A 288,358-nucleotide genomic window follows, 5' to 3' on the forward strand; every position below is an offset into this window, starting at 1 on the left:
GAAAACTGTGTAGTTGAGAGGCTCACCTGTCTGAAAATACTGCTTCTTGGTTAGGAATTTTAATGGATTTGTCAGATGCATTTAGGGTTGGGAGAGAAAAATCAAGAGCAGTAATTTCTTCTTCCTGCTCTCTCTCTCTCTCTCCTTTTTTAATCATAGCCATGAAATTTGTGAGAACCACCTTCCCCTCAATTGAATAATCCCATCACTGCTGCAGATAAAATACTAATGAGCTTTGTCAAGATTCTAATAGTATTCACACTCATCCCAAGCTGCTGACAGCCTATATTTTGCTGTTGGCCGGGGGGGGGGGGGGGAGAATAAAAAAATTCCTGATGTAGAGTTAATTATGATACATCTAAGCATGCATACTCACACTGCAATATTAGTAAAGCAATGTAGTGCAAGGTCTTCATGAGTGTCTTGAGAGAGTGTGTGCCATATTGTTATTTGGAAAAAAATTCTCTGTATGTTTTGCTTTCTCATTAGGATGTCAGCCTTCTCCACATCCCTTGATAAGAAACCACATCCACCTGAGATTTACCCTGCAATGTGTATGCATATAAGCCTCTGCCGGTCATGATAGTATCCTTAGTGTGCTGAGAAGAATCACTGGAAAGGGGGTCAGTTCAGCATTTCTTTACCACAGGCATTACCTCCACATTATAGGGAAGGGGTGCTTTGTGCTTTCTCAGAAAAAGACTGGAGAATTGCTTGATATTTCTGCCTCTGTGATTTCTACACCAATGATTTAATTGGTGTTCAGCTTTGCAGACCAAAAGCACACTGTGAAATGTTTAGGAAAATTGGGGGGGGGGGAGTTCATTTAAAAATGGTAGGATGAATAACAAATAAAATACTGCAAATGAATTGATTTCATTTGTTTTTACATCAAAAGAGATGAATGATTTTGAACTGTACAAAGACAGACAGGTGATTCTGCCTAGGAAACAGACTTCCTGGTTCCCCAGTCCTAAACATGGATTATCATAATGTCTTGTTGTTAATATTGTATTTTGTGAGAATATAATGCACTGCAGGAGGCTTAAACTGATTCCTGGGATGCACATAATACTTATATTGCTTGAGTATATGTACATTGAATTTCTTGTATTACATTCTCTTCTGAGAATGAAATGACACAAGAAGAGATAAATTACACAAGAAGTATTATTGGGGCCAGGAGCACAATCATGCACACACATCCTTTGACATTCTAATACATTCAGTGCAATGTGGTATGTATGTTGTGAAGAGTTTCCTGTTCATTATCCACCATACCTGAAGGCAGCAGACTAGCATAGTGGGCACAAAACAGGATTTCTGGTACACAAGTCACTTCTCCGACAACTTGCTGTTGCTTGACGTAACCACCTCATTCTGCCTAAGGTAAGGCCATCTCCTGGAGTAACAGGCTTCTGATAACTGCAAACATGTATGGAAGACACATGAAGCTCTAAAATTAACCCTGATTCAAAGAAAAAACTTTTCTATCATGTGGCTAACCCAATACTGCTGAAATAGTGGGGTGGATGAGGGACTGTTTGGCTCTTATGCAAAGGCCAGAGGGCACCCTTAATGTCTAGAGTCCTTTTTAATAGAGACTTTTCTTAATAGCGCTGAAGATAATCCAGATAATTTTAGGTGTGTCACCAATGTCAGACTAAGTTATCAAGTGAAAAGGCTGATCTGTTTATACCCATGTGGCTCTCACACTCTGCTGAAAGTGTCCCTTTTCTTCCCTTCTGTGATAATTGTGCTAGCAGTCTAGATAAGTGACATCAGAAATGGACAGAATTTCCCAGGGTAGAAAATTCAACAGGACATCACAAAATCATTTTGACCTCCTGCGAAGAATGTGTAGCTAATACCTCCTATAAATAAGAACTGTGAATGCATTGAAAACGTAACTATGATTCCTTGATGGCGGTACAAATGAATTAGTGCCAGAGAAAGAGAATTGTCATTGTGTGTTGAGTACCTTGTAATTTTGCTGTCAGTGGAACAGCTAAGATTACTGCCAATAGTTGATTACATATGGAGGAGGGATATAGAAGAATAATAAAGTTGCAAAAGAAAGACAAGCTGTAGGTGCAGTCAAGACTGGCAGCAATGGAATAATAGAGAGCTGAGAACTAGCTTTGATCAACACAACAATCACTTATTTGTTGCTGAGTACTGCAGACTTAGTCCTGACAAAGAACAGTATGATAAGGATAAAATGGTCATTCAGGTGAATGCCTTGCCCCAGTTTATTGAAGTGAAATGCCAGACAAAATTAAGTGCCAAAATAAAGACTAAATTGATAACAGAAAGTGCCTAGCATGGTTTAACATGTTGCTTTAAATAACTGCATAGTTTGCACACTACCACTAACAACCCTGAAGCTGAAGTTATATGAAAATATAATTCATTTTACAGAAGACAATCTGTCTGAAAGCCTGTCCAGTCTGAATCTGAGTTAAAGGAAGGAAAACAATAAAGAAGGAATAACAAGGCCTCAAACCAGAAAACAGACTGGCCTGATACTTTTTCTTTACAAAAAAACTATAATAAAAATCTGACTATTTCATATAAGTTTTCTGTAGTCCTTAACTCTCAGTTATATACCTCTTCATGCATAATTAGTGTGGCAAAATTATATTAGTCCACAGACTCGGGTGTCCATGAGAGGCAGAGAATCTTAGATTTTAAAATGTAGTTTTAATGTTCTTTTGCATTAGCAGAGATGAGAAACTGGCTGAGAACAGTGTGAAAAGTAAAATGAACAGTTTGCTGCTCTGAAACCCTGAATTCTGAAGGGCCACTAGTTGTCCTTTCACCCTGTCATGCCAAAGATATTCCCTATAGACCCTACTGCAACTCTTAGCGGCATGGTTACTACTGTATTTTAAGATGGAAGAAATAATTTAGGAACATGGGGAGCCTCTTTCCAACAAATCTCAGAAAGCTGTGAATGCTGTGATAAGGTTGGTAATGAAAAACAAAACAAAACAAAAAAACCACCCACCCATTGTGGTGCTTTTAAGTATTGTATTTGTTCATCTGTCCCCGCATATTTGTGGGTTTGTAAAGTCTCTTCCCATAAATTTTCATTAACGTTCACACTACCTCTTGTGTTCTGCATCAGTACTGTCACCTTACAAGTTCTGACAGGTGTTTTCTTACTGTTTGGAGAATTTTAAATGTCAGTAGCTAAAATCCAATCGTATGCAGCAATTAGAGTAGGCCTATTGAATCAGTGGAGGTGTGATATTTCAGCTGTTCCATACTTCCATTGGTTCAATGGGCCTATTCTAGTTGTGACTTACTACCAGATGTCAGCCATTGAATGTGATACTACAATTCAAAGCATGCACACACACACAAAATACACAGGTGTAGTCTAGTGGTGTGCAAACCACTACACTGCTTTTCCCATTAATAATTTCTTCAGACATCAATACACTATACAACATCAGGCACTATACAGTACTTACTATGTGCAGACTATGTACAAATGCCTCTACGAAGCAGATGAGAGATGTTGACCCGGCTTATTGTAACACTAAGACTAGGGGTGGAGTGAATACTCAAAAAAGTCTCATTTTTTAAATAGTGCCAAGACTCCTTGGTGAGACTTCTTTTCAGGCCAGAGAGATTTCCCCACAAAAACAAATCCCCCACTTGTCCAGGTTCTCCTAATCTTTCATCTGTTCTGTCATGCAAGGAATTGCCAGATTTCAGATAGTCCAGTCTCCTTTCCAAGGAACCTAGTGTGGGAAAGGTGCTATTTTTGAGCAGGAATTGTAATCATTCCACGTAGATTAGTATTTCTGCTGGGGAAAAAAAGATGAGCATGAAACATCTGAGAAACCCTTCAGGATTTCATTTTGCTAGATTTGTCAGTAGAGATGGGAGTATTCATATTCATATGCGAATACCCCCCCCCAGGTGCAGATACCGAGGGTCTAGCCCCCTGAGGCCAGGCCGACCACTCACGATTCTACCACTGCCGCCGGCTCCACGCTCCCTTCCTATCGCTCCGTTGCTGGCGATGGATTAGCCACTCTGTGACCTGGCAGAGAGGCTCGTCATCCCGCCTTCTGCCAGGACTGGCTAATCTATCGCGAGCAACAGAGCAATAAGAAGGCTCTGTGGAGCTGGCAGCAGTGGCAGAATTGTGCGCGGTCGGTCGGGCCAGACCCTCATTATCTGTATCGGGGGGGGGTATTCGTATAAGAATACCCCCATCTCTATTTGTCAGGGGGAAAAAGAGAAAGATTTGCATATAATCCTCTCTTCAATAAGAAAAGATTAGATTTTATCCCCACCCCTTGGTTTCTCACCAAGAGTGAGTGGCTGTACAATTCACATCCCTTCTCATATGTAACCATTTGTGGTCTTGCTGTGAAATGAATGAACCAATTTTTAAAAAGTGGTATGTGATCGGCTCAGCTTTTTGTTGACATATACATTGCATAGTTAAACATGGCACCTTGTAAAATCAGATCAGGATGAGAATGTTTAGTGAGGGAAATCCAGTAAGATCATGCAAAACTACTAGCGAATGTTTAGTTGACCTAGGAAAGTGTGACTTTAACTACATGATGAAAATGAGGTCCTTTGTTTACCCTAGTGGGCAAAAGGTGTAACTATGATCTGAGGTTATTCACAGGTGCAATCGATTTGAAGATTTATTTAAATCACAGCACTCATATAGTGAATAAGATCCATGCAAACAAAACAAATGTAAAAGAAAACCAATCCGTTTCTAACACAATACAGTACAATGATCACATAAAAATGTAAAGCAGAACAATCTGAATGAAAGTATTCAATGAAATTATAGTTATGCAAAATTAGACACATTTAGCTCTTTGTAAAACATTGTATTTGCCCCAACTTCCATCTGTCCTCTAGTTGAGGTCCCCAACCCCCGGTCCGTGGCCCAGTGCCAGTCAGTGGCCTGAGCCAGACCAGGTCATGGAGACAGACCTCCCCCCCACACACACTTTCCCCGTGCTGCCCTTTTGCGCAAGCGCATGCACCTGTGCCCACACAAGCACTCCCCCACCCCTACACACATGCACATGAGTGCCCTCGAGTGCCACGCCACCCTTCACGCATGGACCTGTGTGCCCACACAAGCACCCTCCCGCTCCTTCATGCATGCGTACGAGCGCCCGCATACCTGCACAAGAGAGAGAGTGTGCCCGAGCATGAGGGAGAGCGCTCCTTTGTGCATGTGCACAAGCAAGGGGGGTGCCCTGCCTTCCCCAACCAGTCCACAGGGTTAAAAATGTTGGGGACCACTGGTCTAGTTGAAGCTCGCTATGTTCAGCTGTCTTTGGCTTAAAGACTGAGGAAAAAAAGACATATAGCTACCTATTGCAAGGAAACACCTCCCTTACAGTCTTCTTATATTTATTCCTTATGCATCCACACATAAGTGATTTCACCACTTTATTTTACATTATTCTTTCCCCTTTCCATTTCCATATCGAGTCATCTAATCCCTTACTCCAGTTCTATACCCATATGCTCAGGTCTAAATCCCATTGAACTCTATGATGGTTACTTCCGAGTATAGTACTGTATTTTACTTATTGGCTTATGGCAAAGCAAAGTAAGAGCAAAGCATGCTGCACCCCATAGCGCTTCAAGCACTCTCTGTGTGGTATACTATTTAATTATGCAGGCTATACATTCGCACCCCAACCCCAGTGAGCTGGGTACTCAATTTACTGACCTCAGAAGGATGGAAGGCTGAGTGAACCTGAAGCCAGCTACTTGGGATTGAATTTGGGTCTTGAGCAGAGTTTTGCTCCAGTACTGCAGTTTAACCACTGTGCCATGGGTGTTTGTGCTTTGCATTGTGGGTGCTCATTTCCTTATGTGACTAACCACAAGAGGTTTGGTGGTTGCACCTATTCTTTTTAAAAAATTAAATAAAGGAAAGAGCTATGGGTGGTTAATTTCTTCAGTTTTCTGTGTTAGCACATCTAGTTAGTTCTGCTGCCTCCAATTTTAAGGTCCTGTTGCCTATCAAAATAGAAAATACTGGAGTCAATGCATCAGTTATTTAAAGCACAAAGGTGGTCTAAGGCAGATTCATATATTGATAAGTCACAATGTGTTGGACAAATTAAAAATCTTGCATGCAACCTACCACTGGGTTTCAGTGGGGAGGGGGCTTCACAACCTAACATAACTATGCCTTGTCACTAACCAATTAGCAAAGTTCTTTTTCCCACCTCTGGCTTGCCACTCCCGTCACACGTAACTCTTGGCTCCTGACTTCCAATCATGTGGTTGCATGGTGGAGTGAGTCTCCTAAATTGTTAAGATTGGTACTTGCTTTCTTTTCCCTTTCTTTTATACTCCTGATTGTAACTAAAGATCAGACCTGTAAGTAAAGATATTTTCCCACTTAAGATGCTTTTAGAGTGATTTTTATTATATAATGTGCTACTGTGAATAGAAGGACAGCTCTGAGAACTTCGATATTTTCTTACGCATTCTCTGTGCATTTGTTGTTTGTATTAACTCTGCTAATATAAACGAGTTGCCAGTTTCCACAACACAATGACCATCTCATTTTGTAGTGTAATTGTTTCTAATACAATTCAATACAAAAAGCATACGATTGTGCCTTAAGTGCACTACTGGTAAGGGTAACTATTTTTAAAAAAATAGTTCTAGATTGGTGCCTTCTCTCATAAAGGTAAGGGGGTAATGAATTCAGAAGTGGGTTAATACAATGATAAACTGATATTTCTGTTGGATAGTTTTTTTTCTTTCAAATGACTAGGAAAATTTGTAAAGAATTTTCTGCCACATATACATTGCTTGAAATATTTAAAAGTGAGACTGAATGCCTTTTTACACAATGTATTCAATTTTTCTCCTCTAAATCGAACACTTTATAAAGGCTGTTGTATACATATTCCAGCCTCATGCACACATACAGGATGTGCTATTTCATAGAAGGTAGTGCATTCACTTGCAGTTACCTTGTGAAGGAATCGTAAGCCACAAGGAAGGATTTTCTTAATGCATTCTCTTAATATGTATTACGTTAAAGGAAGTGCTACCTATCTACTATAGCTTATGCTCATTATTTCTAAAATACTGTATGTTTTTAAAGTGTGGAATATGTACCTCACTTTAATCTGGAAATGCAGTAGTCCTCTTCTAGCATTAGGCCTGTAAATATGGAGGGCTGTAACTGTGGTGGAGGAAAAAAGCCCCACCTTCTCCCCAATCCATCCAGAAATAAGCCAATACATCACAGTGAACATAAAAAGATCTCCTTTACTTCTAGGTGGGATGGGGATTATGTAAACCCCCACAGATCTCCTTTACTTCTAGGTGGGATGGGGATTATGTAAACCCCCACATTACCACCACAAATTTCATTCTGTATGCTTTATATTCTATGTATTCAGAGAATATAAAGAAGCTCGCTCCTGAAGAAGGCTTTGCGGAAACACGTAGAGCCAGAGCTTTTCAATGGCCCATTTAAGGAATAAAGAACTTGATTCTATTCTCTACATCCTGAGACTTTGTCTCTCATTTATAATCTTAATTAGTCCTGGAACAGGGTAATTAGTCCACAAGAGAAATCAGATTTCTGTAATCATGCTGAAAACAGCCCACTAATTCTATATTGTGGTCTTTATCATCATTGTGTTGCTGGGGTTATATCAGTGCCACACTGCTGCCACCAATGCTACAGCTGCCATTGCTATCATCTTCATCACCACTGCCACCACAGCATGAACTAATTGCCAGATGAGTCCTGCCAAGTTCTGTATCTTGTACCTTTTACTGTTTTTAGGTTGCCAGTGCTTTTCTGGATTCAATTGAAAGTGTTGGTTCTTGCCATTAAAACCCTTCATAATTTGGGACCCATATACAGTAGCTACTGGGCCACTTTTACCTGTGCCAGCTGAAGTTATCTAAAACCACAAGGATTCAGGAGGGAATATAAGGCAAGGTTGCTAGAGCAAATGATCAGATGTGTTAAATTGCTATGCCACCCCCACCCCCTAGGGTGATGAAGCATTAGGGTATTGCATGGTGAGGTATATAAGCTGGAGCTGTTTGGTAGGGGTTTGCTTGCTGTCAATCAGTTGTGTTTTTATTATGCATCATTTTGCTTTTCAGTCCTGTTTACATTAGAAATCCATCCAACAACATTACAGTACTATATTCAAACTGAAATGCTTGTATTGCTTATGCAGCCACTCTGGGTTGCGTATTGAGAAGAAAACGTACAGAGAAGGGAGAGAGCTGTCCCTGAAACAAACCTCTGAGAGCCAGACCTTCTGTTTGGCAGAGTAAGCTGGCTGCTGTAGGCAGCAAATGCTGGGGGATAGGGCATAACAATATTGGATGACAATACTGTGCACACCACACAGTCACGCCTCTAAGGTAGCCTGCTGCCCTCAAAGACAATGGAGAACGTTGCCTCACCTCCAGCAGCAAAGTCAACTTCAAGTGATAGTGCAGTTGCCATTTGTAAACAAAATGGATGTGGAGGTGTCCTCTTGTCCTTTGCCCACAAACCCTACAAACTCTTGCTCCAGCCATATATGTTAAAGGGATCTAAATGGGGTTAGGTTGGATGAATCTTATTTCACCTTTATAACCACAAATTTGGGGGTGGCAGCAGTCAGTTTTACAGCTTACATCTGTAAAACAGCTCAGCAGTTTGATCTGAAATTTGGCAATATTGGAAAGATAGCTTTGAGTGTAATCCATGATGTGGTAGAAAAAGTACTGTAGTAAATTTCTTATTTATAACAATTTTTATGAGGGACCCCCAGCAGTTTGATAGATGACTCACACCTACACACACCTATGTTTCGCTCACCTCAACCAGGGCCTAGTTCAGACTTTGTGCACCCTGGTTCAAGTTGTAACTCATCAACATTTATTGTAGGAACTTCAATAAAAACTAATTACACCAAGCTGAATGTTGTCTCCTCTCTAGCCAATGGGGCAAGAAAGGGGTTCTGCCCTTGATCAACAAATGGGTTATCACAACTAACATTCCATTATTCTAGTGGGTTTAGTTGGTCCCAGTCTCCCAAGGCCTACTTTGGTGATATCAGTAACAGGGGCATGGCAGCTTCTCCTGGATATTTGCCCCATCGTGATCCATTACCCAGTTTGAAGAAGTCCCAGGTACCCAAGACTCTCTCCTCTCCATCATTTTTGCACCCTCCATTTAGCTCTTTTGACTTGCTCTACCCAGGCTCTCTCTTCTCTCAATATCTGCCCCCACTCCTGTGCGTTTTTCTTTCTGTAGTATGAGGGTTTCTGGGGGAACAACTGCTCTCCTTCTCCACTCAGCTTCTTCCCTTGGCACCATTAATCTCTCCCATTTTTGTGTCCAGGGATTCTCTAGCTAGATCAATTATCATCACAGGGGTAGAATCTTCTCCGTCTTCTTACTCTCACTGTCTCCTGCCTCTACCAAACTCCTCCTTGTACCTTCCCCCTCTTTTATAGTCTGTCTCCCACCAACTTTCTCCCTTTCCTTCTCTCGAGAGTGATCTACCTCCCCCCCCCCCCCGGTTCCCACCTTTTCTAACTATTATTCCAGCTTCTCCACTTCCCCTGGGTCCTGGACAGCTTCCTCTTTCATCACCCCTCTAGGGGAACCTCTATGGATTGTCTCTTTGGTCATCACCATCTTTGTTCCTGTCCCCTTTCTCTGTAAGAATGAATGGTGCTCGGACAAGAGGTGTCTCCATATCACGTCCTTGCTCACACATGGCCTATCTCTGGTATTGCTTCCTGTTGGCAATGTACAAAAAAGGGAAGCTGCTGCAGTGGTTCTGGAAGTGGTTGTCTCTCTGCCCTTTTGGCTTTATAGAATGTGCCTCCCAATAAACTACCACTTCTAGGAAACTCTTATGATAATATATCATTATATGTCAATGGGGTTGGTCTTTTGTTATTCATGGGGCATTATGTCACATGCATATTTGTATTAAAATGCAATCTGGGTCCATTTTAGACATGTAAAGATTGATTTCCTAAAGTCTCTGGGCATGATCAGTGAGAATATATTTGTCTGTCTGGTGAATCTTCTGAAGTGACTAACTGGCATCAAAAAACATCCAAACAGAATGACAGAGTTGCAAGGGATAATGAGAATTTTTTAAAGAAATTGCTCAGTTCTGAGTTCTCATAAGGAGTACCTATATAATGCTATGTGAGAATTTTCAGAGAGGAAATCTAATATAGAATACTATAAGAGTATAAAATCTAATATAGCCTATAAATCTAATATAGAATACTGTAAGAATATCATGACATCCTAAAGACAAACAGATTAGGAGTAGTTAATTCCTTTTTAAGGCCAGTGAAAATGTCACAAAGTACTGGGCAAGCTTTCAGAGTACTCCCAATGACACTTGAAATGTCACCTCCTCCACAAGAGCCTGCCCAGAATCTGATATCTACAGCAAAGGCCCAAGTATGTGTCCCACCATCCAAAGAAGCTAAGCTGATGGGTACACAAAAAGTAGCAAAAAATTCTTGTTATTCAGTTAATAAGATGGAGGTGTTACATTGATAGACCAGATGTTGTCAGAGTATAACCCACTATCTGAATCCATGAATTCTATTCAGATGGTCTTTAGAAAGAAGACAGCTTCCATACTTCCAAATACAGAAGCAGAATGAATACTGAATGTGGCCTACAGCTAAATCTGACAAACATTCCATGACTTTATGGGGGTTAGCTTACAAAAAGAGTAATATTGTTAGCATTAGAAAGACAAGATCTTAATGCTATTAAAATACTACGTACTTTGATCCTTCTCTCTCTCTTTCTCTCTTATGAAATAAGCACGAAAATCCCTGGTAATTTTCACATGGTCTGAGAGAGAAAGGAGACCTTTGTTTAGATCATGCTTTCTGTGCAATGATATCAGGTTTCAGTATGGAATGCTGGGTCAAAAGAGCTATTGCTGCTTTCCCTTTGAAAATATAAATGATAGCAGCTATCCTGAATTTCTAGCACCAGTCAGAATGCAGAGGCCTCTTGTAAAAGAGACAGCAGGAGTAAAAAACAGTGCAATGGTTTTTACATTAACAGGACAGAAGATTAAATGTAGGTGATGCCCAAGGTAAAGAGTAAATAAAGAGCAAATTGGATAATATTAGGTAATGTTGGTGGTTCCAACACTTTCCCTGGCAACGTCTTATTAAGTGACAGGTGATCTTCCTCTTTTCCTAGGATCCTTTTGGTATTTACTTCTCCTGCAGCCTCTGATTATCAGCATAGGCCAGTTGGTCTCATAATCAATGGCAATGATGGTACAACATGAGGTCCTGCTCCTGGGAGGCACAATTTCTTCTTCAAGTAGTTCTACCTGTAGTCCATTTAGACCACCTAGCTCAGTATTTAGCCTTTCCCAACTTGGGGTTTCTAACTGTAGCTGAATTACAACTTCCCCTGTTCAAAGATAACATGACTGTTGTCATGGATTATGGATGCTGGAATCATAGCAGTTGGAATTTCAGTGCCTGGGGACCTAAGGTTCGTAGCAGTTCTCCTTAACTGAAGATAAAGATTTAACCTGGGACATGGTTATATAGCTATAGCTGTGGACTTCTAAAAAGTCCTTCCTGGAAAGTTAGATTTTGAGCCGCTTGGCATTAAGTAAGCCAGATGTATGCTAGAAAACAAATTAACATATATATAAGCCACGGCTCAAAATCTAACTTTCTAGGAAGGACTTTTATATATATATAAAATGTAAATATTTTGTTCTATCGGGATTTTACATATTTCCTGAAACTGGCTCTTCACATTTAATGGTTGCAAGACAAACATAAATTTAAGAAGTGTAATTTCCCCATCACTACACCTCGATGCAAGGAAGAACGGGTACCTATGGAACTGCTACCAGATAATCAGCTCTTGTGAGACAGAGAACCTTTGCCAAGTGGGGAAAAGTGGCAGTCTATTAATGAGTTAAGAAACTGTTCACTAAATCACTTCCATTCAATCAATGTGACTGATTATACAGTTCTACTAGTTTTATTGCTCACATGTAACTGTGGTATCCTAATAAGTCAATTAAAATAAAATAAAATAAAATACCTAATTAAAATATACAGTAGTTAACAGAAAAAGTTAATACAAAAAAGATAACATGTATTGTATATGTCCACGAGTTCTCATCTCACATCCAGACTGCCATGTGGAAGGCATGGCCTGTACATGACATAGTTGCATGACAAAAAGGAAAACTTGCTTCCAAGAAACTACAAAAAGAAATCTTGGTCGAAAGACAGTAATGGGATTGTTGGGACTGGACAGAATAAGACAGACATCAACAGGAGTAGTAAGGATGCAGCAGTCTGGAGATGATGTTATCTCCAGGGTTTCTACAGATGCTGAAAATGTCTCTGTTCTTTTTCGGAATAACCCCCCCCCCCAAGTTTTCCTTTATAATAGTATTATACCCAAAACATAAGAGGTATTACTCTAATGTTACTTCAACAATTGTTTTGGATCTTCTTAAAGTTGTAGCCCAGTTACTTTCATATGCCCATTTTAAAAAAATACCGCATTTGAAGACTTCTACAGATGCCACATTAGAATAAACAAGATCTGTCCTTTGTCAATTGGCTGTGAATTGTGAAATAAAGTAACCTGGAAGCCTGCAGGCTTTGGAGCAATGCCATGACATCATTATTGCATTGCAGGACTTGGAAGAGGTCTTGACACCCTAAATTAGACCCTATGTACTATACTTTATCTACTACCAACAAAAGAAAGGAAGTGTTCACTTCACAGTGTGAAAGGCAGGGAGGGGATGAAGACCTTTTGGCCCTCCAAATGTTTTGAACCCACTCCTGGAGGCCCAGCCATAATAGTGAATAAGTGATTATGGGAATTGTCATCCAAAACCTTTACCAGGGATTTTGTAGAAGCCTTTTAATACATCTCCTTAGATACACTCACACCTCAACTAAGCAGCTGGGTACTATGTGGAAAACAACCCCCTGATGTCAGTCTGCTGGGGCTGCACCCCAACAATTGTACTTTTTACAGCCTCATGGCCAGCTGCCAGAGAAAATGATATAGTAGGTTCAAATTGTGGTTACAAACCATTTGTTTCACATAAAATCTCTAATTTGAGGCATGCCAGTGTATCTTAGTACTCCAGAGCCATACACGAAGCATAGTTGTTAAGTGTCAGCACATGATGGCATAGTAGAACGCTCCTGGAGTGTCAAAAGTAAAAAAAGTACAGACTTTTACTTATTTTGAATTTTAGGGGAATGCTTTGGTATTTCCAGGTTCCTTCAAAATCAAAGTGGAAGTGCAGAAGGTTTTAACTATCAAGATTAACAAAAAAACAACCACCAGTGTATCAATTTCAGCTCTTTGTTCCAGAATAAAGCACAACAGGAGATCAAAATGATGTTAATAATAATCTTAGAACTGCAGAGCTGGAAGATACCCTAAGGATCTTTGAGTCCAGCCTGACTTCTGGCTCCACAGCCTAAATCACTGAGCCATCCAGCAGTTCTAATACCTTTCTGCACATAACAGCTCAGCCAGTCAACCAGTCAGCAAGTGAACCCAGGCTTTGAGCTAATGGTACTAGCTTCCAGGGAAACCTATGCTATCCATTACTGTTTTCTTGCGTAAGTTGTTCCTCTGAACCTGAAACAAAGAAGTCTCTACCTGTCAAACCTGGAGTTAAACCGGTGGTCGTAAACAGCAGTTTTACTGCATTGCATCAAACAGAATTAAAGTGTTCTGCTTATATACTGCACCGTACTACTTAAAGTACTCTCTGGATGGTTTACAATTTAAGTTTCCAGGCTACACATTGCCCCCACCCAAGTGAATTTACCAGCCTTGGAAAGCTGAAAGGCTGAGTCAACCTTGAGCCTGCTACCTGACCCAGAATTGCACTCAGGTTGTGAGCAGTAAATGGCAATAACTGACATTTAACCACTGCACCACCAGGCTCCTCTATTAGAACAGTTACGGCAGGAGGAGAGGTATGTTTACGTCAGTTTACTCAGAAGAAAGTCTAAATTAACTAGGGTTTACTTTCAAGAAAATACACATAAGAACACGGCCTTTCTGACTAAAACTGCTAATGTTTATTCTGAATCAAAGTTTAATTCAGTGGTGGTCGCGGAGCTAAAGATAAGCACCTATTTTGTTTATTTTCAAGTACGTACATACAGATCAATTGGTTTTCATGTGCCATCAATTCACTTCCAGTTTATGCCAACTCTGTGAATTAGTGACCTCCAAAAGGTCCTATCATTAACAGTCTTGCTCTGGTCTTTCAAACAAAAGGCTAAGGGGTTATTTTACTGAATCAGTCCATCTCATGTTCCATCCTCCTCTTTCCCTGCTGCCTTCCACTTTTCCCAGCATTATTGTCATTTACAGTGCCTTGTCTTCTCATGACATGCTCAAAGCCCAATAGCTTCTGTTTAGTCCTGTTTGCTTCTAGGGAGATTTCAGTCTTGATTTGTTCTAGCCTTCATTTGTTTGTTTGCTACTGGGCAGTGACCGTAAGATTCTCCTCCAGCGCCACATCTTAAATGAATCATTTCCCTTCCCCACCCCTTCACTGTCTAATTTTCACATCCCTACATAATAGTCAGGGATATAATAGTATGGATGGTCTTGGTCTACAGACACACATCTTTGCTCTGGCAGATATTTTTTTGTCTCCTTCACAGCCACCCTTCCAAGTCTCATTCTTCTTCCAATTTCTTGGCCACAGCCTACATTTGGATCGATGACTGATACAAATTGGTACACAGCCTTAAAACAGAGTGGCGACCCACATGTTGCTGGACTGTATTACTGTAGTACTTATAACCCCTTGTTATTAATTATACTGGCCTGGAGCGATGGGTAGGGCAGGCCAACAAATAAAAATAAAAATCTGGAGGGCCACACTTGCCAACGCCTCCCTTATAAGAAACCACTCTTCTTTTCAGAGTCCATGAAGGAAAAGGGGAAAAAAGGGTGGGGCAGAAGGAGGGATCCCTTTTGCCAAGGTCGAGGCCGACTCGGACCACCAGAGGCCGCCCTCGCGTCTCTCCATCGGTCTGCTTGCTGCCAGACTTCGTGATGGGGAGGGAAGGAGAGAAGGAAGGAGGGACCAAAGGGATTGCTACAATTTTGCCCTCCGGCCCCGCTGCCTGGGCATGAGTAGGCGCATGGATTCTGTGCGCCAATGCGCGGCCGGCAGGAAACGCGGCTAAGGAGGAAAAGGCATTCCCCTGACTCTGCCCAGGCAGCTCGCGTCGTCTGAAAAAGCCACACCGTGTTGCATTTCTGCGAGCGAGCGAGCTTCTCGGCGGGGCTCGCTCTGGGCGAGGTGAAGAGAGGCCGGTGCTTGGCTGGAATCCGGGCGTGTGTCTGAAGCGCAGCCCTCTCTGGGGCTGGGCTCTGAGGGAGCCAGGAATGCCGCCGCCAGCGCCACCGCCGCCGCCTCCTCCTCCTCCTCTTCCCACGCCTTCCGCTTGCACCTCAGGCCAGAAGGTAGCTGCGTGAGGCAGAAGGGGAACGCGGGAAGGAGGAAGGACGGACGGACGACGGACGGATAGCCAGCCAGCCAGCCAACCAGCCAGCGGGCAGGAAGGAGGAAAGAGGGAAGCGAACCCAAGGAGCGCAGACGCAGCAGGGGAAGGGGATTAGTGTCGCGGGAAGGCAGCTTGTGCTGCGGTCTTTTTTTTTTTCCCTCCTCCTCCTCCCTCCTCTCTCTCTCCCCGTTTCCCTTAAGAGAGGGCTCGTCCGCCTGTGGAAATAACCCGCTGGCGTCTCCCTGCAGCCGAAGTTGAAGAGGCGTCATGTAGCAATAAGCTCGTCGCCAGCTCCTCTTTGCCTCTTCTCCTTTTTAAAATCTCCCCTCCTTTTCAGGGCAGCGAAGGGTACCGCCGCTATAACCAGGCACTTCCCTTCCGCCTCCTATTTTTGTTTTTTAAAAACTGGATTTTTGGAATTAATATTTCTTTTTCCCCGCAAGCAGAGGGCGAAGGGCGAGGGCGCACTTTTTTTCTCCAGCAGCCAGCACCCCTGTCGCCCCTCCGCGCACCTACCCCTCACGACCCCCTTCGGAAAGAGGGGGGAAAAGACGGGGGCAACGATGACCGAAGAGAGCTCCGACGTTCCCAAAGAGTTGCTAGGTAAGCGTGTGCCTCCCTCCTCTCCCCGCTCCTTGTGGCTTAAGAAGGGACACTTAAGTGCGTGAGGGTCCACGGAGAGCTGGAAGGAGGGGGTCGCTTCCCCTCCGAAAAAAAAAAAGCCAACACCACCAGGTTGAGGGCTGAAGATTGTTGTGCCTCCCCAAGACTGCCCTTGCGGATCGTTTTGGTTGCCCTGACATTTAAAGGTGGCGATTGGGCTGCGGGGTGGGGGGAGAAGGCGAGCGAAGGTGGGGTTGCTTGTGTTGTGTGAGGGTCGTTTGGAAAGGTACGGGGGTGGTGGTGGTGGTGGTGGGGAATTGTTATGGCTGGTGGCCTCTGAGCTAAAGCCGAGCAGCTGTAGCCTTTTACAAAAAAATATCTTTTGGCATCGCTGGAGAGATTTGCTGACTGACGTCGTCCGTGTGTGTTTGGGGGGGGGGAAGAGATTACCAGCCCCACATTTAAAAAAAAGCCTTGGAAATAAGGCGAGTAGTGGGTTCGGGGTCTGTAAATCAACATAAGTGTGAGTAGGACCTTGAGAGGCCAGGCTGATGGATTTCTTAATGCCAGCATTTCCTCTCTGCTCACTTGCCCTCCTGGCACAGAGCCTAGGGGGAAAGGCGACAGACAGCCCCCCCAATACTCTCCCAGGGCCCCAAGGTTTGCCCATCTGGTCCGGACATAGTCTCCATTCCCACTGATTTCACTCCCCCTACGTATTCATGCAGATGAGCTTTCTCTCCCAGGGCTTCTTAACCTTTGCTTCCTCGGTATGAAGTGTGCCAGAGTACAGTATTCTCTTTACGAACCTCCCTCTCCTGCGTCAGCCAAGAGAGCAAAGAGGTTTGAACCACTCAGGTGCCAAAGAGGAGGGTTCTGTTAAAGCTCAGTGGCTATACCTACTATGTGTGTTGGTAAGCGGTGGGTGGGTTTTCTTAAAAAAAAACCACACACACTCTTTGCTTGTGTCTTGATTTGCAAGGGAATAGCTGGTGGGCGGAGATAATTCTGCTGGCTTTTCAGCTTCCTCCCCCCTTCCCCAGTTAAATGGATTCACAGACCTAAAGGGATAAATAGTCTTGTTTGTTTAAGGCATGTACCTGCTGCTCTATAGTCAAGTAAGTTCTCAGGGTGGCTTATAGGACTTACATGTTTAAATTTCAATAAGACGGGGTTTATGGCATTTCCTTTGCCTGACCCAAATACTGTACAAGCCAAGGTTGATAGCTTGGTTCTCTGCATATTTGAAGTAAGGCCCAGGTTCAGTAAACATTACCTCTGAGTTAGTGGTGTCTCAGAGTGCACTCCAAGATATGGACCAGGACCAGGGAGCAGGCAAATTTGTTGTCTCTTCTAGTTCAGCCTGGGGCTTTGTCTGAATGGTCCACCATTCTCTTCCTTCCCAGTCTCCTTTCTGCTACTGAAAATACCTATCCTGGTTGTTTCTTGAGGTGGCTGGGCAGGAATAGAAGACAACTTGCCTAGGTTTACGTGCAGCTGTGAAATGTTTAGTCTCCTGTCTCCTACGGATAAAATCAACTATTTTTTGGAGAGTATACCATGCAAAGTAACATGGTATAATGAAGATGACCTTGCTCTTTATGTCTTGATTCACAACATTAGACACAGTGCATTTATAACATTCTGATGCTTAACTGAAATCATTGTAAAAGGGCATAGAGATCTGATGAGAAATTACATTTTACGAGAATCTTGCTGGGCAGCAGTGTTGGTGAAGGCTTTCACCGCTCCAGTTGTGTACTCAAACGTAATACCCTCACCTTGTCCCACAGAATGCAAGAGTATCTGTTAAGAATCCCCACCTGTATACAGCTCTACTCTCAGTTTTGTTTCTTATCATTTTAGAATGTGACACAGAAGTAGAGCCTGTAAATTGGTTTTTAATTTATATTGTATGCTTCTTGTCTCACCATTTTGTTTGAGTGGTGTCTTAAAGCATTTGGAACACTGGTGTAGTTGAGCTAAAAAGATGTGAACAACTTACCAAGAGCATTGGGGTGTGACAGTCGTAACTATGAATAGGTGATGCTGTAACTGCTTATGTGATAAGTCTCATAATGCACAGATAGATAAACCTGCCTTATATTTAAAAAATCTGAAGCAATGAATGGGGAAAATAGTTCATATGTGTTCATGTCTCCCTTTTCTAAGTGATTGCAGGAACTTTCTTTGAATATTGCAGGATATTTAGAAAACTACCTGGGTTTAATTATGTAATGAAGGGACATTAAAATTAAGCTTTGCTGGAAGAGTATAAAAATGATACATTTTAAAAATCATATTCAAATTTAGCTCTTCTTGGTAGTACATAGTTGGATAAAGTATCTCCAAGACAGGTGGATTGTAGATATGCAATAAAGAATTAGAGCCTACTTTATCTGGAAAAAGAAAATGCCTTTGCACACATAAAATAGAAGTTAAGATGTTTCATATAATACCACTTACCCTAACATGGATCTCAGTTCAGAATTAAAGCTTGCTCATGCACACTTGTTCCTCTGAGTGTTTCTATGCCTTTAGAATGGAGGAAAATTTCATCTAGCTTCACTTTCCACAGACAGCTTGGTACTTTGGGCAGATCAGCTTGCAGGAATGATACCTTACTATTCTGCAGTCTAGGTTAAAGTGTTATAAGAGACCTGATACCAAGATGCATTAGTCAAGTTGCTTTGAGGTGGCCATGAAAATGTGTTGTCCAGGATTGGTAAATAGCGTGTGAAACAATTGTAGCTTTTTGCCATTTGCTAGTTTAATTTTTTTTCTTTTGTATTTAACATGTTAAATACTATCTATTAAGTAATATTTGCTAAATGTACTGTAATCTTTAACTTGTTTGCTGTTATTGATGAAATGATATTGCAGTATGTTTTGGAAAATATTAGCATGAATTAATTGGTATAGAAACAGATTTCTTAAATTAGTTTTTCACTAATCATGGATGCTGCTATGTTTGTTGAAGTGAGCCCAAGATGGCAACCTTCCAGCCTGCACCTTGGAATGTGCACTGAGCATATGCAACTGTGCTGGTGAAGGCAATGAGCATAGTATCTTGCAGGGCCAACCCTAGTTCACAGTGAGGACTGACCCTTTCAACTGCTCGATCTTCAAATATCTCATTTTTAAAATGCATTCATAGCTCATTTGATGCATGGTTTGCTTTTGTCGTATGAGATGATACAGATGTGAAAGGGTGATGCTGTTTTACAGCTTTTCCTTCAATGGGATGAAAAACAGCACTGATATAGTGCTAGCTATGCAGGTCACTGTTAAGAGATTTGCAGGTAGAGCTCAATGGTTTATCATATCTATTTCAAGCTGTTGAAGCTGTGATAACTACCTCACAAACAAGGTGTCCTAGGCTGTCTCCAGTGACTCTTGACATTTAGTTTAGTTTAGTTTTGAGATTCGGGGAGAAACATCTGAATGTTCTTTAGAGGGTGAGGTTTGCTGTGTAATCTGATGAACAAAACAAAGGATGAGCCATCAAAATCCAGGCATCAAAATAGAGCAGCAGTTCTAGTCATAGTTCTGTGGAAGTCATGGCAGCATGGCAACCTTCCATGCATTTAGCTTGGTAGTTTGTTGTTGAGATTTTTTTTCAGGCTGCTTGAGGGATGTTGATATAGGAAAATTCCCATGCTTGTGTTTAGAGTCTGCAGTATGCTTCCACTTTGCACATTGTTTCATGTGTTCTTCAAGGGTAGATGATAGATCCAGTGCATGTGTGACTCCTTTTAAAAAAATATTTGAATTGGCTATAAATTAAAGATTCAGTAGTTTAATTCAGAGTTATTCTACCTTTTGGAGAGTCCATTCCACACTGAGAACATCTGGAACTATTTTAGGGTGTTACCATTTTGGAGAAGACACAACATACTTGTGGAAAGGTCATGATCTCCAGTTGAGTTATGTGCATTCAGAGATAAGAACCTTCTGTGTAATATTTGAATATGTGTGAACTCATACAGTACCTTGTAAGTGACTGGATAGCAGTCTGTTCATAGATGTGTTCCGCTTGAAAGAGGAAGAACCACATAGACATTATTACAGTGGACCCTTGACTTAAAGACGGCTTGACTTACAGACTTTTTGAGTTACAGACTTCTCTGGCCGCAAAATTTAGGTTTGACTTGCAGACTGAGATTTGACTTACAGACCAGAAAAAAACCAAAATGGAACAAAAACGGCCTGTTACAGGATTAATCGGTTTTCAATGCACTGTAGGTCAATGGAGACTTGACTTACAGACTTTTTGACTTGAGAACCGCCTTCCAATATGGATTAAGTTCTCAAGTCAAGACCCCACTGTAATCATGAAATTAGTTGGGCATATGTGGATTTGGTGTATTTAATTAGGACAGTGACAAGATTTATTTTAGGAAAAAGTGTCAGCTAGAATTATCTGGGTGGAAGAGCATTCCCATGGCAGCATAGTAATATAGCTGAATATTTTTGTCACTTTTAGCTATCACAGCAATTTTATATTCTCTACTGTTTCAGAAAGTGTCAAGGATGTGATTGGGAGGAAGATAAAAATTTCTGTGAAAAAGAAAGTTAAACTCGAAATCAAGAATGACAAAGTAGATAACAAAATACTGGTAAGTACCCTCTTTTGCCTAATTAATGTCATTTCCCAGTTCCTCCTTTCCCAGAAGCAGCTACCCTTTTATTTAAGTGGCCAACAGTTTTTAGCTAGCTTTTCATCTTCTGTAAGAACTTAACACTTAGAGAAATTTCTTATGCTTATAGTGCAATCAAAAAGGGTTGTTTGAATGCAATATTTCCCCAAATCAAGAGCTTTGTTGGACACTAAGGTGTAGAATCTAGCATGCTATAATTCTGTCCCCTAAGACTGCAGTCCCCAAACTTTTTGGGACCGCAGACTGTTTGGGGTGTGTGGCTCCGTGCGTGGGGGGACGGGGCGCTCGCAGGTGAGCGTGTCATGCTCCTCTGCAGGCGCGACATGTCTACTGTGCGTTGGGGTGTGTGGAGATCAGTCTCTGCGGCCCAGTTCCAGGAAGCCCACGGACGGGCACCGGGGTGCGGACCAGGAGTTGGGGACCCCTGCCCTAAGAGATCAGACCATACCCATAAGCTTTGGAATTAATATAGCAATGTACTTGCAAATCTAATATATTAAAAGCATTTTTTTGTATTCTTCAAGATTTGTAAGGGTGTATAAATTTTGCCTTTACTTACAGGTAGTTATAATTTGTGATTGTTGCTGACTTCGCCTTTACTATATTTTCTGAGTCTGTACCCTGGAATTTGAGGGTGAGAATCACTGGTTATACTGGGCCTTGGAGGAAATTGAGGCAGCAAATCTGTTGCATTACTAATGCCTGCTTTAAAGCTCTGCATTGCCTTGTGAAAAATGCTTCCTCCTAACCATTTGGGTTAAAAGCATTTTAACGTGGTGGCGCTGTGGGTTAAATCGCAGAAGCTTCTGTGCTGCAAAGTCAGAAGACCAAGCAGTCGTAAGATCAAATCCACGCGATGGAGTGAGCTCCCGTCGCTTGTCCCAGCTCCTGCCGACCTAGCAGTTCAAAAGCATGTAAATGCGAGTAGATAAATAGGTACCACCTCGGTGAGAAGGTAACAGCGTTCCGTGTCTAGTTGTGCTGGCCACGTGACCATGGAAACTGTCTTCGGACAAAACGCTCGTTCTATGGCTTGGAAACGGAGATGAGCACTGCGCCCTAGAGTCGGACATGACTGAACTAAATGTCAAGGGCAACCTTTACCTTTACCTTTAACCATTTGGGAGGGGGAAGACCATGTTAAACAGGAGTTCTTACCAGAAGGTTTGCAGAGGCCAATAATACAGTCTGAAACTTGCATTAGATTTATATTTAATTTTAATGTGTTGCTAACCTCTGTGCACAAACCATGTAATGGTGGAATATGTATAACCTTCCTTGTGAAAGGATTGGTGCAGGGAAGAAACTTGAGTTTGATTTGGATGGCTTAACTGCTTTGACATTTGAGCGAGGGGAAGCAAGCAGAGCAAATACTTTAGGTAGTGTTTTATTGGCCTTCTAAAATAACATAGTTGCTTGTCTAGAACAATGACTCTGAAATTTCTTGCACAGTGTGTTTTTTAAGAGGTGTAGAAAGGCTGTTGGGACAAACATTTGTGTTATGACTGTGGGATACAGAGGATATTTATGATGTACTGTAACACAAATCTTATCATGGATTTGAAGGATTTCTTGGTAATTTTTAAACATTAGAGGAATGGATACATTATTTGTTTTCTGCTTAAAACTTATTCAATCCATCCCCCACAACAACCTGTTTTAGTTTAAGTACTGATTGCCTCTGTCTGATATTAGCTACTTAAAGAATTTCATGTATCTTCCATGTGATGCTTTTTGTTTCCTATTCCATCCTTTTCTTTCTTTTTTTTAATTCATGGATGTTGGTTGCTGAGGTCTATTTATCTTTAAATTATTTGCGTATTTAAGTAACAGAGTAATTCAAGGAATATAAATGAATTTGGTATACACAAATTTTTGAGGTTGTCCACAGCAGATGACCTCTTTGATCAGCAATAATTCTTTTGAGAAATTTTTGAAAATCTTTTTGGTTCACAGTAGTTTAAGATCTCACCATCACTTCTCACTTCACATGTATAAAATACAGATTAGTCAGAATATTGTGTTTATCACTATTTTCTTCTAGAATATTTTCTTCAATTTATTTTATTTTATTCTATTTTCAAAAAATAATATACACTTGCTCCCCCCTCCCGTAATACATGCAGACATCTTTTAACTGCTGGTGTGATCTGTAAAATACAGTGAAATGGGAAATATGAGACTGTAATATTTCTCTGTGTTTTGAAGAGTGAAGTGGTAGTTTTAAAGGTGGTGATAGTCTGAATTGGGTATTTGTGTCTAACCACAAAATGGATGGGGGGGGAGGGGATGTTCTCTATCTTCTTGCTATTCTTTGTTTTTAACCAGAATTATATCAGTGTGCACAGCAATATATATATGCAGAGGTATTTTTACGCTTTGTGTTTTCACAGTTGTAAGAGTCATATGACCAGTACATATTTGTCATATAGATGCACGCTCACCCTTCGGACTTGGAACAAAAAGAGTCCACCAGTTGTTGTTTTCCAGTGCAGAGTCATCCCAAAGGAAAGACAGTGTTGAATAATCAGCTCTTGGACAGGAAGATGTTTGTGGCCTTTCTGCTGATATAATTTGGCTTTGTACAAAAGTATCAAGTCTTGCCACATGCACGGGACGTAATACTCATTAAAATAGGTCCACAGTTGTCATGTCAGGCATGAAATCTTCAACTATTTTTTTACTGACAACAAAACAAAAATGAAGGTATTACGATATCTTAAAGACAAACATGTTTATTTCATGTGAATATTCATGGATAACAATCGTCTTCTTCACACATATGGAGTATGAATTCACAAAACCTCATAAAGGAGCAGTTGCCTTTGGTGTAACTACTTTAGTGGTGAATCCACTGGCAGCAACTTTGATGTTGTGGGATATGGTAGCTCTTGTAATCCTTCATGAAATTGGAACTGCTGTACAAAAGGGGTTGTATCATTGTCCTAGGACAGCGATGGCGAACCTATGGCACACGTGCCACAGCTTCCACACAGAGCCCCCTCTGCAGGCATGCAAGCTATAAGTCGCCAGATTGCTATGCCCGGAAGCCAAATCTGAGGAGGAGGCTGCAGCCCTGGTGTTAACACCAGAACAGGCGGTGGGTGAGGATCCAGAGCAGCTGGTACTGGCGGGGGTTGGGCCCGACTGGAGGCGGATTCAGAGTGGAGTCTGGAGTTACCTCCATGCTCGGGATTCCCCTTTCCACCACCGCTGTGGCCCGCCGTCCACTATGTTTTTGTTTTTCCCAGTTTGGGCACTCGGACTGAAAAAGTTTAGCCATTACTGTCCTAGGGTCTCTCTGGGAAGCATAGTACATCTGGTAGCAGTGCCTGCTCATGAGGAGAACGCTAACAGAGAGGCAGATGAACAAGGAGGTTGCAAAAACCCACTCTGTCAGTTCCTTGCAGTTAATCTTTCTTCTTTTCTTAGGCTGCTGCATTATCTGCTTTCCACAGCCTTCCTCCACATTCACAATGGCAAAGAACTTATGCCTATGTAGTGAAACATTTAATACTCTCCTGACCTGTTTCGATAGGTGTAAGTACACCTACTTTAGGTTGTACTATAATTTTAGCTCCTTAGTTGCCAAGTGCGTAGTTTGACATGGTACTTCAAAATTGGAAGTATTTTGTCTTATTTATTGCTTTGTCAGCATAATTGTTGGTAGTGGGAATTTTTTTTTCTTTTAAAAACAATGTAAATATCTAGCTTTCTCTTCTGGGAATTTATGGTTGGGATTTAGAGCAAATAGAGTAGGCCAGATACCAAGTGTTTTGGAGTTTCATTAATTGGACTGTTTATGTATTCAGATTATACAGTGGTGCCTCGCAAGACGAGGTTAATGCATTCCGCAAAAATCGCTGTCAAGCAATTTCGTTGTTAAGCAAAATGCGGTTTTCCATTGAAATGCATTGAAACCCTGATAATCCATTCCAATGGGAACGGATTGCCATCGTAAAGCGAAAATCGCCATAGGAAACATCGTTAAGCGAAACGCGTTTCCCAAGCGAACACAGCTGTCTAACGAAACAGGGACCATTCAAACGCCCGTTTAGCGAAGTGAACCTGAGCTGTCAAAACCATCGTAAAGCGAAACACAGGGACCCGAAAATTAACCGTCTTGCAAGGCAAGGTCCCCACCATCGTAGAGCGAAAATCGCCCATAGGAAATGTCGTTAAACGGAGTGCAAGATCGCTCCGGAAAACTAATCGTTAAGCGGATTCATCGTTAAACAAAGCAATCTTCTAGCAAGGCACCACTGTAGTTTATAAACTTTATATTTTCCAAAGAGTTGGGACATGTAACTATTATACTTCATAGCCACTTAATAAAATTAAAATCTATTATACTTCATAGCCACTTAATAAAATTAAAATCTATTTCAGTACCCTCATCATGTACCACCCAAATGGACCACATTTTTTTAAAGCTTGATGATGGTACTAGAAGGGTATAATCATAACCTTAGAACTGCAGAGCTGGAAGGGACCCTATGGATTATCAAGTCCAGCCTTTGTCAAGGAGGCTCAGTGTGGAATCAAACTACCAACTCCCGGCTCCATACCCAGATACCTAAATTACTGAGCTATATCAGGTGTTGGCTGTGGGTAATTTGCCGGAGAAGCAATTCCATAGTTAAGGAGCAGCTGCTAAGGGGCAGACAAGACTTTTTACCTATAGAGGCATAACAAGTATAGGATTTCCAGATTTTCTGAACTATAAATCCCATATTGTTTTATTCTGGGAATTTCACCTGACAGACCCACAACTCTAGACATCTAAATGTGGCTCACCTGGAGAAAAGGCCTAACTGAGAAGGCTTCATGGCTTAGCCTAGGCCTTGCTATGCTATACTTTCCACTTCAGAAATGAAGGTGCCCCACTGCTAGCTAAGATCTTCCTTTCTAAACAGGAAGCTAGGACCCGCATATGGTGGCAGGACTTCCGACATCATGGCTGTTCTGTGGGATAAATCATTAGAAAGACAAATTCTTATAAGGAAGCTGCTGTTGAAGTGACGTCAAATTAATGTTGCAGGCAGACTCATGAAAGCAAATGTTGAGGTTTTAAGAGCCAACATGAATTTAAAAACATTTTAGTTTCCTGGAATGTGACAATACTAGTATTCTCTTTCAAAACTAAATTAGAGCCTGAATGGTTTTTGGTTGTTTCTAAAGTGTTGTCAGTAGAGAGGGGGTATTTGTATACGAATCCCCCCGCACTGGTGGAGATAATGGGGCTGGACTGTCCACTCACCCTTCCACTGCTACTGCGGGCTCCCTTCCAATCACTCCGGAGCACCTAGTCTGTGAGCAACTCTTTAACCTGGCAGGGAGGCTTGTCCTGCCTCCTCCCATGAGTGGCTAGTCGACCGCAAGTTCTGGATACGAATATGAATACCCCCATATCTAGTTGTCAGTTGTAACTATCTTCAACCAAAAAAGAGAGCATTCTCATGTTCACAGTGATTTATCCACTTTTCCCTTTGTCTAATTTTTGCATAATTACAAAGTTGAACAAGCTTTAAGTTATTTCTGAACTTAGCATCATCCTTTATTAAGAAATTATTTTGAGGGTTTTCTTCTGCTAAGTATTCACAGGTGCCTCAGATCGTATAGTTGAAAACTTTATGGGATATCATTACAGCTGGTTCTTGTGTAGTCAAAACACATAGACTGAACTGTGGTTTAAAGAAACAAAACAGAGGTGTAGATTCTAAATTCTTTCCTCAGATGTACAGTCATGCCTGGCTGGACGATTACCCCGTTTAAGGATGAATCCGCATTACGTTGACATTTTGCGATCACTTTTGTGATCGCAAAACAATGGTTTAAATGGGGGAATTTCGTTTAGTGATTATCGGTTCCCTGCTTCGGGAACCGATTTTCGCTTTATGACGATCAGCAAACAGCTGATTTTCGGGTTTCAAAATGGCTGCCGGCTGAAGAAATGGCCCCCCGCTGTTTTCTAGGACGGATTCCTCACTTTACAGGCACCCAAAATGGCCGCCGTATGGAGGATCTTCGCTGGACAAGCAGGTATTCAGCCCTTTGGAACATATTGAATGGTTTTCAATGTGTTTCATTGTGTTTTTTTTTTTGTTTCGTTTGACAATGTTTTTGCTCTACAGTGATTTTGCTGGAACGAATTAACATCGTCAAGCGAGGCACCACTGTATCTCTTTTCTTCAGACAGGTTCTGACTCAGGACATAAATGAGGCTGAGGAATCAACATTTGGGTGATGAGAATGGGCTGTGGTAGGAAGGTTTTGTATTTCTTGCACCCTATTTCATCTTTAATTGGGCCCTATAACCTTCTTTATATGTGATTAGGAACAGAGCTGTGTTTAAAGCCATTGCCCCTGCAACTGACACCTGTAGCTTGTCGTCCGATTTCAGTTCCTTCAGGAATTACATTCCCTTCTGCAAGTCATTTTTTCTGCACTTTCTTCCATAGCAATATGACAAATTCTTTAGGAGGTGAGACAGACCTCCTGCCAGCTTTCTCCATATTTTATTTCACACACTTCTTTTGTTCCTGTTGCCACTTCCAGAGTACATGCTGTTCATTTCATGTCTGTTAGTGACTCTTTGTTCATTTGGGCTTATAATTTGGTAACTGAAATAAAAGAAGGGTAAATTTTATCTGTTTGTTTTAATATGTTAACACTTCAGAGATTCATGCAGTTGGTACAGCGGTGCCAAAAGCATTCATCTAATCCATTTTTGTCCTTTTAGATGCGTTTTCTTGGACTAAATCTTATATCATGCATAGCCTATGTGTGTGCTTAACTCTGGTAGTCAGCTCTCTGCAAGACAAACATACATTCTGTAGCTCGAGTCCTCTTTGGTTTGTGCAGCATAATCCCAAAATTGGCTAACTGGTGTGTGTAGTCATTCCAGAGGCCTGTCCTACAGTTGGACACGGCCAGGTTGCACATGACATACAGCAAAACTGCTTGGCCAGTTTCCCTTGCAGACTTTATATTTTGCAATAGAATTCTGGATTGTGTACTTTGTATAATTGTCTTAACATATAAGCCAGTATTTCATTGTCATATAAGATGGCCTGAATCCTATTGTGATTTGCATTTCCATAAGGAATTCACGTAAGCCTTATTGGCAAATTGCTGCTCATTGTTGTAGTAGCTGTTGCATTCCCATATGTGTGCCTGTTTGCTTAATTGGACATATACCTAGGCATGCAACAAACATCTCATTAGTGAGTAGCAATTAACCACTGAGACCTAAGCAATTTTCCTTAAACAGGAATAAATCAGCAATAGGATTATGGTTAATGTTTTATGAACTAGACTAGATTGTTTTCAGATCTATACTGTATATTATCCACCTCCTTGCTTTCAAAAAATAAATAAGGCTTTGAATTTAAGTGGTAGCAGAGAAAATTTGTCATTTAACCTTTTCTTTCATCCATTTTCCTGTTAAAAGTTGCCCTCCAAGCTTATCTGAAACTGGAAAACTACCTTATATGGTCTATAGAAAGAGGCAGGAGGTAATCTCAGGGCCTAATCACACAAGACAAATGTTCCCCACTTCTAATGATACTTTCCATATCTCTGTTGTACTCTGTATATGTACCACATGATTGCAATCATGTATATATACTGTGGCGATTGTTCTACCGTAATGTGTTTTAATGTTACTGATTCAGTTTCTCTTATTTGAATTGTTATGAATAGCTAGCTACACTGTGGTACTGAGTTATTGTTTATTTTCTGGGGAACTGCTGCCCATTACTTCAATTTAAAAGTTTTTTTTACTCATATGTTGATAGGTTGGGAAGGGGTTCCTGTTCAATAAAATTTCCTCTTTTGTGCTGGCACCTCTGAGAACTGCATTGCACAGAATGGATCCGACACCCCCATCCAGGGCTGTGTTGCTTGCTAGACAATAGATGGAGTGATGCAACACGTACCAATGCCCTGGTATACCTGGCCGTTGACATAAGTTTACCTATGTATTGACATACTACCTGTAAAAAATGTTTTAAAAAATGTATAGCCAGGCAGCCATGTCGCAGTAATGGTGGCTGCCTTCCCTGGTGACTTGGCTTCAAAAAAGAATTGATAGGGTCCTCCTGCACACGTCATACAGGTAAGGAACGTATTGAAATACCATCAGAGAAAAATAACATAAGTCTCCCTGTGAATGGGAAGTAATCCGCAGTTACACCGCTGGCTGGGTAAATGATTCGATAATGACGGTGTGTTGGGTGACTGTAAATGAATATACATAGTTTTGTTTGTTAGAGATACAGCTAGGAAAAACCTAAAGCATTTGTGCCAAAAGCATGTCATGTGTACTGTTCAGTCCTGTATCTGTGAAGTGAATTCCATGTCTGTGGGACTTACTGGTATGTAAATACAGAGGTGCCTCGCTTAGCGATTGCTCCATTGAGCAATGAAATCGCTTAGTGATGGGGTTTTGGCCATCGCCAGAGCGATCGCTTAGCGATGGCCCCTATGGGGAAAAATCGCTTTGCGATGATCGCGGAGGAGCGATCATGGCAAAGCGACCCTTTTTGCACAGCTTATCGGCGGTTCCAAAATGGCCACCGGAAAAACAAAATAGCCACCCGCTGTTTTGCCTCGCTTTAGAGGCACCGAAAATGGCTGCCCCATGGAGGATCTTCGCATAAGGTCAGTTTTTAAGCCCATAGGAACACATTAAACACGTTTTAATGCATTTCCATGGGCTTTTTAAAATCGCTTGGCAACATTTTTTCTGGAACAGATTAACGTCGCTAAGCGAGGCACCACTGTATATGTGCATAACAGAGATGGCCTGTAGTCTGAACAGGGAGCACCTGATGCTGACATTTTGGAACAAGGGCCCCTACTAACCCTAAGCTGCACCTGCTGTCGTTCAACAATATTCAGAACACTGCAACTCCTTTTATGCATGATCATTAAACACAGTTCTTAAATACAGTTCTGTAGTCTGGTAGAACTAACCATTGTTTCAGGTTATTGCTACTTGGTTTATTTTTTAATTTCAGATTCTGTTATCTTAAAAGCTAGTAGAAGCCTAGAGTAAACACCAGTGTTTCCAGGTATTTTCCTCTAGGCAAATAAGTTTTGATCTCTGTTTTTCACTGTTATATTCTAATTAACGTAAAGAAATAAACAGTACATAACGCGAAGTGAAGATTTTATTGAAGAACAAACCCAGCATAAAATATATTAAAAGCGAACTTTGCAAAGCTTGCTAGTATTAAATGACTTAAGATCAAGAACCGTTTTCTTCAGATAAGACTTTGATGTAGAAGCCGAGTTTTTGCTGCAGAGGTTTGATTGGTTGGATGCTATATTCCTTTTTATTGATATTCTGAATAGATTCCATTTATCTCTTAATTGTATTTGCTCTCATTTGATTGTATTGCTGTTACCATTATGAGTGCCATTTGTTGGAGGAGAGGGTGCATAAATAAATGTAAGGCCATTGATGGCAGCACAAAGCATGATGAGAGAAACCCTTCTAGTTGATGTTGGCCCACTTATAGTTAGTGTTTCTGTGCCATTCTTGGTTCACATGATAGTCCCGTCCCACATGCAGGGGCTGTCACCAGAGGTGGGAAGCAATACTCCTCTTAATTTGTCCCTGAGGGACTTTTAAATATCAGTTCCGATGAGGCTGAACAAAAGCACACAAAAGTGCTTTTTAAATTAACTTCTTGATCCATGGAGAATATTTCAGCCAGCATTCTGTTACTTTCACCAACATCTGTAAAGGTATATTTGACTGTAAATATGCTCTTAATTGTGGGACTCTAACTGGGTTTACAAAGTAAAGCACAGAAGCTAAGACTAAAGTATTTTCAGAAATACTAGATGAAAGATGTTTAGGTGATTAAAAAATCCACTTGGCATGAGACCTTCCAGGAAGAAATTGTTAACAATATAAAGTTTAAGTGGAAGGAAGTAGAAGCACAGAGGAAATCCATAGAGAAAATGGCTGAAGATCTAAAAACACTTTATTATGTGTTTACTGACAATTATAGCCCATGGTTTACAGCTTCTAAGACCTGTTTCTGGTTTAGGAAAGCAGTTGATACGATGGGGAAATGGTGTATTTGCAGTTCCAACTCTGCGTGGCAAGACGAGCTGTACATAGACCACTCATTGTCTATTTCTCAGACATAGCACAACCACTATTCACATTTTCAATCAAGCTTATTACCTGGGTGCACCATAACAAAGCAAGTATCTTTTGTAACAAAAGATATATCGAAGGGGAACTTCCAGAGAGGGAAATCCAAACTGCTTGGCTAGTGGCTTTAGGTGACATGTTTATGTACATGATTTCTGTGGGTCAGCCTGGTATGTGTATCGAAATGCAATTTATAGCTGCCTAACCTGTCAAATGTATTGCCAGAAAGGATGAAGGTGGAAAGTTGAATATGTTAGAGAATACAGATGTGAAAACGAATTTATTCTGTAAGGGTAATATTCAAGAATGGATAGTAAAACTATGTTCTACTTTAAACTTGTTAGCAAGTTTTTTTTTCTTAGTATGACAGGCAGCCAGTATTGCTGAGCAGTGGTCTTAAGAGTTGTTTAGATAGATCATGATGACTATATGTATCATACTTAGGGAGCATTTTCTCTGTCTTCTCCTCAATATGGGATGTTCTCTTCTGGCTTGTTTAGTTAGGCATTACAAATGTGTTCTCTCTTTTTGGTGTTTCTGGAAGCTATTTTCGATTCTTTGCTGTTTTAGTTTGTGCAATTGTTAAAAAAAGAACTATTTGTCTCAGGTGATGTTTGTTTGTTTATTCATTCATTCATTTACCCTGCCTTTCTCCTTGAGAAGGCTCCAAAGCAGATTACAGTAGTTCTGCAATCTCTGTGGTGAAAGCACCATTACACATTCGCGCACTTAGGTCTGGATTTGCAGCACAGTGGCTGTAGGTGCCAGGCTACAAGCTAAGGGGATCCAGGCTGCCCTTTACAAATATGGCATCTGCAGCTTCCCTACCCTAAATGAAGCCACAACTACAATTTTTGCAGAGGCCAGATGGAAACCTCGAGGGCAGCGCCGGCGATTACAGTAAGGGGGTGTTGGCGGGGGTGTGGGAGTATGGTAGGGAGGAAGGGGGTGGGGGTAGGCTGTGGGGGATGGCTGCCTATTGGCCTGCCGATCAGGCCGGTAGGCAGAATGTTGTTTTTAAAATTAAACAAATAAAAACAGGAAAATATTTATCGATCCGTATTCCTTGGGACTTAAAATCGATGGGTACGGATCAACAAATATTTAATGAATCAGCTATTTTCACTGAAAAAATCGATCTGTTTTTATATTTGTCCCCATCTTTAGCTGAGAGGAAAAGAAAAAGGCTTGACAGTGGGCGAAAAGGAATGTTCCTTTTGTTCTCTCTGTCCATCTCTCTTAGCCTTGCTGGTCTTAGTGGTCTCCTAATAGAGGGGCTCAAATGAGGACTGAGGAATAATGTCTGTTGTGTGGCAGGAACTATTTGTAAGTTGTGTGATTAATTGGAGATGGAGCAGTGGGATGGGGGAGAAGAAGGAAATGAGGCAATGAGAATGAGCTAGAAACTGGAGAACAGTATCAGTTTCCGAATGTCAGAGGATATTTTACCCAGTACACGTGGTGAAAGGTTATTCCTGTGCATAGAGGTCAATGAATCTAAAAGCCACGTTGTAAAGTCAGTAACATGCTTTAGGGGAGAATGATTTTGTTGTAATCATAGTATGTAGGGGGAGTTGGTGTTGCACTGCAATTTCGGATAATGGTATGTATGCTTGGGAGTGTGATTGGGATTTAATTAATAGGTTTAGAAGTAGACAGTGTTGATTTTACAAGATTTTGAAAATGCTGCTACAGCTGCCTTCTATTTGTAATCCCTGGTGAGTGAGTAGGTTTGTAGGATGATGCTGGTTATGCATGGAAATGCTTACCTGCAAGAGTCATAGGTGCTTGACATTGCATCTTATCTGAATGTCCAGCCTCTCTGGTGCTGTATCAAAACTGCAGTATGCTAATTGCCATCAATTTCTAGCAGGCTAATTCCATCTGTGTAAACAAAATGTCCCTATTACGTTTGGCATATACAGAGCTTCGAAAGAGCTTTTAAAGTACAGTGGTGCCTCAATTTACGACCATAATCCGTTCCAGAAGATGGGCGTAACTCAAAATGGTCGTAAGTCGAAGCACCATTTCCCATAGGAATGCATTGGAATGTGATTAATCTGTTCCAGACAAAAATAATAATCACAAAAAACCCACCCCACACTCCAAGCCGCATCGGAACGCAATGGGGCTGAAAAATAATAAAGCCCACCCCCCACCCCCACACAGCCAGCTCCATCGGAACGCGATGGGGCTGGGGAAAAAATCAACCCCCCCCCCCAGCCAGCCTCATTGGAACGCAATGGGGCTGGGGGAAAACACCCCCACAGCCAGCTCAATTGGAATGCGATGGGGCTGGGGGGAAAATGAGCACACAAACAAACAAACAAAAATCACAGCACATAACCCCCCCCAACCCAAACCCACCCTGCAAAACCCTATAAATGACCGGAGCTGGTCGCAACTCAAAATGGTCGTATGTTGGGACATTCATAAGTTGAGGCGCCACTGTAATTGGTACTGTTATTTTCTGCAAGTTTTGGAAGGTATTTTTTGCAATTTAAAAAAGTAACTTCCTTACATTTACTACTTTTTAGTTCCTTTTTTTAAAAAAAGGTCTTACTTACATGCCTGATAGTATGAACAGCTAGGCTGGAGAGCAGAAGGAACAAAGCTTTCTCAGGGGTGCCCCATAGATAATGCACTGTCTTTTGGGATGTACTGATTTAGTACAAGCCTTTAGAAGACTCTTGGAGTTATATTTGGCTTTTTTTTTTTTTGAGATGGGATTTATGGTCCATCAAATGGAAATGGTTTTAGGTGAAATAGTTTAAATGTTTGCTAAATGTTTAAAGTTTTGTATTTTAATGAATTGGATAGTCAATTTTTTTAAACTGCTGGTATTTATAATAGTTACTTTTATTTAGGAGTTTTATTTTATTTTATTTTATTTTATTTTGCTGTGAATTTTACTTATACAGTATTAACCACTGGAGTGTCATGAGATGTTTTTCACCCTTACAATGGTCTATAAATATTTTAAAACACATGATACAGTTGGGATTAAATGGTTCTTAAGATGCTTTCATATTCTTATGTATTCATTGGCAATATTTTGTTTCTTGGTCCTCTCCACAATTTCTAATTTGGAGCCTCATGGCGCGGTAGTTAAACTGCAGTACCGTAGCCAAAACTCTGCTCTCAGCCTGGTTCAATCCTAGGTATCCGGCTTGAGGTTTACTCAGCCATCCTTCTGAGGTCGATAAAGCTGGGGAGAGGGGCAATGTGTAGCCTGCATAATTAAATTGTAAACTGCCCAGAGAGTGCTTGAAGCACTATGGGGCGGTATATAAACAGCACACTTTGCTTTTTTTGCTTTTGCCCCGGGAGTGCTTTAAGTGCTATGGGGTGGTATATAAGCTGCATACTTTCCCTGTTTGCTTTGTGCTTTAATTTAGTGTAACATGAACCTGTTCAGTGCTTCAGGAGAACTGAATGCATGAGAGAGAGCAAGCTAGCCCTGCTACTCTTGGCGAGTCTCTCATCAAACTTGGTGTGTTGTGTGACCAATGTGGTGATGAAGGAATGTCTCAGTCTCTTCTTGTGTGTTTAGCTCTCTTGGATGCTAAATGGCTGAACAGGATAATGGATAACTAAGGATATGTCTTTCCACCAAACACCTCTTTGAAGTGAATGATGTTGATGAATGATTTTACAATATTTACAATATTCGCTTCCCAGTATTTACTGACTTCATAAATACCACTACATGTTCCTTAATCAGTTTTAAGTTATCTGGTTTTCCAATTTATCCTCTAAGATGAATTGCTATCAATAATGTGTGTAACTACCTGCTAACATTTAATATATCTGGTCTTCCTTTTGTCAGTTAGTAATTTCTAGTCTAGTAAATTCTAGTCCTATTGGACAAAACCACATTTTGTTAATTTAATGTGGTAAGGTTGGCGACTGGGTATCTTTTGGTTGAAACATTCGATGGTTTTGAGAGAATAAATGCCGATATTCTGCTAAAGCAATTTCTGATATTTCAGTTTTTGTTCCAACTTTTGCAGCTTGTTTTTTAAGGCCCTCTGTTTTGGGAAAAAGAAGGGTGGATTACGAAATGGATATAGTCTTGCCAGAGGGATCTGTGTGCTGAGACACATTTTCTGTACCTCCCAACATTACTTGAAGGGCTACACTGTTCGAACTGACTTTTCCTACAGCATAAACAGGAAGAGCTGGCTAATGCTTTGTCAGCTGCTTGGCAGGAATGAAATGAATGTCCTCATAGTAGATTTCTCCCTCTGTGTGTATGGTATTTCCTTTTTTTAAAGAATGAAGCAAAAGCAGCAGTCTTTGCAAGCTAGGTACGAAGGTTAGGAGGCCTAAAAGGGAAAAAAAGTTAAATGCATAAAGCAGTTTAGTCTATATTCTAGCATTAGTGGTGTGTGCACTCATTCAGCATAATTAATTTATACTAATAGACTCTGAATGTGTACTGTTTAAAATTGCAGACATGGACATGGTGGTTGCATACTTTATTCCAGGTAGTTATGCCATCCCAGAGAACTCAATCTAGTCTGTAAAGTTACGATTTAAATGAAGTAAGACTAAAGGAGTTAAATGATGAATGAAGTCAGGTATTGATGGTGTCAGCAAGTGCAGGATCACATTTGTCTTTATGACTGTTCGCCATTGGAATATGCTTTTATTTTAATCATGTTATGGCTCTACGGCAGTGATAGCTGGCACGCAGAGCCCTTTCTGTGGCCACGTGAGCCATAAGTCGCCGGATTGCTACTCCCCCTCCACACAGCCACACAGGAGGCAGCTGCAGCCGTGGTGCTGGTGCTTTGAGAGGTGGCGGGCCAGGATCCGGAGCAGCTGGTGCTGGTGGTGGATCTGAAGTGGGGTCTCGAGGCACCTCCGTGCCTGGGATTCCCCCTTCTGCCGTCACTTCTGCTTCCGCCACCTCCGCTGCCCCCTGGTTTTTTTGTTTGATTGTTTGTTTTTGGGTCCAAAAAGGTTCATCATTACTGCTCTAGGGGAAACCCCATTCTTTTGACAGTAGCAGTTGGACATAGAAGCTTCTTATATCAGACCACTGCTCCATCTAGTCAGTATTGTCAACATTGACTCGTGGTAGTGGTTCCTCAGGGTTTTTTAGCCAGATTCTTTCTTAGCTCCACCTCGTGGTTTCTCATTCAACTACTAATCCAGCCTGGCCCAAAATCACACAAGATCAGGTGTGTTCACAATGTATTCGATCATTTTTTCCAACCTTTTCCTGAAGGACCAAAAAAACAGGCAACCGTAATTCTGGGATAAGCTGCATTCTCACTTTTTAGTATCTTGGTGTTGTTCAGTGGTAGATACTTTTTACTACACATCAAATAGTGTGGCTAAATGAGTGGTAAAATGGCTGTCTATAGGTCTGTCCTGCAAACAAGCCCTTAATGCTGCTGTCAACAAAGAGATCAATTGTAAGTATGTGAATTTCCTTCTAACCATTTTATGTGGAAGCCAGCTTTATTTATTTGGAATTGTTGTGAGGAAGGAAACAAAGAAATTTAGGGCATAATTTGTATTGTAGAAAACAATAAATTATTGAGCTATAAAATGTTTGTATTTTACTGCATTTAATTTTTATTGTATAAAACAATATAAAACAATAAATTACTGAATTTCAACAATACTTATCCTTGTACAGAAAGCTACAAAGCTAAGTTCAGTCCCACCAGGACAACACATGGAGGCCTTGGACCAGGCCCTACTCTATCCAATAAGGAAGCAGGAAAAGGATAGGGAGAATTATAAGCCCTGCTCAGTCAATTTTGATTGTCCGTCCCCTTCCCCACTTAGAGAAGAGGACAGTGGCATGAGCCAGCTTTGGAGATAATCTGTGCCTCAGTGGGGGGGGGGGGAGGGAAGGGAATTGGTTCATCTGCTTTTGCTCCAGACCTGTCCACTGTTGGTTTTATCTCTTCTGTGTCTCCTAACAGATTACTACCATGGGAATGAGACCCTCAGAAGAAATAAATTTGCTTACCTCTGTTGTAGACTTAGAAATCAGACAAGCTTTGAAAATTCTGTGAAGCCCAGCATTCATTCTTCATCTTTCTGATTTGTATATGTCACCACCACAAAGCTTATGTCGAAGTAGTGTTGCTGTAGAGATCCTCTTGGGACGTGGTGGCACTGCGGGCTAAACCGCAGAAGTCTGTGCTACAGGGTCAGAAGACCAGCAGTCGTAAGATCGAATCCACGCGACGGAGTGAACGCCCGTCGCTTGTCCCAGCTCCCGTCAACCTAGCGGTTCGAAAGCATGCAAATGCAAGTAGATAAATAGGGGCCACTTCGGTGGGAAGGTAACAGCATTCCGGGTCTAAGTCGCGCTGGCCATGTGACCACGGAAGACTGTCTTCGGACAAACGCTGGCTCCATGGCTTGGTAACGGGGATGAGCACCGCCCCCTAGAGTTGAACACGACTGGACAAAAATTGTCATGGGGAACCTTTACCTTTACCTTAGAGATCCTCTTAGACTTCCCACATTTCTCATTTTCCACACAGAATAAATTTCCCAGCTGGAGCACTTCTGTTGTTTTAGTAGTAAAAAAAATTATGTCTGAATTTAATTCCATTTGGCAGCTTGACTTTACCTGAGTTAAACATTATGTGGTGATATAAAGTGCTTACTTGCAGTGGCATGCTCTAGAGGTGTTGCTGACTCAGTAGAATTGGTGACTATGAGTTTTTGAGTTGTGTTATGTGAGCAGATCTGTGCTTTGGACTAGAGGAGTTCTTGAACTCTGTACAGATTTTGCTGTGTTACTACTTTTTGCAAAGAGAACTTTAGCTTGAAGTGAAGCTGTTGTCATACACCACAGGGTTGAAATCAGTTGAAATCACCACAGGGTTGAAAAGCCTGGTGGAGAGTATTATGTGTGTAAGTAAAATCTGAAGAAACTTGGGACAGAATATTTCCGTGTATTGCATGAAAGACAGTTCTGTGAAACATAAAACCTTTCTAGCCTTACACAGTTACTCCTCTTAGCATACTCAGACAGGACATGTGAATAAAAATATGGAAGCTACTATGTCCAGATAAACTGTCAGAAACTAAATAAAATTATAGCCCTTCCTGTGAGCCCTTTGGATTCTTCCTAAATATGAAGTCATTGAGCCTCTTTGGAATATTTGGAGAAAGGAAAGCTATGTGGAAGGTTATGGTGTGAATCTTTACTTTGGTGGAAGCACAGAAACAGATAGAAGTAATTGTTATGGAGTAATTGTTATGGAGCTAACAAGATTTTGTGGCAGCAATGTGGGAACTGGGTCAAAGTGATTTCAGTGAGAAGTCAGTCTGGGATAGTGAGGAAAACATTAGTACTTGGTAACAAAAACTAAATGCCACCAGAATCAGCTGGTGTTCTTAACAATGGTTTTAGGCTGGAGAAAAACCAAAAGGGGGCACAGTTATCGTAAGCAAAGGGGTAAAAAAAGTAGATATTCTTTTGGTCAAAGCAAGGAGTTGTCTTCCCAAGAGACTATTTCCTTGCCATTACACATGGCAAGGATGGGAGAATCTTTATTAGCCATGGAACAGTTTAGAAGATACGTTAGTTTCAGAGCTGGTGTAATCTTTCCTTATCCTGGTTGCTGGGCTTTTGTTCGTTGTAAAGTTCAGTGTGGCCAATTGTGTTGTGAATTCATTCCTTAGCATGAATTCATGACCAGCTGCTTTGTTGGCCTTAGGAGGTTAACATTCTCTGGTCCAGTTAGTTATCCTGGGTTTCTCTACCCCAGTTTCCTCCACCCTTTTCAGCTAAGGTTGTTAGGTCTCCAGCTGGGCCACTTGAGGCAAAGTATGAATCTGTTTAAGGAAACATTCACATATTGAGGAGGGATCTCGGGCAGTTCAAGTCTCAGTAGTTGGCCCAATAGCTTCCTTGCCTTTTCATTAGCAGTATAGTATTACTTAGGTGAAAAGGGAGTTTAGAAATCAGATGCAGTCTATGAAGCTCTCTCTATGCCTTGTGCACATCACCTGGACACTGTCTTATGTTGAATTCCTCTTGCAGGAAGGGAGGAGAAATGACAAATTAGGATTTTTAATAACTGTATTTGTAGCCATGTAGTATATATTTATACTTACAGTTAACTGGCAATTTGAATTGTAAAACAGGAACTTTTGTTTACATTTTTTAAGGTTACCTGTCTCATCAATAAATTCATCCTTGGGCACAGAAGATCCTAAAAGTATATGTGGTTTTTTTTTTCAATTTATGATTTCCTTTTTGTGGATGAAGCAGTCTTAATTCCGTAGTAAAGTTTAAGGTGGAAAACTGAGATTGCTTTGTTCCTATAGTCCTGTTGCTTTTGCATAGAAATAACCACCTGCCCTCATCCACCTGATATCGCAACCTTGGTTAAGTGTTTCCCTGGGAACAGCATCAATCATATCTAAGATTAACCACTGTTCTGCTTCGAAGTCTGGTTGTAATGAGACTCTGGTTAGCCTTATCTAAAGTGAGTGGTCATGCAGAGGGGTAGAACCCTTAACAGTCTTTTGAGGTATTCTCGAAGGCTTTCATGGCTGGGGTCCAGTGGTTATTGTAGTTCTAACTCCTGTCCTCTGAAGATGCCAGCCAGAGAGACTGGTGAAATGTTAGGAAGAAAAACTTTCAGAACACAGCCAAACAACCAAAAAAATAAAATAAAATAAAATACAGCAACCAGTCTTTGGAGGGTTTTGTGGATGAAGAGATTTTTCTCTTGAACGGTGGACTGTGATTTTGTCATTCTTATCTTGAGTATTACAGAGGGCGTACTGTGTTGTGTCTGCATTTAGGAATTCTGGGAGTATAGTGAAGGACAATTTTGGTGATACAGCACCTTTTTTCATTTTGTAATTAAACACAACAATCTGCCATTTGTATTTACAAAAGTATATTTAAGGATCAACTAGAGACAGTTAAATGTTTTGCTGGAGAATCTTGATCTTGAGGAATCACAATAATTTGGTTTTCTGTGGCAATGTAAGCTTGGCATGTATGGTCAGGAGGAAGTGAAATGTGCAAATACTGTGCCATAAGCAAAGTGCTGAAATATCTAGGAAGTGGATTTGTCTACCAAAGCTCACATTGAAATATAGCAGTTCGTCTTCAAGCTGCCACAACATTTTTATCTTTATTTTTTTTATTTTGTTTTTGCCTAATTGATATCTAAATATTCAGAAGCTACTTTTTCATTTATGTTTGAATATTAATGTTTCACACTGAGATTATTTAAATTATTTTCATTTTTAATGGCAGTTTACCATTTTAAACAGATTTTAATAACCTAATTGCATAACCAAAACTAGATGAAAACAGGGGCTTTGCTAACCTGTCACAAGAATGCTGGCAGTTGGTACAGTTCTTGCTGATATTGAAACATCCTTCTAAAGAGCAAAACTTGGCCTGTTAGCGCATTCCAAGCTATGATTTTTTTTTGTTCTTTCTAGAACGTCTATTTACATTCCTGCTTCTTGTAAGTAGCCTTGAAAAGAAACTAGAGTTGACTGGTTTGGTTTTTTATTAATTGCTTTTTAGCTTTAAACAAAATTTCCCTTTTCAGGATACACATACTTGACCTCTTAATGAAGAGATTTTAATGATTTACAATCTATGCTGCTGCTTTTTAGTGGGATAACAGCTAAAAGTTTTTTCTTATCTGTTGGGGCTTGTGTGTCTTAGCAGCTGAATGACAGGCAGAAATACAGATATAGCCACACAGCTAAGCAGCAGTTTCCAGAATCTCTGATCCTTGGTTATGCTGGCTGGGGCATTGAAGTTCAGGTTCAAGAACATCTGGGATTGAAGGCTGGGAACCTCTGTACTAGAAGAAGATTGGGACAGTACTATATTACCCTATCAGGGTTCATTGTCTTCAAATGTCTACAACAGAATCTGTTTCCCTTAAATACATTGGCCAGTTAAAGATAATATTGCATTTTGATAGTTGCAGACTTGTTCACATGGCTTCTTCTCTTTGGATCATTAATGCTTGTAGGTGACTACTTGGTAGACATCTGTGTTAGGGGATGACATATGTTAGTATCAAAAAGGAACTCATAATGTGGTCAGATGCAAAGAGAGGGATCGGACTCTTGTGAAGAAAATGGTGATGACATAGGTTTTTCTGAGCTTTGCTACTGGAAGTTATAACTGAAGATGCAATAAAGATGAGAATAAAGTAGAATCCCTGCTATAAAAGTTAGGACTCTTCTCATATCCCTTATGCATCCCTTTATGCGTTATGGTGATGCCTCAAATATCAAGGTGCATTTTGGCAGGACCATATTGACCTGGTCAGATCTTGTAATTCCTGGACAATCAGTGGGATTGAGTCAAGACCTTGAATGCTGCTGCTGTACTTCCTGGCTGTCAGAAGAGACACAGTATCTCCCCCTCTGTTGTCCACCCCCAATAGATTTTTTTTAAATGTAGGAAAATGAGGAACTTTGTGCTGGTATAGTGACAAAATGTTTCTCTGCCTGGTATTTTGTAACAGAAGTCTTCCTATATGTGAAACAGGATTTTGCTTGAAAAATGAAAGAAATAATTAGGGAATAATAGTATAATATTCTGGTTCTCAGCTAATTTTCAGTACAGTTATAAATTCCTGCAGGGACTGCTAATGTTATTCTGGTAACTTTTCTGGTCTGCTTCTTGCAGTCTAGCCACCCAGACGCGTTAGTCATCCATTCCTAGTTGTTTAATAATCCTGGCAGTTTTTGAAGGCCGAGGTGTGAATATGCCTTAACACAATAGCTAGGGGCATTCTGATGTGCTTTAACAATATTTGCCCACATTCAATACTGTTGGAAACTTCTGCAGATATAATTACCTATTAAAATAGTTTTATTTTTTTTCCGTGTCCCCAAACCATAAGAACCTGTCTACACGCGGTGACAGTAGTTTGTGGGCCAAGTTGTCTTTGGGTGGGTACAGACAGTTATTTTGAGAGATTAAAGTAGTTTCATAGTTTTAGTTTCCAAGAATATAGAAACCCACAACTCTGTATCCTAGAGGCATTTATGGGATGATTGTTAACTCTACTAGCGGCTGTTTTACTCTTTTGTAAGAGGGTTTGCAGTCTGGCAGGCAGAGAGAGCACCTGTTGTCTCCAGCTTTCCCCCCTTTGCCTCTTTGGGGTATATATTCTGAACGCAGTAGCCAAGGTTTGGCCAATCCTGTCTTGTTTCATTGAGACAAGCACAAGACTTTCCTCTATGCAGTTAGCCCCTCTTGTAATTAGTCCATGTCTGTATAATGAACCACAACTTCCTGTTTCATCCAAACCAGTAAAATCTCATTGCTAGGTTTCAAATAGGTCAAGATCTTAAATCAACTTCAAAACATTATCTGGCCCTGCAATAATCATCATGTGACAGCCACCCGCTGTGTCCTTGGCCCCATGCTATGGCCTTAACTACCCATCTGCTGCTTCAATGCACCTCCCAAGACCTTTCCTACACTGGAATTCTCTCCCTAGGCTGGGAAGAGTTCCTTATTTTATTTTATTTATTTATTTATTTATTTGATTTTTACCCCGCCCCTCTAGACCATGTCTACTCGTTCCTTATAAGCTATGCTCTTGCTGAAGACCAAATATTGTGTTGGCTGGATTCAAGCTTGGAGTTAATATGATTACACCATGCACTTCTACCACTCTATCAGCTAGTGGTTAATAATGACAGAGAAGGTTTCACAGCACATGCTCATAAGAATGTAAGAACATAAGAAGAGCCCTGCTGGATCAGGCCAAGGGCCCATCTAGTCCATCTTCCTGTATCTCACAGTGGCCCCACCAGATGCCTCTGGGAGCACACGAGATACCTGTCTCCTGATACCACTCCCCTGCATCTGGCATTTGGAGGTACCTTCCTTTTAAGCCTGGAGATTATGCATCCCCATCATGGCTTGTAATCTGCGATGGACTTTTCCTCCAGAAATCTGTCCAATCCCCCTTTAAGGGTATCTAGGCCAGATGCCATCACCACATCCTGTGGCAACGAGTTTCACAGACTAAAAACACACTGGGTAAAGAAATATTTTCTTTTTCTGTTCTCACACTCTCAACACTCAATTGGAGTGGATGTCCCCCCAGTTCTGGTATGATAGGGAAAAGAGCTCCCTCTGTCCACTTTATCCGTCCCCTGCATAATTTTATACATCTAAGTCAGGGGTCAGGGAACTTTTTTACCTTTTACTTCCCCAAAAAATTTAAATACGCCGATATTACCCCCTTGATTCGAAAGGAAGGAAATCATACATTATTTGAACTAAAATATTATTGAATCTACACAGGCTGTGTACCGAACTAGCAGGATGCATCAAATTTGATATGTGCACTATTTTTGCTGGAACATATTGCACTCCAGCCATGGTGTGGTATAGGGGGTAGTAAGGTGTCCAACGTGCCTAGCAAGTTGCATTACATTTTTGCTACCTTGCAGAGGATATAATCATCATCAGTGGCTACCAGAGTGGTGCTAGCAATGACTTGCTAGAGATAGCCAATGCAGAATTGGGAGGGGGTTTCCCTACCACTTTAATCATTCTATGTGTGGTGTGCAAAAAGGAACAAACCAGGCTAAAAGCCATGTCACTCACCCTGGTGCCACAGCCCAATATCAAAGGACTAGTGTGCTTTTTTTATCATCATCAATGGAAAATTCAGCAGTGGAGGACTGGAAAAGATCGGTCTACATCCCAATCCCAAAGGACAATGCCAAAGAATGCTCCAACGACCGAACTATTGCACTCATTTCACACGCTAGCAAGGTTATGCTCAAAATCCTACAAGTTGGGCTTCAGCAGTATGTGGACCAAGAACTCCCACAAGTACAAGCTGGATTTTGAAGGGGCAGAGGAACTAGAGACCAAATTGCTAACATGTGCTGGATTATGGAGAAAGCCAGAGAGTTTCATAAAAACATCTACTTCTGCTTCATTGACTTTGCAAAAGCATGGCAGAAAGTGAGGAGGAATTAAAAAACCTCTTGGAAGGAAAGCAATGATAAACCTAGACAGCACCTTAAAAAGCCACCCTTCCCCCCCGCCTTAATTCAAGGTTTCTCTTTTTCTTGCCTGTTCTTTTTCATAGTTTCAGTCTCTCTCCCTCTCTCTCTCCCTCTCCCTCTCTCTCTCTCTCTCACACACACACACACACATACACACACACACGTGCGTGCGCCCATCCATCCATCAACCCACCCTCCCTCCATTTTCTCCCTCTCTCCACTTCCTCCCTCCATTTTCTACATACATTTAAATAAGCTTGATGAAGTCTTCGGTCTCTCGCACCTTTGTTCCCTCCTTCCCTTGCTTGCTCCTTGATCCTTTCCCTCCTCCTGCTTCTTTGCAGTCATTTCCAGAGGAAGCAGTCATTCAGAAGCCCTGGATTGATTGATTGATTGATTGATTGATTGCCGGGGCTAATCCACAGCTGTAACCAATCAAGCAGGCTAATCTCTGATCTCTGAATGAACGGAGGATTTACAAGTGCCCTGCTACAACCAAGGAAGTAACAGGGAGAGATAGCTTACAATTTGAGGTTTGGCTGCAGAGAGTGGAGGAGGGAGGGAGGGGGTAGCACTCTGCTCATTACCCCCAGGATTTTCACTTTTACCCCATTTGGGGTAATTTACCCCTGTTTCCCGATCTGTGATCTAAGTCATGTCTCCCCTCAGGCACCTGTTCTCTAGAACAAAGAGCCTCAAACGCTGTAGCCTTTCCTCATAAGGGAGGACCCCCAGCTCAGCAATCATTTTAATCACTCTTGTGGACCTTTTACAGTTCCACTATTTCATTTTTCTGTGTTGTGCAGATGTATAGCTTTTTCTTGCAGTTGACAGCTATATACCTCTTTCACTAAGAGTAGACAAGAACTGCCATTACCAGCAGGACAGTATAGGCAGTGACACTCATTTTGCCATTGTTTGCACAGAAAGTGGCTCCTTATAAAATTCAGAGTTTACAGAAAATACATATTCTTATTTTGATATTCATTGGAGCTGTAATGATTAGGGAACTGACTGTGCCGAGTTATGATAAAGTGATGCAAATAAAACTGCAACAGAACATAGAGGATTGTCTCTGTTTAAAAAACAGCATACAAAAACTTATTGTGTTTCAGAGCCACTAATTAATAAAAGTGCAAGAGACCAGGCTGGAGAATGTGTGCTAAACTGATGTTCTCTTCAATGTACTGATCAAAGAAAAGATAAGAGGAAGATTTGATGGAATTCATTCAAACCAGCTGAGTGCTCTGTATATGAAATTCAGGAAGTATGTGTTATCTGTTAGAGGTGTAACATTCAGATGAAGTATGTGGATGACAACATTCTCAGGTGGAAATGTAAATTATTTTCTTCCAAAAGCAGAAGTAGTCTTTCTATTCATATTTTTTTAATCATACAAGAATGTATGCAGATAAAGCAATGTGTGCCTGACCGTTTATGGCAACAGTGGGGGATCCTTATCGTCAGGTGTCCTGGTGCTGTGTGTATACAGTATATGTGTCTAGATAGGTGTGGTGCCTGATGCATCTTACAAACTACTTTAAAAAAATCAATAGCACTGTGATCGGGTTCTTCTTCTGTCATGGGCGATCCCCAAGTTTGTGCAGGAAAGAGAGTCAGAAGCTGGTTTAAAACTTTTACAGTGTCTCCTTTGTTCTTTAACACATCTAACTCTACAGCTTCAAAAGGATCTATCAAACTCAACTCAGGTAGAATCTTGTAACTTTGGACCTTCACATCAGGAGTTACTAAGTCACTCCTCACGTCGGGGCTGGTCCAAATTGCTCCCGATCTGTCATGGGCCTCAAAGGCATGCTCCGCACCGCGCAGATCGTGCCACAGCAGGGGTGCCTCGACCAATCCCCCTCGCGCGGCTGCTGGAGTAAAAAGGGACTGGGACGAATTACCTTCCTCCCCCACGCGGGAGACACACTAACTTTGTGACCCTGCCAGAAGTGTGAGGACTACACCACTTGTTGCAGGTTCTCACTACTGAAGTAATTTGTATTGAAGAAGCGTGGGATACCTTATTTGGAGACCGTAAGTGACATTCTCACCGACCCCATTCATTGTCATCTTTAGGTTAAAGTGTTTTCAAACATCAGTTGAAGCCAAATCGAACAAAACTTTCTAAAAATAATGATTTACATTTACACTGCGAGCTCATGCTATTTCAGATGATGGAGAATATGCCAGTAATATACGTAGTAACATACATCCATGACAGTTTTTTTCTTTTTGTGCTATGTTAGACCAGATAATCAGCAATTGTACTAGTGCTTATCAATTCTAACTGTTTTGCTACAGTCATCCAAGGAGTATTTAACACAAACTTTGGCAATGAATATACAGTATACCTGTCTTTGCAAATTATTTGGAACTTCCAGTCCTCTGAAGGGGATAAAGTAAGATTTAATGTTCTGTATACATTATATGGTTTTTTGATGAAGGAGGAGGCCGGGGTGGGTGGGGAAGGCTAGATAAAGGAGAAAATAAAGCAAGTATTTGACTGCGATAGCCAGCCAAATGCATTTGTCCACTAAACTGGGAGAAAGCTGTACGCCCCTCCAAGAGTTCATATTTGTGTCCAAGTAATGGAGGTTAGTCTCTAGATTTCCTAATCCCCTAACTACTGGTCACTGATGTTTGAAAACTGCCTCCTAACTATGGATCCCTGATATATTCTTAGACTACAACTCCCAGAAATCATGGCCAGTATAGTGAGCAGTGGGGACCCATGATTTGGAATCATTACTTCATTACTTTCATTCATTGAAATTATTGTCAGTATCTTGAATGGAAGGAACCTCTTTCCATTAATCCATTAATGTGCTTGAATGGGTTGATCATCTTAGGTCAATCTATCCATACACTAGGTGAATTATGCTCTGGAAGAAAAATCTGTGTTTGCATTTGGGTAGGGTAACATGAAGTTTAGGCTGACAGTTTATATTGTAAATGGACCTTTCACACATTACAGAAAACAATTCACAACCACAGTGTTATATGCTTATCATGAGCCTTTACATTTAATTAGATGTATTAATTTGAAATAATACAGCCAATATGTGCTTATATATCTGTTACGGACAAATGGCACTAAAATCTGTTAATGTCTTTGTCTTTGTTTTTTCCCCTGTGATGATGTTGTAACTCTTCATGGAAATAATTGTGGAGAAGAGCTATAACTTCTCCATATTTAGATTTCATCGAAGCTGTCATTGCAGAATTATAAGACAGGAAATGATGGATACACCCAGTACTTTGAGCAGTGACAACTTGTTAAAAGTATGGGATATATTTAAACTATCAGAATATTTTAAGTCAATGAAGCAATAGGTGGAGCTGCAACTGAACAGTGAGAAGGAGGAAATTTAATAGTTTGAATTAAATATTAATCTGGAGCATAATACTTACCCTTGTCAACATGTTCTTTAAAACATGGATTAAAACTGTAATTAACAATTTTTTTTAAAAAAATGTGGAACAAAAAGTCTCTTATAGTTGAGATAGAATACAAAGAACATAGCTGTGTACTTAAGCCATGTGTTTTAAGTCCATCCAGCTGCAGTTTAAGAGTAGATATGGGGATGCATAAAAAAACAAATCGCAAAATTCGTTAAAAATCACTATTTGTTAAATAATCATTCTTTTGAATTAGTGAGTTCCAGAGATACCAACAAATATGAAAGGATGATTATTGCTCCATTTTTATTTGTCCCCCATAGGAAGAGAGGCAAGACTAGTCTTCCCTCTCTGCCTATGGCTTTCCCATTCTACCTGTGGACCTGCTGCTCAGTGAGCCCATAGGTAGCCAGCCAGCCCCACAGCCTGTCCCCCACAGCAGTGGGCCACAGCAGTGGGTGGTGGCTGCGGCAGCTGCTGTGGCCCAGACCACCACAGATGGCGGTGGTGGTAGTGGTGGCGGCGGCATGGATTGCAGCACCAAGGTAGGGAGGCAACAGGGTAGTTGGAAGGGGGCAGGGTGGGCCAGATTTTTTAAAAAAACAAAACAAAAAACTGATGAACTTATTCGTGGTTCGTTGGTTCATGGGGAGATTTGTGGTTCATGGTTCGTCAACTTTGACGGACCATGAACCAGGACGAACCGCCATTTTTGTGGTTCGTCGCCATCTCTAGTTAAGAGCATCAAATGCACCTCCTTTCCAGGTTGACACCAGCAATAAACCTGGATTTACCCAGAATTCAGTCTCACTACGGTTATTTTCAAGTAAGGATTTTTAGGATGTCTGCCTTTATCTTACACTTCTAAAATTAGTGCTTCCGCAATAGCTGACATTTGGCAATGTGTTTTTAATACTTTTAAGAAGAACACAAAGCATAAAATAAATGTTACAGTCCATATGTCAGTGAAATAGAAACATTGACTGGTTCCCTGGTATTTTAACAAAATATTTATCTGACAGCCATTTTCCAGCTGTCATATAAAACAAGAATGAGATAGGAGGAACTGTGCAGATATTAATAGGCTTTATATTCCATGGCTAAGGTCTATGAGATAGGCAATTTTAAACTAAACCTGATTAGATAGTTTTGATATTCAGAGACATAAACACAACTTTTCATCAGCTTGGAAAGGAAAAGTTCAACACTTGAAACTATACTGTAGGGTGGGGGTAAAACCATATTCTCCCCTACTGACCCTTACTGGCAGAAATCCTGATGTTGTGTGTATATACGTATATATACATGGAGTGAGATAAATGTGATTCTGGACACATCTTAAGAAGCCTATCAAGTTTTTTAAAAGTTTAAGAGCAACAGGATTTTTATTCAGGATTCTGGCAGCAAAGAGATTTCCCTCTTTCAGGCCAATGCACACTGTTTAAAAAAAAAACTGCGTTCATACTGTTAGTTATCTTGTGTTTTTATTTGATTGTTAAAATATGCAATATAAGCCCAACAGACTCCTTTTAGGTCCTAGCAAAGTATAAACATACAGTATAGTCGATTTTAAAGTGATTTCTGGTTTAATATATAAAGTAGATTTCATTGGTGTTGCATTCCAAAAATGAGTATGATCTTTTGAACCTTAAAGTGCTAACTTTAAAAATAAGGCCTAACTATTAGCTAATATTGATTGGACTCTGAAAATGCCCTGGAGGGGGAAATGAAAGAGGAATCAAAACAAAAACCATAAAAGCAGGGGGAGAGTTTATTTCAGTGCTTCTGAAGTAGTGTCATCATTACAGTATTAGCACACTCTAAAGTATAGGTGAGAAAACAGATGTCCACAGGGCTGTACAAGTCCACCTTTGGTTCTTAGAGGGACATAGCCACTCCTTGGTAATGAAACTCGATGAATGACCTTGGGCCAGTCATTCTCTATCTCACTTTGTGAGGTTGTGGCATTAAGGCGGGATGGAGGGGAGCCATATATGCCATCTTTAGAGCACTGGAGGAAAGGTAGTACATAAATGTAACAAATCTCCAAATAATAGACAGAATTGTACTCTGAAGTCATATGATTGTGATAAACTGCCGCATAAAGAGGCATTGTCGAGGCTATATTTATTGTAGGAAACAAGGCATGGTTTTACAGCATAGTGCACAAATTCAATAATCTGCTTCTAGGAGAGTGTGCAAAAATATGCATAACATTTACATAAGGGAAGAAGGTGCAACTTTATGCCATTGGGACAGCTAATTCATCATTATTTATTATGCCCTTTGTTTAGACACAGTTTTTTCCTATGCTGTAGTTATAATTCATCATGAAAAAATGCAGTATAATTTTCAATATCCAGTGTTTGCATATGTATTCCAGGAGATGATATAATCCAACAGTGAAATCTGCAATGGATATTATGCTGTGTCTTTCCAAAACCAGAACAACAAAAATTAGGAAATGCTTATAATTTTAAATAGGTGCGAACTATGTAAGATTTTATCATTAGTTTATATTCTCTAAGTAAGATTTGTTAATCCAGCCTGACATTCAAGTTCAAATGTAAACTAAATCTGAGAAGCATCTACATTGGGATAGTTCTTTCATTCATATTACAAGACTTGGTTATAATTTCCAACATTACTGTAATCTCTCCACTGTATATATAGTTTTTCTCATCAGGTGTGTTTCACTGTTAATTGTTGCAGAGTTTTGAATTTTGGTAAAATTCCTCTAGCTGTGCAACAGAAGTGCAGGGATTCACACAGCATAATTAGTTTTGAAGTCCCCCAGAATGATTCACCCTTCCCCCCCCATCAACTAGCATGTACACTCTCAATACCTCACTCTGAGACATTATTAGGACGAAAGAATAAAAGCCATTTTCTTTTCTTGCAGTTGACTGACTGAGTTTCAACAACAGGCCTCAGCAGACAAACTGACACTTTCCAACAGACAACTGGGGGGGGGGGATTTTTTTTTTTTAAAAAAAAGACAGAACAAAGAGGCAGGGCTCTTTTTAAATTAAAGGCAGAGAAGTAACTGTTGGATAGTGCTGTTAGTGATTGACAGTCACCCCAGACCAGACAGTCCTCCCAGTGATATCTACTAGAGAGGCAGGGTTGCAAACCCCACCATTAATTGCCTAACAGTGTTCTAAGGCAGTGGTCCCCAACCTTTTCCAAACCACGGATTGGTTGGGGGGGCGAGGCCGTGTGTGTGTGTGTGGCAGGATACCCCCATACTCGTGGGTAGGTGGGCTGCACTCCGTGGATGGGTGAGGCGTGCTTGTAGGTGGGGCACGCTTGCACGCATGCATGGATGAGCAGGGAGAGTTCACAGGTGGGCGGAGCATGCTCACCTACACGGGCAGGTGGACGGGGCATCCGTACGTGCAGGTGGGCGGGCTGTGCGTGCGGGTGGGCAATCATCAGATTCCATGATACCGTTTACACAGTCAAGGCATCAAGTGCCAGAAGCAGCAAAGAAACATCTTTGAACCTCCACCATGTTTGACTGTAGGGACTGTGTTCTTTTCTTTGAATGCCTCATTTCTTTTTCTGTAAACAGTGCCATGATGTCCTTTACCAAAAAGCTTTACTTTTGTCTCATCTGTCCACAGTACATTCTCCCAGAAGGATTGTGGTTTTGTCACATAAGTTTTGGCATACTCCAGTCTTGCTTTTTTATGCCTTTGTGTCAGCAGTGATGTCCTCCTGAGTCTGCTTCTGTAAGCATCCCTTTTCATTCAGATGGCGATGGATAGTGCGAGCTGACACTGTTGTACCCTATCTCTGCAGATCAGCTTGAATTTTTTGGGAAGTGAATCTGGGTTCTTTATCCACCATTTGAACAATGCTTCGTTGTAATTTTTCATTAATTTTGCTCTTCCATCCACATCCACTGTAGGTTTACAGTGCCATGGGCTGTAAATCTCTTGATGATATTGTGCATGGTGGACAGGAGCATTAAGATCTCTGGAGAGGGACTTGTAACCTTGAGATTGTTGATGTTTCTCCACAATTTTCTCTCTCAAATCCACAGACAACTCTTTACATGTCATTCTTTTCTCCATGCTCAGTTTCACACACAACACAAAGGTCTAAACACATATTAAAGGAGTATCATATGCTTGAAAAGCAATTATTTCTTACAATTTAGAGAGGGTGCCAATAATTTTGGCCAGTGCATTTTGGGGTTTCTGTGTGGGATTGTATCAGATTTCTTCTCTCTGTTTTTTGTGTTGTTCCAATGCAAACCAAAGAAATGAACATGTGAGTACCAAAACATTTGCAACTGCAACAATTTTCTGACCGAAGGGTTGCATTTTCTGACAGAATTGCAAGGGTGCCAATATTTTTGGCCATGACTGTATATAATTTGTTCTGTGTGATTTTCAGAAGGTACAGTTAATTTGCAGCCTTGTTTATTTGTTTGTTTAACTTATATGCCTCCTACACTATCCAAAGGTCTCTGGGTGGCTTACAACAATTAAAATACAATTAAAATATAGTGTTCTAGTGTTACAAGTGTTCTCCAGATTAGTGTTATAGTGTTCTCCAGATTAGTTTTTTTTACATTTTTTTCTAAAGATGAGATGCATCTAACAACAAATCACAAAAATTAAACACCTCTCTCTCTCTCTCTCTCTCTCTCTCTCTCTCTCTCTGTGTGTGTGTGTGTGTGTGTGTGTGTGTGTGTATAGTAGGACCCCCATATCCGTGGGGGATCTGTTCCAGGATCTACCACAAATGCCTGAAAGTGTGGATAGTACTGTATCCTATGTACAACATAGTATATTGTATATATGGCTGCAATAAACCGCAGATAACTGAAACCACAGATATTGATCCCATGGATATGGCAGTCCTACTGTACACCCCAGAGATATTGAAACATCAGGCATAACCAGCAGTTATCATAATGCTGATATTAAAAAATTGACCAAGGACATTCTCTCAAATGTAGGCATTCTTACTTTTCCCCCTAAAAATGGGAGTTGAGAAGGTTTTAACATGGCACTGACAAGACAGTAATTTTTGGGACCATTCAGATCTCCTGGAGAAAATATTCCATCAGGTAGAATGTGGAGAGCTATAACAGAAAAGTATCTGTCTTGTAAAAAGGAAACTGTGCCAGTAAGCTTCTAAAAATTATAGCCAACTACACAAGACTTGCAAAATGCATTTAAATAGACAAAATAAATTCTTGAGTGAAATGCCCTACCATATGATACGACTTAGTAAATAATGGTTTGAAAGGAAAAGTTTTTATACTTTAGTACTTTAAAAGCGTCCTTGGGTGCCAGCATGCCCCAGCTCAGTGTCTGGAAAACAGAACTAGTCAAGATCATGTCATACATTTTGATTGTCAGACATAACATTTACCATTTTAGTTAGAATTAAACAGAAGGAGGAAGCATATTAAATGTATAAGGAAAAGAAGTAGCAGTACAAATATCTAAACAGTTCTGAATTATGAATATTTTTGTATGCATGCAGAAAACAAACCCTGGCACATTCAGCAGACTGACTGTAAATGGAAGTTATGCCAAAAAAGACAGTTTCTATTCTTTTTTTGTTGTTGTTCAGCATAGTACATATCAGAGTGAAGAGCAAAAGTTGCCACCTTCTTTTCCTGTACCATTCCGAGCTGACAGCAGGTGTTCTCAGGATTTCTAGGGTTATCTCACTGCTCACTCCTCTCCTTTAGAGAAGGGGTCCTTCCTCACAGCAAAATGCTGTGAGTGAAATGCTCCAAGAGAACACTTGTGCTGGTGTTTGATTGCAGGAGTGGTAAATTTGTTTAAAGTTTTAAGTATGTGTAGCATGAATGTGGGCAAAGTGTTTGGGATTAGACACGGCAAGGGTTAAGTTGTGCCCTTTCATACGAAGTCCTCCACGTGACACCAAGGGTGCCGTGTGGTCCTTCCCCTCAACCCCCAGCTGACCTGCCCACTCACAATCCGCGGTCCACCTCCGGGGTCCTCCTTCTTTGGCAGTCCTCTTATCTGGGCAGGAGCTCAAGCTGCCCTTTCCTGCCTCTTCTGGCAGCTGACCACTCAAATGAGGAGGCAGGACAGGAATTCTCCCAGCATGGCCATTGCATGGTTGGCTGCCGGAGGAGGTGGGGAAGAACAGCCTGAGCTCCTGCCTGGACTGGAGAACCACTGGAGGAGGACCCTGGCAGCGCACAATGGATTGTGAGTAGGCCAGCTGGCCAGGAGGTAGGGAGAGGAAAGGTGTGGCACTTGTGGTGCCACATGGAGGACTTCATACGAAGGGGCACACATTAATTCATGCCCATCCCTATTTGTGACCTGTGTGTTCTCTCTGGCTGCCTTATCCACAGTGCTATACCCTGAGGAAGGGCATCTTCTGGACTCCTCCAAGAAAAGTGTGGGCTCATGCTCAGGAGGACCTTGTAGTGGAATCGGTGTTTTCCTGTAGTGAATGCGGTGGCAGCGCTCCATGGTATTCCGATGACAACTGCCTCTGCCACCTTTTAGGTGGAGGCCATGATCTTCTTTTCCTCCTAAGGAAAGCTACATATTTCATCACCCTCATTCTGGGCTTGCACCAGTGATAGTGCCCTGGTGATATGCAAGGACATGTACTTCTAGATTTGCTTTCTATGTTAATGTAGTTAGTAAGCCTTAGCTTAGATCATTTTGGGGTGTTTCTCCTTATTTTATTCAACAGCTCTGATTATAGATGATTGTTGTTGTATGAATACATTTTCAAATTCAGCTATTTGGAGCTTTAATATAGAAAACAGATTTACAGTCAAGTAAGTTCTACCCCACCCCTTCACGGATTGCTGCCTTGTTGTGGTGAAGGGGCTTGAGAAATTCAGAGAAGCTATGGGCTATGCCGTGCAGGGACACCCAAGATGGACAGGTCATAGTGGAAAGTTCTGACTAAATGCAATCCACCTGGAGCAGGAACTGGCAAGCCACTCCAGTATCTTTGCCAAGAAAACTCAATTAACAGAAACAAAAGAGTTGGACACGACTAAACAACAAAAGTTCTACTCATTTCTCATGTGTGTGGGTGCGGTATAAGTAAGCCAGGATTTGTTGAAAACAAATACAGTATTCTATTGCAAACTGTGACATTTTAAGATGCTCCATGAAGATTTTATGTAATCCCAGGAATAGCTAGACAGTGGACCCTCTACTTACGAAATTAATCCGTATTGAAACCGTGGCTGCAGGTTGAAAAGTCTGTAGGTCGAGTCTCCATTGACCTACAATGCATTGAAAACCAATTAATCCTGTAACCGGCCGTTTTTGTTCCATTTTGGGTTTTTTCTGGTCTGTAGGTTGATTCTCCGGCTTCAAGTCGAACCTAAATTTTGCAGCCAGAGAAGTCTGTAACTTGAAAAGTCTGTAAGTCGAGCCATCTGTAAGTCGAGGGTCCACTGTATAGGATTCTGTAAGGGATTTGCCTTTTCCTGCTCTTCAGGTAATTCCTATGCTTGAGAAGAACCAATTATGAAAAAACGGTGAAGATGATATTCCTATATACAGTGGTGCCTCGCTTAACGATTACCTTGTTAAACAACGAAACTGCTTGATGATGAGGTTTTTGCGATCGCAAAACGATGTTCTAATAGGAAAAATTCGCTTCATGATGATCGGTTCCCTGCTTTGGGAACTGATTTTTCGCTAGACAGTGATTTTCAAATAGCTGATTGGTGGCTCTAAAACGGCCGCCTGCTGTGCAAAATGGCTCCCCACTGTGCTTTAGGATGGATTCGTCGCTATACAGGCACCAGAAAATGGCCGCCCTATGGAGAATCTTCACTTTACGATGAGGTATTTAGCCCATTGGAACGCATTGAAGGGTTTTCAATGCGTTTCAATGGGTTTTTTAAATTCACTTGACGACGATTTCGTTTAACAGCGATTTCGCTGGAACGAATTAACATCGTCAAGCGAGGCACCACTGTACTCTCTAAAGGTCCTTGAAAAATGCAGTGCAAGGTGGGAAGATTTGAAGGAAAAGTCATCAGAAGTAAAGGGAGGGGAAGATCTGGCTGTGGGAGTGATGTTGAAGGAGAAGGTGTCTGTGGTCTTCTGGTGGCAGCAGCAGAAACAGCCTTGTGGACAGTGGTTTAATCCTTTTTGAAGTTCAAGTCACTTTGCCCAGAACCATGGTCACTTTTCAGTTAGTGGCATGCTGACACGCTGATTTATATATTTGGCTATCAGCAGTTCAGGAGTACTTGCTCAGGAGCAGAGCCCAGCTTCTAGACATTTTGGAAATAAAAGCCTGTCTTATTTACATATTTTGATTGTCATATATTGTTATGTTTTCTTAATGAATTTCATCAAAGTTAGGGATTAGTTTTAAAAAGTATTATCATTTCATTTTTGTTATTAATATATATACCACATCCCGTTCTTTGCATACCACTATTATGATACATACGTTAAAGACTGGTAAAAGTCTCATTATTTTATCATAGGTTGTTTTAATTTTGCTGTTGGTACACCTGCTAAAAAAAAAGAAGAGTCTTGGCTTAATTTCTAGAAATCCCTTGTGTTTGTAGGGGAAAATTTAGTAACGAGATTAATTTACCCTGCTAATTCTGAAACCATATGGTTTGTGTGTGTGTGTGTGTGTGAGAGAGAGAGAGAGAGAGAGAGAGAAAGAGAGAGAGAATCTAGGTTTTCTGAATACAGTATTTATCTAAATCATTATAAATAGCAAACTACCGCATACTCATTATATGGCTTGTACTTTCCTGCCTCACCCAGTATCTTGCACAAAAGAATAATCTGTCTTGCTGAGGATGATTCCGGAGACATATGTACTGAGGCTGATGAGAAGGAGCAGCTTTCAGCATGAAAAAAGTAAAAGGCAGTGCTGAGCAGTTTCAGAGAAAGTTCTTAATTCCCATGAGTAAAATCTGGAAGTGGGAAAGGAATAAACTATTATAAACGCAGTTCACAACAAAAAAGAGACTCCCTCCAAAATTACTCCCATGTTTTAGCTGTTGTAATGCAAGCTCCCCCTCCCCGAGCATTCTTGCATGCAAAGATGAAAGATCTTCTCATTGATAGCTTGTTGGCAGTGGGGTTATTCAATATGTAATAATAGAAAAATAAAAAATATAATCACTTAAAAAATAAATAGGAGAAATAATATGTATATTAGTGTCAAATGTGATCAGTGATCCGTTTGTCTTTTTGTTACTGTTGAATCATCTTTAAGGCAAAACAGAACACACACCATTGTTTCCCTGCTTGTTCTAAAGTTTGTTCAGTACAATGAGCCTTGATAGTTAAGGCCTAGTTAACCATTTTAACCCTGGCATGATTCCAGTAAGTGTATGGAGGCCATTAGAGTACTAAGCAGTTAATGATTCCCCTTATTTCAGTGCAGTTCCTGTTGTAAATTCTCTTCTCATACTGGAGCCTTCTGTGGTCCTAACTGACTCCTACCAGTGAAAGCAGTGGGACTTCACATTGCACTCCCCTGAAGCTTCATTGAAATACAGTACTGTACCTTTCCATGATTACAACACATCCACATAACTCTGTGTTCTTTTGTACATACACCTCCCTTTCTCTTACGCATCCATTCTCCCTGTTCTCTTTCACTTAAATACATAGATATTGCTTTAAATTGTAGTTCTAGATGTTTTTGCTTACCCAGGGCAGTTTCAACAACCAGGAATAGTAGCTTCTTTTTTCACTGTACAGTGGGGTCTTGACTTAAGAACGGCTTGAGTTAAGAACATTTTGACTTAAGAACCACTCTCATAGGAAAATATTGACTTGACTTACATACTTAGATTTGAGTTAAGAACTGAAAAAAACACATGGGAGGCAGGGAAAGTGCAAAATTTGAACTTTCAGTTAACTGTTGGCCAGTGAAAAGGGTGCCTGTCTGCTTCCTCACTCCTCCCAGCATTTAGAGAGTGGATTGGGAGACAGTCTTCGGACTGCCTGGTACTGTACTGCCTGGACTGTATTTTCCCCGCCTTCCCTGAACCTTTCTTGATCTAAGAAAAAAAGAAACAAAATATCCCCATCTAGTGGTCGAAGGCAGAATAGCAGCTTCCCATTAATTTCTATGGACGGAAGAGAGCAGATACGGATCAAATGGTTTTCAATGCATTCCTATGGGAAATGCAGATTTGACCTGAGAACTTTTTGATTTGAGAACCGCCTTCCAATACGGATTAAGTTCTCAAGTCAAGACCCCACTGTATTCATGCTAATAGCTTTGCTGCAGCAACTGGTTAGAGCAGTCATGCAGGTTCTTTTTTAGATTATAAGGAACCAAGATCCTGTTGTTCCTGGCCTTCCCAGGTCTTGTCACAGTAGTATTGCTAGCAGAAGTAAAGCAGAACCTATTATAAAGAGGTCAACATCCAACTATAGCCAGGTGCAGCCAAGACTGTTGGCATTGGAAACATAGTGATGGTTATCTCCATCCTTTGTTGTTTCCTCTGCATTGCAGGAGGCTGCAAACCCCTTTAGGGCAGGAATAGTTCTCTTAGACTGTATGAAGTGTCATCCACACTGAATAGCAGTACAAAAATAATGGCACAACAAAATAGAACTTTGAAATACTCATTTAGATGGGAGCAAGCAAGCTATGGAAAAGACTAATAACGTGCTCTAAATGTTACAAGAGGTCTTCCGTTGTTGTTTGCCAGGAGGGGATTTGGGTAAAAGTTAGTGTGAAAAGAACTGAAAGCCTTTAATAGCTATTTTGTGACATTTCCTGTTAGTTGCAACGGTTCTGCTGCTCTCAGTGCAAAACAGGCTTCCAGAACCTTTATGTGAGAGGTGTCTAGTCCTTAGCGAAAGCAAACAGTAGTCTAGATCAGTGATTCCCAAACTTTTTTCGCTTGCGTCCCCTTTGGCAGCCTATTTCCATAAATTGTACTCTTCGCGTTAGTAAAATGTTTGTAATTACTATGTTTGCTGGTTTTTCAAATTTCTGTGTTGTAACTATAAATAAATACTCCAGTAATGGGATTAAAAAGTAGTAGAATAATAAGGTGAACAGACACTGCATATATATTAACATTCAGAATTCAAAAGATAGAGTAAATTCAAGTATATACATCATAGAAGACTTGGAAGAACTCACTCATTGAAGGCTGTTCACAGGACTGATTGAAGTGCCAATAATATATACACTGGTACTGGAACAACAGCAAAGTGGAGAAGAGTCAGAGCTGAGCCTCTGAGGGGTGCGCTGCTGAGTATGTGCACTGTAGTGGCATGTTTGCAACACATTGTTTAGGAAAGGACTCCTCACCATTTGCCAAAATAACATAGGGCTTTTTTTCAAATTTAAATAATGATGAAAGCCTGCATCATTCATCACTATATTCAATTAATTTCACAACTTTTTTCTTTTTATCTTGTCTTACATTGTTGAAGTACACTTCTTTTCCTGCCTGTGAAAGAGAGAGAGAGAAAAAAGAGAAAGTAGAGAGTGAGCCGTCCCCTCAACAAAAAACACTTGCGCGAGATGAAGTGGGGAGAGTGGGGGAGACATTAGAAGGCAAAGGGGTGAATATAGGGGAAGAGACAAAGAGGGAACTGAAGGAAAGAGAGGAAATGATTGAGATTTGCTTGGCAGAGGAGAAAGAGAGGGAAGGAGAGGAGGAGGAAGATATAAAAGATCAGAGTGGGAGGAGACAATTTAGAATACTGGGAATGTCAGAGAAGTGAGAGGAAAAAGGAGAAAGGGGGAAAGAGAAAGAGGCTGAATATGATAGAATGAGAGGATTGTTGGAAGATTTTCCCAATCTGAAGACAGGAGGGTTGTTGCCTAATCTGGACATCTCCAAAGGAAAAGAGACACAAGGGAAAAGAGACACAAGTGGACTTCCTAGAATGGACAGTAGTGGTACATCCGCGAGGACAAGGTTGCTGGAAGAAAGTGATCCGGCCGGACTCCTCGTTCAGCAGCCTACCATCGGAGGGCAACTGGGCCAGACACCCCTATTGTGGGACCATCTGCGTGGTGAGGAATACACCCGTGAGGAAGCCCACCGATTGCGAACAGTTTAGACCAGCCCCTTTATAAATCCTTTCAGTTCAAAGATAGAATTGTTGTCCCCTCAGAACAGACAGTTGCCCGATATAATTTTATTTGAACCAGTTGAAGTGATGGTCAATTCTCCAAATGTTAAGATCAATAAATCTGGTAATATTAAAAAGATTATTTCCCACCAAAAGAGAGGAACTGCTCCAGATATATAATGAACCCGACCACACTGCCATTATACAATGTTTTTCATGTACCCTTAAATGTCGTGGTTCCTGCCCCTGCAGGAACACATACAGTGTGAAAGTAGTAGCACTATAGATATGGATGACTCCCATACTCCATTATCATGCCTGCAGGATGACTGACCACTTCCCCTTCACTCAATGCGTTTTATAGGGTGGTTCTGAAGATAAATGAACCATGTACCCTATTTCCCTGAAAACAAGACCTAACCTGAAAATAAGCCCTAATATTATTTTTCAGAATGCTCTTAATATAAGCCCTACCCCCAAAATAAGGCCCAGTTAAGTGAAACCCCACCCTCCACCATTGTGCAGCAACCAGAAGAAGTTATGACTGTATTTGAATAAATACAGATTGTTGTACATGAAAAAAAATCCCCTGACAAAAAGCCCTAATATGTTTTTGGAGCAAAACTTAATATAAGACCCTGTCTTATTTTCAGGGAAACATAGTATTTCATAGCACTCTGTGCACTCAAAAATTATGTTAAAATTAGATTATGAATGTTCTGACATATATCTTTTATGCTTCCTCCAGTTCCTAGCCATCTAAAATTATACTGCCTAAAGCAATTAATATTGGTTCAGTTCATCTATTGGCACTTTGGTAAAAAGCATCACTAAATTGCTTCTTGAATCTGTTACAGTCTTCATTCTTTTCTCTGAAATTGTGTGCCGTGATCAAGTATTTAGGGGTTTTCTAGTGGATATGTAAGAGTGTGTGTAAATGGAGGAAGAATAGGTGTACAGTGGTGCCTCTCACAACGATGTTAATTGGTTCCAAAAAAATCAACGTTGTGTGAAACATCGTTCTGTGAAACACCATTTCCCATAGGAATGCATTGAAAACCGGTTAATCTGTTCCAATTGGAACGGATTGCTGTCTTTAAGTGAAAAAACCCATTGGAAACATCGTTGAGTGAAACAATGTTTCCTCCATTGGAATGTATTGAAGCCGACTCAATACATTTCAATGGCTTTGCGAAGTCCTTTTTCGCTCCTGTAAAAGTGCCTTACAATGTTTGGAACCTGTTTTAAATGCTTGCAATCGTTAGCCCACCTCCTGAACCTTATGCAAACTTAATTTGGTGTTGTTCTGAGTCGTCTTTAATTTTTGGTGATTTTTTGAGTTTTCTCTCATTGGAATGCATTGGAGGGAAAGTTCAATGCATTCCAATGAGAGAGAAAATTCAAAAAATCACCAAAAATTAAGGATGACTCAGAACAACACCAAATTAAGTTTGCATAGGGTTCAGGAGGTGGGCTAACGATTGCAAGCATTTAAAACCTGTTCCAAACATTGTAAGGCACTTTTAAATGAGCGAAAACGGACATCGGAAAGAGCTTCAAAAGCAGGAAAACGGAGATCAAAGAGCCCTTTCCGATGTCAGTTTTTGCTCATTTAAAAGTGCCTTACAATGTTTGGAACAGGTTTTAAATGCTTGCAATCGTTAGCCCACCTCCTGAACCGTACGCAGACTTAATTTGGTGTTGTTCCGAGTCGTCCTTAATTTTTGGTGATTTTTTGAATTTTCTCTCATTGGAATGCATTGAACTTTCCGTCCAATGCATTCCAATGAGAGAAAATTCAGAAAATCACTAAAAATTAAGGACGACTCAGAACAACACCAAATTAAGTTTGCATAGGATTCAGGAGGTGGGCTAACGATTGCAAGCATTTAAAACCTGTTCCAAACATTGTAAGACCCTTAGAAATGAGCGAAAACGGAAGAGCTTCAAAAGCACTGAAGCCGGCTTCAGTGCTTTTGAAGTCCTTTCTGATGTCCCCTTTCACTCATTTTTAAGTGTCTTACCATGTTTGGAACATGATTTAAATGCTTGCAATCGTTAGCCCACCTCCTGAACCCTATGCAAACTTAATTTGGTGTTGTTCTGAGTCTTCGTTAATGTTTGGTGATTTTTTGTTTTCCCTATTTAAATGCATTGAACTGTCCATTCAATTGATTTAAATGGGGAAAATAAAAAAATCACCAAAAATTAATGAAGACTCAGAACAAAACCAAATTAAGTTTGCACATGTTTCACAAGGTGCACTGTGGAATCCAAGCATTTAAAACAGGTTTCAAACATTTTAAGACACTTTTAAATGAGCAAAAAGGGACATCGTTAAGTGAAATTCCCCCATAGAAAACATCGTTAAACGATGGGGGAAATTCCTCAAAAAAACTCATCGCTGTGTGAATTCATCGTTGTATGAAGCAATCGTTGTGCGAGGCACCATTGTACTAATTGGGTGGTGTTGGAGGATGGTTTGGTTCATTTCTCCTGCAGACACGATAACTTACAGTGCTGCTAAAGTGGAAAGCAGGAAGAATCTGCCAGAGTAGTGAAGGAGAATAATGTAAGTTCATTTGCAATTTGAACATATTTTTGCTTTGGAAATGTGGAATGGGGGTTTGTGTTCATTACTAATAAGAAAGCAAAACACTTGTGTATATTGCTGTGTGCCTTTATAGTCTGATTTGTGTACTTGAAGTAGTCCACACAAGCCCTTTTAAACTCTGGCATCTTCAGTTAAAAGGATCAGGTAGCAGGTGGTATGAAAGATATCTCCCTGACAAAGTTTGTTCTCATTTTCCTCAGCATTGGGAGGGGCTGCTCCATGCATGTGGGGTTCCAGCTGTGACTGGAAGCAAATGGGCAGCAACATTGGCTCGACTGCACTGCCCCGAGGCAGCATTGCATGGAAAGATGGCTTAGAGAGAATGTTGCTGCCTAAGAATGGAAGGATTTATTGTCAGTCTGAGTACAACTTTGAATTGGCTGAACAAATAGTGTGAGCAGGTATAATTCATCCTTACAACTTCTTCTTGAATGTGTGCCTTAGTGAGTTGAAGTGTGCCAGGAGTGCGAAAGCAATTCCACCAGAAGGCTGGATTTTGTATACTTCTAGCACAATATTCAAACTTGAGAATCCAGACTAAGATGTGCCCAACCTGTTCAGGAATTAATCGCCATATCAACAGAAGAGAATGGATAAAACTGAAGCTGTTGTACTTTGCACATATCGTGAGAAGACAAGATTAACTGAAAAAGATAATAATGATATTTTGAAGGCAGTAGGAAGAGAGGATGGCTAAAGATCAGATGGATTGATTCAGTACGGGAACCACCGCTTTGAGTTTGCAAGACATGAGGACATTTTGGAGGTAATTACTGTCAAGTGGGCAGCAGTCTGACAGCACATTAGAACGACAGTGCTCTTCTGTAGGTCTAACAGAGCATTTCACTGTAGAGTTTATCTTCATGTAGGAACAAAGCCTAAATCATAAATAGCTCTGAAATTTATGATGCCTTGCTTGTACATTTGGCTGCATGGTCTTTATAGTGATGTACAGGGATCTGTGTGTTCTCTTATTTAGCATTTATATGATATAGCTGTGTTTAAAAATTGAAAGCAGCCAAGCATAATCTTTTCTAACGAGAAACACTCCATGAATGCCATTCTGAGTTGTTTCTTCGGACAGCTCTTCTCACTTCTGTAGTCCTCCAGCAGCCTCCCATTGACTACAGTGGAACCTCGACTTACGAATGTCCATACCTATGAACATTTCGACAAAATTTTGCTTTGACTTTCGAATGGAGCTTCGACTTATGAATGGAGCTTCAACTTATGAACAGAAAAAAAGTGTTCTGTTTAAAAGGTGTTCCCTCCCCCCCTCCTTTCCTGCCCTTTTTTTTTTGACCTCAGTTCATCTTAGGTCAAAAGAAGAAGAAAAAAAAAAGAAATTCTCCCCCTAGTTGTAGAGTATGGACTAACCAGCTTTGCATTAGTGTCCTGTGGGAACTAATGCCTCTACTTGCGAACAGTGCCTTGACATAAGAATGAAAAACAGGCAGAATGGATTAAATGGTTTTCAGTGCATTCCTGTGGGAAATTTTGCCTCGACTTATGAACGTTTCGACGTATGAACGCTGTTCCAATACGGATTAAGTTCGTAAGTCGAGGTTCCACTGTATAGTGAAAAATGAAATAGCAGCAGCATTGTTTCCTCACCTCATTTTTCTGAATTAGATGCAAGTTTGGATTTCTGGTTTCTGTGACTAATCTGGTGCATGCATTAACAATTAAACTCCAAGTGTGCAATATTTATGGTGGTGCTCCATCTCAGAAACCTTGCATTTATGAGAGTTCCAGCGGTGATGGGATATTAGTACACAAAATAGGAAGGGATGAGAAACAAGGTGTTTAAGCAATCACTGTTTTTGGACAAAGAGAAGCAACCAGGGTCACATGTATTTATAGCTTGCTACATTTTGCTAGAGGGACATTATGACTGTTGCCATGAGGAACCAGCTTATTCTTCTTGCTATGGCCTGCACAGCCTAGGAATGGGCCATTATTTGAGTGGAAACTGGGCTGACCAGTCCATCCTCATCAAGAAGTTGATTTAGCATACTGTATTCTATAATGTGAGCAGGGACATGGTGGCACCGCAGGTTAAACTGCAGAAGGCTTTGTGCTGCAAGGTCAGAAGACCTGGAGTCGTAAGATTGAATCCACGCGACGGAGTGAGCCCCCCGTCGCTTCTCCCAGCTCCCAACCTAGCAGTTCGAAAGCATGCAAAATGTGAGTAGATAAATAGGTACCACTGTGGTGGGAAGGTAACGGCGTTCCGTGTCTAGTCGCGCCGGCCACGTGACTATGGAAGATTGTCTTTGGACAAATGCTAACTCTATGGGTTGGAAACGGAGATGAGCACTGCCCCCTAGAGTCGGACATGACTGGACAAATTGTCAAGGGGAACTTTTACCTTTACCTATTCTATAATGTATTTTTCTGCAGTGATAACTCCAGTGTAATTCTCTGGCAGGCTGGCAAAAGCAGTGGATTACTTTCTTTGTGTTTATTATGTTGTCTTCAACCAAATGCACAAAACACCACTGTTCTCTTCCCCCTCGCCCCCATCCTATGGAGCCATTGAAGGCAAAAGAGAGAAGCCTGGTTTGCAAAATGAGGAAGCTTGTATAAGAAATTTTGTAGTATATTTCATTCTGCTAGAACAAATTAAGACAAATGTAAATAAACAATGTATTTGGTAGTATAGCTCTGTCATTTGTCTAGAAGTCGGTGCTTTCTCTTTTCAGATAATCAGTAGTTTTGAGTGCTTGAGAGCTTTTGAGATCAACAGCCTACTAGAGTGTTTTGTGTTATATGTAAAATTCTGGGCAAACGTGTTGGAGACAGGTCATGTCTCAATAGCTGGCTGGAAGTTGGCTGGAAATTATTTCATTGTATCAAATAAATCAGGCAAACACCAAGGGTAATTCTGAACACAAAGCCTAGAATTGTTACCAGGGACTGCATATAGTGTGAGAAGTTATTATTGATTGTGTTAGGAAAGGTTGGGAAAAAACTTTGTTTCGGTAATTTGTAAGGTTTTAGTGAAATTTGCACATTTCTTCATACTCAGGACGAAGAAAAAGTATTGAGTTTTGATTTTTAGAAGACTGTGAGATGGACAGATATGCTAGCATTTCCAGACCTAAGGTTTTGAGTGCCTAACTCTTAAAAGTCTGGGTTTGAATTCTTATGTATCCAACAATGCTCCAGCTGAATTAACATGGCCGTTTTTAAACATCTGAACAGGAGACATTTCATCATGCTGAGAAGTACAATTTTTTTTCTTTGTGATTGAGTGTGAAGAAATCAGAATCTATAAATCTTCATAATCAGGATGGAATTTGTGGAAGAAGGGGGAAGTTTCCTGATCCTTAGAGGTAATGCAAGAGTCCATGTAGAGGTCATGTTTGAAGTTAGTCAGTCAGTGGGAATGCAGCATAAACTCAAGCTTGTAGTTACAAGCTGCATTGTTTGCATAATCGTGGCAATAGATACATCTGTGTTCTGGAAAACTGATAGGAAGAGCAAGTATTTCTTCCCACTTTTTGTGGATTTTTGAGTTCGCTGAGTATATTTTTACTTCTCACTGCTTAGTTGGTTGGGATTATGGGCAGTTTAATCTGTGGAGAGCTGGAATGTTAAAGAGGTTGTCCTTCAGAGAAGTGGTCCTCAGCTGTGGTTCTCTGGTTATTTGGACTTCTGTTGCCATTTTCTGACCTTTGCTAATTGGGATGTCTTGTAGTTATCTGGAGGTCCAGAAGTAGAGGACCACTGCTTCACAGCAATTTTGTTGCCTTGGGAAGCTGGGATATTATGAATGCCTCTCCTAGTATCAGAGTGAAGGTGTAACAGATATAGATTAGAAAACAAACTTATTTTAGCATAGTATGCTGCAGTAAGGTGTTGTTAGAGGGGACCCATATGAATCAATGGAACTTCTGGAGGAGTTGATTCACTAAATCCCAGTTGATTCACTGGACCCACTCTAGGGCAATTTACTATGGTATGCAAAAGGAGTCTAGTGGGCTTTCTGGGGTGGAAGGATCAGTTTATAGGATACTGTGGTTGTCCAGGGGATGCCCATATGTGTGCACGGTCCTCACGTTCTTTGGGGAGATTCCTTCCATGTCCCCCAAGGCTCCATTGAACTCAGAGAGATTTACTTTTGAATAAACATTACTAAGGACTGCATTGTGAAACCTTAAATGTTAAACTAGATATATAATACAGGTTTCTAAATGCCTACTCAGATTTAATCCCCATTCATATGAGTGTGACTTATTTCAGGGTAAATGAGTATATAGTCTTAGTTAGGGTGGGAATCCTATACTCCTCAATTTTTTTTTATTTGATTCCCATTTGCCCCCGACATCAGGGATTATGTGAAAGGTATTCCAGTAATGGGACAACCTCAGTATGCTGCCTTCTGCTTTCATGATAATACATTAGTTGAACCATCATGCATGCTGAACAATTCAGGTGTACAGTGGACCCTTGACTTACAGACGGCTTGACTTACAGACTTTTTGAGTTACACACTTCTCTGGCTGCAAAATTTAGGTTTGACTTGCAGACTGAGATTTGACTTACAGACCAGAAAAAAACCAAAATGGAACAAAAACGGCCTGTTACGGGATTAATCGGTTTTCAATGCACTGTAGGTCAATGGAGACTTGACTTACAGACTTTTTGACTTGAGAACCGCCTTCCAATACGGATTAAGTTCTCAAGTCAAGACCCCACTGAACTTAGGAGAACCTAAAATGTTATCTCTGATTGAAAAGACATTATTTAGTGCTTTTGCACTTCCAGCCTTCGGTCATTATCCAATGGTTAAGTGTTACTTTTGATAATAGTAGTTAACAGAAGACAGAGGATATTCTGAGAGTTGACTATAGTTCATTGCTAGTATACTGTATTGTGGAATCAGCATGTAGTTGGTAAGATGGAAAATAAGCCTTTTGAAAACAATGTGAAGCTAAACATCTTATGGTATTAATGTTTTTTTCTTTAAAACAAGCTGTTTTTAGAAAGTGTCTCAGCAAGCTCTTCTGTGCTGTAATTATACAGAAAGACATGCTTTTATTTTAATCAGTCTGCATAGACACAACTACATCTGGTTTTGTGGTAGGTCTGTAGCAGCTTGTCGGCAACCTTGTTTTTTCACTGGAGTGGTGGCAGGGGAGGAATAGAGAGTGGTTGCCACTTGGCAGATTAATGTTCAAACAGGAATTCTGTCTCTCTGTGGGTATGGTTGTCCCTAGGTATATGAGAGGGACAGGAAATGCAGAGAAATTGAACTAATGAATCAGTTATAGAATTATATGCAGAGATAGCTATAAGGGGAGAAGAAGCTGAATTTAAATTATCAGTAAGAGACTTAGTTTCAGGTTGATGACTCCAAGAAGAAAAAACCTGGGCTGTTATTAAAGAGCATTTGAAAGGGTAAAGAGATCTATGAGGGAAAGGTAAGGGATGAGTCTGTGAGAAGGAAAGAGAAAGAGACAGGAAAATAGGAAGGTGATCGCTCTCAGTGTGGGCATCTACGAAAAAATTAGTTATCTGGGATAAAAAGTCTGGCGACGCAAGAACATAACTGATGACACTCGAACCTCTCACTGAAAAATGAGTAAATTCTCCAGGGATATCACTGCCCAAAGAAACGTTGAGGATCTTCTAAGTTCCAATTCATATGCAGGGCTAAGGCAGAATTGGATGGGTCTATTCTAGAATTCAAATCTCCTAAGATCAGTAAGGAAGACAAGGGTATAATATTGGAATATTTCAACACCAAATTCTCAAGGTCCTCCCACAGAGCCTGGGGCCAAGGAGCCGCGGGTGGTATATAAACATTGAACAGCAAGGTTTTGAGGTCATTAGCTTGAAGCCAAAAAGCGTGGGTATAAAGGGAATGAGAAGAAAGAAAAGAAACAGAGAAAGGGATAGAAGCTTTAGCAAAACAGCAAAGTCCTGTGCATGGGCGACCCGCTTGGTTGAGCTTGAAAGCAGGCAGATAATAAGTATAACCAGGGAGACTCGGAGAGGTTATGGACCAGGTTTCTTGAAGGAGTATTATATCAAAGGCTTTCAGATATTGTATAAGGTCTTTATCAAAGGCTTTCTTTGACCAACCTGAGATGTTCAAAGAGATCATTTTTAAGGGCAGGACAGAAATTGAAGAGGAGGGACAGGGATTAATTAGTCAGTAAGGGGGGTTAGATGTAATAGAACTGCTAGGTAAAGAAGAATAAGCATTGATATGAGAAGACAGAGTAATAGAAGGGGAATTAGAGGCCAGGAGAGTTGCAGAAAATCCACAAGAAGAGGGTTTAGAAAGAGAAGAGGCAGGGGGACAAGGGTCCTGGGAACAAGTCCCGCTATTTGGAGAGACACAGGAACTTGTGAAGTCATAAATAAGTGGACGAGGATACTGGGATTGGGCATCAATTAAAAAGAAAGAGTCAGCTCAAGAGCTTTTTTTAACAATACAGAGGGGGGAGAGGGATTTGAGACACAGAATTAGTGATAGGAGCAGAAAAAGGGACGGCAGGAGCATTATCGGTGTTAGAAGGCACAAGATTATTAAGTAGCTCGTGATTCAATAAAATATTCAATGTTTACGAGGACTTAACACGTGTAGAATCATCTGGGCCATTAGAAGGGTTTGACATCGGAGTTTCCACTGGACCAGTGTCCATCTTGACAGCCTGTAAGGGAGAAGGGAGGGGAAAGGGTTTAGGATTGAACAAAGGACAATCCAAAATGGGGGGTGGGAAAGAACGAGGTTGTTCCAGACAGGGAGGTTGCACAGCGTGGCCAGCTCTTGGATTTCTTCTGTAGATATGTTTTTTCTTCACAGCAAGATGAGATATAGCGCAGCTCCAAAATGTATGTGTGTGTGTGTTCAAGGACTGCTTATGGAATGGGATGATGTGATATTTATGCCTCACACCCAAGTTTCAGAGAGATCAGAGAGTGTTTATTTGTCACATAAATAAAACCTGTAAATGTTTTTGGAATTGTCTTCTGCTTCTGTGCTTGTGGCATATTTTGTTATCTGGATAATGTGGCCCCAGTTGTCCATGAGTATAATCAAACGTTCCTTTATAATAGAGCTAGAGTGGGTAGTAATGCCATTATTTCCTTTAAATACATATTTTCACCTATTAGACTGAAAGCTTCTGGACATAGTTATTACTGAAAAAATAATTTGGCACAACTTGGTACTGAACATTATACAGTACTATAGTTATTTGGTGGGTTATGTAATGTAGTGGTGTCTCGACTTACAAACGCCCCAATTTACGACCATTTAGAGTTACAACCAGCTCTGTCTGCAAAATTTTGCTTCGATTTGCGGCCGGAGCTTCAAGTTACGATCAAAAAAAGGCAGGGGAAAAAGGCGGGAAATTCAAGTTGCTAACCCTTGGTAGGCGAAGAGGCTGTTTCTTTGTATTTCTTTCGCCCCAACAGTTAGAGTGCAGTGTGGTTTTGGGCTGGGGGGTTTATGATTCTGTGCTGGTGATGGGTCTTGGGGGGTTGTTGGTTGGTTGATTCCCCCCCCATTTCCAATGGGTCTTGGGGGGGGTTGTTTGTTTTTTGGTATTTCCCCCTCCATTTCTAATGGGTCCTGGGAGGGTTTTTTATATTGGTTTTCCCCATTTCCAATGGGTCTTGGGGGGTTTGTTTGTTTTTTGGTATTTTTTCCCATTTCTGATGGGCCTTGGGGGTTTGCTTGCTTTTTGCTTTTCTTTTCCCCCATTTCCGATGTGTCTTGCATATTTTGCTTGCTTTTTGCTTTGCTATTTGCTTTGCTTTCCCCCCCATTTCCGATGTGTCTTGCATGCTTCGCTTGCTTTCTGCTTTGCTTTTGCCCTATTTCCGATGTGTCTTGCACGGTTGGCTTGCTTTTCTTTTTTTCTTACCCCCTTCAGCCGGAATGGATTAATCACGTTTCCCATCAGTCTTACAATGTTTTTTTTTTTTTTTGGTGATTTTTTTTCTTCGTCCGGAACAGATTAATTGTCTTTCAATTCATTTCAATGGGAAATGGTGCTTCGACTTACAACCATTTCGAGTTACGGCCATATTCCGGAACGGATTAAGTTTGTAAGTCGAGGCACCACTGTATATTGAACTACCTGGGAGAGAGTGCTTGCTGAGCTGAGTGAACTAGGTTTATTTATGGTTAGTGTTCTTAAAGACTTTTTTTAATTTCGAGGCAGCTTACAGCCATTGGCCTAAATCTAAATGCTGGTACCAGTTAGAGCAGGCCTGTTGAATCAATCACTGAATAGTAAATCAGTTACATGTATCCCAGTAACTCAGTTGTTAGATCCAACTGGAGTAGCTTCTCAGTTCAATTGCTAAATGGTAGTTCAACACTTATACGACTCACCAAGTGTAATCTGGTTAGAACTAGCAATGGAATTCTGCCAATGTAAAGAAGATATATAATAACAAACCAGTAATAAAATAGTTTAAAAGAAGAGTTGAAATCTAGAGGATGCTAGAAATTGCTTATAATAACAAGTGAACATGAATTCAAATAAAAAACTTAGTGAAATAAAAACAACTTCAGAATTCGCAAGAAGGCAATATTCTGTGTATAATACACAAATACAAAGGTCTAAGGGTGACTTGCAACAAGTAATAAAACAAAGATTATTCCATAGAAAGAGAAAAGAATGGCAGGAAAAAGTATTAAGGAGTTGTAGCTAGTTTTTTAAAGAGTTGTCAGACTCATCTATTAACGACCACATCCCCCTCCCTAACTTCCTGTCTGATTCATACAACTATAAGATGATATCAGTCCTCTGTCACAAAACAAAACAAAATGCGACTCAAGAGAACCCCATCTCTCCAAGGCAGAGATGTTAACTCTTGGCCTTTTTTTTATCTACATGAAGAAGCTGTCCAAAAGAACTGTTCACCTTGGTAAATGGTCTGTTGCTGCATTTTTCTCCAGTAATGTGCTCCTAGCTTCTCTGGATAATATGCCCCCAGTTTATAGAATCATAGAAAAGTGAAGTTGGAAGGGGCCTACAAGGCCATCAAGCCCAACCCCCTGCTCATTGCACGAATACAATCAAAGCATATCTGCCAGGTGGTTATCTAAGTTTTTCCTGAATGTCTCCAGTGTTGGAGCAGTCACCAACTCCCGAGGTAACTGATTCCACTGCTCTCTACCAGTTTAAATCAAGTGTTCCTTCTAATGGAGCTATAGTAGTTAGTGACACCATTATAAACTTCCCTTGATGATACTCTTCTTTGGAGGGTAGGCCTTCACAGCAAAACTACAGGTGGTAGGCATGGTTCCAAAATGTGGATAGTATAGACAGGCTATAGATGATCAAACTGCTACAGGCTGTGCTCTGAAGGTGGTTCTTTAGTATTGAATCCTTCACACAATTATGGCTAATTATGAATGAGTTTACTTAAAAGAATACTTTTGGTAGAAACGGGAAGAATTTTGTGAGTCAGCTCCAATGAGAGAATTCTAGGGAATGTCTTAGGAAGGAGCACAATGCTGTATACCGTATGCATTACGTGCTTGGGTATGCTAAGCTTCTGTATGTGTTTGCTACGTGTTCCCTAATTACAGTTCCAGCTGGATTGATCGTGAGAGGGGTTTGGAACTGACACAGTAGAGACTGAGGAAAAGCAGAGTAAATCTGGAAGTCTGGAGACCAAAATGGCATTGAATCAACAGGGAGGACAATTTTCTGTAAATCTCTTCACAGTGGTATACATTGAAACATATAAACACCTGTGTGGGTTCCCCCACTTTCTACTTCCATTTTATCAGATGTATTTGTGATTCAAGAAATTGTTCAGAAGTTTTAACTTTTTGTCCGGACTGCCCCTTCTGATCAGTAATGGCTGACTGAAGGCTGTACACCTCAAATACTAGTACAATTTATTCTGTGCTGGTAAATTCAGGTTATTTTCAACCTTAATCAGAGTGTGTTGTTAATAAAACACCACTCAAGTAAAGAAAAGAAGACAAAACTTCTGTTGCTTACTGATTTGTAGCCATAGAGTTTTAGCCAAGTCTGCTCTCATGGGCTGATGGCACTGGACAGCATGGGGCAAGAAGAAAGGGTCCCATTGTACATGTAGAAGCCAGCTTGCACAACTTATACAAAACCCAAAACTTGCAGACACTGTGAATTTCAGGACAGCAATACAGGTACATATATGTAGAAAAATTAACTCAAATTAAGATCTATATAATCTCTTGTCAATAGCATTGAAATTTTTTTTAATTCCATGTGGAATGAAGGTTAAAAAAACCCACATATGTTTTAATTAATTGGATCATTTAGCTTTTCTGGAGATGTTTTTGTGAAGTGACATTAATCGACATGGAATCTTCTGTAAGGCAAGTGTGACTTCTACTTTTGTTGAATGCCTCATTTTAATTTGGATATGCAAATACATAGGATTTGCCTATGATTCTAGAAATTTGTTTATTTAAAATAAAGGACTTTGATGAAATTCTGGAGAATAATTACATAGTTTTACTGTATGGCGGAGGGAAATAATAACAGTCTCTTTGATGGCTTGAAGTGCATCACAACAATGACATTTTCAAGCAAAAACATAGGAATATAATTACTTTGTATGAACTGTTGATGTTAACTGGTGGGCAGTCTAAGCATCATACTGTTTATCAGAATAATGACACAATGTTATGTCCTGAGGTCCTGAGGCTACTCATAACACTCAATGTTCACTTCTTCGGAACAGACCCACCCGCAATCGTTTTAAGAATGCTTGTTTTATAGAAAAATATATGTCTCTGTACAATATTCAGCTGTTCACTTGTGCACATGCTGACAAACTTTCAAGATGGGTTAACAGAGTATTTAATGGTTTTATTCAAAATTTCATTGTGAAAGGGTATGCATTTTAACAATAGCTTACACTGTAATTTGCAATACTGTATAAAGGCTCATGTGTGCCAGTGTTGTTTCTTCCTGTTATAGGAACATGATATCTAGGTTATCTATTCTTGGGGCTGGCAAGATGCCAGAGGTTCTGAATGCACTTTGAGCTCTGCTTTTTGTTTTCTCTATTTAATCTAACTGCTTCTTTGCTGCCATAGTGAATCTTGGGAGAGATGTCAAAGGTATCCATAATTAATAAAGTTCAGTTTGTTGAAAACTGTTTACAGTATATATATAGGCCTAGAAAATTTGTGGTACTCTCTGATGAGGTGTTAATCTGGAAGGCACCACAACCTGATGGGTGCATGTGAGAGGACTTCCTTGTGGGTTGCTCCTGGTTTGTGAACTTGTGACTAGTTTCTGTTCTGGCTACCTCTGCCAAATGGAAAAATGCAAAAATGGATTTTTCTATTTGCCAGTTTAAAAGGCTTTTTGATTATTATAATGATTTTAGTAGTTCTTCTGCCTTGAGTGTCATTGTTTTATCTGAAGAGTTGGATTAAAAAAAAACATAGATAGCAGAATCGTGTTGGTTATCTGTTGCTTCACCATAGCACAAATGTTCTCATTATGTTATCTTGCTTAGAGTTGGATAAATGAAGGCATGAATCTGGTCGCTAGAACTAGGCTAGGAAAACTCAGGTGATAGAATGGGGCATGCAAGTGGTGGACTGTCTATTTACAAAAAAGAGAATATTAAATATTTGTGGAGTTACTTGTGTCATTTTTGTCTGAGAGTGTTCTTCTGGTGTATTTCTTCTTTTGTCTGGATTAATTTCTTTTTGAATTTTGTTTATTGGAATATACTGGTGATGTGTGTGTGTGTGTGTGAGAGAGAGAGAGAGAGAGAGGGAGGGAGAGTGAGAGGGAAGGGAGGGAGAGGTGGGGGCACACTGATATGGAATATGTGATAAAATTTGTGGCAAACATCAATTAAAAAGAAGGGAGTACAATGTTTTTCATAGCATAGGATTACCAAATCACATCAGCTGGCAAATACTACAGTATTATTGTGCTTCTTCATCCAGTCAGAGAATGAGTACCTAAAAGGAATCTTGCAGTTCTTTGAGAAGCATGCTTACATTTCCTTAAGCTGGAATGCCTGTTTATCTCTCATTCTAACAACTATGGATCTAATGCAGAGATGCTGCCAAAGTTTGAAAAATATTGAGTTTAGAAGATAGATGTACCTTTGCAGTTTGCATTTTTGAGATAAGGTGCTTCAGCAGCTGCTCTTCTAACATATTTGCTGAAATTTATTCTCTTCCTCCCTCTCCCGTGAATGTGTCTTGGTATTTTATGACAGAGTGTCTTGGCTTTTGAATCCTGGCTTCAACAAACGATTTGGCTAGAAAATTTGAGTTAGAAGAATTTTGACATTCCACAGTTTTCCAACAAAAAGCAGGCATTGCAAGTTTGCCTGTTAAGAAAAGCAAGTAAGGAGTCTGGCTGGGCAGCCTGGGTGGGTGTGGAGGAATATCTTGGCAGGAAGCTCTTGTCTTGTGAATAGTCAAGGGGCAAGGCTCTGTCACATGGAGAGTCTACAGAAGCAAAGAAATTTTTTGCATGGCTCCTAAACAGAGCAGAAAATTTGTATTACAGTTCCCAACTGATACATGCAAGAATGTGCATTGGTTATGGAAAGAAACCAAGAAAGTAGTTGTGAACTAAATTATTGAAGTGCAAACATTCCATCTCTTTGTATTTGTTGATCTGTTTTTAAAAGCTGACTTCTAATTATCGCTACCCCCTCCCATGCAGTGCCAGAGTCTCTTCCCCAATATGCTATTGTTGTGGGACCGTGTAGAACTGAGTAAACGAAGAGAAAATATTTTAATGCTACTCAGTGTTTGAAATGGAGGCCAAAATCTAGGTTCTGTTTTTCACTTTGATTCTTAATAGAAAAGAAGGCCACTGTCAGATAAAGACAAGGGCAGATAAGCACTGATAACCATGAGGAAAACAATTATTATACATATACAGATACTTAATCTCTGCAAAAGTATGCTGTACAGTTAGTATTGTAACATTCTCTGTCCAATTTTGGATGACAGAGAGGATAAAATGCACGTTGCAAAAATCATACATCTGGAATTACCCCCATTGAGGATATGTTTCAGTTGAAGATAGTCTCTCCCATGTGAAATGTATGTAATTCTGCTGACATCTGCTACTAACCTTAAGCACATTCACTGTCCTATACCAGTGAATTGAATCTATACTTCAGTAATTCTTTTAAAGATTTTGACTTGACTGGATAATGTGGCTGTTGAGGCTAAGAATTTTTAAATTTTATTTATGTTTCATATCAAAAAAAGGGAAAGAGTCACCCTATTTTTTTGGAGCTGTGTTTGAAGCCTGACATTGCCTCAAGCTGCAGCTGTGCTGTAGAAGAGTTTATGATAAGGAACACTTTCATCTTCTCCTGCTATTTCTTTCTGAATGCAACTGATGTTCAAAGGATCAAGTTAGTTGCTTTTATTAATTCCAATTAAGCATGTCCTGCCACAATTTTTTTAAAAGTAAAGAGATAAATACTGGTGAATTTACCAAGACAGTGAAGCTTCTGCCAATAACAACAGGTTGTGTGGGTCTTTGGTAATGAAACGGGATTAAATTTAGTCTGTATTAATTTACCTTGGGTCCTATTGAAGTCAGAGGGACAAGTTGATCATGGTTTAAACACAGCTGAACAGATAGCTGATTACACGGTAACTTTCTGGGTTCCTGTTTCGTTTTGTTGTCTTCTCAAAGACACCGAATACAAAATCAGTGGTGTCCCAGCAGACACATTGTTCATTTGTATTGCCCACTGCTATATGGGACAGTGGGCCTTAGAACTATCCAATAGTCCTGTAATTCCTATGAAGGACAGTTGCACTGATACAGTATTTCCAGTTTAACCAAAAGAATATGTATTTCTCAAGTGCATTCCAAGCTTCATACATTTTAGTGAAACTATCAACAAAACTGTAACTAAAACCTGTGTACTGTACTGTATATTTTATAGTACACAGATTAGGATTGTGTAAGACTTCCTTTTCTTTCAGTGATATAGGTAGTCACTGGGATGTGTTTTGTATTAACAGATCCTTTTGTTCTGCAAAATTACTGTGAAGAAAGGGAATCACCACAAAGTTGATGTGTTAAAGCAGTGGTTCCTAACTTTGGGTCGGGAACTTCTGTTTATGAAGCAGAAACTCTGTTACAGACTCCATTTTGAGATGTATCTGTTAGAAGTAAGCTAAAAATGTGGTTAGAATAGTGGACTGACACTTGGGAGACAATGAATCTGGGTTCAGGTACCTACAGAATGAAACTCACTGAATCGTCTTGAGCCAACCTCAGTCTCTCAGCCTGAATTTTCTCAGAGTAGTTGTTAGGATTAAGTGGGGGGGGGGGGAGGAAGAGAGTGCTGTACACTGACTGCCTTGAGCTGTTTGAGGGGAAAGATGCAGTATAGATGTAAATAGCAAAACTACAACACCCAGATTCAATTATGGGTAGATATGTAGACGGATATTTAAAATCCTGAGTTTGTTTTGAAAGTTAATCTGTGTGGATTTGAAAAAGTGAAATCATAAATGGCCACCCCGAGTAGACGTTGTCTAGAGGGGCGGAGTAAAAATTGAATAAATAAATAACTAAATAAATGTTCACCTTCTTTTTTGTTGCTATGTGCCATCAAGTTGCCTGTGATTTATGGCAACCTTACGAAGGAGTAACCTCCCAAAGATTCCTCAGGGCAAAAGAGAGAGCCCTAGGAAACTTAGAACCTGAAAGATTTCAGAATAGAAACCTTTCAGTTTAATTTAAATTGGACATTGGGACATAACTTTGTACAAGGGAATTTTGCTTGTCATGTTATAGCAATAGGAGCTGTGTTAGTTTATTTAAGGGTCTTGACAAAATTATAACAAAAGAAAAGGGGAAAAGCCAAAATGTTGCAATGCTTTAAAGATTTATGCATTTATATCAGTGTGGACTTTGATAGATCGAAATCTGCTTCTGAAGAAAATGCTGCAATATTTTGGTTTTTTCTTTCTCCCTCCTCCCCTTTCTTCACCTTTAATTTTGGCATCATAGTACTGTAACAGCTGCATGCAATTTTGCTTCACTTCGTGCATTAAAAGACTACAGCCATTCTTCAGAAAGGGAAGATTATTGGGGACACTGCCAATCCTGTTTCTGTTTGCTCCGTTTTTGTTGGAACGAGACAGTTTATATAACCTGTTCTACCTTTAATTGGCTAGGACTCATACTTAGAATAAAGGTAGTGGTGAGAGCTGGTGGGTTGCACCGGATGTATGGGAGTGAGAGCCAGGTGCCATTGCAGCATGCCCCTTAACTCCTGCTTTGTAGGGGCAAGTGACAGAAACCACATGTTGTATCCCTTTGTAGCAGTATATGGTAATATATTTGATCACCATATTTTTCCGTGTATAAGACCCTCGGCTGTATAAGATGCCCCCCCCTTTTCTAGCCCAAAATTAAAAAAATCTAAGCAGGGCTTAGCAAGTGGAAGGGGAAATGGATCAAAGAAATCCCACAGCTGCACGATCACTTTGATCCCCTTCCCCCTTGTGCAGCTGCGGGATTGCTTTGATCCCTTTCTCCTTCTTTTCGCTAAGCCCCATGGGGCTTAACAAGTGGAGCAGAAAGCAGGGATCAAAGCAGTCCTGCAGCCCTTTGACCCCTGTTTTCACCCTCCTTTTGCTAAGCCTCTGTGGGGGCAGCGATGAAAGGGCTGCAGGATCGCTTTGATCTCTGCTTTCCCCTCCACTTGTTTTTGTTCTCTCCTCAGTTTACTTCCGTGTATAAGACGACCCTCAATTTTTTTTGTCTAAAGATTTTAGACAAAAGTATCATTTTATACATGGAAAAATACGGTAATTACTGCTATTCATTGGTTCTGTGGAGTATTGATTTCATTGATCAGGAGTCTGTATCATGTACTTCAAAGATGCTTTGGCAGTTTCAAGGAAAATTAAACATTATGTGGCCTAGATTCAATGGATCATGGAAGCGCCTGCATGCAAACAGGTTTATGAGGACCACTTTATCAATGCAGGCTTCTCTTCTCTCCTTACCACAGCACAAGAGGGTGTGGTCTGAAAATAACCTTGGGGAACCTTGATGTGCTCATGTAAGTGCTTGTAGGCATCAAGTGAGTTCTTTGATCCCAGCCGCAAACTCCTGTTTGCATTTGGGAGCATTGAGTGAACTATTAAAACGCGATAGCTTGTATTCAGAATTAATTTTCCCTTGTTTACAGCAATCATGTTTTCATGATTGATAAAGCTAGGCATAAAATGTAAATTTGCATAGAAAGGAAATACATATTTGAACACTCCTGGGAAGCTGTCAGTGCCTGAAAGACAAGCCATTTTATTTGAAGACATATTGACTAAAAAGAAAGGAAAAGTAGGTGAATGCTAATGAAAACTGAGTAGTCTATTCTTTATCTCAAAGAAGGGAAAGTGAAGGGATTGCTGCTGTCCTCTATGGTTTGAATAAGAGCTCCCTCTCCTGTTTTTGGTCTCCTTTAATCACTGACAGAGAATATTCATTCTTTATAACAAACTGACATGGTACAACATTTTCCTATATATTTTATTGAAATTTCCAGTTGTTCTTGTTCATTTTTTATTTCTGCAGAGCTTTTTGGATGCCCTTAAAATGAAGACATATTTTGTGACTTTGATAGTTGTTAGACTTGACTTTCTGCTGATGATTACTTGCTTTCATTGGACTCTTGGGTCTGCAGAGACCAAACAAATTGGAATGCTGCATTTTCTGGCCTTCACACGGTCACATGGAAATCTCTCTGAAAGGCCTCTAGAGTGTAAGACTGTGCTCATGGAACTCTGGTGAATTTGTCCTGGCATTAAGAGAAATGACTTGACACTGAGCACTCCAAAACTTTAATATCGCCTACTTCCTTTTCTCTCTGCTTACCCAGTATTGAAATGAAGAGGCATATGAAGTATAACTTTGCCCTGGCCTCTGTGCTGAGAAAGGTTTTAATTGTGATCTTGAGAACCGGCTGTCTCTACCAATTTCCCGTAGAATGAATATATTGTGTGACGTCAAGAGTTGCCTTTCACTAAATAACCTGCAGTTCTGAAAGCAGCCCTCCCTCCCCCCCCCATTTGTTTTACATCTTTGCTTGTTAATGCTTGGTATTATTTCTTCCTCCCATTTAAATCCTTAGATCAAGCAATTATAAAATATTTGCTTCAATAAAATACGTTGCTCGGTTCGTGCAACGACATCATGATGTTTTATTAAAACAGCTTGTTTATAAATTCAGGAATTTAAATAGTAGGTTGTAAACAGCTTATTTTAATGGAATAACATGGGATCAGCAACAAGGAGTCACATTAATTGGGGTGGTGCCTTCACAGTCATAGTTTGTTTCAAAGCAAGATATTTTGACATCTTGAGTATTTATAAGATATATGGTAGTAGTTATAGACCAGTTCCTCAAGCTATGCCAACCTGTTGTCCAGCATGTACATTGATCTCTTGTCAAGTACCAACGATGTTTTAATACCTTATCTGATTCTTAACATCAGACTCCTGGAGAGAACTGCTCTACAGAAACTATTGTAAAATACATTTAAGAGGATAATCCAATTGGATGGATGTTGTGCAGCCTGCTCATGATGAGGCTGTCTTCTGCTTAAAGGATCAGGTTCTCAATATAGGGGGCATCTGAAGTGCCTTTTATCAGCCTTGCTTGAGATACCTACTGCTATCTAAAAAGAGATAACTTGGTCACAGTCAGGGCTTTTCATGACTTTTTTTTTTATTTATTATGCCAAACTGTTCACCAGTGACAGTATGTTATTTATACTTGCCAACTGAAAGTCTTTGGGCATTCTTGAACCTACTGTGGAAAAATCATTATTGTAATCACAAAAGCAATCAGAATGGAAAACTGATAGCAAATTGCAAAAATTGCAGTTGGAAAACAGACCCCCACCACTGCCTTACCCTGCCCCAGTCACAAGAGTTCACTAATCTGCCAATGGGGCTATTGCAACATGTCCTGAGGCTCTCTTGTAACATTGGTTCAGACTCTGCAGTTGGTGGGAAACAGAACCAGATGATTTCCGACTGGGACTACGGTAGTTAGTTTGACTCGATAGTATGTCTATGCTTTGTCAGCTGTCTTGGTTCCTGATCCATTTCTGACTCCCAATTTCAGTAATCGATTTTTTAACCTTTAAAACCCTGAACCAGTTGGGATCAGATTATCTGTAAAATTGCCTTGCCCCATATGTATCTATCCAAACATTAAGATCTTCTTCAGAGATCATACTCCAGAATGAATTTAGATGAGTGACCACGAGAGAGGGAGCCCTTTTTAAAAAAATAGTGGCACCCTAATCATGGAACGGCTTTCTCAGGGATTCACTGAGACCATTCTTGTGAGGTTTTATATACCAGTTGAAGATTTTTCTCTGTGTCTAGAATTTCTTAATAGTTCATAGGGGCTTTGAAAAAGTGCCCTATGATACTCTGATTAGCAAGCTAACTAGATGTGGGCTGGATAGCACAAATGTCTGGTGGATACACAGTTGGTTACAGAATTATACTCAGAGAGTGCTTTTTAATGACTCTTTCTAAAACTGGGAGAACGTAATAAGTGGTGTACCACAAGGCTTAGCCCTGGGCTTATTCAGCATTTTTATTAATGACTTTGATGATGGAATGCAGGGAATATTTCTTAAATTTGTAGATGACACAAAGTTGGGTGGAATAGCTAACACCTTGGAAGACAGAAACCAAATTTTAAAATATAGGCTTGAGAACTGGGCTGAAAACAACAGAATAAAATTTAACAGGGATAAATGCAAGGTTCTATACCTAGGGGCGGGGGAAACAAATACACAATTACAAGATACTTGGCTCATTAATATTACAAGAGAGAAGGATCTTGGAATTACTGAAGATCACAAGTTGAATATGAGCCAACAATGTGATATGGCTATAAAAAGGCCAATGCTACTTTAGCCTGCATTAACAGAAGTAGAGTCTCCAAATCCTGTGAGGTACCAGTTCCCCTCTATTCAGCACTTGTTAGGCTGAGTACTGTGACCAGTTCTGGACAATACACTTTACGAACGATGCCAGCAAACTGGAGCAGGTTCAGAAGAGGGTAACAAGGATGATCAGGGGACTGAAAAACAAACCCTATAACGAAAGAACTGTGCATGTTTAGCCTTGAGAAAAGAAGGCTGGGCACTTTTCAAATATCTGAAAGATTGTCATAGTTGTTCAATTTTCTCTTGAACGCCTCCAGAGTTGGAGTACTTGCCACCTCCAAAGATAATTAGTTCCATTGTCATACTGCACTAACACTTTACAGCAGGGGTGTCCAACCTTTCACCTTCCCTTGGCCACATTAGAAGATGAAAATTTGGTTTGGGCCGCACATAAATTTGGTTTGGGCTGCATGGGGGGCAGCCCTAGCCATCCTCCGCAGCCCCACTCCAAACGCGCTTACCGGCTGCTGCAATCTCAGACAGCAGAAGCTGCCAGCTTCAACTCCGGTGGCTTTATGGGCCCGGGAGGGGGTCCACCTATTGACAGGGATGGCACGATGCAGTCACGCAGCCCCCCTCTCCCCTCCTCTCCCACTCCTTCCTTCCCTCTCCCCCCCCATCCGTTGTGACGTGCCCCGGCCGCATTCCGGCCGCAAGCGCCGGCAGTGTAACTTGAAACTTTGGAATTTCTTTAAAAATAAAAAATTGTACTGGGCCGCATTATGAGCCGACCTGGGCCGCATGCGGCCCTTGGGCCGCAGGTTGGACAAGCCTGCTTTACAGTATAAGTTTTTCCAGATATTTAACTGAAATATGGCTTCCTGTAACTTAGCCCATTATTACACGTCCTGCACTCTGGGATGATTGAGAACAGATCCTGCCTCTCTTTTGTATGACAGTCATCTTTGTCATATCATTCTTAAACTGTGATACCTACATTTGATTATTAAATCCAAAATGTACAGTATTTATGGTACTACTGATTTTATGCTTCACTTGTAATACATCTTTAAGCTCACTTGTTATAATGTATTCTCAAAGACTTTCACGGCCAGGATCTGATGGTTCTTGTGGGTTTTTTGGGTACTTTGGCCGTGTTCTGAAGGTTGTTCTTCCTAACTTTTTGCCAGTCTCTGTAGCTGGCATCTTCAAAGGACAGGAGTCAGAAATTTGTCTGTGCTCTGGTGCAGTTTGTTTGGATAGTTCCTGTATCCAAACAAGCTGTATGCAAAACAAACTGCAGGATAGTTCCTGTATCCAAACAAACTGCAGCAGAGCGCAGAGTTCTGACTCCTGTCCTCTGAAGATGCTGGCCACAGAGACTGGCGAAATGTTAGTAAGAACAACCTTCAGAACACAGCCAAAGAGCCTGAAAAACCCACAACAACCATCACTTGTTGTACATTTAAAAAGTGGGGAGAGATGAGAAATATATGTAAGTGTTAGTACTGTACAATGAAAATAGCTCTGTTCATGTCAGTGGAATTTGTGTTATTTATGATTAACAAGTCCCATTCATTTCAGTGGGTCTATACTTCTAGTAGTTCCAGTTAGCTTAGGGTTTTGTTTTAGTGCTTCATGACAAAGCTGCTGGAAATAGTAACAGCTCAACAATGCTAGAAGGCCTTGATTAAGGTATTTGCATTCTTTACTTGTAGCCAGTGGTCCTTGCTTTACAGAAGAAGACTGAATGTGACATGATTTTCATAGATTCTTGCGTGTTTTCCCCAAGAAGATTTTTCCACCTTTTAAATCTATAAAATAAAATGGTTCCCTAATGTAGGATCTGTTATAATTTCTAAATTATTATATAAAAATGAGAGAAATATATCTTGGGGATTATCTGTGGATATGTTTTAGCAAATCATATTTTAGCAAATCATAGTACCAGATTAACTATTTGTCTATTTTGTAAAAAATTGTTCATTTGAGTAAGTGAATAAATTCTGTGGGACTGTCATGAACAGGTAGATTTTATTGGCTGTTTTTTAGATTATTGGTCACAAAAAACAAATGGAATTACTTAAAAATAATTCTTTTTTCTTTTATTAAGCATTTCCTTAACATTTAAGTTCCCTGCAGTTTAGGAAAAAAAAATCCTCATATGCTGGCTGCATGCTGACTACATAATATTTGAACTCAGCAGGTCTGTCATTCAGAAGGAAATGTATTATATAAAATATCGAAAATAAAATCTCAAATCAGAAAGAAATAAGGAATGAGAAAAAGATACTGAGCAAGTAAAATATATTGCAGTGCTCTTTTTAAAATTGAAAACAAAACTGAATGCAGTGTGGTAGCAGTCATTTGCTCTCATATCTACAGATAGACTGTAGAAAAATTGTCCAGAAATGAAAACCCCATTACAACATGTGTTGGGTCTTGAGTGAAAAAGCTATTATGATTGCATGTTACTGAGCTACAATGTGGTATTAATATAATCATACACTTTCAAAATGCAGATTAAGAACTATGTAAAAATAGTAAGACATATACAATAATAAAGCAACAGTAGTGTTTTTTAAAAAAGGGAAATAATGTGATAAGAGAAATTTAATATAGGTTTACAGCTTGTGTCTGTGGAGAAGCAGCAACTTCCTGTGTCTGTCATCCTTTAAAAAATGAGGATCAGGTGCACCTATAGCAGTGTTTCCCAACCTTGGGCCTCCGGATGTTCTTGGACTACAACTCCCAGAAGCCTTCACCACCACCTCTGCTGGCCAGGATTTCTGGGAGTTGAAGTCCAAGAACATCTGGAAGCCCAAGGCTGGGGACCACTGACCTATAGAAATGGAGAGAGAAAAGCATGGCGGATACCTCAGTCAGTAGTTCTGTGGTTTGTAGAAGAACTAGTTTGTTGATGCAAGATATGATTTACATGTAAATGTTCACACATACAGTCTCTTGGAATAAAATTAAACAGGAAACTTTAGATTTCTCCTGGTCCATTTCTGTGGCTTGGTGATGTTGAGTGATTGGATCCCAAACAAAAGTACAATCCAACCTTATCCTTCCCCTGAATGCTCTTAGATCAGTCACTCTCACTTCTGATGGGAAGGGGCCTTATCTTTGGGTCCTGCTGTCTAGACTGCAAGATAAACTCTGCTTGAAAGCTTAACCTGTAAGATGGAGCACTGATCTGATTTGACAAGAATAAACCTACGCAGAATGCTTTTAGAAGGGGATGTGCCAGTGGTTTAGGTCTCTGGCTGCAGACGCAGAGATTGGGAGTTTGATTCCCCACAGGGCCTCCTTGACAGAGGCTGGACTTGATTATCCATAGGGTCCCTTCCAGCTCTGCAGTTCTAAGGTTAAATGTTCCATGGATTGGAGAAGCTAATTTTAATCTTCATCCCTTCTGAAGGATAAGGCCACCCATCAATCCAGTCCTGTATAGAATAGGCCAGGGAATTACTGTGGAACATAAATTCTAGAATAAATGATACTGAAGCTTAAATGTGGAAGAATGCATTGTTCTCCATTGTAGAAATTTTACCACAGTTTCCAGAGTAGCTTACGCTTAGAGTGCCACAGGAATCAGATGTATAGGCATTTCCTCATTTACCACAAAGTAAATGGGAATTCGATGAAAGTGTGTCTGGAGGTATTGTTACCAATTTTGTTTCAGACTGTTAATGTCTGTGGGAAGCTCTCTGGAGGTCTCTTTAGTTGGCAGAGCAAACAGTGATGGTGTTCCTGTGGGCTTTTAAACAGACCTTATTGTTCTTTTATCGGGATCAGTAAAGCAAGCAGCTTAAGCTTAAACAAAGGTTACTAGGTTCATTTAGAAAAATGTTTGATAGAAAAGCCTGTTCTAACTTGCTAGAAGACCATGTTTCAAGGCCTGGCTACATGGCCCAGCGAGGAGAGGTTTAGCCCATTCTTGAGATGTTAACAACTTGAAGAGACTGAAAGGAGGCAGGAAGTGGTAAATCTTTAACTTTTTTGGAGGGGCAATAGCAGAGTGAGAGATAGTTAAGGGAAATAATAGTTAAAGCCTACTCTTACTTCCAGAATGCTGCTATTGGGCATCCATGAGGAGGGACACCAGAGAGGTGATGTTCTGGAAGATGGCCTTGGAGGTACAGCTTACAGGTTTCCCCGTTTGAGTTAGAAGCACAGCCAGCTGGATACAGAGAATGCTGCACATTTTGATGGAGGTGCTTTTTTAGTTGTGAACAGATCTGGAGAATTTGAAAGATAGGGGGGGGCGCATTGTGCCCTTTCCATTTGCTCTGATAAAGAAATGATATTAATTTCGCTGTAGAGAAATTGCCGAACAGTAGCTGCCTTGGACTGGAGTCTGTTGTGGTAAGGCCAACACGAGTTACATAGTATCTTAAAATTCCTGTTACATATAATTGTAGAGATGCTGTGAAACAGCATGCTTCCATATGAGTCTTATTTCAGGCTTACATCTGCACACTAACTGCAATGGTAAGTAACTCTTGTATTGCTTATGTTATTCAGGCTCTCATCTGGATGATCCCAGATGTTTTCAATGAAGTTCCACTCACTAGCTGAGAATGAAGACATAGGGTTACAGTCATTTGTTAATACTGCACAGGTAGCCTTGCTTAATTAGGGAAAGAGTATTACCAATGGCAGTAATATCGGCATGTTTTCTGTACTGATGAGACAAACTGGTACTGTTGTCCTGGCGGCAGATATGAAGGCAAATCCTTTGTCTAGACAAGGCCTTAGTGCATTCCATCTTGGCTATGTGCCAAGTAGAGATGGGCAGACATCAGCTCCATTATTTGAAATATAGACACAAATCAGAAACGAGACTTACTGTTATCAATGAAGAACAATAAGATAGGAACCAACAGAAAGAAATGTTGTGTGGTAAGGTGTGGGAATATAGTTAGTGTAGAAGTTCTTGCTGTTTTTGTAATTTAGAAAACCTGGGTTCATAACATGGTGTCAAGAGAGACGATAAAACAAGCTGTAAAAACACTTGGTTGAAATCATCAGAGAGGCAAAAATGTTGCTCCAAAATTCAATTCGGCTTTCCACCCTTTTTATTCAAGCTCTCACCAGCCTTGAAAACACAAGATAAATTATATGGAAAAGAGAAAATAAGTGAAATCATTTCATCAGGGATTCCTCATTGCTGATGATAGGAAAGGTTAAAAATGACACAGTTTATTTCTAGATATGTATAATCTAAAACACACATGCTGTTGTAATGAGATGGGCGTGTGTTAATGTAGAATAGGTGTAAGGAAAATAAGGGAAATAAATATAGGTAATGATCCTGTTCAGTTCCAGTGAATCTTATGTTTAGTGACTAGCAGGCCATATCTGCTCAGAGATAAGTCATACTGAGCACCACTGAGTTCAGTCCTAGTACAGTAATTGTGTATTGGATTTCAGTTAATAGCATTTAAAGTAGGTTTTAATAAGTGACTTAGTAAGCAGGAAAGCAGGTGCCCATTCAGAAAAGTTCTGTTTTGTCCATCTTGACTTAAAATGGAACATATTATGCTGGTTCTTCCCCAACCCCATTTTGCCCTGTGGTATTTAGTGGCACATAGCAAATTTCAACTAATCCAAAATGGATGCACTACTTTTGTTTAGAAGAAAAAAAATTAAGGAAAGTGTAGAGTGTGTAGAAATGAAAACAAGGAGTAATGAATTGGGAATTGTGGAGATGAATGTTTAATGTAGTTGTTGTATTGTAGTTAAATCTAATTTCCTGTGCTTTACGGTTTTATCAATACCATCTTCAGAAGGGATAAGTACATCTATTAACTTGGCAAAATGCTTTCCCTTGGCTGATTACTTTAATGCTGTGTTGTACTGAAATAATGTTGGTTTTAATGGCTGCATTTTCAGACTTTCTTTCAGGAGAGGAATGAAGTTGTTAGAAGTGTGCTTTTAATTTTCTCATTAATTGAAAATTTTAATTAGCCAGTCGATTTTGATTAATGTACAGTATATTTTGACGATCTGGCAAAGAATGGAATAGTTTATGGAATGGAGTGTATGCTGAACATAGTGCAAGTGCATTTCAGCACTACCATGGATTTTACCCTGTTTCCCCTAAAATAAGACGTAACCTCAAAATAAGCCCTAATATAATTTTTCAGGATGCTCGTAATATAAGCCGTACCCCCAAAATAAGCCCCAGTTAAGTGAAACCCCACCCTCCACCGTTGTGCAGCAACCAGAAGATGACATTACTGTATCTGAATAAATGTAGATGGTTGTACATGAAAAAAATAAAACATCCCATTAAAATAAGCCCTAATGCGTTTTTTGGAGCAAAAATTAATATAAGACCCTGTCTTCTTTTCAGGGAAACACAGTAATAATTATTATATCTTGTCCAGTCAATTCCAACTTATTGGGGCCTTTCCAGAGTTCTCTAGGTATAGAATACACAGAAATGATTTACCATTTCCTTCTTTGGGGGGGGCAGGACTGTGTTAAATTAAACGGAAATAAGAATACAGTAATGTACAGATAATAAAAACTGGAAATTTTGCTTTTGAAGCATTCAACACACTTCCAAGTCTGAGATAGAGAATTTTAGGTGGTTGTTTTTAAATATATATTTAATTTCCATACTATTTTAAAGCTATTTTTGCCTTATATGTGAAAAGCAGTTTGAAGTTTTATTTTGTGATGTTAAGCAGCTGTCTGACTGCTTTTTGACATTTGGTGTCATTTGTAAGATTGGCATTAATTAAATATGCCACTGTATATGTGTTTACAGTGTGATTTCACAAGTTACCCTCCAAATGCTCCTCTGAGAGCATGTAAGGCTGTTCCTTCATGAATTTCAGTCTCTTTGCTTTTGTTTTTGAACTATACAAAAAAGTCCTTAAAACCTTTAAAACTCAGATCGTTAAATCCTTAAAATTACCAAAAGATCTATCATTTTAAATTCTAGGTAACTATTAACTCTTTGGGATCTTGCTCATTATGCTATTAACCACTATAACTTTCTTTTAATTTGCTTTAATTAAATATTAATTTGCTTTAATTAAAGATTTAATTCCACAACCTCAGATGTTGCATCAAGCAGTAAGATTCACATTGTGTCCTTATTAAGCAGCATCAAATCTTGCAGGATATGAAGCAGCTTTCAGTCATGGAATTCAGAACAAGACATTTTTATAAATGTGATTATACTAGTGGTTCCCAACCGTTTTTCACTTGTGTACCCCTTAGCAGCTCATTTCCATAAATTGTACCATTTGTGTTAGAGGTTGGGGGTAGGGGGGCTCTCCACCCTCTGGTAGGATGCACAAGTGTGGGAGCAAAGGTATAAAATCCAAAGTAACTTCTGTTCTATACAAAATGCTGTTGATACACAAGGAGAAGACAACACAAGAACAGATGTTGCCTTGGAGCAAAAGCCAGTTGGCTGGGTTCTCATGCAGTGGGCACTGGACAGGGAGAGAAAGAAGAAACTTTCTCATTGCTCAGGATATAAATAAGCAACTTACATTATCCTGCCATTATGTTTTTTCACATACCTCTAAATGTTTGGTTTTACCTCTGGTGGTACACATACCGCAGGTTGGGAATCAGGAATCACTGCACTGCACTGTTCATAGTAGTGTACTCTAATGGACAGGTGAACAACAATTGTTGTGTTGGAGTTAGTACGATATAAGGAGGTCCCTGGGATTAGGAGGGGAGCGGTAATGATTTTCTGAGTAAAATAGCTGATGATTTAATTAAAGAGCATGTTGTGATGTTTCTGGAGATAGAAACCGTAGAACCAGTGGAGACAAGGCATTCCTAATATCTGAACAATGGTTAAAAGTTGGGAGTTGGGTCACATCCTGTCTTCCTGTTCTAGCTTAAGTTCTCCTTTCCTCTCCCATCATGATTACATGTTATATTCATACTAACATTAAACCATAGATACTGGCAACTGGGATTTAAAACAAAGTCCTTTAAAGCTGTGCTTAGGAGTGAATACAGATGGCAGCAAAGTGGCAGTTAATGTTGTTTCACATAAAACTGTTGTGTAATACAGGACAGTATAATTATGGATGGGACATTTTTGCTGTTTATCTCTTGAACTTGTAGAAGAGATGTGGTTTTTGTACAGTACTTTTTTGTTTTTGTTTTACTGTTTCATTTTTTTCTCCTTTTCTCTTACCTATGTTGTCTATGGAGATCTGACTTGTATATGAGTGGGCATGCTGGGAGAAATGCCTACAGTAATTAATTACAAAATATTTATCAGATAGGAGGCCTGGATGATACTAGCAGTTAGCTTTAGTAGGGGCTGTCTCATACCTGTCACCCTTAAATGGCTTTCACAATGACCACATACAACAATTGTAGAGCAAAGATGAAAATAGGTTTAGTACTGCAAAGATTTTCTAGTGTTCATATGAACTAATAAAAATGCCATTTCTGGATTCTTGACAGTATAAAAGGCTATTTTCATAGACCTGTCGAACTGAATAGTTTAATGAAAGACTGTGTGTTGATGTTGTTAGAGTCATTTGGGAGCTGTTCCAGCGTCAGCAGTTTATGCAACCCTGTGACAGTTGAATAATCCAGAGGATCATCCAGTGAATAGAAAGTAGGCATGCGGGTTAAATCACTTCATGATATGGTTTCCTCATAGCATTTCTATTCTAGGATAATATTTTTGATTGAATGTTAATTAAAATAGTTTGGATTTGTGATAATAGGACCCTCTCAGTAACTGCTGGAGATCGTGTCTGGTAGATCGTGCATATTGGGGAAGGGTGTGTGTGTGTGTAATGCTGTAGTAGGAAACGGAGACTGTTTGGCCAGTATTTTATAGAAGTTGGAAGCAAAAATAGATTTATGCTGTATCTCAAATATATGTTAAGAGGATTGGGGAAGGTTATTATACTGTATGGGATATCCATCCATTCTTCCTATGAGATCTTCCTATATCTCGTGCATTAATCATATGAACACGTGCACTGACAGTGTCAGGAACATGCAATCATATACAAAGTCCACACATTGTAGACCCATTGGTGCAGGCTTCCCTGCTACAGGTATTTATATCCAATGCATGGATGTTGGGGTGAAGTTAATATCCATGATAATCAGGAGAGGTCAGTAGCATCCCTATAATTCCACAGGGTAAACTTCACATTTTGCTTTTTGCTTTCTTTCTAAATAAAGGGTGCTATGATTGGTTTTGTGTATGTTGTAGTTAAACAATATTTTCAATTCCTGCTCTTTATTTTCTAGGTGCTAACATCATGCCGGGCCTTTCTGTTAACTTCCCGTATTCCTACCAAGGTAAAACTAATCTTCATTCCTGTTCTGTTTTCCCAACATTATTATAGCACTTCAGATTAATTTATTGGTCATGGTAATGAATTATGGAGGTTGAGGAGTATCTGAGAATAGTTTAATGGTATACATTTTATAAACAGTGCTTTACATTTACTTTTTTATCAGAGGGATTTTCCTTCCTGTTTGGGGATCTCTTAAATGCTGCAGTTGGAGCCAGTTTATATAATCCCTATTCCCTGGGATGGGGAGCAATTTGCTTGTTTGCATGGATTTACCTGAGGATACCGTCAAGTGCCCAACAGCCAATTTTAGCATTCCATCAATCTGTTTGGATCATTTGCATTGCAATAGTAAATTCTGAAATGCTAGCACTCATTAGGAGAGTGATGACAGCCATGTCTCCAAGGAGGATGTAAAAAATTCAGGCTGCTATGTTGATCCATATCAACAAGCCAGTACCTCTCAACCAGTTGCAGATTGTAATGGATTTTAAATGTTCATTCTACATGAAGGCATACTAAAATACATTAAATTACAACAGGGATAGCGTATAACAATAGATTGTTTTGAAGAATATTTGGAAGGTGGAAATATCCATCCTTTTGCCCCAGGCTAAAAAAGAGTGCACCCAACTCAGAACAGGGGAGCCTGTGGGGGTGGCAAATGACATCATCATTTCTACTAATCAAATAAGTACTTTGTACTTTGACAGTACAAACACCTGGCCTCACTATAAAACAGGTTACATGGTGAAGGAGTACAGTGGTGCCTCGCATAACGAGTGCACCGTACAACAACGAATTCGCATAGCGATCCCTTTTTTGGGATCGCTAATGCAAAAGCATACCGGCAGCCACAATGGACAAAATTCGCATTGCGAAGATCGGTAAGCGTTTTGCTTACCGATCTTCGCATTGCGATGTCGGGAAATCAGCTGATCGGTGGCTCCAAAATGGCCGCCGCGCGACCCAAAATGGCCGCGCCCTCGCTTACCGAGGGCGCGAAAATGGCTGCCGGATGGGGGAAACTTCGCTAAACGGTGAGTACAGAAGCCATTGGAACACATTAAACTAAGTTTAATGCGTTCCAATGGCATTTTGCGTCCCGTTTAGTGATGTTTCCCCATAGCGACGGTTAATCCGGAACGGATTAACCGTCGCTATGCGGGGCACCACTATATTTGGACATCTACTTGAAACCTATTTTAAACATAGATAAGTGCAAAACACACCCACACACAATGCTTATTTTAACATGAAAATATAGGTGGAGATCCATGTCCACTGATGAGACATGTGTTGGCTTGCCACTTGAACAAGAGGAGTAATTCACCTGTCACCAATTTAAGTAATTTTTTATTCTATGAAAATTTCAGGCAGGTCTAGAACAAAAGGCTTATTTTTTCTTTTGTCATAATGGACAACTTTGAGAGTTTTTGTTGTCGGATGACGAACCTACCCAAAGGATATTATTGAGTAACCATCCTCACTGGATTTTGGGGCTAGATTATTCTACAGAATTTAAGGGAGCCAATTGTGAAATGGGATATTTATTATATTTTATTTATGATATTTATGATTTAGGATATTTATGAGTTCATTCAGTTCATTTTATGTGGGACTACAGAGTGCTCATCTGGAGTCTTGGAGGTCCTGCTGCATGCTTCCAAACTCAATACCACATCAGGGCTTCTACCACTCGTAGCACAATAAGGGAGATTCATGGAAACCCGGCATAGAATTCATTACTGATGTCCTTCTCAATAGCGTGATTGATCTCTCCAAGCGCCAGTTCATTTCTGGGCTCTAGATTTTTTCAGAATTCATTAGGAATCTTAGTTGTATATGAAGCTCAAAAACAACAATGCTTTGTAGTTTACCGTATCCACATTTTAAAATCTCAATACATTAGTATCTTCTGTTGTTGTTGTTTTCCTGGAGGCTGCAAATGCATCTTGTGATTTGTCTAACACCATGTTTCACAGAGTAATTCAATTCTCAGTAGCAACTGGAAATGATTGTCTTGGCAGAAGAAAGTCTGCTTTTGTTATTTGTAGATGACCAATATGTATTTGGAGATAATTGTGCGCCTGACATGGACTCAAGCTAACATAATGAGCAGAGTTCCTCATGTTCACTTCTTTGTGGGGGGAAAGTTTAAGAACATTTACAAAAATAAAAACAGGAGGGAAACAAGGATTTATGATCAGAGTGTTAAAAAATCTATTTGGCACTTGAAAAATTGTATCAACTCTCATTTTATTCCATCTGAAGAAAGGTGAAGAAAAGGAAAGGGGCTGGGGAATAAATGAACCACACAGGAAAACATGTTTATCATGAGCTTGTTCTTAACCTCCCTGTAAGTAATCTATTTCATTATGCAAAATGGGACCTATAGAATAAGTTGTCTTGAAGATACTTCAGAAGCCTGCTTGACGAGCACATAGAATAGGCCAGCTATTTTGCTACTTCAGATATGTGTCAGATCACTTTCCAGAATCTACTTGTTCCATGAAGTCTTTGACATAGGAGTTTACGTCACATAGCCTTTGTAACTAAGGCCAAAAGCAGAGATAGCTCATAATTAGAAATAAAAGCACATTAATCTTTGAGAAACTGAGGTGGTCTTTCCAGGTATGTGAAATTCCAGAGGAATTCCGTGCTTCAGTCCTGAAGACCAGTCACCAAACACAACAAGCTTGTTTGCATAATCCTGAAGGAAAGAAAAGCTTGTGCTGTTAACATTCGAGATGTTTCCATTAGTTAAGAATTTCTCTCTCTTGCAGCCATGGGCTATCTCTACATTCTATTTCTGGCCTAAGCCTCTCTATGTTGAATTGAAATGGACCTTCTTTCCTAGTTACCTCATGCCTCCATCTCTCTCCTCTTCTCATTCCCTCCTGTGAATCTTTGAGAGTTGTAAGGTCGTCAAGGCAGGAGAGTGTACGTACTAATAAATAAATTAATGATAAAGAAATAACTAGTCAATGTTGGTTTTCTGTTTAATGGCTTAATGTTTGCTTAATATGTATTCTTTGTTGAATTACAGCTGGAACTAACTTTCAGCTACTTGGAAATCCAAGGGATCACCTGCAATAAACCAGGCCAGGTGAATATTTTAGTTATAAAAGGATTTAATACTGCTGCAATTCTATTTGAGACATATTCTATATACTCTGGGAGAAAGGTGGGATATATTCCTTAGAAATAAAAATAAATAAATAGCTCCCCACTGATATTCAATCCTCATTTAGATGAAACAAGTGAGAGATATGGAAGAATTATAATACCAATAGAATTTGAATTGTATTGACTGTGCCTTTTTATGTACTAGCAGGGTAAGATGCTAAACTGGGCAGAGAAAGAGGATTCACACAGATTTTTAAAATTAGATCTAGTTATAACTTTGGAACAGATACAAATCTATTGATTCATCATCTTCTTGTGTAGAAAGGAATGCTTCAAAAGATGAATTCATAACTAATCCCTGTGTAATTTTACTCATTCTTGGATCAGTAAGATAGGAATGCTGCTGCTAGTGAATAGTGAAAATCTTTAAGATCATTGGAGAGGAAGCAGGAATCTGGTCTGCTCTTTGCAGAGTTTTGTGCAGAAAAGTCTTTGTCCTTTTGTACTCCCACATATACTTGTCTTGAAAGCTTTACTCTCAAGGAAAAATATTGTTCAGCTGTGGCACCCAAATATATTTGGCCATTTAGCTCATGCTTTAGGATCCCACATGTTATTTCTCGCGTGTGTACTTGTATTTCCTCTCTGTCCTCCTGCTTCATGGCAGACCCTAGTGTGTCATTCAACCAAGCTGGGCTGATTGAGTTTTTGAAACCTGCATTTGCAGATTCTGCTTTATGTTATGGTTTCCAATTGTAGTTTACCAACATCATGTGGTTTTTCTCAGTTCAGGTATAGCTAGGTTTTTCCAAAGCGGGACGTCAGAGGGAAAATATAAAGGAAGCAATGAATGGTTCAGCATCCAAATAGCACTTTGGGTAGTGAGATAGGATTAGAGAATAGGATTAATTAGCGAAGAAAACAGACCCACGTGTTTTGGAACCAGAAGGTTCATTGCGAACATAGTCTTATACTGGGTGAGTACTAGCTCAGTTCTGACAACCATGACTGTCAACAACTCTTTAAGTTTTTAAACAAGAGTTCTTCCCAAGACACCAGAGGTTGAATTGGAAGCCTTTTGCATGCAAAAATAAAAAAATGTAATGTACCTCTGGGTTATTGCTTCTCCCCTTTCTGTTGACATTGGAGTGGATGCAGGCACTCTAATGTCAACAGAAAGGGGAGAAGCAATAACCCTGAGGATTCCTAGCATCTCCTCCCATTACCTGTTCGTCCATCTCCACAAGTGGGGAAATGTTAACAGCGATGGTCTCTATATATTTTGCTCTCCTAAGAAAGCAGATATATGCAGTTACAGGTTGCTGCCCCTTCCACCTCCCCATCTTCAGAGATGTTTGTTAATTTTTAAAGAGAAGCCTGTGAGATAGCAATGTTGGACTGATGTTTCCTCTTGCAGGGTTGGTAGGCTAGATAATAAGGTGGTAATAACTATGACCTGAATATTTATATGATCCAGCAAGAACAAGTTACAGATATCTATTACAGTATTGTAATTAATTATTTCCTGAGTTACTACATACAAGTTACTTGTAGTAACTGAAAAGAGTGAGGTTATTTCTTGTTATGTTGCAGTTACAAGGTTATATAGCTCAGTGGTCCCCAACCTTGGGCCTCCAGATGTTCTTGGACTTCAACTCCCAGAAATCTTGGCCAGCAGAGGTGGTGGTGAAGGCTTCTGGGAGTTGTAGTCCAAGAACATCTGGAGGCCCAAGGTTGGGGACCACTGATATAGCTACATGCAAGTTGTAGCTATATAAATTTATAATTGTAACATAACAAGAAATAACTTCACTCTTTTTGTGATGCAACTAACTTTTAACATTATTTTTATTGTTTTGGGATGTGACCTCAATAGTGAAGGGGGAGGAACATGGCTGAGTTGCTGGCTTATGTGGTGCCTCCTACTGTTGAATGAAAGACATGTTAAAACATTTTAAACAAGTATTATTTTGAAAGTAAGAGTTTTTTAAAAGAAACCAAATAATAACCTTTTTAGTTACTGTACTTTTGTGAAGTGTGAAGTTGAAAAGTTACTTTGAAGATTGTAACTGTGACAATAATGGGAAAAATAATCACAGAAGCACACCAAAATGTAACAAACTCTAAATCAGAGAATTGGGGTAAAGTTTAGTTTACACACTACGTAGGTAAGTCACTTGCAGCCAAAGTAAAATTATTACCTAGTGCTTGGAGGAACATGCTGTCCTCAGTTTGCAGTCCTGTCTATTTGAGGGGGCAGACTTGAAGCTATAACTAATGGTAACTACTACTGTACAAGCTCCACTCAATGCCAACAATTATATTGATACAATACTATTTAGGCATGCATAAATAAGAAGATTTGGGGCTTGCCAAGCAAATACAATTTATGCTGTCATAGGAAAAAATATTATTTAGGTTGTTGTTCAGGATCCTTTTACTGCATATTTACTAATTCTTAGTACAGTACTTAGTGATGGCTGAGGGGCTTTACACCGAGAGAGGTCCGGAAGGAAAGAATAAGAAACCGGGCCTTCTCGGCAGTGGCCCCTCAGTTGTGGAATACTTTACCAACGGAAATCCGCCTGGCTCCCTCGCTGGGTGTTTTTAAAAGCCATTTAAAAACTTGACTCTTTAGACAGGCTTTCCCTCTAGTCAATTAATTGATCTGTGCTTTTCAATTATCCCATCTTGCTAATGTATATATGTATCAGTTAGTAGGTTTTTTATAATGTATTATTATGTATGTTATTTTATTATATTTTATCACCTATATAAGCTGCCCCGAGTAGACTTTGTCTAGAGGGGCAGGGTATAAGTCCAAATAAAGTAAAAAAGTAAAAGTACTAAAGTGATATTAGTTGAAAATCTCTTTTATAAAAGTTTTAAAATATGTTGTCTAAATTTTCCTAACTTTGTTATGCAGTTGATTGTAGAAACTGAAAAATGCAACATTTCTATGAAGTTGACTTCATCTGAAGATGTACATGAAGTGTTGGCACATATTGGAACGTGCCTTAGGAGGATATTCCCTGGTGTTTCTCCAGTGTAGGTACTCACTGGGAAAATCGTGGCATGTTTGATACCAAATTATCTGGTCTCCCTCTCTTACCTCTGCTGCTTTTGTGTGTGTGTGTGTGTGTGTGTGTGTGTGTGTGTGATATTCATTTGTGTGTGTCTAAGTGTGGAATACTGTGATGGTCTTTACCACCCATCTATATACCTTTTGAGAAGCATATTTGAATTGTGTTTATCAAGTTCAGGGGCGTGGAATGGCTTTCAGTGCATGGTGCATTGGGAGATCTATTGCATCCAGCAATAGATCTTCTGGCACAGAACCAACTGAGGACTTCTGTGATCCAAAAAATATAACATTTCCAAGTTGTGTGTTGTCATAGCCAAGGGGTCTGAAGTCACCGTTTTTGGTTTGCAAGCCCTGAGCAGGGCTGAAATGACAGGACCTTTAGGAAGTTAATAATTTGTAAAATCGCCGTAAGTCAGAAGCAAATTGATGCCAGATAACAACAGAGAACTAACCTAGTTAGTTCGGGGGAATCCAATAGAAGATATGGTTTGAAATAGGTTTCTGATTTTGATTTGGGTGTCATAGCAAACCATGGTTGTTGCGTACCAGAAAGTGGAAGGTAGGATCATTCAATATGAAAGGAAAATTGTTCACAACCCCACACCATGTTCTTGGCTATCAAATTATAGTACGGCCATGTTATCTTAATTGGACAGATATGTAGAGCTGCATTAGCAATTTTCATGGCTCAAACTATGATTCTGTTGAGGCAGAAAAAAGTGATTGTTCTGTGGTGTTTGAATTTAACTATTTGGAAAAGTCTTTCGCCATTATACTTTTCCCATTGTCTTTCACTGTTGCTTAATGTTGTTGCCACTGATGGTTGTGGGGTGCCTCGGCAATAGCTCCATTGGTTCCAGGTTTCTAGTATAATCAGTAACTATCTTTATTGGAGCAAATGTATGGTTACAGTGTTGGGGTCTCTAGGTCCTTCTTTGGAGTTCCTTGGGGGTTGAATTATCTGCACTAAACCCCTAGGTAATGTTATTTCAAGAGGGCCCCTAGTTAACCTCACTGTGGCCCCCAGCAGTCCCAGCATGGAGAAATGGAAGGGGATGATGTGTCTGGGTTCTGGCTGCAGTCCCTTCAAGGTTGGTCAGTACCATCACATTATAGGTACCCAGGCAGCCTTTGCTGCTGCTCCTGGAGCTGCCTCTGCCACTTGCAGAAGTGTTGGCACTTGCGATGTCACTGGTAGAACTGCATCAAGGTGGTTGCAGCTGCTGTGGGCAACTGGCAAGGATGCCGAGGTGCTCTTGGTAGCAGTGGTCTCTGGGGCAACCTGCACAGGGACCCTTCTACGGTCCCTTTCTCAGCCAACTAGAATGGGTTCAGGGGTTTCTTGCCAGCTGTGTACCACTTCCACAGAAGCACAAAATGGGGGGGGGGGGGTTCTTAAGCTTCCACTCAGGTTTCCTTCTGGCCCAAGGTTTCTGCACCTTCTTCTGCCTCTCCTGAAGCTCCATCCCTCCTCCTTTATTCCCTCCACCACTTCCTCTGTCATCCTTTGCAGGTGCTTCCTTTCCACCCTTCCCGCTGCCTTCCAGGGACCCGAGAGCCAGTGGCTCTCCCAAGGCTGCAAGCCCAGGGCAGACAGTTTGCTTGGGACACTGGCGGTGACCTTCTTACAGTCATTCGCCTCATTTTGTTTCTCATATTGGGCTATTTTGGTTCTGATTCCTCCTTCTGTTCATGTTTCTTAGACTTTTCATTGTTTATCCCTGAAACCATGACAAGATTTCTGTTTTTGGTTTCTAGGTGTATTAAGAATACACCAAAAATGCATGCTTTTGGCATTTAATCCTGAGGCTAGGGAGCTGGCTTGCATGACATTTTATCATATAATTATGTATAGCTAAGTATTAAACAGCTGGCTGGATAGTTTAGTGAGCTTGAGCACCTAACTGCAGTGCCAAGGGTTGGGAGTTCAGTTCCCCACTGTGCATTTAAAAAAGAGCCAGCTGTGTGGCCTTGGGCAAGCTGCTTAGTTCCAGAGTGCCTCAGAAGGAGGAAACGGTAAACTACTTCTGTGTACTACTGTATGTACCTAGAAAACCCTACAAAGCCATCGCCATTAACCAGAATTGCCTTCATGGCATTTAATTAATGAATTAGGAAACAGTAAGTTACGCTTCAGCATGTGATCAAATTTAAATGTATGTTTTCCTCTTGAATCCAGGAGGATAATGAAAAAAGTAATTATGGAACCCCCAGAAAGGCTGGCTAATCTCCAGGCCCTGTGGGATGGCCAAACGGTGGCAGAATTAGGACCATGTGGTGAGTGTGTATGCATGTTCAGATTGTAATTTGTGGAAGAGCCTGTATTGGAACCTTCATTCTGTTTTTAGTAGAGGTTTGGCTTTTTGTGTGTGTGAAGGTGTAATTAACTCTAAGGTATAGTTAGAATGGAAAGGCCATTTTTACTGGTGTGGGAAGATGCTATTTTTATGCTGCACCGTACCCTGCTGTCTATAGAACAGGCAAACATAATTTAGGCTCAGTTGGTTTCGTATTGTGCCTGGAGTGCCATGTATGTGTTCAGAAGAGATGAAAATAAACTGTATCTCTACGATAAATGCACTTATTTTTTGTAAATGGTTTGTATTGCTTTTTTATTTCTAGGAGGTTTTTCTCAAATGTATGCATGTGTTTGTGACTGGCTTGGGTTTCCGTATAGAGAAGAAGTTCAGTGGGTGAGTACAGAGTTGCATTGGTGTCATGTATCTTCAGCAAGCTATACAAAGAAAGAGGAGGGGGTGGGGAACCAAATAAAACCCCAGGCTAAAACCAAAATCTCCATTTTACCATTCTCAGAATTAGTGTTACAAAATGAAGCCACTCCCATTGTGTTTTTTTTTTTGACCAGGACGTTGATACCATTTATCTAACTCAAGATACCAGGGAATTGAATTTACAAGACTTTAGCCATCTTGACCACAGGTAAGCACAAATTATTCTAGATCTGAAGTATAATATAGAAACACAGCTAACTTGCAGACTCTTCTTTCTCTACTCGTATTTGTTGCTGTTTTCCTACTCACTTATTATTTTGTGCACCGATTCATTTTTCTTTTTTTTCAAATGTAAAAAAATGCATCTAACTTGTGATGCTGCTGTGAGAGTACTGGCGTGCCAGCATAATCTTTTATTCTGCAGTGTTGTTCTTTTGTAATTACTGATTTACAGCCATCCTGAATACATATTTGCCTGCAGTTATAGAGAGCAATCACACCCTGACGCACACATATGTATTTTTGGGAAGGAATATTAGGGAAAGAAAATGTTCCTTCTGATGGTAACACTTCATACTCATTGAAAGGATAGTCAGCTGCAGCTCTTCAGTTTTTTAACCACAGCTCCTGTAATTCCTCAGCATTGGCTATGCTGGCTAGAGCTGGTGGGGGTTGCAATTCAACCATTTTGGAGGGCCATTCACACCCTCACCCACAATTTATGGGATACCAGTTGGAGAAGGGACTTTTCTCTCTCTCTCTTTCAGCAGAGTTTGTGGTAGGCAATTGTCAGAAACAGGAGCTAAGGGCTCCCATGGGTGAGTAGAACAGCTGCAGAAACCATTTTAGTTCCTGGCCATATGTATGAATTGTGCTTTAGTCAGTTCTCTTTGTTAGAACAGAATGAATCCTATAGCAACTTGCTCTACTGGTAGAAAAGAATGAAATAGAAATTAGATATTGAGATGTATGTGCTAGAAGGTAATTAAAAATCACACAGCATTGCATTTCAAATACTGGCAGAAAACATTCACTTTTTCTAAGTCCAGGAGCCAGTGGAATAATAAAGCCATATTAGTTTGAAACCCCTGGACAAAACTACTTCTTGTTTCTCGATCTTGGGAGAGGGTTTTTACAGAGAGACTTGTTAGTGAAACTGAAGTGGCTTACAGAAATATTACAACAGAGTTTCAGCATACCACTTCAGAGGACAAACTGATTATTTTAAGGGCTGTATTGACTACAGGGCTGTATTATTTTAAGGGCTGTATTGACTACAGAGAAGTTAATGTCATCAGGTTGTGGTTGTTGTGGGTTTTTCAGGCTCTTTGGCCGTGTTCTGAAGGTTGTTCTTCCTAAAGTTTTGCCAGTCTCTGTGACAGCACCAGTCGGAGGTCAGTTTTGCGTATGAACATGACATCTAAGAACGGGAGTTGGCCCTCTATTTCTACATGGAGCATTTCAAAAAACTTGCCCTGGCTTTGGCACCCCTCACACGCACAGTCTGGTTCCAATATGTGGATGACACCTTCGCAGTTTGGAACCATGGTGAAGAAAAATTGGAAGAATTTCTAAACCATCTCAACAGCATCCACCCAAATATACAATTCACTATGAAAAAAGAAATAGAGGGCCAACTCCCGTTCTTAGATGTCATGGTCATACGCAAAACTGACCTCCAACTGGGACACAAGGTCTACAGAAAACCCACCCACACAGACCGGTACCTACACAAAAACTCCAACCACCACCCACGGCAAAAAGAGGCATAATCAAAACACTGGTAGATCGTGCAAATTGGAACTGTGAAGCTCAGTTTCTCAGCACTGAACTCAACCACCTGAATTGGGCCCTACAGGCAAATGGCTACTCCAAAAATGAAATCACAAGAGCCATCAAACCAAGAAAACAACACCAAACTGAAGAAGAAAAACAACCACCCACAAATAAAGTATTTCTGCCATACATCAAAGAGGTCACGGACCACATGGGGAAATTTTGGAAAAAACACAACCTACAAATGGTATTCAAGCCACAAAAATACAACAAATGTTACAGTCAGCAACGGACAGAAGGGACCCCCTCACCACTGCAGGAGTATACCGGATACCTTGCAGTTGTGGCCAAGTATACATTGGAACCACAAAACAAAGCATCCACACCAGAATCAAAGAACATGAGAGACACTGCAGACTAAAATTACCAGAAAAATCTGCAGTAGCTGAACATGCCCTAAAACAAGCTGGACATGAACTTCTATTTCAAAATACCGAAATACTAGACAACACCAGCAATCATTACATCAGACTGCACAGGGAAGCCATTGAAATCCACAAGCACCAGCAGAACTTCAACAGAAAAGAGGAAAGTTTGAAACTCAACAAAACTTGGCTTCCAGCTCTGAAAAATACAGTGGGGTCTCTACTTAAGAACTTAATCCGTATTGGAAGGTGGTTCTCAAGTTGAAAAGTTCTTATGTTGAATCTGCATTTCCCATAGAAATGCATTGAAAACCATTTAATCCGTATCTGCTCTTTTCCGTCCATAGAAACTACAGTGGAACCTCTACTTAAGAACTTAATCCGTTTTGGAATGGTGTTCTTAAGTTGAAACGTTCTTAAGTTGAAGCAAAATTTCCCATAGGAATGGACTGAAAACCAATTAATCCGTTCTGGCTGTTTTTTTGTTATGTAGAGGTGCGTTCGTACATTGAAGCATTAGTTCCCATAGGAACTAATGCAAAGCTGGTTAATACGTACTCTACCACTAGGGGGAGAATTTTTTTTTAACCTAAGATGACCTAAGGTTAAAAAAAGAGCAGGAAAGGTTTTTTTTCGTGTTCTTATCTTGGATTTCTGTTCTCAAGTAGAAGCAAAATTTAGCAAATGGAGCTGTTCTTAAGTTGGATTGTTCTTAAGTAGGGACATTCTTAAGTAGAGACCCCACTGTACAGCGTGCAAAAGGTCAACGACCCCTACCCAGCCACAAGGACCGGGGATCACTACACACAAAAGACCAGCTAATGACACCCATCAATCACAGTGACAGATAATCCCTTATCCTTATCACAACAATAAACCCACAACAAGACACACTAATCGCCCATCTCCTGAATAGGACAAAAGCCTATCTCACAGCCATAAATACTCCAGTCCCAAGCCAACTACACAAGAGCACAGAGTGCTGTCTTCTGAAGATGCCGGCCACAGAGACTGGCGAAACGTTAGGAAGAACAACCTTCAGAACACGGCCAAAGAGCCTGAAAAACCCACAACAACCATTAGATCCCGGCCGTGAAAGTCATCAGGTTGTGTTGGTGTTCTGAATGTACATGCACATATTCATCAATACATGAGCAAATGATTGTGTGCATAAACATAAACAAGTGAGTGATTCTATATCTTCTTTGAAATTCTATGTCTTTTGGACCAAAAGAGAGGTATTTAGGGAATTATTACACTGTGGAAATTATCTTGTAGTGTTAGGAGTATCCATATTTGTGGCGTGGAAGCAAGTGCTCCTGCAAAGAATAAGTCAGAGATATTAAATAACCTATGCAATTTCTACAAGCAGGACTCAATTGCTGGACCCAGAGTGCTGACAAAGTCCACTATGCCTGATTCATTTCTTGGTCCCTACGCATAGCACAGTTGTATATGAGAAGCTGCTGTTTTAAATTTCCCACAGTGCTTCAGAACCACTGAATGTAATGTGGCTCCAAGACATTCTTTTTCAAATTGTTCTGTGTTCTTTTGGCCTTTGTGATTAACAGTTTATCTCTTATAAAAGACTCCCTAGAAGAATTGCCTAAATGGCTAACCCTAGCACTATGTATGAAAGCAACAAAAGAACAAACAGTATCTGCTAATCTTTTTTGGGAGGGGGGAATATATATTAAATTGGCATTCACATTAAATTCCCCCCCCCCAATTTAATTTAACTGGCTGCTTTGTCAGTGGATTTAAGTGATTTTAGAAAGGAACGAACAACTGCAGACGTGGCTTGTTTGGGAGTGGTGTGCCATAATTAAAAGTAAAATTGTGGATACATAGGGAAATGTGTCATATCTTAAAGATTAAATACTTGTTTCAACCTGCAGACGACTGTATATGGAAGAAAATGGCGTCTTATCATTTTGTTTTAAAAGGAAGAGGCAGTGTAAATTAAAATATTCAGGGAAGAACATTCCTGAAATGATACCCTTTACTTCTGGACTAGAAATAGGATATTTGTACTCATTCATGGGATCCACAGCCCCACCTCCCCAAACTGGCCCATCCATTTATGGGTCACCATGCAATGTGCGTGGCAGCATCCTGCTTGTCGGGCCAATCTCTGACAAAGCCCAGCTGCCGATTCTCCGTCTCTCTGCTCTTCTGGTCACTCCAGCTAGGGTGCGGGAAGACAGGTCTCCCCACTCAGCTGCTCAGCGACTAGAAGAGCAGGAAGGCAGAGAAGCAGTTGGGCTTTGTCAGAGATTGGCCCAACGAGCAGGATGCCAGCTTCACATGCTGTGTGGCGACCCATAAGTGGATAGGTCAGTTTGGGGAGGCGGGACTGGGTATCCTGACCACCTGGGCGTAGGATATTCATGTTTGTTCACAAATACGAATATCCTGTCTCTCTTCTGGACATCAATATATCTCAGATATGAGGCACTTATACCATTTTCAAGTGAGACTTGCATTTAGATAAGTTTTGGGGAAGTAAATCGCCAAGGAATCAAGATATGCATGTGAGGACACACATACAAAACACCACATGTTGTTATAGAGATATTTTCTTCAGTTTTCACGGTTTATCCAGACAGGATTAATTCCTATACTTTGAACTGACAAAATCAGATCCACTTCCACAGTGTTCTGCCACCTTCAGTATTTAGTTGCAGTGGTATGCAGGGCACGATGCCAACATCAAACGTTAGAGCTTTGCAATAGTAATACAATATTAAATGCAGTCACTTTGTGTGGTGTTTATACATGCTTTATAAATCCCTTGGTCCCCTTGCTCTTCCACAGGAGAATAAACTTATAAAGCAAGATACAAAGAAGTGGGCCTTTGAGATCAGATTTCTCAATTTCCTTCAAGTGCCACATAGCTGTCTTTGCAACTGAAGGGATGTCTTAGATAAGGCCTGAGTATCTGCTGTTCAGGGACGTAGTGGCGCTGAGGGACCTGGTGGCGCTGAGGGACATGGTGACGCTGTGAGCTAAACCACAGAAGCCTGTGCTGCAGGGTCAGAAGACCAAGCAGTTGTAAGATCGAATCCACGCGACGAAGTGAGCACCTGTCACTTGTCCCAGCTCCCGCCAACCTAGCGGTTCGAAAGCATGCAAATGCAAGTAGATAAATAGGGACCACCTCGGTGGGAAGGTAACAGCGTTCCGTGTCTAAGTCGCACTGGCCATGTGACCACAGACAATTGTCTTCGGACAAAACGCTGGCTCTATGGCTTGGAAACGGGGATGAGCACCACCCCCTAGAGTCGAACATGACTGGACAAAAATTGTCAAGGGGAACTTTTACCTTTACCTGCTGTTCAGAGACGTGTATGCAATCACACATCTGTGGAAGATGTCTTCATGTGTGCCTGGAGGAGTGCTGAGACACAACTAGTTCCACACATCCCAGTCATAATAGTCTAGTTTACGTGCTCGAATGAGGCTTTATAATGGCTTTGGATGATTATGCTCCACATTTCTTTTCATTTACAAACTCAGACTGTAGAGGGAAAGAAATCAGAGCACACAACTTGTTTGCAGTAGTCAAACTATGCCTTGGCTTTTATGCCTGAAGTCAGCTAAAGCAGCAGTCCCCAACCTTTTTGGGGCCACGGACCAGTTGGGGTGGCGGGCTCTGTGCACAGGGAGGGCACCCCCGCGCTTGTGGAGCGGATATTGCGCTTGTGTGCAAGCACAACATGCCCCCTGTGCAAGCACAATACTCCACCCTGCGAGCACGGTGCCCCCCAGCGCAACACACCCACCAGGCAGGCGGGAGGACAGAGATCCATCTCCACAGCCCAGTTCTGAGAAGCCCACAGACTGGCACTGGGCCACAAACCGGTGGTTGGGGACCCCTGAGCTAAAGTATATCCTGCTACCATTTGTACATGCTTAGTATTTTGTTTGAGACAATATTAGACATTTTCTAGTAGAAATGTGAGGGTGATGGGTCTGGGGAAAAAAGATTAACACTTGGGAGAAAAACAATGGTACTAAAATATATTTTAGAGTAAATGCTTTACAAAAATGTACTTGCATGATTCCAGAATTTTAAATGTATTTATTTGGTGTGTCTGCCAGACTGAATGGTGTGGGAATGCTTACACAATTTTGCTGTCACTATCATGCACTTAATAGTGTTCTACTGTTTTAATGGAGAAGCTGGAAAAGGGACAGCATATCAGATTGAAGAAGCTAAGATTAAAGGAAAGAAAATCACCCTAGGATTTTACAAGTAAAATCCCCTTTACAATTAGAAGCGAGATTGTGTGGAAAATTGTATTATCTTTTCATGTACTGCAGTATCCTTAGAGTATAAGGTAACTCTGTAAAAGAGAATGGAGGTATTGGCCAGATTCATTCAGTCACAGGATTATGTTAAGAGATCTGACTGCCTAAAACCCTTTTTACTCAATTATGATTACTGTGGAGATTAAATGTGACACAACCTGATTAAAAAATAAATTGTAGTTCAGTAGCTGAAATTACTTCTTAAGCTTATTTTTAATGAGTATATGGTGACTGAACAGTGCTTGCATTTTTCCTTTTTAGTAGTGAATTTAAAAAGCTTTCTAAAATTGTCACTATGGGCTGAAATCCTGCTGCTTAGTGTAGTGAATTTGCACTAGAGTAGATCCTTTGAATCAATGGGGAATTTGTGAGTCAGTGCCTTCATACGTTCCCATGACTCAAATGGCCCTTTCCAAGTTGTTACTGTGATCATGTAAGTTGCAGCTAGAGTAGACCCATTTGATTCAGTGGATTTATAGAGATGCTGACTCACCATATCCCTGTTGATTCACTGTGTAATTTATTTATTGTCAAGGATAATTTCCAGGCCTGAGCAGAACAAGGTATATTAATGAGCAGCCATGATGAACAGGTGTGCAGTAATGCATGAGTCATGATGACTCATGAGTGCTGACTCATACATGATGTAATGTCTAATGTGATTGGCCACAGGCAGATGTACATAAGTATATATGTGTGAACCTGTACAGTAGATGTATCTTCCTGCTCTGTGATGAATGCTATCCTGTTATGTTGCCAGACTGAACCGCTGTATATATCCTTTAAATATATGATTGGTGTTGGGAGAAGCTGCCTGCGTGTGTGATTTATTTGGACCACCTGGACTGGACAGGACTGGACATTACTCTGCTGATTCTACTGAATTTCTGCGATTTTGCGCTAACATTTATTTTATTTATTTGTTTGTTATACTTCTATACTGCTCCATTTAGTATTGATCAATACTCTGGGCAGTTTACATCTATAGTAACATAAACATAAAATAAATCACAGATAATATCTTAAGAAATAAACCACACATATACACAAATAGTAAGGATAATCATCTAATAAATCACCAATTTATTCGTGCTAAGGAATAGGATTTCAGCCCATATGTATTTCTGATACTTGGCTCAAAATAACAATGTATTAGCAAAAAGTTCTGTAAAAAAGCCATTCAGACACTTTAGAAAAACTTGTGTACTTGACTGTCAGTAAGAATGATCAAGAAGAGAAACTATTAATTTCAGTGAGAGATGATAGTAGATAGTTCAAAACTGGAAAAATGTTTCCACTTTTTAATTAATCTGCATATTGTGAAGCCCATTAATTTAGCTGTTTTTAGTTTGTCAAAATACTAATATATTTTATTAAGCAGATCCTCTCTTTCAAATCAGTTATACCCTGCAATATTTGTTCACTATTTGGTACTTTTTCCCCATAGGGACTTAATACCTATTGTGGCTGCCCTGGAATACAATCAGTGGTTTACAAAACTTTCTTCCAAGGACCTAAAGTTAGTAAGTATTAGGGCAATGGATGAACGATTCATGATTTTAAGAGCTTACATTTGTTGAATTCATGACTATTTTAATTGTGCTAAGTAAAAAAGGAGATGTATCACTAGGACATTTTAGCGATATCTTTGCTGCAAAACTGAAAGCAGCAGGTTTTAATGTACAAAGTTCACTTGCAAAAACTGATGAACCGCCTCATATTTATCTAAGTCATATAATTTCAGATTATGAAGTGGGGCATCCCTTTTTTAAGCTTCTGGAAGTTATCTAGCACTTTTGAGAGAAAGATCCTTTTTAAAAATGGACATTTGCAAAGTTAATGCTCTCTATGGAAGTGACTAATATGGAATTATTTCTGAGAAGTATTATTTAAAGGATTTTGTGATGAAAACTGATTTTGCCTGGGGGAAAAAACATGAAGTTCTGTGTTTGATTTAAATGCAGTGAGCACACTCAGCAGATGGGGAATCAAATTAAATTTTAGCAAATTAATAATATGAAAAAAAAACTTTATTCTGTCTAATTTATTCTTGCCATTGGTACAATAGTTGCAAGAATTATTCTCATATATGATTATGAAAGTATGTCTGATGCTGTTACGGCACAAAAGGGACAGTGGCTCACCGTGTTTGCTAACCTTACCTTTCTGTTCATCATTTCATGATCTTAAATGGTTTTTAAGTCTTTATTGTGAACTGTTCCTTTGTCACATGGGCTGTATAGATGCCAGCAAAGGTTTGTGTAGTGGTCATTCCAGAACAGCATTATGGTGATTTCTGAGTGATTCACTGCATGGATGTAGGCATGCTTGCTGTTGCATCCAAAATGTTCCACAGTCTATGCCAGGCTTGTCCATCCTGCGGCCCGAGGGCCGCACGTGGCCCAGGTCGGCTCATAATGTGGCCCAGTGCAATTTATTATTTTTAAAGAAATTCCAAAGTTTCAAGTTACACTGCTGGCACTTGTGGCTGGAATGCGGCTGGGGCACATCACAACAGTGGGAGGGGGGGAGAGGGAAGGAAGGAAGGAGTGGGAGGGGAGGGGAGAGGGGGGCTGTGTGACTGCATTGCACCATCCCCGTCAATAGGTGGACCCCCTCCTGGCCCCATAATGCTGCCGGAGTCAAAGCTGACAGCCTCTGCTGTCTGAGATCGCAGCTGCCGGTAAGCGCGTTTGGAGTGGGGCTGCGGAGGACGGCTAGGGCTGCCCCCCCATGCGGCCCAAACCAAATGTATGTGCGGCCCAAACCAAATTTTCATCTTCTATTGTGGCCCAGGGAAGGTGAAAGGTTGGACACCTCTGGTCTATGCCATCTTGTAGGAGTCTGACTCTAATGCAAAGATACATGATAATTCAGTTGTAAAATATTACAGCTCCACCATAACAAAGTGTTTTGATAGCCATCCTTATATGAAGACAGGCTATTATTAACTTCATTTTAAGATTAGCTAGAACTCTCTTGGGGATTTACACTGCAATTACATGCATTGGAGTAGGTAATCCCCACTCATTGAATGAGTTACTGTTCACTTTCCTGTCATGAAACTTGGCATTTGGCTAGGAATATAAGCAGCAACTCACCCCCATGATTTGTACAATTACAGTTATGGTAACATAAATCTTCAATTGTATATTTTCTATGACATTTAATATTACACCATTGTTTGTCACAATAGTCCACTGACATTTGCGAGCAGATCCTGAGAGTGGTGAGCAGATCCAATAAATTGGAAGAATTAGTACTGGAGAATGCTGGTCTTAGAACGTAAGTCATTGTTTCTTTAAAAGCAAGAGGATTTTAGCAAAGTCCAGTAGTATCAGAAGAGGCTGTAAACCTGCAATTGCAATTCTGAACTAGCTCTGTTCACCTCAGTAAGGCTTACTTCTGAATACAAATGTAGGGATGTGCTGTGAATTGCTGAAAAGGATTTGATCCAAACATAAGTCATACTTTGAATAGACACGTTGAAATCAGTGGGACTTAAAAGTACTTCAGTTTTGCTAAATCTGCATCCAAGACTGTGCATTTAACTCAATTTATATTTAAAATTTCAATCTTGGAAGTTTGTGTGTGTTAACATACACATGTAAATAAATATAATATAATATAATATAATATAATATAATATAATATAATATAATATAATAAAGCTATTAAAAAGAAATATTAAGGGGAGAGAAAACAATTGAGACTAAGAAGTTATATTGCATTGCCATGTTGTGAAGACAGGCCTGACTTTGTGAATGTATTCTTGTTTTGCATCAGGTACTCTACCTCACAGTGGGTCACATACAGAACAAAAATACCATTAGCGCACGAGTGATTATATCACAGCATCTGTAAGCAGTCACTAAAAATAAAAGCTGGGCAGAAAATCCTGTTGCTTGTTTACACTTGCATAAGTGCAATTGCATAAATCGTGATGGCAGATTGCCACTTATTAACAAAGTGCTGGTTATGTTTCTGGACACAGAAGCACGATCAGCACTTCATTAATGAATGGCAATTCACCACTGAGGCTCACACAGTTTGCCTTATGTAAGCATAAATTGGCAGTAAGATTCTGGCCGTTATGACTCCCCAGTGCTTTCCTAGGAATCTGGCCATATGCCTTCCTCTTGCATACATGCCTCTCTACATGACTCGTGTAGCACCCACACAGGGAAGAATAACTTGAAGGACAAAACAGGGAACATCACAATTCATGTGCAAAGCCACCTGTAAAAAAGAAATTATATATGGATGAAGTGTGCCTATACCTTTCTCAGTTCTGTTTGTACTTTTCAAGCAAGCACTTTGTATTAACTTCCTCAATATATTGTGATGCAGAAGATAAAAAAAATCCTCTTTTGTTTCTTCTATTTTTCCTTAAAGAGATTTTGCACAGAAACTGGCCAATGCTCTATCCCATAATCCCAACTCAGGACTTCATACAGTTAATCTTGCCAGCAACCCCTTAGAGGACAGAGGTACCTTAACATTTCTATTTTTTTTTCTTGTTACAAGTCTAAGTGGATTAAAGTGATTTCACACAGCTTTTGTCTGTATAATTACAGCCTCATATAATTGTTTTGTAAATGTCTTTTGTTTATGGAGTTTTAGAACTCTTCCTTTTCTAGCACAGAATCATTTTCTCTTAGCTTAAACTATAAATAAATCCATGTTTAATGGATATGAGCACCATATATTTAATGAAGCATAATTTATTTCAGTTTTGTAGAAATGACTAGTCTTCAGATGAAAACAGATAGTTTGAAGTGGAGCAGAAGAAAATGGCCACAAATACTGTACTGTATTTTTAGAAATCTCTTAAATGATTGTAATATTAGCTCTAGATAAAGAACTTTTCCAATTTCTGTTATGTGAGATTTTGCATGAATGTGTTTATGCTTTGTAATATAAGCAGAAATATTGCTGTAGATATGAACAAAAGAGGAAGTGCTTCTTGTCATCTGTGTAATAACCATCCAGAGCAGCCATTCAGTTTACTAGTAATGAATTAGAAGCTTATCACTATTTGCCACTACACTGAATCGTGTTTAAATCCTTCGGATTAAGTTTAAGTCATAGGCAGTATCACTCAAATGACTGAGGAGGCCCAAAGTCTGTTCATCATCTGCTTTTCTCTTCCTTCCTTAAATTTAAATATTTAAAACTTCTTCTGCATGCATTTAAGAATTTTCATGCGTTTTTGTACATATTTCACAAGCAGGTATGCATTAGTATTTGTTTACGTACAGAAAAACATGAGTGTTAAATAGATGGGTTCTTCCTTCTGTGGGAATAGGCTCAAGGATGTACAATCAGTGGCTCCACTCCCTTCAAAGGAATGATGGTCTCTTAATGTGGAATACTTGCCATTCCAGTCAAATGTGCTTAGTCATGTCCTGAAGGCATGTCTATACTGCAGATCGATCAGGTTTACACCAATTTAGCATCTTATTATTTTTTTTACAAAGCAGATTGAGAATTTTTTAATCATTGTGCTGTGACTGCTTCATTGAAGATCATTGAAGACCTGTGTATAGTCTTACAGTTCCCAGAGTTACTACAGAATGATTATTATAATTATTTAAGTTTTCGGTGTAGATAATGCAATGAATAAACAGTTTTGTAAAATATGTGACAAACCTGACTTGCAAGAGTTCAGACGGTGTCTATGTTTGAGCAGTTCTGGGATGGGATAAGAATGAAGTGGAGTGGGTGGGGGAAATGGCCTTATTAGTTTCTCCCCTAACAAATCAGCTTCAAATCTTGTGCCCCTTTGAAAACTAAAGTATCTTCTTTAGCACAAGCTTTTGTAGATGGGATGTAATCCATAAAACCCTGCCTCAAATTTTTGTCTTTGAATTGGCACAGGAAACATTAGATCACACTAACAGTTGATATGGAAATTAATAGCATTGACAGTATAAACACGTCCGTTTCTTTGTTTTGTGAAGATTTGTTGTTTTTGTTCTTTTTACAGGTATATCCTCTCTAAGTATTCAGTTTGCCAAATTGCCAAAGGGGCTGACACAATTGAACTTATCAAAAACCTCACTTTCACCTAAAGGTATGTTTCATTATTGTTATTCACTATGTCGTATGATTGTTTCCTTTCAATCTTTGTCTTCTAAGTGCAGTTTTACAAACATACTCAAGGTAGGTAGCAGACAAGCAGACTGCATCTTGCATCACAACACTACCATTTAAAAAATGCACACTGTGCTCTAGTCTGGCACAGATCTGTAGGAACATGCAGTTATCTTTAGGGTTTGTTTGTACCGTACAGTTGGAAAGGCAGAAACAAATATGGTTTGGGTTTGAATAGGTAAAATAAAGGTTCCCCTTGACATTTAGTCCAGTCGTGTCCAATTCTAGGGCGCAGTGCTCATCCCTGTCTCTAAGACGTAGAGTCAGCGTTTGTCCGTAGACAGTTTCCGTGGTCACATGGCCAGTGCGACTAGACACGGAATGCCATTACCTTCCCACCGTGGTGGTACCTATTTATCTACTCACCTTTGCATTCTTTTGAACTGCTACGTTGGCAGGAGCTGGGACAAGCGATGGGAGCTCACTTCGTTGTGTGGATTCAATCTTACAACTGCAGGTCTTCTGACCTTGCAGCACAGAGGCTTCTGCGGTTTAGCCCACAGCGCTACCACGTCCTCTTTGGGCTTGAATACCAAAGTTTAAGTAGATGAAGGAGCTATAATTGCAGGGGGAAAAATGTACTCAAAGTCTCTGCACTTCCTTTTTAAAGGAAATATGACAAACAAGATACAGGAAGTTTCTCTATAGTATCCCCTGTACAATAAGTGAGTTGGTATATTAAATCAATACCCCAGTATTTCTACTAAGACACAGCTGTAGTAGCTATTCTGCCTGGAAAAAAATCTGTTATTGAGAGCTTTTTCTGTCTCTTGGTGTATGAGATCTATTTTCTTCTACAGACCACTGATTTTCTCTTTCTTTCTGTTTCTCTGTGCCTCTACCAAGAATCTTCAGCTATCTTGTCTCTTAAAGCTTTATGACAGTCTTATCTTCTAGAGCATTCCTGTGGCTTGGAGGACAGATTTCATTGCTTTAGCCACGGTCGGAAAGCTTCATCAGAAGCCTAAAGGCAGAATTTTATTAAAATCAGAGATTAGAGACAGAAACTGGTGGTGCTTGCCACCTGGGAACTTATCCCGATAGAATATAAAAGTCAGCACCCTGTTTCAGTAGAGGCAGTGACAAATATCACTGAACAGTGCCCTTAGATTTGAAGAGGATTTGCTGTTCATGCTTTTTTTATTGTTACTGAAATATTTCATATCAGAATTACCATTGAAATTGAATAGAAGGCTCAGTAGGTATGTTAGCATACATTACTGGTAAATCTTCAACTGCAGTGTTAATTAAGTCTCTTTCATGCTAAGCTTAAACCTTTACCAATAGTTTTGTGGTGGTAATGGATGAATCTTAAAATTTTAGAGACATAAATGATTTTTCAGACTATTTCTATTAGTTCTTGTATCTGTGCTCAGCTTTGGAGTAAAATTCTTTATTTTCCTCTTCCCTGCATTTCATAGGCAAATATCTAACTGCACAAAATGGTTAAACCAGTTTATTTATATGTTACCTTTCTACTAAAAATTGTACTCAAGGCAGCTAACAGTAAAGGACCATAACAATACAAAGCATGAGCAGGCAATACCTTTATTAAACCACTAAAAAAACCTAGCAATCTGCTAGCTTTCACGGATCAAAGTTAACCTTGTGGGTTAACTTAATTTTCACCCCAATTCCTTGTTGGAGGACTCCAGGGTTTTTTTGTATTGCCCTGTTCCCCAGCCAAATAGAAATGTGTCCTTCCAAAAGAAAGCCATGCAGGAGGATGTATGCATATTACCTGGACATTTTTGTTTGAGGAACTGGGGTGTGATATCCAGTCAACATCTGCCTTAGCTGTAGTTTGAAAACCACGCCTCCAGTGCATACTGTGCCTTTTCCTCTGCCACGAACTTTTGGGACTCTAAATTCTCTGAACTGTTGTCACAAAGACACCAGTTTGATCTTTCTGTGCAGTTGGATATTTGCCTGTGAAATGCAAGGAAGAGGAAAATAAAGAATTTTACTCCAGGTCTGAGCACAGATCCAAGAACCAATAGAAATATTTGGAAAAGGAGCTTACCATAAATTATATGGTAACTTCTTTTTGTGATTTTGCATAAGAATTTATAGTCCAAAACCCACAAATGGAATGTCCCTAGTAATAATAATGTTATCTTAAATACTCTTTTTAGTAGTACTTTGATGATGTGCAGAAAAGACAATCAACATTTTTTGTAGATACTCACTGAAAACCTGTTGCTTGATGTAAATCAAATCATCACCTTTGGTTTGCCGCTTCCCAGTAAATAACCCATCCTTGCTGTGATAGTCACAGTGCGCACATGCACATGCCAACTTGGTGCATGTACCTCCCCCCAAGAATCACTGTTGGGACACTTTGATTATCACAGAAGAATGGATGAATATTACAATTCAGCTCATGCTAAGCAACAGGACCTTCGACCACTGTGTATTTAAAGGGCACATACCAATACTTTACTGAGTGTAATTAAAATAAGTGTTGACCATTTTGTTACAGGGGTGAACAGCCTTTCACAGTCACTGAGTGCCAACCAGCTCTTAGCTACCACACTTACCCACCTTGATCTCTCAGGGAATGTTCTTCGGGGTGATGATCTTTCAGTAGGTGCTCATTTTTCTTTTTTCTAAACCGTACCAAAAATGATGAGTAAATTGAAGACAAATCCAAAACACTTATTTTTGCTATAGCACCCCAACTGTGGGATGCCCTCCCCGTGGTGACTCTACTGGCACCAGCAGTGGCGGCTGAGGATTGTCGTCTGCATAGGATTTAATGCAATGGTTTGAATGTTTCAATGTTGTGCTGTTTGGTTTTAAATTGTCTTAAATATCTTCTGTTTTAAAATTGGCTTGTGCAGCTTTGTAACCCACCCCGAGGTATATAGGATGAGATATAAATGTTTAAACAAATGAATAAGCCAGTAAATAAAATATTATGATCAATGAAGCTATTTGTACCGGCTTATACAAACATCATTTCCAAGCCACTTTTTGGGGGCAACTTGTACTTGTAATTTGTCTAAAAGCTGCATATTCTCATCACCTAGCCTGCAATGAGATGCACAATTGGTGTTGCACCTTCAGTGAGAGCAGAAGGGCGATTCCCTGAGTGTGTTCTTCATCGTCCACAGTCTTCTCTTGCTCTCCACAGTTTGTGAAGAAAACAGATTATCTAGTGCTCTCGCTTATCTTACAGAGAATGTTGGAAATAAAATGAGACCGGAAGGGCCTGCAACCAAACCTGAGATTCTTCAAAGTCCCTGGTTAGGAAGAGGAACACACTTGTTCCTGTAATATATGGCATGCCTAGTGTGGGAAGGGGAAGGAGAGCTTTCCATTCTCCTGTGTGTGTTGTCTTAAATCTGACCTGTTTTATGAATCAAATAATCATTATTTAACTATTTAAAGATGGTAAAAACTACAACATGTATGTTGCTGTTTGATTTTATAATATAAATATAAATCCATAGCAGTTTTTGTTTGGCACTTAAGAGGTATTCTGTATTGACATCCTGCATGTTTCCAGTATGGATAAAATATTACAGTTAATCAAAAAAGCACTTGCCTTCATGTTCCAACAGTTGAGATGGATACTGTAAAAGTACTAATACCTAATTCTTTTTCCTCTCTCTTACAGTTCCTGTATAATTTTTTGGCTCAGCCAAATGCCCTTGTTCATCTGGATGTATCCAATACAGAGTGTGCATTAGACATGGTAGTCTTTATGTGTTTACTAGAGAGAACTCCGTATTTTTTTTCCGTTCCAGATTGATTTGTGTACACTCACTATCTGCTTCTTTATGGCTTAGATGTGTGGAGCTCTTCTTCACGGCTGCCTTCAGCATCTTGCCATTCTTAATGTATCCAGGACAGTTTTTTCTCACAGGTCAGCATCTAAAGACTGTTTTTCAATTTAACTTTCCTGCAGCATCACTAATCTCCTTCTGCCCTAAAAGATCTTAAAATAGTTTCTTTGCATTTTACTTTTTTTTTTTTTTACATTTCTTTATGTGAAAATTTACTGTATCTTTGTGATCACACGAATTACTCCAGTGGTTCCTCATGCTTATGTTCACCATTTGCACCTACATAATTGTGTATATTTTGAGCGTAGTGCAAGAACACATATTTTCTGCATTTCTCTGAAAATGTTGACTACGCTTGCTGCTTCTGCAGATTATATTCTCATTTAATATCCAAAACCGGGTACATGCCAGGGAATGCAACCCACACTTTATGAATAGGTGGTCATTTATGACCAAGAATTACTGATGTATAGGAAGGCTGGTTGAAGAATTACTGGATGCAGATATTAAAACAACACAGCTGGATTTCACAGTTGTTTTGTTTTTAAATAAGGCCTGTGGTCACTATTTTAGAACCTGCTTTTCTATCTATATTGTTTAACTCTGTATGCTACCAGTTAAACGGAGGTGAATCCAACAGGGTTTTTTTTCCGGTTGATGCTCATTGATCTGAATGTTTGAAGATGATGAATGCATGCTATCATTATTATTCTGAGAAACTTTAGTAATTCTCTTTTTTAATTACAAATTGACTTAAGTATGAATAGTGACTTAAGTATGAATACCATGGGCCTTATAACAGCTAGATTCTAGAAGTATAGATAAATGATTTTTAATGAAATGGGATTGTTACTAGTTCTGTTTGTCTTTCTAGAAAGGGAAAAGAGGTCCCCCCATCATTCAAACAGTTTTTCAGCAGTTCACTTGCTTTGATGCAGATAAACCTTTCAGGAACTAAACTCCCTCCTGAGCCTCTAAAGTAAGTCCTTTTAAATTTGAAAAGAGGTTTTCAAAGAGTTTGATGATGTTGTTCTGTGCAAAATCTACTCTGAAAGTAACTGAACTTCACGTCTTGTAAAACTGATTTGCACATTTGCTCTCTTGATCCTGGATATTTAGCCCTGATGTCACTGCATTTACAGCATAGTGGGATTTACATCCTGCAATTAGATTTGAATCAGATGTTAAAATATTACTGCTTCTATACAGATTCTGATTAAAACTGAGTATTAAGGTATGTTTTGCTATATAATTATAGGCTTTTGGCCAGATTTAAAAAAAAATTCGATAAAAGGCTGTGTTGATGTCTTGTAGGGTTGTAACATTTTTGTTTCTTTTTCATAATCTGTAAAGCAAAATACTTACAGTAGGATCCCTGTATCCACAGAGGAATCGGTTACAAGCCTCCCCCCCCCCCATGCTGGAAAACTCAAACAAACACTATTTTAATAGTGAACATTGTATGTAGCAGGGTCTATGGCTCCCTCTAGTGGCCAGTTCTGGGAACTTAATCTTTAGAAATAACTATTTCTAGAACTTTTCTTTTAATATTTTAAGACCATAGATACATGAATCAGCAAATACTGATCCCGCAGATATGGGGGTTCTACTGTACTTCATGTTACTGGCTTAGATTTGGTATTTGAATATTAGGATAAGAATTATTTCACTTTAGTTGTATGTTTAACTGTTAGAAAATATTGGCACAGTGGGTAATTTGGGTTATCTCAGTCTTGTCCTCAACCCCAACTGCATAGTCTTCATTGACCACCATTTTTTTGTGATTTCTGAATTAGCAAAATGTGGCTACTGCTTTGTTTCCATTTGTATGCCACAAAGTACACTGAAACTTGTGTGGGATGCGGTGGGAGTGAGACTTAAGAACCTGTCTCTCCCAGTCTGCAGTCATAATTGAAATAATATAGCCATTTAATTTCTAAGTATCAAATAATAATTTTTTAGGAATCAAGACTGTAAATGCCTTTGAAGAATAGCAACATGATGGGAATGACTTTTCTGACTTCTGATACAGAAACTTTTATTCTGGAGTCCTTTGATGAATCTAATTTATTTTTCAGAGCACTCTTGTTGGGTCTCGCTTGTAACCAAAATTTGAAGGAAGTCTTTTTAGATCTGAGTAGCTGTGAGGTATGAGATATTTACAAGTACATTTTATAATACAGTTATATTATTGTTCTTTTTAAACCTGTGAGCCAAAATCTTGTTGGGAAAAACTGACTGTACAGTGATAATTGTGTTAGTAATCTTGCTACTTTGACAGCCTGTTTTTAATATGACTGATTTCACAACTAGTGTGCAATTGGTTGCATAATGGATGTCCCACCAAAAGAGAAAGCCACTTGCATAGATATCATTTTTTCAACTGCTTTAATGATAATAGTATATTCCATAATGCAGCCTTAAATGAATTGATTTATTTTTAAATAATACAGTAGTTGCATATGTACAAATGGGAAATCGGCACTTCTATCTGTTTGTTTGTACTTAGTGCATGCATTTTTTTCCTAAACAGCAGTAACAGACAGCATTCTATTTTAAATGGGGTGGGTTCAGACACTGAGCACTGAATAGGATCTTGGCAAGAGTTTTTTATTCTAGCTGGGAACCTACGGTTTAGTTGCTTATCACTGATAATGTTTCACTTTTTCCCTCCTGCTTGCATTAGCTTGGTCACTGTGTAAGTACACATCACACCTTCCTTCCAGCCTCTTAACTATTTACTTTAAAATGACTCACTTCCTGCCTTTTCACTGCCATTTGTTCTGCCGTGCATCATTTTATTTTTAAAAAATTGCTGCCGATTCTTGGGCACGGGATAGGTTTGGTTGTCTGCTAAAAGAATGGATTATATTTTCAAATAGTTACTGGGAAAACCAGTTTGATGCTGCTTTGGAACTTGTCCTTATATAGGGTTCATCTCAGCAGACATGGTTGATGCATGTACAGTGTTATAAACCTGTAAATAATGTATTCATGCAACACTTCTTTTCTAGTATAGGTAACAACTGACTCATATGAATTTGGGCTTCCACCTCCATTTATTACATATCATCAAGAGAATCCATCACAGTACTTTGTGTTTTGTTTTCATCACTAGTGTGAATGAGAGTTTGTTTCATGAAAAGGAAAAGTAATCTTAACCTTAGCTTGTTAAGCAGTGTTGATAAAAGTGTTAATTAAATCTTGATAAGACATTTCTAAGAGTTGACACTGGATTCTTAATCAGTGTGAGTATAATTGAAGAAGTCATAATGTCCACTCCCTAACTTTCTGTTGATGCTTACATAACTATTTGATAAACAACTATGATCATGAGGAAGCAGTTGAATCAATACAGGTATTGTGTTGCAGCAGAAAAGAGACTATCTGGTATAGGAATGACACAAGTGTTATTAATTCTCTGTAAGAAGTGAAACAAGGAATATGGAGTTCATATATGATTTATAATCAGAAAAAAATATTATTATTTGCATATTTTTGCAGTCAACATGCAAGTCATACTTCTATTTTTAGATTTTACAGTGCTATTTAGCATTATGTTTCAGTGACTTAGGGTTTTTTAAATGAAATTATTTGAGTTATTCATTAATTCCCACACACTGCATGAATAGCTATTGTAATTCATATAAAATGATTGTAATGTGTTCTGTTTGTAAAAATATTTTGTTAGCAGTGAGCTTTTAACTGACATTTGGATAAAGTGTCCTGCTTCTCTTGTCTGATGACAGACTTCCCTGCTGAGAGAAAGTTATTATATCAAGGAGAGAAGTTCTAACATTATATAATCCTTGATATGTCATCTTTTCTGTATGCAGTGAACTTTTCACCTGGGAGCTAATTAAAGTATGCAGACACTCCATATGCATTGTAGAATGCCAAAAAAGTGGTGCTCTATTATTTTTCTAACAAGCAAGTAAACCCTGCTACTAATGTTTTTGTAACAGTATCAGCATTTGGATTTATGATCCATTCCAGATAATCATGCACATAATAAAATGCAGATAGTTGGATCCTTTATTTTGAAGGGCTCACATATGTGCACATACTCCAGTCAGTGATAACATACTGTTGGGGTAATTACACCAGCATGAACTACAATTTCAACACAGAAAGTAATTTAAACTTGTTCAATGCTTCTTTCCCACCCCTTTCAGGTTCTTAGGCTCACTCGAGTTCCCTTTTTCCTTGGGAAAGCCTTTGAGAGCCTTGGGATTGGGTGGGTGGCTTTAACAGTCAAGGATTGCCAGTGGCGAGTTACTAAGAACTCTCGTGCCATCCTAAGGCTTCCAAAGACTTCTCAAGGGCAAAAGGGAACCCTAGTAAACCTCAGAACCCAGATCCACTTTATGCTGGCTTAACTACACCAGCAAGATTTTCCCACTGTGTGTTTCTTTGTCATGATGGATATCAAAGGACAATACTTTCCAGTTCCAATCCTTTATCTTGTGCCATACCAACCTTGTGCCACAGAGATCATCTGAAGGTTTACGTAGTCCTGCTTATTGTATTCTCCTTGTTTCTTGCCTGTGGATTTTGCAGACAACTCATGCTTAAGCTTCAAGAACTTTAAAACATTTGTGGTTAATCCATGAGTATCAGATGCTACAATGCTTTTGTTCAAGAAAAAAATAGGACATCTACAGGAGCCATTAATAGTCTTTAGTAATATTCTTTTAATAGCAGTCTGTACTCTAATTACAATGATAGTATTCCATGGTACATTGTAAAAGGTACTGTTCCTATCTGATAGGAAAGGAACCAAACAGCATCTTAACAGTTGCGTTGGGAAAAATGAAACATTCCATCATTATGTGCACTTTATTTCCATTATTTGTGAGATCTCTTGTACTAGTCCAACATTTTTAACACTTCTCATTTGAGAAAATATCTAAATGGCTTCTTTTTTCTTCTAGTTAAGATCAGGAGGCGCACAAGTTTTAGAAGGATGCATAGCAGAAATACATAATATTGCCAGCCTTGATATTTCAGACAATGGTAAGAAATTCTCAGCAGAGAGAACTAATTGAGAAATGGGAGACATTTGCAGTGTGATGCTACATAACTTTTATTTGAGAATCGGTTGCATATTGATGGGACTTCCCAATATGCTTTTGCTGTAAAATAGCACTCGTATTAAGAACATAATGTAAGTAAATTCTGGATCAATGTGATTTCTTGCCAGTTAGTTTCTTCCCATCTACATGCAGAATGGAGCACTGGTTCATTGACATGTCAGTGTCAAACTTCATTGGTCACCTTCCTTAAATTGCAGATGGAAGTGGCTGGGAGAACTGTAGCTTATAAATGCAAAAATATATTAGCATTCAAAGTTGTTAGCTGGGATTCTATTGAAAACAAGTGGAGTGTGAAGCCATGCTTTTATAATAATGTGGAATTGCAGTGCTTGAGCAAGCATTGCTATAACACAAGGAATGACTGCTTTTAGGAATACTAATTTCAATTTAGCAGAGGGATCCTGGATGCCACCTTCACAAGTGGCACAAATGTCAAACCAACCATGCAGCAATCTGTTGTGCAAGTGGCTTGGCTCAGTAAAGATCCTTGCCATTAAAATTAAATAAACAGTATATCATGTAATAAATCTAACAAAGGGGGAAAGAAAGGGATAAGTACTTAAACATATGCCTATGGCCATCTCAGGTGCTATACTGGGTGCCTAACCACATGTTGTAACAACAGCCCAATAGTTGCTTTTCTTAGAGAAAAGCTGTCTTCAGAAAGAGCACCATTTGGTTAGGAGAAACCCAAAGATATGCTTAACTGTTTCTTTTCTCATTGTTTTTCTTTTCTGAATTGTCTTTTCTCATATCTCCCTTTCATTGGGAAATTACTGTATATACTGTAGTTTCACTTGGGGTTTAAAGGAGCAATGTTATTGGATATATGCTGTTGATAGTTAATTAAGATATTGTAATTAAATAGATAAGAGCATGGTTTCTAAGAATGTTGCGAGAAAAAAGGTAACACATCACCAACAAGTAGACAAAAGAGGGTTCCGTTCTAAGTAAATCTGTATATGTTAATTATATATATATATATATATAAACAAATTTAGGAATAATTCCATTGGATTCATAATTAAAGAAGGTATATACCTGACAATAGTGGGAAAGACTGTGAGTTGTGTACCCACTTGGTCCAGGTGCTAATGTGAGCCCGTGCTCACTCTTCTTTGAGTTCCTGATCTTTAAGATAGATTTGAACTGAAGAGCCTTTCAAATAGAGGATTATCCTTCTCTAAAGGCCACTTTAAATTGGTGTGATAGTGTAAAACAGCCTTCCCCAACTTGGTGCACTCAAGCTGGACTGGAAGTTCCATTATCCTTGATAATCGACTGTACTGTCTGATGACAGATGGGAGTTGCAATCAAAAACATATAGAAGGTACAAAGTAGTGGAATGCTGGCATAAAATCTAGTTTGGCAGATTCAAAAGAAATTGTGATGGTTTTGTTTGTTTGGGTGTCGTTCCCCACCCCCCGTTGAATTCTGTTTATAATCTGATTTCTTCCAGGCCTAGACTCCGACCTTTCAACTCTTATAGTCTGGCTTAGTAAAAATCGATCAATAAGACATTTGGCGTTAGGAAAAAATTTTAACAACATGAAATCCAAGTAAGACTATTATTTATTCATTTTTTGAGAAAAAAATCAAAATATGAGTCACTGTTTTCATTTTTGTCTCTTGCTTTTGTTGCCCCCTTCAGAAATCTGGCTCCTGTACTTGATAATTTAGTTCAGATGATTCAAGATGAAGATTCAGTGAGTAGGATTATTTTCACTTCTTTAATGTCATTTTAAGCATTGCTGTCTCTGACCATTTATTATGATGTGTTGACTAGTTTGTAAAAATACTGCTCTGTTGTGTTCTTTGATCAGTTCAAGCTCATGTAACAAAAGAGCAGTGTGTTGGTATAACATTTTAACCTTTTAAGATTCAAAGTTTATGGGCAGAGTCTGTATAATTTATATATGCCAAGATCCCTTTTTCTTTCTTTTTAATTACAGTTTTCCTTACCTGCCAGACCTACGCCTCAGTGCTCAATGTGTACAGGCAGCTTGAGATACAACTGTTTTTAAAGAGGATCTTTCTGTTTGTTTTTTCATCCATGCCGAGAGGTGGTAGCAGGCATATATGTCAAGACACATTCAAACAAAATCTTCAGAACTTGAAGTTTTGTGTCGATGTGTCATTTTGAGTTCATGTAGATGTAATCAGTGAGGTAATATTAGCAGTGTAACCTGATGGAAACAGAACTATTTAAGAAGTATTTTGCATTCATAAATATCAATTGAAACTGTTCTCAATTCTTTAGGGCTGAAATCAAACACCAGATTGATTATATCTGGATAACCTTTGTAGTTATAATCTAAACAAAGCATAATGTTTTTTTTTTAATTGGTGTCTTAATTTTATGAGCTGTAATCTACCTGGTACTGTCCACATCTGCCACACAGATGGTTGCCATTTTTGTGTACGAAGTATCAGTCATGTTCTGGAGGGAAAGCAAAGCTTATTTTTCTCTGCTTTCTCTCCCTGTTCTCCACCACAACAGGCACAAAGCTTGAGGTAACATTAGCTATTAATCTGCATTAAAGTATTGGCTCTGGCTAAAGTTGAGGGTCACCAAAGGCCTCACCCTGTCTCTTCCCCAGCAGCTGAAATGCAGAAAAATGTCTGCTGTTTGAGGGAGTGGAGGCAACAAAAAGTGAAGAAAGAAGTTGACCTCCATGGCAGTTTATGGACAGAATAAGGAAGTTTCCCTTGCTGTTTAAGGGACACATTTTAATATTTGGTGCAAGCTATTTTAATATTTTATCATTACTACATACCACCCCTAGCTAAGTACACATGTCAGATACACTTTCGAATAATAGGAGTTAAACAAGTTTACCTTTGCTCTCTACATACTATCTCTGTTGGTCCGCCTTTCCCCTACCCAGCTGGATTTAAGCAGAAGAGATATTATGGAAATGACTGTCAAATTGTATTTAAGGCAGAAGTGAGCGATCTCAGCTGGGTCAAGGACTATATTTCAGATTTGCTGGCAGCCTGCAGGTGGAACTTTCAAAGGAGCAGGGTTAAAGGAAGCCAGTTATTCAATTTTATTATTTTTATAGCAATTTCAATTTTGAGTTTCACACTTTACAGTATTACTGACTTGGTATTATTAGACTTAGGTATCAGTGTGGTGTAGTGGATGGAGTGATGCACCTGAACTCCAGCAGCCTCAGTTCAAGTTCAAATCGCCACCCAGCCATGGAAACTCGGGGGAGAAGAACTGATAAAACCACTCCTTAAATATCTGGCTTACCTTGAAAGTCCTGCTATTAGCTGGCTCTAAGAACAACACCACTAGCGTCACCACAATTTGGAATCAACATAATGGCTTATTCTTATTTTTATTCTTATTCTTATCGTCGTTATCATTAGTATGCATCATGAGAAGGGAAGATCCACTAGAAAAAACAAAAATAGGAAAAGGTGAGAGCAGCAGGAAATGAAGAAGGCCAAAATGAGACGGATTAGCTCCTTAAACGAAGCCCTAGAAGAGTTGAGCAGGGCTGTTGAGGACAGGACATTTTTGAGATCTCTCATTCATAGGGTTGCCATAAGTCGGCACATAACAACAGCAACAACATTATTAAGCAGTCACAAAATTTAGCCTTTTTTATGACTGCACTTTATGAACAGAAAACACTATGTGCAAAGGAAACAAATTTCTTCAATGTCCCTGTGTGCATGACAAACTGTTTTTTTCTAGCCTATTATTCTAGTCCAGGAATTTGTAGATTACTTTCATGGTTCAAAGGATTTGGAAAATAATGCCTAATTATATGGGTAATAGGTTCAGTTATATCCCCTTTGTAAGCAGAGACTTAATTTGAAACTGATAACAAAAAGGAGCACTATAACATCCTTGGGTCATAATCAAAAAATTCTTAGATTTCTATTCAAAAAGTAATTGATCTACAGCTTCTATGGCTTGATTTTCTGTGGTCTTCCAATTCTCAGAGCAAGAATTGCTCTGCAGATTCTTATTATAAGAACTTTATCGTATCGAATGATATACCACAGATTAATCTTAATGAAAGACTAAGTGCTATCCCCTTTGCTTGGAAACTAAGATCTTTTCAGTGAACAATTAGTAAACAGGAAATTTCAAGACTCCTTAGCAATTCTAAACAGTTAACTGAAGAGCTAGTGAGATGGAATACCTGGTCCATTGTTTCATTTACTCTTCTGCTATTTATGACATCTGTGTTAATTATGCCCGTAATCATTTAGCATTGTTGAGGCCCAGTCCCTTTTCTTAGTCCCTCTACTAGTTGAGACAGTTTCATTGGGCCTCTACCAATCCCTTCTCTTAGGGCTGCAAGTTAATGTGTCCAGAGACTTTCATGACAAGGCAGGGTCCTGTATTATGAGGGCTTGCGTGAATAACTGCTACCACTTCCATTGGGCAGACTGCCACCATGACCAGTGTAAACAGTCAGTTGACATAGGAAGACTTGATCAAGCAGTGAACCAGAAGCACTATTCATCTATTGTTATCAACACGGGCATTGAAGGGAATGTGCTAGCTTCACACTCTGTCATCATTTTACACACGTGAAAATGCCCATATGAAAAGAAGAAGGTTTCTTTGTCTTGGTTTCCTTGCCACATGACTAGAACCCTGATATTTTAGGTTCTGCCTCAGTGGAGAGGCTTCTCAGATACAGGAACCTCTCCATTTTCAGAATGCTGCTTTCCCATGTTGATAGTAACAATAATGGGTGGGACTAACACATTGCTCTGTACACCTGTGGGCAACTCCACATGCTTAGATAATAACAAGGCTAAAATCTTTTGCGAATAGATGGAGTAAATCATAAACATAGGTAGCCTACCTTTAGTATTAGCAGCCTGTATGGCAGGTATTTTAGAAGCCAGGCATGAGATGTTTATAGAATAAGGATAAGCACCATAGTATACAGGTAAGATGGAGGAGACTGATGTTTTTCCAAACATAACTTTCACATTGTGAACCCCTGCATTCTGTATTGTTTAATTTATATTTCATTTTAAACTGTTGTACTCTGCCCTGTGCATTATAAACAAGTTCTGCTGAGCTGTTCATTAATTTAGAAAGGTGAACTGTATTGCTGCAGCTTCATGCTAAAATCTGTTAAAGCATGAAGCACTTCAATTAAATGTTTGCTGCCATTCCCAAAAAGCATGCTAATCAGAAATGAAAACTTCATAAATTATGTATTGAATTAAGTAAGGATGCACTTAAAGATTAGGAGAATTAGTGTGGTAATTTAATGGCTCTCATTTAAACTACTGTAAAATAGTTGTATTTTTTTTGTCAAGGATAGGCTTTTCAATTACACAGTTTCAGTGCACTGCCTTCCTAGTTTCTATAATGGCCAGCTCTAGCTTAACTTCAACTTGTAGGTTTTTAATATTTTGCACAAAAATGGTGCAGAAAGAATAATCTGTTTGAAGCCATCTCTCAGGAAACCTTGTCACAATTTTGTGTTGTTTTGATTTAACATAAGCTTACATATTCAAAGCCTCGTGGGAATTAGAGTTTAACAACATCTGGAGGGTCCATTGATTAATCAGCTCTGATCTAGAAGAACCTGAATGAGCAGCATTGAGCATTGCACGCTCCTCTTCCCCTCTCCTCTATCACATGTAGCAGGAAGAAAGTGCAAACTGCTGCTTTCATGTTTTTATTAAGCCACTTTCCCACTACCTATGAACTTAGGGAAGTGTGACGTGTTGTAACAGATTGTGAAGTCATAGTGAGATGCTCTAACCAAAATGCTGGGCATATAATGATATACTTAGGACGTATAGAAAAATTACTCCCGAATGTTCTGTTTTAAACATTTTATTAGTTTTTCAGTCTATCTACATTATTTTGTGCTTGTCAGACATCGTATTACATATTTTGCTTACAATTATTTGTTTTTTAAATCTCAGTATCTTCCTGGTTATCCCCCCCCAATTCCAAACATCTTTCAAGCATTCAAACCATTCATAAACAGATTTTAGTACACTATATGACCACTATCATAATATTACTCTCATATTATATAAAATTCTTCTAATAATTCTTCTATTAACAGTCTTCTAATAACATTCTTATTAAAGGTGTTTCCAGATCCCTAACCCAGCTTTATATCTAATTTAGTTTACCTAAAATAAAAAATCACCATATTACATCTTTACCCTGATTAGGCCTCCTTTATTTCAATTTAGTTCTCCTTTTTAATATACAGAATATACCCTTTTACAAATCCAGATGATAAATATAAACATGTTTTCAATATTAAGGGGCCCTTCTTTGTTTTCCCTTTTTTTCACCTTTCTAGGTAATTCCCTCTCTAATTTCTTTCTCATTTAATATTACTGTGTCTCTAAGCATTCTGTCATCTTTCATGTCCTCTGAAACCATTTTGTAGGTCTGATTTATGTCCACTAACTCTTTATGTACTTGGTCTATCTTCAATGAGTCTTCCAGGCTTTTTGTGGTTAATTTTGCTGTTTTTTTCCCTTTGTCTTCCCCTGATACTCCTCTCTGGTCCAAGACTGATGTTTCTCTTAGATTAATTTTCTCAAGGTGCTGTTTTGATTGGAATGCCTCATCTGAGATATTCCCATTTCCTTCTTTGTTGTTCCCTGTTGCTTGCAGACTATAGTCCTTCTGATGTTGATTAGATAGTTTTGCCCCTTGATAGTGAGATCTCATGGTGTCCAATATTTTTTCAAGTGCAGATTTTATTTCATTCCAGAATTGTCCTTGTTGTGCCATTCTTTTCAGCTGCCCAGATGGTTATAAACAGATATTCAAAGTTTCCAGAGTCATTTCAAAAAGTCCGCTTTGGCTAAATAGGCCTGAGCCAAATTTGAACCCTCAAAATACGAGGGTAGGGTGCAATATTTGTATCCGCGGCCTGATGGCCTTAAAGGTCCACTTTAGGGTTAATTTCCCAGCCAGGCTCAGAGAAAGTCAAAAGGAAATAACAGCAGAGTGCTCAAGGTCACTGCTCCTAGGCACCTTGCCAAGAGATTCCAAGTAGTCAAAAAAAAGTCCAGAGTTATCAAGTATAACTCGCAGGAAAATTTCTCAAGCTTTACAACGTCAAACTGTAATATTCTTAAAGTATATTTTTAAAGTTATTTCCTTTCCATCAGCTATCCCTCTCACCAGATTTTTGCCGCTTTTTAGTTTCTGAGAGATAGCAATTCTTTTTTCCATATATAGGAATTATTTCAGGGGTATAAGCAATCAGTTATAAAAGTCTCACCCGATGGTAAACAGCGATGCCAAAAATCTGATTCTTGCCTCTTTGACCGGCTGCCGACGACTCGCAAGCAAAGATTGCTTGTTTCTGCCCGTTGGCTGATTAGGGAGTTTCCTGGATCGAACAGGGTAGCGCCCCCCCCCCCGTGATCAACAGGCTTCCCTCCCAGTTCACCACCCCTCCAGGGTGGTTCCAACACCCTACGGTGTCCCAAACAAGGTCAGAATTCAGCCCGGGGGACAGAGCTCTGTCCTCCTGCTGCTGTCTCGTCGCGACGTCAAGCCGGAAGTTCAGAATGTTCTAATATCTGTTTTTCCTGTGCAAGGAAGAGGAAAAGGGTGGTGTGAGTTTGGAAGTCCAAAGGTATTAATGGTTCATTAATAGTACATGATGAACAATGCTATAGGTGAACGTCTCAACTGGCCTTTGTGTGTTTTTATTAGGTACGGGGAGAAAAGAAACAATCGATAGAATAGTTAGTGTTCTTCGTAGACTATTGTACCTATACAGTGGGGTCTCGACTGACGAACGACCCGACTTGCGAACAATTCGAGTTACGAACCTGCCCTATAGGGAAAGTAAGGACTCTACATGCGAACTTCCCTCGAGTTACGAACAGGGAAAAAAGTCCCCCCTCCCTCCCCTTAGAGGCTTCTGGAGGGGGGAAAAGGGTCAGAAACTTAAAAATAAATACTGTACTGTTAAATAAAGTCACTTACCAGGCCTTGGTAGCCCTCAAACCACAGGAAAAAGAGCGGGAAAGAGCTAAAAGCCGACACCCAGAAAGAGCCTGGCAGCCATTTTGTGGTTTTCCCCGCTCCTCTCCCCGCCTAACAGCTGATCGGCTGGCTCTGAGCAGGCTTCGGGAGGCTTGCTCAGCACCTAAAAAGCCTGCCTGAGTGCCTTTGTGCTGAAAAAATCAGCACAACATGCTTTAAAACATTATTTAAAATTGGTTTCGTTTAAAAAAAAAAAAGAGTTCTAAAGTGCTGCCTTTAGTGTTCCCTGCCTTCCCTGAACCTAAGGGGAAAAAAGAAAGAAAATATCCCCCTCTAGTGGCAGAAGGCAGAATAGCAGCTTCCCATTAGTTTCTATGGACAGAAAAGAGCAGATACGGATTAAATGGTTTTCAATGCATTCCTATGGGAAATGCAGATTCGACTTAAGAACTTTTCGACTTGAGAACCACCTTCCAATACGGATTAAGTTCTTAAGTCGAGACCCCACTGTATAGTAATTGTAAAATCATAGATTTTTAATCGCTCTCTTGGAATTGCCAGTGGTGTTGGCATGCTATGAGGAATTGTGCTGTCAAGTTAAAGAGATCGTTCAGGATCACATGATGCCAGTATAGTGATCGTATCTACTGTTTATTTTCTCCACAGCCCTTGCAGTCACTATCTCTAGCAGATTCCAAGCTGAAAACAGAAGTTACTATCATTATCAATGCTCTGGGCAGCAACACATCTCTTACGAAAGTGGATATTAGTGGAAATGGCATGGGAGACATGGGAGCAAAGATGTTGGCGAAAGCTCTTCAGATAAACACCAAACTCAGGTATTCGAAATCTGTTTCCATGCCTTGCCAAACTTGAAATACTATCTGTTGTCTTGAATGCTGTGATCCTGGTTCTTCTGAGTGTGGAAGTATTCATGCGATTCTAGCTTATTGTCTAAACTCCCTACTTTTTGTTTGTTTGTTCTTCCTTAAATTCAAAAGTAGCCTTGGAATCTGAATCTGGAGGAAAGACGTGATAGCATGAAACAGCTTAATCCTCCTCAAGAGCAATCTCCCCAAATTTTCATCGCCATGGGTCTTCTAGTTTTTCTATGGAGATATGAAAACAACAGCTTTGGGAAGACAATTTTGGTTCTGAATCTGAGTGCTTTTCATTGTAAAAACAAAAAAGATTTGGGAGAGTTTTCATGTTTGTTTCATTTTGTTTTTGTTGTTTTTTGTTGTCGGTTGGTTAGGTTGGGTGTTGTTGGGTTTGTTTTGTTGTTTTTTTTGGCATATCGTGTATTTTGGCTTCAAGGGCGCTGCAACCAAGTAGGATAGGCTTTAAGACAGAGTGACTAAAGGATCATCTTCTCCCATATGTGTTACTTAAACTGTGGTGACTAGGAATGTGGGGGAACACTTTCAAATTGCATTCATTGATGGGGAGCTCCTTATTCATTTTTAGTTCTTTCTGATATCAGTCCTTCCAGTATACCTGAAATTGCCCTTTTTCAGATTTTTTTTCATTTCATTTCCCCCCATTTTTGTTTCTAGCTCTGGACCAGGTTAAGCACTTCAAAACCCACAAAACTACTCTCAAAAAGCAGGGTAGGGCAACCTAGTCCAGACCCCCTCTACCCTAAACCCCCATATGGATTGGGGATAGTCACTTTTCCCTACCACTTTGACGTCTTTCCAGCAGTGCAGGCAATCCATTACAGGTCAAGGGCACTCTTTCCCCAGGCAACAATTTTTAAAAAAAGTAAAAATGGAAGAAATTCTCTGAACAATTTTTTTAAAAGGCCAAAAAAAGCAAGGAAACCCAAAAAAGAAATAATCCAGAAGAGATAAGAGACTCCTAACCCTAATACAAGAATTATACTCCAACACAAGGTTGGGGGTAAGGATTAGCACAGATGGAAAGCTGACAGAGGAAATTCATACTAACAAAGGGTGCTTACTTGCACTCCTACTCTTTAACTTTTATATTAATAATATTGTAACAGCTTTAAACCATCCAGATCATTTCCCCCACCTCAATTGCGAACTATAAGATTGCAAGTCTTATATATATTGATGACATTGTATTACTATCTATGAACAAAAAGGGACTGAAGAGATGCTTAAATAAGCTCCAAGAGTTCAGCCACCTAGAGCAGTGGTGGTGAACCTTTTGGGGCTCGTGTGCCCAAACTTACTTACTTACTTACTTACTTACTTACTTACTTACTTACTTACTTACTTACTTACTTACTTACATACATACATACATACATACATACATACATACATACATACATACATACATACATACATACATACATACATACATACATACATACATACATACATACATACATGTTTAAAAGCCTTTTCAGGGAGGCTCATCTCTCAGATGCTTTATGGAATTGAGAACCAGAAGTGGCAGCGGAAGGGAGAATCCCGGGCACAGAGGTGTGTCAAGACCCTACTCTAGATCTGCCTGACAAAGTGCCCGCACCACAGCTGCAGCAGCCTTCTCCGGTTTGGCTGCGTGGGGAGGGAGTAGCAATCTGGCGACTTATGGTTCGCGTGCCCACAGAAAGGGCTCTGCGTGCCAGCTGTGGCACACGTGCCGTAGGTTCGCCATTGTTGACCTAGACTCCTAGAGCAACTAAAAATAAATTACACAAAATCTGAAGTGATGATTTTTGGAAAGCATTCCCCCAAATTCAGCTGAACTATAGGTGAAAATAAAATAGAACAAGTCCAGACCTTCAAGTACCTAGGAGTGCATTTCAATGAGAAAAACTGCTGGAAATCCCAGATACAGAGCACAAAAATCTCGGTTCAGAAATCCAGCCATGCTCTGGCCAAATTTTTCCATTCTAAAGGTGGTAAACTAGTAACCCCAGGTTTAAAAGCCTTTTCAGGGAGGCTCATCTCTCAAATGCTTTATGGAATTGAGATCTGAGGTCTGAATCAGAACAACCTACACCATCTTGAAGTAGGACAGAATAAATTTCTGAGACACATCCTTGCGACACCTCAGGGGCCCCCGGCAGCTTTTCTTAGAACAGAGACAGACATGGTGTCCATTAAAGCCAGGACAACTCAAGTTATATTCTATTATAAGAGGGTGGTGGATATGGCTGATCACTGTCTGTCTAAACACTGTATGGCAGAGCAATGGAAGAGTGGCGGCTGGGCAACTTCAGTTCAAACCCTACTTAAACTAAATCCCTCTCTACAGACATTTTTGTTTTTTTTTCTGAGGTTAAAAGAATGTTGAGGGACTGGATCTACAAATTGGATAATGACCAGGACTTAGCCTTAATAGACTCTTCAAATTTCTTTCACTGGTACCATCTGCTGAAAACAAACCACCCAAGCCTCCTTGAGAACCACATTCACAGAACTCCGTTTCCAAACCATCCCAACGGCTGTCTTAGATGGCAGGTATATGAATGTCCCTAAACATCTAAGCGGCCAGAAACATTCGTACTAATTTCCTGAGAGCCATCGCGATCAATTGTGTGGGAGACTCCCAGATATGAAGGGCCTCTTATTATTTTATATGTCTGTGATTTTATCATGACTTTACTTGATCATATTTGTATTCTAAAAAAGTATAATGGGCTTTAGCCAATACAAAAAACTTGAACTTGGAATAATCCAGAAGATAATCCACAGTGGAGGTACAGCAGAAGTAGGAGGGCAGTGGAAAATAAATCCAATCCAGAATGGAGATCAGAGGAACTCTGTCAGCAGCAACAGTGAACAAGTCACCAGGCATCAAAAGCCAGCTATTCAATTTTCCATGCCCTTTTAAGGATTCATGTTTTCTGCCCTACCCCCTTCCAGGACATTCTCTGAATCCTAATTTAGCAGCTGAGAGCAATTTTGCATGGAAGAATCGGAGGCAACATGAATTAGAAAATCCAAGTGAAATATAATTTTGTTACTCTCTCTTTCAGAATACTAAATCATTTGTGCATCAGGGCTTCATACTGGAAAGCCACAAAAGAAAGTGCCTCTTGTGTTTTTTTCTCATTTGGGTTAACCCAAAAGTTCTATCCCACTTGTTCACTTACAGAAGTGTCTTTTAGATGCTTCTGCTAAAAGGCATTTGACAGTTATTTACCTCTTCTGGCAAAAATGCAGGATACAATATATTCGCAAAGGCTTTCATGGCCGGGATTTAATGGTTGTTGTGGGTTTTTCGGGCTCCTTGGCCGTGTTCTGAAGGTTGTTCTTCCTAACGTTTCGCCAGTCTCTGTGGCCGGCATCTTCAGAGGAAAGCAGGATACAAATTACATAAATGAATATCTGGACAGGGTGTTCCCACTTATGGTGCCATCTTTGTTGAAACCACTCTTCAGATAATCCTGCCTGAAGCAGACACAATAGTTTGACCCTCTATTTTCAAATGAAAACATTTTGAGCATTTTTCTAGCTGTGTTTTGCAGCCTATTCAGATGTTTATGTATTATCCATTTTTGCTGGTTCTCATTCTCTTTGGGGGTGGGTGTCTTACTAGCTACCAAGTTATCTTTTTATAAGGTAGTGGAAGATGTATTTTAAAACAAAATTGGCCAAAATTGGAAATATAAGGTGCTTCAAAATTAGGCATGAGGGAGCAATATTTCTGAAGAAAGTAGCCTGATGATGTCAGTGGGCATTATAGGAATAGCTGGTGGTATATTTGCTATCTCATGTTAAATTTCTGTAGGGAAATGCATTATTTTACTACCATATTACTTGGTTCGAAATATTGTAAGTATCATGTTGTTGAGAAAAGTTTAATAAGTGTTGCGTGTAGTGTGTGTGTTTCAAAATCTTCATCAGTGGCTTTGTGTGATTTCTGCTTTTCCAACAGAACTGTTATATGGGATAAGAATAATATCACTGCCCAGGGCTTCCAGGATATAGCAGTAGCACTAGAGAAGTAAGTTTTGTACATATATATATATATACTTATTATAAGAGCCACAAAGAATTTTGGATCCAAGGAAGTTTATGCTGTTACTTGGTTAAAAAGCAGAAACACAATGAAAGCAGAATTACTTTGATCTCTCTTCCACTTCTGCTCTGTGTAGGAGTATTTTGACTCCACAGGGGAAAAAATCATAGTTTTAAGTTCAAGAGTTCAGTCATTACATATAACTGAATGCCATTTAAAATTCAGGGGAGGGGGGATGCCTAGCGCACCTCAAAGAAGCAAGAAACAATCTGCCATGAATTATTGGGACTCTCATAATTTTTCTACGTTATCCACAAGATATTGGTGCAGAGTCTGAGGAAGTGGACTTGACTCATGGAAACTAGTTGACTGTTTGATTTTTTAAAAAAGTGGTTTAATAAAGGCGTGTTCTGCTCCTGTATTTGTAAAGAAAGTGCAGTTTATGTTTTGAATATGAAAGTGGGGCAGGGAAATCCATTCTCATGATTTTTTGGCTTTAAAGCTTTAGTTAATTTGGCTTTTAGTAGGTCCTATGTAAATATATTCATATATTGATAGTGTTCACTAAGAGTGTGTTTTTGGCTACTGAAAACTAACCAAAGGTTTCTCTAAGATGTGGAAAATAAAATGTTTTATAAAGTAGTCTATCCATTCATTGTTGGAAGGAAAGATCTTTTTCAGGGTTCTGTTCTTTGAATTTTGAAGTGAATAATACAGTTATAAACCAGTTTGTTTCTAAATAAATTTAGCAGCCATTAGTATTGTTTAAATTCTAGATTTGTTCAAGACATGTTGAGTTTGATTTCTGTTTGTTATTACCCATTTCAGTTCTCTATGTTTCATACTTATAAGAGGAAAATCATATTATTTTATACTGAAATCCAGCAGTAAGAGCTTGCAAATACTGTGATTTGGGATTATAACTCCCATAATATTCTCCTGGGTTGCTCTGGGAGTTTTAGTCTAAAATGTAACTTTTCCAAGTTCTGCAAAATATAGTAACTTTGAATGCAGAGGAAAGCGGCAGCTCTGTTTCATAAGGACTTAAAATCTAGTACTGTACATGTAACACTGAACTGGTGTAAGTATATGTTTGGAATAATAGTAAGCTATTGAAGAGCACCAAATATTACATGTTATAAAATAATTGACGGCAGAGTGGATTCTGTTACTAAATATTTTTGTCTGATATTAGTATTTTATTGTATGCAATAAAATAAGCACTATTAGCCAGCCTTTTAAAGGGCTTCTTAATGTTTAAATAGTAGTAGTTTATGAGGTCATTGTTAGCAAAAAATGAGCAGAGAGCACTGAGGTCAATAACCATCTGAAGCGGGGGAAATCCCTTTACAGACTTACTGCACAAACTGTGTTTACGGGAAATCTCCCGGCAACATCCTGCTTACAATCTTTGTCTTCTGTTCTTACTGCCAAGATAAATTTTTAAAAGGGTTTTCTCTTGAGATTAAGAGTGAAAGTGTATGGTAGAAATATTAGCACTAGGGTAACAGCCATGATGTTTAGACACAACATCCAGTCTCCTCATAGAAGCTCAACTCTTCCGTCCCCATTTGTGTTCAAAAAGCCGCAGATCATTGTAGAGATACAGATGTGATCAGTGTAGATGTAAACTGGGAAGATCACCCTTTCTGTCAGAATGGGATAAAAGAATTAATAAATTTTTGTACAATCTATTTCATTACTTATTGTGGGGGGTTGGATGCTGTATGTTTCTCAGCAAATTATCCAACATGCAGGTCTTATGTGGTTACGATATTTTTTTAAAAAAATGTATGTAATTAATAGCATGGTTATGGAGAAATTCTCCTCCCCCCAACATTATATTCTCTTTTTCTTGGCAAAAAGAAATAGAACTGTTTTGTTTTTAATGTATCACAATAGGTGATAATGGGATTTTAGAATTATGGCCTATGATGTTTTGCATTTGTTTCTGTCCTCTGTGTGGCATTATATAAAACAACTGACTGATTATTTTGTCATCTTAATTACTTTGGCTCATTAAGGAGTGATATATTGACATTTGCACTGCAGGACTGACAATGCAAAGTCCAGCATCAGGATGAGGTAATGTGGAGAAATCCAATGACTGTGTATTAATGATGCCAGTTTTCAGAATGCACTTTCAGAAAGTGCTAATGACTGGTCAGGCAGCAGGAAACTTATAATCCAAGAGACAAAAGACTGCAGGCATAAAGATTAGGATCACATCATTTAAAAATGTCAATATATAGACAGGAAGAGACCGAGACTCCTTCAGTTGTTGACATTTTGGTTAATGACATCAAGTAATTGATTAAACAAAAGATTGTGTGTTTTCAAGTTCTGCAAAAGCCTGAGGGCTAAATCCTCTTTAGCAATTCTGCTTCTGCAGTGAACTGTTGCAGGCTCTGGCAGAACAACAGTTCCAGAACTAGGACAAGGGCATATCCAGTAGCTCTTTGGACAAACTGAATCCCCATTCTTGTCTGCAGTTATAGTCTGCAGACTGTCCCTGCACAGTGGATATTGGGCAGAGCTTGTACTAAGAGTGCAGCAGGTTTCTGACCTAGTAGATTATCTAAACCGGTTCAGCACTGGCATTTGAATTCTTGGAGCTGGTGAAACTTGAGAGAAAAATTAGCAAGTAGTTACCCCCTATTCAAAACAGTGGTGTTTTTTGTTTTTTGTTTTTAAAAAAACCTCAGTTGGTGAATTATAGTTTTGTCGAAGTGTAATAGATTTGCCTTTTTAGCAAAACAGGAAAATTGAATGAAGACGGATTCCTTCATTCATCCCAGCAATTTTATTTATTTAAAATATTTTCCCCACCATTCTCCTTAAAAAGGACCCAAGTCAGCTCACGCCATTAAAAGACAATATTTAAAGCTAAGTACAGTAAGTATGTATGCAAATACTAATAAGGATCAAACAATTGCCAATGTGGCAACCCCAGACCTACCGGAGTATGCCACCATGTAGTTATGCTGCCACCAACCATTCCCTGTAAGGAGTCACACAGACCAGGAATGGATTTTACTAAACAAAAGAACAAGGTTTATTGAAATAACAAACAGGGTACATAAAAGAATCAGGTAAATAGGATAATGTAACGTGGCATAGCCCCAATCACACACATATCACAGCTTGGTTCCCACAGAACCCTTTAAGGTAACGCGCAGACCCTGAACCTATCAGTTCTGGCTACCTAAATAGAAACCTGAACCTATCAGGTATGTACTAACTGACACACAGTTGTACCCAGTCTGACACACAGACTCCAACTCTTCACTCTCCACACAAGCTCCAAATATATATACAGTACAGCTCCTCCCCCCTGATGTCCCGCCTTCCACTCCCCATAGGATGGAACTTTCCCTCCAAACCCATGACAGACAGGTACCATCAGTGCTGTATGTGACAGCTCCCCTCCTTATAAGTTGTTTTGCAGGGGAAAAGCTAAAGTGCTTTTCTCCAAAAAAACAACCAGGATCACAACACAAAACAGTTATACATTATAATACAATACCATACTTACTCACTCTAGGTCAAACATCTCAATTATGCATTTAAACATTAATATTTGCAATACATTAAGTTACCTTTATTAATACAAACCAAGCCTGTTCAATTAACAGGTACATTTAACTTTTAGTCACCAAAATATACATAGTCCATGGTTTCTTCGCCGTCTTCACTCGTCGGGTCTTCTTGACAAGGCGTCAGCAACACAGTTCATTGACCCTCTGACCACCTTCACTTCAAAGTCATAATCTTGCAGGTTTAAAGCCCACCTCATAAGTTTACTATTATGGGTTTTCATTGTCTTTAACCACTGCAGTGGTGAGTGGTCAGTGCACAGAACAAAATGTCTTCCCCAGATGTAAGGTTTGGCCTTCTGAATCGCGTATACTATGGCCAGGCACTCCTTTTCCACGGTTGCCAAATGTCTCTCACCTTTCTGGAGTTTCCTACTCAGGTAGGACACTGGATGCTGGTCACCATTCTCATCCTCCTGGCAAAGAACTGCTCCTACCCCGCTGTTAGACGCATCGGTGTAGATGATGAACTCCCGGTCGAAGTCGGGAGCACGCAGCACTGGATAATTGAGGAGCGCCTCCTTCAACCTCCGGAACGCCTCCTCACAGTCGCTGGTCCACGGGATGCGGTCATCAGACTTCTTCCGCGTCAGATCGGTCAGCGGAGTCGCCATCTCGCTAAACCTCGGGATGAACTTTCTGTAGTAGCCCACCAACCCAAGAAATGATTTGACTTTTTTCTTGGTGTTGGGTCTAGGCCAATCACGAACGGCTTCTATCTTGGCCTCTAGGGGTTTGATCACTCCTCCCCCTACTATGTGACCCAAGTATTTTATTTCTGGGCTACCCAGCTGACACTTGCTTGCCTTTACTGTTAGCCCTGCTGCACTTAACCTCTGCAGCACTATCTCCAGGTGTTTCAGGTGATCTTCCCAGGTATTGCTGAAGATCCCTATATCGTCGATGTAGGCCACAGTAAAGTCACTGAGCCCTGCTAAGGTCTGGTCCATCAGCCTTTGGAATGTGGCTGGTGCATTTCTGAGACCAAAACTAAGGACTCTAAACTCATATAGACCGAAAGGGCTGCAAAATGCGGTCTTTTCCTGATCCCTGGGATCAATCCTTAATTGCCAGTAACCCTTTACTAGGTCCAACGATGAAATGAACCGACAACCCCCTATGGTTTCAATCAGGTTGTCTAGCCTGGGCATTGGGTAGGCATCAGGAGTGGTTACGCAGTTTAATTTCCGGTAATCTACACAAAATCTAATGCTCCCATCAGGCTTGTCCACCAGGACTATCGGAGAGGACCAAGGACTAGAAGAGGGAACGATTATGTTCTCCCTAAGCATCTCGTCCAGCTCCTTCCGCACCTTGTCCCTATAGGGTCCCGTCACTCGGTATGGGGATACTGCTTGCGGGGTTGCATCCCCTGTGTGGATCCGATGCATCACTCCCTTCACTATCCCCGGCTTATTTGAAAAAACCTTCTGATATTTAGTGAGCAGCACTTTTAGTTCTTGCTGCTGGTCTTGGGTGAGTGCAGGACTGATCTTCACCTCATCTGGGTTGTATTTCACTTCCCCTCTACCCTCCCAGAAAGGTAATTCAGCTTCCTCACTCTCAGCTGCTTTTATGGCAAATAAAACCCTCTGTTCCCCTCTGTGGTAGGGTTTCAGGGCATTCACATGTACCACCCTTCGTGTTTGGTATTCCTCCTGTTCTATAAGGTAGTTCAGATCTGACATCTTGGAAATGACCCTGTATGGTCCTGCCCATTTGAGCTGCAGTTTGTTCTCTTTGCAGGGCCTAAGCCAAAGCACTTCCTCCCCTGGGTTAAAGTGCCTCTCCCTGGCTTTCTGGTCATACCAGGTTTTCTGTCTGACCTTCTGAGCTTGCAGGTTTTCTGCTGCTAGCTCTAGGTTTCTCTTCAGGTCATTCATTAAAGTGTCTATGTACGTCACAACATCTTGTGGGTCATCCTGGGTGATCTGCTCCCAATTTTGTTTGATTAAATCAAGTGGACCTCTTACTTTTCTCCCAAACAAAAGTTCAAACGGACTGAACCCGGTACTGGCTTGAGGCACTGATCGATAAGCAAACAAAAGGGATTGCAGCTTCTGGTCCCAATTGTTTGGATTCTCTGCCAAGTAAGCCCTAATCATGCGCATCAGAGTCCCATTGAACTTCTCCGTTAACCCATTACTTTCGGGGTGATAGGCAGTGGTTTCCTTGTGTTTAATTCCACAGATTTGCCATAACCGTTTCATGAGCTTTGATGTAAACGATGTGCCCAAATCTGTGATTATTTCTGAGGCAAATCCCATCCTGGACATATACCCCACCAAGGCATCTGCCACTGTGTTAGTTTCGATATTAGTCAAGGGTATGGCTTCGGGGTACCTCGTGGCATGGTCCACAATGGTGAGAATGAACCGGTTCCCCCTCTTTGTGGCCTTGGGCAAAGGTCCCACAATATCCACTCCTATACATTTGAACGGGGTGTCAATCACAGGCAAAGGGCACAACTTCGCTTTGGTCCTGTCACGGTTATTCCCCTGCCTCTGACACACATCACATTGTTTACAGAACTCCTTGATCTGCTTCCCTATTTCAGGCCAGTAAAAATTCTGTGTGATTCTCTGCTGTGTTTTGTTCACCCCTAAGTGCGCAGCAAACATGTCAGAGTGCCCCCTTTGTAAGATCATGGGGCGATACTTTTCAGGTACCACTAGCTGACTTCTGATCCCATCTCCCCCTTTTGAGATATTCACCAGGGTCTCTCTATATAAAATTCCCTTTTTCTCGCGAAATCTCGCTGGGGTTTCAGGTGTTATCTGGGTGTCTGTCACCTTTTCAAAACACTTTCGGAGAGTGGCGTCTGCCTTTTGCTCTTGACCAAATTTGCTGTCCGTGGTTAAGGTTTCTGCCACGGCTTCGGGACTACCCTCACCTGCTTCAACCTCAGGCTCTTCAGTACCCCCCTGAACTGTCCCCGTGGTAGCTTGTGAGCGTGTAATCACTAGCACCCGTTTCACATGTTCAGCCAGGTCATTTCCCACGAGCACGGCTGCTGGCAGAGTCGATGAAATCGCTAGCCGCCAAACTCCCCTCCAGCCTTGAAAGCTCACAGGTACCTCAGCTACTGGCAGTGAGATCACCTGCCCCTCAATCCCTGCCACCTTATATACTCCCTAGGAATAATATCTGGATGGCACAGGGTCACCTGGGAACAAGTATCCCTTAGCCCCCTATACTGATAGTCAAGTATTCCTACGTCCACCCCTGCGGTCTCAAATAATTGCGAATCTGTCCTCACTAGTAAGCAGCGCTTGACCTCCACAAGAGGACCATTTTCCTCAGCCTGATCAGCAGATGTAACAGGTCCAGAGTGAGTCGCCATGGCAACAGGCTCCCTCAGTGGCAAGGAGCTTTGCTCTGTCTGGACACAGAACACAGCTTTTGGCTTGGTTCCACTCAAATCATGAGGCAAATTTCCCTTTAGCTGCTTTAACTTCTCACACTCTGAGATTAGATGGCCCTTTCCTTGACAGAAATAACATTTTCTGCTGTATTTGGAGTCTTTCTCATCTGGTTTTGGTTTTCCCTCCAAAATCTGAGGTCTTGGTGGTTTCATGTCTGAGGGCTTCCCTTCAACATGGGCCCCTCTCCCTTGCTGGTTTTTCCCTGGTCCCTGAGAGTATTTGCTGTAGGTTTCTTTGGGTTTACCTACAGATTTCCCCTCAGCACCTAAGGGCTTTCTTATTTGGTAAATAAAATCTGCGATCTCTGCCGCCTCTGTCACAGATTTCGGTTTCCTCTCCCTCACCTGGAACTTCAGTTCCCCATGCAGGACTGAATAAAACTGTTCCAGCGCTATCAGGTCTTTGAGCTGCTGGAAGGTCTCTGTCCCCTCCTGAGACAGCCATTTCTCTAGCAGCCTCACCAGTTGGGCCCCCACTTGGGTAAAAGTCTGCTCTGGTTTTTTGGTGAGTGACCTGAATTTTTGCCTCAGCTGTTCAGCAGTTATCCCATGTCTGGCAAACACCAGTTTTTTAAACTCAGCGAAATCTTTCAGTAGTTCCTCTGGCATCTCTGCATAGACTTCTGCCAGGCTGCCACTGATTAAAGATCGCATAATGGTCATCTTCTCAGTTTCCCTTACTGAGAAGTCCACAAACGCTCTTTCCACGAGGGAAAAGAACACCTCAGGGCAATCTCCCTTGTGGTACACAGGGAATTTCTTCAAGTCAGTTTTAGACAATTGGCCCACCTCAGAATCCCTATTGTTATTATTGTTCTGGTTCATCATTTCCAATTTTCTTAACTCAAACGCCATTTTTTCTACCTCCAACTGTCTCTGTTTCTCTTCCCTTTCCAACGCCATTCTTTCTTTTTCCAGAGCCATTTTCTCTCTCTCCAATTCCATTTCAAATTGTCTCTGTTTCTCCCTTTCCTGCATTCTTTCTCTCTCTAATCTTTCCTCCATTTCCCTCACCCTCAGTTCATGCTGTTGGGCTAGGAGCATTTTCCTGAGTTCTGAGGTCAGTTCTCCCGTGCTCTCATCCTGCACTGAGCCAAATTCCTCCTCAGAACCTTGGTCTCCCTGTGGTTCTCTCACTTTCCCCATTTCTGCCATCTGGCTTCGAGTCAAGGGCATAATCCCCCCAGAACAGGCTGCCTTCAAAAGTCAAGCCTCAAAATAAAACGACGACTTTTTTCCTTTTGCCTCAGAAACAGCCTTCTATAGACTGCTGCTGTTCCTTCAGCACCAACTTGCAACTGTTGCCAGGCAGAATCCACCCCCTCTGCTAGGCCTCTCAGCAGACAGGCTAGATCACTGCTACTTCATGCAGCTTTGCCTCAGCCCTTTCCCGCCAAAACAGGTTGCCTCAGAGCTCCCTAATCTAGTCCCCCCAATCCGAGTGTGCACGTTCTTCCACTAACCTACCTCCCCGTGAGGTAAGCCTAGAAGATTACCTACGCGCCCTCAGATTGTCCCTGACTAGACCCCCCTTGCTCTGGGCACACTTGCCAAGGCTTTGCTGGCCCACTGGACAACTGAACTAGTCGTATCCCACACGCTGGACACCAATCAATGTGGCAACCCCAGACCTACCGGAGTATGCCACCATGTAGTTATGCTGCCACCAACCATTCCCTGTAAGGAGTCACACAGACCAGGAATGGATTTTACTAAACAAAAGAACAAGGTTTATTGAAATAACAAACAGGGTACATAAAAGAATCAGGTAAATAGGATAATGTAACGTGGCATAGCCCCAATCACACACATATCACAGCTTGGTTCCCACAGAACCCTTTAAGGTAACGCGCAGACCCTGAACCTATCAGTTCTGGCTACCTAAATAGAAACCTGAACCTATCAGGTATGTACTAACTGACACACAGTTGTACCCAGTCTGACACACAGACTCCAACTCTTCACTCTCCACACAAGCTCCAAATATATATACAGTACAGCTCCTCCCCCCTGATGTCCCGCCTTCCACTCCCCATAGGATGGAACTTTCCCTCCAAACCCATGACAGACAGGTACCATCAGTGCTGTATGTGACAGCCATAGTATGCTGCAATGATGCAACCTCCATCATTCTTCCTATTTGACTATGTCAACTATGGTTAATCTGGCTTTTTCTTCCATTCCCTAATTCATTCAATATGTTTTTGCCAGATTTTATTTACACTTGCCATTTGAAAGTCCAAGAGCGCTGCTGAGAGATTGGCAGTGCAAAATTATCAGACAGAATGATCAGCTGCCACACGGGAAACTGCCAAAAATACAGCTAGTAGTGATCCCTGTTCTGGAGTTTCAGTCCACAAATATCTGGACCGCCTCAGATTTCCCATCCCTATGTTAAACACTCTCTCATTCACATCATTTGTGTTCTCCTGATTGATTCTGCTCCTTCCCATCCCAGTAAATTCTTGTCATGTGTGGTATCTGGGGAATTTGAATCATTGTCTCTACCATTGTCCTTATTAGAGTTGGGCATAAACTGTTTGTGCCAGTTTGTCCTCTGAATAAGCAGTTGTTTAGTGGTACCCATCTCCATCTTCTCTGGTGGGCACCCACTCAGGGGCAGCACCCAGAGGAGACAAGGCAGGGAAGCCAGGACACTGCTTCTGAGTTGACACCGGAAAGAGAAGGTGGGGCTGGAAACCACCAAACACTTTTTTGTCCAAAGGCCAAACCGGTGGTTCTGGTCCTGAAATGGAGTTGGGGAGACAAGAGATTTAACTCAGCTTTAACACCATGGCTGATTTAACACTATGGCTGAGATCTGGTTCTTCCCTCATTATGGCAACTCTTTTTTGAAAATAAATCAAGCACACAAAGATGAGAAATATAGATGATAGCATGTCTTATTGGAAACCCCCCCCGCCAAATTAGTAAAGCCAGATTAGAATTTTGTGCTGCTTTTACACAAGTGCCTTTTTCCAAGCTTTTCTGAGTGCCAGTTGTATTGTGTTATAACTGCAGCTGAAATTTGTGGCTCTGAGGTGTATTCTGGAGTAAGAGCACAGTTGAAGAAGAGTGTGAATTTGTCAGTAATTTCACTCTTGTGGAAAGCAGATAAATGACACTTCTTCATATTAGAAAAAAATGTTTGCAGGGGATACATGTGTGTCTGCGTCTATGAAGCAAAGATACCAAAGCTGTCACAACAGGGATTCATCAGTGGTTTACAATATAGTTAATTTTCAAAACAGTGTAGAGACATGCTTGCTAATAACTGACTATGGGGAAATGCTGCTGTTATTACATTCTTACAACTTACTGACAATTTTTGCAAAGACAAATATAACATCTACTTCTACTTCATTGACTACGCAAAAGCCTTTGACTGTACAGACCATGGCAAACTATGGCAAGTTCTTAAAGAAACAGGAGTGCTTGACCACTTTATCTACCTCCTGAGAAATCTATATCTGCGACAGGAAGCAACAGTTAGAACTGGATATGGAACAAATGATTGGTTCAAAATTGGGAAAGGAGTACGACAAGGCTGTATATTGTCTCCCTGCTTATTTAACTTATATGCAGAATACATCATGCGAAAGGCAGGACTGGATGAATCCCAAGCTGGAATTAAGATTGCCGAAAGAAATATCAACAACCTCAAATATGCAGATGATACCACTCTGATAGCAGAAAGTGAGGAGGAATTAAAGAACCTCTTAATGAGGGTGAAAGAGGAGAGCACAGAAAATGATCTGAAGCTCAACATAAAAAAAAACTAAGATCATGGCCACTGGCCCCATCACGTCCTGGCAAATCGAAGGGGAAGATATGGAGGCAGTGGCAGATTTTATCTTCTTGGGCTCCATGACCACTGCAGATGGTGACAGCAGCCACCAAATTAAAAGACGCCAGCTTTTTGGGAGGAAAGCAATGACAAACCTAGACAGCATCTTAAAAAGCAGAGACATCATCTTGCTGACAAAGGTCTGCATAGTCAAAGCTATGGTTTTTCCAGTAGCGATGTATGGAAGTGAGAGCTGGACCATAAAGAAGGCTGACTGCCAAAGAATTGATGCTTTTGAATTGTGGTGCTGGAGGAGGCTCTTGCGAGTCCCTTGGACTGCAAAGAGAACAAGCCTATCCATTTTGAAAGAAATCAACCCTGAGTGCTCACTGGAAGGACAGATCTTGAAGCTGAGGCTCCAATACTTTGGCCATCCCATGAGAAGACTCCCTGGAAAAGCCCCCGATGTTGGGAAAGTGTGAAGTGTAAAAATTGATAATCAAAGTTTGTGAAAAGTTTGTGAGAAAGAGTCTGACCAACTCATTCAGCTGTGCTAGTAACAAGCTGAGCAGTTTGGCTTAACCCAGCAGTGGAAACAAAATGCTGGAGAAGAGGCCTAGAGAAGCTAAACACTGATTGGCCACTAGGGGCAATAAAGTTAGCCTCAGAGCACTCTTTGTTCAGATCCAACGAGAGGAGACAGAAGGAGCTACTCTGCAGGACTGATTTACGATGCTGGATATTGCTATGGACTCTGGATATGTGGTATGGTAAATGGACTGAATTTGAATGCTTTATCATGTATGACCAATGGACTGCAGTAAAATAACTCTGTATGTATGACTACTGCTACAGTACAATTTTTCTTTACCTTAATGGACTCTCTCTAATTTCATTGCTTGTCTGCATACTGGTACCTGAATTGGATGCACCTCTGCTAGGGCAATGGAAAAGGCACCGCCTTATCTGTAAAGACCCTAGCATTAAACAAGTTCTCTTTATTCAGGTATTTGCAGAATTGGGAGTAGTAATTGTTGAAAAAGATTTTAACTAGGTATAAGAACTATCCTTTATTATATATTTTGTGAAACAGATACAATAAAAGAAAATTGAATCATGTTTCAGTTGTGTAACAATTTGCTAATTTAGTTGCTCCTTGCCTCTGATGTGTTGACCCAGAAACTGTAATTTGTATTCCTTTGTGTATAGAATAATATAACAGAATATGTGTGTGGAAAGAGACAAGGGAGCTTACATTGTAAATATAGATTATGATTTTAGCACATGTAACCTTATTGCTTTTTTGTTTTTCAAGGAATTACACCTTAAGGTTCATGCCTATACCTGTAAATGATGCTTCTCAAGCACTTAAAACTAGCCCTGAGAAAACTGAAGAGGCACTTCAGAAGGTATCACCTACAATTATTCAAGCAGGCTGGAGAAGGGAGGAAGGGGAGAAATGAAGTACTGTAATATGTGGAAATAAATACAGCATCATTTCATAGTTGACTGAATAGAATTCTCTAGAGCAGAAATCCCCAACCCCCAGTCTGCGACCCGGCAGTGGTCCACAGCCTAGGCAGTATAGGGCCATGGACACAGATCTCCTCCCCCCCTGAGCATGCCTCGTGCATGTGCGCAAGCTCACTCCACCCCTGCGAGCATACCGTGTGCATGCGTGACATCACCCTTGAGTGCGACACGCCATCTGCGCACATGCGTGCAAGCTCCTCACATCCCCTGTGAGCGCAGCACGCCCCCTGTGAGCGCGACACCCCCCTGCGAGTGTGAAGTGTCCCCACGCACAAGCACAACACGCCCCCCCCAACCAGTCCGTGGTTGGGAAAGGGTTGGGGACCCATTAATCATCACCCTCTGAGCACGATTCTGTAGCCAATTGTGTATCCACCTGACACTTCATCTATCCAACCCACACCTTGGCTGGCAAAGCTCTTTTGCTTTTACTCGTTTTGGGCCTATCTCGTCATGTTTAGCTGCAAATATATAATTTTTTTCTCTGAGCAAATTTCTGTGCTCAAGAGGTCAAACATTGGCAGAAACCCTTTAAGTCTGTGTTTGAATATATATGTTGTATTGTCCAAAATCTTGTTGCTTAGCACAGTAAGTCACAGCTAGATTAGGCTGAATGAATCAATGGAGATTTGGGGAATCAGCACCTCTGCAAGTTCCATTGATTCAAACAGGCCTACTCTGATGGCAGCTTTCTTTAACATAGGAATTTGCAGTTAAAATAGGCTTACCTGAATTAATGGAGTTTATGGAGGAGTTGACTCACCAAGTATTTACTGTTTCAGCAGGCTTACTCTAGTTGTGACTTACTAAGCTAAGCAACATGATTTCAGCCATTATTTACTAATAGTTCTATAAACTGCCTTAATTCTCAAGTTGGGAAAAAGCAATATCAAATTGAGATATAAATTAAATTTATTAATAAATAAATAGACCTGATTTTCATGCATGAGCAGTGTACTTTGTTTTTATATATGATGTCAGGGTGTATGATTGTAACAATTCTGTGAAGTTACATTTCTTGTTATTGTTTTTTTGAAGCAGTATATGTGTCACTTTGCATGTGCGCTCAGGTACACAGATTCACAACTAACGCTGAGTTCTTTCTTTAGATAGAAAACTATTTACTTCGTAATCATGAGACCCGAAAGTACCTACAGGAACAAGCATACAGACTGCAGCAAGGCATAGTAACTAGCACAACACAGCAGGTAAATAAGGCAGTTTTCTTTGAACTGAATTCAGAGGCACAACTTCCATTTAAAGCAGAGCCTTGAATCCTATGGAAGTTTAAAATAATAGAAATGAAAAGCAGATGACTCACAGATTTTTCAGTGCAGCATTCTGGGCCATTTTGTGTGTGTGTATGTGTGCTGTTCAGAAGAGATTCCAGCTGTATGAAACAGGTTTAGACATGTGAATGCTACTACTAATTGTAACAGCTGAAATCTGAGAGCAGCCCATTCTGTGAGTACCCAGCTCATTATGTTGCATATTCCTGATCACCCCCAATTTGTGCCTTTCCTAACACTGTTCTAAGTTTGAAGCCATACTGTTCCTATATGAATAGTAGTTGAACTCAGTCTCAGCCAATTCATAGGATCACAGCCTGAAATTGTGATGCTTATTGTAATCAGTGGAGATTCAGTCAGTTAATTCCTTCATAGGTTCCACTGGTTCAAATGGTTCCACTCTAGTTGCAACTGACTTTAGCATACTACGTCACAACTAGAGTTACACTCATTTTAATCTGTGAAATTTATGGAGTTGATTCACCACATATCTCTGATTAAGTGGGCCTACTCTAATGTGACTTATCGCAGTAAGCAACAGAATTTCAGCTGTAGAATTGTAGAACTGAAAGGAACTCTGGGGTCAGAGTTTAGGCCCCTTTCAATGCAGGAATCCCACAATTAAGTTTCTTTATAAATATATAGATATATATTTCCATCATATTGGGATTTTTATAGAGCTCTTGCACTTTTAACCACATTTAATTTATAGTTCAGCATGTAGAGTAGTTCATTGTAGCTTTTACATACAACATTCAGTTCATATAGCACTTCCGGTGCAAAATCATTAGCCCAGCATCTATATGGAAGTAAGCCATTTAAACAAAGTGTGTGAATACTGAAGTTTAGAGAATCCAGTCTCATTTTCTTAGTTCTGTCTAAAAGTGTAAAAAGTCCAGTTCTCTGTTTGGAAACCGATCCATGATCTGTGCCTTGTGTGGTCTGGTCCTTAACTTTTTCTACTGAATCAAATATTTTTGTTAGGAATGCGACTTCCACTTATTGCACACTGATTAACAATATTAAGACAAATCACGGTAATAGTTCCACAGTGATCATATGTCCCTAAATGACTGACATGTTTCATTTTATAATTTAAATATATTGTGTCTTAATTTTTGATACTATCTAATATTCAGTTTCTTCCTCACTTTTTAAAAGATGATTGACAGAATATGTGTCAAAATACAAGACCATCTGAACTCACTAAGAAACTGTGGCATTGACACTATACAAGAAGATCTGAAATCAGCAGAAAGGCTTATGAAAGATGCTAAGAACTCTAAAACAGTAAGTGACACTACTGTTGATTTGAAAACTTTATTTTTTTAAATAAGTGTAACAAACATTACTGTTTTAGTTATTTTTATTTGCTTCATACCAGATCATAAGTACTGGTGCTGGCTACCTTGCTAACGTCTTGCAATCTTTTTTTACAGTTATTACCAAATCTGTATCATCTTGGTGGAGCTTCTTGGGCAGGAGCAAATGGCTCTTTATCCAATCCAATTCAGGAGACTCTGGACTCAATGGCTGGGGAAGTCACCAGGGTTGTCGATGATCAGCTTAAGGTATTAAATGAATAAAGCAGTTGTGTCAGAAAAAGGACCATGGGAGGAGGTGGCCTGGGGAATCATCGTAGATGCTGGAGAATCACCGTCCAGTTTTTGCAGAGATCTTTGCCATTGTCACCACTATCCATTTGCCGAGACTTTCCTTTTCAGACTAGATCTTGTCACTGTATAGAAGTATAGGCAAATGGAAGTTGTTTCTCCTTCTTCAAGTTCACACACTTGGAGAGGACAAGTGAATGGACCACAGCAGTGAGGAAGGGAAGCAGAGTTATGGAGCTGTGAGGGCATGCAGTAAGTGGCCGTTGGAATATGAAACTCACCTGATGTCCAGCAGTGTTGCTCTGACATGATTGAGATTGAAAATAAAAGAGCAGATAATTTGTAAGCCTTCTTCAAAACTATCCAACAGTCATAGTCAGGCTTGGCTTTTATCAAGCAAAGAAACAAAAATCTACTGTGACATATTAAAGGGAAAGCATCCAACCTGGTAGTGTCTTCTCTTACAGTAACCAGCCTTTGGACCTACCATTAAAAGAGGCTGAACACCTTCAGGCATACATCAGATACTCTGCTATCTTGTCAGACCAGCATAATTGCCATGTTCACCATAAGGATTCAAGAAGTGTGCATCTTCACGCACGCCCCAAGTTGCCTGGTTCCTTTAGGCAGCATGGGACAGATTGCATTTTGCAAGGTTAGTTAGTAGTAAAGGGAATTATTATTTATCCCATCATGAGCAGAGCAGTGCCTAAAATCCACTGGAGGATTTTCACCATAAAGAATATCACTGTGAAAAGATGAGCATAATGCATAAATATGTTAGCTTCTTCCTTACTGCTTCCAGGGATGTTCTCTGTGTTAATCTATATGGAGCACTTGGCTCTGAAACTGCTAGGTTTCTGCTCATTTGAGACAAGTCAGTGTTATTAAAATTCTTGAATGCCTTTAACAAACCCAAAAGTTCCAATATTATGGAACATATAGGGATGCGGCTGCATCCTACAGTTCTATTTTATGATTGTTTTCATTAGAGGAAACCAGGATATTTAATCCTGGCTTGTTCCAGAGTTGGTAACTGCAGTTTTTTGTAAGAACCAGGAAACTGCTTAATTATAGTAAAACCAGCAACAAATCTTCTTGCACTTTAAAGACTAGCAAATTTTATTTAGCATAAGCGTGTGCAGACTCCAGCTGATTTCTTCAGATGGTTATGAAGAACTGGAGTACAGTCTATGAAAGTTTGTGCCAATGGGTTTGCTGTAATAGATAACTCACTTACACAATTACCCCTCTGGAAACATATGTTTAAACCAGGCTTCCTGCTTTTTTTGTGCCATAAAGTGTCCCCCAGCAGACAGTTGATGCTATGAATTTACAGAATCCCTTTGCCCCTAGAACTCAACCTTGGAGAGGTCAGGCATATTTATTTTAAGTGCCATGTACACATAGTGGCATTGCTGTAAAATGTGTGCTTGGTAACACTTCTAAGCAGAAAGAAATTGGAGAAAGAATGGGCTTAATTTTGAAAACACATTCTCTCCAGTTTCAACATACAATCAAGTTTCATATTCTGCAGACTGGAACTGGAATTGAGCTATATCCATTATTTGAGCAGGCTTTGAGGCCATCACCACTTGCCATAGAGAATTATATTATAGACTATTCTCATGCTGTTGTAAGCCCTAGTATGAAGGAGCTGAATTAGCATTTATACCTCTACTGGGCATCCATTGAATCAACAGAACTTACAGAGGAATCAACTAAACAAATTCCCACTGATTCAGTGGATCTCTTTTAGTTGCAACTTACTGCTGGATTTCAGCCGTAGATTCGCAGATCTTTGTAGTGTGCTAATTGAAATCATGACAGATTCCAAGTGTGGTGTAATGGATGGAGTGACAGTCTAGAGTTTGGATTCCTGCTCAGCCATGGAAACTGACTGGAGGGAGTGGAACTGGTAAAACCATTCCTTAAATTTCTCACTTATGTTGAAAGCCCTATTAGAGTTGCTGTAAGTTGGTTCCAACTTGATGACATAGCATGCACACACACAATTGCAGTCGTAAGGATAAAATTCCTACATACAGTGATAATGCCATTTTTTCTGGTTTATTTTAAGAATTTGCTTTCCCTCCTTTTGTTCAACAGACACTGCTTGAGTCTATGGTGGATGCTGCAGAAAACCTCTGTCCAAGTGCAATGAAGAAAGCAAACATAAGGCAAGACTTGATTGAGGCATGCACTGAAAAGATTTCCATTCCACGGACGTTTGTAAAAAATGTTCTCTTAGAGCAGTCTGGTGTTGATATCCTTAATAAAATCAGGTGAGTCAGTTGAATTTCTTAGTTCACCTTATAGATTTGCAAATTTAAACTGCTCATTGTTAAAAACAGACAGCATGGAGCTATTGAGTAGGAGTACTGGTTGTTTTAGAGATAATGTCTATTCAGTTTCTACAGAAAATACAAACGATTGAGGGAACTTTCTTTCTCTCCCCTCTGCCAGTATTCCTCAGTACTGCTCCTAACTAGAAAGTTGGTGGGCCTTCTGGGGCTTTTTTGTGGCACACAAGATGTTGCGATGAAGAGGAGAGATCCCCTCTCTATTCTGCTGGTATACGAGGTTGTTTTACTGGGTGTACCTGGGCCCAGTAAAACAACCTGTAGGGTCCTGGGCCAAGTGTTTGATTTTTGGCTGTTCTTAGTGCACACACTGTTTTCCAATATATGATGAATATACAACATGCATACAAACTGATGTTCAATATTAATGTTAACTGTTGATTCCAGTGATCAGTTTAAACTTGGTTTATTAGCTTGACCTCTTGTAATTTGTTGCTCAATAGTTTTAGAAAAAATATATGAACACAATGGTGAAAACAGATTGGGAAGAAATGCTTTCTATAAAATATGAATAGAACGTAAACATAAGAAAATAAGTATTGATTTATACTGTCTGTATATATAGTTTAATTAGATTGTTTAGCCTTCATTTTAGATCTTTTTTGTTGAATACAAAAGCAAAAACGATGCAAATTACAAGTTTAAATGTATGTGTTCTTCTAGTTTGTAGCCTAATCTTACTAAATCCAGTGGAACAGTGACTTTTAAAATGCCATCTAATCTGCATAATAACCCCTTAGTTTCAAAGGGGCTAGAACATTTCAGTACCATTCAGTTTAGGAAACTATAGCCACCGTTATGTTGAGACTTTACTCTAGGAATAATAAAATCACATAAATTACAGCAGTGAATTGAAGCCAATTAATAAACTGGTGCTCATGTGCCTGGCATGGAACTTGGTGCATGACCAGCATCTTGTAGTTTGGTACAATATCTTAGATGATTTAACTTATTCCAGAGTAAAATCCCTGTAAGTTTTCGACCTGTGCCTTTAAATTGGCACGGGCAGTTTTCCACTGCCTATCACTCCTATCAGCCCTTAGCCAACATGAGCAGCAGTAAGGGAATGTAACAGCTGCAGTCCAAAAACATGTGGATGGCAAATATTTTCCACGTCTATACATATTATAAATTCGGTGCTGGGTTATCTAAGTATGGGGCTGGCTGGATAGCCTTTGATAGCTGGTTGGGAGTCTGATACCCCATTGAGCTTCCTAGGAGAAGCAGCAGCCTGTGTAACCTTGGGCAAGTTACACAGTCCCAGGGCACCCCCAGAAGAAGAGAATGGCGAACTACTTCTGAGTGCTATCTACCTAGAACATTTATATATTTTAATTGCATTTTAATTGTTTTGTTTTTTTATTGTATTTTAAATGTTGTAAGCCACCCAGAGACCTTTGGGTAGTGTGGGCGGCATATAAGTTAAATAAAATAAAATAAAAACCTTGAGAAGGGTTTCCATAGGCCAGAATCTATTGATGGCACATAATTATTAATTATTTATCTTCGTATCTTTGGCTCATCAGGTTAGTACAATGGTACTAACCTGATGAGCCAGAGATATGAAGATATTGTAAATAATAATACTTGTCTATCCTGCTGTCTGAAAACAATTTGATGTAAGTGGTGAAACCAGGAATAAAATGATGTGGCAAGCAAATGGCACATGTGCAATATAACTAGGATTATATTATGTAATTGTCCCAACTCCTTGACTTAAGTCACCTGCCAGTAGTGGTTTACTTAATATGCTCTCACTGCAAAAGTGTGCCTCTTGAATTTCAAGAGGGAGTTGGCAAACCATTTAAGACCACTTGTCACAATGCTGTAGGTGCAAATACAACATCTTAAGTCAGTTGCACATTATATTACAAAAATGTAGTATCTTCAGCCACTTAATATTGATAGTACAAAAGCAACAAAGGCTATGAAAAAAAGGTTGGAGGAAACATATTTGAGATGCAAGTTTTTTTGAAACAGATTCCTTTTCAGTCCAGAAGTATTTCTTAGAACACATTGGAATGCATTGTTGCATACTGTATATTTTTAGCTTTGTTTGATATTACATTTATCATTGCAAATCAGGAGTAGGCGCCCTTCAGATGCTTCTGGACTTGCATAATCACTCAGCATTGGCTAGGTTGGCTAGTGCTGATGGGATGTATAGACCAACACCACCTGAATGATCAAAGTTGCTCAGCCTCATCTTGGTAGCTTTATTTCTGATGTTAAAAATAATTTGATGCATTTGATTTTGTGTTATAGATTAAGATAAATAATTACTTTTCAAATGTCTTCCATGCTTACATGTATGTTCCTGCATCTCTCTTTGAAGACATTTGCATATCTAGGTAACTCTTCCATACTGCAACCAATTTTGTATGGCAAAGCAAGAATTTCTTGCATGATCTTAGACTTCATATTCTTATGTCAACTTCCCCACAGTGAAGTGAAGTTGACAGTTGCCTCACTGCTCTCGGACCGAATAGTCGATGAGATCCTTGATGCCCTGTCACGTTGCCATCATAAGCTGGTGGGTATCTGCATAGGCCTGAACATTTCCAAATACTATGGTTAGAGATGGGATATTCATATATGAATATGACTATCCTGGTCCCAGGTGGCCAAGGAAGCCAAGTCCACTCTCCCCAAACTGATCCATTCACTTATGGGTCACTGTGCCAGGGTGGGAGGATGAGTCTCTCCGCTCAGCCGCTGAGTGGCCAGCAGGGGGGAGAAGAGCCAGCTAGGCTACATCCAGGATTGGCGTGGCAAACAGGATGCCGGCTGCATGTGCCACGCAGCCACCCATATGTGGTTGAATATTCAAATATGAATATCCCATCTCTAATTATGATAGCTGAGCATGATTTACTTCTTATGTTTTACTCCCTTGCACTGTGACTTTGAAATATGTGCCATCTTTCAGAGGTGGCTTGCAAGCCACAGTAGACTTGTGCAACCTGTATAATAACCAGGTTACTTTTTTTGAACTGCAGCTCCCAGAAACCCACAACCAATGGCCATGCTGGTTGTGGGAGTAGTGCAGTTGTCATTTAAAAAGTGATGTTTCTCATCTCTGATAATAGTCAGAATATCTACATTGCATTGGTTGTGGTACTGAACCTTTGTCAATCTTAACATCTTTAGAAGAAGAAGCTCTTCTCTGTTTCTTCCACCACTGGGGTGATTCCGTTGGAATATGCGAAGGGTCATTCTATGATTTCCTCCAAGCTCTGTACCTTTCTACCGAGGAAGGCCAGGGTAGCTCTCTTTGTTGCCATTCTGCTGGCAGGCAAGAATATTTTTACTTAGGCAACCTTTATGTTTTTGTCTTGGAGAAGGTTCTAAGAGGTGGAAACTTGCAGACTCCAAGATGTTAGACTGCAAGCTGTGATGGTTACAGGCTATTAACCATTTTGGCTGGGACTGACAACGATTGGTGTTCTGGAGGGCTACATTTGAGAAGGATCTTAAAAGTAAAATTATAATCTTGAGTGTGGTATGCCTACGAAACAACCAACTTAGTTTTAGACTGTTACAATAAAACCATACTTTCTAAATCACCACAAGTAATAATTCCACTTTATTGTGAACTCATTATGTATCATCTGGAGCAGTGGTTCTTAACCTTGGGTTACTCAGGTGTTTTTGAACTGCAACTCCCAGAAACCCCAGCCAGCACAGCTGGTGATGAAGGCTTCTGGGAGTTGCAGTGAGAAAACACCTGAATAACCCAAGGTTAAGAACCACTGATCTAGAGCAGAGGTCCCCAACCCCCGGTCCGCGGCCCAGTGCTGGTCCGTGGCCCACCCCCTGCTTGCCCTCACCCCCTCAGAGCTGATTTGCACATGCGTGCACGCTCCAGCGTGCACGCACAAGCGCGGCACTGCTGTTTACACATGTGCACGTGCACTCTTGTTTGTGCAAGAGAGAGTATGTGCTTGTTCACGCATGCTCACAGACACAGGGGTGCCCTGCCTTCCCCAGCCAGTCCACGGGGTGAAAAAGGTTGGGGACCCCTGATCTAGAGTATTGTGTCTAGTTCTGAATTCTGTGCTTTAAGGATACAGACCAACTGAAATTGGTCAGAGGTACAATACAGAACCCATGAGAAAAGGTTGAAGGTACAAGATATATATGTCTTATCAGTAAGATAAGACTGAGGGATGTGGGAAAACATAATAGCATTCTTCAAATAACATCTGTTTACATAGAAAGATCTTGCAATACATAATCTAATGATCTAGAATTGCAAGGTAATATATTTTGGTTGAAAATTAAAAGAAATTTCTTGTCAATAAAAACAGTTTTTAACCAAGAGGGTTGGTGGGCTTACTCCCACTAGATGCCTGGATACTCAAGTTGTTGATGGTGTAGCTTTGAATTTTTTGACAAACAGCAGTTTGGACTAGAAGACTAAACAGACTAAGTCTTTCTCCAGTTTTCTGATGAGTTGATTATATGCTTGAAGTGAGCTGTCTGCTCTGGCAGAATTTGCCTAGAATTACTTTTCACCTAAAATTACTTTTATCAAGTGAGCTTTTTCTTCAACCTTTCCTCCAGGCAGATCATTTGTCCAGGCGAGGCAAGCCTCTACCTCACCAGGAATCACTAGACATTGAACTAGAGGAGGAGAAGCCTACCAAGCGATCTATCATCACAGTTGAAGAGCTGACTGAAATTGAACGTTTAGAAGATCTAGATACATGCATGGTAAGACATCTTTAGTTGTTTCTTAGATCTCATTATTCAACAGATTCTCCAGTTCACTCCTGCTTTCATTATTAGTAGGACCTGGCAGAACAAAGTTCCAAACAGAGGAGTCCTAGAACAAGCTGGAATTTTTAGCATGTATACATTACTGAAACAGCGACATCTACATTGGCTTGGGCATGTCGTGAGAATTGCTAATGGTCAGATTCCAAACAATCTCCTGTATGGAAAATTAGTGCAGGGAAATCGCCCCAGAGGGAGGCCACAGCTGCAATACAAGGATATCTGCAAGCAGGATCTGAAGGCCTTAGGAATGGACCTCAACAGATGGGAAACCTTGACATCTGAGCGTTCAGCCTGGAGGCAGGTGGCGCATCATGGCCTCTCCCATTTTGAAGAGACCTTTGTCCAGCAGGCCGAGGCAAAGAGGCAGTCCCGAAACCAGCAAAATCAGGGAGCTGGACAGGGGACAGAGTGTATTTGTCTTCAGTGTGGAAGAGATGGTCACTCTCAAATTGGTCTTCTCAGCCGCACTAGACTAGACAAACAGACCTGAAACAGTAAATATGGTATGCATAACATGTGGCAAAAAAGGGTATTGCAGATAAATGGAAGGATAGCACTTTTGCTTTTCTCTTTTAAGTCTTTTAGTTATCTGTTTATAATAGCTTACATTTCATACTTAGCTTGCTTTGTCTTATAGATAGGATTGTTGGAATAAAGGACATGATTGCCTCAATAGATTATTAGGCTGCAGAGGCAAGCTACTCCTTCTTAGAACAGAGAACTTTTTGCCTGGCTCATTTGTCACCAAACCTCTTGCTCATACTTTTGTTTTTGATAATAAATTAGTTTTAACTGAGGACATATGGGAATTACTGGCATGAAATTTATAAGGCTTTAGCTTCAGACTTCTCTTTCAAATGTTTACATAGAAAGCAGCTGGTTCTGGTTTTTTCCTGGTTCTGTGTTTTTTGCTGATGCCTTTGAATTAATAACAAACTTTTGAGTCTTTCATACTGGGTGGATAACTCAAATAAGAGAGGAGAATTTTAAACCTTGCAACTTAAGTGGCTTACATTTCTTAAGGCCGATATAATGTATACATTCTTCATTCCATATCTGTTTATTCTCATTGCTTACAATTTGTGATGTGTGTATGTCTACATATGGAAATGCTCATGTGTACACACACCAGCATGTGCACATACAGTGACAACACAGAGAGAGAGAGATTCTCAGCTGCTGATGCCACATTATGGCTGAAATCCATAGTAAGTTGCAATTGAAGGTACATTGGAATTGACTCATAAAACTCACACTGACCCAGCCTAGTCTAGCATCCTGTCCCCATTGCAGTCAGGCGTATATGCCTATGGGAAGCTAAGTAGTGGATGTGAATGCAGTGACATCCCCCTGTTTGTGTTCCACAGCAAGTAAAATTCATGGCATACTAAAACCAGATGATAAAACATAGTAATCATGACCAATAGCCATAGATAGCCAGTACCTCCATGTGTTTGTCTAATCCTTCCTTAAAATCACCTTTCCACCTTTCAAAGTTGGTGGCCATCATCTGTTTCTTCCAGTCACAAATTTTATAGTTTAATTGTGCACTGTGTAAAGAAACTACTTTTTGTCTACCCTGAATCTCCTACTAGTCAGCTTCACTAGTTGTACTTGGATTGCAGTATTATGAGAGAATCTTGGGTCATCCACTGAAACTGATGGGAATTTTGAAATGCATGGAAGCTAACACTATAATAAATTGGATATCTGATCTAACTATTTCTCATTTGTTGTATATGCTGCACACTGTATCTCTTCCCAACCTTTGGGGAATGATGATGCGCATGTGTGTACTGGAGCCTCATCATTCATACAGAACAGAACTGTGTCAAAATAATCAAACAGCTTATTTGGCATAAATTCTGCATGCTACACTATTGAAAGTACTTGTTATTTAATTAAGAGTCACCCTGAATCCTTTTATTGAATGAAAGGTCACGTATTTTAAAAATGAATGTATGAATGAATGAAGTACAGTGGTGCCTCGCATAGCAATCGCTCCGTTTTACAGTGAAATTGCTTTATGATGCTGTTTTTGCGATCGCAAAAGCGATCGCTTTGCGATGACCCCTATGGGGAAAATTTGCTTTGCGATGATCGCAGGGAAGCGATCATCGCAAAGCCCCCATTTTCGGCCAGCTGATTGGTGGTTCCAAAATGGCAACCCACAAGCTTTAGAGGTACCGAAAATGGCCGCCACAATGGAGGATTTTCGCTTAAGGTTAGTTTTTAAGCCCATAGGAACGCATTAATGGCGCTTTAATGCATTTCTATGGGCTTTTTAAATCCGTTTAGCGATGAAATCGCTTAGCAACGTTTTTTCCTGCACGGATTAACGTCGCTAAGTAAGGCACCACTGTACTTATTTCAGGCAGTTCTGTAAATAAGCAGCATAGCAGACTATCACTATTTTAATTTGTGACTAGTTTTATAAACATCCTAAGAAATTATGTCTTAGCAATTAAATTGTGCTCTCCCCAGCTGGTAATAATAAGCTTGCTTACTTGCATGTGCCCCATGACTTGTATGACAAAATTCATGCCTGTTTGCTGGGTGTTTCAGGTCAGATTTAAATTACTGTAGTTCTATAGTCATTTCTGGTTTATTTTTAAGTGTAGACCTGATACTCTTCTTAATGTCTTTTATGAATCATCTAGTCTCTGTTGGATTTCTTAGACTAATTCAGTTTGCCTACAGATTTCCTGCTGTGTACTTTAAAAACAGATAATTCTCTGTTCTTCCTGAGTGTTTCATGGTACATTTACTTTGGCTTCAACTTAAAATCATAGCCTGTCTGAAGGGGAAAGAGGTATATGTGTGTGTTTATTTTCTACATAGACGTGTCTTTCCAAACAGTATAAACTAGAACCAGTCTCAAAATATAAAATTTCTGTCTGTAAAAAGATCATATGAATTAAAATGGCCTTTATTGACAGCAGCAGTTAGAATGGCACCTTTAGTCCTTTTTAAGGAGAAAGGCAGGGTAAAATATTTTAAATAATTATTACTGTTTACCTTGTTCCATATTTTTATAATGCTGAGTAAGTTCTTTTTGTTATGAACAGTTACTTGCAACTTAAACAGATCTCAGAAGTAACCCATTATAAGTAATTCAATTACTCACAAAGAGTTACTTTTCCAAGACTATGAGAGGGCTTGTCTGTTTTCCTTCCATGAAGGGGCAAAGCAGCATTCCTTATAGGTATAAAATGAGTCAGTGTTTTTTATATTTAAATCATCTGGTGACAAAGACAAGTGTTAACTAACATTTAGCTTAAATATAGGAGAGAGCACAAAGGTTTTTTCCCCTTTCTTTCTTTCTTTCTTTCTTTCTTTCTTTCTTTCTTTCTTTCTTTCTTTCTTTCTTTCTTTCTTTCTTTCTTTCTTTCTTTCTTTCTTTCTTTCTTTCTTTCCTTTTTTTTTGCATACTAACAAGGATCCACACTGCTTAGGGCAGCACAAAACCATGATTCTGCTTGCCAGGTTGATCTAGATGCGAACAACGTTACACGCTAGGCACTGCAGGAAGTGCCACTGATTTCCAGTGACACTTTCTAGAGCAGCTAGAGCAGTGATGACAAACCTATGGCATGCGTGCCACATCTGGCACACGAGTGAGCGGCTCACCCACCCAACCTTTTGGAAACAAACCTTTTGAAGTGGCTGCACCTGGGATTCCCCCTTTCTCTTCTTGTTCTGGGTCCTTTAACTTCCTGCCCGTCCCCATGATTCCCCCTTTAACTTCCTGTCCGTCCCCATGATTCCCCCTGAGACTGCCACTTCTTGTTCCAATTCTGGTCTTCCGGGTGGCATGGCAGCCACTGGTATCTTCTCCACCCCCTCATTTTGGGCACTCGAGCTGAAAAAGGTTTGCCTCCACTGGGCTAGAGTGTCATATCCAGGTATGAACTAGTCTAGCTCAGTGGTTCTTAACGTGGGCGATAATGCCCCCTAGGGGGCGATTTCATTTTTCAGGGGGGTGGTAGAACGAAAAGGGGCGGCGTGGGGGCACTGGAGCAGAAGGGGGGCGGTAGGGGGGCGCTGGAGCAAGCCAAACCTGTGAAGATGGCTGCAGCCTTTTTTACAATGTGCGTGAATATATATTTTCCTCCAATCTTAATTTAGTTTCAGAGTTTTTGTCTTGAAATTTTTAGTTCCTGCATTGCGGTTTGTTTTTATGCCCTTTTTATATTTATTTTTGCATCTTAAAATTCTCTTGCAAGTAAATCATTAAATGTTACTTTTGGGGGGCATTTCATTTTCTTGGAATTGAATTTTGTTTTCAGGGGTCATTGGATTTAAGTGTCTTAAATAAATAAATAAATAAATAAATAAATAAATAAATAAAGAAAGAAAGAAAGAAAGAAAGAAAGAAAGAAAGAAAGAAAGAAAGAAAGAAAGAAAGAAAGAAAGAAAGAAAGATATCATCACTGCGGGGAGGGGGGCGATGATAACTTCCTCAATGGCTCAAGGGGGCGTTTCTTTCAAAAAGGTTAAAAACCACTGGTCTAGCTCATTGAGCACCTACAACAATGGTGATTGTGGGTAATGGAAATAGCAGAAAACAACTGTAGATAACTGAAATCATGGTTACAGGGGACTACTGTATTTAAAGATGTTCCACCTTCCTTGAAGCTTCAAGATATGCAAAACCTACAGCCATATGAGCCTGCCTGGGCCATCATATATCGGCCTACTCTATGTGTCTACCAGGCTTACTGGTTTCAGAGATAGGGCCTTTTTTATGGTGGCTCTAGGAGGCATATGACACTCTCCCTCTCATAGGTATGTTTATTTCAGTCCCATCTAATCCACTAGATTTTCAACTGACTCTAAAGGCATTATTGTTTCAGCTTTCCTTATGCATTTATATGTGGTGTATGTGGTTTTAACTGCTGCCTTGGTAGGGCAGGTATCATTTATACTTTTATGGTATTTTAATTGTGTGGCCTGTCATGAGAGGCTAAAAGTTCATTTAATAATAAATAAATACAGTGAATCATGTTTTGCCAGTTTCAGGCTCTCATATCAGCACTGGTAATATTGGTTGGACACATTTAGCTTCCTCAACAGAGCATAGAAATGGATCTTCAGTTGATTTTATTTCAAGTCTACATGTCAGGAAAATGTAGAAAGCAAAATTAAAGGAAAAAACGTTGCTTTATCTTAGATTTTTTTAAAAAGCAGGACTATGTACAGTGAACCAGAAGCCATTTTATGCATACAGCATTTCATGAAACAATGTTCAGAATAAAGTGTCTTTAACAGCCAGGAAAAAAATATAGAACCAGTTTAAAAGCCTTCTATAAATTCACTGCTTTTAATGTAAAAGGAATTCACCAACCTCCATCCCTACCTACTCTTCTTAGGTCATCCATCTCTTAGATGGTGCCTTAAAACGAATATTCCAGTGTACAAACTCAGTGCAAAATGAGATTTTGTGAAAATGCAAGTACCCATGCACTACTCACAAGTTATGGAAATTATGTTCAGCTGTGGACTTTCCTGGGAGTACCTTTTTCCCTGGACTCTTTCGGGATAAGGTGCATAGGTTAGCCTGCTTATTTTATGTTTGTTTGTTACTAGCATTTGAAGTTTGAACAGATTAATCTTATACTGAGCATTTATTTATCTCAGATGTTGAAAACTGGATATGAGACATCAAAATGTGATACAGCACTGAACTATCGTGCAAATCAAGATTCCCAAGAATTTTTTTAATGCCTAAAGATTCTCCAGTAGAAATCTGCATACTCCCATGCCACTTTTGATCATCAGTAGACTTCTGTGTGTAACTGTACAGAGAATTGCAGCCCTGGGACTGAAATGAAAGGACTATGGGTTTTTTCTGTTTCATATCTGTATGCTTCATGTAAAGCTGTTGATATTTTTTCCTTAATATGAAAGGGTGATATTTCTTTTTTTGCTTATCTCTGCTTCAGTACTTTTGCTTCAGTATTTCTTTCTTTCTTTCTTTCTTTCTTTCTTTCTTTCTTTCTTTCTTTCTTTCTTTCTTTCTTTCTTTCTTTCTTTCTTTCTTTCTTTCTTTCTTTCTTTCTTTCTTTCTTTCTTTCTTGTGGTTTTTTTTTTTTTGCCAAATTTTAGTGCTACTTGCTCCTTCTGCCCTCTCTCGAAACTGCTCCTGCTTTATCTTCTGCCCATTCATATTCTTTTATCTTTCTCTTTTGGCTGCATGGAGACTCTCTGCTGTACAAGTGTAAGTATTTTTTTAAGCTTTGCTGTTTCTTGCCTGCTTTGTGTTTTTTTGCCTGCTTTGTTTTTGTTTTTTTTGTTTTTTTGCTCCATTTCCCATACTAATCTCTTGAGAGAATATAGTAGCATCAGCATACAGTTACTGAAATAGGCAACAATCTGGGAGCAGAATTTGGCTTCTACAGGAAGTTGTCGTTAGTATAACGTGTGGTGAATTTAAAACACCCGTCAGAAGACATGAATATAAATCCAAGCAGAATGGCCACCTAACAGTAGTTAATGTCTAAGAAAATATTTTAATTTAGTTTTGCATTAACAATAAGGTTGCTTTATTGAAATGAAAGCTTTAAAGGAGGAGAAGGTATTATTTTCCTATCGCTGGCATGTAGGAGGACATACTTCCTGTTGTACTGAATTATCTCTACTTGGCAAATGCCAATCAAACATGCTATATTTGTACTTTGCTATGGAGAGAGAGAGAAGAGAAAAAGAGACTGAATCTGATTTGAATGAAAATGCGTTCAGCAAGTTTATGTGGCTGGAACAGCAGAAAACAGGGAAACCATTGTATTTAATCTCTTATGGAGTAATTTCAGCTTGAATTATGCTGAGAAGTAGCATGCGGTAGTGTTCTTGAAACCAAGATTGTGTCTCTCTGTATTTTAAAGTGTAATTTTTACTTCTGGGTATAATAGGATATAACAGAGAATTTCCTAGTTTTCCCATTAATCTGTGGAAGAATCAGTCAGTGAGATTTCTTGCCAGTTTTGCTAAAGTGATCATTTCCACTGGAAACTGTTTCCATTAGTGTTCTTGATAATTTTTTAGTCCACCTTTGATTTGAAATATAAGTATTACGGAACACATGAATTTTTTTGGGAGTAGGTTGTAACATGATTTCAGTGTTAAAAAATAGAGAGAAGATGCAATCGAATATTTGGAATCCATCATCATATGCAGAATCACTTCATTTTTAGAGATACATTGTAACCTGCTACTTGGAAGGAATTGCTGCCCCTCCCTTGGACAAGGGATTGACAGATCAATTGCTCTCCAGACTGCCACTTTTCATAAGTATTTGTCATTAGCACATTCCGTCCCATTCCCTATTTGTGATTTTAAGTATACAAAAATTCACATTACAATGGTGCCTCACAAGACAAAAGTAATCCGTTCTGTGGTTAATACCGTCTAGCGAACATTTTGTCTTGCGAAGCGCGTTTTCCCATAGGAAAGCAAAGCAAAAAGCAAAGCATGCTGCTTATATACTGCCCCATAGTGCTTCAAGCACTCTCTGGGTGGTTTGCAAGTTAATTATGCAGGCTACACATTGCCCCCCCCCCCAGCAAGCTGGGTACACATTTTACTGACCTCGGAAGGATAGAAGGCTGAGTCAACCTTGAGCCAGCTACCTAGGATTGAACCCCAGGTCGTGAGCACAGCTTTGGCTGCAGTGCAGCAGTTTAATCACTGCACCATGAGGCTCTATTGGGGGGGGGGGGGGGTTAGAAACAAAAAAAAAAGTCAGCAAAAACTCACTTACCAGGACTGAGCCGTGCTCCTCACAGTGCCTTTGTAGCCCCGGAACAGCTGGAAAAAGCGCTAAACAGCTGAGAGTCAGCAACCAGCAAGGAGGCGGCAGCCATTTTGTTGTCGTCTCTGCTCCTGCTCGCCTCTCAGCTGATCGGCGCTGGGTCTAAGAGGCTTCCCTAGGCTTGCCTAGCATGGAAAAAGGCAGGGGAAAAAAGTGGGAAATTCAAAAATGGTGCTTTCCCCCTGCCTTTTTATGTGCTGGGCAAGCCCCGGGAGACTTCTGTAAGTGGCACTTTGCCACGCCATGCCACCCCCCCCCCCAGCCAGTGCTGCTTTCAGAGGTCCCCCGCCAGTCTTCCGATGGTGCTGGTAAGACTGACAGGGGACCTCTGAAAGCAGTGCTGGCTGCGGGGGGGGGGGCGGGGGGGGACTGAGGAGCAGCTTGTATCTGCGGCCTTCCAAGGATTTACTAAACAGCCAGACTGAGAAAGTTTGTTTCCATTTTCAAGTGGGTTGTCATTAACCCCACAGGATCAAAACTGTGAAAGCAGTTACTTTTGTGATATGTTCCAGCCAATGGATCCTCCTTTTTCAGTTCCGTATTACAGACACATGCCATGGTGTTCCCTGTAATGTCTGTAATTTCCAGCAGGAATTTAAGGATGATATAGAAAGTGTATGTTTATGTGTCCACATGTGCACCAATAAAATTACTATAGAAAGATGAATAGTATAAAATAGTTATGGCAGAAAAATGATACAGGAGGAAATTTTGTGGGTCAAAGAAGACAGTTGAGAGCAATAATTGATGGCTCAATGGAAGTACTTTCTAATTGTATCATCTAGTTGTGCGTTAAATTCTAGAGAACTGGTTAGAATCATAACTTTTTTGACTTGTACTGTTTGGTTTGGGAACTGGTTACCAAGGCAACAGGAAGACATTAGGAATAAATCTAGCAGTCTTTACAGAAGAAATGCAGACACACACCTAAAATTCTAATAATCAGACATTTATCTTCTCTGTTATATATCTCTGTAGAAGAAAGCTTCAGGATGACTAAATCACATCCAGATTTTCTGCTGAAAAGCATTTTCTTAGGTTGGAACTCCAAATAAACACAGGGCTGCAGCTGCAAATGGTGTCCCATATTTCTTCACTGTTTAGTATTTAGAAAAACTTAGCATATCAAGCTAATTCTCCCTTTCATTGGGAAGGATAGAGCAAGGAATAAGCCACATGCTAATGATAGGACTGATAAAGTTCATATGACACTGATGAGAAAGATAATGCCATGCAGGGAACTGTGTCTGTATTGAACAATGTATTTTATAAAACGTACTTTTAAAATCTAATGTATGTTTGATCTACTGTCAAGTTGATTCTAACTTATGGTGACTAGTAGGATTTCTGAGGAAAGTGAGATATTTTGAGAGATGGTTTTACTTATGCCATCTACACAGTGAATTTTCATTGTTAAGTGGGGATTTGAACTCACGTTGCCCGAATCATAGCCTGACACTCTATCTACTATGCTGTATTGGCTCCTGTGTGTATCTGTACAACTACTTCTATGAAAATTCAAATGGCGGAGGGCGGCGAGGAGCGAGCAGGAGACAAGCAGCCAAAGAAACCCGGCCAGCTCAAGCCTCCTGTCTCTGGGTCACCTCCGCCCCCACTGCCCCCGGCAGAGCACCCAGGAGGCTCAGTTCTCCTGGCTCTGGGCTACCCCCACCACATCCCTTTCCCTAACCATTGGGGCGAACGAGCTACAAAGAAGGAGCCTCTTCGACACCAACAGTTAGTAAATTTAAATTTCCCGCCTTTTTCCACTGCCTTTTTCGGTGCGTATGCCGAAGCTCCATTCGCAGGTTGATGCAAAATTTTGCGAGCGGACCTGTTCGTAAGTCAAAATGTTCATAGGTAGGGGCGTTCGTAAGTCGAGATACCACTATATAGCCAGTGGTGTGGAGGATGGGGAAGCCGAAAATATTCTCAAAGATCTATCACACCCAGGCCATTCCCTGTTTCAGTTGTTACCATCTGGTAGGCGGTATAGGATAATTAAAGACAAATAGGTTGAAAACAGTTTCTGTCCCAGAAGAGCAACTATATTGAATTCCACTATATAGTGCAATATTAATGTGTTGTGCGATGGGAAACTGAATGAGAGGGATGTGTTTTATGTTCAGTGTGCTATGTTTTCATGTTATGGATGTTATGCTCTTGTGTGTTTTATCATCATGTGTACTAGAGATGGCACTTAATTTCGTTGTACAGAAGTACAATGACAATAAAGTAAATTCATTCATTCATTTGTTCAATTCATTCATTCATAATAAACCATGCTGGTCCATAAGGAAGAGCAGTACCTTTTAAAAATATTTCTGCATATGTGAATAATCCTGAAAAGATGCTGCCTAACTGTAGATTTTGCAGTTAGCCTATACAGAAGCACTGAAGTGAATACCAGTTTGTTTAGTTACACTGGCATCTTCTATGTATGTCTCACATTTAATTAAAACTGATTTGTATACAGGCCATTGAGAACCTTCTCCAGAATTGATTTGATATGATTTATTGTTTAATTGTGTAATTTTGATTTTGGGCTTTTCTATGTACAGTGGTGCCCCGCTTAACGATTACCCCACTTGACGACGAATCCGCTTCATGACAATGTTTTTGCGATCGCTTCTTTCTCTAAAGGCTTCTAAAGTTTCTTGCTTCTAAAGTATTGTACTTTTGAAAGCTCTCGTTAAAATGACCTTATGTGAGAAATGCTCACACCCGTGTTACTTAATACACCTTGTTACTTAATACAGTAACCAGACAACCACGAATTCAAGCAGCTCTCCTTTAATAAAAAGCACTTTTGCTAAACTGAGTCTCCTAACTAGGTAGGCACACCGATCAATACAGATAGCTTAATATTTATTCCCTATTCTCAGCCACATGGTCCCTCCCTTGTTTCCCCATTGGTAGGTACTTGAAGGTGTACAGCCTATCTGGAACACCTAAACTGATCATGTGAAGTCCTGCCCCAGTTTACACCTCCCATTCCCCATATTAACTAGACCCCAAACTCCTATTTATTTTTCTCCTTATTTTGTACATGTTCCCCTTTCCTTAAGCTTCTTATGGTCATTCTTACTGACCTATATGGTTTCCTCATTATTAGCTAGGCTTAATCGGTCAATCTTCTTGTCAGTACAGTAGGTTACCTCCCTTATTTGTACTTTCCTCTTATAATTTCTCAAGACTTCCCTAAATTCCTTATGTTAGCTAAATAATTAACAAAGAGTATATACTGATTTTTTTTACCACAACCATTTACTCAGTCATCCTGTCCTTGCAGGGATTTGCAAAAGCAGCATTTATCTTCCTCTTTTTCTCTCACATAACAGTAAATTATTGTATTCCATGTGGTTTCTTTGAAGACAGCTGGTTCAAAATCCTGTAGCCACTCTATTGATTATGGCCCATTACAGAGAGCTTATAACTCCCATGCTACGACAACTGCATTAGCTTCTCATCTGTTTCCTGATCCATTTTGGAGTGCTGCTTATGACCATTTAGTGCTCTCGTTCATATCTGTTTGAAGGACCGCATCTCCACATGTAGACCTCCCAGGTCTTAAGATTTTGAAGGAAGGCCTTTCTTTTGATCCCATTACCTTCGCATACATGTTTGGTGAGAATTGAAGACTGGACTTTTACAGTTGCTGCTTCATTCCACAGAGATCTATGTGTGTGCCCACACAGAGGCCTCTCCTGGGTTAAAGGGAACTTCTTTGCAACACACCTTGGCATATAAATTAAATAAATACATAAATAAAAATAAATAAAATTTAAATTGCTATTGCCATTCTCACAGAAATGTTTGATTATCCCAGGAAGGTGTGTTTCAAGTGTCTATTTGACACATAATCCCCCTCTTTCCTGCCATTATCAGCAACTTGTTTTCACCAGTATTTAAATCCTTTTGCTTTTTTTTAAATGCTTAGCAAGCAAAATAGCACTAAACTGACAAAACATAATAAACATTTGAATTAGTGCTGAATCAGTTTGGTGCTCTAATTCTAAGTTTAATGCTATATCACTGGATTAAAGGGGGGGAATTAAAAATATAATTTACAAATTGCATTGCAGCTATAGTCTTTAGCAGTGTGAGCAAAAAGCTGGGCAGAAAGAGTAGGATTCACTCCCACACCATATCCCACTCCGCACATCATCACTGATATAATCTGGACGTGCCCAGCAGCTGCGCCAAAGGACCGAAATAGGCAATCACACCAAGTCAAAAGGAAGACAAAATAATGTGAGTGGAAGTGCTGCACAAAAACATGTTGAACAAAATGCGCCTGGAAGTTGAGTCCTGGCAACCGGACTTCTTATTAGGCCGAAACGTTTCACTGCTCATCCAAGTAGCTTCTTCAGTCAGATTGAAGGAGATTCTTGGATGAGCAGGGAAACGTTTCAACCTAATAAGAAAGAAGTCCAGACTCAACTTCCAGATAACCTCACCTGGATGACTGAGAATCTTCACAGAAACAGAATGCACCACTTAATAATGCCAAAAAATCAGATATACTCACAACCAGCACTAATGTGTGTAGTTGATGGAGTAAATACTGAATGGAACAGTGAGGAACATGGCATAAACAGTGGGACAAATACCCATCTTGTTGCTCCCTTAGTTCCCTCTCCTTTGCTGTGTTTCTAATGGTTAGCAAAAGCCTTTCTGTTCAAGCTGGTTTTTGGCTACTAATCAGGCAGCAGAGAAAGGAGTTTTTAACTGTACTTTTAACTGTACTGTACTTTCCTCTCTTTTTTTGAACTTAGTTTTATGTGTCTTCCTTATTGTTGTTTTGAATTGTTTTATATTTTATGGTTGGTTAATATTATATGGTTAACTTTGTTTCACTCTGTTAATTTATGTATTAACTTAAATGATTTTTAAAACTCCAAAGCCAAAATTAAATAAGCTTTTTAATTTAAGAAAACCTGAAACCAGCCTAAAACCAAAATTAAAAGTATGCTTGTATAATTTTGCTTACAGCACTGTTATATTACTGCAGAGACTTTTCAGATAAATAGCTAGTTGTAAAATTGCTAAAATTCAAAAGCCAGGGGCTTCAGACCAGTAGATGATAAACTAGTAACTAGCAGTTATTCACTCTTATAACTATATGATGCCTAATAGCATGAGGTCTTCATATATAAATATATACTGGCCCAAATCTTATTCATATAAAGTTTCACAGCATTGACCAGGTTACAGCAATATCCAGCACTGGTAATGTTTCATTTAAATTAAGTTTCCATTTCCAAGGCTCCCTAGCTCGCTTTTGCCCTGGGGAAGCCTTTGGGAGTCTCAGGGACAGGGAGTAGGGGAGCCTTTAATAGTCAAAAACCACTTGCAGCAGTCTAGGCAGCAATGGCAATTTGGCAGCAATGGCAAGAGTATTTTTTTGGGATGAAATCAAGATATCTAGTACTAAATCTACTTTATTTACTGTAGCATTTTAATTTACACTTGTCTGAAGGAAGAAGCATCTAAACCAGTGCACAAAATTTCATATTCAAGGCTAACATTAACACCAGTTAAAGGCCGTTGTGTACAGTTTATAGTAGGAGACTTATTTCTAATCTGTGACATACAGGCATCAAAAGTATCACTCAAAGACAGCCTGTTGTCCAAAAAGCAATGATAATACTATTGCAGTCACTTTTTCAGAAATTAATGGAGTTAGGTGACCTACTTAATGTTCAGCTTTCAACCATGTTAGGGGAAAAAATAAACATGATGTTGCAAACTCACTTTGAAGTCTGAACATCAAGCTTGGATCTCTTCCAACATAACAATCATTATGAATATTTCTGAAGAGAGAGATTAATTAGCAGTCACTTGATTTTTGATCCGGAATTAGATGTAGCTTTCTCCATCTTTTCCAGCTGTGTTGACTTCGTAGCATAAAGAGAAATATATTTCAGTATTATTCAGATTTAAAGAGTTCCTATTTCTACCTATGACAAGTAATCAGAAACCATTAAGTTCTTCTTCCTTTTTGATTTGTAGATGACTCCTAAGTCTAAAAGGAAGAGTATCCACAGTAGAATGTTAAGGCCAGTATCCAGAGCTTTTGGTAAGTGTGATTTTTCAGTGTCGTTTCTGTTTGTCTTGTGGTATTTTAAACTGCTTCCTTAAGATGTGTGGTCTGTTGAAAGAATGTTACTGCAAGGCAGATAGGTTTGTGTTATGTTTTTTGTTTGCAGTTTTTGTTGCTATTCAACTTTTCTCACTTTTAAACAGTTACAAGCTATTATATTTAAATCAAGCTTTTAGACAGAAATAGACAACTTCAAAAGTACTGAGAGCACTTCTTACTTTTTTTCAGTCCCTGGAGGGCCACATACCCCTCTGACCATTCTGCCTCCCCCAAAGCACCCTGAAAAATATGTTTTGCCCTCAAAATGCAAGGTATACCTTAAAAGGCCTCAGACATGCATGGTTTGCACTATATACCTAATTTCCCCCTTCTAGGACCTGCATTAGGCCTTGAAAATATTTTCTCTTCTGAAATGAAAGAAATGCTTTTTAAGACAAGATTTTGCTCAAAATATCACAAATTATGTAGCGTGAATATTTGTATGCAAGACTGTCTGCAGAATTAAAGTACAAAAATTCCTGTGTATATCCAGATCCAAGATGCAATTCTGCGTTGCTGCTGTTTTCACAAGACATGTACACTGAGAGACTTTAATTGTTTTTGCATTGTTCCTTGCTTTGCATGGATTACTGCCTATCCAAGTAACTTAATTTGGAGAATACAGACACCACAGAGACCAAACTGCTTCTATCCAAATAATACAGATGTTGCGGGTTTCTGTTTTAATTTTCTCCTACCTCTCTCAGATGACAAAAACTAAGATACATATGCTTACAAAGCATGGGGTGCAATGGTTTGCAGCTGAGCATATTGGCAATCTTGCTTGCACGAAACTATGGCTTTTATGGATTTACCTTTTCATAGATATACTAAAATGGACAATTATATATCGTATCTAAATTATGAATGAAGCATTCTGTGTTGCCAACACAGTGAAATAAGTTTAAGTTTGATATAAAAATAAGTATTGCATGTATTTCAAATTTGCCCGGCATTTCCATTGTTTTTTTCCAAGAAAGCAGAAGGGAAGGATTGTTCAGAGTTTCAAGAAATTCTACTTCTAATTTGACAGTGTATCCAAATTAGACACACCAGAGCTGAAAACCATATTCAAGCCATGGTTTCCAGCATCTTTCCCAGGAAGAGAAGAGTGAGCACAGGACTTTGAAGCTCACATCCACAGATTAAACCAGCTCAGATCTGCTTCCTTACAAGTGCCTCCCCACACCAAGAATGGTTGCTAACAGAATTTTTCCTGCATTGTTTCTAACTGGAAAGAGTTGTTCGGTTTTATTTACTTTATTTGTATCATGGCTTTTCTTCAAAAAGGGAGCCCCTTATTAAACTTTAAATATTTCCATCAGAGATGGAGTTTGACTTGGATAAAGCATTGGAAGAAGTTCCTATCCACATAGAAGACCCACCATTTCCTTCTGGGAGGCTGGACAAACGTACTTCCGGATTCATTTCAGAACTGCCTTCTGAGGAAGGAAAGAAACTGGAGCACTTTACAAAACTGAGGCCTAAAAGGAACAAGAAGCAACAACCGACACAAGCAGCTGTGAGTGAAAGCATTGCTGAAGAAATTACATTTCATATTTATTTGGATAGTCTATGAGCTGTAAGGCTATGCTTTAAGATGCCTGACAGCCATCCTTGACTTTTTTTCTTGTTTTTTTCATTAAACTATTGGTGAATATATTGTTCCCTCAAACCAATAGGCAATCATGACTCAGACAGCCATAATTCGCATTGCTGATCCTTCTAGGTTAAGCGTGTGTCTGTATTTTTAACCAGGTGAGTTCTTCAGCTCCGCAAGATGGAGAACAGAATGGCCTCATGGGAAGAGTGGATGAAGGTGTTGATGAATTTTTCACAAAGAAGGTGACAAAAATGGATTCAAAGTAAGTATTCTTAATTTCTTTAGCATTCTGGTGAGTTTTTTCTTTCTAAACAGGTACAAATTAACAATGTTTTCTGCTGTTGGAACTATATGACAGCTTTCATTGAGCGTAATTACTTCTATTTTAAAGTTACTACAGACAAATTTGTAGTTTATATCAACAGAGTGCCATCTGATTTCAGTGAAATTTATTATAATAAAATGTATTATTTATTTAATTCATTTCTCCTTAAAAGGAAACCAAGGCAGCTTACATCTCTAAAAGACAATATTTAAAGCTAAAACCAGAAGTATACGCATAATAAAAAGGATCAAACATATACCACACAAAAAACTGTAAACATAAGCAACACCAAAAACTCATTCAAAGCAGTAAAGCATAACAGTCCATTTTAAAAAAAATTACTCAGGCAGCCTGTTACTAAGGAGAAGCTTGCCTGACAAGAAAGGTTTTTGCTTGAGGAAGGACACCAAAAATGGGACCAGCCTGTCCTTCCATGGGAGACAATTCCAGAGTCTGGGAGCAGCACCAGAGAAGGCCTTCTCCTGAGTCCCCCCACCAAATGTACCTGTGAAAGTGGTGGGACAGAGAGAAAGGTCTCTCCTGACGATCTTAAAACACAGGCAGGCTCATAAAAGGGGGAGACACAATCCTTGAAATAACTTGGACTAAAGCAATTTAAGACATTATAGCTTAAAAACAGCACTTTCAATAGTGTCTGGAAACAGATCAGCCGCCAGTGGAGCTGCTGTAACAGTGGGCTTATGTGATTCCTGTGATGAACCCCAGTTAGCAATCTGCCTGTCGTGTTTTGGACCTGCTAAGTTTTTCAAACACTTTCCTAAGACAGACCCAAATAGAACATGTCACAGTAATCCAGCCAAAAAGTAACTTAAGGTGTGTGTCACTGTGGCAGATCAGACCTTTTAGGAATAGGTGCAGCTGGCTAACTAGTTTTAGTTGTGGAAATGCACTCCTGGCCACCACTGAATACTGTAATATAACTATTAAGATAACAACATAGTTAGTGCTAAGTAGCAGTAAGCAGTGGTCTTATTCTGTGGGATTTAAGCATTGGAGGAAGTGCTCATGGGTGTCCTTTATTATATGTGCAAAAGAGCATTCTCAGGTATGAGGCCAGCATACACATTGCAATCCCAAATGCGTGCATGCATGGTTTTCCTTCAGCCAGCATGCACCACCTAACAAGTGATCAGCATTTCCATTCTTAGCCCCCTGTCTGCTAGTTTATTAATCAGTAATGTAGCAGAGCATTTTATAGGTGGGTAGTGGTCCATTTGTAAACATTCCTGCTTTGCCTATTCTGATACTTCATGCATGTCAAAAATACTTCCTCAGTTTTTCACTTTTCAGAATATTCTTTTGGACAAATTTACATTTTTAAAATATTTTCTTCTCTGCGCCATTCCCCTTTTAGTTTTCTCTTATTCTTCTCTGCCCCTTTGCCCTTTCTGCCATCTTGTTGTGTTGACTGTGGTGACCTGCATGGTCTTGTTGATGTTGCAGTGCTATGTATGGTGTGATGACACTGAAAGCAGTTGCCACCGCCTGTTAGGTTAAACAGCAGGATAAGCAGATGAGAGTGAAAAGAACAAATAGACAGAAAGAGGAGGAATGTAGTGCTGAGAAGCAGCAGCTAGGGTTCAGAGCAATGCTGGACTGCACTGAAGTGTGTGTAACCTAAATGTGCTCATTTGAGGGCAACTTATTAAAAATGGTAGAACACGAAATCTACATTTCCTGTACCAAACTGAATGTTTTTAATTTAGTTTTGTTAACTCAACTAAGAGTTGGCAATAAGATTCATTTAATATAAACTCCCATCATGTATTTATTACTGGCAAATGTGGATGGCTTCGCTCAGATTCAGAAGTTGTTAGTTCCACCTCCTCACCCCAGGGCCCTATCTCTTTTCCTTCCCTTATTCAACTCTTTTTTGCCTGCTGGTGTTTTCCCCCACCGACTCACCCTAGTACTCAGTGGGCTGTACTCAGTATTCAGACAAGTACTAAGCTTAGGTAGAAGCTATGTTTTAAAAAGGTGAGTCTTATCCTCACACCCTAGTGCCTTCTCTCTTCTTTTCCACTCCATTTATTTATTTATTTATTTATTTATTTATTTATTTATTTATTTATTTATTTATTTATTTATTTATTTATTTATTTATTTATTTATTTATTTATTTATTTATTTATTTATTTATTTATTTATTTTGGTGTTTTTCACTTCCTTCTCCCCACTCCCGGATTTGAAAAGTCCACTTAGTTCTTTTAAGTTAGGGAAGTAACGGTGTCTATTCCAAATGTTGTGTTTCTAACCCTTATCAATTTGGATGTTTTTCAAAATCAACTAAGCAACCATCAAAAGGGGCTCAAGATTTTCTTGCTGATTAGCAGTTAAAAATATTTTGGCCAAAAAGCCAGTTCCGTTTTCATAGCACTTTTATAGTGTATTCTTAATTATTGATATTTTTCAATATGCAGAAACAATGTCTTATTTAATAAAAATGTGATTATATATTTTGTGTGCCTAAATATTTATCTTCGGTAGCTATATTTAGTTATGGGAACAATTCTGCTCAAATTCTGCTGATGCAGTGGTTGTTGGGGCTAATTTTAAGGGCTGCATTTAGCCCAAAGGACCTCTGCTTCTGTTTTACACTTCATGAGTAATTTCCTCATTAGCCACTTCACTCTTCCCCTTTTATTCACCATTGTTTATTCATTCTCCAAGGATCCTGTTATTTGCCTTCAGCTTTTGCTGTTGGCAATGTGTGCTGCACTTTAGTCAATATCCACAGAATCCTAGTACCCCATTGTTTTTGAAAAAATCTACTTACCTAGTTCTGAGGGGGAGGAATTAAAAGTTTTTTTAAAGCATACAGTAATACTTAGCCAAGATCCTTGCATAATATGACATATAAGGCTGATGATGGTAAAATCATTCCCACTGAGTGTTTTTCAGTAATTAAAAGACTTCCAGCTCCCATCTCATAGACCCCACCAGCTTCCTGATGATGATGATTCCATGGGAACCTTAAGACCTTCAAGGAGGAACTGGGAATGTTTCATTTCCAAAAAAAATCCCTGCAGCTAATGGCATAATCACCCTTAGTGCCATAAGAGCCTCATGGCGCAGTGGTTAAACTGCTGTACTGCAGCCAAAACTGTGCTCACGACCTGGGGTTCAATCCCAGGGAGCCGGCTCAAGGTTGACTCAGCCTTCTATCCTTCCGAGGTCGGTAAAATGAGTACCCAGCTTGCTGGGGGGGGGGCAATGTGTAGCCTGCATAATTAACTTGTAAACCGCCCAGAGAGTGCTTGAAGCGCTATGGGGCTGTATATAAGCAGCACACTTTTTTGCTTTTATAATTTGCAGCAGCAGGATTTCAGCCAAAAGAAAATAACGGCAATAACAAAATGGAGATGTAGGACAGGGGAAAAAAACCCAGACTGCCTTACAGAGGATTTGGTCAGTTCTTATCTTGCTGTATGTCCGTTGTGCCACCTGAGCATTTCCAAAGCCATGCTACACATACATATATTTCTCTTTATTGTTATCTCTTCAAAATAAAGTCAATTTCAAGCAGAGCTTTATAATCCATTGCTGAAGATATGGATTTCTTTCTCTCATTATGTAATAATATAGTGCTGTAAACATACATACTTTATTGTTACGGCATCAAGCCATAATATAGTGTAATATTGTCCATACTGCTAGATGTCACAGCCAGGGGATCCATAAGTGTTATTTTCACAAAGAATCTAGACTAAAGGGATGTATCCCAATGAAACATTCCTGCTAACTGAAATTCTAGATAGTCCATAGTACTAGTTATCATACGATATTTTTCCTTCACTCACATCTGCAGGGCATGCTATGGTGCAAAGACCATTGCCACTTATGCTAGACCAACTTCCCACTGTTTGGGTATGATATAAGTAAGAATCCAACCACATATGGAGGCTGTCAGATTGGAGAAGGCTGGATTGGGCAGTAGCAGACTATATGACATAGTTCTGTAGCCCATATGAAGAGAAGACACCAGAACAATTCCAAGGAGAGTTTAGTCCCCAGATACAACAGATAAGCAGAGTTTTATTGGAAAGACACATCCATGGTTAACGATACTTGATAGATTTTCCCCATGCTTATGAACACACGTACCTGGAATGTAATTTTTTACAGTAGGTTGCACATTCAGTTGATTGTGTATAGTATTATACACTGTTATCTCTAAAAATCTCTTCCTTCCAAGGAGATTTTGCATTCTGTTGACTCTGTTTAGTATTAACTGAAATTCATTCTTTAAATATGAATATTATTAATCTAATAACTAGAAGAAGGTTTTGAAGCAGCTGATGGGGTCAACTTGAATATTCGTGGTACGAGTGGAGATAAGTAATTTACTTTTGATCAATCTGCATAGATGGACATTTAAATTTACTAAGATGGAAAGTGCTTTTCTGAATCTAAATGAAGCTGCTTGTTTTCAGGCCAAACAACATTGAATTTTAAATTAATATTTTAAAAAAAATACTCGGGTCTGACTGGGAGATATATTATGGTTTCACGTTATGTGTCTGAGCCTGTGAAAGCAAGTGCTGTTTCCTCTCCTCTTTTGCCGTGACTGTTAAGGAGAAAACCAGAAGATTGACTTTATTGTAGAGTTGCATGCAGATCCTAAACCGTGGATAATTTCAACTGCAGCTTATTGAAGGACAGCAGCTTCATAAAGCAAGTTTTGAAATTGACTGGTTTCAATAAACCATAGGACTGATCAGGCTGAGACAATGCTAAAAACAGAGAGTAGAAAGACGTATTCATCTTTTCATGGCCAGGTTGAAGGAAGGAGAGGAGAATGGGAATGTGAAAACCCAAAGCTTGTCTAAGATCATTTAAGTAAGAACTGAATGAGGCCATCATATCTTTTATGTGTATTTCACTCCTTTTTGTTTTGTTTTGTTTTGTTTTGATCTGTTAGGAGGCCTTCAACAAAAAGTTCGGACACCAGTGAGTCTGGAGAAGGACCTGATGAAAAGAAAAAAAGAGATTCACGAAAAAGTGGTTTCCTCAATTTAATCAAATCCAGGTCAAAATCTGAACGTCCTCAAACTGTATTAGTATCAGAAGAGCCCTCATCCCCCAAAGGTGTTGCGAGAGGCACCACAGTGGACACTACAAAGAAAGAAGTTAAATCAGCTGACCAGAATGGCAGCACAGATGAGTTAAAAACTCCAGACTCTGTGGAAGAGGCAGTCTCAGAAGATGCTTCAAAACTTGAGAAGAGTGATAGCAAAGGCAGCCCTCAAGGAGGGCGTAGGTATGGAGTACAAGTGATGGGCAGTGGGCTTTTAGCTGAAATGAAAGCCAAACAAGAGCGGAGGGCTGCGTCAGCGCAGAAGGTGAGGGATACTGTATTTCCATTTTAATGTTCCTAGAAGTTAAGTGCTTTCCTGTTGGTGGGTTATTCCTGTAATAACATTAATATGTATTGACCCAAAGCCTGTTGCTTAGCATAGTAAATCGCACTGGAGTAGGCCCACTAAATCAGTAGGGATTACCATTTATTCAATAGGTCTACTCTGCAACAGGGTTTTGGTCATTAATTTACAAAATTGGCTGAAATCCTGTTTCACAATTTTGCAAATAACATAACTTTTAGATGCAAGTCGCCAAGAATTAAGAAATTTCCACAGGCACTGTACTGTATCTTGCACATTGTGATACACAACTCAGATAATGTCTGTGGAGGTTTGTTAATTTGTAACCATTTGTGTCCTAAAACTATGCCATTTGTGCAACTGTACAACAAGATTTCTACCAAAACGTTATATATAGTGTAGTTCATTTTGATGGTTATTTTGAGGCATTTGGTATCAATCAAGGTGGTTGTCTTCAAAATCTTCTTTAGGATCTACAGTTTCTGTTTATTTGTATCTACGATAATAAATTAGCACATTGCCTAATCTCTGGAATACAGATGGCTGTTTAAATTCCATTTTAGATTATACAGAAACAAAACCATAAGGATTTTGCAACTTGATGTGCAGCCTAGTACTGTCATACTGCACTTACTCTAGACGAGCAGGTGCATGTTAGATGAAAGATGGCAAATGCTGAGGGTGGTTGTGTGTGAGCGTTGTATGTGTTAGCATTTGCTTTGAATTGGATGTGTGAATTGGCAGGAATGCAGTGGATAAATTAATGAGGATTGTTCCTCTCTCTGAGCAAACATTTTTAGTAGCAGTCTTGCTCCATCTAGCGTTTGGACAGGTAAAGTCCAGAAATGAATGCAACACAATTAAGGTCATATACCATGTGTTAATAAGTACATCACAGAATTTAAAATGGGGAGCTCTGCAGCAGGAGGGAACAGACTGTTAATTTTTATACAGTGACATTTCTTGTATTTGCCAAAAAGAATTAAGTCAGATGCAGAGGAGATTAAAATTACGTTTTTAAAAAAATCAAACTGTGTCTACTGCAACAAACTTTGTATTTTCCCCAGGAACTTACTGTACTGAAGTTTATTTTAATTAAGTGGCTGAAATAATATGAGAAATAGGAACATTATGCTGAGGGTTTTAAAGGGCTTTTTTTCTTCCATTAGCAGTTTTATATGCATTTTTAAAAAATCCACCACAGCAGTGAAAAATCATCATTGTTTCCTCTTTTCTTTCTTTCTTTTTTGGTCAGTATTATTTTATGTATTTAGTATAATGTCAACAGTCTGATCTTTGCTGTAGTATAGACCATTTCATCCTTGTTGCAAGAGAACCATTGCTAGGAGCTGGTCTTTACATCTTTCGATACCATAAAGTGACCTGGGTTCACATCCCCACTTGGCCTTAGAAACTCACTGAGGGTGACATCTTACTTACTGCAAAAACCTATTCAGATCACCTCAAGTCAGAAGAAACTTGACAGCACATAGTAACAAGTAGCATAGGATTATAGTGAAAGTTGGTGAGTTGGTATAAGCATGGAAATGAACCAAGATGTTCATCATATAAGAGTTTTTCCTCTTTGGGACTACTGAATGTGACCTTGTGTCTCCTGTGATAATAGCAGCTATTGTTTGAACTGGCATTGTAGTGTCCATAAAAGCTGTTGATGTCACATTGAGAATGAAGACACAGTTGACAGTGATATCAAACAGGACTGAAAGATTCACATGCCTTTACAGAGGCATTCTGATTGCCATTTATTTCAGTACAATGGTAACATCTTAATGGGATTTCAACTGTTCCAATAGGATTACAATTAACTTGGTACTATGTCACTTAAATATCATCCTGGCGAAAGGCTAGCTGATACTTTGGTTATGAAATTTTGTAAACTAGGTATAAATAAATAATTATGTTCTGTCAAGTCAGTTCTGACTTATGGTGACCCTTTCTGGGTTTCCAGCTCGAAATTACTGCTAGAGAGTACTCAGAGGTGGTTTACAGATCTCTTCTTCTGGGAGCATCTTGGGACTCTGCAGCTTGCCCAAGGCCACACAAGCTGGCTCTACTCACAGGAGGCACAGTGGGGAATCAAACTCCCGACCTCTGGCTCCACAACCAGATACCTAAACCATGGAGCTATCCAGCCAACCTAGGTGGCCAAAAAGAAAATAGCTTGGCAGTTTCCCACAGGTTATATTTTCAGTTCAAATGAAAAAAGACAGTTAAGAGTCTAAAACATTATTAAAAGTGTTTAAAAGTACAGGCGTCAGAGATCAGCTACTACCAGAAAGGCAGCAGACTACAGTGGTACCTCGGTTTACGAACTTAATCCGTATTGGAACAGAATGTAAGTCGAAATGTTCATAAGTTAAAGCACCATTTCCCATTGAAATGCATGGGAACAGGATTAATCCATTCCAGCATTTAAAAAAAAATACAGTGGTGCCTCGCTTAACGAGCGCTTTGTTTAACGACGAATTCACTTAGCGATGACTTTTTCGGAGCAATCTTGCACTTCGTTTAACGATGTTCCCTATGGGCAATTTTTGCATAGCAATGTTTGGGACCATGCTTCGCATAGCGATGACAGTTTGGGTCCCCCTGTTTCGCTTAATGATGGTTTTGACAGCCTCATGTTGGCTTTTTTAAATGTTTAAAAATATTTAAAAATGTTTAGAATGCTTGAAATCATAAGTGCACTTAATAAACCCTTTGTTAAACTAATTTGACTTTTTTCCGACTCTTTTTAAATTTGTTGTAATTTTTTTCCCCCATTGAGATGCATTGAATAGGTTTCAATGCATTTCAATTGGGGAACCGCGTTTCGCTTAGCGATGTTTCCTATGGCGATTTTCGCTTAAGGATGGCAATTCGTTCCTATTGGAATGGATTATCAGGTTTTCAATGCGTTTCAGTGGGAAACCGTGTTTCGCTTAGCGATGTTTTCCCATAGTGACGATTTTTTTGGAACCAATTAAAATTGTTAAGCGAGACACCACTGTACCAAAAATAAAAATACAGCAGAGCAAGTCCCATGCTGGGACTGGAGAAAAAAAAACCACAAATCGGAAAACAAAGCAACACAGCACAGAAACATAACCCCCCAGTCCAAACCCACCCAGAACAGTTTTTTAAAAAGGAAAAAGGAACACCTTACCTGTCTGAAGCCTCTGACCACTGCCACTGGGAGGCTTGAACCTGGCTGGGTTTCTTCAGCTGCTCGCCTCCCAGCTCGCCTTCCACTTGCTCCGCGCCACCCTCCGTGGGCCGATGGCAGGAAATTCAAATGGCGGAGGGTGGCAAGGAGCGAGCATGAGGCGAGCCGGGAGGCGATCAGCCGAAGAAACCTGTCCAGGCCTCCTGGCACTCTGCTGCCTTCGCCCCAGCCGGGGGCGAGCGGCCAAGCATCCGGCCAGCTCAAGCCTCCCGGTGCTGGGTGACCGCTGCCTCCGACCATGGTGACGGGGGACCTCCGGGAGGTCTCCCTGGGCTTCCCTGCCACCATTGGGGACCTCCTGGCATTCCCCCACCACCATGGTCTGTGCCTTCGGAGGTCTCTGGAGGCCCCCTGGGGGTCCGATTGTGGCAGCAGGGGACCCCAGGAGATCTCCAATGGTGGCAGGGAAGCCCTCTGATGTCTCCCAGGGATTCCCCACCACCATTGGAGACGACTTGGGGGTCCGATCGTGGCGGTGGCAGGGCTCCAGGAGGTCTCCGATGGCGGCAGGGAAGCCCTGGGAGACCTCTCAGGGTCCCCCGCTGCCATCAGAGACCTCCTGGAGGTCCCTTTTCCTAACCATTGGGGCAAAAGAGCAGCCTCTTCGCCACCAACAGTTTGAATGGAAAGAAAAAAAAGGCAGGCGAAATTTGAATTTCCCACCCTTTTCCCCTGCCTTTTTTTCGTCCATAGATTGAGGTTCCATTCGCAAGTCGATGCAAACTTTTGCAAACGGAACCATTTGTGGGTCGAAATGTTCGTAGGTAGGGACGTTCGTAAGGTTCCACTGTAATCTCTAGGTGTGCATTTTTCTAGGAATAGAACTCTACCACTGGATCATCATCTTTTCAGTGATGAAACAAACTTTCTGGTCACCAGCCTCCTAACTGGCTTACGGTCACTCTTCAAAGAAAGCTGCACATATCACACCTTGCATTGCAGTAGGCTGACACAGAGCTGAGCCTTGGGAAACAGAGATCTATAAACCTAATGAAATGTAATTAAATTTCTGATTGGTGTTTTGAAGAGGAGAAAAATACTTAGAAGGTTATGTAGTTTAAAGGATTCTTCATCACTTTCTCCCCTCCTTTCCCCCCTCTTCTCTTTTAAAGAAACTAGGCAATGATGCAAGAGACTCCACCGATCTTTCAGTAAACTCAGAACGACTGGATGAAAGCAGTGCAGGTGTGTTGCTCCTACTTACTTACAGAGTTCTGTAATGGTGGTAAATTGAGGCCTTGTGAACTTGGAAATAAGCGCCTTTAACCTTGTTAATGTGGGTACTGTGAGCTGTGTTCAGGCATTTGCCTTGAAAGCATGAAGACACAACATGGGTGTAGGACCACAGGTGTGCATGTGTGCCACGCTCCCAATATCCACCCTTCATGCCATGTCTCCTCCATCCCTCACTTTCAGGAATAAAGTTCTGAAGGGAGATTACTGGTATGTTTAGATGTACAAATTAAAGATCAGAGGTAAAATCTTTTTTCCCCCCATATACACGTGATGATACTATGAGTGCAGGAAATGCAACAATGGGCTCAAGTTACAGAAAGCCAGATTTTGGTTAAAGATCAGGAAAAACTTGCTAACTGTTAAATTGGTACAGCAGTGGGACCAATTACCTCAAGAGGTGGTGAGTGCTCTGACACTGGAGGCACTCAAGAGAAATTTATACAACCACCTGACAGATATCCTTTGATTTGTATTCCTGCCTTGAGCAGGGGGTTGGACTCCTTATAGGCCCCTTCCAACTTCATGATTCCCTGAGTCTACTATGCAGATAAAGCTGATCTATTGAACAATAGTAATTACACCACTGATAATAGAAATCATTGTTCCTACCTCCATTATAATCAGTCAGAGTTCAGGTATGTCCTCAAGGGAACCTTAAGGCACCACCATTTCCCAGAATACCTATCTTCTTCCTCCCCTAAACATCTCCTCCCCAGGCATATCAGCCCACTCAAGCCCTACTACTCAAGCATCAGTTTCTGAATGAGATTGTCACTCCCTTGCAGGCACTGCTTGTTAGCAACAAGAGATTTGGAATTCAGGGAGAGGCAGTGCTGGAGTGCAGCTCCTTGGCTCCTTCTGTATACTTAGAAAAATGAACACTTGAGCAGGTGGCTTGGAGGGCATCTAAAAGGGAGTATAATTGCTTGAGTGTTATATTCAAGAAAGTAGATGTTTCCTCTTTGGCTCCCTCAATCCGCCCCTGCTTTGTCACTGCATGCTGTGCTTTCTAAAATAGATTCCTAAATTAATTCCGAACACCCCCTTTTTTAAAAAAAAAATCTGGTTTTGGAAAAGTGTGATAAATTTGTTCATACTATCCCTGTTTTCTCTTGCAACCAGAACAGTGCACATAACTTACATTTCTGAAAGCTGACCTACTTTGCTATATTCTTGTGACTCCCCTCCATAGGGGAGAGAATTCTTGTCTCTCACACATGTAGTTGGTGTCAATTGCTTAGCTTCTCCTCATCTTTCCCTGCACTGTGGGGAAGCCAACCTGGAAGGTTCCCAGCACAGAATAATTAACAGCAGCAGCATCCTCTGTGCCAAGCCTGGAAATCAAATTCTGGGCAGCAGGGTATGAGCACAGAAGTGGCTCTCAGTATGTGCTGTGCATTTGCCCTGAAGCCTTTTGTAGAATTGCTTTATAAATGCAAATGAACAGGTGAGAAGCACTTGGCAGTTTTTAAAGGAGTTTAGAGTGAAAGACACCCACTAAGAAGTAGAATGGAATTGATCATTGTCAGAAATAGTGTTTTTTTGTCCATGATGACTATGTTTTGTTTCTGTGATTCTCATTAAATTTATGTCGCTACTAAAAAAAAATGTGCAGGAACTTCATGGTTGTAAAATGGCTACCAGATTCAAGGCAGTAAATTAAATATAGTCCTCTTCTTCTGCCCCTTTAGCTTCTCAACCTCCCTATATATTCCCTTTACGTCAAAATAAACAGTGGCTCCTCTCTATATGCTATGTTTTTTCTGAGTCCTTCCTGATCCTGTTATTGTCAGACCTCTTAGATTCTCTAGCTGTTCTTTTTAAAGTTTTTCCATTTTCCCCTACTGCATACCCTGAACTCTTACCCTTCACTTATGTGTCTCTGAGAAGGCTTTCCCTCTACATTCCCATCTGAGGCGAAGAGAGGCTAGCTTTGTAATTAAAAGTCATCAATCATTTTCCTTCCAAATGTGCAGCCCCTCAAAGCAATCTGCAAGTGGAGTCCATGCTTATCTCTGGATGGCCAATCAAACAAAAAAGCAAGCTAATTCTGTTTGCAGAGCTGAGAAACATGACATTAGAATTTTAAAAAATCAAACTTCTTAACTGAAGTTCTTAGGACAGGCTCACTATAACCTCTTCATCTCCCAGTTGGTCAGCTTAATAAGACACTATTTATTTGACTAATAGCACCACAGCGCCCTTTTCCTCTTCAGATTGTTCTTCTGTCTTGTGGGCAAGGCATCTCCACCAACCACAATTAGCAAAGGGACCAAAAGCAAGGGGGGCCAGAAGTATAGGATAATAGTATTATGGCTATGGAGTTTTTAAAAACCTGAATTTCTTGTTATAACTGAAAACATTCGTAGGAACTGCTTTATATGACAATTACATGCATGAAAAGGATGTCTATGGAAGAAGCAGTGTGCAGTCCACCTGTCGATCACCACATGTAAGCAGCTGCACAAACCTATATTTTGCTATCTGTACAGTGGTGCCTCGCATAGCGACGATAATCGTTGCAGCAAAAATCGCTGCAAAGCAATTTCGTTGCTATGCAATATTAAAAAGCCCATAGAAATGCATTGAAACCCCTTCAATGCGTTCCTATGGGCTTCAGACTCACCTTAAAGCGAAAATCCTCCATACGGCGGCCATTTTCGCTGCCCAGTAAGCAAGGAATCCATCCCAGAAAACAGCAGGCGGCCATTTTTTTTACCTGGTGGCCATTTTGGAACCGCCGATCAGCTGTTAAAAAATCATCGCTTTGCGATGATCGGTAAGCGGAACAGGGTCATCGCAAAGCGATTTTTCCCCATAGGGAACATTGCAAAGCGATCGCAAAAAGTTAATCGCTATGCGATTTCGTCGTTAAACGGGGCGCCCGTTTAAGCAAGGCACCACTGTATATTGTTCCCTAGACCTGTAGTGCTGGGGATCTCTAATTCTGTGCTCTCCCAGAAATTATAACAGTACCATTTCCAGGCTTCCTAACTATTTTTACTCATTTGAAGAAGCTGGCTGGCTTAGATTTTGAATAAAAGGAAGAGAAAATTTAATTTTTTATAAAGAGAAGGCAAAGCATGAAGAAAAAAAGATCAGCTGTTGGCAATGTGAGTATACTTAATAATGAGTTATGTCATTATAGAGCATAAGAACATCCTGCCCCCTCATTACATTGCGTGTAAATAGGGCAGCATCTGGTGGTTTCTAACCATCAGAGGCAACTCATAGTAAAGTAACTGAGTTACTTGTCATTTGTTACGTCAAAACTCTGGGAAGAGGATGAGTATTCTCTGGTTGTAGACATAAAGTAAAGGTAAAAGTTCCCCTTGAAATTTAGTCCAGTTGTGTCTGACTCTAGGGCGCAGTGTTCTCCCCCCATCTCCAAGCCGTAGAGCCAGTGTTTGTCTGAAGACAGTTTCTTTGGTCACGTGGCCAGCGCGACTAGACACAAAACACCGTTACCTTCCCACCATGGTGATACCTATTTATCTACTCTCATTTTTACATGCTTTCAAACTGCTAGGTTGGCAGGAGCTGGGACAAGCGATGGAAGCTCACTCCGTCGCATTGATTCAATCTTACAACTGCTGGTCTCCTGACCTTGCAGCACAGAGGCTTCTGCAGTTTAACCCGCAGCGCCCACCACGTTGTAGACATACATGTCCCTTTATATCACATGTATGTCTGACTTTTGTCTGATGTTCAGATGCACCTTTGTAGAAGAGATTCTGAGTCCAGTCACCTGATCATTAAAAGACTGGTGCATTGCTCTCCTGAAACGTCAACCATGCTTCCTTTGTCTTGCTGGAGAAGATAGAAGTCATTGTAACCAAGACACTTCCAAAACTGAAGCACCAGAATGGAGGCTCAGATGCTTCAGTGATGAGGATGCATATTCTCCCTTTGAAGTCAACCAGAGATGAAGAATATACTGGATTCTCCATTAGAAAGGCTTACTAAAGTGGCTTTATTCTGATTAGTCAGAAGAGGGACACATAAGGAGGGAATGGCAGCATTTATTTTCATCTGTGGTCCACCCATTTCCCTGTGGGTTGTTTTGCTTCTAAACCTATGGAGAGTGGAATATTGTCATATTAAAACTATAGTTACTGTGCTTACTGGGTCATCTTCTTTCTTGTTTCAGTAAGTAAGCTTCACCAGTCATCTCCAGAAAACCGGTTTGTCCTGAGTAAAGGCGACTCCATCACAGCCTCATCAGAAAAACCGATAAAAACAGAACCAAAGACAGAAACTGGGGCGAGAGCACGGAGTTCTTCCAGCACAGCTACTAGTCCAAAGCCTCCCCTTCAGCCAGTAAAGCCCAGTCTAGCAGGACGGCCAACTGTTCCTCAGAAGCCACGGTCTGCTTCTCGCACAGGTGAGAAACTGTTTAAACTACATTAGTAGTAACAAAACAGCGCTTATTTTGGAAAAGTTAACTGTTAAATCCTGAATACAGAATTTTTAAAAATAATTGATGGTGTTGGCTTTTCTTGTTATTGTTCAGTATCATTTTAGTTGTTCTTTCAGCTAGACATGCAATTTTAATGGAAAATTGTATGAGAGAGTGAGTCCCCTACAAACTGGGCAAGTTTATACTAATTAGTAACTTTTTATTGTATTAAATTTCTCTTGTGTCTGATTAGAAAAATTGTTTCCTCTAACTTCTGAATACTGACATATGAGAGTAAGCATTTTAAACATTTTAAGGCTCTGTTGGAAATAATTTGACCCACTGTTGACAAGTGGAGTCAAGTGGAAGGTGGAGAGAGTGCAGAAGAACCCTCAAACCTTAGCCAATTATGTCTGGTTCTTCTATTAGTCGTACTGATGATGGTGTGCAGTGTTCAGCAGCTGTGTTAAAATATGCCATTAGCATGCATGACAAGTTAAATTGATTGGCTTATTATACCCACAAGAGTCATAGGAATAAGTGCCATAGACTTCCATGTCCTGCCCTGCCTCTCTCTGTGCACACAGGCTGGGTGCAAAAGTGCCACTCCACCTTCCCGGATGCAAAGGTCTGAGAGAGGGGAGACAGGATCCTTGGAGGCACATGTTTCCACATGTTAGGAAATGTGGCAAGGCTTTGAATAATACTACGTATGGATTTGGCATGCATGTGTCTATCAGTTTTTAAACTGTCCCTTTCTATAACAAATCATAGCTATTAGCAATATGTATTTGTACTAGATGTGATCCCATTCATTTTTAAGGATGGGATGCAGGTTGTATAGGTGATTTTCCTGAATATTAAATTTGTCTGACTGCCTACATCTATTGTTTCTACAGAAGACATCCCGGAGTCTCCATCTGGTCCTGGATCCCCTAAAATTGCTCTGTTGCCACCTGTTTTGAAAAGGGTTCCTTCTGATAAAGAAAAAGATGGTCAGAGCAGCCCAAAGCCTGCTCTCCGATCTCTTTCACATGAAGGTGAGACTATTAATGTATTTCCTTGGTATAATTTTCCTGGTATAAATGTTAATGCACTCATATATCAGAAATCATACATTTTCATTCTTTACAGTTGTGACAATTACAAATGTCTGGATGCAGTAATATTTACCTACGTTATGTATCTTGGTTGCATGCACAGGGGTGCAGACATCGTTATTTAACTTCATATCTTCTTTCATGAGGATCATTTTCACTCATAGCTCATGATACTAGTCACTACTCCCTTTATCTGTCATGTGCAGTAGCAGTCTCGATTCTTACTCACAGGGCCAGCATAATGGTTGCTACGAATGATCGATGGTAAGTCCCAGAAATGTTCAAGAATTCTCCAGGCAGAATTGTGAGAGGTGCAGCCTGGAAACACAAGTCTATCTGTATTTACTTCCATTGATGCCTTCTTAGGACTGTTTCTGCTATCAAAAACATGAAAGCTACCCCATGCTGGTGTGGGAATTGTAGGTTTTCCTGGGAAGAAGTGCAGTTCTGTAGGAGGCACTGTCTACAGAGCCTAATGGGCAGTGAGACTACATGCCCCAGAAAGACTTTGAGGGTTTTTGCAGGTAGAAACAGCCAAAGAAGGCACTGATGGAGGTAAATACAACTGGTCTGTAGACTACACCTCCCACCATTCTGCTTAGATAATTTTTGGAAAATTCTGGGAGTTGCAGTGAAAAACAATGTAAGTCCTGTCCTGGGTGGTAGGTGTGGAATGGTATCTTTCATCTAACAGGTATGATCTTCTTGAATAAATCAGCTGGAAAGGTTGGTAATTATTGGGTCCCAATAGGCACAGAGTGGGAATTTAATCTTTTCCTTCATAGCTAAGGTCCTGAAGAAAGTCTCTCTTCTGAAACTGGGATTTTCTTTGATGTCAATTACTAGCTTCAAAAAGGGATGTGGTGGCACTGTGGGTTAAACCGCAGAAGCCTCTGTGCTGCAGGGTTGGAAGACCAGCAGTCCTAAGATTGAATCCACGCGGCGGAGTGAGCTCCCGTCGCTTGTCCCAGCTCCTGCCAACCTAGCAGTTCGAAAGCATGTAAAAATGCAAGTAGGTAAATAGGTACGACCTTGGTGGGAAGGTAACAGCATTCCATGTCTAGTCGCGCTGGCCACGTGACCATGGAAACTGTCTACAGACAAAAGGCTCGCTCTGTGGCTTGGAAACAGGGATGAGCACTGCCCCCTAGAGTTGGATATGAGTGGACTAAATGTCAAGGGGAACCTTTACGGTTACCAGCTTCAAAAGAGAATTTCCTCAGGACCTCAGCAGAAGAAAAAGACATCAGACATTCCCCAGGCTGCAGTGATCTCTGTATTATAAAATTCTCACCTAGTTGATTTTCTCTTTGCATATTTTAAAAAAAATGCTGCACCTTAAATGCAAAGAAGAATTTCAATCATCACATACCTACTCATATCCTTAATGCCTCAAGTATCTGCCTATTCATCTGCTGGCAGTAAACCAGAGTAGAAAGTAGAACAGTATAAGGAAGCTAGTCACACACATCACACAAAGAAGCAAGGCTGGACTTTTCAGTAACTGTAAAGAACTATAGGGACTTTAAATCAATTACAGATTTTTTTTACAGTTATCTTGGTATGATGCATGTGTTTTCCACCTTAATCTTAGAAATGTGGGGCAAGGGAGGAACCCTGACTGTTACCAGTATTTTGGCTGAGACAGCATAATGAAAGATCAGCTTGAGATCAAAATGCCAATCTTTTTCCCAACATTTTTTAACTGTTTTCCATTTCTTGAATAAAATATCTACAAAAATATAGTGCCTTTTTCTTTCTTTGAGTTAAGCATTCACACACAGCAAGTATAAAAAGACAGACTGAATGTGTCTTTTTTTAAAATCAGTCCTACTACTATTCCAGTGCTACATCAAATGCTACTAATACATGCAAGAAGGTGACTTCGATCACTTTTTTTTAACCCCTTGGCTTGAAAATGTGCAAAACCTGTCCAAGACTGACAAAAAGATTACCACTAACTGGCAAGAATTCATCTTTGTGATTTTCGCCTCTGCATTTATGCCAGCAAAAATAAGCAGCAGGCTTATGACCACGGTAAATGCTGCTACAGTGTATGAAATAGCCATTACAGAAGTGAAACTTGTTTTCCTAAAATAAACCTCTGCTTTAGTGAAGTTGGCAGAATATTTAGCAATAGGAGAACACATTACATTTTCCAAGATATGACTGTGTGACCTGGTGGCCAACTCTGGCATTCCAAATGTTTGGACTTCAACTCCCAGAATCCCAAAGCAACTCAATAACAACATTTAACCCAAGGTTTTGAAAAGTAGCAATTTAACCAACTGGATGGGTAATATTTTATAACAATTTTAGCATACAGGATATGAAAAAACAAAAACAGAATGTGAAAACAAAATACATCCACGTAATCTCAGACCTTGTTTTAGCCAAGACCTAGCACCTTCTTTCAGTTAGTCCTTTTGGGATGTGGCCTGCCAGCTGGAAGCCAACTTGCTCAGAGCAAATTTAGTCCTTAGGCCAAAGATAGACTATATTTTCTGTTATTTTTTTTTAAAAAAAATATACAGATTTGTTTATATCAACCCTCCTTCTACCCCCCCCCCCATGCACTCACATTTCTTCCTCTGTTTGAATCCACATTTTGCACTTCTTACCGTGGAAGACTAATTACCATGTAAAACTGTGCTCAACATCCCATACTTGTGGCTGCTAAACAGTATGGTATTAACAGTAAGCCTGAGGATGTTGCCAATTGAGGTAATGCGTTTTCAAAATCTGCTTAGCCTCTGAGTTAATTCATTGCAGAAGTTGTAATTAAAAAGGTAGCTGCATTTCTAACTATTACATTCTACTTGGTTTAGTAAAACGCCTAAAAATTTCAAATCATACTTTGTATTACCTATAAACGTGTGAAGATGTTGCTGGTTTGATTTTTTTTAAATACAGAAACAAGGGTGGCTATTTAAACATTGAAAATGGGAAGTTTTAACCACAGTTGGGCCCTTCCTCAGGCTGAGGATTGCAGAGCTTGAGGAGGGGCAGGCAGAAATAGAGAAATCCCAAGTATAGCCAGGATCTGAGTTAATATCCTAAAATAGAGAAGGCATTCTTGTTGCATCAGCTTGAGATATCCGTAAGATGAATTGTGTCCCCACCAACCTTGTCTCTGCTGACAAATGGTTGGCAGCCACCTAGTACGATCTCCATTGCCTTGTGCAAAGCACACGTCTCCTTTTGGCTGAGAGTAGAAACACATAGTGAGAGGTCAGCCCCTGTGTCAGGACAGCTGCAAATTAAATTAAACGGATACACTATGAAAAATAAGTCAAGACATATCAAGAGTAATACCTAGCAATTAGAGGAAGATGGAGTCTGCAAGTGAAGTAGTCCTTGAGCGATAGTAGGTCTCTCAGCTTTTATTACAGATTGTGCCTTGAGTGGCTATTCTAAGTGCTTCCAGTAACCAAAGAAAAAAGCCATGTGGTCCTTGTACAAAGTTGAATGACATGAATGGGTGCTACCATAACTGGAGCGCTGAGAAAAAAACCCCAACAACAGGTGGGTTGTTTTAAAATATTGAAAATAACCTCTGAAGAAGAGTTCTAGTTGTACTATTTTAGTGGTCCAGTAAGAAGTATTACTCAGCCTTTGTTTTGGATTTTGTACAAGAAGCACATGGCTTTCTTTTTTTTTTCCCCTTTGGTTTTTGAACTCCCCCTTTACTATGATTTATTGATTGATTTATCAAAGAAGTGCCCACACAAGAAAAAGCATTAAATGCATTGTGATGAATCCTCTTGCATATCTGTTCTTGGAAAATGTATATAGATTAAATTCTAAAATAATATGAATCCTCAATGTAGATTCTTGTTGAGATGTTGGAAAACATGGGGGAAATAACTTGCACAACACTGCATTCAGTGTGATCTTTATGCAGAAATAGTGACTGAATAGTGGATAGTTTTACAGTGTGTTGATTTCTCAAAATTGTCTGGAAGACTAATGTTCCAAGAATCTTTTTAATTGTTTAAATGTGTTGCCTGCTCTAACCCAAAGGTATGGAACCTGTAAGATATTTAAAAGCATATACAAAATCCCAGTGAAAGGAAATAAGGGTAATCAAAGCAATCATGCTTCTGTTAGCTTACCCCAGTTCCTCATCTGCCCATAGAAATCTTGAAGCTGTTCCTTAAAAATGCTTGGGTTTATATACTACCAAACAGCTGAGGAGAGGAAATCTGAATTAAAGTGGAGGCAGCAGACCATCTGAAAGTGATGGCTATGGTTATCTCCAAGAGATTATTCTTGACAGGGTGCTTTCAATTCATCTTTGATATTATGAAATTTATGTGAAGTCTAAGCAGTTCCTTGAGAACCTATTAATATTGCCTAAAACACAATTGATCTGGATCTGGATTTCAGTGGGCTTATTGTGTGTAGCAGAGTTTGCATAATATCAGGCTGTGCATGTATTTGTTCTTTTGCATGTAGCTGAATATTGGCAGCAGACCACATTTCTTGACCCTTTTCCTTGGCCAAAGGCAAGTATGGGGTGAAAGGACGTTCAGGAACCACAGGCATTGCCTTTCTTTTTCCAAGATATGCTGTCAAAGGAATGGGAACAGGAGCAGACAAATTGCTCTGTCACATTGACTAGTTGCTCTAGCGCATACTAGCGATGTTTATGAAGAGCTGGTCGACCTTATTTGTCCATACTTAATTTTGGTTTATATAACAAGAGTTGCTGGGATAGGGAGCCTTTAGAAAAATAATAAGTTCTGTCAGTCTTTCAACTTCTTGAGGTACATCTAGAGACACAACCATTCTAGATGTTGCTGTTAATAAAAGGGGTGGGACGTATTAGTTTGTTATATCACGTCAAAGACTCCACACAGCCATGTCTCTGGTGCAATTTTTCAATACAGTGGCATCCATGAAGTTGCTTCTGTATTCAACTTCTCCAATAACTCCTGCTTTTAGGTTTTCAGTGCTCTCAGTGCTTTCAGAAGCCATCTGCCTAGAAATTTTCTCTTAGACACAGGATCCCTGTATATCATTAGGACGGCCATTAGCCCAGTCATTAGCTGATGTCCTTAAGAAAATAAGGGACTGGATTGTTCTAGTTCCAAACTGCTTTTAAATACACTTTGTCATGTCACCTTATCATTTTGAACTGCAGTGCAAAATGTCATCTCTTTGTTTACTAAAAGCTGGTGAGAAACATATTCTGAATCATATTATTGTGAATTTGAGCTTCATTACTACTTGTTATATGAAGGTACATCATGATAGAATTGTAGAATATTAGCATTTCAGATTAACCAGTGGTTTATTCACACATTCCTTTTGAAACTAGACTAAAACGTGAAAAGGGGCACTAATGTGCAAGTTCCAGTTTTTTTAAAAAAAGAAATTCGTGTCTTACAGAGTAGTGATTGTGATGAATAGTCAGAAGGAAAAGTGACACTGGAGTTAGTTTCCTTTTCCTTGTCTCAATTTTTATATGGCAAGATCTGTTTCTTAGCCCTGCAGCTTCTCAAATGCTGTGCTGAAAGCATTGCCAGGAACGAAGCATTCTTTACTTATTCATTGCTGATGTAAATGGGCTTTGTATTATCTAATTACAATTTATTGCAGCTCGGCAATCAGCCTTCTAATCCGAAGCATAAACTTCCACTCCTTCTTCTGTTTCCCTGTAAACTTCTTAATCTTTCATCTAGCTTTCCAGTGTATATTTTCTGATATTAATAAAGAACAGAGAGGAATTCTCTTTTTAGAAGATGTTGAATAAATAGAAATGAACAGATGTGCTGAGCTGCCAGATGTGGAAGAATCTTGTCTGTGGTTTGTTGAGAATGTGTCTTGTGGTGTAGGAGAAGCGTTGGCGCTTTAAAGAGAATAATTTCAGTTATTACATTTGGAAAAAATCAGTAGTTGCTCTCAGTGCATTCATGCTGTGGCTGTAATTTTGTTGTAAATGGCAGTGACAAAGATCCATGTGTCACACTTTTAACCCATCTCTTTTTCCCATGATGAAATCAGTTTCAAAATGTGTGCTGGATTAGTCTGTTTGTCTCTGTAGTACCTACAGTGTACGTAATCCTTTGTCTATAAAGCTTTAAATGCTTGGTGTCAGTTTAGTTACTGCATAAATCTAGTTATAGGAAAAGTTTACATAAGTGACCTTTAGTTAATTAAAAGCTGCCAATACCTTTTCTTCACTAAATTTACAAGCTGATATGTATTACCTCATTTATTATGAAAGCTGCTGTTGTGTTTACAATATAAACAATTGTTCATGTGGACTGTTGTGTTTAAATTATCCATTTCCCCATCATCTTCGGTTGCTTTTAGACCAACCTCCCTCCAGCCACTGCAGAGGTCATTGCTTTTACTTAGCATGAATGGGACAAACATGCATCCCTTTGTAGATCAAAAACCCAATGACCAGATAGAGATGCTTGCACAGTTTTCTTTACTGGAGTAGAGCCCTTGAGTGAGATTGGCAACTGTTCTGTCACACTCCCCATAAAGTGGTGGTTTTGCTAAGAACAACAGGCAAGCCCCCTCCTGTAAATGAGATCATTTGCCTCTGGATCAGCACTTTCTGCTTTGAGCAGAAGAATGTTCTGAATTCAGTCTGTAAACTTGTACCAATTTTTTTAGGTTGATGTTCAAATTAAAATGGAGTAAAATAAAGGAAAATAGAAATGGGGTAAATAGATTATTCCTTGTTTGCAAAGAATGCCTGATAGTATCATTTGTGCTTTTCCCAGGTAAATAAAATATTCTGGTTTTTGTATTACAGGTTCAAAAAGAAGCCCAGGACATCAGGTTTATGAACCCCATGAGCAGAAACAGAGGTCTTTAAGTAAAGATGGCCAGCAAGGAAGCAAGTCCAGTGACTCTGGAGAAGAAGCAGATAAAGATTTTATTTTTGTTTAATTGGTTGTTCATTCACTTGGCAGTGCAAGGTCTTTTGTAATAATAAGGGTACAGCTATCAATTACCCTTCTTTTTCATCAGCTGTTTTTATAAAGGAGAATTTTACAGTTTTAAGAAAGAGTCATTGATTGCACTGGTAATTAAATTTCATTGATTTGACTCTTTGGGGGTTTTTCCTAACAAATATGATTCCAGACATTCCCTTTCATGACTCTGCTAAAGCCAGCAACTCTTCTACTTGAATTTCTGTGAAGCAGCTACAAAAATTATGCCTTGCATTAGGACTAGAGATTAAAAACAAAGCAAATGAACTGAACATTTTCTTACACTAACCCACTATGTACAGCAGGAGAGATGTTGTACTGCTGAATGTAAATGTGTCAAACTTGCACGCAAATTTATAAATATATTCTTGCTGAATGCAATTGCACATTGTAATTATATCAACAGAGCACACTAATAAAAGAATTTGTATAAATAATATATATTAGATGCTTGGATATGATTTTTACATTCTCCTTTGGGAGACTTTTTCCTGTTTGTTGTACTGTATATAAGAACACAACCTCTTACATTTGTGCACTGTTCAAAAGCACAACAAAAATACAGATTTGCTAAAACCTTGCTATGCTTCCACATCCATAGGTTAAATATATGGTGTTGATTGGAATGAGGGCGATGGGTGTTTTATTGATAATGATGTTTTCTAGAGGCTGCCTTAGAATCTCTCTGCATCCTCTCTAACCTTTAACATGTACTTCTTAAAAAAGGTTTTTGTCTGTAAAAGCATTTATGCATTTTTTTCTTTGTGTATTCATTGGCATCTGCTTACGATACAGACTGAAGGAATTTTATTCATAATGTATATTTGTACCAATAAAATGATTTTACAACTGGAATAGGAATCTTAACTTTTTAAAATACATCCTCATGCATGTTTATAATTTTAAAATCTAATTTCCCACTTATATACAATACATTTTAATCAAATATAAACAAATTTCACTGTAAAGTACAGTAATTTTCAGAACCTTTTGGTATGTAGTGAAACAAGTCACTTAATATGGAAAATGCCTTTCATAGGGTTTTTTTTTTAAGATCAATCATGGCTCCTGGTCATGAAATCTATGAATATCATGCACACTTATGCAATATAAGTGCTCGACATGGTGTTGTTTATGGACCCCATTCATTTTAGTGCAGCACATTGGTTTGCCAGGGAGTCGAACTTGATGATCCTGTAATTCTATGTTGGACATGTAGCAGCTTCAGAGGTAAATAACCTGAAAGCCCTTCTCCAGGAAGAGGAGCAAAACCTGGAGGCCTGTTTGATGGCTGCAACTCCCAGAATTGTGCCTGCAGAATCATTGAAGAATTCTGGAGCTTGCGGTCCAAAAGCACAAAAGAGTAAACCCATAGGTCTCACCAGTATATTGATTATGCCTAGTTCCATCTCTGTTCCTCGGCTGATGCCAAGGAGTTTGTGGAAGTTCTGAATCAGCGTCTCGGTGTAGTGAGAGATTAAAGGCTTCCTTTTGTAGTTTCAGGGTACACACAATTTTGTTACAGTGTGTGAAAACCATGAGAACCGTAAAATCACAAAAGGATCGTTCTCATTGCAGAGACAGCTGCACAATAGGCTTTCGGCCAATATAACAGGTCTTAACCTAATTGAACTGGTATCCAGTTCACTTCCCAGCTCAATTTAAGGTGCCGGTTTCGATATACGTATGAAACTCTATAATAAACAGTTTGATGCTGGGATATCTGAAGCAAAATTTTCCCCATTTGTGCCAACGTGGAGTTTGAGACCCAGCACTCTGTATGTGGAACCCCCTCCCAGAAGTTAGGTTTTCTCCATTGTTCTGGAGCTTCCAGCAGGCAGATAAAATTCTATTCTTCCAAATGGCCTCTGATCTCCAAAATTAGTGTGCAAGACTGTACTTTCGAAGATGTTTTGGATTTGCTTTTAAAATATATTTTAATGTGTTTTTAAAATAATATTTTAAAACAGTTTTTAATCTTTGTAACTTTCAGAGCCCTCAGAGGCAGCAAGATAATACACAAATACTTTAAGTTAATCAAACAAACATGACAAATACTGTACAACTAACAGAAAGCATCATAAAATTATAACAGAATTTCTGTTTCTGAAAATTAATCAACTTATAGTTCTTGCTAACCTTATCAAACATCAACGTGCACCTGTGTTCATTAGTAAGACTGCTAACCAAAAAAATAATAAGAAACGATCCAATTTTTAAAACCAGAAGAGGCAAAATTAAGTGCATTTGGTCATATCAAGGTATGTATAATATGCATTGGTGCCATAGATTGCTTGTGGCAGAGGCTGGAACCTTTACTGGAGCTGATCATGTTACATACAAATGCACAGAATAAAGCCCTAACACTTTAAAAATATATTTTCTTTCTCAATATAGTACTCCTGCTTGCTTTCCCTTTTCCAGGTCCTAATCTGCAGTTGATCCTTTGTGACCACACCACACCACTCATACAATCCTGCATCCAGATGTTTTCTTCTAAAAGGGTTAAATTTGCATTTTTCTCACTCAAATCACAATCTCTCAAAGTTGCTTTTCACTGAGTTTTTTTAAGCTATCTAGATATGAAGATAGGAAGACAGTCCTGGGTTTCCCTTGGAGGACCAATGCTTAGCCTTTCCCTTACTTTTATGATTCAAAGCCAATCAAATACAAAACCTGCATCGAAGTAACTCAATACATAAGAGAAGCACAAAGCCTAGCTCTTCTGTTGTTTCTCCAGCATAGACCTGGTTATTAATACAGTTGGATTCTAAGAGAATAAATCAGGTTAAGCATAGTAGAAAAGAACCACCACAGACTTCATCTTTCTCCAGAAAAAACATTTAGGTAATGTCATTGTCAATGGTGGAGGCAGGAGAAGATGCCTTTAATCATATCTGATGAGCAAAACAAACTGATCTTTCATTCGCCATCTTTGAGTCATCTTTTAATTTCTAGTAAAAGGAGGTGAATGTGAAGAAACAATGAAGGATAAAAGCTATATTGGAAAGAATTATTACTTTAATTAGATTGATCCTGTCCATGAAGGAAAAGCCTACCACATGGGCAAATGCTGATTGCTTGTAATGAACCAAGTTAGCCTTCTGTAATTTCTGCTGAAAGACAGGGTGAAAGCAATACAAATTGAATATATTTTCCCTATTTACCCTCAGTTTTATTTTCTAAGAGCAGCAGACAGCAAGGCTTTTGGAAGTGGATGCAATTGCAATATGTAGTGAAGCGCTGAGGAATGGGAAAAGTGCAGCTATGCCTCTTTTTCTCCTTAAATATGCTTGTCAGTCAGCATTTTCTAGAATAGAGAAATTCCTGCATTCAGTTACAGTGGTTTATTTTCACTACCTTATGGTTCATCTTAAAAATAAATGTTTTAGGGGGTGTTCTTTAGCTCCTTGATTTGCTTTGTGGGACAACAAGAGTGGGCGCCAGTATGGTCAATGTCCAGTAATCTCTAAATCACTGCATGCTTTCTCTCCTCCAGAGCAATGGTAAAATGAAGCTGAGTGTTCTTCTCCCCAAAGATAGGGAGCAAAAAACCAGCAGGTTCTCCTTACATCCTGGGGTGGGGCATTCATCATATCTGAGTACCATCACCTCTTGGCACCAGCTACAATCAAGCTGCCAAGCAGAGGATATTTTGAGCTTCCCAGGATATCTCAAAAGACCCTCTCCTTGGCATGATCTAGAGGAGAGATGGGGAATGTGTGGCCATTTAGGTATTGTTGGATTTCAGCTCTTATCATCCCTTAAGTTAAAAAAGGGGGTCACACACACCACCTCCAGAATTCCTCTTCTGAAGCTTAGCCCTGGGTCAGGTGGATGGAAACTCCATACCCAACTATCTGCGGAGCTGCAAGTTCCCAAATCCTGTAATGTGTGTTGTTTAGGTAACTGCTGGAAATCTTACAAGTTTTCAATCCTTTTTGTTCTTCAAATTGCGTGGGTTAGGAAAATAAGACTAATTAATATAATTGTGTTAATAAGCCTGAAAAGTCAGCTTTAATTATTGTTGCCTTTCAGCCGTTGTTTTCGCACAGCAGAAGCTGAATGAAATGTGGTATGGAAACTTGGTTTAGCAAGCAGCGTGCTTTTGATCTATTCCCCACACTCCTCCCTCCCCCCATGAAATGCTGATTTCAACATTCAAAGACCTCTTGGTGGGCTGCAGTGTGTCGTTCATACCAAATATAATTTGAGTTGCTTTTAAAAAAAAAACAGTTTTGGCAAAAACTTTTACAACTTCCAGTTTAAACAGTGTACAGTACTGTGAAGTTAGTTCTGAATAGTCACATGCAGTTGTATATTGTTATTGGACATTCCACATTTATGACATGAATATCCAAATTATACACAGTTGCATTAGCTTGGGGTGCCTAATGGTTTGAACTTCACAGATATCTCTTGCATTCTGCCCTACCTTTGTTTCTATCCTTCTTAACAACTATGCCCAATGAAGGTGTTTAGTTAGTACTGCATTCAAAGTTAGCAGTCTAGTCTGCAATATGCTGATATTAACCATTGACACAAGCCACAGGTGGGCAGCGCATGAGCTGCATGTGGTCCCCAAAACACCCAATATGGCACCTGATGTTCTCCTTGACATCTCTTGCTATGGGTTAAATAAAATCATGTGGATTCTTAGGATTCCTGTAGAATCTTATATTAAATCGTCCTTTCAAGTACTATCCTTGCCTGAAAGGACATGAGGAGCTTTCCAACTGCACAATTTTGTCCCCACCAGCACTCTTTAAAAACCCTGAATCTAAAGCCAGGATGGTACTGAGTTTCTGAGCTGAAAGATCCACCAGTAATGTGGGATCATGGAAGTCATGCAAGCATTGCCATTGTCCAATCAGGGACCTCCAAAAAGAGAAAACTGCCTGGACAGTGGCTGCTTGGGCAACTTGCCACCCTCTTGCACGAGCAACCCACCAGTCCTGCATTGCTGCATTGGTGGATGTTCCCATTCTGCAGACATTCAGTAGGCCTAGAATTCACGATGATGGTGGATAAAGTACTTATCCTAAAACAGGAAAAAAAACTTTTGTTGTAGGAAAATGACATCTGTTCCCCAGTATTGTAGTGAGACAGGATAATAAAGCAACCAAAGAAAATGGGAATCAGCAGAGCTCAATAGCAAAGAGTCATGAAGAGAATATGCTGTTCATCAACAGGCAACCCTAGATCAAATCCAATTGGCATTTTAAGTTCTTGACCCTCTGTGGCCACGTTATCCTTGCTTTCTTAAAAGACAGACTTCAAGGGAACACAAATGATCCATCTTTACTGAAGACTAATTGGTTGGCAAAGTGCCGCTACTAGACAGAAGCCCGGGGTTTGTGCCACCAGGGATATCTGTACACTCTATGTAACTATGATGACACAAACATATATAAAATTATTTGAACATCACTGTTTTTTTAAAAAGGCCATAAAGCAGCTATTGCCTTATTAAATGTATTGTGCTTTATGAAATATCATTAGACACAAATATATATGCACAGTCAGTTTCAAGCAAAGGGACTCCGACACTCAAGACAGGCAGCACTAATGCAGAAGAATGACAAATATCCTTGTTGTAACTTTTTTCCTGCAGTGCCTTCAGAAGGCACATAATTACCCCAAAGAAAATAGCATTTTATACCTTGTAAAGTTTAGGTGTTAGCACTGGCCCCGGTAAACAGAAAATAGAGTGAAGTTTAAAGGGCAACTCTGTTAATGGGAGGGGGGAGAGAGAAATTATGTAGAAATGCTAAAGTAGATAGAAACATAGACAGTAACTTCTAAAACTTAATTATCTGGGCTCCAGACATCAACCCGGTTAAATATCTTTCAATTATTTACATCCTATGCCTCCTGAAACCACAAGGGTATACAATCATATTTTCATGTAATAATCCTGCACGTAATCATGAAATAATCATATTTCTCCCAAGTGAACTCTGTGAATCACACATTTGGGTCTTGTCCGCGCTTGCGTGGAACGTTCGGAATATTCTAGAGCTTCTTATCTGAAAGATCAAAAGGATACATTGCCCCTATTGCGCATGAGCAACCTCCCTTTCCCTCCAGTTCCTTTTCATCCGCCATCGCGTACGGAACGTTTTCGGCTTGCTCCTCTTTGGCTATTGTTATACGGTATTTCTTGCTGATTTTCTCTTGCCCCTGACCACGGACTGTTGACCATTCTTCTGTTTTTCGGACTTTGGCTTCGTTTTGACGCTTGGTACAGGTCTTTGCGACCTTAATTGGAGGCTTCCCGCCTCAGCGGGGAGGCCTATTATCGCCTCAGCAGGAGGCTCATTATCCACTTAACCTTAATAGTCGTGGGAACTAGGGCTTCTAGCCCTTTATTATTGTGTTTATGCCCGTTTCCGGTCCCTTTAAACAGTGCCAGGGATGTAATAAGAAAATCCCCTTTTATGATAAGCACTCTAAATGTCTTTTTTGTCTCGGTGAGGGGCACAATACGACTGTTTGTTCTTTTTGTAAAGAGTTCACTAAGGCGGCTCTTAAAGCGCGCCAGCAAAGGCTTAAACTTCACCTTTTGGAGACATCCCTATCATCAACCCATTCATCGGCTATGGAATCTGTTTCTGAGCCTTCTAGCACTCCTCGATCTGAGGCGACAGGCTCAATTCCTCCGGCGGGCACTTCTAAATCTGTTAAAATTTCTAAGAAGGCAACTGCCTTTCCCGCCAAAAAGCCTTCGACGTCGACCGCAGGGAAGGAGGTCTCTAAGACAAAGAAGCCTGCTCACGCTAAAAAGGCAAAAACCAAGGATACTGTGGCTTTGCAGCCTGTCTCTGCCTCTCTTCCCTCCCCTATATTGGAGGATTCGTCTAGGGATAGGGATTCCCTATCGGAGGCAGCTCCTTCATTGCCTCCTTCCCAACGTGGAGAAGACGACGGTCGATGTGGGCATTCTCCTAGCCCAGTGAGGCTTGAAGAGGCTGCATTATCCAGCCCTCACTCTGCCCCTATTGGCCTTGCTCCTGCCGGCCGGGCGATTGAGACGTCGAAGTCTCCTCCTCTGTTTCAAGAGGGAGAGGTCCCTCATAAACGGACCTCAAAGAAGAAATATCTCTCCACCGATCCCGAGGGTGGCTCCGACGTGGAGGAGGATTCACGTCGTAAAAAGCATAAGCATACTAAGGTTAAGCACTCCCACTCCCGTCGGGGTCGTGTCAAGCATCGACGTCGTCACTACGACATGGATGACTCTTCTGCTTCATCGTCGAGTTGCTGTAGGCACAGGAAGAGGCATTACTCCTCCTCGTCCTCGACGTCGTCCTCTCCTTCCCCTGTACGACGTCGTAAGCCTCATTCTACCCATGTTGCTCAGACTGCTGATATTGCTAAGAAGGTTCCCCCTTCTTCGACGTCGAAGGCAAAGGGTACTGGCCCTCAACCTTCCCTCGCTGAGGTCTCTGTTCACGCTATTCCTTCTGAAGAGGATGAGGAAGTTGGCGAACTGTCTTCCAATGGAGAAGCAGTGGATTTTGAGATTCCACAAGGGCAATCTCCTATTGAAGCTGATTCCTTTGATTCTGATACTGGGAATCCTCACCCATCCTCCCCTACTGAGGATTTCTCCTCTTATTCTCAAATGATAGAGAGAATGGCAAAGGCTCTTTCAATGCAGGCAAATATCCCACCTGCTCCTACTGTTGATCCCATTTTTGGGGAGATTGATAAGGATTCTGCTCAACCTCTGAGTGTCAATTTTATTGCTAAGCTTTATGCTTTGGTTATGGATGCCTGCTCCCAACCTGCCAACCCGGTTGCTGTCACACGCAGGACTGAGAACATGTACAGAGTTCATGGGGAGGAAGTGAACTTTTTGTCTAAACATCCAGCCCCCAATTCAGTTATAGTTCACGCTAATGCATCCAAAGCCTCGGGGAGGCCTCATGTGACCCCTCCTAACAAGGAAGGCAGGAAATTAGACGTTTTGGGAAGGAAACTTTATTCCTTTCAATCTCTCTTGCTTAAGATCTTTAACTATCAGGCCATGATGGGTGCATACCAGAAGCACTTATGGGACAAGATTCTTCCAGCCCTGCAATCTGCTTCTCCTGATATCAGACAGGACTGTCTTAATGCACATGCTGAGGCCATGACTCTTTCAAAGCATCAGACTCTTTCAGCCCGACACGCCACCGATGTGGCAGCTAAATCTCTTAATTCTGCTATTACTCTGAGGAGGCATGCTTGGCTTAGAGCCTCAGGTATTGTTGAAGACGTAAGAAAACAAATAGAAGACCAGCCATTTGACACCAAGGGTTTATTTAACGAAAAGACTGATGAATCCTTAAAATCCATACATGAAAGTAAGAAGACTGCCAAGGCATACACTATTCATCAGCAGCCACGTTTCCAAAAGCATCAATGGCAGCGACAGTATCCTCAGTCGCAATACCAGCAACAGGGCTCGCAATCTTTCCGCCAGTTCCGAACATCTGGTACTAGGTCCACTCAGCAGTCGTCCTTCACACCTGCATATAGACAACAACAGCAGACTAAACGTCAGTCCTTCCGTCCTCCTTCTAAGAAGTCCAGACAGTTTCTTTGACTTCCTGACAGTCGCCGGCTCCCACCATCAAACTCGACTCTCCCCGTTTCTACCAAATTGGCAACTCATAACTCAGGACTCCTGGGTCCTAAGCATCATACAATTCGGATACCGTCTAGAGTTCCTCAAACTTCCCCCCCTAGGATACCTCAGAGTCACAGCTTCCAACCCTGTCCTGGAGGAGGAGGTGCAGGCTCTGATCCAAAAGAAAGCTGTCCAACTGGTCCCTCATCACAAAATCCCAAGAGGGTTTTATTCCAGATATTTCACCGTCCCCAAGAAGGACGGGGGACTTCGCCCGATCCTGGATCTAAGAAAATTAAACACTTACCTGCGTCCTCGTCGGTTCCGGATGGTAACACTGGAGTCCATCGTCCACCTATTGAGGAAAGGAGATTGGTTTACAGTCATAGACCTAAAAGATGCATATTTTCATATTACAATTCATCACAGTCACAGAAAATACCTCAGGTTTATCACAAACAAAACCGCTCTACAGTATATGGCCTTACCCTTCGGTTTAGCAACGGCTCCACGCACTTTTACAAAATGTATGGCTCCGGTTGCTGCCTTTCTCCGCCTGCAAGGTGTAAAAATTTTTCCTTACATCGACGACTGGCTAGTGGTGTCACCCTCCAGAAGACGGGCAGTTCAGGACACGAACTTCACTATACACACGTTACAAAGTTTAGGTCTCACCATAAACTGGGACAAGTCGACGCTAACTCCTTCTCAAGTGATGTCTTACATAGGAGCCACTCTGGACTCAAAAAAGGCAAGGCTGTTTCTGCCTGTAGAACGCATACAAAAGCTTCAAAGAGCCCTGCAGGGATTCCTACCACATGCCCTAGTGTCAGCACATCAAGCCGAGCATCTGCTAGGCCTCATGGCATCAACAACGGCTGCTTTGCCTCACGCCAGGCTCAGAATGAGATCACTACAAGCATGGCTCCTTCATCACTTCAACCCGTTGTACGACCATCCAAAGAAGCAGTTAAGAGTCACTCCAGAGTTGGCGAGGCAACTGTTATGGTGGGGCTTCCGCCCACATCTTCTCATGGGGCGTCCTTTTCGACCGCTACGACTATCGGCTCAAGTTACAACGGATGCGAGCCCCACGGGTTGGGGGGCTCATTGCAGCGGCCACACCGTAAATGCTCTGTGGACCTCTCGTCAAAAGGGCCTCCACATAAATCATCTAGAGCTGATAGCTGTAATAAAGGCCTTCAAAGCTTTTCTACCTATAATACAGGGTCGTGGTGTGCAGGTTGTAACAGACAATACCACGACCCTGTTTTATATAAACAAGCAAGGAGGAACAAGGTCTCTCTCCTTACTTTACCTAACTGTACTACTCTGGGAATGGTGTTGTGTCCATCATGTCTATCCCATGGCCATTCATATAGCGACAACAGAGAACTCTCTAGCAGACACTCTGAGCCGGCGAAAAAGTCAGTCCCACGAGTGGGAACTAAACCAACTCATGTTCCAGGAATTATGCCACAGATGGGGCCGTCCTCACATCGACATGTTTGCCTCGAGCGTGAACAGAAAATGTCACGCTTATGCCTCAAGAGCAGGGAAGGATCCCTCATCCCTGGGAGACGCCTTCATGATTCCCTGGAAGGAACATCTCATTTACCTATTCCCGCCGATTCCTCTGATTCAAAGGACCATAGTCAGGCTAATTCAACACAAGGCCTCTGCCATCCTGGTGGCCCCATTCTGGCCGCGTCAGCCGTGGTTCCCAGTCCTCCGGGAGATAGCCACGGACGTCTTCAAGTTCCCGATGATGCCAGACTTGCTCTCCAGGGACTCGGGGTCCATTCTTCACCCGGACGTGGAATCCCTTCACCTGACCGCTTGGAGGATCTGCCAGAAATTAAAGAAATATTAGATAAGTCTAGGAAACCTTCTACTAAATCTCTGTACAAATACAAATGGGACAACTTTGTCCGTTTTGCTTCTTCTAAAGACCTTCCAACATCTCCTGTTTCTTTGAGGACTTTGTTGGTCTATTTAAGGCATTTGTTTGACCTTGGTTTGTCTGTTTCCACTTTGAAAGTTTATGCGTCTGCTATTGTTGCTCATCAGCCTTCTGGTTCGCGTTCTGCACAGCTGTTTACTCACCCGACTGTTAAGACTTTTTTTAAGGGACTCATCAACGCTCGCCCACCTGTTCGACCTCCTATCCCTCAATGGTCTCTGACTCTTGTTCTGAATGTGTTAATGAAACACCCCTTTGAACCAATGTCATCCTGTGATCTCAAGTTTCTCTCCTTAAAAACTCTGTTTTTGGTGGCTATTACATCCGCCAGGAGAGCTTCTGAGCTAGCAGCTCTACGGTCAGATCCACCTTATCTACAGTTCTACAGGGATAAGGTAGTTCTCTTTCCAGACATTTCCTTCCTTCCTAAGGTGGTATCTGAATTTCATCTGAATCAGCCCATATCATTGCCCACCTTGTTCTCTGACCCATCCTCGGACATTGAAAGGATGCTGCATTCTCTGGACGTCAAAAGGGCTTTGTCCTATTACATTTCCAGGACTAAGGACTTTAGGGCTTCTCCTAAACTTTTCCTGTGCTACTATGGATCACGCAGGGGGTCGGCTGCTTCAGCTCCTGCCTTATCTAGGTGGTTAGTCTCCACTGTAGTTCTGGCTTATCAGCTATCCAAGAAGGATGTTCCTGAAGGTATTCGTGGACACTCGACGAGGTCAATGGCAACATCTACTGCTTTGCTCCGAGGAGTCGACTTACCTGATATCTGCAGGGCGGCTACCTGGTCCAAGGTGTCCACTTTTGTCACCCATTACCGGCTGGACCTTCGGGCTAAAAAGGAAACATCCTTCGGAAGGGCTGTCCTCACATCAGTTCTCCAGTGACGGCCCACCGTCCGGTAAGTTAGCTTGTCAGTCACCCAAATGTGTGATTCACAGAGTTCACTTGGGAGAAAGAGTGGTTACTTACCTGTAAATATGGTTCTCCAAGTGATACTCTGTGAATTCACACATACCCTCCCATCCTTCCCCACTGTCCGTCACTGCTGCCAGGTGCAAGCCTTGGTTTGGCGATGACGGATGTGTGGAACTGGAGGGAAAGGGAGGTTGCTCATGCGCAATAGGGGCAATGTATCCTTTTGATCTTTCAGATAAGAAGCTCTAGAATATTCCGAACGTTCCACGCAAGCGCGGACAAGACCCAAATGTGTGAATTCACAGAGTATCACTTGGAGAACCATATTTACAGGTAAGTAACCACTCTATTTGCTGTCCATAAGACCTCTAAAATGCTCAGATACCCTCAAATGGAGAAGCCAGTAAATTTGCTTGAGTTTTGTTTACAACATGGAAGCCCCTTAGCTTGAATTTCTGACTAGTCAGTTTTGTACTGATTATACACACATGCCCAATTCACACAAATTAATGCACCTCATACACTATGGCCAGTATCCTTTTGCTAGTCTCAGCTAAGAACAGACCCACTGAATCAACTGCTGAATGATAAGTCATCACTTAGATCAGTGGTTCTTAACCTTTGTTACTCAGGTGTTTTTGAACTGCAACTCCCAGAAACCCCAGCCAGCAGAGCTGATGGTGAAGGCTTCTGGGAGTTGCAGTCCAAAAACATCTGAGTAACAAAGGTTAAGAACCAGTGACTTAGATGAACCCTACTGAGTCAATGTGTCTACTGTCCTTGGGACTTGCAGTATGATACAGACTGTGCCAATGACCTCATGATGAGTTAATAAAAACCTTGTAGTTGTCTTTGAAGAATTGAAGCTTTTGAATTGTGGTGCTGGAGGAGATTCTTGAGAGTCCCCTGGACTGCAAGGAGAACAAACCTATCCACTCTGAAGGAAATCAACCCTGAGTGCTCACTGGAAGGACAGATCCTGAAGCAGAGGCTCCAATCCTTTGGCCATCTCATGAGAAGAGAAGACTCCCTGGAAAAGACCCTAATGTTGGGAAAGTGTGAGGGCAAGAGGAGAAGGGGACAACAGAGAACGAGACGGCTGGACAGTGTCACCGAAGCTACCAACATGAATTTGACCAAACTTTGGGAGGCAGTGGAAGACAGGAGGGCCTGGTGTGCTCTGGTCCATGGGGGTCATGAAGAGTTGGACATGACTTAACAACTAAACAAGAAACAACAAGTTGTGTTTAATAATTCTTTCCATAACAGTCTGTGCATTTAGTATTTATTTATGCTTAGAAGAAGAGTATTGGTATATAATTTTCAGCAGCTAGTTATTGCTTATTAACAAGTTCACGGCTTATATTCTTCATTCCATGAATTCCTGCTGCTCAGTGTAGTAAGCCACAACTAGATAAGACCTACTGAATCAGTGGGGATTTGGCGAGTCAGCGGCTGCATAAATTCCATTGATTTGATGGGCCTACTCTAGTTCCGGCTCACAACACTAGGCAACAGGATTTCAGGCATAGTTTGCCAGGCAGGTGATTTGTTGTGTGGCCAGGAATCCAAATGGTGATTCTTTAATTGGCTGCTAAAAGTTATGTCATTACTCCTCTGCTAGTATAACTGCACAACAGGATTTTGGCCATCATGTTTTAAATTTTCTCCCTGCTTGTTTGGTGGACTATATCTTTACACTCTAATGTTCAGCTTGGTATTCTGTGGTTTCCAGGCAAAAGCAGAGAAACATTTGTTATCATAGTAAGAAGACTAAGTACATTTTTTGACAAGCAGAAATCATTTCAGAAGCTTTAGAAACATTCTTGGATTATTCTGAACCTAGGATGCAGGGAAGAGTGAAAACAACCAATTTGGCAGCACCAATTTGATGAACCAAGCAGAACGGATAGAAACGTTACTGAACAAAGAACACAGTCCTAAGTAGCCAAGATGGCTGAGGGCCAAGTGAGGTGACACTAAGCTGACTCAGGCTGTGCTTAATCCCAGCCTACAGATGCTGGAAATTCCTTAGAACCACTCCAACCTGGGGTAGTCAAGATAGTGGATTAGACTGAGAAGCATCTGGTATAACTCAGCTGCTCCCCTTCTCCACCCGGTTTTTGGTTCTTCTGCCAAATAACCTTAGCCAGGATAGCAGTTGTGCCAGTAGATACGAGTTTGGCCAGGACAAGGAAGTGGTCCTTGTAGAAGGAGCTTCTGCCCATTCTAAACCCACTATAAGTGATACATCTTTATGAACTGTATTGCCCGGCAGAATCATAAATGAACCATTGCTGTGTGGTATACAGGAGAGACTCCCACAGAGAAAATTCCACTTATGTGAATGTAAGCAAAAAGCAAAGCCTATTTTGTGACTGGTGCTTTCTTCCTCTTCCTTCTTCTTCTTCTTTTTTAGCGTGGAGTGTTGTTCCGATGGGACATTTGTGCAGCTGGAACATTTGCCTTTTTAAAACAAAAACCTAGGCTTTACTGCTAGTTTTTCAATGACAAACTCCTGACCTAAGAAAATCAGACAAAGACAATTTAATTAGCATTAGTAATCTTCTATCACAATTCTGTTCAATTTTGCTGCTGCTTATACACATTTTAAAGATTTCAGCACACCTGTTGTCTTTCATATCTTAGACTACATTTGCACATTGATCCTGCCTGCCAGACACCGAAAGATATGTCTTCTTCTCTGAAAATAAATGTCACATTTTTTGGAGGGGGACCAGTAAATAAAACATTGAAATGAAATTTTGGCCCTCAAGAAACAAAGTGATAAAGGTCAGCGTGCCAAATAAGGTTAGGAGTGCACTCCTATCTGTTCCTATATTTTTTTAAAAAACGTCAATTCAATAGGATTTATAAGGTATAGGTCAGTACCATTTTCCCCCCAAAATAAGGCAGGGTCTTATATTAATTTTTGCTCCAAAAATTTATTCAAATAGAGTCATGTCATCTTCTTCTGGTTGCTGCACAATGGAGGAGGGCGGGGTTTCACTTAACTGGGAGTTATTTTAGGGGTAGGGCTTACTGTATATTACGAGCATCCTGAAAAAATCATACTAGGGCTTATTTTCAGGTTAGGTCTTATTTTCAGGGAATCAGGGTATGTAGAGACTCACAGCCTGAGTCCCATGAATTTACCGGACCTGGCTTCCTAGTAAACATGCTGTGTCCACTATTGCTTGAAGCCTTGATTAGGTCACACTGTAATCCAACTTTTATGGGGAATCCAATATATGGCATAGCTCCAAATTTCACGATACCACTGCATATCACTTTATCTATTTCTATTTCTGATCTTATGAAATTGTATTCTCTGCCATCATATTCAGTGGGATCAAAATCCTTGCACTGAACACTACTGCTGAATGTTATTCCACTATGACTCTGTTTCATCTTCAAATGGCTATCCAGAAAAATAGCATTTTAAATATCACATTAAAGAATGTTGAGGGCTTCCAAACTGTCCCAGTTATGCTCTCTCCCACAACTTTTCATGGGTACCTCTCAATTAACAGTAAAGTGAGAAAGATGAGAAGGCAGCCATTTTGTTTTATTCCAGCTTTGCAACAGGCACCTCTGCATTTATCTTGTTGTGAGAAATATTACAGGGGCATCTGGCTACGGTGCACAAGTGAGGGAGGACTGCATGAGGGGAGAGGGTTCCCCGTTCTGGTGGAAGCAGTAGTGTCTAGCAGAAGTACACTATGGGATTTTCAGAATCCCCTGTAGTGCCACCAAACATGGTCTCTTTTTCTCCTCTCAAGCGGAGAAATGCTATTCTGGTGATGGGAGTGATTCCTGGATTCAGTTCATACATGTTTCAAAGATGCTCTCCTCTGACATCAAGATAGGCCTCTGACTAAAATATCAACTGGTTTTAGCAAAAGACTTTCTTAAGAATTTTAACTTTAACTAATTATAATTAGCAGGAACATTGATCTTGGCTAGAACTGAGAGCTGTTATAGAAACAGTATGCAACATAGTTTATTAAATTTTGGTTGCTCTTTAGGTCCTCATATTCTTATTGAGGAGATGTTGTTTTGGTTAGTAGAATTATGCAATAATGTCAGATATGGGGAAAGAACAGGTCACCTAAATCTCAGCATAGAACTAAAGCCAATGAACAGATATTTTTGCAAATCCAGATTGTTAATTCATGGGAGGAAGGGCAAGTTTCCAACAGGGCCTTAAATAGGGTAGACCAATGGGACTTTCTCCTTCATGGATTGCTGCCTTGTCGTGGCGAAGGGGCTTGAGTAACTCAGAGAAGCTATGGGCTATGCCGTGCAGGGACACCCAAGACGGACAGGACATAGTGGAGAGTTCCGACTAAACGCAATCCACCTGGAGTAGGAAATGGCAAGCCACTCCAGTATCTTTGCCAAGAACGCCCCATGATCAGAAACAAAAGGCTAAAAGATATGACGCTGGAAGATGGGCCCCTCAGGTCGGAAGGCGTCCAACATGCTACTGAGGAAGAGTGGAGGACAAGTACAAGTAGCTCCAGAGCTAATGAAGTGGTTGGGCCAAAGCCGAAAGGACGCTCAGCTGTGGACGTGCCTGGAAGTGAAAGGAAAATCCAATGCTGCAAAGAAAAATACTGCATAGGAACCTGGAATGTAAGATCTATGAACGTTGGGAAGCTGGAGGTGGTCAAACAGGAGATGGCAAGAATAAACATCGACATCCTGGGCATCAGTGAACTAAAATGGACAGGAATGGGCGAATTCAGCTCAGATGATTATCATATCTACTATTGTGGGCAAGAATCCCGTAGAAGGAATGGAGTAGCCCTCATAGTCAACAAAAGAGTGGGAAAAGCTGTAATGGGATACAATCTCAAAAATGATAGAATGATGTCAATACGAATCCAAGGCAGACCATTCAACATCACAATAATCCAAGTTTATGCACCAACCAGCATTGCTGAGGAGACTGAAATTGAACAATTCTATGAAGATTTACAACACCTTCTAGAACTGACACCAAAGAAAGATGTTCTTCTCATTCTAGGGGACTGGAATGCTAAAGTAGGGAGCCAAGAGATAAAAGGAACAACAGGGAAGTTTGGCCTTGGAGTTCAGAACGAAGCAGGACAAAGGCTAATAGAGTTTTGTCAAGAGAATAAGCTGGTCATCACAAACACTCTTTTCCAACAACACAAGAGGCGACTCTATACATGGAAATCACCAGATGGGCAATATCGAAATCAGATTGATTATATTCTCTGCAGCCAAAGATGGAGAAGCTCTATACAGTCAGCAAAAACAAGACCTGGAGCTGATTGCGGTTCTGATCATCAGCTTCTCATAGCAAAATTCAAGCTTAGACTGAAGAGATTAGGAAAAACCACTGGGCCACTCAGGTATAATCTAAACCAAATCCCTTATGAATACACAGTGGGAGTAAAGAACAGATTTAAGGAACTAGATTTGGTGGACAGAGTGCCTGAAGAACTTTGGATAGAGGCTCGTAACATTGTCCAGGAGGCAGCAACAAAAACCATCCCAAAGAAAAGGAAATGCAAGAAAGCAAAGTGGCTGTCCAACGAGGCCTTAGAAATAGCAGAGAGGAGAAGGGAAGCAAAATGCAAGGGAGATAGGGAAAGTTACAGAAACTTGAATGCAGACTTCCAAAGAATAGCAAGGAGAGACAAGAGGGCCTTCTTAAATGAACAATGCAAAGAAATAGAGGAAGATAACAGAAAAGGAAAGACCAGAGATCTGTTCGGGAAAATTGGACATATTAGAGGAACGTTTTGCGCAAAGATGAACATGATAAAAGACAAAAATGGGAGGGACCTAACAGAAGCAGAAGACGTCAAGAAGAGGTGGCAAGAATACACAGAGGAATTATATCAGAAAGATTTGGATATCCCGGACAACCCAGACAATGTAGTTGCTGACCTTGAGCCAGACATCCTGGAGAGCGAAGTCAAGTGGGCCTTAGAAAGCCTGGCTAACAACAAGGCCAGTGGAGGTGATGGCATTCCAGTTGAACTATTTAAAATCTTGAAAGATGATGCTGTTAAGGTGCTACATTCAATATGCCAGCAAGTTTGGAAAACTCAACAGTGGCCAGAGGATTGGAAAAGATCAGTCTACATCCCAATCCCAAAGAAAGGCAGTGCCAAAGAATGCTCCAACTACCGTACAATTGCACTCATTTCACACGCTAGCAAGGTTATGCTCAAAATCCTCCAAGGTAGGCTTCAGCAGTATGTGGACCGAGAACTCCCAGAAGTACAAGCTGGATTCCGAAGAGGCAGAGGAACTCGAGACCAAATTGCTAACTTGCGCTGGATTATGGAGAAAGCCAGAGAGTTCCAGAAAAATATCTACTTCTGCTTCATTGACTATGCGAAAGCCTTTGACTGTGTGGACCACAGCAAACTATGGCAAGTTCTTAAAGAAATGGGAGTGCCTGACCACTTTATCCGTCTCCTGAGAAACCTATATGTGGGACAGGAAGCAACAGTTAGAACTGGTCATGGAACAACTGAGTGGTTCAAAATTGGGAAAGGAGTACGGCAAGGCTGTATATTGTCCCCCAGCTTATTTAACTTATATGCAGAATACATCATGCGGAAGGCTGGACTGGAAGAAACCCAAGCCGGAATTAAGATTGCCGGAAGAAATATCAACAACCTCCGATATGCAGATGATACCACTCTGATGGCAGAAAGTGAGGAGGAATTAAAGAACCTTGTAATGAGAGTGAAAGAGGAGAGTGCAAAAAACGGTCTGAAACTCAACATCAAAAAAACTAAGATCATGGCCACTGGTCCCATCACCTCCTGGGAAATAGAAGGGGAAGATATGGAGGCAGTGTCAAATTTTATCTTCCTGGGCTCCATGATCACTGCAGATGGAGACAGCAGCCCTGAAATTAAAAGGCGCCTTCTTCTTGGGAGGAAAGCGATGACAAATCTTGACAGCATCTTGAAAAGCAGAGACATCACCTTGCCAACAAAAGTCCGAATAGTCAAAGCTATGGTTTTTCCTGTCATGATGTATGGAAGTGAGAGCTGGACCATAAAGAAAGCAGACTGCCGAAGAATTGATGCCTTTGAATTGTGGTGTTGGAGGAGGCTCTTGAGAATCCCCTGGACTGCAAGGAGAACAAACCTATCAGTTCTAAAGGAAATCAACCCTGAGTGCTCACTGGAAGGACAGATCCTGAAGCTGAGGCTCCAGTACTTTGGCCATCTCATGAGAAGAAAAGAGTCCTTGGAAAAAACCCTGATGTTAGGAAGGTGTGATGGCAAGAGGAGAAGGGGACGACCGAGGATGAGATGGCTGGACAGTGTCTGCGAAGCAACCAACATGAACCTGACACAACTCCGGGAGGCAGTGGAAGACAGGAGGGCCTGGCGTGCTCTGGTCCATGGGGTCACGAAGAGTCGGACACGACTAAACGACTAAACACACAATGGGACTTTGCCTCATGGCATCAAAATCTAGAGGTGAATTTCCTTATGAATGTAAAATCGCAACACCTCTTGGCTCTATTCCCTCTCTCCTCCCTCCCTTGGGGTAGCACCACAGTCTCATCCACATTTTTCTTGAAGAGAATACACACCCCTGTGTAAGGATGGAGTGGGTGGAGGAGGGTTCTTATTGCCTCTGTGCTAAAATGGCTACTTGCAGTTCTGCTTTCCAGAAATAAATAGATACAGTAACATGGAATGACAGTTCATGTCCATGGAACTGACAGCATGGACACAAGGCAGCTGTGGGTAGGTAGCCAACAGTGACAGCCAACTGATTCTAGTTTCAAACCTATCTTCCTCCATTTCAGATATCCAAGGTCACTTAATCACTCTACAAGACCATTTCTAAATGAACTGAAGAATAGCCCCTTTCCATGGTTGTATATGGAGCTGGTCTAAAGCAAACTTGTATGTGGCAAGAAACTACAAAGAAGAAAGGCTATCAAATTCTATTCTCTTCCCCATCCCTCCCTCCATATTGTCTAAAATGTTCCCCCATTGCTATTACTCTCCCACCTGGAAAATTGTTAGGGAAAAAGTAATAAAAGGGTTTGCTTAAGCCCATTCATTAGATGTGGCGTAATTCTTGTTCCAGACATCACTCTTAACATTTTAGAAACCTTTTATCCAGAAACAATAGACATTCTAGTCATTTTGGGACCTCATGGTGTTAATTAAATGTTTCAGTTCTAGTAGCATTTCCTTTTTCCTTAATGGTCTCGCATGTCCAAATGTTTTGTGCGCAATTTAACATAAAAGATTGGTGGGCTTTATTAATTTGTGGCTAATTTCATTGTATTTCTCTTTGCATTATGTTTATGAAAATGTCAATGTCAGGGAACTGACATATCAGAAAAAGATGGTGGGGAGAATGGGATCTTTACACGAACTATAACTTCTACCAAACTTGATCAATTTTTTCAGTTCAGGTTATTTCTGGGACTTCTTTTCCAATGGCAAGTATTTCCCACTGAATTCAAGTACCCCAGTATTTCGGCCTAATGGTTAGTGTTGAATGTCAGCTTTATCATGGCACCAACTCATTTCAGGCACTCTACAATCATAGCGACACAGAATCATAGAATAGTGAAGTTGGAAGGGGCCTATAATGCCACCAACCCCCTGCTCGATACAGGGATACAAATCAAAGGATATCTGCCAGGTGGTTGCCTGAATTTCTCTTGAATGTCTCCAGTGTTGGAGCACTCAACATCTCTCCCGAGGAAATTGGTTCCATTGCCGTACTGCTCTAACAGTTAGGACGTTTTTCCTGATATTCAACCAAAATCTGGCTTCCTGTAACTTGAGCCTATTCTTGCATGTTCTGCACTCTGGGATGATCAAGAACAGATTCTGCACCTCCTCTGTTGACAGCCTTTCAAATACTTGAAAAGTGCTCTCATATCACCCCTCAGCCTTCTTTTCTCAAGGCTAAACATGCCCAATTCTTTCATCCTTTCCTCATAAGGCTTGGTTTCCAACCCCTAATCATCCTTGTTGCCCTCCTCTGAACTTGCTCCAATTTCTTAGCATCCTTCTTGAAGTGTGGTGTCCAGAACTGGACACAATACTCAAAGTGAGGCCTAACCAGTGCTGAATAGAGGGGACTAGCACCTTGTGGGATCTGTTCATGCAGCCTAAAATACCATTTGTCTTTTTTGTAGCCATATCACACTGTTGGCTCATATTTAGCTTGTGTTCTACTACAATTCCAAGATCCTTCTTGCTTGTAGTATTGCTGAGCCAGGTATCCTCCATCTTGTAACTGTGTATTTGGTTTCTTTTTCTGAAATTCAAATTTGGTTTCTTTTTCTGAAATTCAAATTCTGTTGAATTTCATTCTGTTGTTTTCAGCCCAGTGTTTCAGCCTATCAAAATCATTTTGAATTTTAAATCTCTCCTTCAACTCAGTGAGGTTAGTGACTACAAATTCATGTGGCAATCAAAGTGTTCTGGGTTTTATTCTGAATTCTAAATGAGATATTGAGTCTGCTGACCCTAATTCGGTGATAGCGCTGAGCAATTTAAATGTCCTATAAAGTTCAGACTAAAACTCAGGGCAAATTCACTCTCCCCACAAAATCAGTCTCCCCATCCTCAGCCACAAATTGTTAGCAGGAGTGCATAGAGCTACACTTCGATTACCACGCAACAAGGCTAAATGTATGAAACACAGTAATACCTCTTCCATAAATCAGCCTGTCATACATCCCCACCACAATTTTCACAGTCATAGAAGCCCTTTCTTCAATGGCAGAGATAATCACTTGCAGGGAACTGCTGAGCATCTAAAAGCAGCCCAGTAATTGCACAATTCAGTATTCTTACAAAGAACTAATTCATATTGAACTTGGGCCCAAAATGGAGATGACATGCAGTTTTGTTTCTTAATTAACAACAAGATCTATAGGCCACACTACAATAGACTTGTAGAGGAGCTTGTAACAATAGAATAAAGCAAAGTAAAATTCCATAGGCCAAAAAAAACACACCTAATGATAAAAGTATAAAACTGTGTGTCTCTCCATCTCTGTCTTTTTTTAGTGGACTTGGAAATAATGAAGTTCAATGGAAGTGAAGGAGATAAAAATAGAGCTGCTCATAACTTTATTTTCAAGCCATTTTCTGCTTAAAATTGCTATCCTACTTTCTTACACACACACACACACACACACACTTACTGAGAGAAATAATCTTTATCCAGTATGAAGCAAGTCCATGAATGTTTGAATTATTCAAGAAAAGCCCCAAAGACAATGCTGAATAAGTTTTCTACTATATGACAGAGAATTTTTCCAATGGGAGTGAGAAGCAGGAAGACTGTAACTTTATTTCGATGGTTTATTTGTTTTGTTTCCGTTTTAAACAGCTCCGTCAACAGCAGCCAGCTATTTGCATAATAGCATGCAAAACATACATGTAGGATTATAGAAGGGTAAAGAACACCCAATCAGTTATTTTTTATCACTTTTTAGCTCTCAACCTTTTTTACAAAACATTTGCTCCTGATTTGCTCACACGTTTCTTTCATTGCAGCTGCTGGACAGAAGAGGAGGGGACAGAGGTTCATCTAAAAATCCTTTGGTCCCACAACATACATGTTTCACCCTGACCTATGTACTTATTTAATTATTTTAAAGTGTCTGTTCTCAAGATCAATGCCTGTGTGAAGCTGATGAAGCACTGCTCCGCCACAAGTGTACATTAAGTCTTAAACTGATATTATTTTCAACTTCCTGGAAAGCTTCCAGACTCTTTTCTGTATTTGACTGCTTGGATCAGAGCTTCTACAAAGCTGACCCACAATTCATTGATGTAAAGCATGGGAGTCAGAAGGATACACTAGAAACAAATGATGTAATTGAAGTCTGACCCTAAGAGTGTGTGCCAACTTTCCCAAGGATCTTAAATGGTCTATGAGAACCAGAGAGGCCTGGTATAAATAATGATACTTACATGATTTTCAGTAATCTAATCAACAATGCAAGGTTGAAGCTCTCAAAGGTATTTACAAAGTTTTAACTAAGTTTCTTAAAGTTTAGTTTCCATTAAAGGCCATTTCCTTTCATGTATTGCTTAGTTCAACAGGGCCTGCTCTCAGGTGTATGTTAGATTCAAGCCTTAGGCATTTAGCCTCCTGTCATTCTAGGGGTATGTCCAGCTTGATTTCACAATGACTTGAAGGACATTCTTTTTGTAGCTGAATACTGTAACTGTAGAATTAACCATTTCTAAGCTAACATTTTGATTTGGGGAGATTCGTAGAAGTCTCCAATGCAATTTTTAAAAATACAATCAGGATGCACTCCTGTGCTCACCTACTTGACATTCAGCCCAGTAGACTCAATAGGATTAACTAAATCATAGAATCATAGAAAAATGAAGTTGGAAGGGGCCTACAAGGCCATCATGTCCAACCCCCTGCTCAATGCAGGAATACAATCAAAGCATATCTGCCAGGTGACTATCTAAATTTTTTCTTTAATGCCTCCAGCGTTGGAGCACTCACCAACTCCCGAGGTAACTGGTTCCACTGTTGTACTGCTTTAACAGTTAGGACATTTTTCCTGATATTCAACCAAAATCTGGTTACTTTAACTTGAGCCCATTGTTGTGTTTCCTGCACTCTGGGATGATCAAGAACAGATCCTGCACCTCCTCTGTTGACAGCCTTTCAAATACTTGAAAAGTGCTCTCATATCACCCCTCAGCCTTCTTTTCTCAAGGCTAAACATGCCCAATTCTTTCATTCTTTCCTCATAAGGCTTGGTTTCCAACCCCTAATCATCCTTGTTGCCCTCCTCTGAACTTGCTCCAATTTCTTAGCATCCTTCTTGAAGTGTGGTGTCCAGAACTGGACACAATACTCAAGGTGAGGCCTAACCAGTGCTGAATAGAGGGGACTAGCACCTTGCGGGATCTGTTCATGCAGCCTAAAATACCATTTGCCTTTTTTTGTAGCCACATCACACTGTTGGCTCATATTTACGTAGCTTGTGATCTATGACAATTCCAAGATCTTTCTCGCGTGTAGTTTTGCTGAGCCAGATCAAGGAGGATTGTGCTATAAATATGCTGGGAATTTCTAACTATTTGCCTGCATTCATCCTACACCTTGCCTCCAGTGAAGATTACCTTATCCTCAAATATTGTGGCCCAGAGAACTCCCTCAGAAAGCAGAGGTCACTGACTTCTTGAGAATGAAAATTTGTCTCCAGGAATCCTGGCTGCTGGCAGAGACTGAGGAAAATGTATTGCTGACGTACATAGTCTTGGACATTGCCTTCAGGAAGGAATATTTTTATGGCCCTTTCAAACCTGGTGTCCTCCAGAGATGTCAAACTACAATTCCCTGAAACTGGTGAGGTTATAGTCCAGCACCTCTGGATGTTTCCTCAGGTTGGGGAAAGCTGATTTAAAAGATAAGAAACAATGGGTGTCACACTTTTTCCTCTTAATCTGAAGAGTATCATCTGGTTGATCTTCTTCAGTGGCTATGCTCTAGATCAGAAACTATTTTCCCTTAGTTTTAGTTCATCCCTATGCAGCTGCCTAGAATTCAAATGTACAAAATGATCCACACTTCTCCGTACTTCAAGTAGACCCCTGAAATCAGCAGGATATAATTTACTCTCTACTGTACATTGCCTTGTGTGCAATGGATCTATAAACTAGCTCTGGACCCAACCCATGACACTGACTTTTCTGGAGTAAACCTTATGTTTAGATTTTTCATGTTAGAATGCAAATATCCAAATATTGGTAGGTACCATGTTGATCAGTGACAGTGATGCAGCAAGTGGCTATCATCTGTTAGGGGAAGATTCATGAAGGTCATATTAAGTTTTTCAAAGTTCTACTGACAAGAAATAAATTAATAAATAAACTTTGTTTAAAACGAATGATCAAAAATAGTGGTGGACAAAAGTTCATGATCACCTAGTTTGGTGCACTACTCACTCCAGCTTGCGATGCATTAATGGAATGGAATCCTTCCAGACATTCTTCTCCAGCCCTGAATTTTACTGTAATCTTGTGTGAAAATGTGGTCAGCATAAAATGGACACCAGATGACCCAAGTAATCTCCATAGATGGAAGCACTCAAGTTATTCTAAAGTTACCCTCTTATTCCTGATGGAGGTTTTGTTCATTGCCTATTCCTATGCATATCTGCATGCAGCTAGTATAGCTCAATGGACTTATTGAGTTTATTGACAGCTAGTATAGCTCAATGGATTTTGCCTGGTTACAGAACCAAGCAGAGTGACTTTAAACATCCATGAAGGATTCTGGGAGAGGGGCCAGCTTAAATCACCTGGACCTTGTTGGTCACATGCCATGCCACCAGTGTGCTTTGGGCAAACAGTACAATCCTGGAGCACCACTAGGAGATGGGCTGGTAAATCACTTCTGAGTGCTTTATATCTTGAAGACCCTTGGAGGGTTTTTGTTTAGGTAAATTGATGTCACAAAACTATCAATTCTTCAAGCTAATGAAAGTGTAGATGTACAATAAATAAATTTCTCTTGAGTTCAATGGCTCTTTTTCTTATGTGCACGTGGGATTATAATCTAGGTCTCCTATTGAAGTATCTTCAAGGAATGTCTTCTCTGTGTGGGCCAATGCTTGTGATTGTAAATCTTAGAAATACTTTTATGTGGTTCTCCTCTGCCAGGATCTGAAACCTTGCTCCAGAGGTCAGAAATTGTACATTTTTGGAACTAGCCATGCTGGCTAGGGGATTCTGGGAATTGTACTCGAGAAAGGTAACTTTGTTAAGCACTGCTTGTATCTACAGTACCTGTTCTACTGAAGACTGATCAGATCTATTTCCAGGCACCTCTGCATCATGCCTGCGCATCATCTTACTTATCTTATGAATACTTTTCTATCTCCTTCCCTTCCCCCCCAAAAAACTTGAGAACTGTATTTTTGTAAAAGTATTGAAATGTTAATAACTTTATCTTCCCCATTCATCAAACGTCACTTTTCACTGTTCTTTGGAATAAATTATGATGGTGTCCTGAGTTAAGAGAGGGTATATTCATATGCCCCATTCATATTTTAAAGTTTTACAAAAGGAGAGAGAGTTCTGAAGAAGAAGCACAAAGAAATTGGGATAGTGGCTGCGATTAAGGGGGTTCCCACAACAAAATGTTGATCTACAACAGTGGTTCTCAGTCTTGGGTCTCCAGATGTTCTTGGACTCCAACTCCCTGAAATCCTGGCCAGCACAGCTGGTGGTTAAGGCTTCTGAGAGTTTGAGTACAAGAACATCTTGGGACCCAAGGTTGGGAACCACTGGTCTACATGAATGTGAGACTATACTTGCACACACCTATTAAGAGCAGGCCCTGTTTTATAGTACTAATTTTTATGGTAAGAAAACCAGAATTAAACAACTGATCCATATAAGAGTTGGAATTAGGTATGAATTTCCAGATGGCAGAAAGTAAGGAGGATTTAAAGAGCATCTTAATGAGGGTGAAAGAAGAGAGCTCAAAAGTGGTCTGAAGCTCAACATAAAAAAAAATCTAAGATCATGGCCACTGGTCCCAAACAGAAGGGGAAGATATGGAGGCAGTGGCAGATTTTACTTTCTTGGGCTCCATGATCACTGCAGATGGAGACAGCAGCCACAAAATTAAAAAAAACCTGCTTTTTGGGAGGAAAGCAATGACAAACCTAGACAGAATCTTAAAAAGCAGAGACATCACCTTGCTGACAAAGGTCCATGTAGTCAAAGCTATGGTTTTTTCAGTAGTGATGTATGGAAGTGAGAGCTGGACCATAAAGAAGGCTGACCACCGAAGAATTGATGCTTTTGAATTGTGGTGCTGGAGGAGACTCTTGAGAGTTCCCTGGAATGCAAGATCAAACCTATCCATTCTGAAGGAAATCAAGCCTGAGTGCTCACTGGAGGGACAGATCCTGCATCTGAGGCTCCAATACTTTGGCCATCTCATGAGAAGACTACCTGGAAAAGCCCCTGATGTTGGGAAAGTGTGAAGGCAAGAGAAGGGGACGACAGAGGATGAGATGGTTGGACAGTGTCATTGAAGCTACCAACATGAATTTGACCAAACTCAAGGAGGCAGTGGAAGACAGGAGGGCCTGGCATGCTCTGGTTAATGACTAAACAACAAATGAATTTCCAGGGAGCAATAACTACATAAATCTGCAGCAGAAATAATAGTCTTGTGGCACCATAAACTATAATCCTTTGTACACTCAAGTCCATTAGTAGCTTCTAATCACATAGAAATGAACTGGTGTGCACATATCTGTAAAATGTATTCTCCATGCTCAGTGAAGACAAAGCAAATATAGTAAAAGTGGCATTACGATTGAAAATCAAGCTCAGAAACACATCCTGTAAAGAGCAATTTAACCAGCAGCTGGACAAACAAGGACCATTCTGTATATGTTCTTTTGTTTTTCTAGGGTTTCATTTAGAAATCATTTATACTGCTGTCTCAGCTCTTGCCCCATCTTCCCATTATCTTTAAGCCTTTGATTAAAAGCTTTTTGTGATTTAAAAGAAATAGATAACAGAAAGATGCATTAGTATTGTTCCTCCTTATATAAAAATGGCTGTCACCATGTTGGCTCAGCAGCCATACTATTCAAAATCACCTCTGGCCATAATATCCAATGTTGGTTTTGTGTCAACATTCAGAAGTTGCTACATCACGCTGATTGTTTGATATGGCAAAATGGAACTAAAGCTAACAGCTGCCATGTCCTCCCCACACACACCCCGAAGTAACCCTAGTACATTCAGGTGTGGTGAACGGTCCTGCTTCATCATCACTGCTGACATAAAATTGGAGAATTAAATCTGGCTTGTTCCCGTACACAAAATAAAGGAAATCACCTTGTCTTTTGCATCGGAGTTAAAAGGTCTGAGGTCAGTCTGCATCACGTATCGTTTTGTTCAGAACATTTTCCTGAGATACATCCTACAGTGCCTTTTAACTCGGAAATATTACTGGGAACCTTAGAACTGCCAAGATGTTCCAGGATCCAAAAATTAAACAAAGAGATAACAAAATGGCAATTCACTATCTTTCCTTTTTCAGTTTCTTCATCTCATCATTAAGAAGCAGCATGCAGCAGCAGAATTGTATGCACAGCCAAATCAGTGGCCATCAAAGAATGAAAACAGGATTTGCTATCATTTAAAAAGCAAAAGTCCACCTTCCTTAGCATTCAAACTGCTGCCAGTGGCTAGGAAAAATTAGTTGCTTTGCCAGTGTCTCAGGGGGGTTGTGAAAATAGGATAAGATGGCATTATCATTCTCTGATGTTAGTCCCTGTATTGGGAGTATGAAGTCTTCATAAAAGAAAAGGTCATGATTAAAAATATGTCACACCTAATTCATTGTAGCATAGGTACGTGAGGAACTATACAACTTAATATTTATTTTGCCTTTAATTCTAGGGCTTCAAGAGTCCTCCCACTCATCATTTCATGTACTTTTATGCAAAGAGACGATTTTTCTAAAAATAAAAATGTTGTTGTTGTTGTTGTTGTTGTTGTTGTTGTTGTTGTTGTTGTTGTTAAAAAACACCAGCCAGAGTCCATCAAAATTATATAAACATTGACAGGCATTGTATAACAGATACAAGTTTTAACCAAAAATCTAAGTACTTTATCTGTTAAATATCAGTGCAGTATATATGCTGTTCCTAATATTGCTGTTTTTGTAGCTGTTTTTGTAGCTTTGGTGGTGTTATTTCTGAAATCTGTAACTGCTTATAACACTGTGTAATATTTCTTGATGTTGTTGCTGCTGTTGTTTATTATTATTGAAAAAGGCTTTCATTCTAAAGTTTAGATTGAGGTTGAAGAACCTTCGGCCCTACAGATGTTTTGGATTCCCACTCCCTTAAACCTTTGCCATTTCCCCCTTCTGCCCAGCACTTCTTGGAATTGAACATCAGAGGTTTCCCCACTTTTGGTTTAGATTCCAAAGAGCCATCGCTCAGTTTTTTTCCCCACACATTTTGGGTTGTGTTTCAAGGTTGGTTTCCAGCTCAGCGCCAGTAGGATAGATAGACAGCAGGGTGAAAGTGCCTGCCTCATTCTGACCATTTTTAGTGAGGTGGTCTCCCCCCCTCCGCTTTGTAGAGTTGAAGTGCTTGTACCGGTGATCGCTTCCTGACTCTCAGCAGGCCCCTGCCCCTCCCCCCAACATTCTAGAAAGATTCGCAACTCTACCTTTGATAATAATGAAGAAGAAGAAGAAGAAGAAGAAGAAGAAGAAGAAGAAGAAGAAGAAGAAGAAGAAGAAGAAGAAGAAGAAGAAGAAGAAGAAGAGAAGGCTGGGCCCAAAGCGACCTTTATTTATTTATTTGTTTATTTGTTTGTTTGTTTGTTTGTTTGTTTGATTGTTTGTTTGATTGATTGATTGTTTGATTGTTTGATTGTTTGTTTGATTGATTTTTTTTACCCTGCCCCTCTAGACAATGTCTACTCGGGTGGTTTACACAGCAATATAACATGTATAAAATCATTAACAAAAAATACAATTGTAACAATTAATTCCAAACAACACATTACCAAGATGGCATGACTGAATGAGAAAAAAAAAGAGAGAGAGAGAAATAGTAATCACTTAATTGACTAATTCTTCTGCCACCAATGAGGTTCCGAATTAACTCTGTGACCTGATCACATTTCACGCTCCGATCAGAGCAGCCTTTTTTTTTTTTTTGTATTCTCGAAGGAAACCACCGTTCACGTCCCTTCCAGTAGCGGTGGCCACTGCCGAGCTCCGGGGGTTCCCCTCCGCCCACCTGTGGCCCCGCTCCTGCCTTCAGCCCTCCCGCCCGGCCATCCCATCCTCCCATAGGTTCCCTGCTCCTCTGGCCATTTCTCGTGTCAAGACGGGCAAAGGGAAGCCGGCGCCCGAGGCTGGGCGGAGGCGGGAAGGGCGGGCGCCCAAAGCCCCGCGCCGAGCCCTCTTCCGCCGAGAAGCGCGGAAAGAAACTTCTGACAGGGCGGCGGGGGCGGCGGCAGTAGTCACGCGCCTCCCCCGCACCCGCACCTTGCCTCGGTTCCCGCCTGGCCCTAACTTTCCCGCCAGGCGGCAGGTGGGTAAGCCCGGCAGCAGCGCGGGGCGTGTCTCCGGCGGGGCTGCTGCCCTCTGAAAAGTCCTCCTCCGCCCCCTCCGCTTCTTCCTCCTCCTCCTCCTCCTCCTCCTCCTCCTCGCGGGGCGCTCGAGGGGCAGCGGCAGGCAAGCGGAGCAGCCTCGCCCAGCCCGGCGACCTGAACTTCGCCCGCGGCGGTCGCGCCTCGCCTCGCCTCGCCCTCGCCCTCGCCCGGCCGGCCAGCACCATGGACGGCGACACTCTGCCCTGCCTTGACGCGGCCGCCTTCCTGCGCCTGTGGCAGCGCTTCGACGCCGACGGTGAGCGCCCGGGTGGAGGTGCCTAGAAGCCAGCAAGGGGGCTCAGGGGACGATTTGTGTGTGTATGTGTGGGGGGGAAATAATGGCCAGGGCGGGAAGGGGGGAATGGCGAGCGTCGAACGGTAATCGGAGGCGTTGGTAAGGGGCACGTCTGGTGTGCTATATCTGTCTAATAAGAATAAGTGAGGGCGGTCAAGTCAATTCTGACCCTTTTCAGGGTTTTCTAGCTAGAGAGTATTCAGAAGTGGTTTAGCAGCTCCTCCTTCTAACAGCACCCTGGGATTGTGCATCCTACCTGAGTCCACAAGGGCACCCGTTTTCTGACGTCTAGTTTTGTTTGTTTGTTTGTTTTACCATCCATCTACACACAAGCTTAGAGTCTTACAAATACAGTATTATGATATTTCTGATCTTAGTGTGACCTGCCGTCGGGTGCATCTTGTTCAGCGGAAGACGCCAACCTCAGGAGGGTTGTCTCACTGAAGCAACTAAGTTAATAATTGTCTGATTTTATGCTATTAATGTGTCAGTGCCAATGCTAGTCCTCAGGATATTAATTGTAATTGTGACCCACTCACTAAGACTACATACTTATTATATTATGGTATCAGTGTGTGTGGTTCTTTAGAAGGAAATAGAAGTAGAAAAGGAAAGTGTTTGCTCCAAGGAGCTTCGCCCTAATATTATCTTAATCATATATTACTCTAAAATAATTTATCATAAAGGATCTGAATGTATTAACTGCAAGCAAATAACTGCTCGTCACCCCTTCCTATTTAAGCCAGACCTGTTTGTTGTAATTTGGAATATTTTTCAATACAATTCTATGATCAGAGTATTTTCTTGTTCATTAAATCCTTTGCTCCCCTTTCATTTTCTTCAGAGCTCCGTGTAGCTAAAATCTCTCCACAGTTGCTGGCCTAATCAGGCATATAGATATGTTATCTATTGTGTTCATGTTTTCCCTTGTTTGTGTGAATACCATTCTTGACATAGGTATCTCTGTATGGATGTCAAAAAGAATCTTGTGGTCAATTTTGCTGAAAGTTCCTAGCTCTTATTTATCAGAGAAAGATAAATATTTCAAAAGACAAATTAAAAGCATATTTTAAAATCATTGTTATGCAGCTCCCACTCACTTTTAACTTATAGTTCTAACTTAACTTATGGGCTAGTGATCTACGGAAGGTCCTGTCATTAACAGGCTTGTTCAGCTGTTGAAAACTAAAGAGCATGGGTTGCTTTACTGAGTCATCCCTTCTCATATTCAGTTTTCCTCCTTTCCTGCTGCCTTTCACTTCTTCCAGCATTATTGGTCTTTCCAGCAAGTCTTGCCTTCTCATGATACGTCCAAAAGTGCAATAACCTCGGTTTAGTCATTTTAGCTCCTGGTAAAAATTCAGACTTGAATGCAAAACAAAACAAAAAAGACATAGTCTTTGGGTGTGCCACTTTGGTTAAATTTATGAATAAAGAAGATGTCAATAGGTGTTTAAAAATATTTGTGTTCTATGTCGAGTCTAAGGTTTAAGCTCTAAAATCAAGCCTCTAAGACCATAAATAACATTTATTTTTTATTGATTTTAGACAATGGTTACATAGAAGGGAAGGAGCTTGACAACTTCTTCCATCACCTGCTAAGGACCATAGGCTGTGAAGTAAGTACTGTCCAGTGTCCTCTGCATGGGAGGATAAGCATGGACATATGTGGAAGCCTTCTGTACCCATACTGTATTCTTTGCTGAGATACTGGGACCTGGTGGGCAAATGAGTGCTGAACATATGTGTCTTTCAATCAGTCCAGGAGCTGGAGTTGTATGTACAGAGCAATGTTTGAAAGGTATGAAGCTGCCCACTTAATGCTTTGGGCCTGAATCCAATTGCTAGTTCCAACTAGAACAGATTCACTGAATGAATCCTTGGGGTTTATGTTAATTGTTGGCTCACCACTGGAAAAGTGACCCAGGGTTCTACTCTAGCTAGACCTGAGACTAGGAACAGGAGGTGGGTGCCTGGATTAGCTCCTAGTCTTCCCACTACTTCTCTGTCAAAAATCAATTGATGGGTATTGTTTTTAAATAGATCCCTGCACGTAGCCCTGCCTGTTCAGTACATGCTCCTTGAGATTCCGAGGAGTGAGTTCCCCTAGTTATTTCTTTCCTTAAGGATTCTTAAGGGATCCTCCTGCTTTTCACTGGCAGCAAACAGTGCACTCAGGTTCGTCACGCAACAGGTGCATCCACTTCATTACTGCAGTTTGTGCTTCAAGTCGTGCTTTTGTCACCCGCTCCGTGTTCATAACTCTCACATAAAGCAAGCGCTTTTCTTTTGGCAGATGGAGCAGAGGGTGTAACCCATCCTGTTCAGTGAGATTAATGAAGATAGACCAAGTAGTTTACATACACATTAGTCTGAATGAGGGGAGTGAGAGCAGCAGATGGGTTTGGATCATTGTTCAAAACAGGGCTGATTGGTTTTGCAAATGGAATATCCCAGTTTCCAAAATCAATTAACACTGGGCTTTCTCCAGAGTTAATTTATACTTGCTTAGGAAAATAAATCTGTTGACATACAGCTGTAACTTTAGAGTCAAGGGCATGGTCAACTGTTTGCATGGTGTCATGTGTTTCATTTCAGCTGATATGTTGCTATGTTATTTTATTTTATTTTATTGCCTACTCTTCAAAATGGAAGAAGGAGCAGCTGTGAGATGCTTCCTTCACCTTTTCTCCAACTATTTGCAGCTACCATTTAAAAACCAAACCTATCAATTGGTGCTAGAAGACTATTCTCAACTTCTTTGTGCAGTCATTGAACTGACAACACTTTAACATATGTCAACACCATATTTTCATTTACTCACAAAAGAGGGACAGTTTGTTAAATGGAGAGAAGCCTCCTGAACGTATAGAAACTCCTCCTGAATTCCAGACGTGTGCCTTTGCATACACATTATAACTGATGAGTACATAGATACATAAGTTGGTACTCTCCTTACACTGGCATTAAACATTCATAATGAAAACTATGCTTGCTGGGGACAGTGGGACTTGTTATCCAAAATATCTGGGGAAGCTCTAGATTGTCAGTGGGTGTCAGTGGGTTCAAACTATGTATGACAAACAATGCAAGCTGCATTATATACCCCTTTTTGCCTTAAGTTTCATTTTTGGCAGCCTTGTAACAAAGAGTGCTTTTGTAAAAATATGCATAATAGGTATACATCTATAGGCTTCTCCCATTATAGTACTTATTTTAGTAATAATATTCTCCATAATGCCAGTCCTCATTGTTACCAACCTTCACATCAAGAACAGCAAAAAAATATAGACAGCTAGATATCAACAAGTATGTCAATAACCCCTAATTGCTCACCCCAAACCAAATCACTCTGAAATAATTTGTATTACTGCAACAAGTGGGTGTTGCAACAATATACTACTCTTAAGAAAATCAATTTTTCTCCCAGTTGCTTTGCTGGAAAAGGGGGAAAGAAATGGAAATGTGAATACAAAGAACAACCCTTGCCTGGTTGCTCTCCATCATCCAAACACAAAACAACACAGCAGGCTTCCATTTGTGTAAGCTGGGATTCTGGAAGAAACAAGTACTGTACAGTTTTATAGGGTATGGTCTCTCCAGAAGGAGGGAATATGTTCTGTCACACTTAACTGATTTTGCCAGAGCCCACTGTTATATTCTGAATTCACCATATATTCCATCTCTCTCTCTTTATCTCTCTGGTTGAATGGTTAGACCTGCGTTTGTCCGCAACTCACAGGAATACTCTAAGACTTTTTTAAATTTTCTTTTACCATCTTCAGCAGTCACTGCCACCAACTGTTGCTCCCATGTGTTCTCTCTTGCTTCTCTCACTCTGGCATTTCCCCCTCCCACCACATAGGCAATTCTCAGGCAATCAGCCCATGACGCCATTTGGCTTGAACCAGATCAAGTGATTTTTACTACAGAAACAGTTTCAGTAAAATATAGTTTTATTCCTAAACTTAATCTAATTGCTATCCATCTCATAAGAACATGAGCCCTGCTGGATCAGGCCAAGGGCCCGTTTAGTCCAGCTTCCTGTATCTCACAGTGGCCCCACCAGATGCCTCTGGGAGCACATGAGACAACTAGATACCTGTCTCCTGATACCTGGCATTTGAGGTACCTTCCTTTTAAGCCTGGAGATTATACATCCCCATCATGGCTTGCAACCTGCAATGGACTTTTCCTCCAGGAATCTCTCCAGTCCTCTTTTAAAGGCATCACCACATCCTGTGGCAGGGAGTTCCACAGACTAACCACATGCTGGGTAAAGAAATATTTTCTTTAGTCCGTTCTCACTCTCCCAGCACTCAATTGGAGTGGATGTCCCCTGGTTTCTGGTACTGCGTGAGAGGGAAGAGAGTTCTCACCCTTTTCCATTCAGTCCTCTCTGACCTTCTCTTTTCCCTGTCCTTTCTTCTCTCCCAGCCAATCCTTCCCAGTCCCACCAACATCCTACACTCTGCACTCAACCCCTCCCCTCACATACTTACTATCCTTATGTATTCTATCATACTGTATTTAGCTAAATAAACACATTTAACTCAACAAGACATCACACCCTTCTCCAACTTTTTTGGAGGTCCAGTTTTCCACCAAATGCTTCCCATGAAAACACAAGCGCCTCAAACCCATGGGCTTCAGGGCACCAGTTTGGGAGTAATTCTAAATCCAATCCCATCCCCACCCCACCCTTGCTGTCATCAGGCTTCAAAGAAAGAAATAAGCTTGCCTGGAGGAAAAACTGCTTTTGCTTTGTTGTTGTTTAGTCCTTTAGTCGTGTCTGACTGTTTGTGACCCCATGGACTATTTATTATGTATTTATTTATTTATTTGATTTATATCCCGCCCATCTGATAAATCTATACCACTCTGAGCGGCTAGAGCACACCAGGCCCTCCTGTCTTCCACTGCCTCCCAGAGTTGGGCCAAATTCATCTTGGTAGCTTTACTTTATAAAAACACCTTTGCAAAAAAGAAAGAGGTGGTGCAGGGAGGGATTAAGAACCCTACACAGAGGCTTCTTCTAAGTGCTACCCTGCCTCTCACATTATCCTGGCAAATCTTGTTCTCTTTCTGATGCCTGTTTGGCAGGCCAGTTGCATTTGTTGCTCGGCACTTCTGCAGTGCTCCTGTACTGCAGGCTCTTACAATGGCATGATTTGAAGAACACAGAGGTTAGGAATAGAATCCATTGGGAGTTATGGATGTTGTAGTCTGACACATCACAGTAGATTGGAGAAAGCTACCTGAAACTCTGTGCTATGGCGAGTATTCTTAAAAATTAATTTAAAAATCAAGAAGAGACTAAACAGTGAGGCAGAATGAAATGTATATGTACAACTACCCTCCCTTGGGATGAGGTCCTCACTTGGGCAGTGGGGGGAGGTTCTCAGGTAATTGGATCATCCTGATAAGCATGGGTACTGATATTCATCAGCGGAAATGGATGTGTAGCACCTTGTCTTCAGCATATGCTAACTCACAGGGAGGGCAATTGAGAAATAATCACTTCAGCATGGAGTGGCTTACAGCAGCAGCCTATTCTTCCCACTGCACCCAATCAGCTGGATTGCTAGGGGGAGCAGGGCAGGACATGCAGAATTAAAAGTCAGGGGATACAGGACAATTGAAAGCAATGGTCTATGCACCCCTGACAATAAAAAGGGACAGCAAGACCGAGTGTGTAAGACAACTTCTTGCAATCCTAGAATAAGGGAGTGTATAACTGCAAATCAGTAATAGTTGGTCATTAAGTGCTTGCAAGCATCAGAAGCTCTGAACAAGATGAAATATGCCTGCATAATATTGATGCTCTAAGGTAGGGTTTATGGTTTTTGCCAGTGATGTTGTTCTCAATGGCCAGAATCCTATTGCCTTGCACACCTGCGCAAGCCTAATCATGCAAGTGATTCTATCTCTTCAGCTTTCCCTCTGTCACACACCCTGCAACCACTGGCCACATCAGCAATTGGGCATCTGGTTGGACACCAGCCATGTGATAGATAGGAAGCCAGAAGGGAAAACCACTTGCCTGATTGGTCTTATCCCTCCTGTTTTACTTCAACAGATTTCTAGCCATTGCTAGTAATGTTATCAATCTAATTTCATACATACCAGAGGAATCATTTAACATTTGTCTTTGTTTACTTCCCACTAAAATGCCAGACCATAGATCCTCGTATAAACAAGTACACTATACAGATGCCTTAGTCATAAATTCTTCCATTCCCCCCCCCCTTACACATAGGAGTGGATTAAGACATGTATCTTTGAGAGCCTTGCATTTAAAATGCCAAGATGACTAAAAGGAAGAAGGCTTGGCTGAATATGTACTCTTCTGTTCTCTATGACTTCTATATTACTATCTTTAGCCCAGTACTTACACTGATTTTAAGCTCATGCAGTCTCAAGTTAAAAACTGTAGACTATAATCATACATGGTAATTTTAACAATATGCTGTGGAAATCAGCCTAGGCCTTATGTGTGTGTTTTCAAAAAAGAATCTATACCATTCAGTTGTGTGCCAGCTTATTTTAATTATTACTTCAGTGAACATAAAGCACACTGTAGCTTTCAAATACAATAAGAATATTCTGGAGGCACTGTGGTTATTAATTAACTTCGCAGTCATAGAACTTTTAGAGCATAGACCAAAATGCACCCATTACTTTTCATACTTTTCTGAGTGGCTTTCAAGGTCATAACAACATTTTGGAACCAGATTATTTTGTTTTCACAACCTTAACTCTGAACTGCCTGCTGCTATTAGGACATCTTATCAATCCACAAACTGCTAGAGAGGGGATCATGTTGTGTGGACAGAGAGCAGCCATGGAAATTAAGCCCCAGCTAGACACTGGAAGATAACCACTTTCGTTAAAGCTAAAATCTTGTTATTACATATCTTACCCAGAACTCAGAAAAGCTTTTTTTTTTTTCTATACACCACCAATACCCTAGCGGCTATGAATCCCAGATGCACTGGTTGGAGAATTCTTGGAACTTTAGTTGAAAAAAGGTAATTTTTCTGAGCTCTGGTAATTCCTGATTAAACTGCATAAGTGAGCAATTGCAAACAAGATTACTGTAGCTGCACATGAACCATTGAGTGCTAGCAACTGCCCTTGTGTAGCTGAGCTTTTACTCTGTGCATTATTTGCTGTCACGCTGAAACCAATTTATAGTGACACTAATAGAGCTTTCAAGGTAAGTGATATTTAAATAGTGTTTTTTATCAGTTTCACCAACCCTGCTTTCCCCCGTGACTTTTCATGGCTGAGTGGAGAGTTTAACCCAGCTGTCTACTGTGCTGTGCAGCTCTTGCATGTAGTTGCTGTAAAGCTCTTTGCAACTTCTGGGAATATACACTTAGGAGCTACATCTGACATTTTTCTTTTAAGGCATTCTATTTCATTCGATTCTCCTTCTCTGGTCTTCTATATCCCCCACTCCACCCATTCAAGGGTCTTCTCAATCCGTGCCAGCTGTGCCTGTTCCTTGAGATGCCTGATTTGCCTACAGTGACACATGCCTTAGTTGCATCCTGTTTAGATTACTGTAATGCACTCTATGTGGGGCTGCCTTTGAAGAGCATTCAGAAACTTCAGCTGGTTCAAAATGCAGCAGCCAAACTACTGACTAGGCCCAGTTAAAGGTGGCACATCAACCTCCTGCGACAACAACTGAATTGTGTACCAGTCCGTGTCCAGGCCCAATTCAAAGTGCTGGTCAATACCTATACAGTGGACCCTCGACTTACAGATGGCTCGACTTACAGACTTTTCGAGTTACAGACTTCTCTGGCTGCAAAATTTAGATTCAACTTGCAGCCGGAAAATCGACTTACAGACCAGAAAAAAGCCCAAATGGAACAAAAATGGAACAAAAACGTCCGGTTACGGATTAATCGGTTTTCAATGCATTGTAGGTCAATGGAGACTCAACCTACAGACTTTTCAACCTGTAGCCACCGTTCCAATACGGATTAATTCCGTAAGTAGAGGGTCCACTGTAAAGCCCGGGTCCAGGCTACCTGAAGGACTGTATCTCTCTATATGAGTCTTCCTGGCATTTAAGGTCATCAAAGGAGGCCCTCCCATCAGTCCCATTGCGAGCGCAGGCATGGCTGATAGAGGCATGTGAGAGGGCCTTCTCTGTGGCAGTTCCCAGACAGTGGAACAGCTCTCCCTTGGAACACTAGGCTGGCCCCTTCCCTTTTATCCTTCCACCAACAGCTGAGGGCCTATCTCTACAACACAGGCTTTTAACAATCATGATTGAATTCCTGGATGACTTTTTAAAGTTAAGTTCATTTTTAATGTTTTCTTGCTTTTAATTATTCATTTGTACATTAATTAGCATATAGTTTATTCTTTTTAATATTGTGAGCCACCTTGGGTCCTTTTATTGGGAGAAATGTGACCTATAAATAAAACAAATACAATAAATAATAAATAAAATCCTTCTTCTGCTGTTTTCAGCAGGTTTCCCCCTTAAAGTTTCCTACCTAAATATTTTTTTTGTAATGGTTCTATTAACCTTGAGATTTGTTGCAGGCCTGCTGATATCTCCCTCTTAAGAGGGAGCGACACTATTTTGGCTACCTAGGTTTCTAGGGGAATGAGTATGCTATGCTTATACAAGACACCTTTTATGTAACGCATGGAACACCATAATGCAAGGAAAATACAGTTGTGATCCCCTGGCTGCACTATATATACAGAAATATTTACATGGTTTCTGGCAGGCAATACTGTGGCATTTTGAAGATTAGCAAAGTTGTTCTGACATCAGTTCTCATTATCTAGAATTCACTGTAGTAGGAATAATACTTGGCTAGCAGAAATACACACACACATAACTAGTCCAGATGGTCCTTTTTGCATTTCACTGCCATGTAACTCCAGATTCTATATTGGACATTTATATGTTCCACTTATATGTTTCTGTACTTATCAACTGAAGATTACACTTCATGTATCTGTTAAAATGTGCTCAAATCCATGAAAGTTTAGGCCATAGTAAATATATTTTGCCATTGAGGTGACACAAAGCTTTTTTTTTTCTTACACAAGGCTAAAATGGTTATTTCTCTGGGAACTACTTCAGGCAGAGTTCCCCATTTGTTTCACAAAGTGGGTTTAATTTTTCATGGGACCAATCTTTTCCTGCTCTAGGCTGATGCAGTCTGCCACAACATGCGGCAGGGGGACCTTCCTTGATTTTCTGTGTCTCTCTCCTTCTTTTGCAGCCGTTGCTTAGAGCTCTCTTCTGTGTTTCAGTCTCTAAAACCTTTCCAAGAGCTCAGTTTACTCTCTAGAGATTTTAAAGAGCATTTTAATGTCTTGTGCACTTTGTTCCAGAGCCCTTTATATGCTATGGAGATGTTGCTTCCCTGTGTGCTTGGATAGTGTCCACATGCACTTTAGCCGTAGGTGGCTCTGAATTTAATAGTATCGCAGTCAAGGGTCTCCTGTTACTCGACTGTTCTTGCTTAAAAAGAGAGATAATGAAAATTCCCTTTGTAATCCATGTGTTCTCTTGGTAATCCATGATGCCAGGTTCTCCTATTCAGTATATCAGGCAAAATCCAAAGAAACAAAATAAAACAAAACAAAACAAGAAAGACAAAAATGTGGCATCTTAAAGACTATTACATTTTAATGTGGATTTTCATGGAGAAGTCCACTTCATCAGGCAAATAGAAAAAAAATGACATGATGGATGCCATCCAGCATTTCATTTTTTTCTATATGTCCAACAAAGTCGAGTTGTCCACAAAAGCTCTCTTTAAAATATAATACTTAGACTTTAAGATGCCACATGTTTTTGTCTTTATTGTTTTGTTTCTTTGGATTTTGGCTGATATATTAAGATTAGCACTGCTTTAAGTAAAAGCAGTTGTTGTTATGCTTTTTGTTGTTGTTTAAAGGTAATGCATTATGTTGCTCTTTAGTGTTGCCTTAATAAAGTGTTGCTTTTCAATTAATTTTTAAAGACACATAAAAATGGGGAGGGGGAGTCCTCAAAAGGCACACCTTAACATATCAAATAGCATGTGAATCATTTCCCAGGCCATTAATGTTGTCACTATGGTACTTAAAATAAAGGTGTTGGTAGTCCCTGCTCCAAAGTTTGTGGAGTAAACCAAGACATTCAACTTTCAAGGTGCTAAATTTTCCTCAGAGAACTATGGAAAATATAATTCAGGTGACGAGGAAGGCCAAGCATTTGGATCATTTTCAATCCTTCTAGAAAGGAATAATTTCAAGGTTTAAATGTACATGAAGTTGCATATGTAAAAAAATGATCCAGATAAACTTTCAGTGCATGTTTCCATTACTTTCCTTTTATCTGAGGCGGTGGAATGTTCAGAAACAGATGGAAGGGGCTTATGCTCCTGGGTTGTTGAAATTGTTATAGTTTGCTGATTAGGACTTCTCTGTCTTTTGACCTCTCTCTCTCCGTATGTGTCTGCCTGTGTTCCTCTACCAATCCCACAAGTGACTTCAAAGGAGGGTATGAGATGTATTGCAGCTTTTAAAAGAAGAGGGGGACAAAAACCAAATAGCTCTTGTTATACGTTCCCTCCCATCTTTCAAGGAACACCCCCTTGTTCAGATCTTGCATGACTGAACAGAAAGAGACTGGATACAATGGATAATACTCAGGAAATTGGTTTCATCCATAGCAGGAAGGTCAGTCTGGGTTTTTTTTTGTGTGTTGCAGAGCACCATGACAAAAGAAAAAATCCAAAAGGTGAAAGAAAGGTTTATGTCAGCATATGATGTGACTGCAGATGGACGCTTACAGATACAAGAGGTACTTGGTCTACTTTTTTCATTTGAAACCTTAGAAACATTAGAAAACAAGTCACATGTAATGGAAGAAGTATGCGTGAGCTACAGACAGCAGATCCCCAGTGCCTCTCGGTCATGTAACAATGAAACCCTGCATCCCAATGTCTTTTAACAGAGGGAAGAAAAAGCTCTGGAACAGGGGTGGCCCAAATCTGGCAGGTGTGCCAGCTTCCATGGTGTCATTATGACCAATCTGTATCCAGAGATAAGAGACTCTGCTCCCCTCCTTTGCACAATGCAATGAGGCTTCTAAAAAAACTTGTGAGAGCCAACATGGAGTCTTTTAAAAGCCTAACTGCTGTTGGAGGTGTTTCCAAGAGAGGTTGCTGAAGGATTAATCCTTCACTCACTCATACTAGGAGTCTTCCCTCTGCACCATTACAAGGAGACCTTTTTTGAGTGCCTACATATGTCCTTATGAGAGGATATATATAGTCACAGCTGCTCCATCAGGGCAAATGGAATATTGTCCCACCCTGCCTGGGCACCTTAGTTTGGAAATATTGCTTTGGGGGAAGAGTCATAGCTCCCAGAATCCCCCAGATGGCAAAGGGACTCTGGAAGCTGAAGTCCAAAAAAGCTGACTTTTCTAGACTCTGTCCAGACCTAATTTAGGCCCCAGGTTGAAAAAAAAATTCCCCATGTTAAAGAAACAACTACAGATTCCATAGTTGTTTTGCTGCTGCTGCTGCTCTCTTCTCCCTACCGCACAGAATAGTGATTTCATTGCAGATAATCTTAATATATTCTGTTACCGTTGCAGCTTGCCAATATGCTCCTGTCAGAGGATGAAAACTTTCTGCTACTTTTCCGAAGAGAAACACCTTTGGACAACAGCGTGGAGTTCATGAGAGTGGGTGGTCTTTCCTGTCCTATGTTGCTTCTGTTCTGAATGGTTTGCAGGGTTAACTTTGTTTAAAAAATCCAGTTGATATATTGGGCACATATTGAGGCTCAAAATGCACGAGACTTTTTTATTAAACATAGCTCAAGCTAAGTCTAAGTGGGAGTCCCAACAGAGTTTAAGGTGGGATGGTTAAAGATTCATTTTTTTAAAAGGAAGGACGGAAGGAAGGAAGGAAGGAAGGAAGGAAGGAAGGAAGGAAGGAAGGAAGGAAGGAAGGAAGGAAGGAAGGAAGGAAGGAAGGAAGGAAGGAAGGAAGGAAAGGAGGGAGGGAGGGAGGGAGGGAGGGAGGGAGGGAGGGAGGGAAGAAAGAAAGAGAAAGAAAGAAAGAAAGAAAGAAAGAAAGAAAGAAAGAAAGAAAGAAAGAAAGAAAGAAAGAAAGAAAGAAAGAAAGAAATTGCATTTTGGGCAGTTTGTGGGGCCTCCAGGGGATCCCAGACAGGTGAAAATGCACCTTCAGATCCCCTGAAGTTGCTGACCTCTTCTTTAAGAGAAATGTATCTTTCCTGTGATTAGTCCATTTTCCCTCCTGCAACAGGATTCCATCAGATGTACTGTATATGCCTCCGTGATCATACTTGCAATTTAACCACCCAGTGACCAATCAAAAACCAAACCAGCTTTTGACTCTGAGTTTCAATGCAAGAAGAATGTTCTGGAGAACAAAACTTTATGTTGAATCTCCTCTTATCACTTCTTCACAACCACCATGTCATTTGTTCCCCAGCTGCACTTACTTCTAATAATTAATAACAAAGTGCACACCATTGGGCTAATTCTGATTTATTGCCACCTTCCTCAGAGTTTTCTAAGTATATTCAGAAGTGGTACACCAGTGCCTTTTTTTCTGTGGGCACTCTAGGGCTGTGAAACTTGCCCAAATCCACACAAGCTGACTTTTCCCCAGTGGAGAACCAAACTCTTGACCTCTGACTCCATAGTCAGATACCCAACTCACTGAGCTACTCAGCCAGAAAGTATTATGATTACACCAGGAGAAACTGTCCAGAATGTTGGACGACATCAGGCAAGAAAGGCATGGGTGTCTAAAGAAGGATCAGTGCTGCTTATTCATTTCAAGATGAACAACATTAACAATGCTCATTTTAAAAAGAAACAAGTAGTGCTATTTTGTAACCTTGGAAATGTGAGACTTGGTGCTTAACAGGTTACGTGGACTGAAAGAATCAATGCGACAACTCACAAAAAAAGACATGCTATTCTCTCTCTCTCTCTCTCTCTAATTCAAGTGTGAAGAATATGTCACCCCTCAGATGTTCTTGAGCTATAATTCCACTCCTGGCCAGGAGAATGAAGGGTGTGGAGTGATGTCGGAAACTTCTAGAAGATGATTTTCCATTTTTAAGCAATTTCATATGCACTTCTAAGCCTATTCTGGCCAAAAAAGGACTTCTTTGTTTAAAAAAGAAGAAAGTATCCATTTGGTCATTTCTAAAAAGGACACATTTATATGTAAATGACATATGACGCCCCTCCCCAAGGCTTCTCAGAGTGCAACTTGCTCTAATTCAGCTCCCCCAAAATTATTTGTGAGATATTGCCTGGGAGGACACATTGGTGGCCCTGACTGAGATAGTCCACCCCATTACATAGTGGGGGGGGGGCAGACCTCTCTAATTTGATCAGGAGGAGCCTAGTGGGGAAAATGAGGGACGTTTAGCCTTACCGTCCATTTTTCTCCTGCAATAAACCTTTCTATGGTTGCAGTTTGCTCCATGGAAACATGATACATGTTGTGTTTTTCCCTCTTCACAACTAATATTGGGTTTAGGGGGTGAGATTTATATCAGGAAAAAACAGGCTTAACAGCATTCTAGGAAGTTGTGGCTGTGTGCCAAAAATTCATAGTTCAAGGAACTAGTAAAAAGCTGAAAAGTCATAACTTCATGTCCTTTGAAGGGTAGGTCAAGGTTTTTCCAGTCACTAAAGAGATACCCTGCCTCTCTAACTTCTATGTGTATATTTAGATGTACAGATTACTCTTTTTTTCCAACAGGGTAGAGTAGGGCACCTTGATTTACCCTGGGAAGTTCATGTTGCAAATCAAAATGTGTTCCAAGCATAACAACTCAGTCTGAAAGCACAGCTTCAGGAGGCTACCTTAAACAGTACAAATAGTCATTTGGTTCACATCTGAAATAAAGATCTGCAGCCATGGCAACATAACGTCCAGTTTACAGATGAACATTCGTTGCAATCTGATTATGCACTTCCCTTTGAAAGAAATTTGTCAGTGATGTATAGGTAGATCCAGAGGGCTCCTCCTTGTTTGTAGAATTCTCTCATTTTAAATCTTTCAAAAAGAAATAAAAGGTACTGCAATGTCATTGCATCACTTCTTAAATGATGGAATGCACAGAGGCACATGCACAACATCAGCTACCATACCCATGTACATTAGTAGGTTTTGTTCCTGGGTTGATATGCATAGATCTTGCATGCACTCTTGCTCTCTTTCACAAACAATTTTTTCTGGAGATATTTGGATAATAACCAAATTCTAGAAAAGAAACTGAAATAGTTTTATCTTCTTGGTCTTTGTCTAGAAAATTGATGTTGTTTCACTGTATAACCCCAAATGGATCTGCCATGTTCATGTGCTAAGAGTCCAAAATTTGGACTAGGGATGTCAGCTTTCAGGGCACTAGCTTAAATTTCAGGGCAGTGCTATGCTATCCTGATTCTTCTGATGGGGAGACAGATCTCAGGGCAAGGAGGGGTATGATTAGGGTTTGTCGGGTGTCTTTATAACCTAGGGACTCCTCACCACTCACTCCCACCTGATACAAGGGCTTACTGGCTCAGTGCAAAGTTGTTAGCACATGCATTTCACTTGAGCAATATTGGTGCAATAAAAAGCTAGAATTGATTTGAGGGGATTGCATTTGACCTATTATTGGAGCAAGGTAGGGAAGGGATAGGCGGTAACAAGGAGCCTCCTTGTTGCACAGGACCTGGAAGCAGTGGCATCAAATCTGGGGGAAATTCCTCATGGGCCAGTAGTGGGCTTGACGTAAGGCCCAGTTTTATGGTCCGGAAAAATTCTCTGTGTGTCATGCATGCTGTAGGCATTGCCACATGGCATATGAGGCTATTGTTGGGCACACTTGGCCACCTAGTCAGCTGCTGCTGGATTGTCCATTTACTTGTTCAATTTGGTTTGGCTTTGGCCTGGCTCTGGATCATTATTTTACCTGCATAGCTAGATTGTACTAAGCTTTTTGGCCTGTTTATCCAGACTCCCAAGCCTTCCCTGCTCCACCTCTGTGACCTAATAATGGCCCAAGCCTGTGACATCACAAGCCAAGCACAGCAGGATCTCAGGTTCTGGATCTCAGGGAACAGCATACTCCTGACCTGACATCTAAATCTGGGAGAAAGTGTTTATTGAATATTCCCGTTCCAGAAATATCTGATTCTTGAACAGAAGAGCTTGGTTTGATAGAGGATGTTATCTTTCGTTTAGTAACTTCTCTGCTGGCTTTGTGATTGAACGATAGAGAAGACCAGTGCAAAACATTTTGTTGCCTGTGTCAGGACAGCAAATGGTGTTTCTCCTCCCAAAATTAGGGCACATAATGCCCTAGACCAGTGGTCCCCAACCTTGAGCCTCCAGATGTGCTTGGACTACAGCTCCCAGAAGCCTTCACTACCACCTCTGCTGGTCAGGATTTCTGGGAGTTGAAGTCCAAGAACATCTGGAGGCCCAAGGTTGGGGAGCACTGCCCTAGACCACAGAAACTGTGTTGGCACCTCAAGGAGAAAATTTCACAGATGCCTCACCTTCCTGGCAGTAAACACCCAGTGGAAATAAATTAACAAACTATTTGATATCCTTTCTAGACATTCAAACTCTGGTGTGTGAGGTAGTCAGTCACCTCAGTGGGCTAAATGGTAGGATCAGCCTTAAGAATGCATATGGGTTATATGTAGCCAATTCGCTGAAGAATTACAGTGGAGTACTCCTAATTAGGAGACTCTTATCCTTTTTCGGTTGCTGCCCTTTTTAACAATATAATTGCTCACCAAACTCCTCATATCAAGACATTTGTTATGTTCTCTAGCACATTCATAAAAGATTTTGTGACTCCTTAACAACCTCTTGAACATCTGTTTTCAAATCATATTATCTTACTGATTTCCCCCCTGCAGATCTGGCGACAATATGATGCAGATAGCAGTGGTTTCATTTCGGCGGGTGAGCTTAAAGTAAGTTCACTGCAGGTTCTTCTTGTACTTTATCCACACACCTTCTCCAGTCAAAAGTTACTCTTTGATCACTGTGAGGATCTTACTCCAGAATATTCAAACAAACAACTGTGTGTCAGCTGATCATGAATTTAGGGTCTTCAGTGATTCAAGTCTTCAGCCTTCATATTATTTCTTGATATGAGTCAGAAACTGTACAAACAATGTTTCTGCTTTTTCTTAACAATAGAACTTCCTGCAAGATCTTTTTCGGCAACACAGAAAAACTATTTCTGATGCAAAGTTGCAAGAGTATACTGATACCATGGTAAGCAGAGATCACATTTTCTGTATTAATTTCTATAATTTGTAGTTATTATCGGAATATCGCAGTATTCTAACTAGCCTAAGAGATTTGTTACACAGAATGGAATTATGAAGCAATAGATGATGATGGAATACTGAGCGCAGGGGAGAGGTGCAGGTAGAGCATTCATCAGCCTAAATCACCTCTCCTCTTTTTTGTGGCACATCCTCACTTTGTGAATGGACGTGAGGTAGGTACAAGAGAGGATCTTTTTCTGTGGTTGTTCTGAAATTATGCAGCACTCTCTTATGAGACACATTCATGTTGATAAATCTTTCCTCCATTCTGATCACCAGACGAAGTGCATTTATTCTTTAATGTTTTTGGTTATGTTTGAGCTCTTTTAATGACTGCTACTTCTGCTGGTGCTTTTATACCTGTTTTTCATGTGCATATAAACTGTTAATTGGGTATATGTTCAATGCAAAAGAAACATGGGAATAGAGTACGTGCAAATCTGATCCAATGGCATGCTCTAGAAAAATTGCACGATGCTGTTTTTCTTGGCATGGCATTTGCTTTAGTTGTTGTTATCACAGCTGTTATTGCACAGAAGAAACACAACTTTATTGGTGAGTTATCCACTCCTTCCCAGGGTATATGGGATTAAATAACTGTACTGTTACTGCATGGCTGCAGACAATCCTTATATTCTCTTCTTCATTTTATTAGAACCATCACTCCAAATTTTTGGAATTAAAGTTCTATTTCAATACAATTGATTTTTAGAGGAATGTAATCCAGCTGCCATCAGGAGTGAAATTTTGAAGTATAGGTTTTCATCATGGCAGTCTTTATAGTCATGCCTTCAAGGAGAATTTAAAAAATACAGGCAGTTGTGTTAATTTAGATTTTAAAAACAACTCTAGCAGTTTTTATTCTACCAAGAACCAGTCTTTTTTAAAGCTAATGGGTCTTCATGCCCATTCAGGAGGTTTGCCCCCAAAGATTTTGCATTACAACAGTGGTAACTCATAATAATACATTCTTGCTTGGATACTCATTTTCCCTTCTAGGTATTATGGGAACAACAGCTCAATTTAGAGGGGGCAGGAGAGCTTTTTGTTGGGTGGAGAAATAGGTGATACAACAATATGTGCTTTAAAAAAACTTCTGGTGCTTTAACACTGCAAGCCCTGACTGCACTATGCTAGAAAACCTCAGTATCACAAAGCAAGGAATGGTGTCTGGAGTCTGCCTTTTATTTTGTGTGTACTGAATGAACAAAATATATTGACAAACTGCAGTGATTTAAGAGGAGAGTAATAAAAAGAGTGCAGAACTAAATCCCCAGTGTTCTTGAGTAAGGAGGAAATTAGATTAAAATTTAAAAGGCCACCCATTCTTCTGCAATATCCCTCAAAAATGTATCCTTTTCAGCTGGAAAGAGAATCTCCTTTCCAAGACACATATGTCACTGTTTCCCCTATTCTGAGCCTGTAGCCGAGAAATTCTCAATGCCACTTCCATACATTTGATCCTCTAATTTTACAAGCATCCTGAACGTATCCCAAGGCTGTTCCGATGAATTAGATTGGACTGTAATCAGCAAACCCCCAGTATGTTTTTTCAGCATTCGGCAATGCACGAAGCTACATTTTGTCAATGCCACATGCAAGGGAAGCTCATTACTGGTTTATTCATCTGCAAATCACATTACCTCGGCTGCCAGAATAATCACATCCGGACTAAAGTTATTATTATTCATTGGCTAGAATAGCAGGTCATGATAATATCTGCCAGGCTGTCAGCAATGGTTTTCATTTGAGGCCCACAAAATGATCCCATTGAATAAAACAATGCCTTTGTCAACAGAAGAACAGACAACTTGGGGCATATGAAAAATCCATGTGTTATGTTTCTGCAAACGTTTTGCTCTGATTAACTCTCTTCTCCCTAAATCTTAGCAGTGTTGCTGTCTGCCCGTCTGCTCGAATGTTTAATGTGTTATTTTGCTCTTTGGGTCCCTGGCAAGTGAAGCAAGTTCTCAGTGCAGAACTGTTCATATTAAACAACTGCTGCCATCCACAAGACTTACGTATTCAAAACTTCTAAACCACAATTACATGGAAAAGGCTGTGGAGAAACAGCGTCCCTCAAAAGTGTTCTGATTATATTGACCCTTAGTGGAGGCGGGGCTTTGTTGCGGTGCTGCCAGTAGCTCCAGAGAAGAGCTCTCTGGAAAAACTGGAACCCGTCCGGTCCGGGTCCCCCTTTTTGAAATGGGGATTGAAGGAGAGTCTAGGAGAATTCTCTCTGAAGCAGATGGTGAGCAGCAGAAGGAGAAGAATGGGAGGCAAACCCGGACTTCTTCCCTCTGAAGAAATCACCCAGCACAGATCGGAGGCAGGGAGCCATATTTGGCACTGAGCCATGAGTAACTCTTTACCGGGGGAGAGGAGAACAACCAATATAAACTTAAAATATATAACAACTAAGTAAGCTGAAGCCTTTGATTTATGAAACAGCCCCATTAAGCTGAAAATAAGAATGAAAATATTTGGCTGAAAGAAGAAAAGCAGCGGCAAGCCTATCTTATCAGTCTGCCTCAAAAGCGAAACTAACTAACAAACTCTTAATACAGCAGACTGATTTCAAAGCCGAGAGAATGAGACAGAAAAATAAATCTTGTGTTTCTGGAAAAGAATCCCAGACAGTAATACCATTGGACAGGATTCAAGAGACTTGAGTTTTGTGAATGCAGTTTGGCTTGGACGTATTTCTCTTTTTTCTTTCCTGGACTCTGTAAACTTTTGATAATAGAATCTGGTGGTTTTCTGGAGAAGAAAGAAGGAGCTGATGTGGTCGACTGGACTGAGGAGTATCAGTGGGTTAATAGAAAAATCATAAGACGGGCTTCAAGGACAACTGCTGGACAGTCTGAGACTCTGTGATTGTTGTTTTGGTTTGTTGGACTGTGTGTGAGTCTGATAATAGTAGCTTGCTAGACTCGGGAGAAGAAGAAATAATTGTGCCACAGTTCTATTTGAATTTGCTGGGTTAAAAGTTGATTTTTATATTATAATATTTGGATAAAGATTGGAGGGAGATCTAAGGGGAGGTTTATGATTAGGGGTTTGGATTGTTGATAAAATTGTGGAAACTGTTGAAGGATATCTAAGGGGTGATCATTGTGGTTAAGGACATAGTATCATCTATACAAACCCCACTTGTTTGAAAGCCTGAGATGCCCCCCCCCCAAATTTAAGACATCAAATGGAGACTTGGTCTGTGCAAGCTCAAAGTTTTGGAATAGTTGTACAAGAAATAGAAAAGGAATGGCAGATTACCATACAAAAGACAATAATAACAGGGTTTCAGCAAGTGAATGAAGGTCTTAGCAAAATAGAGGAGGGGCAAGATCTGTTTTCAGTTATTCCAGAGTTATACTCAAGTTACATTAAGCCAGCTTTTGGTTGAACGTCAGGAAAAAAACTTCCTAAATGTTAGAGCAGTACAACAATAGAACCAATTACATAAGTAGATGGTGAGTGCACCAGTGCTGGAGGCATTAAGAAAAATAGACAACCCTCTGTCAGATAAACTTTGATTTGGATTCCTACATTGACTAGAAGATTGGACTCAATGGCTTTATAGGCTTCTTCCAACTCCATTATCCTGTGAGTCTGTAGGAGCTTGACATTATCCAAAACTATCTTTCCCAATTTGGAGTCACGTCCATTCCACCCTACACACAGAGTAAAGCTTCCTGGTTCAATGTCCTGGAAACTTGACATTGTCTGAGTTTCCACAGTCACTACTACTACATTTACCCCAAGGTTCACAAAATGGTTTGCAAAATAGTCTTACATTTATTTTATCTCATTTTATTAGCATTCTCACCCTTCTCTGTCTCCAAAAGCATTTAGGACAATTTTTGAAGACACCAACACCATAGAAAATATCAAATCAATGGACTACTTAATGAGGCAGTGAGGGAACAGGGCTTTCTAAAGATAATTTGGGAAGGGAAGAAGTAAATTTATATCATTGTCACAAATATATTCAGTACGAAGCTGGTAAAAGGAGGGCCATGCAATCCTTTCAAAGTTGCTAGATTACTCTAACCAAATATCTCTAGAGCAATCCAGGAATAACTATTATTGCTACTGGATGAGTGTGATGTGCTGTCAGTTAACTTATGAACACCCTAATAGGATTTCCAAGGTGAGTGAGATATATAAGGAGTGCTTTTACTGAAGCCATACCTCACTGGGTTTTCATGGCCAAGCAGGGATTTGAACTCAGGTTTCCTGAATCCGAGTGTGCTATGCTACACTAGTTCTCACTCTGACACTTACTTTCCTCCTTCCTCTCTTTCCTTGTTGTTAACATCCCACCTTTCCTCCACTGAACTTATGGCAGTCTACATATATGACTTTCCTTCTCTCACCAGTGAATCACCACCATTATAATCCTGTTAAGTAAACTGAGCTGAGAGAACATGACTAGTCCAAGGTCACCCAATGAGTGAAGACTTTGTGGAAATGTTAGTCTGGATCTCCCAAGTCCTGGCCCAACACTCTAATGCTACACTCTCTTAAGCTCTCCTTTTCTTGTACCTTTTGCATGAGCATGAGCTAAATATTTAGCATGAATATTTAGCATGAGCTAGATATTCTGAAAGGGACGTGGTGGCGCTGCGGGCTAAACCACAGAAGCCTCTGTGCTGCAGGGTCAGAAGACCAAGCAGTCGTAAGATCGAATCCACACAACGGAGTGAGCGCCCGTCGCTTTGTCCCAGCTCCTGCCAACCTAGCGGTTCGAAAGCATGCAAATGCAAGTAGATCTATAGGGACCACCTCGGTGGGAAGGTAACAGCGTTCCGTGTCTAAGTCACACTGGCCATGTGGCCACGGAAGATTGTCTTCGGACAAAAACGCTGGCTCTATGGCTTGGAAACAGAGATGAGCACCGCTCCCTAGAGTCGAACACGACTGGACAAAAATTGTCAAGGGGAACCTTTACCTTTACCTAGATATTCTGAAAAGGAGTTTTGCTTTGGTGTGCACTTTTTCCTAACTCTCTTAAGATTAACATTTTACAAAGGCTTCCTCCTTTTACTTTTTAGATGAAGCTCTTTGACAAAAATAAGGATGGACGGCTGGATCTGAATGACCTAGCAAGGTAAATTATAATGGTTCATGCATCACTTTGGAATAGCCTTGATGGATTTGCACAGCTTCAACAGGTGTGGCTCTCTCTGCATCACTGGGTCCCTGTGCCCTGGAGGCAACATCTGTTGACGTTTGTTTCCTGGCCGCCCAAGGCTCAGAACTTCTGTCTAGAAAAAAACAGAAACAAAGAGGAGCAAACCCTATTCATGTCACAAGCTGTTGTTTTTGGAAGCACTTGGTAAGTCCCCATCCTCCTCCCCCCCCAGGAGAACTGGCTGTCTCTGTTGATATCTGAAAATGTAATGATTTGGCTCTTTTCATTAAGGATCTTGGCTCTCCAGGAAAATTTTCTCCTTCAATTTAGACTGGATGTAAGTACAATAACTTCTACTGACTACACTTGGTGACCTTCCCACATCCTTTTCTGAAGGGAGGTGTTTGTTTTTTAATTTATTTTTCTTCTTCTCACTTCTATTCAGGCTAGTAGTACAGAAGAAAGGAAGAGAGATTTTGAGAAAATCTTTGCACACTACGATGTTGTAAGTGCGGTTTCTTCTTCTTTTTATTTGGTAGGAGTATTGCTTCTCAGGCCCAGCACTTGGGCAATGAGTTTTCAAAAATGATTAGCAGCAATTGCTCCCCCAGTGGTTAGTTACTACTGTATTATAGTTAGTTACTATTATAGTTATATTTTTTAAAAAATTTAATTCCACCACAGAAAAAAAGAAAATTTCTTTGTAAGATTACAATCATTATGCAATTCTATAATACTTTAATTATTACTAAGAGGAATTAAAAGTAACTTTTTTGTAATTAGTTACTTCTGAGCTTTGAAGATAACACATCACATTTTACAAAATTGCCCTTTTGAAGAACATTTCTGTTTGAAGGGCTGCTCAGCCCAAGTCCACTTTAAAGATAATGAACCACTGAAATAGAGAATAGTACCTCCAGGTTGCCCATCACTCATAAGTAAATGAAGAGGAGACTGAACAGCCACACAGGTCTCATATTCACTGTCTTTCCCAGAATGTTGAGGGGCATTGTATATCTATTTAACTTATTATTTCTAAATTTGAACCTGTATATCTGCATTAGTATATTTCATGCAAATCTATGTTATCTTTTGCCACATTTTTAAAAAGTGTTTCCTTTTGGGTAGAGGGGATAATTTATAAGTGGCCACCCTACTGACTCCTAGAAAAACATGCAAGGATTTTGCCAGTGAAATACCACCACAGCTCATGGCTCTGTAGGGCAGTGGAGCTTTACCCCTGTCCCTGCAGCCTGGCCTGCTTTAGTCCCTGGAGTTTACTCCTGGGTTCTTTACATGGTACAAAATCACTTTATAAACAAATGTTTTTGTTATGCTGTTCAAAGTGAGTCAAGCACAGAGCTTTCAACCATCCATGGACTGGCTTCCAAACGCAGCTGTCTGATGAGCCCTGTGCAATGTTAGAACACCTTCACCTTACCGCTAGTGGCCATGTGTTGTATTTGAGGCAGGACTACTCCAAGAATCCCTAAGTATATAAGAATTCCTTTACTGGGCTAGACACAAATGGTCTCTTTGGTCTAGCATTCTGTTTTACCAACAGCCAGACAGAAGTTCCTTCAAAGCCAAGGGCATGACCATAATAGCCATCAAATCTTCATGCCCTGTAGACCCAATGGTACTGCAAGGGAGGATCACTTTACCCCCTCCATTTATTCAAACTCAGATATGTTATGTCATAACGTATTTCATGGTTCACAGCTTCTATGTACTTTGATATAAGGCAATTGGAAATATACGGAGTGATTGGCTTGCAGTGAAACTCAGGCTATTTCTAAAAGGCTATAAAGACTTATTTTGGAATTAATGTTAAACAAGACAGCTTGGCTTTAATATCTGGCCAAGACGATTTGGGAGGCTTTTCTATTTCTTCCCTTTCTCGTCCAGCCCTGCAATGCCCAGCTGGAGTAAGACCTGGGCTGCAGGATTCAAAAGCTAGGCTTTTTGTGGAATGTTAGTAGGCTACTAAAAGATTTTCACTTACCTTTGTTTTTGTATTTTGAACAAGGACCACGTGGCTTTCTTCTTCTTCTTCTTCTTCTTCTTCTTCTTCTTCTTCTTCTTCTTCTTCTTCTTCTTCTTCTTCTTCTTCTCCTCCTCCTCCTCCTCCTCCTCCTCCTCCTCCTCCTCCTCCTCCTCCTCCTATCTCCATTATTTGTTTCATTTGTTTTATTTCATATAGTGAGGAAGAATGTTACTGAAGAAGAAACAGGCAGAAAAGCTTTAATGTGCTCATATATTTGTATTATGCAAATTGTGTTTTATATATTGCAGAGTAAAACAGGTGCACTTGAAGGTCCAGAAGTGGATGGGTTTGTAAAAGATATGATGGAACTTGTCAAGGTGACTTCCTAATGGCTTTATTTTCCTTAGTTTTTGTGACAAAAAACAATGTGCAGAATCACAGTTAAAAGAGGGTAGCTCAAAGGGTGCCTGCTCACCCCATTGTTAGCACCTTCGTCCAGTACATTCCTATATTATTAGAAGAAATTAAATTAATTCTGGTTTTGTGGGACAGTAAAGATAGGAATTTTCAATTTTTTGAATGTGCTTGAATCAATTTACTAAGATCCCCGTCACCAGCGCTGCCAATTCAACACTTCCGGAAGGCAAAAGAGAGCCCTAGTGCACCTCACAACCTGAGAGGAGGAGCGGGATAGGAAGTTTCAAGTTTATTTCTAGTGCCTGCATCCAGTTTGTATTGGCATAACTATGCCCACAGGATATTGCCCTTTATGAGATACTAAAACCTATGAATATAAGCACCTCAATAAGGCAGCTTCATGATACCATATGGGAGGTCTGATGCACACATGGATTTCCAAATGTAAAGAGCATCTCCTTCTCTCCCCACCCCCCTGTCATACAGATAACATTCTTATATTATGTGCAGGGAAGAAAGTGGTACATAGTATGGCACCTTTTCTATTATAGAAGAGAACTGGGTGCATGTAAAACTCTCTCTGTGCACTGGAAGCCTTGCAGGACTTGGTCATAATGTCCATGTATCTTCAACATCCTCACCTCACATCCCTTCCCCCACCCTGGCTACCTATAAATTGATATGCCAGAAATGTACTAATAACATATTTGTGGGATGCATAAATTAAACAAGTGAAGGTTAAGTGAAAACTTACATAGAACATCCTTTGCTTTAGTTAGGATCATAAATAGATGGTTTTCCTTTTGTCCCTTCTAAATATATTCCAGCATTTTATTTGCATGAAAACTCCCTTTATTATCTTCAAGGCACCTCTTTATTACTATGGAGTTCTCATTGATACTTGTTCTTTAAATAGTATTTGTTGAAAAGTAGAGGTAATCTTAGGACACAGTTTTAGAAAAAGGAACAGGCCAGGGCCCCACTCAGCTCACTGAGTCAGCAGGGCTTGTTTGCCATATTTTTGACCTTTTTAAATAAAGCTGGAAAGGTTTCTTTTTTTGTTAGAAAACCACGTTGCAGAATTTTCCCAAGATAATCTTAGTTGTTCTTTTATGGCAGCTTCCATCTTCCACTCACAGTGCCACAGAAGATTCTGAAGAATTGCTGAGGGCATTAAATGGCAGCCAGTTTAACACTGTTGCTGCTTCTGCCACGACTTGTAGTGACAGTGAAAAACAAAACACACACACACACACACACACACACACACACACACACACACACACACACACACACACACACACACTTGGTGGGAAGGGGAAGAGAGGAGCTTTCTATTGCTTCAGAACTGTACTGCTAGTTGTCAGTCCCACTGCCGAGAAAATGTTAAATAATTTCTTTCCCCTGGAGAAAATTGATGAAATCACTCATTTCTTTATCCACTAATGTAGAATTTGACTTTATCACATTTTGAAGTCAGTGAAGTAATTTGCATTCCTGTCTAACTCCACTTGCCCATGCACCTCCCACAGATCATTAGACTGCTATCTCCAGAATGTAAAAATAACCTGATTTCACTCTCATTGAGAAGGATTGTCTCCCCTATAATCACTTATCTTTTCCTCTCCTTCCTGATAGCCCAGTATTAGCGCCACAGACCTTGACAAGTTTCGTCAGATCCTCCTTCGCCATTGTGACATGAACAAGGATGGAAAAATTCAGAAATCTGAACTTGCTTTGTGTCTGGGAATTAAAATCTCCCCATAGACTTAAATGTACTTCTCCTGTGGTTTGTCAATTATTGTCTTTTATGAGAGCCTGCTGATGCTGGTAGAACCTTTTCAGCACTGTGTTAATTATTTCTGTTGTACTGAAGCTAGATGACAGGGGTAACTTACAGGGGATATGAATAGGCATTGGCAAGGTTCAGCCAAATTTTTAAAAACATTAGAAATAGTATCAAGCTCGATACTGTTCCAGTGGAGATGTTAGCTGTGGGATTTCTTACACATTTTTAAACATGCCTCTACAAATCAGACTATCCAAAACATACCTGCTCTTTATACCAGGACTGCTGCTACATTACAAATCGCATTGTATTTGTGCTACATGTCATCGAATGTGATTGTGTTCCATTTCCTAGACTGCATTCCCAGAACTAGTGTGCCTATTTTCCTTCTAAGTGCTCCATAATTTTGACAGTGATGTGAGGTATGAAATTCCCTGCACTCTTTTCTAGAAAGATGCACAAGCCTTTTCACATACTGGAAGCAGCTCAGTGTATTTGCATAAAAATAAAAGTAGCTGTTTATGAAGGGACGTTATGGTGGTCTCTACATTTATTTATTGATGTTCTGCATTTTTATGCCACCTTTCTCCTGATAAATACAGTATGTAACACTTGACAAACTGCTAGCTATATTACACTGGGCTGATTTAGCCCACCTGTATCCCATTTCTCCCTTTCAGAAGGCAAGGGTGAACATCACTGAAAACAGGTGGAAACAGGAGGAATTTGCTGGACAAAAAACCTTGAAACGTGTTGTTCACATATCAGATTATACATTTCTAGTGAAAAACCTGTGCTATTTTATTGTTGTTGCTCTTGTTGTTATTTCCATGTTCTTTCAATAAACATTTTTAAAAGTGTTGTGCACCTCAAAATGGACCCCGCTCCTGATGGGGGCCTAAATCCAGTTCCTACTTCCTGCTCAAGTACTAAATCTTCAGGACTTAAACAAGAGCCAACGTGACATAATTGCTGGAGTGGGTCTCTGTTCTTTCACTTCTTCCCAAATGCCCTCCCTCTGTGCTCATTACCTTTCCTTGTAGAGTTTCCAATCTTCTGAGAATATACTTCTGACTCCATATATCCCAGTATTGTTTCTTTTGTTTTATTCATGTGCTGTGCAAGGCACCAGTTGTTCTAAGATATAATTAATAAAATGCTAGTTTTGCATATTTAACTTTTTTCCCATTTGAATGTTTGACCATAGAGAGATAGATGTATGAAATTATTCCCCTGCCTTTCTAAAATGAGGCAATGCTAAATACACCATCTTCCTCTTCTCTATGATTTTGTGTACATTAATATCTGTGTGCAATATAACTGCCAGATAACTATAAACTGAACAGGTATATCAATTATTTATATATATGGGAGGCAAGGGCATGCTGGAACATGAAAGATGGAACTGCCATTCTGAACATGGCTACACCCAAATATCATTCTGCACAAGAAAATAGTGACATCTGAAACAAATAAGCTTAGAAGTACATAGAAAACTGAATAGTTAACCAAAGACCCCATTTGCCTCAGCCACTTGTGTCAAATGCGAGCATAATAGGGAAAATGGGAAGGACATGGTTTTCCACTTCTGCTTCATATTATTATTGTTCAGCTGTACCTTTTTCCTACCTTTCGAGAGCTTTTATTGTGAGTCCTGTATTCTGGCTGGGATCCAGATGAAAATAAGCATTGTTCATTTAAACAATTAATGGGACTGAAATATACTTCACTTCTGCTAAATTAAACTCAATCTGACAAGGATTTTTATTCAAAAAAATGTAGAACCAAAGAAACACCAGCAAGAGAACTAATACAGAACAATGACTAGACCTGAGTTTAGAAATGTTACTTTCTTGGATTACTGCTCCCAGAAGCTTCCTGCCAGCCATGCTACACAGGGTTGTGATGTTAAAAATTAATGCTTCTGAGCTCTGAATTTCCTATAACTTTTCCTGACCTGGTATCCTCCAGATATATTGGTCTGCAATGTTGGTGATGGGAGCTGCAATCCATCGTCTGGAGGACTCCAACTTTGGCCTATCTTTGTGATACTGAACTCAAATTATTTCAGATTATCATTTAAACACTACAGAAGTCTTTGTTGCCTGCAGTCAAACACAGAATTAAGCATTTCTTTCAGAAGCACGAAACACAGAACAAAATTATTTACATAGTCTTTGCATAGTCTTTAGTTTTATATTTTCATGGAAAAAGTTCGTGTTCTGGCGTTTTGAACCTGTAGTGTAAAGAAAAAAATTAGGAGGCCATGGACTATGAAAAGCTTTTGTTGTTGTTATTATTGACTGAGAGTTTTGGAAAATAGAACTCTCTCATATAGAATATGTATATGTATATATATGTATATGTATATATATGTATATGTGTATATATATGTATATGTATATATATATGTATATTTATATATACATGTATGTGTTTATGTATATATATGTATATGTATGTGTGTATATATGTATGTATGTATGTATATGTACGTATGTTCCACAAGGAACATATAAGCACATAGAAATTTAGGGCGTATAATTCAGGAATGGACAACATGTGGTCCTGCAGATGTTGTCGAACTACATTTCCAATTATCTGTTACTATTACTGGATATGCTGCCTAGGTTTGATGGGAATTACAGCCCATCCCTGATTTAATTCCAGTAAGCCACAGAGTGTCTCATGTTTTAGTAGTTTGATCAGCAACCCTGTAAAACTACATGGCCATCAAAGCTGATGGACTCTGCCTCTGTTTTATGCAGATTTGTGATATACTACATCACATGTTACCTGACTAAGTCTTGGAAACCTAAAGTCAAGAAAACCCGAAGAGAAGTATGCACAGCAGCTTACTGATCCTTCTCTGTACCCAAATAAAAGGCATACAGGTTGTGGCCTTCCCCATCCTGTGCCTTTTAGGACACATTCCAACTCACCCACCCCATCCCTGGGTCTATGTCATTATTTGTGTGCCTCCAGGTCATCATTAAGGGGGGAAAACCCAGCCATTGAGGGAGAAATGCAAACAGCTATGACCTGGGGATGGCACTACACAGTGCCCTAAACGTGTGACTTGTCCACTCAACCCTAATACAACAATCGTCTCCCACAATCACTCACACACTAAATCCAACTAGTGTAACAATGTTCCCACAATGTTCAGCATACTGAGCTTAGTTAGAGAACAAAGAAAAATAATATTCCTAAGTGTGAGAAGGCTGTTGGAACAGCAATCCAAGTCTCTCTTTTCACCCCACACCTCTGAGAAATGGCTGGTGAAAAGGGCCTGCCAGAGGATACATACCAAGCAATGACCTCAACTCAAGCCCTCCCTGGTGCCTTGGTGGCTGGGGTGTCCAGGAGTGATCTTGAGCTTTATGGGAGATTTAGCTGTCACACACATTCTCCTTTGTTTCCAGCAGCTCAGTCTACTCTATTAGTTTGAATTTTCCCTAGCCTCATTTGATATCACTGTCCAACTTCTTAATTCTCCAAATGTTAGATTTAAGTAATGGACCTGTTGTGGTGTTGCTCCATTCCAGGGTTGAAGAGCAGTTCTTTTCTCCCCCAAAATTGAACAAAGAGCCTGATTTGGCCAATCTTTGCTTATTTGTTTCAAGGCTATGCACATGCCTAACCAAAGCCATAACTTGACATGCCTGTTCCCTTCTGGCATGCTAGAATCAGCCAGACTGGAGGACATGATTCTAAACCACAGCTGGATCTCACTGTATGGTCTTAGAATTATCCATGTGTTAGAAACCAATGTTTAGGAAAGGATGAAGGCATGTTATTGTTTCTTGATATATTATAAAATAAATATGTTCATGGTGTACATGGATGCATAACTTGAGTACAAACCTCATGCAAATATATTGCTGGTTGCAAACATGTGTCTTTCTGCTCTCAATTTGACCATTAAAACTATTTTAATATTGTTAGAAGAGTAGGAGTATGGACAGCAACAGATTAAAAGTGCCCAAAGGACCACTGACATGGTAAAGTTGGCAGGTCCATTGTTTGTTAGGGAGACTGGTGGCTCATACACTGTTCTTAACAACTGGCTCTTCTTCATTTCTTCTGAACAGTGAGGAAAGGTACTTTTCCTCCTTCTCTCCTTGGTAAGGATGATGCCACCCAGGTGTCTTTGTGAAAAGAAATAACAGAAATAGCTGTTTGACCAGGGAGTAAGAGCCAGTAATATATTTGCATCTCTATTGGGGGGGAGTCAACTTGCACTTTCCAAAGCTAGTAAAGCAGAGAGAGGATAATCACACATCCTTTACTACTTCAGCCTGATTTGTTTCTAGTTATGAAGCTGCTTACTTGTCTGAGAATCTCAAAGAAAAACTTAGTAAGAGAGCAAGGTGGTTTTAGGGCTCTATAAATGTGAGCTGGGTATGGTTTAGGTCTGCAGGATCTACATTTTTGTTTGTTTGTTTGTATGTATGTATGTGGGTGGGACTGTGGGTTAAACCACTGAGCTACTGGGCTGTCAATTGAAACGTCAGCAGTTCGAATCCACATGACGGGGTGACACAAATGTATTGGTTAAATACCAAGCATCCAAGTATTAAGTAAGCTTCTGTAAGACTTTCCCATAAAACAATAAAATGATTAACTAGCTAATGGCTTTGCTTCTTAATGATTAGGCTATTCTAAGTCACCATGGCTAAAATCTCCCAGTCAATCAAAGAAGGCTTTAAACCTGGCTTTGCTTCTTCTTCCACAACAACAGCTAGGTGTCTTGCTGAGACTAAACACCTGCAAGTCCTGGGGAACAAGTACTACAAAACTCATATCCTCACAGTGTCTACGGACAAATGCCAGCTCTTCAGCTTAAAACAGAGGAACAGCACCAGCTCCTAGAGTCGGATACGAGTGGACTTCCCTTGTCAAAGGGAATCTTTACCTTTACCTGTGTCTGTGTGTGTGCATATGTGTGTGCATGTGCTTGTATGTGTGTATGCATGCATGAATGTGTGCATGTATTTCATTTATATACCGCCCATCTAGAGGCAAGCCACTACTCTGGATGGGTTACAGCAAATTGAGCACATGCATGTGCATGCACATGCACATACACACACACCATGCCCAAAAGCAAACAATATTAGCAGGAGGAAAAACCCCAGAGACAACAGCAGAACAAAATTCATTTGTAGTGGGTCAGCAAGTCTGTTGCAGGGGGAGGATGTTCTTAAAGGCCTTCCTAAGCTCAGCTTCAACAAGCTTCCTGAAGGTCAAGAGGGAGGGAGCCTGATGTTACCAATAGGGAGTCTGTACCAATATGTCATGGACACCACCAAAGAGGCTTGGCTCCTGGTGGTCATTTTCCAGAACTCCCTTAGGATGACCACTCACAACAGCGGAGCCTGGGAGAATGGGTGGCCCAGGTAGACTCTCTTAGGGAGAAATGCTCTGATGGATCTTTTTACTTTTGTTCAGTTCCCCAAGATTCACCAAAGAGAACTGAATTAAGCACATGTACTCAAAATTAAACAAGTGGGAGCTCAAGATTTTTCTTCTCTCTCTCTTCTTTAATGTACCCAGAATGCATGGAACTTGGGGCCAAATCCAGACAGGGGATTTGGTCTGGTCTGGTTCACACTTAAAAGATCCTTATCTTCAGTATGATCTATTTTATCTCTCACTTGAGTGATCCTTCCGTTCACACTGGAGATGTTTATCCTTCTGTGAGAAGAGCCTACACAGCACTTTGGATTGCCAGTTTATTCACAGGTAAGATTTACTTGGAAGCCGTGATAGTGATACTGGTGTGATGTGAAAACGTTGGGGAGACAGAAAGGAGGTGCCTCCCCTTTTCCCTACCTTTCACTTCAGCCAGGGCCATGCTGGGGCTGCACTGCCTTGTGGAGTCCCACAAACAGTCCTCTTGTGGAGCCCATAGAGTCAACATAACCCCTTCCCCACCTTTTCTTGAGCTGTCATTCAGCTGGGAGGGGATTAATTCTGCTGCTACAGTTGGTAAACATACATTCTTGCCAATCTACTGCTAATAATCCAAGATCTACCAGTAAGTCCAAATCTGCCTTCTGCCTACATTGCTGAAACTGGGGAAAAACAGAGGCAAATCACCTCTCTCTGAAGACCTGCTTTGGGATGGTGGCATTCAACATTCCCTCTAATTTTCTGGAGTGCTGTGCAGGGACTCTGCCCTGTGTGTGTGGGATTCTGGGTGCAACCAGAAGCAAATGGACAGCAACACTGGCTTGACTGCACATGCCCAAAGCAGTGCTGCATGACTGCATGGCTTTGAAGGGATGTAGGTGAAATTAATCTCCTGCTAGAGTGTTTGGGTTATATTTCTCCACTCGTGCTAATTCTGTGACTTCGTAAATGTATTCAAATATTACAAATGACCTAAGCCTCTGTTGAGTTCCTCCGAAAGAAAAACAACTCTGGGTAAGCTACATGAGAACAAACATTCTCAAAAGTATTTTTGAAACTGGGGGAAACCATTGAGACCCAAAATCTGTCTTTTCAGCAGGCCAAAGTAACTCGCCATGAGTGGGGTTCTGACAGTTCATGTCAGATAACAGTTTTAAATGTTGCTTATTATCCTTCTTCTTCTTTTTTTTTTTTAAAAAAGGTGTTTAAAAAATCTTGGTCTAAAAAGCGAGCCAAAAACTGATCTCATGGTGAGCAAGTATTTCCTTTCTTTTATTACACAGAACACATACACTGTTCTCCCGCAAATCTCTCTTTCTGTAACTGAAGCACCTGAGGGCTTTTCATAGTCATTGTTATGGCTAGAAGTTCTTTGACAATTTTATCCCGAGGAACCTTCACAGAAAGCTGAGAAGCAGCCTGTGTGTTTCCGGCCATGAAAAGATTCAGGCAGCAATTCTGAATGTCATTTATCTCTCAGGAGGAATCCGGCAGATCAGCCATCTAATATTCTAAAGCATCTTTTTCCTTCCCAAAGGAGATATAAATACTTTTCCAGCAACAATATCTGGAGCTGGGCTTTTTGTGTGCGCACTCAAATCTTTTCTTGTTTTTAGCTCATAGCATTCCGTTTTGGACAGTTTTGTCAGTATTGAACAAATGCTTGGCAACCTGCCTCTGTGACTCCCCAAACATAATCATAGTGCAAAATGTATGTTTTGTAGGATTCTTATTTGCATTGGGGTCCTGACATGATTCCCTATTATACTGGAAATTAGATTATAAGACAGCCATTCTCAATCTTGTTTTGGTCATGGCCATAAACAGAATAAAGGGATGTGGTGGCGCTGCAGGTTAAACTGCAGAAGCCTCTGTGCTGCAAGGTCAGAAGACCTGCAGTCATAAGATCGAATCCACGCGACTGAGTGAGCTCCCATCGCTTGTCCCAGCTCCCGCCAACCTAGTGGTTCAAAAGCATGCAAAATGCAAAAATGCGAGTAGGTAAATAGGTATCACCGCGGTGGGAAGGTAACGGCGTTCCATGTCTAGTCACGCTGGCCACATGACCACAGAAGATTGTCTTCAGACAAATGCTAGCTCTATGGGTTGAAAACGGAGATGACCACCACCCCTAAAGTCGGACACGACTGGACAAATTGTCAAGGGGAAGCTTTACCTTTACCTATAAACAGAATATGGAAGAAATAAGGGCCAAATCAGGATTGTATAAGGTGGTATGTGAAGAATTGTTTGTCTGTGGCCTCCTTCAGATGTGCCCATGCCTGCATTGACAATGGATTATCTAAAGCATTTGGGTAGGCTTCCATTCCATGCTACACTATTACTGTCCAAGGGGCAGGATAGCTTCATCCATAGTGCAGAAAACTTCCCACTCCAGTCCATTCTTGTGCTTTTCCTTTGGTACTGGAGGGTTGGACATCATCCTGACTTTGGATGTAGCAGTTTCAAATGTTGATTTGTTGCATCCAACCATCTCCAAGTTCCACTTTGTGAATTCGTTTCCCATTCCTGGCCATCAGTTAATTAACATTATCATGACCAGTTAATCCTTTCAGTCTCACATTCCTCTCATTTTCCCATGGACCTGTTGAACAGTGCCCTCTTACTTCTTCAAATGGGTGGCATGCTTATATGCCGATAATGTGTTGAATCTGCCAATATATTATTACAGCAAATGAAGATATTAAATATGGACTCCATTCCCCTGTCTTCCTGGTTTCTAAGTCAGTACTGAAGGTTGCACTTCAGTTTTAAGCCTGCCTTTGCAATTATGGGATAGGGGCTGCAGACATTTGGAAAGTCTGGTTTCTATAGAAAACTGCCCTGGGGAGAAGAAGGTAGAGGAAATGCAATAAAAACCATAACAAAATGCTAAAATAGTAGTTCAACTACATAGTGGATTGTGTATGCATGTTGTTTGTATAGCAAGAAAATATTGAAGATGTTAATAAAAAGAGTTGCCTATAAAGCTGCCAACAAGAGTGTCACTGAGCATCTGCCATCTAATAATAATAACCCATCATGAAGAGCATTCTAATTACCGGTATTATCTCCTGAAATGGATGGCTAGCAGATACAATAATCTGACTAGGAATAGAAAATTGTTGTTATATGAAGTGAAACCTTTAATGGGCCATTGTTGTGTAATTACATGGTGGAGCACAGCTATGAAAGCTCCCTCAACCGCTTCTCTTTTGTCAGAGAGACACCAACAGTTAACAAGATGCTATCATTTTTCCAGCCATTAGTTGCACCTGTATTTCCCCCCCATTCATTCATTCCATGAGAAATTACATCTTGCAGCAAGGCATGCTTGGAAAGAGAGCACAAAACTGGGCCCAGAACAATGGCTATCATACTGGCAGAGAAAGCAATGGGAGCATTTTTGGTGGACAGTATTGCTAGCTCCGTTTGTCAAGCTATTGAAATGAGGTGGGGAGACAACCAAGAACAATTTCTTGCAGCAAAACCCAGTATTGCACCACCTTAAAGACTGAAAGATTTTATTTGGCACAAGCTTCTGTGAACTGCTGCCCACAGACACAGGGAATTTCAGCAGGTATTTCTATGCCTGCTAAGGGGAGGAGCCAAGGGAATGCAGAAGGTATCAGAAAATAATATGAATCTTAGCTTTTCAACCACCACTGAGAGTCAAGAAGAACATCCTCACATAGATAAGCTGATCACCACTTGTATACTGATGGGCATTTTTTTTTTTGCCTAAACCAAGTGTAAAAAATGAGTTTAATCCTATAAAGACAGTGAAGTGTGCCTAAACAATGTTCATCAAACACACAAGAGTTGTGGGTCAATGCAGAAAAGCCTGTGTAGATGAGCTGACAAAGACATGTAATGAGATAAGATGCCTTTGTTTCTATTGAAGCCACAGGTCATAAGAGTTGAACTTCCTCGATGAGTTCTTATTCATCTGCTCCCCACTGGAACTGCTCTTTGATGTTCTCCTGTTCAAGGATGTCAGCTCTGAGGTCAGAGACAAACTGTGGCAGGAGATGGAAGTGTTCCTTTACTGGCTTTTTAATGTTGCTATTTCTGATGGCAGATCTGTGGCCAAGGTTTTCATTTGTTTGTTTGTTTTTTGCTTAGAGACTGACCTATCTAGCCTATATAAAATGGAGCAGGTCATTGCTTGTAGATGAGGGCACCTATATCATTGGAGGATGAACAAGTATATAGACTCTGATGTTGTGGATGAAATTATTAGGGCCAGTAGCAGTATTTCCAGGGTAGACTTGGCAACAGAGTTGGCCTAGGGATCTGCCACAGGACCTGGTTCTTGAGTCAGTATCTTGGTTGTGAATCTGGTGAGTAATCTTTCCAAGATGGGGGAGGTTATTAGTGAGTAAATACAGTACACATTTCTCATTCAAAGCCTATGAGAGAAACATGCCATTGTCCACCATGTGTTGTAGGTCACTGCTGATACAATTGAAGGGTTTAGACAGGGATCTGTAGATGGTGCTCTGTCTGGCTTGATCTGCTTTGGATTTCTTCTGTAGACAATTATTCCTGGGTACCTGCCTGTTGTAGTACTTGTTGATCTGCTTTTTCACTTCATTGGTTGGGTAAAGATAAAGGTTCCCCTTGACAATTTTTGTCCAGTCATGTTCAATTCTAGGGGATGGTGCTCATCCCCGTTTCCAAGCCATAGAGCCAACGTTTTGTCCGAAGACAATCTTCCGTGGTCACATGGCCAGTGAGACTTAGACACGGAACACTGTAACCTTCCCACCGAGGTGGTCCCTATTGATCTACTCGCATTTGCATGCTTTTGAACCACTAGGTTGGCGGGTTGGGTACTGTGGTAAGCCTTCAAGTTGTGAGTTATCTAATTGGCCAGATTCAGTTATATCACAGAACCTGGCTATGAATAATGGATTCCATAGTATTCTAACAAGCTGTAGGTTGTTACTGGCCTAAAGAGCAAAAGGGGGAAGACAGAAAATGTCCTATGCCCAGTACCTGCCTCTATCTGCTCATAGAATACAACTTTGAAATAAATGAGCCAATGGGCCTTTCTGCATTACCAAAGCATATCCTGCCCTAATCCGATAGCCCGGTATTTTATTTGTATCTTATTCATGCTTTAGGACATGCTTCTATATGGGTAGGGGTGGTAGGCATATCCATGTTGTACCTATGGTTGATGAAGAAGTCAGTGTATGTGTATATTCTGGTGAAAGAGAGGGAGATTCCACAAGGTAGGCTAAGTCAGAGGTGAGCAGCCATGTAGCCTGCAGGCTATCTATGATCCACTTCATGATTTGACAGCTCCTGGTGCCCTCAGAAGCCTCCACCAGTGCAAGAAAATGGTTTCCATTTCTTGAAAGGAGAATCATGCTCTAGCAAGTATGTTTCTCCCTTAAAACAAAGTGCAAGGGCCCCTTGGCACAACATCTCTGCTCCCCACCAGAGTTATTTAGAAAACAAAAGTAGACTCTGGCCACTTCTAATGTTGTTTTGGCAGTGTATGAGCCACAGTGGAGGAACTGGCCCTTGGCTCTCTGATAGCCATAGATGCTTCCAGCATGGTTTGTTGAATAAATCGGGATTCGACATATAAGTGTTCAAGAAAACCACAAGCATCTGTTTGTTGTTCCCCCATCTGCTTCTGTGACTACCTGGCTGCTATCCCCACAACCTATCTGCGGTGCTTGATGACTGGCAAAATTTCATACTGTTCCTACTCCTCTTATTACTGGTTAGCTGAGGAAAAGGGGAAGAGAACATGAAAATTGGGGAGCCTCTTAGAGCAGTGGTCCCTAACCTTTTCTGACCCACAGACCAGTTGGGGGTGTGGGGTCTATGTGCAGGGGGAGGGAGCGTGCTCACGTGCATGCATGGATGATGCAGGCTGCAGGGGACAGGGCACACTCATAGGGGCGGGACACCCGTACATGTGTGCAGGAGGTGTGTGCGTGTGGGGGGAGGAGATCTGTCTCCACAGCCCAGTCCTTCCAAGACCACAGACCATCACAGGGCCACAGACCGGGGGTTGGGGACCCCTGTCTTAGAGCACTCTTGTGCAAGGACAGTATGCAAGGCCACCCCTCTTCCTTCTTTCATAGAGATGTCCTGACGAGACATATCAACTCTCTTTGTCAACCTTCTTAAAGAAATATAACTTCCCTATGGATGCCTTGCACTCACATATACTGAGATTTTGAAAATGATTTGCTAACAATTGAAAGTGTTCTTTTACTCTTCCCCTTGAAGGTGGTTAATCAGTGGCAAAGGGATATTACATGATCACTCATTGGCTCAGCTTGGTAAGAGATAAAGTGTGCTTCAAACATAACCTTCCATGATCATTTTCTTTGTTTCCCAACCACCCATCCACCCTGTTCTTCACGGCTGCTGCACAGCTAGGCTGTTTGGCAGTGTTGGCAGAAAAGAACTTCTCAATGGAAAAGCTGGAGGGGAAGGTGTTTGTTTCCAGGTAGAATAAGTGGCAGAGTGTAGCCTACAAAGCCTCAGCAAGATTTATCTGAGTAACCTTTTGGTTTTGAGCCGCTTCCCCATTACAGCTCTTTAGCCAGATGGGAAAAAAGTACAAGCTAGGATGGAACCGGGTTTGGTTTGAACATAAGAACAGAGCGCTGTTGGTGTCAATTGAGATTCATAAACCAAGCTCAAATTAAAGTTCCTTGATTAGGGCAGCTAATTATAAATGACTAAAAAGGAAGTCATGCATAATCAAAAAGGAGGACAACAAGAGGAGTCGATTTACATATAACTGCATGTGCTCTTTTATACACACAATTGCATAAGTGGAAATAATTTTTGCAACTTAAATCAAATGACAATGCATCTTACCTGAGCAGCAAAAAAGAAAAAAGAAAAAGACTGAGACTACGTGACCCGTGTGGCTGCTGAATTCTCACTGTGGAGAAGTAAATCTGTGTTCATAATCTCCTTTCTTATGGGTATGCTATTTTCAGTCTGGACTGGGCAACTCTTCAAATGGAGGAGCTGTTGAAAAGATGACTCACCCACAACTTCCAAAAGGAGGATTAGGTAAAGGTAAAGGTAAAGGTTCCCCTTGACAATTTTTGTCCAGTCATGTTCGACTCTAGGGGGCGGTGCTCATCCCCGTTTCCAAGCCACAGAGCCAGCGTTTTGTCCGAAGACAGTCTTCCGTGGTCACATGGCCAGTGCGACTTAGACACGGAACGCTGTTACCTTCCCACCGAGGTGGCCCCTATTGATCTACTTGCATTTGCATGCTTTCGAACCGCTAGGTTGGCGGGAGCTGGGACAAAGCAACAGGAGCTCACTCCGTCGCGTGGATTCGATCTTATGACTGCTTGGTCTTTTGACCCTGCAGCACAGGCTTCTGTGGTTTAGCCCACAGCGCCACCACGTCCCTTAAAAAGGAGAATTGGCTTTCAGCAATCCTAAGGAAAGAAGGTTTCCCCTCCCTAAAAGAGAAGATATACCCACCGTTGCCATGATGAGTGAGCCAGTGGGGTCCAGAAGGACAAACATATCACAGTCTACATACCAATAATTGCCTGTAAGATCTAGGTAATCATTGTCCATATTATAACACACTGGGAGCTATTGGGATTTTCTTTGGTACCAAACATTGCAGCTTGAGTTCTAGAGAAGTGAGTGTTCTCTTTTTGACTATCCTCGGCAAATTTTTTGCTAGACATAATCCAAACTAATACAGAACGAGAATCCAATCCTAAGTTTTAGTGTTTTAGGGGCTGTCCCCACAAGTTGTACTTTGTACCCTTTGTATGTCTGTATGCGCTTTTTATGCCAATAAAGGTAAAGTAAGTAAGTAAGTAAGTGAGTGTTCTTTATAATAGAAGCTCAGTCTTCAGGGGAAATGTGAGCATGAATGTGAGGTTATCTCACTGCAAAATCAGTATTTTATAATTAATCTTATAAAGCATTTAATCCAGACATAACAATGTTTCCCATTCCTTCCAGTTTGATGGAACGATGCAGACTTTGCCACTTTATGCATTCTGTTCTTCATTAGCATTTTTAAGCCCGCTATGCTGCAGCTGGGCTGGCACATGCTCTGTCAAACAGAAGGAATAAGAAAGAGTTGAAGGTAAATCCATTATAGGATTTATAAAACATGTAAAAATAATTTTGCAAAACATCTATCTTGTACATGTTCTGTCTGTGCCTCAATCAGGGATGGGACTCAAATTGCAGGCCTCAATGTCAAGTCAGACGCAATGGTGACTTGGCTCAGACTCAACTCAGGTTTTTTTTCTCTCCCTCTCAGTGACTCGGATTCAACTTGTGACTCAGAACTCCACCCAATTCTTCCTTTTTGGGGGAGGGAAAGTTCATTTTTAATAGGGACTCGGACTTGAGACTTGGGACCTGGGACCAAAGATCTGGACTTGAGACTCAGACCCAAAAAACTTGCCAAGATCCCCCTGGCATCAACCATCCACAAGTGCTTTACAGTGCACTATTCAAGCGATGGATCTGCTTCCCTTTCTTTCTTTCTTTTTTCGTTTCTTTTCTTTTTTTGGTTTTGTTTTGTTGTTTTGCAATGAAATAGGAAATATCTGTTTCTTTTACTGTTCCAAATATTTTTACACTATGTTAGATACAATCATAAAAACATCAATATAAAGTTCCTGTCAGTAGTTTTGCTAGCCTGAATTACTGTAATCTCGTGGACAGGGCAAGATTTTATCCAGGTCTGTAAATGATGCCTTTCCTTTGCATTATCCCCTTCACAACATGGGGGAATCTTAACAACAGTGCAGCTGCCCCATTCTCTATGAAACATTTGAGGCAAACGATTCTCCTGAATTGTTATCATAGGAGGCTGTCCACACAGGGACATAGATGGGTTGCTGTTGGTATGGTTTGGTTCAAAGTAAATGACAGCACCTACATGTGGTTCCAATTACATTAATTCATCCCACTTGTTAAAAAGAGCTGCCTCATACCTTTCTGACGCAGCTGTAGGGCATGCATTCTTTTTGGTGCAATTCAGCACAATCCTAATTAGCTCATTGTGTCACCCGTGCAGGTTTTTTTTTTCACCTATGCTGCCCAAACAAAACTGTGGGCAGCGTTAACTGAGGAGACAACCCTGTGATGCATTAGGTGGGTTGAGATATTAAAATGGAGGGCAGAGAAACCCTCTCCTCCATTTTCATCTTCTTATTTTTAAATATTTCCCTAAATATTGAAAAAGTTGATGCATTGCCATTTCAATATGACACTCACTTTATTTACCCCCCCCCCCCAAAAAGGGAAAGTCATCCCAGCCACCTGGATAATGGTCATGGGAAAAGGCAGTGGGCTTCTCTCCTAGCCCAAAGGTCTGTGTGCAGCTTTCAGCTCGTCTGTTCCCCGCGCGTGCACACACACTTTCAATTTCACACAACCAGGAGGAGAAATATTCACTTTCACTATTTCACTTTCTTTGACTTGGTGTTTCCCATTATACAAACCAAGAACTGTGGCTTAAAATAAACACTAATCTGTCAAACAAATAAATCCAGAGTTTATTGTTGACCTGCTTAACAATCAAATAGATAATACTTTAACACAATTTGTGATTTGTTCCTAATAACAAATCTTAGAAACTGAACCATCTTTCTCAGCAGTTGAGTAAGTGTGTACAGAACGAGAGAGAGAAATGAGCTTTGTCTAGTTGTCTCTGGATTCTAAACCAATTTTCTCCTCATTTTGTGCAATATGAATATACATGCAATATGACTTATTGTACGGGCACCCAGGGTGGAGTAGTTGACAGAGTGATGGACAGGGTTCAAATCCCCATTTGGCCATGGAAACTCACTGGGGGAGTGGGGCTGGTAAAACTGTTTCTTAAATATCTCATTTGCCTTGAAAGCCCTGTCCGGGTCTCTGTAATCTGGTTCTGACTTGATATAGCAACATAACAACAACAACATGACTGATATTATAAACAATAAATTACTGATTTGTCCATGTGTCATTCTTTGTCCTTTTACTATATTCATTTTTAGAAGCTATTTTATTTGCTGCAATCTCTGGGAGGATTATTTTTCCATCTCATTGACTTATACCATAGAGACTGTTTTAAGACAGAAGAGTGTAACACAATATTGTGCTTTTTAGTAACTTAAATGGCTTTCTTCCACAACGCTTTTGTAATGTGTGTGTGTGAGGGGGAGTTTAATGAATAGTGAAACATTTCCCACCAACCTTTCATGCAACGTTTTTTTAATGCATTACACTGTTCATTCAATCTGTTTGTGTCTTATTTTCTTCGTAATGTTGTGATTCACAAGCAAAGCCAGGCAATTTCTTGGATTTGCTCCAGTGTATGAAAGGAAACCTGGGAACATTATGTTGTAAATAGAGGTTTTTATGTATTGTAGATTAATTTAGGCTTCTTATAACAAGCTCAGAAGATGAAATAGGCAGAGCTAAACAGGAAGAAGAAGAGACAGCAGTATATAAGCATATTTCCTCCCACTCTCATACTTGTTTTGCATGTCTCATTCTTAAAGGCTAGCATGAGAATAAGTGCCTCTATAACCTTCAAGAGAAATACACACATTCTTTTTCAACACTCTTTCTTAGTTCTGGCATATAGCAATTAACAGCTTTGATAAGTGCCCTAGTAAACTGGAAGATTTAGGGCATGGTCAGGCAAGCATTTGGTCTGCAGTTTGGTCCACTGTGGGGATGGCTTGATTCACTCATTTTTCTGAGAAATACACAACATAAGTGAAGATCATTCTGGTTTGGATCATTTCCAGCGTATGTGATCATTGGGAACAGACCAAAAGTGGGTCTTGCAGCTGTCAAAGCTGTCAAGGATCCTTCAGTTTTGAATCTACCATCCTGTGAAGTGGTTTAAGAAGAGAGTCACTTCAGGATATTGTCAAAGTAAACATTTCTTCTGCTCCTCCATGGAGGGGAGCAGGGGAAGTGATTTTTTTTAAAAAAAGACTCTATTATTCCAGTACAGATGCACTGCACCACTTATAAACAACATTAAAAAAAGAGAAAAGAAAAGAAAAGAAAGTTTCCTCCCGGAGAAGGAAGGAGTGGGCAATGAGAGGCATTTCCCCCCTTTTCTTGCACTTACTTCAAAGGTTTGGTGGAGAGCCTGAAAGTTAACCTTGCAGCTGTCAACCCAAGTGCGGCTTGCTGCGGATTCAGCTGCAGCCAGCTGTCAAACAAAACCAAATCTTATTTAAAGATAAACCTTGGAAATATTGTTCTCTTTTCTTGGTACAGAACTTCCAGAATCCCCTCCACCTCTCAAATCACTTGGCTACTGAGCATGTGGGCATGGGGAGGTTCATGGAGTCATATTTTTAATAAGTTTATTCTCTAAGCTCTGTATTTGCACAGAGAAAAGGAAAAACATACCAGTAAGCTAAAGAAACAATTCCATGCCTCTCCTGCAACCTGGCCTCCAAATAAATTGAAGATGACGACTGCACAGCCCTCTTGCTAATGTGGGGAATATTATGAACAATGACACTGAGTAGCTGAGGCCAAGGATGTTGTTTCCCAACCCAACAATCTGTTAAGCCAGCAATGGGGAAATATTTTCTTATGAAAAGCTGGGGAGGGGTTTGTACAGGAGATGGCCAGAAATAATAAAAAAAGGTTTAGCAATTCTTCAATTTCCTGATTAAGGTTGTACTACCCCATTAGTCAGGCTCTTTGTTTGTCTATTGGGCAAAGTTCTATTATGTCCATTCTGACTCATCACAATTCTTCCAAAGTCTCAAGTGAAGCTCTTTCAAATCAACTGCTATCTGATTCTTGATTAAAAAAAAGAAATCTGGGCACACATAGGACTGAAAATGAAACCTTGTGAGTGAAAAAACATGTGTTCCACTACCAAACAAGTGTCCCTCTCCATTTTGGGCTGATTCTTAAAACCTTCTCCAACTATGGTGGCTTGGAATAAAAAATCAAGCATGTCTATCTCAAGGGGTGCCAGACTTCGATGAGAAAAGCTGGAGGAGTGGCAAGCACTATATTTGGCCTATAACTGCTCTTGGCATAACCAATACAACAGGAAGGCATAGCAAGTCTGACTTTGCCATAGGCGGCTGCTACTCTAAAGCAACACAGACTTATGTCTCCATGAGAGGTAGCACCTGGACTATGTAGGTTGAGAGTGTCAGCCCTGGATGGCATTGTTTCATGGGCTCTTGCACCGTGACTAAAAATATTGACACAAGTATGGACAAATTAGTGAAAGGCTACTGAATTCATGGATTCCACAGTTTGATTAAAACATGGTTCACATCCCACTGGAGGACTCATGATGACAGATGGGCTGACAGCATGCTGTTTGGGCAGCTTCTTACATATAATAACTCTTTACAGTTTTCATTCTGTCTCTTGTAGCAGATGTTCATGTTTCGGGGAAAGGACTGCAATTTAGTAATTAGGTCTAATTATTAAACAAGCTACAGTATATTCATTGACAGTTTATTGAATTTTGTATGAAATAATCCATTTTTTTCTAGGTATCGCTAGAAAGCTGATAGGCTATTTTATATGGGGGGCTGCCTCTACTATCATATATTTTGCCTCCATTCATCTCCCCAGTCTTCCATGCACTGGAAGAAAATCTGGAGTTACACTAGAGTTACACTTCATATTTTATGGCTGTCTCCCAGTTTCATACTAAACTTCACAGCTTGTGCATGGATGGTGGGGATGTAGTAGAGCAGAATATAAACTGGCAACAACCCCCCCGCCGCCTATTGCACAGTGCAAATACGGATTTAGCCCTGTTTGATGCTCGATGTCACCATGACCTGCATGACTAAGTGCAATCTGAAATACACTGATTATCACTCACTGTTGAACTACTTGCTTGTAAAAAAAACACAAGCTTTCCTGTGTACTGCATATTAATTGTGAGGGCGGAAGCAAAATGTGCAACCCAGAAAGCCAGGCTTATAATCCTTGCCCAAAGCAGAAAAGATTTAAATTTAAAATGACTGTGTCATTGTCACAGTAGTGGCAAATCAATCAGAGCTGATTGATGATGTACAAATTTTATATAGTGATGTTAGAAAGGGGGAGACATTTTGAAACAGCTTGCAAAACAGTGGATAGGTTTTATGTCACTTATTTTCTCCCTTTTTTCATCCAAGTCAGTTTTTATTATTTGGTTTCCTAGTTGCAAATGAGGCAGAAGGAAATTGACCTGTTCTTATATTGCTACAGCATCTGTCATCTTACCTGAGAGTGATTGCTTCGTGGCAGCATTAGGTTGTTTCTCATAATTGCTAACAGAGCAGACTGGAGAGCAAAAGACCAATTTTGAACACTGAAATGAACAAGTCCAGCAAACCTATGTCCTCAGTCAACTTTGTGAGTTCTTCTGTCTACTCTGTAGCTATGTCACATATGCATACTAGTCTGGACTTTCACTGATGGATAGTCTTGAGAAAAATTAAGATCACATGGATATTTGGCCTCAGCATCCTCCTCACTTCCACAAGTGCCATCTCTGTGACCTTTCCTAAATGGTCTTTACCAAAATATAGAGACCATGAACTGATCACAAAATGTAGAATTCTTGATTCATCACAGATGTACCCCATTACTTCCCATGACCCCATTACAGTGCAGTATAGGTTACATTGCCTAATTTTACCTTTTTTGAGGAAGTAAGAATGAGAGAGAGAGGTGAGGCTGTTACACTGATAGATAATAACTTGCTTGCCCAAGTGATATCTCTCCTTCAGTAGAAGATCATTCAGTTATACAGATTGAAAGCAATGTTGATATTGCCAGTATTAAACACCCTGGGAAAACAGATGGTTTGGATCTATTAAGAGGTCACTGGATGAGTTGCAGAAGATCAGCAATGGTTTCCAGTCCCCAAAGTTTAGCGACAGCAATGAAGAACCGTCCCCTCTACACACACATTAGAATCCTTGAAATGTAGAAATGGGAGGCACATAGATTTTTAGTTTTAGACTACAGTTCCCAGAATTCTCCAGGGTAATTGTTAAAGTTATAGTCTAAACACTCAGATTTGTGCATCTTTAGCAGTACCTCCAGTGGAGAACTGTATTTGCATTTGCAAATTATACTTTACAACTCACAGTACACAATAGCCAACTGTTCTGACTCTAAGGCAGTGGTGTCGAACTGTGGCCCTCCAGATGTTCTTGGACTTCAACTCCCAGAAGCCTTCACCACCACCTCTGCTGGCCAGGATTTCTGGGAGTTGAAGGCCAAGAACATCTGGAGGGCCACAGTTCGACACCACTGCTCTAAGCCATAATTTTGTACCTAGTTTAAGCTCAGAGACCTTCTTTTAAAATAAAATCCCTGTCCCCTAGCCTGAAGTCTGCCCAGTCTTGTTCTAGATCATGTTTTTGGTTCACATGGACTTTAAACATCCTTCCACTCTGTCTCTTGTGTCATTAACCATGTCTCTTATATCCATGTCCACATCTCAATTCTTCTTGCAGTAACTCTTGTTTCAGGCCTCTCAGGTGCACTGAGAGACCTGAATCGGCCCATCTTATGATAGAGAACCTCACTGCCCCTGCTACTCAATCTCCATGGGCTCTCATACAGTTATGTTCTCTCCACCTTCAAACCTACCTCACCTTAGATCCAGCAGTAGATCTGGATGTGCTGTGATGACACAGTTCTAGGCATTGTTGCCATAACACACACAGACCCTTTCTGTCTAGTTTCTGGGCTTATGGGCCAGAAAGATCTTCACTAACAGAACAGTTGGCTTTGTAAATAAGAAATCTGTGGTCAAGGTGGAAGCATTAATATTTCTACAAATTTATTCTACAAAATAATGTAGTTTAGAGTAAAAGTTGTGTGTTAAAATTTTTAAATTATTGAATTAAGCATTAAACTAAAGATTGTCATTAGTTTTAAAAGAAATACTAGGGGGAAATGACATGTTGCTGTCGTCAACACCATCGCTCAAGTGGCATGTTGCTGATTACTCCTTCTCATTGGCTCTTGGCAATTAGCTTCTCCAACCTGGCATTTTTCGGATGCACTGGAATACAAACTCCAAACTCCACTTCTTGGCTGGGCAACGTAGGATTTGTAGTGCAACACATCTGAAGAGTGCCAGGTTGGAAAACACTGCCCTAAAGAATAGATTTAACCTGTTCCAATAAGCTTTGCCACTGACTCTGCATTTCTTTTCCCTCCTTCCCCCAATTTTACCCCCAGCAGCGCTTGTATTTTTCACTCGCAGTTCAAACGCCATAGACTATTTATTTAGAATCAAAGGGGCTAGCAAAGAATTAAGTCTTTATTTGAGTTGGAGGACACTGACCCAACGCAATACAGAAGTGCAGTGGTAAAAATAGCAAAGTCTTCATGAGAAATGGTTCACATGTCTCTGTGCGCACATAGCACTTGTTCCACCCTGCAGTGCAGAATAGCTGCATTCTCTGCCTCCCCATCCACTTAGAATCAAAAAGCATGGCTAAAAGTAGAAAGCCAACGTCAAAACACAGAGATAAAAAGAGGTAAATAGTCTTATGTCCTTTGAGTTAGCATGTCTCTGCATCTAAAAGGCGGACAATAATTTTTTTCATATCTCACACCTCATTTTTTTGACTAAGGCCCTGGTCACATGAGGGAAATTTTATGCAGTTCTCCACCAGTTCTGACAGTATTTTTTTTCCTGGTCACACAACCCAGAGTCAAGACCGTGACATTTTCCCAGCTAGTGGGTTGTATTATTTTGTACCTTTGTTGTACCAGTGCATTCCTTACTGGGGTTGCTTGTATGTATGACCTACCCTGTTTCTTTTCAGAATCAAAGCGAGGAAGGTGACCGCCGTTAATGCAATTCATACATTATTTTTAAAAAACAATTTGTGCCCGATACATCAATATGTTGGTAAAAAATGTGTCACCAGGGGGCTGCCACCATTACATTACTGGTGATATTTTTTTCTTTCCTGTGGGAAGATACATTGAAATGCTGGTATGCCAATGTCACCGGGCCAGGGGAGGGGGTCCCCAGTACTGCTGTGTAGATGTCCCAAGTCCATTGCGTGCAATACATTTCTGCAGGAGCAGTCAGGAACCCCTTCCTGATCAATGTTCCCTCTAATTTCCACCACCACCACGTATCTGAGTCTGCCTCCCCCCTGTGGGGTTTTGTTGCAACAGGAACAAAAGGGGGTGGAAACTATATCTTTGGGTGCACGAGGGAGAAGGAAAGCTGTGCAGATGGGGATATATACATAGCATATAGCATATATTTTATATATATATATAAATCAAGGGGCTAAATTGCCCCTTGAACAAGAAAGAAAATAAACACTGGTATCATGGTGTAGCCGGCCATAATGATTCAAATATGAGGAAATAAATTGGTACTGCTAAAAGTTCTTGGGACGTTCATATTGCGCTACAAACCACATGACCATGACTCAGTATAACAGAGGTATGGAAAGTAGCAGAAGATATAGAACACATTCCCCTTCTGTGACCAGAGCCTAAAACTCTTCACAATCCTCTGTTTCCTTTCTCTGTCTCTGTAAAGACAGTTCTGGTGTCATCTCTGTTTCATTTATATACACCTTAGAGTTTGTGCTCACCTTGCCCTGCTTCTGATTACTTCACTGGTTACTATGGCAGTGGTTACTATGGCAATGTTACTTTTTTGTGATGTATTTTCTTCTAGGCTGACCTTTGTTCTCCCTGACCTCATGGTCTGAGGGGCCAGGGTTTTAGCTTTAAATGAGTTTGAGCAGAAGCTCTAAGCCCTTTTCCTGAGGAGGAACTTGTGGCAGGAGGTGAGTTGTGCTTGAGCAGACATTTTAATTTTTTGGTGATGAAATTCTCTGGTTCTATTTTAGACTCTAATCTGGTAAATAGGAAAGCCAAATAGGATTGCATACACCTGGGTGGCAGGAATGTTTAGAGATAGGATCATACTTCTGCTCTATTACAAGCAGGCCGGGTAGGTGGGGCTCATCAGCCTTGGAAGGCAGCCCGTCTAGGAGAAGGAAAACTCCAATTTCAAACCTCCACTGCCTTGTGGCTATATCCACTCATGGAAAAGGCTTGAGGCAAAATCCGGAGCCAGAGTCCCAAAGGCAGTTTGTGTCCTTCTGGCAAGTCCTGCAAAATCACTGGAACCAGTTATATTGGCTCTTGCCTTTCCATTGGACTATTTCAGCAATGTGGAGAGGAGGGATTTGCTGCTTGGGTAACAGCCTATCCTCTATATTATTTTACCCAGGCTTTGTGCTATGGAGAGGACACTCCAGCTTTGCATACAGCGCCAAAGCAAAATCAGGGAAATGGACAGGGTACAAACTGTATTTGTCTTCAGTGTGCAAGGGATTGTCACTCTCGAATTGGCCTTCTCAGCCGTACTAGACACTGTTCCACGTCCTCTATAGAAAGCATGTTACCATCGTCTCTCGAGACTGAAGGATGCTTACAAGTACTATGGCAGTGACAGTTTCATGCAATAACAAGATATTTTAAAACATGAGAGATGTACTTGTTTGTTTGTTTGTTTGTTTGTTTTATATCCCGCCTATCTGGTCAATTACGACCACTCTAGGCAGCTATATTTCTGTTGCTGCCATGATCAGCTTCTTCTTTTAGCTGTGACTCAAACTTTTCATGATTACAGTGCTGGTTTCAGTCCTGGGAGAACAGATCAGTTAGAACTATTAAAGTTGTGATAAATGTTCAATTACTTAGAACATAATTAACTGAAGTCTCTTAGCATTTGGATCTTGTTAGCTGGAAATGTTTGTTGTTGTTTAGTCGTTAAGTCGTGTCTGACTCTTCGTGACCCCATGGACCAGAGCACGCCAGGCTGTACTGTCTTCCACTGCCTCCTGGAGTTTGGTCAAATTCATGTTGGTAGCTTCAATGACACTGTCCAATCATCTCGTCCTCTGTCGTCCCCTTCTCTTGCCTTCACACTTTCCCAACATCAGGGTCTTTTCCAGGGAGTCTTCTCTTCTCATGAGATGGCCAAAGTACTGGAGCCTCAGCTTCAAAATCTGTCCTTCCAGTGAGCACTCAGGGTTGATTTCCTTCAGAACGGATAGGTTTGTTCTCCTTGCAGTCCAGAGGACTCCCAAGAGCCTCCTCCAGCACCACAATTCAAAAGCATCAATTCTTTGGCGGTCAGCTGTCTTTATGGTACACCTCTCACTTCCATACATCACTGCTGAAAAAAAACATAGCTTTGACTACATGGACCTTTGTTGGAAAGGTGATGTCTGTGCTTTTTAAGATGCTGTCTAGGTTTGTCATCGCTTTCCTCCCAAGAAGCAGGCATCTTAATTTCGTGGCTGCTGTCATCATCTTAATTTCATGGCTGCTGTCATCATCTATATGATCCAGAGTGATCATGAAGCCCAAGAAAGTAAAATCTGTCTCTGCCTCCATACTTTCCCCTTCTATTTGCCAGGAGGTGATGGGACCAGTGACCGTGATCTTAGTTTTTTTGATGTTGAGCTTCAGACTGTTATTTGCACTCTCCTCTTTCACCCTCATTAAGAGGTTCTTTAATTCCTCTTCACTTTCTGCCATAAGAATGGTATCATCTGAATATCGGAGGTTGTTGATATTTCTTCCGGCAATCTTAATTCTGGTTTGGGATTCCTCTATTTCTGCCTTTCGCATGATGTATTCTACAGATAAGTTAAATAAGCAGGGAGACAATATACAGTCTCGTCGTACTCCTTTCCCATATTTTGAACCAATCAGTTGTTCCATATCCAGTTCTAACTGTTGCTTCTTGTCCCACATATAGATTTATCAGGAGATAGATAAGGTGGTCAGGCACTCACATTTCTTTGAGGACTTGCCGTAGTTTGCTGTGGCCCACACAGTCAAAGGCTTTTGCATAGTCAGTGAAGCAGAAGTAGGTGTTTTTCTGGAATTCTCTGGCTTTCTCCATAATGCAGCGCACGTTAGCAACTTGGTCTCGAGTTCCTCTGCCCCTTCAAAATCCAACTTGTACTTCTAGGAGTTCTCAGTCCACATACTGCTGAAGCCTACCTTGTAGGACTTTGAGCATAACCTTGCTAGCGTGTGAAATGAGTGCAATTGTACGGTAGTTGGAGCATTCTTTGGCACTGCCCTTTTTTGGGATTGGGATGTAGACTGATCTTTTCCAATCCTCTGGCCACTGCTGAGTTTTCAAAACTTGCTGGAATATTGAGTGTAGTACCTTAACAGCATCATTTTATAAGATTTTAAATAGTCAACTGGAATGCCATCACCTCCACTGGCCTTGATGTAGCAATGCTTTCTAAGGCCCACTTGACTTCACTCTCCAGGATGTCTGGCTCAAGGTCAGCAACCATACTATTTGGGTTGTTGGTGACATCCAGATCTTTCTGGTATAATTCCTCTGTGCGTCACGTTCCCGGGAGTTACAACAGCAGAGTCCAATAAGCCAGTCCTATGTCAAAAATTCAGAGAATACAGAGCCGATATCCAAATACCAAAGCCAACTCACACAACATAGTCCAGGGTAAGAGTCCAAAGCCAAGGGTCCAAAGAACAAGGTTCAAGGTAATCAGGAATGTGGATAAGAGCCAGAGGTTTGACTTGCTTCCATGGACTTCCAGCCATCTGGGAGCTGCTTATATAGTAAAAACAGTCCTTGAATTGCTGGAAGCTGTTTCATCCTGTCAGAATTCAGGGCTAGTTGATCGGATGTTTCTGCAGGCAGCCTTCAAGCGATCCTCTGACCTTTTCATCATAAGTCTTCCCCGAAGCCTGGCCCTCACCCTGTCTACTGGTGGAGGAGAATCTGGGGGTGATTCAGCTGTTTGTGTTTTTAACCGCTCAGCATTATCCTCAGCTACAGTTAACCCCTCAGGTTCCAGATCTTCGGCTACACTCATGACACTGTGCATTCTTGCCCCCTCTTCTTGATGTCTTCTGCTTCTGTTAGGTCCCTACCATTTTTGTCCTTCATCATATCCATCTTTGCCCAATATGTTCCTTTAATACACTGGGCCCTCGACTTACGAACGGCCCTAGTTGCAAATGTTTCGGGTTACGAACCCAATCTCATAGGAAACTATAGACCTTACTTGCGAACGCGGAATTGAGTTAACAACCAAAAAAAGAGATAAAAACGGAAAAAGGGGGGAGAAAAAATCTGCCCCTAGTGGTAGGAGCGGATTAAGCAGCTTTGCATTAGTTCCTATGGGAACTAATGAATCGACTTGCGAACCACCCCTCAACTTAAGAACCAAAAACAGCCGGAACGGATTAAATTCGTAGTTTTCAATGCATTCCAATAGGAAAATTGGTTTTGACTTACGAACATTTTGGGTTACGAACGGACTTCCGGAACGGATTAAGTTTGCAAGTCGAGGGCCCACTGTATCTCTAATTTTCTTGAACAGATCTCTGGTTTTTCCCTTTCTATTATTTTCCTCTATATCTTTGCACTGTTTATTTGCTGTTCTTTGGAAGTCAGCACTCAATTTTCTGTAACTTTCCTTATCTCCCTTGCATTTTGCTTCCCTTCTCTTCTCTGCTGTTTGTAAGACCTCGTTGGACAGCCACTTTGGTTTCTTGCATTTCCTTTTCTTTGGAAAGGCTTTTGTTGCTGCCTCCTGTACAATGTTATGAGCCTCCATCCATAGTTCTTCAGGCACTCTGTCCACCAAATCGAGTTCCTTAAATCTGTTCTTCACTTCCACTGTGTATTCATAAGATATTGGGTTTAGATTATGCCTGACTGGCCCAGTGGTTTTTCCTACTTTTTTCAGTTTAAGCTTGAATTTTGCTATGAGAAGCTGATGATCAGAGCCACAATCAGCTCTAGATCTTATTTTTGCTGACTGTATAGAGCTTCTCCATCTTTCATATTGAAATCATTCTATCATTTTGAAATTGTATCCCAGTACAGCTTTTCCCACTCTTTTGTTGACTATGAGGGCTAATCCATTTCTTCTACAGGATTCTTGCCCACAGTAGTAGATGTGATAATCACCTGAATTAAATTCGCCCATTCCTGTCCATTTTAGTTCACTGATGCCCAGGATGTCAATGTTTATTCTTGCCATCTCGTGTTTGACCACATCCAGCTTACCAAGGTTCATAGATCTTACATCCCAGGTTCCCATGCAGTATTTTTCTTTGCAGCATAGGACTTTCCTGCCTTTGTTTAGAAATAGTAAAAGAAAATTGTTCCAAGCTCTGGTTCTAATCTATGCTATCAACTGCCAAGTCAATTAGTAGCTTTCAAAAAGGAAGATTTTAGCTGTCATAAGATATATAAAAGACATTTGTAATTCTTGCAATATTTAAACTTATTTTGGTTTTATTATGAACTGTTAGGCTTTAGACTACATTTCCAGATCTGCCCAATCTATATGCCAGGTTCAGAAACCAATGATCTTATTATTATTATATATTATTAACTTGTTCACATTTGGGTATTTTCTAAAATGCAGTTAGATGATATTGGACCCTACAGTATTTTCTTTCAAGAAATTTGCTGGAGAGGTGGGTAACATTATAATTTTCTTTAAGATAACTGAATTTTTCAAAAAGCAAGACAAAAATGAAGGATGTTTCAGTGCAACAAGCACGCTTCAGAAGTAAAAAGGCAGTGCTAGAACACCTGTCTTCAATGTGCTTAGCAGTTATTAATATTCATAGACTAATTAAGAGGATAATTCACTGATCGAAGAAAGAACGGCAATGCAGTAAAAGTCTCAGTGCTGATACTATAAATTAAAAGTCCCCAGAGAGAGCAAAGTAAGCACTGGATTAACATAAATGTGTTGAAGGACAGAAAAAGATGGCAGTGACAGGCTGAGTAGGGGATAGAAACAGATCGGAACAGAGAGTTGTCGAGACAGGCACAAAGAGACCTTGGAATATAACTCCGGGAACATTACAACAATTGTAGAAGGTCAGATTGTGGTGGGGAACCACAGCAAGATTGTTTCTGAACATTTATGGGAGCCAACACCAGCTGGACATTAGCCAGAGTAAGGTAGTTGCTTCAGGTGGTAGAATGTTTGAAACAATGGTAGAGCCACTGCCACACCTCACTGCTGTCGGTCTCCCACTGCCCATGCTACCTGCTACAGCGACACAGGGACCCTTGGTAGGCTGAGGAAGATGAAGACAACAATGGCGGTACCAGTGGCAGCAGTTGGTGGCTGTGCCTCCCACAGTGTTTCTTCCCTGAAAACACAGGAGCTGCTTTCTGAGCAATGGCCACCCTCTGAAAGACAATCAGGCTGCCAGTACTGATTCAAATTTGTTCTGCCCCCTGGTGCTGCTTTCCTATTCTTCCTCTGCTCCCTCCCCCTGTAAGTGGTCCTTTGTACCATAAGGCAGCAGTAGGGCAGTGGAGGTGACAGATGATAATGGCAGTAGAGGTACTTCTCTTTGCATCTCATGAGAGAGGAGAGCAGGATTGCTCAGAGTAAACTAATGTGAACTACCCCAATGGGTGTTCCCCAGCTTTAAACTACAGTGGCCTGGAATTTGTAAGCAGATGAAAGTGACTGGAGTAGAACTGAGGTTGGCAAACAAGAAATCAAGCTTGAATAAAGGTTGATAGAAATATATGTGGAAATACTGTAGAATATATATCCAGCCGGCTGGATAGCTCAGTGGTTTAAGTATCTGTTTGCTGAGCAGAGGTTGGGAGTTCGATTCCCCACTGTGCTGCTTATGAGTGGAGCCAGCCTGTATGGCCTTGGGCAAGCTGCATAGTCCCATATATATGACTGGTAAATCAATGTATATATCTAGTCAAGCATGGGAACACTCATCATCCCCTAAGGATGCTGCAGTTTTTGTGGATAACCTGTACCAACACAAAGAGGAACAAATGAGTGTCACACACCCCCAGCTCCTCTGTTTGTTTTCCCTAACAGACAGATTTGCCTTCGGGTATGGCTGTTTCTTTTCTCCCTAATTTCGCTGCCACCGGAGGATTACTTCCTCTATTACCAATTATGAACACAGAATCACTGGTGTTAAATATAACAATGTTTATTTAAAGATTAACAGGTGAGACACACAAATAAAATCATGGATCATATTGTAGTTGCAATTCAATAAACTTCTTTTGATTTACACATACTGTATGTTGGTTCATTTATATTCATTTTCAGTCACGGTGTAACTGTTTATTTAATTCTTATACTTTCACTTCTTTCAGTTCTCTCATACATTAACTTTCCAAGTGTTCTCTTTTAAATCCTATCTTCCCTGTCTATCTACAGTTGTGTTCAAAATTATTCAACCCCCACTGAAATTGAATGTTTTGGCCATTTTGACATTGATTTTGATCATTCAGTCATCTTGCTTACATTTACATGAAAGAGGCACTTGTAGGTCAGAGAAATATAACCTTAAGTTTATAATGAAATAACCAGAAATGTCTTTTCTGTGCTCACATCATTATTAGTTTTTATTCAAACCCCAAGTGACATTCAATCTTAGTACTTAGTACAACATCCTTTTACAGTTATAACAGCTTTTAAACGTGAAGCATAGCTTGACACAAGTGTCTTGCAGCGATCTACGGGTATCTTCGCCCATTCTTCATGGGCAAAAGCCTCCAGTTCAGTCAAATTCTTAGGCTTGCGCACTGCAGCTGCTTTCTTTAAGTCCCACCAGAGGTTCTCAATCGGATTTAAGTCTGGTGACTGCGATGGCCACTCCAAAATGTTCCAGCCTTTCCTCTGCAACCATGCTCTAGTGGACTTGGAGGTATGCTTGGGATCATTGTCCTGTTGAAAGGTCCAGCGTCTCCCAAGCCTCAGGTGTGTGACGGACTGCATCACATTTTCATCCAATATCTCCTGGTACTGAAGAGAATTCATGGTACCTTGTACACGCTGAAGCTTCCCTGTACCTGCAGAAGCAAAACAGCCCCAAAGCATTATTGACCCTCTGCCATGCTTCACAGTAGGCAAGGTGTTCTTTTCGTCATATGCCTTGTTCTTCCTCCTCCAAACATAGCGTTGATCCATGGGCCCAAACAGTTCTAATTTTGTTTCATCTGTCCACAGAACACTATCCCACAACTTTTGTGGTTTGCCCACATGACTTTTGGCATACTGCAGTCGACTCTTCTTATTCTTGGGAGACAGCAAGGGGGTGCGCCTGGGGGTTCTGGCATGGAGACCTTCATTACACAGTGTGCGCCTTATTGTCTGAGCTGAAACTTCTATACCCACATCTGACAAATCTTTTTTCAGTTCCTCAGCAGTCACACGGGGACTTTTCACCACTCTACGCTTTAGGTAGCGCACAGCAGTCGAAGTCAGCATCTTCTTTCTTCCACGACCAGGTAGCATTTCAACAGTGCCCTTTGCCTTGAATTTGTGAATGATGCTTCCTATGGTGTCTCTTGGTATGTTTAACTTCTTTGCAATCTTCTTATAGCCATTGCCCTTCCTGTGAAGACAAATCACCTCTTCTCTTGTCTTCCTGGACCATTCTCTTGACTTCACCATGTTTGTAACCACACCAGTAAATGTCTAGAAGGAGCTGAGTATCACAGTCCTTTTAAAGCTGCCTAATTGGTGCTTATTATGCTTGATTGGTGCTCGGTGACATCCACAGGTGTTTTCAATACCTGATCGAAAACACCTGAATGAACCTCTCTTCTTCAGAGTGGTAGTCTTTAAGGGGTTGAATAATTGTGGCAATGAAGAAACCACAAAAGAAACATTTACTACTGTATTACATAAACAATTGATGTTATTTTAGTTGCATTTGGTTCTTTAAAACGTCCTTGTAGGATTTCATTCTGAATACAATTCCAAATGTACACTATAGTCCCTAAACCCCTTTACAGCATTGGGGGTTGAATAATTTTGAACACAACTGTATCTCTCCATATCCCCATCCTTCTTCTCTCTAACTCTTCCCCTGTCCTAACTTGTCCTAACTGTCCACCCTAACTGATTCCAACCCCCCTCTTTTTTCGCTTTCTTGGTTCCGCCCTCCTGTCCTGTCATTGGCTCCCACATCAGGGCTCTAACGTGATGGACAGGCGTGACATTTGGACTGTCCGTCGCAATGAGTCGCAGAGCAAATCAAATGTGAATTATCTCTGAAGGCAAAAATGGTGAAACTGAGGCTATTATATTTGGGGCACATCGTAGAAAGGCAATATTCTTTGGAAAAGACCATAATGCTAGCAAACATTAAAGGAAACAGGAAAAGAGGAAGACCAAACATGAGACAGATGGACTTCATAAAGAAAGCCACAGCCTTGAATTTACGAGAGCTGAGCAAAGTTGTTTGGAACAGGACATTTTGGATGTCACTCATTCATAGGGCTGCCATAAGTCAGAGGTGATGTGATGGCATATAACAACAACATGGATTCTGCTCATGGAGTCCCATGGAGTTTCATCACAACCTCTATCAGTACACATATGCACTTTTATGCTGACAGATGTTCTGAGAGCAGAATGCTAACTGCTTCTGTCACCATGTCTGACTATAGCATTTGGCAGCCAGGTTTCAGCAGAACTACTCAAGAGCAATCCCCCTGAACACCTAGGATGCCAGTTCCCCCCACCGCCTCACATTTATCAGGAAATGCATGGAAGTATAGTAATTGACAACATGTTGCCTTGTAGTGAACTCTTCGAGCATTTTCTTCCTTTCAGATATCAGCATGAAAAATACAGTATGTTCCAAGCATAATACATGCACTATGATAACTCCCCTTCAAGAGAAGGAAAGAACAGGACGTTAAACAGAACAATCTGTCAGGAAGGCCACTTAGCTGTTGCCGGGCAGCCATCAAGTCTGCTGTGCCTACAGCTGAACAGAGCGAACAAATGTGAAAACAAAACATGATGCAGCAAATGAAGCTGCCAACTGCAAAAACATTGCTTGGCTCCCGCAAGCTGCTGTTTTGCCTGACTAGAAGCAGATGGGATAGCGTTGGGGCCTAGGCTGAAGGGGCACCCCGGCCCACTTTGCTATCCACCAAGTGGTTTCATCATCTGACCTTTTTAAAAATGGCTTTACCAATGTTAAAACTACACAAGATGCAAACGTTCATCATCAGGATCTATTTTCATGAGCCCAGATCATAAGCAGGTGAATGTCAGATCCATGATTCCTTGCAGTCCATAAATTGTGAGATAAATGAACTCCTAAGGTGTTAGGCCATGATGGCGGTGGTGGATTCTGCTGCCACTGGCTGTCATGGTTTCTCCTGTATATCCACTTACCTCACACTTGAAACACTCAGCCAACCCACTGAGTTCGTTGCAGATCCCACTTGGATATGACTATGAAGCAATCATTCTCTATGTGTGGGGAAAACCAAATGCTCAATCTTAATGGAATGAGACATTCACCAGAGGGGAAAAATATGTGGCCCTCAAGCGAAAACAGTCATTTATACTATAGAACTTATAGGAGTTCATTGTCAGTTATACAAAAACTGTTATCTTATTGAAAATGCATGGATTAGCAAAGAAATTCCAGTACAAACTCCCAGTACAAACTCTGCTGTAGCCCATGGTGCCTCAAGTAGATGACAACAGCTACACAAGCTGTTTACCCACCAGGAAGATAGTAAGACCCACCTCCCTTAAAAGCTGCTTCCTGGCGGACTACTGTTCCACTTAATTGCTTGCATCTCTTCTTCTGATGTCCTTCCAAAATGTAACACAGAACATTTTTCATTTTCTATCAGAGGCAACACCTCAACACTTCAGGCAACTTGTGTGAAAGAAAGATAATTTTTCCACTGATCCCTTTGGCTTAAAAAAAAAGCCAGTAACAACAAACCAGAAAATAAACAAATACCACTAACTGCATGTGGTTAGGGTAGCAGAGATAAGGACTGAAAACATGATGATAGCCACAGAATCAGTGAATCAAACTAACATTCTTCTTTTTAGTATTGTAATTTGAATGCTACCCCACTGGGTTGAGGAGTCCCTACCCCATCATTTCAAGCAGCTGGAAGACTCTGTTGGAAGGAGCTTCCTGTGTCAATTTCCCCCATAACATACCATTTAAAAAATGGAAATATGACAAGATGATTCCAGTATCCTAGATCTAGGGAGCACTCACAACATGTGTTGACCTCCAAAGATTTATTAATGTCCTTTAGACTTGCTGTGAGATACCGTTGTTGCAAGGGGATTACCCTCTAGATTTCATTTTAAAACCCATATGTGTACATGCACTTGCATAGCATAGCACTACACAGGGGGAGCACCCAGTTGATGATTGTTCCTCTCTAAATGGTCTCTGGTCCATGCCCGCCCCATTCTGGTGAAAGAACTGGAATAACTGCTCCAGAGTGGTGCTAAGAATACGTAATGAAAAGAGGGTGAACGTGTTTGGCCAAACCTAGGTGGGGTTTTGTTTCTTGATCTCTGGGTAACTCAGAGTGGACTAACAATTGGTTCTCTCTTTCAATTGCTTTCCAATCACAGCAAGTAAAAGTGTGTCTCTGAGAAGATCTCTGCACTTTATACAATTATGTTTGCTGTCATGTTATTTACCAGGGCTTCTGCCTATGGAAAACCCTGGGACTTGTAGTTTGGGGGCAGACTTTGACAACCTCTGCTAGAGAATTCTACTGTCCTCCCATAAACTGTATTTCTGCATCAGAGGATTCTAAATTCCTCACTAAAATATGAATCTCAGGATTCAATATAATAGAGCTATGATAATGTGGTGTCCAACTGTTATAACTGCATAGTGTAAATACATTATTTGCCTCTGTGTCTTTGGGTTCACTCAAGAATATGCTATTTTTTTCTATGTGGGCAAGGAATATCCGGTCTTGGGCTTGTGAATGCAAAAAGTGAACAGTGCCACAAAAAAGTGTGAAGAAATGGTAGAAACCATGAATGACTGCACTTTAAATCATTCACCTGGGCAAATCCTTTGTCTTGCGTATTTGGAAGAAAGAAAACTTGCAGGGGAAACAGGAATGGGCGAGTTTTTACATGAAAAGTATGATTAAAATATCAGTTCTGTTTATCAAAATGAACTCATAAGGTGACCATGTCAGTTTTCATTTAATGTCATTATTATTTACATTATGAATTGCGTAATGTGAGCTCATGGGCGTTGTATGTTACCTTGTTGCCCCTGTGTTATTCTTCCAACACCCCGGAGAATTTGGTCAGGCAGAGAGAGTATGACTGATCCAAGGTCAGTGAGTGAGTTAAATGGCTGAGTGGGGATTTGAATCCCAGTCTCCAGAGTCACAGCCTACATTCTAAATATTACACCAGTCTGGTTTTAATCAAAATGTATGTCTAAGCTGCTGTGTAACCTCAACCTGTAGACCTGTAAACCTGAAGCACCCCCACCTGTGATAATCACTCTAGGAGCCATATATATGAGGTGCATGCTGAGCAACCTCTAATCTAGGAGATGGATCTGACACCATTGCTGTGCAAAACTGAACTTCACCCCTTTAAGATGCCTTATTTTTAACATAACTATCCGAACACAAACCAGCAATACATAGATAACAACTAGCCCCTGTCCTCTGTATAAGTGGACCATGTGCAATTTGCAATAACCCATCATTTGTATCTTTGATGACGTGCCATTAAATCTTAAGAAATTTGCAAACAAACACATTGTTGTGGCTGAGTTCCTGTCATTATTTGCCATGTTAATCTTTACTGCCTCCTTGATTTCCTGCTTTAAAAAGCACAGTGAACTATTGATTGAAGATAGAGCACCAAAAATATTCAAAGAATCTAATTGTTGTTGTTGTTGATGATGATGCTGAGAGACATTACCCATCTGGAAATCTACTTGGCCATGATACAGTATTTGTTTCATATATGTACTTCAAATCAATTACATCTGAGAAGTTTCAAATGCAAACAGTCCCTGGCCATGAAAACAACCAGGTACCTTAAATATAAAATAACATGTTTCTTCTGATAGTGCAATGCTCCACTCAGAAGTGAGCTTACTCCCAGGTAAGTCTCCATAGGATTGCAGTCTTAATAAATACTAAGCATTTTCTGGGTTGGATTCTTAATAAAGGGCTTGAGTTTTGTAAATCAAATTCTTAGTTCATCCATGCCTAGGACTGATAATAATATCCTTCAGACTAGTGTAAGAACATGTCAAATGAACAAATCTGCTAACAATAAGTATTGTCTCTGAGATATCTGAATACTGCGCAGTTTGGCAGTTTTCCTTGACTTAGCTCTAATTAACCAAGCTTGGGTGGGTAATCGTTTTAACATCTGACAGGACTGCCAACTGTGGTATGAGCTGAAGAAAATGGTCCTTACCAACTTATTATCCAGATTTCATGACATCTGCAGTGGACTGGTAGAATGTGCTGAATATAGGACTGACTTTAAAAGCTGTTGGAAACTGTGCATGGCCCAAAATGCAGTGGTTTAGATCTTGGTGGGATGAAATGGCTAAACCTATCTTTTATGAGTTACATTTGATGTCATCACTTGTAAAGCCTTCAATAGTTTAAAGGGACGTGGTGGCGCTGTGGGCTAAACCACAGAAGCCTGTGCTGCAGGGTCAGAAGACCAGCAGTCGTACGATCGAATCCATGCAACGGAGTGAGTGCCCGTCACTTGTCCCAGCTCCCACCAACCTAGCGGTTCGAAAGCATGCAAATGCAAGTAGATAAATAGGGACCACCTCGGTGGGAAGGTAACAGCATTCTGTGTCTAAGTCGCACTGGCCATGTGACCACGGAAGACTGGCTCTATGGCTTGGAAACGGGGATGAGCACCGCCCCCTAGAGTCAAACATGACTGGACAAAAATTGTCAAGGGGAACCTTTACCTTTACCTTTACCAATAGTTTAAACCCATGTTATCTGAATATAACCCATTTTTACCCATATCAGAATAACTGCACTCTTAAATCACTGTCTGAAACTTTATTTACATCTTTACTTACATAATGTAGGATAACGTAGTTGTGGGGCCACAAGGAAGAAGGCCTTTTCAAAAAGTGTTCCCAAGATAGTGGAACTCCTTTCCAATTAAGGTAGGGTCCAGCTATAGGTTTCTCTTAAAGAACAGCTGGATTAGATTGGTGTCTCTGTGATGTAATTGTTCATTGTTATTGCTCTTCCTGGACTACGTACTGTATTAGGTTATTTATGCTGTAATTAAAATGGCCTGGAGGGGGGACTCCCAGCGTCAATTGGATAGATTGTACTTTGCTTTGTTTCAGTTATGATATGACTACTTTTAAAGAGACAAAAGAAGAAAGTGCTCATCTTTTGCTCTTGTGAAAGTTTATTAGAAACTGCCCATATCCCCCCCTACTTACACATTTTCTGCTTCTTTTATTGTTGTTGTTCAGAAGCAAAAAAAGTTGGCACATATTAGTTACTTCCTTCATAATTCATCATTTATTTTTCTTTACAAATATTTATCAAGTGCTTTGATCTCAAGATTTCAAGTGTGTAAAAACATCATTTACATGTACCCTAAATCAAACACAAAGTACAGCATGCTGTGTTGTTTTTTGTTCGGGAAATAGAGAGCAGGTTAGCCTGCAAAACTAGCTAAGTGTTCAGCATGTGCCTAAGAAGTAAATATTATCGGAACTTGGCTTTCTGCACACTGAAGTCTAGTGGTTCAAGAAAGGTTTTGGACAGTCTTTGGCTTTCTCCTTCATGTTGTTGTCCTGTGCCGTCAAGTCGAAAATGACTTATAGCAACCCAGTTAGGGCTCTCAAGGTAAGTGAGATGTTTAAGGGATGGTTTTACCAGTTCCAAGAACAACAGCCATACCAAAAAAAGGTTGATGTCTTTCAATGAATTCATAATTCATTCAGTATATTTCTAAAGTACAAGCTGCACAGTTACTATTATCTGTGGAGTAAATATCTGTTGAGCTTCCTCAAATAAAACACATCGGTATTATACTTACTGGAAGGAGCATGGAGAAATCACCAGAACCACCAGAAATTATTTCATGCTTTTGTATAAACCGCCATTCTATTTCATTAGAGTCATGTGGTTTTGTAGGATAGCCACGTAATTTCCTCCCTTACATTTCTAAATTACTGTATGTAATTATCTTTTGTTGAATTCTTTTTATGTAAAAAAACCTTTTTATTATTACTGTATTTTACAAAGCTGTGGGATTAATGTTTCCGCATTTAAAAAGCTTTAAAATGCTTGCTATTTTGTGTGGTGTGTGTATTAATTTGCTGTTTCACTTCATCTTTGCTTTCCGAGAGCCTTCAGACATTCTTTTTCCTGCGGAATGCAGAGGTACATATGTTCCACATCAAAGCCAACTGGTTTTTCCTCTACCCGATATTGCCCTCATTAGCCCATAGTCTCAATCCAGTCTGTTCTCCACTTCTTCCTGCCCTTTAATCTGTTGCTGGCATGGATCAACCATGTCACTGAGGCCACTGCTGTCTCAAATGTTAGTAAAACAAAAGGCAGCAAGCCTTTGTTATTGTTCAGAGATCACCAGGATTTGCGATGAACTCCAAGCAACCCTGTATGAAGGATAGTCTCCTCAGGGTGTTGTTACTGATATCATTTCCTGCATATACACTGTTTATTTTGATGTAGCATCAGGGAGCTCTGCTGCAAATATCCAGATCGGCCTGGATTTAGATGAGAAAAATAGTTTGAATCCTGCCAGCTGCAAACATGGGCCTCTGCACTGTAGCTGTATAGAACAAAATACAGTGGTGCCTCGCAAGATGGGTGCTCTGTTTAATGATGAATCTGCATTACGACGAGGTTTTGCAATCACAAAAGCTATTGCAAAATGATGTTTTGAATGCGGGAATTTCGCTGCACGATGATCGGTTCCCTGTTTCGGGAACCAATTTTCGCTTCCCGATGATCAAAACAGCTGATCGTTGGGTTTTCAAAATGGCCGCTGGGTGCTCAAAATGGCTCCCCAGTTTGTTTAGGAGCCATTTTTTGCTGCACAGGCACCTGAAAATGGCTGCCCCTATGGAGGATCTTCGCTGGACGGTGAGTTCTTAGCCGATTGGAACGCATTAACCAGGTTTTAATGCGTTTCAATGGCTTTTTGATTTTCGCTTTACGATGTTTTCGTTCTACAGCGATTTCGCTGGAACAAATTAATGTCGTAATGCAAGGCACCACTGTGTTCAAGGTGCTAAATTCCATAGGAAGAGCCTTCAGAGTATCACCAACTGTTAAATGAAAATCAAAATACTATAGAACACTGAAAGAGAAACATAATAAAACTGACCATTTTCTGTTGATGTCATTTGTTGTGACAATTGCGGACAAAAGGGGTTCTCAAAATATATTGTTAAGTAGTCACAATAAAAGAACAACAGGTCCAGCTAAGAACTCAGCAAATTCAGTTCCTTATTCATGATGAAGACCAGCCCATCACTTGTAATGTGACAATATTAGCTATCTAAAACCAAAATTACTTCTGAAAGTTAATACTCTTTTATTGTGTGTTTTGTCCACAGAGTAGTTTCTAAAATAATCAGATCATCTGTCTATAGGTTGATAGGCTGGTATGTTTTATGAATACAGCATGAGGAAGTTTAAAAGTCCCATAATTCCCTTGCATATATTTACATGTACCCAACTCTTCGAAGATGCTTATCCGCTTAGCCGCCTAGAGTGGTCCTCACCCGACCAGATAGGCGGGATAGTAATTAATTAATTAATTAATTAATTAATTAATTAATTAATTAATTAATTAATTAATTAATTAATTAATTAATTAATTAATTAAATAAATAAATAAATAAATAAATAAATAAATAAATAAATAAATAAATAAATAAATAAATAAATAAATAAATAAATAAATAAATAAATAAATAAATAAATAAATAAAATCTCCATGTTGGATTTTATTCTATTTCAGAGTTTGGACATTTTTCCTTTTCAAAGCTACAGCAACATGCACATGCTGGCTGGCTGGGTGATGTTGGCATTC

General features: G+C 40.4%; 2 protein-coding genes across 3 annotated transcripts; both read left to right on the forward strand.

The window, feature by feature from the left end:
- Window positions 1-15,523: 15,523 nt before the first annotated feature.
- CARMIL1 (capping protein regulator and myosin 1 linker 1) lies at window positions 15,524-195,191 on the forward strand. Of its 2 annotated transcripts, XM_020781586.3 has the most exons (38): window positions 15,524-16,182; window positions 20,704-20,801; window positions 90,287-90,337; window positions 93,383-93,442; window positions 96,389-96,510; window positions 98,727-98,824; window positions 99,170-99,240; window positions 99,414-99,487; window positions 107,242-107,317; window positions 108,991-109,079; window positions 110,190-110,284; window positions 111,784-111,870; window positions 114,433-114,536; window positions 115,573-115,650; window positions 115,745-115,821; window positions 116,616-116,720; window positions 117,820-117,889; window positions 120,676-120,757; window positions 122,297-122,396; window positions 122,489-122,543; window positions 129,470-129,642; window positions 133,664-133,732; window positions 145,870-145,963; window positions 147,197-147,295; window positions 148,538-148,666; window positions 148,816-148,947; window positions 151,099-151,274; window positions 153,798-153,885; window positions 155,919-156,068; window positions 162,337-162,354; window positions 169,960-170,026; window positions 171,415-171,611; window positions 171,848-171,954; window positions 176,960-177,380; window positions 181,758-181,830; window positions 186,032-186,265; window positions 187,180-187,320; window positions 194,156-195,191. In XM_020781586.3, the coding sequence occupies exons 1-38, from the start codon at window positions 16,143-16,145 to the stop codon at window positions 194,290-194,292; spliced, it is 4,137 nt and encodes a 1,378-aa protein (XP_020637245.3). In that variant the 5' UTR covers window positions 15,524-16,142; the 3' UTR covers window positions 194,293-195,191. The 2 variants fall into 2 exon arrangements, with proteins under 2 accessions (XP_020637245.3, XP_020637247.3); XM_020781588.3 differs by lacking the exon at window positions 162,337-162,354.
- A 28,869-nt stretch (window positions 195,192-224,060) lies between these two features.
- Window positions 224,061-250,540, forward strand: SCGN (secretagogin, EF-hand calcium binding protein). Its single transcript, XM_072998700.2, has 11 exons — window positions 224,061-224,275; window positions 225,863-225,933; window positions 235,056-235,148; window positions 235,950-236,039; window positions 240,264-240,320; window positions 240,550-240,627; window positions 245,738-245,793; window positions 246,109-246,154; window positions 246,263-246,322; window positions 248,113-248,181; window positions 249,860-250,540. Exons 1-11 carry the CDS (start codon window positions 224,203-224,205, stop codon window positions 249,986-249,988), a joined length of 822 nt encoding a protein of 273 aa, XP_072854801.2. The 5' UTR covers window positions 224,061-224,202; the 3' UTR covers window positions 249,989-250,540.
- The last annotated feature ends 37,818 nt before the right edge of the window (window positions 250,541-288,358 follow it).

This window comes from Pogona vitticeps, chromosome 4 (assembly GCF_051106095.1).
Source record: "Pogona vitticeps strain Pit_001003342236 chromosome 4, PviZW2.1, whole genome shotgun sequence".
In the NCBI taxonomy this organism is placed as follows: domain Eukaryota; kingdom Metazoa; phylum Chordata; class Lepidosauria; order Squamata; family Agamidae; genus Pogona; species Pogona vitticeps.

Bases quoted from the DNA above. Each gene is read 5' to 3' on its own strand.
- CARMIL1 (XM_020781586.3), top strand. From the start codon at position 16,143: ATGACCGAAGAGAGCTCCGACGTTCCCAAAGAGTTGCTAG. The intron at 20,802-90,286 runs GTAAGTACCCTC...TTTATTTTCTAG, and splicing joins AAGTAGATAACAAAATACTG to GTGCTAACATCATGCCGGGC. The intron at 151,275-153,797 runs GTGAGTCAGTTG...ACTTCCCCACAG, and splicing joins GATATCCTTAATAAAATCAG to TGAAGTGAAGTTGACAGTTG.
- SCGN (XM_072998700.2), top strand. From the start codon at position 224,203: ATGGACGGCGACACTCTGCCCTGCCTTGACGCGGCCGCCTTCCTGCGC. The intron at 225,934-235,055 runs GTAAGTACTGTC...TGTGTGTTGCAG, and splicing joins TAAGGACCATAGGCTGTGAA to AGCACCATGACAAAAGAAAA. The intron at 240,628-245,737 runs GTAAGCAGAGAT...TTTACTTTTTAG, and splicing joins AAGAGTATACTGATACCATG to ATGAAGCTCTTTGACAAAAA.